This window comes from Chelonia mydas, chromosome 1, assembly GCF_015237465.2.
Source record: "Chelonia mydas isolate rCheMyd1 chromosome 1, rCheMyd1.pri.v2, whole genome shotgun sequence".
Taxonomy (NCBI): domain Eukaryota; kingdom Metazoa; phylum Chordata; order Testudines; family Cheloniidae; genus Chelonia; species Chelonia mydas.
Genome location: NC_057849.1, coordinates 7,726,148 through 8,014,505, shown reverse-complemented (window position 1 = coordinate 8,014,505; position 288,358 = coordinate 7,726,148). Strand labels below are relative to the sequence as shown.

Here is a 288,358-nt window from a genome sequence, read left to right as displayed (position 1 = left end):
AATTGGGGTCAGTTTTGCAAAACTTGGCCCTTCACCTCTCTGTGCCTCCATTTTCCATCAGCTAGAAGGAGGCCGCTGGGTCTGTTGGGGGCTTGGACGATAACTGGCCTGCCCATTCTTATGCCAAAGGGGAAACTGAGGCACGGTGACTTACCCAGGGGGGAGAGCTCCTCCTCCATCCCCACTCCCTGCACCCGAGGAAGAGTTTTCCCTTGGCGGGCTCCCCTCCCAGCCCTTCACACATCTGGCCCTGCTGCGAACTCAGCCTGGCCTGGCTGAGTACGGCCCAGAGGCAGCAGGGCCTCAGAAGCCAACCCCGCTCCCTTCACCAGGCTCGGGGGCAGGGATCCAGGACTCGTTCCCCCGCCCCTCTATGCGGGGGGCTGTACCACAATATATTCTGGCTGGGATTTAGCCTCCCAGCTCCAGTTCAGTTCAATGGGATTCATGTGGCGAAAGCACCCTAGCAGCCCCTGCTCTTTAAGAGCTTCAGCCCCGGTGTTCCTGGCTCCTGCTCCCAGCCTTGGCCACCCCCAGAGGGGGGCCCTCTCCCCTGCATAGCAGCTCCAGGATCCCAGCAGAGCGGGGGGTGGGGAAGGGGCGGCGCCGCGGCTGAGCCAGGCATTCCAAGCGGCGCTGGGACGGATTAAATTCTCGTGTGTGAAAAGAGCCAGCCAAGGCTGCTCCGTCCTCTCGCGGGGGAGGGGAGGCGGGAGCAGCTCCAGGGAGGGAGGGGAACCCCCAGCCGTAACTGTGGCGCCCCTCACTGCGCTTTCAGACAGGGATTAACCCTCCCGTGCCCCGTGCTGGCGGAGGAGTCACTGACAGTGGCAGGCAGGGGCTAAGGGACTTGGTCAAGGTCACTCTGCCAGGCAGTAGCGGCCGCGCCACTCTTGCCCAGCCTTGACTGTGATCCCACTCGTCAGCAGCTCCCTTGGGCCATGCTGGCACTGCCCTGGGGTGAAGTCAGCTGAGGATCGGAGGCTCGGGGACAGCCCGTGCGGGGACCACAGACAGCAGAGGCTGGGATAAAAAGCACACCAGGGTCTGTCTGCCTCCAGCATCCTCCATGCACAATTGCCTTTGCACTTTCTTCGACGGGAGCTCGGCGCCCCACAGGATCGGGGACCCAGGCCCATTCTAAGTGTTGGAGCTCAGGCCTTGCGAACAGGGTTTGCAGCAAGGCACCCGTGGGGCTGTACACAGCACCAAGACCCCAAAACACAGCAACTCTGTCGGCATAAAGACAGCATCCAACATAGGCTCGAGGGCCGGTCTGACAGCGAACCCTCACGGGCAGGGGCCGGAGACGGTCGCTGGGCCTTGCACACTCACCAGACTTGGCTGTCAGAGCAGAGGAGGCCACGCATCTCAGGGCTGAGAGGTCTCCCCCGAGAACGCCCTGGCCCCAGCTGATCCGATCTAGGGACCATTGGCAAGAATATCCCAGCCCACCTCACTGCTGGAGCCACACACAAGGAGAGGCCTCTCCTAGGGAGATTCATAGATTTTAAGGTCAGAAGGGACCATCATGTCATCTAAATGGGGGCTCCGATACCCCGGGCAATGGGATGGGTGCCACATAAGAGCTGTGGACAGAGATCAAAAGAAACTGGACAGTCCACTTGTGTCTCATCCAAGTAGCAGGCCAGGGCCATCCCTTCCCCAGCTGCTCAGACACTCCCCGCCCAGAGGGTTAGAAAGCAGAGCCCAGGAGACACAGGGAGCCTTGACATATTCTGTTTATTAAAGCAACACCACAAGGCCCTCCCGGCAGTAAGACCCCGTTGTTTCTATTTCCTTCTCAATAAGCAGATCCCACAGGACCCAACTCTCCTCTCCGTACAACGCGGGATTCATTTACAACCCAGGCTCCAGTTTCATAAAAGTATTAAAAACAGAGACAGAATTGCCCTTAAAGACACGTCAGCAAAAATAAAGAGAGAGCCCTGGATTGCGGGAGCCGGCGGGAAAGTCAGAGAGGGCGCTGGGACTGGAATGGGGCTTTGCTCCCAGCCCCCCTCAGAAATGGCTGCCAGCTGGGCCATATACACCATCGGTTAGCTTGCTCTCGAAGGGCAGCTCCTTTCCTCGGCTCCCCCCGCGCAGAGCTCGGACTTGCCTTTCACGCTGGTATGTTAGCCAGCAAAGGCAGCTGCCACTGAGGCGATGTCACAATTGTTTGGGCTACTTTCCTGGGACCTGTCAGCTACTCTGTATACTGTGCAGTGCGCGGACTGTATCTGCCCGGCCATCGCCGCTCTGCTGGGCGCCACGTGACCTGCTCAAGCATCTTTGGCCATGCCACCCCCTAGAGGCTGCAGCCTACAGAGCGCATGAGGGCCGATGCTCGTCCTGCGAACCTGGATTCTCCTTCGCTCAGGGGGCGCGTTCTCCAGGGGTGGACCAGAAGGCTGGCGTTCTAAGCCCAGCGCTGACCTGTTACGAGCTAGTTTCTCTTCTGACAGGTTTCAGAGTAGCAGCCGTGTTAGTCTGTATTCGCAAAAAAGAAAAGGAGGACTTGTGGCACCTTAGAGACTAACCAATTTATTTGAGCATAAGCTTTCGTGAGCTACAGCTCACTGTAGCTCACGAAAGCTTATGCTCAAATAAATTGGTTAGTCTCTAAGGTGCCACAAGTCCTCCTTTTCTTAGTTTCTCTTCTGGAGCTATTGTGCTGTGCGCCGACTCATCACGGTCACACGCAAAGCCTTTGGTTCCCACCAGCAGCCTGCCTGGAAAGAGAGATGGAGGTTTCCTTGGCATCAGCTCACCCTTCGTGGTAGAAGTAGTTTACCGAGATGGTTTCAGAGCAAACGCTGGTTTCTGGGAAGCCCCTGCCCATGGATCTGAACCAGAGGCCCCAGCCTCTGGAATCTGCAGCAAAAGGAGAACGGCCCCGAGTGCACACTGATAACACTGCCCAGGCCTCCAGCCGCTATCGATGGTAAGGCTGGTTCAGCCCGCTGGATGCTCGTCAGTGCTGCGTTAGCTGGATGGGGCTAATTATTTGCCGCTTCACGCTACGGAAGGGGGCAGAAGTTTGGTGGAAACCCACCGCCAGCACCACTTGAATTCTCCGCCGTGGCAGGTGCAATGAACACGCCTTCCATCAGAACTATCAGGACCGGAGTCAGGACTCCCTGGCCCTCAGCTCATGGAAGCTGCTTGACCTCGGGTGAAAGAGGGAGCAGACCGCTTGTATTACAGCCTGGGTTAGGGGGACAGAAAATGCATTTTGATAGTGCTTCCCCACCATCGAGGACATTCCCACTGGTCTCAGCTTCCTTATCTGACCTTAAAGGGGCCGGGTACTCCTGGTCAGGACCTCACGGGACACGCTGCTGGGCAGTCGTTTCTTGCATCTTTATTCAGCCATCACTGGGGCCGACAGGCTGTGCTGCCCCCTCCACCCGCCCCGGGGGAGCATCACAGGTAGGGCAGTCAGCTGTGAGCGTTGCAAAGGCACGAAAGACCTGGCGGGAGGGATGAGGGGAGACAGACCCTGGTGCCTAGAGAGACCCATGGAGTTCCAGGCTGTCCCACGAGCTGCTCCCTCTCCCCAGCGTCCTGTTGCCACCTCCAAAAAAGAAAATCACCCCCACTCTCCCTTTTGCTACCCTGCCGTTCCATATCAGTTGGATGAAACTGATCCCCCCTTCCGACCCCCGGAGGCTCTTTTCCTTTTAGTGACGTTTGGTGACAATTCTTTGCACCTGCTGGATCAACGGGCCAGGTTTGAGTGCTGAGCTTGAATCAGAACGTGGAGCAGCGAGATGATCATAGAAACATAGACTGGTAGGACTGGAAAGGCCCTCGAGAGGTCTTCTAGTCCAGTCCCCTGCACGCAAGGCAGGACCAGGCACCCTGATTCAGGCTGCACTGTGCAGAGGTTTCAGTTGGGACAAGTGGCACTGTGACGCAGCAGGATTCAAAGGGCAGCTGAGGGAAATAGGACAAGAAGGAGGAGAGACACTTCCCTGAAGGCCTTCACTGAAGTCTTCAAGATCACCCTGCTGGGCACATGGTCTTCACACCCCTGCGCATTTCAAATAAACACTAGGTGAAGAGGCTGCAGCTCATTAAGCAGGAGACCAATAGAGTAGGTAGCTTCTGAAGCAGTTTGGGCAGGTCTGGTCCCCGGGAAGAAGACACGTGGTCTCGTTAAGAAAGGTGGCTGGGTGCAGGAGGAGGAACCGGTCCATGATCTCAATGCAAGCAGCAAAACGCACCTGTGCTCAGCAAAGCGTGGTGCTCTTTGCAAAGAGGTGACCTGCGCGGGGAGGTGCAGGACGCCTTATTCTAGCCGTGGAAGAGGATGCGTGTAGCCAGCGCGGTTTTAGCCTCCGGCTCTGAAAATGTGTCTCTGCAAATGGGGCCATCTCAGAAGAAAACAAAAACTCCATGGAAAAAAAATAGAAGTACAGCCCCCCCCCCCCCCACCTCCCATGTAAGCACAAATGCCTTCTCTTTGTAAACAGGTGGGATTTGTCGAAAGCATCTTCATGCAGGGGTAGCCTTTCCAAACATGCCAGGTGGTCTCTATCAGTGAAGGGCTGTGTGGGGCTCAGAGGAGAAGGAATGTCGAGGAAGCCAGGAGAAGACAATCAGAACAAGTTTCTGTCATTCCCTCTCCCGGCAAATCAAAAGTGAATCCCGTGGAAACACTGGCGGGTCTTCAACCTGACAAAGGGACCCCAGGGCACTTGCTTCTTCGGCAGCTGATGAGCTTCAACCTGTAATTCAGCAATTACGCCAGTTCTGTCGGCCCTGCAGGATGGCTCAGTGCCCCATCAAACCACCAAAGCAGCCACAGCTCCTGGAGGGCAGGCGCGTTTTAACACTGAACAAGGTTCCTGGTTTCCTTCCATCCCTGCAACTGATGGGTTTGGAAGACCAAAGGCCAAGGAGATGGCGCAAGCGGTTGCAGATGCCATCTGAGCACTCGCTTCTCAGGACAGGGGTTTGCAGTGCAGCGGTTTCATTTTAGTGGCCGTCTGAATGGCTGACCAAGAAGTGGAAGCCATTCATCCCCGAGTGAGCTACATACCCAGGTCCCGAGAACAGGATGGGACCAGGGACTCCTTGGCTTCACATCAAAGGGGAGGGGAAACCATCTAATGACATATCAGGGTTACCCCGCCCCCCCAAAAATGTGATCCAAGACAATCTATGTATTAGTGCAAACGTGGTTTATTATTATCGAGAACAGCCTTGGTTTCGTGGCACCCAGCTGTCCAATCACGCCTTCACTGGAAGGACAGAAGGCTTGGGGAGTGGGGTTGGGGCACGCTGGATACAATGGAGGCAGGATGTCCCTTGCCGTGTCCTGGGACAGACAGCTGGGAAGCGTCTGGAGTGAGAAGGGCTGTACATACTAGCTTCACTGGGTGCAGAGGGACAAGTGCAGGATCATCTCCGGGTTCTAAGGCACCCTCCCCCTCCCCAAGCGGCCACCAAGCCCAGCCGCATGCTTTGGTTTCTGGAGTCCTCTTCACAAAAGGATGCAGGGCTTTTTAGGTTTCACCGGGGCGGGGTTGAGGACGGCTCGCACGGCCTCCGTGAAGACCTCCTTGATGCCTTCCTGGTTGAGGGCGGAGCACTCCATGTACTTGACGGCGTGGATCTGCTTGGAGAGGTTGACCCCCTGCTGGGTTGTGACGGGCATCTGGTTCTGCTCCTTTAGCTTCTTTATGGTGTCGGGGTTGTTTCTCAGATCCTTCTTGGTGCCCACGAGGAGGATGGGCACATTGGGGCAGTGGTGGCAGACCTCTGGGTACCACTTGTGTTTCACGTTCTCGTATGAGGACGGGCTGGCTATTGAGAAGCAGATGATGAAGACGTTAGTCTGGGGGTAGGAAAGCGTCCGGAGCCGGTCATACTCCTCCTGGCCTGCCGTGTCCCACAGATTTAAGTTAATAGTCCTGCCGTCCACTGTGTTCTGGGCGCTGTAGTTGTCGAAGACAGTGGGGATGTACTCCTTGGGGAAGGCGTTGGTGGTGTAGCAGATCAAGAGGCAGGTCTTCCCCACCGCCCCATCACCCACCACGACGCACTTTATGCTCTGCATCCCGGCTCACGTTCCCTGGGCTCCACTTCAGCAACCTGGAGGGGGAGGAGACAGAGTCAATGAGAGCATGCTCGGGGCTGGAGACGGGCTCTGGCCTGCGCTGCGGCCAGGGGCTCAGGGTAGGTGATCACAAGGGCACCTTCTGGCCTCGAGAATCTGGGATGGGTGGAAGACAAGTAAGTGCAGCCATTTCACCAGCCTCCTGCTCCTACCCAGAGTCCTCCACTTAGACCTACAATCCCAGAGATGCAGGGCTGGAAGGTCACCTCGTCCACCACACCATGCTGAGGCAAGACCAAGTCGGGGTGACGGAAGCTCCCTAAAAGTGTTGGGGGGGGCCGCACCCAAAACGTGGCCCTGCCCCCTCCACGCAGCCCCTTCCCCCTGAGCCCCCGCCCTAGCGCCGCCCCTTTTCCCCGATCCCCTGCCCCCATGCCGCCCCATCCCCCGTGCCCCTAGTCCCCCCTTCCCTGAGGCCCCAACCCGTCCCACCCCTTCCCCCCAAGGCCCCACCCACGCGCCATCCCTTCTCCCCGAGCCCCACCTTCTCACTGTCTCTTCCCCCAAGACCCCGCCCCCCACTCACTCCTCTCTATCCTTTCTCCCCATGTCTTGCCCTTATGGCAGGTGTGCCCTCCCACTTTTAAAAGTGGTGGAGCCATGGCCCCCTTCCCCCTTCCGCTCCCCCCCCCCAGCCGTTCTGGCACCCCAGCCCCACTTCTCTCCAGCACACATCGCTTCCATCAGTTGGAAGCCCAGAGATTGCTGAGATGCATTAACAGAGGATAAGGAACAAAGTGAGCCTTCATGTAAGGATCCTGACTCCCATGAGCCTCCCTCCATTTGCACCAGGGCCAGACTCTCTGCGCCAGCAGCTGGAGTCTCCAGAGGCCATGTGTTCACTAGGATAGGAGGCCTCCAGGGAAAATTGAGGTACCGCGGAAAGTTGGCTCGGTGACTGAGTCAGTACTGAGCCAGCACCCCAGGGCACAGTACTCTGATGCCATGGTGAGGGGCGCACCGACAGGTGCTGAGGTTTAGAGGAGACATGCAACTAAAGTCATTGATTTGTGTCGCAGTCATGCCGAGGTGTGGCCAGTCAGGAGCCATGCCCCCATCGTGCGAGGGGCTGTGTGGACAGATGGTCTCTTTCCCCAGAGAGTTGTAATCTAATGTGTCTCAGACAGGCGACAATAGGTGGGGTCTTACAACAAACAGCTGGAAAGAGCAGAAGGTAACAATAAGACAATGCCAGATGTCCCCCAGGGGTCTGTAGCGGGCCCAGTCTCTCCCACTGTATTTTCCACTGAATGCATCCGATGAAGTGAGCTGTAGCTCACGAAAGCTTATGCTCAAATAAATTGGTTAGTCTCTAAGGTGCCACAAGTCCTCCTCGTTCTTTCTACTGGTGCAGTGCACAGCTGCCACATTCCACCCTAGAAGTGGCTGCATTACAGTGATGGGCAAATATCCGTCCTCATCCTCAAAGGAAACCTGCACCACACTTTCAAAAGAGGAGCCTGGGAGCTTACAGCTCTGCTAGACACGGAAACTCATGGCCTGAGCAGAGACACTGGATTTGTGGCTAATTACAAGGATCTGTAACCCGCTAACCCCCGCCTCTTCTGGGATGCTGGGAGTCCCTTTCGTAGGCCTGAAGAAGATCTGTGTGGCTGGAAAGCTAGCACTGGCATAAGCACTTAGCATTTCTAGAACATTTTCCCCTCCATAGATCTCCAAGCACTTTACAAAAGTCTCATTATCTGTTTGGCGCGGTCAAAGTTATGGGAGGTGGGAGCGGGAGATCCGGGAACAGACCCCACAACGCCCGGCCCTGCCCCCTAGACAGGCGGTATTATCGCTAGGCACACTCAGAAACTGTAGCTAGTGCTGATAAGATTGATAAGATTCTGGCTGGGGAGGCGGGGGCGGAAGGGAGATAATCGCATACTGCCATCACATGCCACTGGGAATGATAGTGAGAAGACAGATACCCATTCATCAGGTGGTGGCAGAGCACGGGGCCCTGCCAGGAAGCGTAGCGAGCAGGTCTGGAGGAGGCTGATAGGCAGCTGGCCCAGCACAGGCTCCGATCTCTTTGCGGTTAGAAGGTGGGAAAGGTTCGGAAGCAAGTGCTTGCTCTGGCTGCCGCTCAGCCCCACGCCTTCACGGCCCACTTTCCAGGCTATGCTCTCGTGGGATCGTTCACGTTGCCGAGGGTCCAGCCCGCTCCCGGCTCCGATGGACGATGTCCAAGGAAAACCCACGTGCCGCGGGGGGCGGTGTGTCGGAGAACTGGCAGGGGGCGCTCTTCCCTCCAGTCGGTACGAAGCCAATGCCCCAGTAGGGTGCCCCCTTTCAGAGCAGATGTAAGGCCAAGTGTCCTGATTGCAGAGGGCCCCTTATGCAAGGGCAGGGTTGTGAACCCAGATGTCCTGACCAGATTAATGGGTAATTGCATTCCGCCTCTCCAAATACCCCGTTCTGCTGCCCTTGCGTATATTATTCCGCTCCACCCCCTGTCCTGAACTGCAACCGGGTTTTCCTGTTCAGTGCGGCTGTGTTCCACCCCAGAGGTGACTGCAGCTTGGTAACAGGAGCAAAGGCTCCCATGGGGATTGCTTGTAACTTTGTAGGTGGCTTATTAGATAGGAGTTCCTCTGTGAACTGCTCCCCCTCCACTCATGTGCCACCTCCTCCCATCACCCCCCTACAGCCGTGCTCCCATCACGCGCCCCCCTGCTCTATTTCGCTTATAGACATTTATCTGCAACTGCAATACTGGGGCCTGGGGGCAGGGCTGTGGGGGGACCGGGGCAATCTGGAGGTGTAGGGAAACGGGAGACAGCTGCGGGGGCATGGGAGTGAATTGGCGCGCAGGGGGCTAGAGGTGGGCTGGAGCTGCGTGGAGGGGCATTAGCGAGACCAGGAGGGGTGGATAGCTGGTGGTGCAGCCGGGAAGCATGGGACGCATGCGGTCTCCAGCATCTACCCTGCTGACTGCAAACCCTGCACTGCTCCCTGCGCCCAGCAGGGATGGGAGCCAGGAGCCAGTCCCTTCCCGGGGCACCTCCCTCCCCCTCCCCACAGCACATCTCAGGACACCTTCCCTCCCCCTCCCCGGTCCCTTGTCCAGGCCCCATATTCCCAACCACCTGCCTCTCTCTCAGCCATCCCCCTTCCAAAGGGGAAAGTCCCCAGCTGGGCATACTCGGTGTCCCCGCTCCTCCCCTACCTGGCCCTGCATCCCGCACATCGCGGCTATTGACAGCACTGGGCACCTGGGGGGCACGTCGGGGATCAACTGCACCCACTCCCTGCAAGGCACCTGCAGGCTACCCCATATACTTGTGTATAGCCCAATTTGTGTCTAAGCTGGCTTGCCTCTTTCCCCCTCAGCGCTGCCCCCCACTGTGGCCTGCTCCCCGGCCTCCTGGCCTGGCCCTCCAGACCTCTGCCCCCAACAGCTTGGTCAGGCCAGAAACCCTCAGCTGGTTCACCCGTCCCGCTCCCTCGCCCCCCCAGCATCTGCCCGCTTCGTGTATTCCACCACTCCCACCGCCGCTTCCCCGCTCCCCGGTGTTTGGCGGCCTGGTTCCCCATGAGGAGCAGCGATGATCGCCCGCCATGTGCTGCCATGAGGCAGCCACTGAGCCGAGGACGCCCACCTGGGGCCTGCACCCAGACTGAGCGCAGCAGGGACATTGCCCCCCAGCCAGGATTCCTAGGAGTGAGGAGTGGCTTGCACAGCTGCCTGGGCGCCAGGATCTCCTGGATTCTGACCCCAACTGGCTGTGTGACCCCAGGCAAGTCCCCACTTCCCTGGGCCTCAGTTTCTCCATCAGCAAAGTGAGGCTGAATTGCTGCACAGGGCTGTGGAGGAAGCCTTGGTGCTGAGAGGACTCAGGCCGGCTGCTGGGTGGGGTAAGACCAGGGGAGCCAGGAGGGAGAATTCGCTGGGCTGGGAGCCTGAGACAGCAGAGGATGGGGGCCCAGTGGTTAGCACCTAGGAATCAGGAGAGCTGGGGTCGATTCCTGGCTCTGTTGCAGACTCCCTGAGTGACGTGGGCAAGTCACTTCATCAACCCGGTGCCCAGTTCCCCATCAGCACAATGGGGTAACAGCCCGGCCCAGCCTCCCAGCAGTGCAACAGGGCCAGATAAGCACCACACAACAGATGTGCGTGTAAATGTGGGCGAGCCACTTCCCTGCTGTGTGCCTCAGTTTTCACACCTATAAGATGGGGGTGAGTCTGTACCTGCCTCACAGGAGGTTGTGAGGTTTAACCCATTAATGGCAAACACGCTTTGGGATCTCTGGGGAGAAGGGCACAGCAAGATCACGCCAAGGAGTAGCGGGCGCCCGCCCCCCAAATACTTCCCGCTACCCCTTCCACTACCCCAATACCCCACCTGGTATTATTTATGTAACCAACGTTATTTATCCTCGTGGAATAAAGTGCACGTATAAAGCAAAACCCTCACTCCCCCACGAACGGACTTGGCTGCCCCTTCGCTCCCCCGAATTAATTATTCCAGCATCGCCCTGAGCAGGATGCTGATTAGGTTTCATCACCAGCGGGGCTGCAAAGGGACGAGTCGATTGGGAAACGTGCCCAGGGAGCATGGGAAGATCCAGGGCGTAGCTGCCACAGTGAACTTCCAACTGCTGCCCTGCCGCCAAGCCGACGGGACAGACGAGAAGGGAGCCACATCTCGGGGGCAGGCAGCCGGCAAGACAGAGACCAAGGCATGGGGACGGAGCGACCCTGCACTGGGGCCATCAGCGAGGCGCAAATCCAGGCCTGCAGGACTAAGGGCAGGGTTCTCCGACTGAGCCAAAGAGGTCACTGGTAGCAGTAGTAGGCTCTTAACCTCTTACTTGAACAAAGGCCCGTGTTCTCTCAGGGACGGCTACAGGGACAAGAACAGAGGCATGTCAGAGTGGGAGTCTGGGGCTTTAATCTGACCCACAGCCCAGCTCAACTCCACCAACACTCCCTGTGGGTCAGATTAAAACCCCAGACTCCAATCAACCCTGGAGCCAGCCCCCAGTTTTGCCAATGGCTCCCATCTCTCTAATGGGCCAAACTGAAATCCCAGCGCCTCACAGCCCTGCAGTTCAGAGTGCTTGGACCCTGACCCACCCCAGCCTGACACCCAGTCTCTCCGCTGGAAGTGATGGCTGGGATGGTAGGAAAACAGAGCCGCTGAGGGAGACATGGAGAGAGAGCAGAGACAAGTTTAGCTTCCAAGTGTGGGGAAAGAGCCAGGATCTAAACACCCAGGAACCAGACTCCCTTCTTCCCTCCCCTCCTGGCCACAGGCTTCCGTCCACCAAGCTAAATCTGCGACAGAACCAGCCGTCCCTGGGGTTTAGAAAGGAGCATCAAGGGAGAAAAAGCCCCACCTTTTAGCAAACCAAACTTGGATTCCCCATCTGTTTGTGAGGGACCTTGAGAGACAACTACAGCTCCTCTTTTCCCTGCTGTTACCAGGCTGGGGCCGTATGGTTTCTGGGAAAGCGCCCAGGACATGATACTGGAAGGTTTGTTCTGACCCAGAGGACAGAGCCAGGCTATGGGGTAGCACAAGCTAGAGCCACCCTGGATCTCAATCTCCTCTGAGCAAAGCATGCTGGGAAGGGGCGGAGTCAGGGGCCTTTATAAGGCAGGTTCCGATACCGCTCAGGGAGCGAAAACCCAGAGTGTCTGTGAGCAGGGCGCTTGGACAAAGTCTATTGGCTGGGCTAGAGAAGATTTTAGTGCCCCGAGCTCTATGGAAGTGACTGCGCTGGTCGGTCTGGTGAACATCCTGGCTTTTAAGTCATTGCTTTTTTCTCTGTTCCCCCTTGTCCCACTGCTGTGGTGCGTAGGGGATCTGGGCTCACCGTAAGATCAGGCCTTTAAACAGCCCTCTTGTTTCTCACCACATTTACTGTGTGTATTGCGACAGCACTGGGAGTCCCAGCCGTGGGTCAGGACCCTGTTCCACGAGGTGCTGTACAAACACAGAACCAGACAAGAGAGTCCTTGCCCCCAAATGCTTACAAGCTCGCTTTGTTTCTCTCGACTGCTGCATGCCTTGGCTCTCCCTGGCTCTGATAGGGAACAGACGCTCCGAAATACCCTGAGCAGCCCCATTCTCAGGACACCTCGAGATCAGGAATTCCCCCATGAAAGCCTGTTCTTGCAACATTTCTAGGTTGCAGCGTTTTGGGGAAGAGCTTGGCTTTGGGAAGCTCCTTTTGAGAGCTGCACATTTCTAGCTCGGACCTGGGGCAAACCCTGAAACCTCAAGCCTGGATCCTACCAATTGGAGCCTGGGACCACAGGAGGAGGCCAAGTACCAGGGCAGGGGAAAGACTCAAAGGTAGCCCTGAAAGAGGCCCAGAGGGAGGGCCGAAGAGAAGCCCAGGGAGGGTGGAAGAACCTTTTGTTTGTTTGGTCCTTGGTCACTCCAGAAGGGGATAAGTCCATTTGTGACTTGGCTGGAGGGCTAAGCCGCATCTCCAGCATAGACCTGTGTGTGGCTCACTGAGGAGACCAACCTCGGGGGAAGGAAACTGAGGCAGGGAGCGCCCGCAGTGCCACGCTCAAGCAGAAGGGGGCGGTACGGGGCGGCCACGCCCAAACATAGGCACTCTCCCTAGAAATCTAATGGTTCTAGTCGCCTGTCTCCAAATCGCCCTGTTCTTGTTACACCCTGCAAAACAGGACGCCGGGAGGTGAACACAGTACGGGGCGTGGTGCTGGGGGTGAAACTAACACATCAGAGCGAGCTCTGCAAGTGAAAACCCCGGTGTACAGTGAAAGCAGGAAATGCAGAGCAGTACGGCCACAGCTGTTCCCCCCGCCCCGCAGACCCAGCCCAGCCCCACCTCCCAGCCTTGCAGGGGATTTCTCAAGGCCCTTTGCCCCCATCCCGACATGGGATTGTTCACCCAGGTAGGGCAGGGGGAGCAGGTATCTCATGGGGTGCAGGCCAGCATGGTGGGGCCCCGCGGGGAGAGCGCTCCGCCTGCGTGATCAGCGGCAGGAAGCAGAGCGGCTGGGCTGGCTGTGGGAAGGCGGCACGGCGGGCTTGTGGGGCTGAGCAAAGCAGGTGGGGAGGGGGAGGGGAACGCCAGTTTCCCGTGATGTACAGAGCGGATTTAAAAATACACTCCCGCCGAACCCGCTTGGGAGTGAATCATGTGCAACAGCAGACAGGCCGCAGCCCCATCACGGCAGTGACGCACCCTAGCCAGGCTGCACAGCTGGGCCAGGCCTGGACAGACCATGGCGGTCGGGCACGAGAGGCTCCCAGCCAGCCGGCTCCAAGACTGGACAGAAGGGGAGGAAGGGTGGGCTTGTGCTGGAGGCCCTAGGCTGGGATCAGGAGAACTGGCTTCAATTCCTGCCTGGGCCAGACAGGCCCCTGGGCAAATGGCTTGCGGTCTCCCAGGTCCCCATCTGTGGAATAGGAATAATGACGCCTCACAGGGAGGTTGAGGCCAAATCCAGGAGCTGTGAGGAGCACAGGGAAGGGTTTCATGTTAATGGACACTGATCCAGGTGGAAACTGCAGTGAAGGCCCCCGCGGGAGCCAGAAGGTAGAAGGACTGGAAGGGACCTCGAAAGGTCCAGGCCCCTGCACTCATGGCAGGACTAAAGGCAGGTCTACACGACACAGTTAGGTCAAGGTAAGGCAACTTACGTCAGCCCAATTAGGTCAGTGTCTACACTACAGCCTTCCTCCCGCCGATGTAAGTGCCCTACTACACCAACGTCATAACTCCACCCCCACGAGAGGCGTCGGGCGTATGTTGGTGTTAGTGCAACGCAGGATCCGTGTAGACATTGGCTATTGGCTGGCGTGTCAATTTCACGGCAGGTTGACTTGTGTTTCTAGTGTAGACATACCCTAAGTATTATCTAGACCATCCCTGGCAGGTGTTGGTCTAACCTGCTCTTAAAAACCTCCAATGATGGAGATTCCACAACCTCCCTGGGCAATTTATTCCAGTGCTTAACCACCCTGACAGTGAGGAAGTTTTTCCTAATGTCCAGCCTAAACCTTCCTTGCTACAGTTTAAGCCCATTGCTTCTTGTCCTACCCTCAGAGGTTAAGGAGAACAATTTTTCTCCCTCCTCCTTGTAACAACCTTCTACGTACTTTGTGGGGACCCTCACAAAGTGGCCAAGGAGCTGTAGGAGGGTGAAGAGACCCCAGGGGAGTGGGCGTTGGCAGGCCCCCTTCCCACTTTGCTCTGCTGCGACCCTCAGGAGATCTGCAGCTGTGCATGGCGTTACCGCAGCACTGCAATCAGCTCCTAGTGAAGTCACCGGGACTTTTCCACTGACTCTGGGGGAAAGGGGGTGTGTGAAATGGGGCCCTCTTTGAACTGATGTGATCAGATAGTTAATCAAGAGCTGACCTGTGCTCGCTGATAGAAAGTCCCAGATCTGGGAAGGCACCGTGAGTGCAGTGTGTTGCATAGTGTGCAATCTGCTGCCTTTCATCAATGTCCACCTGATTTGCACGACATTGATTTGCCTAATGCCAGCTATTTGCATAGTGGCAAATCATCCTCCTATGCATGCCGCATTGCAAAGCCCCAGCTCCATTAATGGACTTTCCAAATGGCCCTTCCATCCCTTCGCTTGGACTGTCCCACAGCCGCTACGGGCATCCTGATGGCAAGTCTCTGTTTCCCTGAGTGCACTTTCAACCCAGTAGCAACCTGATCAGTGTCTATCACACCTGGACTGTGCTTCCTTCTTGCAGGGCGCCAGCTTGTCCTTGCTGCATTCCTAAGGCCCTTGGAGTAGCAGCAGCTCAGCGTCCTGACTGGACTTCCTCTGTCTTGGGATAAAGTCCCCCCGCCCCCCGGCAGTCTCCTTTTGGTGTGGGACAGCTGCAGCCAGCAAAGCCTCCATTGCACAAGGGTGGAGGAGGAGCTGGCGAGTCCTGCATGAGCCCCCAGCCTGTAACCCACCCGGAGGGGCTGTGATAGGGTTAGAGGGAGTTCATGTCCCTGATTTGACCTGATAATTGTTAGAACTCCAAGGTCTGCTGCACCAGATCAGCCCTAGCGAGATTCCAGGAAGAAAAGCACCATTCCCTTGCTAAGAAATAATAAGTCTTGACGTAGGACCCACAGTGTTGTGGGCTCGCCCACAAAGGAAGCCAGAGGTCACTTACCAATCCTGAGCTAACCTGAGCACCCGGAATGCTGTGAGAGCCACGGAGAGCTGCAGCTGGCCAGTGCGTCTTCAGCACCCCGGCATCGGGCCCCTTGCTAGCGACCTAACTTGTTGCAACAGGTGTGAAAGATATGGCCTTTCCCCCAAATGGGGATTACGATACTCACCCACATTGGCTTCTGAGGCTTTAATGGGGGAACGTCTGCACAGTGCTATGAACAGGCAAACCACTGAGTGTGGGAACAAAGCCATGACCAGCTGGGACATCCTATGCTGCACAGTATGGCTGCTGCATGGGGAAGGGGAGTTGGTCTATTTGGTATCTATACAGCCCCCAGCTCTGTAACATCCGATGATTTAGTTGGGGATTGGTCCTGCTCTGAGCAGGGGGTTGGACTAGACGACCTCCTGAGGTCCCCACCAACCCTGATGTTCTATGATTCTGTGATATCCCAGCGTCTCCCAAATGTTTGAAAACAGACATAGAACTACCCATCTCTCCTCTTTCCCAGCCTGCAGGTGAAATAGTGTGTGTGTGGGGGGGGGCGGGGGAGAGGAGGACAGACAGACGTGAGACACAAGGGTCTACTCTGGGAAAGCTAAATTAGAGAGGATGAGTTTCAGAGCTTCCTGCGCCAAACCCGCACATCTCTTTCACTTGAGCTAAAGGAGAGTCTGGTAGCGGTGGAGGGGCCAGGCCACAGCTGTGCAGCCCTGTTTCCATCCAGCAGAGGGCAGTGGCGTACACTCACTAGCAAGTTCATACCATTCCCCGTTTTACAAGTGCGGAAACCGAGGCACAGAGGGGGGGAAGTGACTTGCCCAACGTCACCCGTGAGCCAGTGTCAGCGCTGGGATCTGAATGTAGGAGGTGGCATTCCCGTGCTCAGATCATGGTCCCACCCTGCTCCTCTCACTAAATCAATGGCACCCAGGAGTCCGTCCCTGGGGCGAGAGCGGGGAGGGCCAAGAGCAGCTCTTGCAGCTGCGTACAGAGCACCTGGTCCTGGGAGCCTCTTGTCCTCGCTCTCCTCTCCCCAGAGGTCTTGTTAGGTCACCGGAAGCAGGTGACTTGGTGGTTTGGGTTCTGCTCCACCTAGCCCCTCCCAGCCAGGGGAACTGATGGAGATGCAGGGCTGGTGGGGGGAGCAGCTGCCAGGCAGGGAGCAGCTGGCCCTCCCACAAATGGAATCAAAGACCAGCCATGTGAATCCTTGTCACAGCCCAGCTCTCAGCCCAACGCTCGCTTCCTCTGCAGGTGATGTTCGGGGGCACGATGCCCCCTCTCCTACCCCACAGAACGTGGGTGGAGCTGGGAGCACTCACATGGGGGCGGGGGTTATTATAGCCACGGAACAGATGGCTCATCTGACCTGCCCAAAGTCACAGAACGAGTTGGTGTCCGTGGCAGGACTAGGCCTCAGGTGCCCTGCTCTGGCCACTAGACAATGCTGCCTCTAAATCTGAGCCAGCCAGAGGTGAGAAGGCCTGCCCCGATGGCTGCAACAAATCCTCTCTGGAAGGAGCTGGCAGGCCGGAAATAGGTAATAAGGAGCTCGGGGTTACCGCTGGAGCGGGCGTGCGGGATAAGGCAGGTGTGTGCCATGTCTGTGCCCCTCAATGAACTCAGTCAGCAGGGCAAGACACCCCTTTGTCTTGGTAGCTTGTAAATCCTTCTGAAAGCAACCTGGAGTCACCATTGTACGCTGCAGCACTGGAGGGGTTTATCCAAGGGGTATTGAAGGAGAGAAGGAAACTCTTCCCACGGGGCTAAGGGATAGGAATGGGAGCAGATCAGCAATTTAACGGCACAAGGAATATCTCCCTCTGCAGGAATCGGAGCTGAATGGACCAGGCCCCAGAGGATGCTGAAATGCTGAGGGTGAAGGTAAAAGATCTTGCCACCATCCCCTCCAAACTCCTGGCCAGGCCTGGGAAGTGAAGAAACCTTCCCCAGAGCATCCATCGCAGGTGTTACCCAGATCCCAGAGCACGCCGAGCAGGACTTCAGGGGACCAGGCACCCGTAGGCACATGGACACCTGTGCGGCACAGATGTGAACTACAAGGGCTTGTCTACACACAGCATTTGCACCGGTTTAATTCTGTGTGCACCTGCAATGGTTTCAAGTTGGTTCTATGGCTTGAGTTTGTGCCTACAACCCCCCCGCCCCTCCAGGCTGAGCTGCCGTAAGCCAGGTTGGAACTGATTTCAGCACGTCCACATACAAAGCTGCCACAGAGCTGAGCTAAGCCGCTGTAGAATCACGCCAGTAACTCCACCGGTGTCACTTGGCGTGCTGAGCTCCAGAGAACTCTGCCGCGGGGCACCGGGCCCTAATCTTGGAAGCTGCCAGTAAGATCCCAGTCGCCCTGCGTCTTCCCTTCCCAGCTGCGACACGAGCCAGTTTGTGCCGTAACCAGCAGTTTGGTTGAATTTCTGCTCTGCCCCCTCCTGCTTCCAGAAAGCCCAGCAGGCCACCTGCTGCACCACAACCAATGGAAGCAGCCCTGAGGCTGCCGCACTGGAGGAGGTGCTGGACCACCATCAGCTAGAGATTCTCCCTCTGATCAGCCAAGAGGCTGCTGAGGGAAGTGGGAGGAGGTGGTGGGGTGGGAGGAAGGGAGGGAAATGGGAGTGGATAATCTGATCTACGGGGGAGAGGGGCCTGCCAAGCTTTGAAACTCTGGAAATGTGCCAACCGCAGTCACGCCACCTTGCCTCGGTTTCCCCACCTGGATAATGTTGATGGCGCCTAGCTCACAGAGCTAGCTCATTTGCTCTGAGCTCCTTGGACAGAAGGGGCTTGAGGAATACTGTTCTTCTGAGAAGACTGCCCATCACCGTGGTATCTGAGCTGTACTGAGCACTACTGCTGGGTACGCGGGCAGAGACATTCACCGGTGGACCCCCCCCATACCCTGTGATAGGAGGAAGGTCCGTGTTGCTGTCACTGTTTTACAGAGGGGGAGTGGAGGCCTGGAAGAGATTAAGGACCTCCACCAAAGCCCAGTGGGCTACACAGACACCCACTCACTTCACCGGGCACAGGATCCGGCCATAAGAGCCAGGCCCAAAATGAGAGGGGGCTTGTGCCTGTAGTGATGCCAGGAGTCCCGATTCTGCCCCCACCTGGAGGTGGTGTGATCCCGTTAGCGGGCGGGTTAGAGAACGCACCTGAGAGGTTTTCTAACCCGGGGGGCTGCCTGGCCCTGGCACGGGCAGGCCAGCTGAGCTGTCATCCCCTTGCCTTCGCTGAGTCGCCCTGATGGGAACGGCGCTGGGAATGCACCATCAGAGGGGGGATAAACCAGCCCTGGGGGACACCCGCGTGGGAAAACATGAGGCTGTCCATACGGGCAGCCAGAGCACAGTAATCTGGCAGATCGCTCAGCAGAGCTTTCCTTCTGTTGGAGCGGAGGAGGGCAGCCGCTCGGGGCTGCCAGAACACGGGACGGGGGGCTCTTATGAGATTACCCCACTCTGAATTCACCAGCCCCTCTCCCTGTGCAGCTCTGCTCTGCTGGGAGCGAGCCATTCACTGGGAATGGGAGAGGACAGCAGCATCTGTTCACAGGCATTATCATGCCCAGTGCGGACAGGCGGCCGCATTTGCTAGAGGGGCCAGGAAAGGCTGGGACAGTTTTGCAGAGTTGGCCTCAGGGTGGTGTCAGTATAGTCTAACCCCCCACATGGATGTGGGGTAAGCACCTGGATCTCTATCACCGTGGTGTCTGGGCTCCTGCCCTGCAAAGTGCTAGGCCCTGATCCTGCCCAGGGGACTTGATTGCAAGATCAGGGCCTAACACTTTACGATCCCAAAGGGCTTCATAGACATCGATTAAAGTCTCAGGCTCACTATCTCCATCTGGCAGAGGGGGAAACTGAGGCATGGGGGCAAAGTGGGTTGCCCAAGATTACACAGCTAGTCAATGGCAGGGCTGAGGCTATAGCCAGAGGTTCCTGACTACCCGCCAGGCTGACGGCCGTTCCCTGGAAGGCTCTCCTTCCTGCATGAGAGCTGGCTATTGTCGTCCATTTCCTAACTCCAGCAGAGAAAAAAACCACTTCGCCCTCATGCAAACGCTTTCTAGGCAGAAACAATTCTGCTTCTGTGGCCCGTATTTCCTAGGGTGGCTCTTCCTATTTGCATTCAAATCTTGGTTTCTGATCTGCTCAAGTATCGATTCCCTGTCCAAAGGCATCTGCCTTTGGAGGCTGCGATTGACAGATCAAAGCTAATGCAGGGAGCCAGAGACCAAGCCGGCAGCTCTAGATCTCACGTGGCTTCTTGAACGCTGTGCAGGCTGGCTGTGACAACAGCCCTGCCCATCCCTAGACGTTCTCCCAGCGCCGCCCACACGGGAGGCCCTGGTGCCCACTAACTGCCCCTCTCTGGCACCGACAGGAGCAGGGGTCTCCGGGCTGCTCAGGCAAGTGGCAAGTGCCCGGTCCAGAGCAGCGAGTGGACATGGTCTCCAGGAGCCACAGGTACACCAGAACTTCCCGGGCAGCGCTGCTTTGAGGCTGCGAAAGCCACGCTCCCCAGCCAGAGCCACTGGCCTTGGCGTATCGCGGGAACAGAGCTGGGAAGGGCCCCCCTGCTCCGCCCAGCTTCCCATCGGGCAGGAGACTCCTGCCCGCCATCCACACGCAGGCCCTGCGGTGCTGGAAAAGGTTCCCATGCTGCAGGGCTTAATTTGTGCCAGGGCTGAGCCCCGGCACCTCTGGGCCTGGCAGTTCACAGCCCCGGCACCTCTGGGCTTGTTGCATCAGTTATGAATGTAAAAACACAACAGTTCTGGGGTGGCCCCCCAGCCAGGCCCCCGCTCCCTGCCTCCCCTGACTCTGCTGCAGGAAGAGGAGAGCAGTAAGATGCACCGGCCCTGAATGAGGATCTGTCACAAGGAGGGGTCTGTTCTCCCTGCCTGACGCCGGAAAGAGCAGCTGGGCGGATTTCACTGCCCTTTCCCAAGGCCCTGCCTCTGCCTTTCAGCACGTGAACCCTCGATCCTGGCAAAGAAACGAGGGCACTTGGACGTTCTGGGAACTAGACTCGAACCTCCCCAGAGCCCCGCTGGTTTCTCTAGGTAGTGAAAGATCACCACCCAGGTACGTTCTCTGGGCTTCGGTCAAACCCAGTTCTGAATGCCTCGAGCGTCCAGGCTTCCATCCATCCCCTGGAAGCTATTCCGCAGCTGATCAGTTCTCAGTACCGGGCAATGGATCCTAACGTTCAGCCTCCATTTTCCTCTCCTCAGTTCAGCCTCAGCCCATTCCCTCGGGCCCCCGTCCCTTCCCTGCTCTGGACTGAGCCCACAAGGTGTCCTGAGCAACTGCCATGGGGCCTGTCAGCACGGAGCCTCCCTCGCTAGGAGCAATTGGGGTTGCTGGCAAAGGAGCTGCCAAGCCAGATCAGACTCATTGTCCCATCGGGCTGGTGTCCTGTCTCTGGCAGGGGCTGGGACCAGACCCAGACCCGGTGGACTCTCTTGCAATTACATGCTGGTGTGGAAGCTTCTTCCTGACCCCGGCAGCTGATGCTTTACTTCCGCCCTGCTGCAGAGCGGTCCCAGCTCACTGAGGGTGGGCTCCATCTCAGGGCCAGGAGGTGACTGAAGCCCACTCGAGTTGGGACCCTCAAGAATTAATTCATCTTTTCAACCTGACGGCCGTTGTATTCTCCCTTTCACCCACTTCCCTCTCTTCTAGGTAGCATGACCCCACCTCGCACCTCTCTGCCCAGAGCCAAGGCCAGCGTGACTGGCTAATCAGCCAGTGGATCACCCCCTCTGCAGCCAGGGCATGCGTGCATCCCCGCGTGAGCATCGCCAGCGTGCTGGGAAGGGGAGAAACTCAAGGCTGCTCTGAAATCGAGAGCACACTTGTATAGCAGCGCAGAGAATAGTCCTGTGCTCAGGACACCAGCCTGGGACGTGGGAGACCTGACACTGACTCCGCGTGTGCCCTTGGGTGAGTCACTTAGCCTTGCTGCACCTCAGTTCCCCTTCTATACCACAGGAATAACAGCCAGGTCCTGCCTCAGGGGTGGAGCGAGGATAAATACATTACAGATTGCGAGATTCTCCTCTGCTACCGTGCTGGGGCCAGCTAAGTCCCTTCGCTCTGCATGTCTCATGGGAAATTACCATACTTTTGGTGATGCCTCATACCCACACGCCACGCTCGTAATGCGCTCATGATGCATCAGGGCTGGGAGGGTGACAGAGCTGAGAAACCGACTGGCCCAGGCAGTCCAACCCCCTTGGCCTGTGCAGAAGCAGCCCCCCAAACAGAAGATTGGTGTCTCTGTGACCTGGGTGGGTGGGTCTCAGTCTGTCCAAGACACTGGTAAGACCGTATCAGGAATGCGGCGCTCACGTGCTGGTCACCCGTGTTGAAGGAAGAAGAATTCAGGCTGGAACAGGTGCGGAGAAGGGCTGCTCGGACGGGCAGGGCCGTGGAGGAGACTGAGAGAGGTTGGCTGGCTTAGCCTGGCGAAAGGCAGGCTGAGCGGGGATCAGATTGCTCTATAAATACACACCAGGGTGAACCCCAGGGAAGGAGACGAGCTATTGAAGCTAAAGGACAATGTTGGCACAAGAACAGACAGGGAGCGAGTGGCCAGGAAACGTGGAGGCTGGGAAGGAGAAGGTTTCTAACCCTGCCGCAACCTCCCAGGAGAGCAGAGAGGGACAAACAACCAAAGGGGCTTTCGGGTGGAGCGTGACAAGTTTGTGAAGGGGACGATATGTCAGGGCTGTCTGGGATAGCCGGGGACTGGGCACAATGCCCCGGAGGTCCCTTCCAGTCCCACGTTATCATTGTTTGGGTGCCCAACTTGAGCCTGGCTCCTGGAGGGGCTGACCACCTGGCTTCATCTGCTGGGCGCCCAGAAACTCGGGGGCTAAAATAAGTGGCCATGTTTGGAAGCCTCTGCCTCAGAAGACATGAACCCCAGGTCCAGCCATGGCATCGAGTGGCCAGAGAACGGTGGACGGGGGGCATTACTCTCCGCCCCCACGAGTCTGCAGGGCCGCATGGGGGAGCTTTGCCTGGCTGACCCTGTTTGCCCAGGGTAGGCCTGGCTCGTCCTGGAGAGCGACCAGGCCCCGTCCCACAGAAGCATCACAGCCCCATCCTCCACCCTGCGCCAGCCCAGCCTGCCAGGGTGCGAGGCTGCTTGGCGGCTGGCCCAAGGGCGAGAGGATGGGGGGCTGGAGCCCGCTGGGGAGGGATGCGGGGGGATCTCCAGCCGCCGGCTTCCACGCAGCCTTTAGAAGGATCCTTCCTGCCACAGCCCGTCGAAAGGACGGAGGGGTCCAGCCCCGGCCACATGCGGGGTGGGGGGTGCGCCAGGGCCCCAGGCCTGACACAAACGACGACAGCAGGCCTGAGCTAGTGACAGGAAGTAAACAAACCTCGCCCAGGAACCCAGCCATCCCCTCCCCACGCGCCCGCTGGTGACTGAGATACCATCCCTGCTTCTGCGTGTGCCCCCCACACACTGCCCTCCTGTACACCCCCCACACTCCCTTCCCCCCATCCCCACCCCACACACCCTGCCCCACACCCCAAACACTGCCCTCCTGTACACCCACACACACACTGCCCCACACCACCCTCCTGAACACCCCCACACAAACAGCCCTCAACCCCACACACTGTCCCACACCCACACACTGCCCTCCTGTACACCCACACACACACCCCGCCCCACATCCCTCATGCAATCCTGCTGCCCAAGCAGAGCCGCATGGCCAGCCCACGCACGAACTCCTCCTGGCTCCCACGTAGCCCGTCGTTAGGGCCTGGTGGGGGGTTACAGGAGGGCTGTGTGTGGGGTGGGGGTTGTGTACCAAAGGAGGGCAGTGTACACCCCAATACACACGTTGCCCCCCACTGCCCACATCCCCACACACACTGTGCAAACCCACAACCCCCACACACTGCCCTCCTGCACACCCACACACACACACACCACACCTCACATGCTGCCCTCCTGTACACCCCCCACACACTGCCCCACACCACACCACACCCAGCCCACACTCACACCCACACTTCACACACTGCCCTCCTTCTGTACACCGCCCCCCCAGCCTTCACCATACACAGCCCCCACCCCACCCCACCCTCCTGTACACAGTCCCCACACCCAGCCCCCTCCTTCTACACCCCCCTCACACACAGCCCCCACCCCCACTCCCACTCCACTGCCCTCCCCTCCCACACACACAGCCCCACCCGCACCACACACACAGCCCTCCCTTCTCACACACATGCACACCGCCCTCTTCTCACGCACGGCTGCTGGCACCACACTACACACACTGCCCTCCCCAGAGTCCGGCCACAGATGCCCAACAGACATGGTGCCCCCACCTTTCACAGCTCCCCCCCCCCCATCACCACCCTGGCCGCAGCCCCCTCGCGCTGCCCTGCCTCCTCTGTTGCCCGCACACGTGTCACCCCAGCCCTGAAGGCCTTGCTGGGGCAGCAGGATTGCATGGGGCTGGAGGGAGGTAAAACACCCCAGGGCACCTTCCTCTGCCCAGCAATGATCCTCATCCGGTACTGCATCAGCAAGAGGAAGCTGGGGCCAGGACCCTGGCGGGTGATTCATAACGACTCCCCCTCCCCACCCAGGAAGGGAAAACAACTCATCTCGCACTCAGCAGAAAAGGGAAGCAAAACCCTCTCTCTGTTTTTCAGACACAAAATCCACCCCCAGCCCCTGCCGAGAACTCCGCCCAGGCTGGGGGTTTCCACCCAGAGGAGGGAAAATGTGCCAGCTGCTGAATGCTGGGGCCACACCAACGGAGCCTGGCATCCTCCTGAATGGGGCCCGCCCACTGTGTTTCTCCCCCCGCCGGCCTGAGTCCTTCCACTAACCCCTGCCGAGCAGCCCCCTGCGCCCGAGTCCCTCGGCTGAGGCCTGGGATTCTCGGCCCCAGGGTCCCTCCCATCGGACGGTTACGTGCACACCACTGTGGCTTGGGGCCACGACTCACGTTCCCCCAGGACTCCGCCTTCAGACACCTGTCAGCCCACGAAGGGGTAGCCTGGGTCTCTCCCCTTGGGTGCAGTAATATGAAATATTGTCCTGCCGTGGCACGTACCTGTCCCCACCAGGGTCAGGGCCCCGTCGTGTTAGGTGTTGAACACACTGTATTTACGGACCCAGTGGAGCAGGAAATAAACTGGTCTCTGCGCAGCCTCCCCCCTTCCAATCCTTTTCTGAAGAAGAAAATGAACGGCCATACAGCAGCTCCACTCTGCTACACACACATGCTCACGCTCTGTCAGGTAGCAAAAGTACCTGCAATCACTAGAAGCCGCCTGCATCTCCATGGGAGGAGAAGGAGAGGCTAGAGAAGGTGTCTGACAGCCAGGACGACTGGGTTCTACTATAGGTTCCGGGAGGGAGTGTGGGCTAGTGGCTAGAGCAGGACTTCTAGGTTCTCTTCTGCCCTAGAAGGAACATAGGACTAGTCCAGTATGGCCAGCCAGTACAGAACAGCTAAACCCACTTCTAATGGAAATAGCACCTCCTTCAGAGCAGCACGGCCACCAAACTCCTTGAAAAATGCAACAGCGCTCCCCTTCTGAAAGGAGCCAGAACTCAGCACTGTGGACCATCCCCTCTCCAACCTCCCAGCCACGGGCAAGATCATGGAGAAAGTAGGAACCACCATGCTCCACCAACAGGAGATGTCAGTCAGCATCCCGGATGCCTCCAGAGAGATCTAGGGGCACTAAAAGGTGACCTCCTTGTGGCCATGGACACAAGTAAGATCTTCACGGTCCTACCACCGGGCCTCTACAGCCTGTGACAAGGGAACCCCAAGGAACTGCTAGCTCTCCCACCTGACACAGCAGGAGCTGATGGCCCAGTCTCCCAGTGGCTCCAGTCCTCCCTCTCCAGCTGTGCCAGAGAGCTGAAGTGCTGCTGGTCAGAAAGGAGAACAGCTGCCTCCACCTTCCACTGAAGGCGTGCAGACCCAATTCATCAAAAGGGCGAGAAACTCAGGGCCCTGTCTGACTCCTCAAAACGCCCTCTTTCGCCCCCAGCTCGTTAGGAAACCTTCTCCCTTCCTCCTGGAGGAGATGTGACCACAGGGATCAAGACATGTGTCACCTCCAGGCCGGATTACTGTAACCAAAACTAAATGTGAAGCTGCCGGGCAGGTTCCAGCTACCCACCTCCGTGGCTCAGACCAGCATGGGCACCTCAGACCCATGCTCAAATGCCTCCACTGGCTCCCAGTCGGCTTCCGAGGCCCGTTTAATGACTCGGCCCTAATTTAAAGCAATTAATGGATCAAGTCCCTGCTACACCAAAGACTGTATTTCGATCTGTGACCCACCACCACAGCTGCGCTCCTCTGGGCCAATGCAGATCGCAAAGCGCATGAGCACTGGGGTCAAACTTTCTCAGTCCAGGGGATCTGCCTGTGGAACAATTGTCCAGAGGAGCTCAGGAGAACCCAGAGACTGACCGTCTTCACGAGACGCTGCCAAACTTTCTTCCTCTTTGGAAAAGCCTCTCCATCATCTGAATAACAGTCACCAGGCTGAACCCCCTAAGCCCTGCCAACCAATCAAAAACCCTGCACCAAGCGGAATTGAACCCCGAAAAAGAGAGACATGACAGAGACTCCACCAAGTCCACTAGGGACTTCGCTATTGCTACGGATTTGAAATTGAAGGTGAAAAAGGACTTGCGCCCAGTGGGGTGATTGCTTTTCTGCTGTGTTTCCTGCTTCTGATACATTCAAAGAACGCCTTGTGATTTGTTTTGATGTCTTTGGCTGGGTTCTCCCCGAACGTCCCAACCCCTGTCTAACACTCTACCTGCTCCCGCCCGCGTGCAGCCAACAGAAAGAAGCTCCATTTTCAGAAGGATGCTGTTGTGGCTTGGAGGACATAAGCTCTTCTTGACTAATTTCTTCATTTATTTTTATCAACTGCTACCTTTCGTTACATTTCCTCCGCAGCTACCATGCCTGCCCTAGACCTACCAATCTTCCCAGCAATCTAAAGTTACTTTCCAGGACCTCTCTCTTACATCGCCTCATGTCACTGGTAACATAGGCTCCTCCCTGCACATGCCAGAAGCCTCTCGAGAGGTCTCCTGAGATCTGCTACACGTGGACCCAAGAGCCATGTCACTGAATTGATCTTCTGGTCACCACAACCCCAGCTATTGCTCATGATCAAATCCACCATCTTTACAGCCCGTGTGTCTCACAACTACCCACCCTGTCACTTTCTTCCTGTCTGCTTTGATAAAGTCCTCCAAGCACCTTTAGCTACAACTCAGTGGTGACTGAAAGTCTCTCTAAAAGGTCTGCCGTAGTTCCACGCACACACACACACATCCCTCTCGCAGTTATCAGGCACAAAGCAGGAATGAAGGGCAAGTTTCTCTGGCCTGTGCTATACAGGAAGTCAGACTAGCTGATCAGAACGGTCCCTTCTGGCCTTAAAAATCTACAGATCTGTGAACTAACATCCCATTTGGCAACGGCTTTATCTTTCAGTCTACTGTCAGGTTTTGTACAATGCTCATCATTGTAGTATCTAACTATCAAGGGTGAAATATTTTTTGTTTAAAAAAAAGAATCAAAGGGTTAACTACAAAAAGGAGCAGAAGGCAAAGGGTTCAACTTTAGAAAAAGGCAAGACAAACTTTTGTAAGGCTAGAATTAAGTATAAAAAAAGACAGAAAGTGACACAGCCAGCGTTCGAAACTAAACAAAGGGGAGAGTGAAACCGAAAAGGCCAAGAATAGCTAAAAAGAAAGGTCAAGCTTAGAAATAAGTTAATAGAGAGAAAGCTGAGTTTGAATATTATGAAAAAGGGACAAAGTCCAGGGTTTAAAACCGATGAAATTCTAGTGTTAATTATGCACAAAATAGGAAAATGTATATGTATATATAGAGAGAGATAAAGGCAATTTGAAATGGTTTAAAAATTAAATCGTTATTTTAAGACTAATAAGGGCCAATCCTGCAAATAGTTATCCACATGCTTCACGTTATTGAAATGTGTAGTTCCATGGGACTTACATGTTTCAAGTTAAGCATAATCTTAAGTTTCAGAGTAACAGCCGTGTTCGTCTGTATTCGCAAAAAGAAAAGGAGTACTTGTGGCACCTTAGAGACTAACCAATTTATTTGAGCATAAGCTTTCGTGAGCTACAGCTCACTTCATCGGATGCATATAATGTCTTCTGCAGTTTCCACAGTATGCATCCGATGAAGTGAGCTGTAGCTCACGAAAGCTTATGCTCAAATAAATTGGTTAGTCTCTAAGGTGCCACAAGTACTCATAATCTTAAGTGTTGACAGCATTGGGGCAGGGTTTGTGTCTTCACACGAGGGGGCCCCCATCCTGACTGGGGCTGCTAGACACTACAGCAATGTAAAGACACTTAGCCAGTAATGCCAGAGGGATAATAGTTCCCTTCCTCACCCGGGGGGACCAGGAGGTTTCATTCATTTGTGTTTGCAAACTCCTTGGGATGCAAGGTGGGAACCTGGATTTGTGCTGGAAATGGCCCACCTTGATTATCATGCACATTGTAGGGAGAGTGGTCACTTTGGATGAGCTATTACCAGCAGGAGAGTGAGTGTGTGTGTGTATGGGGTGGGGGGGTGAGAAAACCTGGATTTGTGCTGGAAATGGCCCACCTTGATTATCATGCACATTGTAGGGAGAGTGGTCACTTTGGATAAGCTATTACCAGCAGGAGAGTGAGTTTGTGGGGGGGGTGGGGGGGCGGAGGGTGAGAAAACCTGGATTTGTGCTGGAAATGGCCCTACTTGATTATCATACACATTGTAAGGAGAGTGATCACTTTAGATAAGCTATTACCAGCAGGAGAGTGGGGTGGGAGGAGGTATTGTTTCATGGTCTCTGTGTATATAATGTCTTCTGCAGTTTCCACAGTATGCATCCGATGAAGTGAGCTGTAGCTCACGAAAGCTTATGCTCAAATAAATTGGTTAGTCTCTAAGGTGCCACAAGGACTCCTTTTCTTTTTGCGAATACAGACTAACACGGCTGTTACTCTGAAAGGTGGGACGGTCATTCCATGCCGCAGAGAAGCCTACTAATTCTCTGAGCTGCTCGTGAGCGTGCACGGCTTTGAACACAGAAAGCAGCTTGGAACTGTGAAGTACCAGTATGATAATCAAGGCCGTTCATACATTGGAACGCTTCTAATTATGACACACCGGCCCCTGGCTGCCCAAGGAGGGGAAGGGAGGGGGCCCACCGTGCCCTCCAAAGAGATGAAATAATCGTAACCATACAGTAACAAGGAGAACCCAGGGGCAACCTCATTCCATAGAATTGCACAGACGCTTGGACAGCGAGCGACTTCCTTAACAACCAAACAGTCACTGCAACAAACCACCCCACTCAGAGGAGGGATTGCATTGGGGTTTAGAGCACATGCTCACATTCGGTGGGAACGGTCTGGTCTCACTTTTTCCTTGAGCTGCCTCCACCTTATTTCAGCTCTGTTCCATTCGCCCCTCCTGAAGCTCTACCACTGTCAGAAACAGGCTACTGGGCAAGGTGAACCACGGTCTCTCATCTCTTCCCTCCTGCCTGCCTCCAGCTCTCCTCCCATTCACCTCTCCACTCTCACCCATCCCGCCTGATCCCAGCTGGATTCGAACCAGTGACCTAGTGGTCAAAAGCCAGTTACTCACCCAAGTCCTCAGGATTATTTCTTCTGCAGCATCAACAACTTAAAATGCATTGTGCAAAAATACAATGTACAAGGTTTAGTGTGTCTGGAAAAATATGCAACAGGCCTTAAATACATTGTGATGCAATGCATATGAGTGGGCACATCATTGTCCTCTGCTGGACAGAATCAGAACTTATAAGCTGTGTGTCACGTGCCCTATACTGCAAGTAGCTAGTGGTGATTCTCCTTTACTAAAAAGGCAGAGGCCAGGTCTATCTATGCTGGTGCCACAAAGTTCCAAGCAGCCATGCTGCATAGCGTGGTGCCAGCCATGACATTGGGGTGGCCCTGGCTTTGTTACACTATTTGAAGGCTGTTTCTCATTCTAAGGGGGTCTGTATTCTCCAGGCAGGGCCGTCTCCCCACCACCATCCTGACGAGCTCAGCTCTCCGGCTCCCTCCTCCCTGACTTCAGGTCGAATCACCACCACTGGTAGCCTATGACACTGGTGATATCAGCCCAGGAAATCTGACCCTATGGGTGCATCCACTCAGGCATAATCTGGGAACTGCCCCAGCTCAAACCGTCTTCTAGCAGCCCCGTCCATCCGAGCTCAGGCCTGAGTCACTGCAGTCTGATGCCCACTTGTATCCCTAGTAAAACGGGAGGCTGCAGACGTTCATTCTTAGCCTTTTAGTAACACACAAAATGATCTGACCTCATGAAAAGGCAGCAGAGCCCACGGAGGGCATCTCAGCCCAGCTCACATGGTCTCAGCTCACCTGGGATGGTGAGGGGGAAGACCCCAGCAGCAGGGTGGGGATAGACACAGAGTCCTTGGCTCCAAGACCAGAAGGGATCCATGTGTACAGCACAGGCCAGGAAATTTCCCCGTAATAATCCCCAGAGCAGATCTCTTAGAAAATGAAGAATCAAATCCACTCCCAGCCCTGGGAGGGGATCTTCTCTTCCTCCCCCATTCTGAACAAAATCCAGGCCATGATCCAACCCAATACACCCCATCCCCGAGACAAGGAGACACCAAGGAGGAGCCCACCGCTTTCCGATTGAACAGCACAGAACAAACTCTGATGACTTTCTGACTGCAACATGCTGCCCGCTCTAGCACTAGAAGGGCCCAGCCCGGCTGAGCTTGGCACAGAACGGCTCAGGGCAGTCAGAGGGAGAACGCCAGGGCCAGGCCCACTTTAGCCTGGCACAGAATGAGTCCGCCCAGCTCCCTGCAGCCCAGCTCGGACTGACCTAACAACAACAAGGGACACAAGGGAAACTCCTACTTGCTCTGGGCCAAAGCCAAGCCTAGCTCAGAGGAGGGCTGGGAAGAGGGCCGGGGGAGGGAGGGGAGTGCCAGGCTTGTGGGGGAGGGCACAGGGCAGGCTGTGTTCTCAGGACAGACCTTCTCTCCCACAAGAAACAGAGCCAGGCAGTCTGCCCAGGCCGCCTGCACCCTGCCCACCCTGGAGGAGGCAGTAACCCAGACAGGAGCACCCCACAGCTGGCTGCTTCACCATTTTCCTCCTGGAGTTGCTCCTTTTCAGAGTGCAGCCCACCCTGGCTTGGCCCAGCTCAGCCTCGCCTGGCCCGGCCCGGCCCGGCCTCCCCCGGCCTCCTTCACAGGCAGACACAGCAGCAGCTCTTGTCAGTTGCAGGCGCCTTTGGTGAAAACTCTTCCTCCTCCTCCTCCTCTCCCCCCATATCCGTCACTCCAGCCCCACAGCCCGACCCCTGCTTCTCCCCCAGGCTCTCTCCTGCTCCCGCTTTGCTGACTGCAGCCCGGTCCTGGGAAGCGTCCTGGCCCCCGTTCCACCGGGCACGCAACACACCCCACCCGGCGGCACCCAGCCCGCTCCGAGGGGACCCGCCCTCCAGAGGGCAGACAGCAGCGCCCCCACCCTGAGGGACCCCCCCCTCCAGAGGCGCACTGCACAGCTCCCCACCCCGATCCGAGGGGACCCGCCCCCCAGAGGACAGACAGCAGCGCCCCCACCCCGAGGGACCCCCCCCCCCCCAGAGGCGCACTGCACAGCTCCCCATCCCGATCCGAGGGGACCCGCCCTCCAGAGGGCAGACAGCAGCGCACCCACGCCGAGGGACCCCCCCCAGGCGCACTGCACAGCTCCCCACCCCGATCCGAGGGGACCCGCCCTCCAGAGGGCAGACAGCAGCGCCCCCACCCCGAGGGACCCCCCCTCCAGAGGCGCACTGCACAGCTCCCCACCCCGATCCGAGGGGACCCGCCCTCCAGAGGCGCACTGCGGAGCGGCACCCACCCCGATCCGCGGGGACCCCCCCTCCAGAGGGCACAGTGCATCAGCACCCATCTCGGGGGACCCTCCAGAGGCGCACGGCACAGCGGGACCCCCCACCCCTCTCCAGAGGCGCACGGCACAGCAGGACCCCCCACCCCTCTCCAGAGGCGCACGGCACAGCTCCCCACACACTTTTTGCCAGGCGCCTGGCACAGCTGGGGGCGCGGCGCCCGCCGGGCTAAGGGGCGCGCCCGGACCCCCTCTCCCAGAAGGCGGGGGGAGCTGCGGGGAGGCAGGACTCACCCTGGCTCATATCTCGGGGCGGCGGGGGGGGCGCAGTGACCCGGGTGTTTCTCGGCTGGGGGCGCCCGCCGCTGCTGCTCGCTGCTGCTGCTCGCTCCCGGTGCAGAAGGAAGTGAATGAGGCCAGAGGAAGTCTGCAGAGCAAGGCACAAGAGAGCGTGAACAAGGAAGTTTCTGCTCCCCGGCTCTTACTTCCCCTCCTCTCTAGCCCTGAGCACTCTCTGCTGAGTCCAACTTTCCTCCAGTCCTCTTCCCTCTGGCTCTTCCCCCCAGTCAGATCCCAGCCCTGTCCCACAGTCAGCCCTGCCTTGGCAGGTCGTGCCACACCCACAAAGAGGAACCCCCAAATCTCTGGGGGGACTGCACCCCAAGAGGTGCCAGCCCTGGGTCTGCCACCTTCTGTTCAGCTGTCCAGGCTCTAACCGGCCCGAGGGCTCCTCCAGCCTGGCAGCAGGACCGTGGTTAGATCACGCACCAGGGAAGCGCCCAGACACTGCCGTGATGAGTGTCGGAGAAGCGCCTTAGGGAGCTGGATAGGGTAGCCAGCCAGCCTCGTGTTTGCGGCCTGGTCCCAACAAGCACATGCACCTCGGGGGCGTCATCGCGTTATAACCCAATGCCAATGACATCCCCGGGGCGGGGGTGGGGGGGAGCCAACGGGGCATCAGTCAAAGCCTCCATAGGTGCCAGACATGGACCCGTCCACGCCTGCTTCTCCAGAAGTTTCTCTGTGTGTCTTGCTCGTCTCTTAACCAAAGGGAAGCCCGCTATCCCTCAGGGCACCAGTTTCCAACCTTTCTTCATTTGCGGGCCCCTGAAAAGTTTCGCAGGGCAGTGCGGAGCCCTTTGGAAATACCAGACACAGTCTGCGGAGCCCCCCGTCGAAAACCACGGCCCTAGCCACTCCACGGCCCATGAAGGGTAGCGCCACTCCCAGGCCGGTTTCAGAGTAGCAGCTGGGTTCGTCTGTATCCGCAAAAAGAACAGGAGGACTTGCAGCACCTTAGAGACTAACAAATTTATTTGAGCATCAGCTTTCGTGGGCTACAGCTCACTTCATCGGATGCATGCAGTGGGGAGCAGAGGAGGTCAGGACAGCCGGTGAGCTGCCTGCAGTCAGAGGAGCCTGGCGACAGGCCGCAGGGCTCGGGGAAAGGTTACAAACCAAGTGGTTTGGCGGGCGAGCGTCACGTGCAGTGTCCGGATGTTATTATATAAATGCTCAGCTCCCCTGTGAAAGCCACGCTCCTGCACCAGGCTCTCCTGTAGCCTGCAAACAGCTGTCGGCTCTGGGTCAAATTCACCCCTGGGGGAACCTGAGCAGCCCAGGCTTCTTTACCCCGAGCCGGCGGCCCCAGCGCAGGGAGGCTGCTGCCACCCAGAGGCCAGATGGTGCCATGCCCCAATAAATGCCGAGTGATGAAGGAAGGCTCAAGAAGGTGCCAGGGGGCTGTTGGTTGTTCTGGGGGAGGGGTTGGTGGGACAGTCTCTGGGGACGTGGGGGCATTTCTTGCTCCTGTTGAAGTGTTCACGGCAAAGCTCAGATTCGTTACCATGCAAGTCCTGGAGCCGGAAATGTTTTCGGGCTGCAGTACGCATGGGCCACTCCATGCAAGGGTTTATAGCCACAGGACCATGAGACACAGGCTGGGAAGGGACCTCCTGGGTCATGCAGGCTAATGCTAATGCAGGCAGCCCCGGCATACCATCCATTATTCCTTACACCCCAGAGTTTTAGGCATCGTGTCTTCAGTGAACCCCACCTTCCCCGTCGGCCCGGATGCTGTCTGCAGCACAGCGCTCGGGTCAATGGGCCGTGAGCTCGCCAAGGCCGCCAGGGACACTAAGAATTCCTCCCTCCTGTCCCCAGCAGGACCCGGTGTGGTGGGGGAGTGGCTGCCTGGACTCTGATACATCCCCGGGGCTGATACACGTCACCCCTCCACGGGAGGTTTGGACAATGGATCTGGGTCGTCTCATACCAACAGGCATAGAAGCTTGCAGGCACCATGTGTGCCGGGCTGAGGCCCCCTTTGTACAGTGGATCAGCCTGGGCTCTTCCGTGTTCTGGGTCCCCCCGCAGCCCTGCATGGTCTGAACGTCCCGATAAGAGCAGACACAGCCTTTCCTGATTCATTACTCGTATGTCAGCCGTGTCTGCGATGTCCTAGTTCAGGCTAAGGTGGAGATCCTGCTTCACACTCCCCCCACGCACATGCATGCCTGCCATTCTCAGCTGCTTTTTATAGCCTTCTCGAGAACACAAACAGGCTCAGCGCAGAGCCAGCCGTGTGTTTGTAAGTCTTTTAACCGACTGAACCAGCCTGGTGCTGCCTAGGGAGATGCTGTGGTGGCAGAGTGCCCCGGGACATGCCCTGCATGCTCCAACCTGCCCTCGGGCCCCTCAGAGCCCAGCCTTGCCGCTGGGAGGGACCTTACCTAGATCATGCACAACTGAACAGACAGCGGAGGGAGAGTGCCAGGGCTAGAGAGGTGTTCCAGGGGCTATGAGTCAGGGGCTCCAGTGAGGGGTGTCATTGTTGTACGTTCTCAGCCACACACGTGATGTTACGATTGTTCTGTATAATGGAGACAAGGTGGGTGAGGGGATACCTTCTATTGGACCAGCCTCTGGCCGTGGAAGAGAAGTTTCCAAGCCTACACAGAAACTCATCTCACCCACGGTATCGGACGGGACTGGACACAGGGTCACCTATTTGCATGTGAATTGGACTGGAAAGCTTTTTACAGTGTGTAAACGAGCACTCACAGTCTGTCTGTCTATGGGATACCAGAATAATGTCAGAAACACCGTGCTTGAGACAGGAGGGGCGTGTGCACGAGTGAGTGTGAGAGGGACGTGGGGATATGCAACAGGCTAGCTGGCCCCTTCAGTGAAAGGGGGCTCAGCGCTCCTGTTCCAGTCAAGGGGCACCCTAGTTTGATGTCAGAAGAAGGGTGGGGCTGCCCCTGGTGTTATAAATGAGAGTTCAGCAGCCTGAGAGGGGAGTTTATGAAGCAGAAAGAGGGTGGCTGAAGTGGCTACCATGGGTATAAAAGGAAGAATGTGTAGGTGGAGCTATGCAGGTCAGAGCTGGGAAAGCCTGCGCCAGTAGACGGACACAAAACACCAGCACTCCACTTGGGCACATCATCAGTCCTACCTTCTTCAACATCATGACAAATGATCTTCCGAAAGAGAGCTGAGCAGCCAGAGGCATCCCTCTGATCACCAGTGACCACCCAGTGGGGAAAACCCAGAAATCCTGTGTCAAGGTTCCTTCCCCACTCTGAACTCTAGGGTACAGATGTGGGCACCTGCATGAAAACCTCCTAAGCTTACTTTTACCAGCTTAGGTTAAAACTTCCCCAAGGTACAAATTATTTTACCCTTTGCCCTTGGATTTCCACTGCCACCACCAAACTTTATCAGGGTTCCTGAAAAAACGGAGTTTGGACACGTCTTTCCCCCCAAAATCCTCCCAACACTTGCGCCCCACTTCCTGGGGAAGGTTTGGTAAAAATCCTCACCAATTTGCATAGGTGACCACAGACCCAAACCCTTGGACCTTAGAACAATGAAAAAGCATTCAGTTTCCTTACAAGAAGACTTTTCATAGAAGTAAAGAAAAGAAGCACCTCTGTAAAATCAGGATGGTGAATACCTTACAAGGTAATTAGATTCAAAACATAGAGAATCCCTCTAGGCAAAACCTTAAGTTACAAAAAAGACACACAGACAGGAATATTCATTCTATTCAGCACAGCTATTTTCTCAGCCATTTAAAGAAATCATAATCTAACACATACCTAGCTAGATTACTTACTAAGTTCTAAGACTCTATTCCTGTTCTGTCTCCGGCAAAAGCATCACCCAGACAGACACAGACCCTTTGTTTTTTTCCCTCCTCCCAGCTTTTGAAAGTATCTTGTCTCCTCATTGGTCATTTTGGTCAGGTGCCAGCGAGGTTACCTTTAGCTTCTTAACCCTTTGCAGGTGAGAGGATTTTTCCTCTGGCCAGGAGGGATTTTAACGGGGTTTACCCTTCCCTTTATATTTACGACACGCCCCCCAAATCTCAGCTAGGGTGAAACGCTGGCTGGGATTTCTTCCTGGAGCTCTAGGAAAAAACAGAGTTAATAAGACACATGCACCTCTAAATATACTACCAAGTACATAAAGACTAACAATATTTTCCACATCTCAAGGACGATTTTAACCAGTTGATTCTGGGAAACTTTCACGGGAGAGTGCATCAGCCACTTTGTTAGAAGCTCCTGAGATGTGTTGGATGTCGAAATCAAAATCCTGGAGAGCTAAGCTCCACCGAATAAGTTTTTTGTTATTTCCCATGACGGTATGAAGCCTCTGTAGCGCAGCATGGTCGGTTTGCAGATGGAAACGCCGTCCCCAAACATATGGGCGTAGCTTTTCCAGGGCATAGACAATGGCGTAACTTTCTTTTTCACTGACTGACCAGTTGCTTTCACTCTCAGACGGTTTTTTGCTGAGAAACACTACAGGGTGGAATTCTTGATCCGGTCCTTTCTGCATTAAAACTGCTCCCACACCACGCTCGGATGCATCTGTGGTTACTAGGAACGGTTTGTCAAAGTCTCGGGCCCTTAGTACAGGGTCAGACATGAGTGTCACTTTGGAAACTGAATGCTTTTTCATTGTTCTAAGATCCAAGGGTTTGGGTCTGTGGTCACGTATGCAAATTGGTGAGGATTTTTACCAAACCTTCCCCAGGAAGTGGGGTGCAAGGGGTGGGAGGATTTTTCTTCTGGCCAGGAGGGATTTTAAAGGGGTTTACCCTTCCCTTTATATTTATGACACCCTGCAACAGCTGCTAAAAGTAAATGAAGGTCTAAGGAAGTTGTAGCATGGTGCGGCAGGGCCCCTTTGGCTTCTGCCTCTGCTAAGCTCACAAAGTCACTCTGAGACCTGGGGTTTAGTAACCACTGGTGCACTTTATTCTCAGGCTTGTTCCCACCACCATTTCACCACATACAAGTAACCCTTCACTGTCTGCAGGCAGGAGGGGAGAGCTACTTCCCTGTTTCCATTCCCTGCCTTTTCCCTTTCCCTTTCCTTCTGCTCTCCCTTGGCTTCCTTCCCCTGAGGCTTTTGTGCAGCCCCAGGCTAATTAGGTAGCAGCTGTCTCTGCCAGGTCATCTCCAGCCTGCTCTAATTTATTCCCCTAATGAGGAGTGGGCATGACAGAGGGCTGAATCTGCAACCCTTTGCCCAGCACCCTGTCACAGAAGGGCGTGGAGCGGTGAAACACGGGGTGCTTTAAATTCTCAGTTGACACAACTAAGGGAATGATAGTCACCAATGGGAAAATTCAAAAAGATTATAAATTGTATCTATATGGACACCAAATAAGTATAGTCAAAAGAGTCACCTTTTTAGGTGTGATATCTGATAGCAAGCTCACGTGGAAGGATCGTATGAAAATATTAGAGATAAGTAAAGGCAGGATGAACTTACTTAAGTCTTTCTGGAACTTCCTGGGGTTGGGATAAGGCAGACAAAGCACTAATGAGACCCATCACCAAGTATAGGGAGAGTTTAGACAGGACGAGTCTCCAGAGTCCTGAGTGCAAAGCGAACTCAGAGGAAGAGCAGCGCTGGGCTGAGAGCTCCAGGGTGGGGCTGGCCAGGGGGGCGAGAGCCGCAGGAGCTGTACCTGGCAGCTGAGCTAGGGAGGGGTGAGAGTCGCAGGAGCCGTACCTGGGAGCTGAGCTGAGATACGGTGAGAGCCGCAGGAGCCGTACCTGGGAGCTGGGCTAGGATAGGGTGAGAGGCGCAGGAGCTGGGCCTGGGAGCTGAGCTGGTGGGGAGGGGGGGCGAGAGCCACAGGAGCCGTACCTGGGGGCTGAGCTGGGGGCAGGTGAGAGCCACAAGAGCCAGACCTGGGAGCTGAACTGGGGGGAGCGGCGGGGAGAGCAGCAGGAGCCATAACCAGGAGCTGAGCTGGGGCGGGCTGAGAAATGCAGGAGCCGTATGTGGTGTAGGACGGTTGGGAGAAAAGTACCGGTTGGACGGTGGTGGGGGGATTCTCGTCTATGGTCGTGGGATGTTTGATAATCAAGTAACCCCACAGAAACGGCTAGCTGAATTCTCCAGAGGTTGCACTGAGTCTAACTGAGGAATCAAGAGGGACACTGAGGCCGGGGCTACTGGCAGGGCTGCCTGGAGGCCACGCAGTCCCCGGCTGTTTTTTCCATGTGTTTTAGGGATGGTTGGGAAAAGCCCTCCCGTCGAGAGCACTGGAACGCCTGATCCTCCGGGGCTGTCTTTGCTGAGCACAGCAGTACCCTCCCCCATCACTCAGGCCTGTAACCTGGGCGTCCCCAGCAACTCCTCCTACCCGTTCCCTCTGCCCTTACAACTCTCCTCCAGTCCCTTATTATCTCCTGACCTGCGGCCTGCCTCTTCCTCCTCTCGGTTCCCCAGCACCCGTGGGTGCCCGCTCCAGTCTGTACAAAAGCAGACGCCAAGACCATTGTCCTTGTCTGCCGATATCCCCCATTCCTTCAATCCCTCCACCGGCTTTTCCTTCCAGTGACTTTAACGTCTTGTCCTTCCCCTCCAGGACCAGTGCTGGGTTTAAAATGGCACCAGTGGCTCCATGGAGCCGGTCCCATGCTCAGAAGGGGCCCCGGCCTGCTCTGCTTGCACTCTGCCCTGAGACCCCGCCAGCCACCCCACCCACCACTTGCTCCTCTTGGCCTGCCCACCTGCCAGCCGAGGGCTCCTCTCCACCCCCTAGTCCCACCCGCCGGCTTCTTGCCAGCAAGTTAAAGAAGTACGGACTGGATGAATGGACTATAAGGTGGATAGAAAGCTGGCTAGATCAGCGGACTCAATGGGTGGTGATCAACGGCTCGATGTCTAGTTGGCAGCCGGTATCAAGCGGAGTGCCCCAGGGGTCGGTCCTGGACAGTGTTCCCTCTAATTTTTCCTACCCATGTGCGGAATTAATTTTGTTATGTTCACCAATATGGAGGTGATATGCAAGAGTTGGGGTGCAGGGATGTGAGGGCTCCGGCTGGGGGTGTGGGCTCTGGGGTGGGGCTGGGGATGAGGGGTTTGGGGTGTGAGAGGGGACTCTGGGGCTACGGCAGGGAGAGAGGACGCCCCCCCAGCTCTCTCCCTGCAGCAACACCTGGGCTGTGAGGGAGAGGCACCTCTCCCCGCTGCAGCAGCTCCGGGGTTGAGGCTGCAGGATAGGCACCCCTTCCCTGGCCCCAGCAGGGCCAGGGCTGGGTTCTGGCCAGGGGAGGGGGCACTCCAGCTGCACCTGGGTCCAGGCTGCGCCACCCGGGCTAGGACTGGGGCTGGGCTGGGCCGCTCTGTCCATGCTTGGGTCTGGGCTGGGCAAGACCACTCCTGGGTCTGCGCCGCCCTGAGCCGCACCTGGGTCCATGCCACCCCGGCCACACCTGGGAACTTAGGTCCTGGGGTCAGTTTTGTTCAACATCTTCATTAATGATCTGGATGATGGGATGGATTGTACCCTCAGCAAGTTTGTGGATGACACTAAGCTGGGGGGAGAGGTAGATAAGCTGGAGGGTAAGAATAGGGTCCAGAGTGACCTAGACAAATTGGAGGATTGGGACAAAAGAAATCTGATGAGGCTCAGCAAGTCAAGCGCAGAGTCCTGCACTTAGTAAGGAAGAATCCCATGCACGGCTACAGGCTGGGGACCAACTGGCTCAGCGGCAGTTCTGCAGAGAAGGACCTGGGGATTACAGTGGAGGAGAAGCTGGATATGAGTCAGCAGTGTGCCCTTGTTGTCAGGAAGCCTAATGGCATATTGGGCTGCATTAGTAGGAGCATTGCCAGCAGATCGAGGGAACTGATTATTCCCCTCTATTCGACACTGGTGAAGCCACAGCTGGAGTATTGCATCCATTTTGGTCCCCCCCACTACAGAAGGGATGTGGACAAATTGGAGAGAGTCCAGCGGAGGGCAATGAAAATGATCAGGGGGCTGGGGCACATGATTTACGAGGAGAGGCTGAGGGAACTGGGCTTATTTAGTCTGCAGAAGAGAAGAGTGAGGGGGGATTTGATAGCAGCCTTCAACTACCTGAAAGGGGGTTCCAAAGAGGATGGAGCTCGGCTGTTCTCACTGGTGGCAGATGACCAAACAAGGAGCAATGGTCTCAAGTTGCAGTGGAGGAGGTCTAGGTTGGATATTAGGAAAAGTGATTTCACTAGGAGGGTGGTGAAGCACTGGAATGGGTTCCCTAGGGAGGTGGTGGAATCTCCATCCTTAGAGGTTTTTAAGGCCCGGCTTGACAAAGCCCTGGCTGGGATGATTTAGTTGTGGATTGGTCCTGCTTTGAGCAGGGGGTTGGACTAGATGACCTCCTGAGGTCCCTTCCAGCCCTGATATTCTATGATTCTATGATTCTCTCTGCCTCCTGGCCTAGGGTGACCAGACAGCAAGTGTGAAAAATCAGGACAGGGGGTGGGGAGTAATAGGAGCCTATATAACAAAAAGACTCCAAAATTGGGACTGTCCCTATAAAATTGGGACACCTGGTCACCCTACAGCCTGGCCAGACCCCAGTGCACCTACGGCTCTGGGCAGTCTCGGCTTCCCACCACCTGTGCGGCCTCACCTGTCTCCTTGGAGCTGAGCAGCCTGGGACGGGTGCAGAAGCCTGGCCAGTCTCAGCCAGTTGATGGGGGGCAGTGTGGGGGGCTTGGCTGGGCCCCTCCAGGCAAGTGGGTCCTGAAGGAGGCTGGCTGGGGCAGGCCCTGGCCTGGCTGATCGTGCCACTCCCGGAGTGATTCCCCGCCCCGGGAGCAGCCCTGGCTGCACTGGCAGCTCAGCCCGGCAGACACAGTCGCCTCCCAGCAGGGCCGATGAGTGCAGCCAGGAGGCAGGGCCTGGGGGAGTGGGTCTCTGGGGGACCTAGGGTGCTGCTGGGCTGTGAGAGGCTGGGGAAGATCTGTGTGTTGGGGCCCTAGGGAGTGGGGGTTCTGTGGGGGGTGCTGGTCAGTTGTGGTGGGGCTGTGGGTAGGGGGGCACTGGACAGGGTGATGGTGTGCAGGGCGCTGTGCATTTGTGGCAGGGTCTGGTGGGGGTGCTGGGCATAGTGGGTCCGAGGGGGCTCTGGCCATAGGGAATTGGAGGGGGGGGATGTTCCAGTGTTGGGCAGGGGGCGAGGGGGGGATGTGTGGTGCGGCATGTCCCACTATGCGTCTGGCAACTGCCAGTTTGTAAATAGAGCCCTCGCACTGGGCTGGGCAGAACGGGGCTGCCCCTGCCATGCCATACCCCTGCCTGCCCCCTCGCTCCGGAGACCACCCCCCCCACCATGCTCCATTGTCCCCATGGGGGCCCACAAATATGTTTGGCGCTGGCCCACAAAAGGTTAATCCGGCCCTGTCCAGGACCCTACAGAGCTCAGACCCTACCGGAGGTGGACTGATGCCTGTCTTTGGGGAGCAGCAGTCTCCTGGGGCTTGGCGGGAGCATGCCTGAGCATGTGGGCCCACTCCTCGCTGTGCCCAGATCCTCTGGGGCTCCTGGCCTCTGCCCCTTCCGCCCTCCCACACCACTGAAGCTTGTGCCGAGGTAGCTTCTCTCCAGGAGCAGGGATTGTAGCTCAGTGGGGCAGCCCTTTTCTGGCTGCTGGGCCCTGGGAGCAGTGGCTGCGGTGGGGGGCAAAGAGTGGCCAGCCCCATGCTGGTGTCAGTCATTGCCATGGTTACCACGGCGCCCACTGTCCCCATGGTGGATGACTGCCCTTGCCGTGAGCGTGGGGACATGGGGCACACCTAGGGCTCCTCTCGCCCTTCTGTGTGCTGCAGCTCCCGGCGGCTCTGGGAGGCCAGTGGGAGCAGGCAGTGCCCCTTATATCAGTGCCCAGGGCCCCGTCTCGGCACAGAAAGCACGTAGCTCCCAAGATGTCTCTTGGGGCCCCAGCACCTCTGCGAGAAGGATGTAAACAGGCCGGGCCTCCCTTCAGTGACACGACACCCTCCTAACAAGAGGGAGCAGGAAGAGCCCAGTAGCTCAGGGTCGCTCTGCTCCTGGGAGCAATGGGAACAGGACGGTTCCTCTGCTTCTCCCATCCTACCATCCCTGCAACACTCGGCCTAGGAAGGGGCAGAGGGGACCCCGCTGCAGCCTGCCCAGAGCTGGGGAGGGTGTGTATGAAGAGCCCCTGGAGCTGCAGAAGGAGCAGAGGTGAGGCCAGGACAGGGACAGAATTGTGGGGGGCCTGGGGCAAGGTGGGGGTAGCCTTGGGAAAGGCAAGGCAGGAAGAAGAGGGGTGAAGAAAAGGCAGCTGGTGAGGTGGTAGTGGACTTGGAGAAGGGAAGCAGGGTGCAGACGGGGAGCTGTCAGGAGGAGGCTGGTCTGGGAGAGGAAGAGCAGAGAGGGAGGCTGGAGCACCCTGAGGGCAGAGAGGGGGAATGTCAGGTGATGGGAAGGGGGCTGATGGGTGTCTTTCGTATCCAGTTTAACTAAGTCGACACTCTCTTCTGAGACGGTGTCGCCCATGACTTCTATTACCTCAATAAGTGCCTTGACATGTCATGCAAAAGAAGTCTGTGCAACTTTCACCTGCTCATGGTGCTTTGTGTTAGACCCTTCTTGGGTGGTTCCTTCCTCTGCTGCGGCTTCAAATTCTCCTGTCAACCTGGCCACCTCCGGTCCCGCTATCATCCAGCACCGAAGGGCCTCTGGACTTTGCGTTAGACCAACAGCTCCACCATCTCCTTTGACTATGGCGTTATTTTGCTCACGAGCTTGGTCAAACACGACTGCAAAGAAAACAGGCTGTGTCTCACAAACTGTGAAGTTCCCCTTTAGGAACTCTAGCTGGGTCTGGATGCACTGTGCAAGGGCTCGCCATGTCTCAGAGGCGAACAGGCGCCCAGCGAGCATAATCAGTATGATCTAATGAAAGAACCAGGGGGACAGCTTTCCAATGCACTCAACGTAGAGAGCAGTTTGCCTGGTGGATTGATGGCACATAGGTCAATAGAAGAAGCTCCAGCTGAAGTGTCGTATGCCAGAAGTGGAAGAGTGGGTTTTTTAGTTTTCATTTGTCCCACCATTTATCCTATCCCATTGGGACCTCATCTTCCCTCAGACCTTGGGGATACAGTGTGTGCGCATTTGGAGCAAGATGTACAGACTGCCGGCACACCTAGCACGTGTGACATGAGACCAGGGCTTAATTTGTGCCAGGGCTGAGTCCCGGCACCTCTAGGCTTGGCAGTTCATAGCTCCAGCACCTCCAGACTTGCCGCGTCAGTTATGAATGTAAAAAAATTACTTGAGCCCCGCCACCTCTCATTACAAATTAAGCACTCCATGAGACACTTTCAAAGAGTCAGCCACTTTTGGGGAGGCCACTTGGGCCTGAACAAGGGCTTCCGTCCATCCACTCTCCAATCAGCTTCAGACTTGCCATTTCCCGATGAAGACCACTCAGCATAATGACAGATTTGTCCTTTCCATATCCAGCAGGCTACATCCACTGTATCAGTTTGGTTATGGTGAAAAGGGGCTGATCCACAGTGATCACTGACACCTGGCATGGGTTACGTGGTGTACAGTGTTCCTTATCACATCCATGGGGGGACGAATCGTTGCCACAGACATAGAGTCATCCGGAAAGAGGGGAAGAAGCTGGGGTGGAGTCTGGGTCTGGCTGTTTGCTGGCATGGTAAGCTGCCTCGGAAATGGCTTGATCTCCATTTAAGGTATCCAGACCTGCTGCTTGCCTTAATTGTTCAAGCCACCTGCATTCTCCTTGCAGGTCTTGGGTAATCAGCTGACAGTCAGTCTTGATTTCAGCATTTGAGGCGGGATGGGGGTGCTGGTTTTCTTCACGATCAGTGGAGGGACAATTGTGTAAGACTCAGGAAGTGACGATATAGTCTCCTCCACTGGTGCTGCAGACTCACAGTCCAAGATGGGAATTCCACAGACAGCTCCCTCCACTTGAGTACTGGGATGCTGAAAAAGTGAGATCCCAGTTCTGTGGAAGGAGTCTGTTGCTGTGGTGGAGCTGGGATTGTGGTCTGCAGCCACAGCAGTGAACAGACGACCAGGAAGCTTTAGAAGACAGATATATTCTCATCCTTGAAGTGTTGGCATGCACTGTTTGCCATGCTGGTAGAGATGGCCAACACTGTCGCAGGAGATGGACAATCCAAGTTTAAAGACGGTAGCTACTAGGTCACTTTTTCACATCTGTGCATGTGTCAAACCAGTGAAGGCATTTCTCAAGCTTTGTTGCGGTGCAAACTTTCTTTTCCTTCACGGCAACGGATATTGCTGTCATATTGCAACTGTACTATGCCAAAATAAGAGTCGCTGGATGAACGGGAATTTGCTCTGAGTGAGTTTTAATGTTTGGACCATCCAATATCACGGACATCAAAGCCACTAGTGACTCAGGCACAAATTTTGCTTGGCCTCCTGGGTTAAATGATCCATAAATTGTGTTTTCATTTGGCATATGTCCGTTCAAACACTTTTTGCTGTTTGGGACAGGTGAAGCGCTTCTTCGTCACAGTCTTCCTCACGTGCTTTTCGGAGGGCATGCCAGTATCCTGGTTGAAGGCAAGGAGCACATCATGTCCTTCTTGTATGCGTGGAGATCTGGAATGTGTGAAAGGACGTGTGATTTTAGTTCAGTGTTGTGAATGTCACCCCCAGCTTTCTAGTCTAGGTGTATAGAGCCTGGGGAGGTCTGCTAATCTGAATGAAGATCTGGCTCCAGTCTTCAGTTTTGTCTCTTCAGCGTATGCTATCAGTTCAGCAAAGGCAATCCCATGCGACGTCTTCTCTGTGTTGCTTTGCTCAGTTTTCTTCTCCCTGACTTTGTTGTAGAGAGACACCAAACAGCTTGCATGATACTTTGCCTTTTGGGCCACTAAGTTTCCTGCACTTAAGCCCTGGTCTACACTAGGAGTTGAGGTCAAATTTAGCAGCGTTAAATCGATTTAACCCTGCACCCGTCCGCACGATGAAGCCCTTTTTTTCGACTTAAAGGGCTCTTAAAATCGATTTCCTTACTCCACCCCCGACAAGGGGATTAGCGCTGAAATCGGCCTTGCCGGGTCGAATTTGGGGTACTGTGGACGCAATTAGACAGTATTGGCCTCTGGGAGCTATCCCAGAGTGCTCTATTGTGACCGCTCTGGACAGCACTCTCAACTCAGATGCACTGGCCAGGTAGACAGGAAAAGGCCCGCAAACTTTTGAACTTCAATTTCCTGTTTGCATGGTCACCTGCAGCTTGCCACGCTGGCCAGAGCTCATCAGTAGAGGTGACCATGCAGAGCTCATCAGCAGAGGTGACCATGATGGAGTCCCAGAATCGCAAAAGAGCTCCAGCATGGACTGAACGGGAGGTACGGGATCTGATCGCTGTATGGGGAGAGGAATCCATGCTATCAGAACTCCGTTCCAGTTTTCGAAATGCCAAAACATTTGTCAAAATCTCCCAGGGCATGAAGGACAGAGGCCATAACAAGGACCCGAAGCAGTGCTGCATGAAACGTAAGGAGCTGAGGCAAGCCTACCAGAAAACCAGAGAAGCAAATGGCTGCTCCGGGTCAGAGCCCCAAACATGCCGCTTCTATGATGAGCTGCATGCCATTTTAGGGGGTTCAGCCACCACTACCTCAGCCATGTTGTTTGACTCCTTCAATGGAGATGGAGGCAACACAGAAGCAGGTTTTGGGGACGAGGAAGATGATGATGATGAAGTTGTAGATAGCTCACAGCAAGCAAGCGGAGAAACCGGTTTTCCCGACAGCCAGGAACTGTTTCTCACCCTGGACCTGGAGCCAGTACCCCCCCGAACCTACCCAAGGCTGCCTCCCGGACCCGCCAGGCGGAGAAGGGACCTCTGGTGAGTGTACCTTTTAAAATACTATACATGGTTTAAAAGCAAGCACGTTTAATGATTAATTTGCCCTGGCATTTGCGGCTCTCCTGGATGTACTCCCAAAGCCTTTGCAAAAGGTTTCTGGGAAGGGCAGCCTTATTCCGTCCACCATGGTAGGACACTTTACCACACCAGGCCAGTAGCACATACTCGGGAATCATTGTAGAACAAAGCACTGCAGGGTATGTTTGCTGGCATCCGTTCTTTATCTCTCTGTATTATCCTCAGGAGAGTGATATCATTCATGGTCACCTGGTTGAAATAGGGTGTTTTTCTTAAGGGGACATTCAGAGGTGCCCGTTCCTGCTGGGCTGTTTGCCTGTGGCTGAACAGAAGTGTTCCCCACTGTTAGCCACGGGAAGAGGTGAGGGGTGAGGGGCTAGCCACGTGGTGGGGGGAGGCAAAATGCAACCTTGGAACGAAAGCACATGTGCTGTGTATGTAATGTTAACAGCAAGGTTTACAGTGAAAGAGCGTACCCATTGTTCTATAAAATGTGTCTTTTAAAATACCACTGTTCCTTTTTTTTTCTCCACCAGCTGCATGTGTTTCAAGGATCACAGGATCGTCTCCTTCCCAGAGGCTAGTGAAGATTAGAAGGTGAAAAAAACGTACTCGTGATGAAATGTTCTCTGAGCTCATGCTGTCCTCCCACACTGACAGAGCACAGACGAATGCGTGGAGGCAGACAATGTCAGAGTGCAGGAAAGACAAATTGGAGGATTGGGCCAAAAGAAATCTGATGAGGTTCAACAAGGATAAGTGCAGGGTCCTGCACTTAGGACGGAAGAATCCAATGCATCGCTACAGACTAGGGACCAAATGGTTAGGCAGCAGTTCTGCGGAAAAGGACCTAGGGGTGACAGTGGACGAGAAGCTGGATATGAGTCAACAGTGTGCCCTTGTTGCCAAGAAGGCCAATGGCATTTTGGGATGTATAAGTAGGGGCATAGCCAGCAGATCAAGGGACGTGATCGTTCCCCTCTATTCGACATTGGTGAGGCCTCATCTGGAGACTGTGTCCAGTTTTGGGCCCCACACTACAAGAAGGATGTGGAAAAATTGGAGAGAGTCCAGCGAAGGGCAACAAAAATGATTAGGGGTCTGGAACACATGAGTTATGAGGAGAGGCTGAGGGAACTGGGATTGTTTAGTCTGCAGAAGAGAAGAATGAGGGGGGATTTGATAGCTGCTTTCAACTACCTGAGAGGTGGTTCCAAAGAGGATGGTTCTAGACTATTCTCAGTGGTAGAAGAGGACAGGACAAGGAGTAATGGTCTCAAGTTGCAGTGGGGGAGGTTTAGGTAGGATATTAGGAAAAACTTTTTCACTAGGAGGGTGGTGAAACACTGGAATGCGTTACCTAGGGAGGTGGTAGAATCTCCTTCCTTAGAAGTTTTTAAGGTCAGGCTTGACAAAGCCCTGGCTGGGATGATTTAGTTGGGGTTGGTCCTCCTTTGAGCAGGGGGTTGGACTAGATGACCTCCTGAGGTCCCTTCCAACCCTGATATTCTATGATTCTAGGATTCTATGAAAGCACAAAATGACCGGGAGAAGAGGTGGTGGGCCGAGGAGAGTAAGTGGCTGGCTGAAGAAAGGGCTGAAGCTGAAAGGTGGCGGCAGCATGATGAGAGGAGGCAGGATTCAATGCTGAGGCTGCTGGAGGATCAAACCAATATGCTCCAGCGTATGGTTGAGCTGCAGGAAAGGCAGCAAGAGCACAGACCGTGGCTACAGAACCTGTGTAACCAAGCACCCTCCTCCCCAAGTTCCATAGCCTCCTCACCCAGACGCCCAAGAACGTGGTGCGGGGGCCTCCGGCCACCCAGCTACTCCACCCCAGAGGATTGCCCAAGCAACTAAAGGCTGGCAATCAATAAGTTTTAAAGTTTTGAACTTTTAAAGTGCTGTGTGTCCTTGTCCTTCCCTCCTCCACAACCCCTCCCGGTGCTTCTCTCCTCCACCACCCCTCCCAGGCTACCTTGGCAGTTATCCCCCTATTTGTGTGATGAATTAATAAAGAATGCATGAATGTGAAGCAACAATGACTTTATTGCCTCTGCAAGTGGTGATCGAAGGGAGGAGGGGAGGGTGCTTAGCTTACAGGGAAGTAAAGTGAACCAAGGGGCGGGGGGTTTCATCAAGGAGAAACAAAAAGAACTTTCACACTGTACCCTGGCCAGTCATGAAACTGGTCTTCAAAGCTTCTCTGATGCGCACCGCGCCCTCCTGTGCTCTTCTAACCACCCTGGTGTCTGGCTGCACGTAACCAGCGGCCAGGCGATTTGCCTCAACCTCCCACCCCGCCATAAACGTCTCCCCCTTACTCTCACAGATATTGTGGAGCGCACAGCAAGCAGTAATAACAGTGGGAATATTGGTTTCGCTGAGGTTTAACTGAGTCAGTAAACTGCGCCAGCGCGCTTTTAAACGTCCAAATGCACACGCTACCACCATTCTGCACTTGCTCAGCCTGTAGTTGAACAGCTCCTGACTACTGTCCAGGCTCCTGTATGGCTTCATGAGCCATGGCATTAAGGGGTAGGCTGGGTCCCAAGGATAACTATAGGCATTTCAACATCCCCAACGGTTATTTTCTGGTCTGGGAATAAAGTCCCTTCCTGCAGCTTTTGAAACAGACCAGAGTTCCTGAAGATGCGAGCGTCATGTACCTTTCCCGGCCATCCCATGTTGATGCTGGTGACATGTCCCTTGTGATCCACCAGTGCTTGCAGCACTATTGAAAAGTACCCCTTGCGGTTTATGTACTCGCCGGCTTGGTGCTCTGGTGCCAAGATAGGGATATGGGTTCTGTCTATGGCTCCACCACAGTTAGGGAATCCCATTGCAGCAAAGCCATCCACTATGACCTGCACATTTCCCAGGGTCACTACCCTTGATATCAGCAGATCTTTGACTGCGTTGGCTACTTGCATCACAGCAGCCCCCACAGTAGATTTGCCCACTCCAAATTGATTCCCGACTGACTGGTAGCTGTCTGGCGTTGCAAGCTTCCACAGGGCTATTGCCACTTGCTTCTCAACTGTGAGAGCTGCTCTGATCTTGGTATTCTTGCGTCTCAGGGCAGGGGAAAGCAAGTCACAAAGTTCCATGAAAGTGCCCTTACGCATGCGAAAGTTTTGCAGCCACTGGGAATCGTCCCAGACCTGCAACACTATGCGGTCCCACCAGTCTGTGCTTGTTTCCCGGGCATAGAATCGGCGTTCCACCACATGAACCTGCCCCATTAGCACCATGATGCCTGCATTGCCAGGGCCCATGCTTTGAGAGAAGTCTGTGTCCATGTCCTCATCACTCTAGTCACCACGCTGACGTCGCCTACTAGCCCGGTTTCGCTTTGCCAGGTTCTGGTGCTGCATATACTGCTGGATAATGCGTGTGGTGTTTAATGTGCTCCTAATTGCCAAAGTGATTTGAGCGGGCTCCATGCTTGCTGTGGTATGGCGTCTGCACGGAAAAAAGGCGCGGAACGATTGTCTGCCGTTGCTGTGACGGAGGGAGGGGCGACTGATGACATGGCTTACAGGGAATTAAAATCAACAAAGGGGGTGGCTTTACATCAAGGAGAAACAAAAACAACTGTCACACAGAATGGCCCCCTCAAGGATTGAACTCAAAACCCTGGGTTTAGCAGGCCAATGCTCAACCCACTAAGCTATCCCTCCCTCTGGTATTTCAGGCAGGACTTCATGGAGGGAGGGAGGGGGGAGCAAATGAATACAAAACAAATCAGGTGTATTTCCTGTTTTGATCCACTCCATCTATCTTTTACATCTTTGGCTGGCAGCAGACGGTGAAGAAGGACTGCAAGCCATCCACATCTCCTGGCTGCTCAGCTGAAGATGGTACAATAGGACTGCTAGCCATCCATATTTTCTGCCTGCTCACCATAAGATGGTACAATAGGACTGCCGGTAGGACTAAAGAGAATGACCTGGTCGAGTCACTCCTAATTTAGTCCCTGCACCCATGTCTGCCCAGGCGCTCCTGACGGACGCGGCCAGGAGCACCTCGGGCATGATGATGACGGCTACCAGTCCTATTGTACTGTCTGCTGCCACAAGGCAATGGGTTGCTGCTGCTGTGTAGCAATGCAGTACCGCGTCTGCCAGCACTCAGGAGACATACGGTAACAGTGAGCTGAGCGGGCTCCATGCTTGCCATGGTATGGCGTCTGCACAGGTAACTCAGGCAAAAAGGCGCGAAACGATTGTCTGCCGTTGCTTTCACAGTGGGAGGGAGGGCCTGATGACATGTACCCATAACCACCCGTGACAATGTTTTTTGCCCCATCAGGCATTGGGATCTCAACCCAGAATTCCAATGGACAGCGGAGACTGCGGGAACTGTGGGATAGCTACCCACAGTGCAACGCTCCGGAAGTCGACACTAGCCTCAGTACTGTGGAAGCACTCCGCCGAGTTAATGCACTTAATGCACTTAGAGCATTTTGTGTGGGGACACACACAATCGACTATATAAAAACGATTTCTAAAAAAACGACTTCTATAAATTTGACCTAATTTCGTAGTGTAGACATACCCTTAGTTTTGCAAGCAAGCACTGGTCTTGCAGCTGAAGTGCACACTTCACCATCAATGCCCAGGGTAGAAGCTTCATGGAGGTCTTCTGATGGCATGTTTGTTTCACAAATAAAGCATGCTTCTTCTCCTGGAGGTTCTTTGTGTTGGTCGCTGAAACGTGTGTATTTCCTCCGCAGTTCGCAAGGTGGTCCACAGCTTTCTCAGCTCTTTTCAGTTTGGTCCTGTTAAACTGCTGGAGTTTGATAGCCAGATCTAACATGCTCTTATTTTCATTCTGCTGGATTAGTCAGATCTGCACCTGGGTCCTCCTGACAAAGCACACACTTGCCCCTGTCAGTAGAGGAATGGGATGTCTCTGCTCATGGACCTGGCTCCTGAAGAAGATTGCATCTTTCTGACACATTTGGAGCACCAGTAATCGCCAATAGTAATCTAATATCTTTTGCTACTGCAAACAATGAATATTACCACCGATCACCAAGCAGCTTTCACACAACCAAAGTAGCATCTGAAAGAAAAAAGAGAAGTGTGATTAAATTCTGCCCAGGGCACACTGACAATCAAAATTAGTACAGAATGTGTTCTTACACCATTTTTATGGTCATGTTGGAGAAAAACCAAGAATATATCCCTTGCGCATCCAGCTGCAGAACAACGTTATTTGCTGATTGTGACAATGTTGTTAAAATGCCACAGCCGCCGCCAACATGGCATGAGTTGGCAATGGCCCCATACCTGAAAATCTTTATTAGGCCAGGCCCTAAGACTGTGGCAAATGCCATGCTTTTATCATCAAACCCACAATTCCACCATCTTGTTGCACAAATGTGATTGGCTAGTCTGTGGCCCGGCCCTCTGGCCAAGTCACCAGAAAGTTCAAACCCCTTCCGTGGTAGCACATGGTCCAACTGAAAGCCCAACACAGATACCCACCCTGGTAGTTCTTCTGCCCCTCTTGGAGGTCACTGAAGTTCTCGATTCTTGGCCCCTCCAGAGCTTTCCATGTCTTACTTTCTCCCCAGCAGGATTCCCCCACTGCCTCCCTCCCCCAGGCGCTCTGGCAGCTTCCCTTAGGGATCTCCCTGCTCCCTGTAGGCCCTAGCCCAAGCCTCCCTCACAGGTGCCTCCCCGCCTCCCCATGGGTCTCACATCCAGAACTCTGGCCCCAACACCTGGCCCCTTGTTCCAGGGGCTCACAACAGGAGTTAGCTCTACTCCGGTTTTAGAGTAACAGCCGTGTTAGTCTGTATTCGCAAAAAGAAAAGGAGTACTTGTGGCACCTTAGAGACTAACCAATTTATTTGAGCATAAGCTTTCGTGAGCTACACCTCACTTCATCGTATGCATACTGTGGAAAGTGTAGAAGATCTTTTTATACACACAAAGCATGAAAAAATACCTCCCCCCACCCCACTCTCCTGCTGGTAATTTGGGGACAGTGTATACCTTCAGATCAGCGGCACTGCTATGGGTACCCGCATGGCCCCACAGTATGCCAACATTTTTATGGCTGACTTAGAACAACGCTTCCTCGGCTCTCGTCCCCTAATGCCCCTACTCTACTTGCGCTATATTGATGACATCTTCATCATCTGGACCCATGGAAAAGAAGCCGTTGAGGAATTCCACCATGATTTCAACAATTTCCATCCCACCATCAACCTCAGCCTGGTCCAGTCCACACAAGAGATCCACTTCCTGGACACTATGGTGCTAATAAACGATGGTCACATAAACACCACCCTATACCGGAAACCTACTGACCGCTATTCCTATCTACATGCCTCCAGCTTTCACCCTGACCACACCACACGATCCACTGTCTACAGCCAAGCTCTGCGATACAACCGCATTTGCTCCAACCCCTCAGACAGAGACAAACACCTACAAGATCTCTATCAAGCATTCTTACAACTACAATACCCACCTGCGGAAGTGAAGAAACAGATTGATAGAGCCAGAAGAGTTCCCAGAAGTCACCTACTACAGGACAGGCCTAACAAAGAAAATAACAGAACGCCACTAGCCGTCACCTTCAGCCCCCAACTAAAACCCCTCCAACGCATTATTAAGGATCTACAACCTATCCTGAAGGATGACCCAACACTCTCACAAATCTTGGGAGACAGGCCAGTCCTTGCCTACAGACAGCCCCCCAACCTGAAGCAAATGCTCACCAGCAACCACATACCACACAACAGAACCACTAACCCAGGAACCTATCCTTGCAACCAAGCCCGTTGCCAACTGTGCCCACATATCTATTCAGGGGACACCATCACAGGGCCTAATAACATCAGCCACACTATCAGAGGCTCGTTCACCTGCACATCCACCAATGTGATATATGCCATCATGTGCCAGCAATGCCCCTCTGCCATGTACATTGGTCAAACTGGACAGTCTCTACGTAAAAGAATAAATGGACACAAATCAGATGTCAAGAATTATAACATTCATAAACCAGTCGGAGAACACTTCAATCTCTCTGGTCACGCGATTACAGACATGAAAGTTGCGATATTACAACAAAAAAACTTCAAATTCAGACTCCAGCGAGAGACTGCTGAATTGGAATTCATTTGCAAATTGGATACAATTAACTTAGGCTTGAATAGAGACTGGGAGTGGCTAAGTCATTATGCAAGGTAACCTATTTCCCCTTGTTTTTTCCTACCCCGCCCCCAGACGTTCTTGTTAAACCTTGGATTTGTGCTGGAAATGGCCCACCTTGATTATCATACACATTGTAAGGAGAGTGATCACTTTAGATAAGCCATTACCAGCAGGAGAGTGGGGTGGGAGGAGGTATTTTTTCATGCTTTGTGTGTGTATATAAGAAGATCATCTACACTTTCCACAGTATGCATCCGCTGAAGTGAGCCGTAGCTCACGAAAGCTTATGCTCAAATAAATTGGTTAGTCTCTAAGGAGCCACAAGTGGCTCTACTCCGGTGGCTCAGCCAGTCCCAAACTGCTGGGTCTTCCCCTGCAGGAGATTCCTGTCTCCTCTCTCCCCACCTTCCCTCAGGCTGCTCATAAGGCCTGGCTCATCACTAGCTCTGCCCCCTCTGGCTGGGAGACAATCTGCCAGGCAATCTCCCAACACGGAGGGCACGTCTCTGATTTGGGTTTTCTCTCCTTCTCTAGCAGAGTGGTTCTCAAACTAGGGCTGCCGCTTGTTCAGGGAAAGCCTCTGGCGGGCCGGGCCGGTTTGTTTACCTGCCGCGTCTGCAGGTTCGGCCGATCGCGGCTCCCACTGGGCGCGGTTCGCTGCTCCAGGCCAATGGGGGCTGCGGGAAGGACGGCCAGCACATCCCTCGGCCCGCGCCACTTCCCGCAGCCCCCATTGGCCTGGAGCGGCGAACCGCGGCCAGTGGGAGCCGCGATCGGCCGAACCTGCGGACGCGGCAGGTAAACAAACCGGCCCGGCCCGCCAGGGGCTTTCCCTGAACAAGCGGCAGCCCTAGTTTGAGAACCACTGTTGTAGCGGATGATGGGGTTTCAGCCCATCCCAGGGACAACCCAGGAGACTGGGAGACTCGCTGCACTTCTGCTTTCATCTCAATATGCCCTGCTCAATGCCATTCTCAGTTTGTGATTTGGAAAGACGTTGTGATCTACCACTAACACCTTTATACCTAGTGATAACATAGCTGGGCCGGAGGAATCTGCCGTTCGTTTTCTGTAACTTCTCTATGCTACGAGTATTTAGAGACACTAGGGAAAGAAATTCCCCCTTTCACGCAAAGAGAGGGGGACGCCTTCCAGTTTTGGAGCTGTTGAGGGTAGCTGAGGATGGCGCTCTAGTCCAGCGTTTCTCAAATACGGCCACTATGGCTGCATGTGGCCACCAGGGGCTTTTCTTGCAGCCACAGTTGCCTGGGATGTGATGCCGGGGGGGGGAGGGGGGGCTTCAGTAGTTGCTAGGCCCTGCCCCCCTCTGGAGACACAAAAGCTGGAGGAGCAGGCATCCTGTGAGTTCCTCATCTTCCTGGGGTTGGTGTTCAGCCCTTCGGGGATGGGTGGCAGGCTCCAGCCATGGGGCTTGAGGCTCCATTCCCTGGCCGTGCGGTGGCGGGCTCTGGCCCCAATCTCACCCCGCCCATCACCCTGGCCCTCACTGCCTCTCCCAGTGCCCCATTGCCTCTGTACCTACCTCCCCATCCAGGGCGTAATTTGTACCCAGGCTTGCTGGAACTGAGCAAGTCTGCTATGAAAAGTGATATAAAAAAAAGCAACTAAACAAAGCAAAAGAAACAACAAGAAAAAAGACAAGAACGTACAAAGCGCCTGATTTGTGTTTCTATTCTGCTTAGGTCCAGTAAAGAATAGAGACAACTGTACATTAATTTTAGTATTGAGTCTGCAAAAAAAAAAAATCCTACATAAATATATGACAATGATTTGGGCACGTATATGTGCAGATTTACTTGTTTTTCCTAAAGTTAATTATGTATTTTAGGAAATTGTCAGAGCAGCCCCCAGCAAGAGATGGTGGCCGCACTCTGAAGCCACCAAAACTTTTGTTGTGGGAACCCCTGCGTCTAGTCCAGAGGTGGGCAAACTACAGTTTGTGGGTCACAACCTGCCCGCAGGACCGTCCTGCCCGGCCCATCCCCTGCTGTACCCCCACCCTCGCAGGCTCAGCTCACAGCGCCGCCAGCGCTCTGGGCGGCAGGGCTGCAAGATCCTGCCGGGGAGCGCGGTGGTGTGGTTGACTCCGGCCGGGTGGCGCGGCTGCCAGACATGGTGCTCTGAGCGGCATGTTAAGGGGGTGGGGAGCGGGGAGTTGGATAAAGGGCAGGGAGTCTTGGGGGGCAGTCAGGGGACAGAGAGCAGGGTGTGGATGGATAGGCGTGGGAGTCCCGGGGGGCTTGTCAGGGGGCAGGGGTGTGGATAAGGGTCGGGGCAGTCACGGGCCAGGAATTGGGGGGGAGTGGGGGGTTGGATAGGGGGTGAGCTCCCAGGGGGGCGGTTAGCGGTGGGGGTCCTGGGAGGGGGCGGTCAGGGGACAGGGAGCAGGGGGGGTTGGATGGGTTGGGGGTTCCGAGGGGGGCAGTCAGGGAGCAGGAAGTGGGAGGGGGTGAATAGGGGGCAGGGGCGGGGGTAGGGGCCAGGCTGTTTGGGGAGGCCCGGACTTCCCTACCTGGCCCTCCATACAGTTTTGCACCCCCAATGTGGCCCTCGGGCCAAAACATTTGCCCACCCCTGGGCTAGTCCCTAGTTTTTGAGCCTCGGGGCTCACACCCCTTTCCCCAGCCAGAGTCTCCTCGATCTTTCCGCTAGGAAACGTTTCCTGATCCCCAGCCGCCGGTGTCCTTTCGGGGACGGGGACCCGCCCGGAGCAGGGCGCCCCCAGGCCCAGCGCCCGCCTGCGCGGAGTCACCGGGCTCATTGCTAGGGGAAGAGGCTTTGTGGGGTCCGGGTCTCCCCCTGGGCGGCCGCTCGGGGTTCACAACCTCGGGGCTGCCCGTGCTGGGGCCCCCTGCTCCCTGGGGGTCGCCAGGAGACATGCACACATGGCAGCCTCCCGTGGCCAGGCTGCGGGGCGCACGGTCTCCCAGCAACGCCCAGCCTAGCCACCCCGTCGGGGCCCCCCGTCGGTCCCGCCGCCGTCTCCCCTCCAAGCGCCGGCCGCGCCGGAGCCTGCTTAGCTCGCGCGCTCTGCCGCCCCGCTCTGAGCCGCCGCCTGCAGCTCCCGCCCTTTGCCGCCAGAGGCCGCTGCGGGGCAGCGCGGCGCCCGCCGGGGGGCGGGGCCAGGCGGCCGTAGCCTATTGGCTGCCAGCGGGAAAGGGGCGGGGCCTCTCCCGGTTCCTGCCCCGCCCCGTGCGGCGGCGCGGCGGTTGGAGCCGCCGCTGTCAGTGTCCGAGCGTGCGGCGGCAGCGGCGGCAGCGCTTCAGCCGGCTCCGCAGCTGGGCCGCGACAGCGGGGTAACCGGCCAGCGGGGCTCCGCCCGGAGGGGAGACACCTGCCGGGGGAGGGGCCTCGGGAGAGCGACGGCGAGTCTGGTGCTGAGAGGGCTGCCCGGGAGAGACCATTGCGGAGGGGCGGCGGGGGGGGGGCGGGAAGGGTGGCCTGGCCCGGGAGAAACCATTGCTAAGGGTCAAGGGCTGGCCTGGGTGAGACCATTCGTGCGGGGAAGGGCTAGCCCTGGGGGAAACCATTGCTCAAGAAAGAGGGGTCAAGGGTTAGCCTGGGTGAGACCATTGCTGGGGGGGAAGGGTCAAGGGTTAGCCTGGGTGAGACCATTGCTGGGGGGGAAGGGTCAAGGGTTAGCCTGGGTGAGACCATTGCAGGGGAGGGGAAGGGGGAGAGGTTAAGGGTTTAGCCTGGGGGAAACCATTGCTGAGGGGATAGGGGGAGGCTAGTGTGGGTGAGACTATTGCTGAGGGGGGAAAGGGGTTAAGAGTTGGCCTTGGTGAGACCACTGGTATGTGGGGGAAGGGCTAGCCTGGGAGGAATTGTTAGCGGTGTGGTGGGGGAGGCTCTGAGCAGAGGGACTAGAACCAGCATTAACCATCTGAACCTGTTCCAGGACACCCCAGGCCTGCTGCGTGAGAGCTGCCCCAGGAGCAAGGACTAATCCTGGGAGAAGCCAGGCCTACTGGATGAGCAGACTGTCCCGGGAGAAACCTGGAGTTGATAGGCACTAGGTCTGACGAGGGAGAGGTGTTCTGAATGCTGCTGGGATTTCTTATGTTCTACTCGGACATACTGTCTTGGGAAAATCCACGATTGAACAGATGCTATTGATTTAAACTGGGATAAAAGGAAAAAAAAATTCCTAAAGTAGCCTATCCTATCCAACAGACCTGGGATAGATCATCACTCAAGTCTTGAAAGAGAGCTGTGCTGGAAATAAATTGGGCCAAACAAAGAGAGATTCTGGCAAATGTTTTGAGTCAGAGAAGAGTTGCTGATAAACTAACCTGGAAATCCCAAAGATAAACTGAGATTTGCTGAAGTGCATAAAAAGAAATCTTGATCAAAACTGAGTGAAAACCAAAATTTGGATTAAATGGTTCAGAGGCTTTTTGGATTAAACTGAGAAATCTGCCTTGGGTAAAGATACTAACTAACCCTGGGAGACAGCAGACAAGACTAACCTGTTTCCAGTGGTAAAACTACTGCAGTTTTGTGCTGCTGAGGTGGGAATAGAGGAACGGACAGTGGGTGTTCTGCCACTTCTTTTTTTTTTTTTTTTTAAGGGAGTGCTAGCAAGAAGCAAAGAAAGGGATAGGTTACCCGATACCTGGCAGAGTCCAGTTCTGTCATTCTCCAGCTGTATAAGGTGTCCCTGTTTGGCATTTTTTTATATTTTGTACTGTAATAGAGGATTGTGGCATATGGGGCTTTTTAACACTTTATTTAATTCTGCGTTTTTAAAAATTTTTCTTTGCATCTCTAAAAGAATGTGCATTAGTGTCTTTGCAAATATCTGGCTCTTGAAAGGTATCTGATTAAAATGCACGTTGTTTGAAATTTAAATTAAAGCTTTAAGTTGTCACATGCACGGACATTTAGTTGACCAAAAAATAATCCTTTCAAACAAGTTTGGATTATTTTAGTCTTGCTAAACAGTTCGGAATCTGCCAGTGGGTTGCCTGTGAAGGGTTAAACCGTGGATGCTGCAGCATTTTGAGCCACAGAGACTCTGCTGGAAAATCATTCATGCAAAATTTTTTTTTTTTAAACTTTTTAGTACCAAAAATGTTCGGTATTTTTAATCTTGACTAGTCTTTAAAAATACAAGACTTGAGTGAACTTTCTTCAGGGTGAGGGAGGCTAATTAAAATCTGTTTTATTTGGAGATAAATTTAATTGTGAGGCTGGTTTTTGGGAGAAAGCATAGACCTAGGGCAAAATTTCAGTTTATGCTGGAGGGTGGGAAAAGAACCTCAAAGTATCTCCATCCTTTACTTCTGTAGTCTTTGGAATTAATCAGGCACCGCTCCTGGGATATCAGACACTTTACTTCCTACACCATTTTGGGATATAAAGGTGCAGAGTGAACTAAGAAACTTGAACATATCCATTGGGGACTGATGCTGAGGAAGAGCTGACATACAAAGGGATAAAGGCTGTAATATTATACAGAAATGGATGTGTGGTCAAGAGTAGCAGTGTGGATCCTGTGTGGTTTTCTTCTGCACCAAGGACAGGGGGAGAGGCCCCCAGGTACCCATTTGGATGAAACTGCAATTGCAGGTAAGGAAAAGGCTTCAGAAATGGTGTTTTTATTTCCCCTCCTTCCCAGCGATGAGGAAAACATTAGAGCAAACTTACTGCTCTGTGAAACCTGTTGGTAGTCACAGGTAGGGCCTATATGCTGTTAGCTTTGATTATCTTCTGTCAAAGAACTAATCAGTTTTTGTTCATGATGCTTTAAATTTCACATACGTTGCAAGGGATTGGTTTGTCACGTGATGAAACTTAGAATGTTAAATTAAAGTTTGCAGCTTCTTCAGTAAGGGATGTCCTCAAGAAGATATAACATATCAGGATAGTGCAGACCCTATAATAAATGACATGCACTGTTGGTGGAAAAATGCTCAACAGTTTTGAGAATCTTGCTCATGAGTTAGATTGAATTGATGTGTCAGGGAGTCAGGATGGCACATGGCACTTAGTCTGAAACCCATTGCTTTCAGAGAGGTTTAAGATGACTAAACAGCAATCTCTTTATTTCAAAACAAATGCCAACTATTCACCAACTGCAGATTATTTCACTGTTTGTTGTGGATACTGACTTCATCCGTTTGGGAGATTTCAGATTTAATGTAGTTTTTGGTTCTGTTTTGTTTTAAAGCCACCTCTCCAATGAATGCAAAGAGCACTGTCCCAAAATATAAGGGGGAAAGATAAAAAGGAGAAATTGCATACTTCGCATGGAAAAATCATGAGTCTAAAAATATTTTTTCACTATTGCCCTAGTGACATTCTCGGGGAAATAAGCATTTGATCACATCTTGGCAGGGAGAGAGAGAATGAAAGTACGATAGCTGAATTTCTTGCTGTCTAGTCCCGTTCCCCCCAGCCCATCCCCAAATCTGTCTGTGTCACTGGTTCCCAGTAGGCAAATGTTGGCCTTGCATAAGCACTTGACTCCTTTGCTAACAGCTTGATCGTCTCAGTAGAGGTGTGAAGGTTTGAATAGGTCATTTTTGGACTGATATATCTCGACTCCTAGTGATTGTCCGTGTATGTCAGGATTGAGCTCTAGTAGAGAAATTTGTTTGCTGTTGCTGCTTTTACTGTCGCTATCTGTGGATAAACAGTGGCCTCCAGTAGTCAGGGCTGCCAGTCCTGCACATTTTACCAGCACTGAATTCAAATGTGCACACAAGAAAATAGAAGAGTACCCTATGAGCACTGGGAGACAAAAATATAGTTGATTTACGTAGCAGAAAATTTTTTTGCAAAAATGCTCTCAGGTTGGGTGCAGGCCAGCTTATAACAGCCCAAGCATAACTTCCCTCTTGAAAGCGTCCCATCCAGCAGTGTCGTCAGCATCTGGGTGGCTCCTATAGCTGGAGGTACCCATAAGCATTAATTGCATTCAGAAATGGTTTGAACCTGATCAGAAAACTCATGAATGCAGATTTCCAAATAAGTAATGCTTCATCAGTTAAGGATTGAAGATCAGGGTCCCTGGAATAAATGGAGGAATGGCTGATTTATGAGTGCTGAGTAGTGTGTGTGTTAATTTTAATACTGTTATGGTACATTTCACTTGTGTTAGGAATCAATAATTTTACTTGGTTTTAAAACTGGCTGTTACTAACAGTGGCAAACTCTTGAGTCCTGAGGTGAGAGAGAGAGAGCATGAACCTGGTACGTCCTCTCTGAGCAGTGATAATACTGAGTTCCACGTTGACAGTATAATGCTGATTCACATGAATTTTTCCCTTATGTTAGTCAATGCCATAACTAGTTGATATGTTCCAAATCTTTTTGAAAGACTGGCTTTCATTCTTACATTCTGTGTATGAGATACTTCATGGTTTTAGGTTTAAAGCAACTTCACATCCAGCCTGCTCTGACAAGGAAACAGGATCTCGGCAGTCCTTTTGAAACAGGGTTTGTGCCTCCAATGAGCCTTCAAGTGGGATAGTTTTTGAAGGCCTTGCAGAAATGTGGCAGCCCTGGTGATTCAGTTTCTGACTTGTTTTTATCTCTAAATGAGAAGCAGTCAAGTGCAGTGCGGTAGAGGAGAACTGTGTGAGGTACTCAGTCTCTGGTGTAGATTACCTGCAGGCAGGCTTTCCCTTCTATGGGATTCCTATTCACTGTATGTACTCCTGTCTGTTCACGTCTAGTCAATATACAATTTCCATTTGTTTTTTTGGATAAAAATAACTTCAGATTAATACCTGTGGCACCTAGAAAGAGTACCGTAGTGATTACAGTCCTGAAATCAGCATAGAGATAAACAAGGTCTGACTGGACTGCATAGACACATGTTGCTGCATAACAGAGGTATTCACTCCTGAGGCCAGTAATTCATGGCCTTTAACTACTCTGTGTGTTTGAGTAGCAGCCGTGTTAGTCTGTATTAGCAAAAAGAAAAGGAGTACTTGTGGCGCCTTAGAGACTAACCAATTTATTTGAGCATAAGCTTTCGTGAGCTACAGCTCACTTCATCGGATGCATTCAGTTCCGATGAAGTGAGCTGTAGCTCACGAAAGCTTATGCTCAAATAAATTGGTTAGTCTCTAAGGTGCCACAAGTACTCCTTTTCTTTTTACTCTGTGTGTGTTCCTTTGTTGGATAATCGTTGAAGGTTTTATTGTGCACGCCACACTCGGTTCAGAAGGCCCCATAGCAAAAAGGCTCTTTAAGATTTGCTTTTTAGTTGTCGTAGTTACTACCTGTATTTAAGTGCAGAAGGCCCTCATACATCACATATCACTTTCTGCCTCATGCAGTCCTCTAGGAACAGTCAGTATGAATCCTGTTAGTTGGATGCATGACTATACATTACTGTTATCATTAAATAGATGCAAACAATCTAGGACTACTAGGTTTTGAAGTGAAGCACAATTGGCTTTCTTTGACTTGGCCTGTTTTTAATATTTACAAAAACTGATGCTTTGGTCACTTGTCATCTCTGTAGAAGGTAATGAGATTCTCAGAAGCAGCAGAAAAGCAGTTTACTCAGGAAGCAGAGGTGTGGGAGTTGGAACAGTGGTTGCTGATTAGGCTCTTTCTGCTTTCAGAGGTCTAGATTCATTTGCACACACTGGTAAATTACATGCTTTGTACTGGATATGTTTGTATGTTTGTGATTTCTAGGCAGTTTAGCCCTGAGTTTAGAACTGGTAATTGTGTGTGTGAAGTGTAATTGATTAGCCTCTCGGAAAACCGCCCTTCAGACTGTGTTCAGCTTGTACACAATTATCTTCATGGGCATCTGTTCTCTTTGAAAAATGAGATAATGATTAGCCTTTTCACATCTAGGTGTCTGGTTCAAGTCTAGCTACAGTTGGTAGTGCTGGAGAGGCTAGTTGTCTGGTCACTTATGAGGAAATGAGTTGGCGGTACTATATAGTTAGATTTTTTTTTTTTTTTTAAGGCAGGAAGGGACCAATATGATCATCTCCAGTCTGATTTCCTGCATAATGAAGGCCAAACACCCTCACCTAGTAATCTCTGCATCAAGCCCATAATTTCTGTTTGAGCTGGAACAGAAGCTTCTTTAAGACATCCAGTCTTGATTTAAAGAGTTCAAACATCTCTAGGTCAATTGTTTTAATGGTTAATTACCCTCATGGTCAAATTCTCATCTTATTTCTAGTCTGAATTTGTCTGGCTTCAGCTTCCAGCCATTGGATTTTGTTATGCCTTTCTCTGCTAAGTTTTAGAGTGCTGTACTATCAGAAATCTCTTCCCCATGTAGGTACTTGTAGAACATAATCAAGTCTCCTCTAATTCTTCTCTTGGATAAACTGAATAGATTGAGCTTCTTAAGTCTCTCACTGTAAGACATACTTTCTAGACTTCATATCATTCTTGTAGCTCTTTTCTGAACACTTTCTAATTTTTCAACATTCTTTATGAAGTGTGGACACCAGAACTGGACACAGTATTCCCGTAATGATCTCACTAATACAGTATAAAGAGGTAATATCATCTCTCTACTCATACTTGATATTCCCCTGCTTATACATTCAAATATTGCATTTACCCTCTTAGCTATAGCATTGCACTGGGAATTCATGTTTAACTGGTTCTGTACCTTTACTCCTAAATACTTTTCAGTGTTCCTGCATTCCAGGATACAGTCCCCCATCTCATAAGGGTGATCTGCATTCTTTGTTCCAAGACATATGACCTTCCATTTGGTTGTGTTGAAATGTCTTTTTGTTCAGATTAGAGCCCTGTGACCTGACCTGAATCTGAGTGGGACCCGGACTACGAGCGTCGGGTCTGGGTTGGGTGGGAAAAGAACAAGACCCTCTCAACATCAGGGCAGATCAGGTCGACTCTCCTTCTCCTGCCCTTGGGGTCTGCATGGCAGTGGCTGACAGCTGTATGCCCTGCTCCTGCTGTCCATTGCCTCCCCGCTGCATGGGTGCATGGTATGGGGCAAGTAAGCCACTGCACATATGTAGTGCAGCAGGGAGCAGCGAATGGCAGGAACAGTGTGTGTGCAACTGCCAGTGTATGCTACCCTGCTGATCCCATGGCAACTCGTATTCAGGGAGGAGGGGGAAGGTTTGGAGTTGGTATGAAAAATGATGTGACCTGGTTGGGTCAGGGTGGACTTAGGTCTGGGTCAGGCCTAAAGATTCAGTCTGATCAGAACTCTAGTTCAGATGAGTCTGTTTTACCAAGCCATCCGAGTGATTGTTTACCCATCCACCAATTTTTTTGTATCCTCTTCAAATTACCAGCAATGAAAAGTGGGCAGCCTGTTCACTTTGACTTAAATTCATCTCCTGTTTCTGTCTCCATGTTCGTAACAGGTGCCTGCGCATCTGCTTTCCTGTGTCTTATTCTGACTTGTGTCCGTACGATTTGTAAGGAAAAGGCTATGCCTTCCTGTTCCTGCTGGGAGAAATGCCGGACCTTGGTGGGATGCCTTGTATGTAGGGAATCAGTTTGTTCCTCCTTATGGCATGGCCCAGATAAAGTAAAGATCCTTTCCCCTGTTAACATTATTGTTGTGATACTCTCTGGATAACAGCTGTGGTAGGTAGCATTCAGAAAGTACAGCTTCTAGTAGTTCTTGCACTAACTGAGTAGCTAAACTGCAGTTGCTGACTTAGTTTGCTTCCCCCATTTCTCTACATTTCCTTGAAAACTTGTGGGCTGTGGCCTGGAAATCACTTGACCAGTGTTGTAAAGTACTCTCCCTCTGGCAGGGATGTGATGAAAGGAAAGATCCCAGTGCTTGATTAAGTTGCAGTAGGATAAATGCTTTTGTCCTGGGCTGGGGGGTTTTGCTCCTTGGCTGCTTCCACACCATAACAGTTACTTGATGTTTTGTCCTCTGCACAAGTCACACTCCACTGCATTTGAGGGTAAATGGAAGAAAATCCATTAAAAAAAGTCCTCCCTTATTTCCCCAACTCCAGGAGTGTTATGGGAATGTGCTTGAATAGGAGCTCCCTTAAAGCATTAACTACACTTTCTCATACTAGAAAACCTAAGCAGTCTTTTTGTGTGGCTCCACTTAACTGTTGTTTTCAAGCTCCTGGAACAATTTGCTGCTCTATCTATTGGTTAGGCAAATAGTGAGCTGAGACTTCTATTTTTCTGCTTAACTTTTGTTTTGTTACTTCATTCTCTCATCACATTTGTCTATTTTGTCCTCCTGTTGTGTCTTGTCTGACACCTGGACCATAAGCTCTTTGCAGGTAGGGACAGTGATCTTTATTGCTTGTCTGTCCAGGATGTAGCACAATGAGGCCTTAATTCTTAACTGGAGCTCCCAAGTGCTACCAGAATACACACAATCAAAATGAATAGGGTGCCAGAGGAGCAGCTTGAAAGCATGTTGTTGGGACAACTTCATGTTTCTAAAGCACTGGTCGAGAACTGTTTATCCTAGATATGTCTAAGGCCCCTTTTCCCTTGGAATCTAAGTGCCATGTAAAATTCAGAAGTATCTAGTCTATAACAAAATAACTGTTATTTCCTTCAGTTCCCTGTGAACAAGGGTAGTGAGTACAAGTTTTGACTCAGTCTTTGGGGATCGGAAAGAAAAGTTTTTGATCCTTGCCACTTGCATATTATAGTAAAATCATCATAGTCAGTGCCCTGCGTATTTTGTGATTCTGTGGTGCTGAGTTTTCTGGTGAATCCCTCTGTAGCTGATAAATTGTGCTCCATAATCTTTGATTTAAAAAGAAAAACTTGTTTTTAGTTCTCTTATGGTTACAAAGAAAGCCTTGAAAACATTAATGGAGTGTAAACCACTGCAAACTATGTGTGTGCAGACAGTCTGAAACAATACTTCAGAAAATTGTGAATACCTGAATGGTGCATTGACTCTAAAACCTAAAGATGCTATTTTAAATATCAGCATTGTTAACTGTTTGATCATATTAGCAGAATCATAAAAGTATAGGACTGGAAGGCACCTTGGGAGGTCATCTAGTCCAGTCACTTGCATTCAAGTCAGGACTAGGTGAGAACTAGACCTCTTGACATGGGTTTGTCTAACCTATTCTTAAAAGCCTTCAATGATGGAGATTCCACAACCTCCCTCGGCAATTTATTCCAGCGCTTAACCACCCTGACAGGAAGTTTTTCCTAATGTCTAACCTAAACCTCCTTTGTTGCAATTTAAGCCCTTTGCTTCTGTTGTATCCTCAGGGATTAAGGAGAACAATTTTTCACTCTCCTCCTTGTAACAACGTTTTTTTAAGTACATAAAAAGTTATGTGGCCCCCACCTCCAAGTCTCCTCTTCTCCAGATGAAACAAATGCAATTTTTTCAGAAACATCCACCTAATATGTTGTTCCACAATTCTGAACTGTCCCCCCCACCTTCTCTGATGCCAGAAGCCCCTCTTTTCCCTGCCCAGCTGCCACAACCTCCAGCTTCTCCCCAGTAGCTTGTAAGGTTATATCTACACTGGCATTACATTGCTGGCAGTTACATTGCTGCTCAGAGAGTGTTGAAGGGAAACCGCTATTGTGTGTTCACACTGTCAGCTGCCTGTGCAATAACATGTTCACACGTGCGGCACTTTTATTGGTATTCGTGGTGGTGCACTCTGGGCAGCTATCCCACAGAGCATCTCTTCCTCTTCTGCCGCTAAGAGTTGTGGGAAGGCGGAGGGGGTCGCGGGGCATCCTGCGTCCTGTCCCAATACCCCATGATGCATTGCAATCCCTGGGTTTCCGTCTGCATTTGGCACCATCTTTCAATGGTTTGTGTACTGCACACTCTGCCTCTTCGGTCTGCAGGAATGGATCCCAAACTGTTGACCAATATGCTGCTCGCTCTTACTAGCACGTCATGAGTGGCAGTGGAGTTATTCCTTAAACTACAGAGGCAAGAGGAGTTCAACATTGATCTTGCCAAATGTAGTAGCTACGACATGAGATTGCTTGTGGCGTTCATGGAGGTACTACAGTGGAATGCTGCTTTTGGGCTTGGGAAACAAACTTTCGGATGAGGAAAGCCGCATTCATGGGACTGTGTGATGAGCTCGCCCCAGCCCTGCGTTGCCAGGACATGAGAATGAGAGCTGCCCTGTTTGAGAAGTGTGTGGTGATTGCACTGTGGAAGCTAGCTACTCCAGACTGCTACCGGTATCAGTCGCTAACCAGTTCGGAGTGGGAAAGTCGACTGTTGGACTCATGTTGACAGAAGTGTGCAGGGCCATTAATCACATCCTGCTCCGAAAGACCGTGACTCTGGGCAATGTGCGTGACATTGTGGATGGCTTTGCACAAATGGGCTTCCCTAACTGCGGAGGGGTGATAGATGGCACGCATATTCCAATTCTGGCACCAGACCACCTAGCCACCGAGTACATTAATCGGAAGGGTTATTTCTCTATGGTTCTCCAGGTACTTGTGGATCACCATGGGTGTTTCATGGACATTAAAGCAGGTTGGTCCAGAAAGGTGCATGACACATGCATCTTTTGGGACACTGGCATATTCAGGAAGCTGCAAGCCAGCACTTGCTTCCCGGACCAGAAGATCGTTATAGGGGAAGTCGAAATGCCCATTGTGATCCTGGGAGATCTTGTCTATCCCTTAATGCTGTGGCTTATGAAGCCATACACGGGGAACCTTGACAGCAGCAAAGAGCGGTTCAACAACAGGTTGAGCAAGTGCAGAATGACTGTTGAGTGTGCTTTTGGCCATTTAAAGGCCCGCTGGCACTGCATATATGGGAGGCTGGCCGTGGCCGATGACAATATTCCTATTCTTATAGCCGCATGCTGTACGCTCCATAGTATTTGTGAAGGCAAGGGTGAAAGCTTTACTCAGGGCTGGACCGCTGAGGCTCAGCGCCTGGAGGCTGAATTTGAACAGCCAGAGACCAGGGCTATTAGAGGGACACAGCACGGGGCCATAAGGATCAGGGATGCCTTGAGGTAGCAATTTGAAGCTGAAAGTCACTAATATTTGTTTCAGAGTGGTAGCAGTATTAGTCTGTATCAGCAGAAAGATCGAGGAGTACTTGTGGCACCTTAGAGATTAACAAATTTATTTGAGCGTAAGCTTTCGTGGGCTAAAGCCCACTTCATCAGGCACTTGAATAAAGACTGGGAGTGGATGAGTCGTTACACTAACTAAAAACTATTTCACCATGCTAATTTTCCCCCTACTGTTACTCACACCTTCTTGTCAACTGTTTGAAATGGGCCATCCTGATTATCACTACAAAAGTTTTTATTTTTTTTATTTTTTCTCCTGCTGATAATAGCCCACCTTAATCGATTGGTCTCAATAAGAGTTGATATGGTAACCCCCATTTTTTCATGTTCTGTGTGTGTGTGTAAAAAAAAAAAAAAAAAAAAAAAAAAAAAAAATCTTCCTACTGTATCTTCCACTGCATGTATCTGATGAAGCGGGCTTTAGCCCACGAAAGCTTATGCTCAGATAAATTTGTTAGTCTCTAAGGTGCCACAAATACTCCTCATTCTTTCTGCTAATATTTGTTGCTATGCTCGGGAGTGCCGTGCTTGTAATGCTAGGAGGCGATTGTGATTGGTGCAGGTGATGCACTGTGAAGGTTTAAGAAAATTGCCTGTTGCTTTATAGGGCTCTGTTTGCTTTCAGTGATGGAATAAAGATTGCTTTCAAACCCAAACAATTCTTTTATTAAAAAACAACTGGAGGAGAGAGACAAACAAAAAAACACATCAGCACTGTGGGGGATGGGGGAAGGGAGGGTCCCAGGAGGAGGTGGGGTCCCGGTTAAAGATTTATTAAATTAAAGATTTGTGTATGTCCAGGTATCATATGCAGCTGTGTCCTTTGCAGTACAGTGCAGCGGGTACTGGACTTCAGCAGGGCTACGGAGGAATGGGTGTTTAGTGCAGTGGGTACTGGGAGTCCACAGGGCTGGACTGTGACGGGGGAGGAGTGGAATGCAGCAGGTAGAGACTGGAGCCAGGAGGTTGATAAGAGTGTGTCGGCGGCGGTGTCTGGGGGGGCGCATGTGAAAGAGTTTTGTGACAGCGACCGCAGGGGAGGGCAGTGCGGAGCTGCTCGGTTTGCATTACTAGTAATGCCTGGAGCGTGTCTGCTTGGTGCTCCATAATGTTTGAGCCGCTTCATGGCTTTGTTCTGGCGCGCCGTGTTCTCCTTTCGGTCCCTCTTCTCGCTGTCCCACCGCTCCTTCAATTCTTGTTTTTCGGCCACGGAGTGCATCATGACATCACGCAGCAAGTCCTCTTTAGTTCTTCATGGCTGCTTTCTAATTCTGCGCACCTGTTCAGCCGGTGATAACAGAGAGGGAGGCTGGGCTCCCAAGGTCGTATCTGTGAAGCTAAAACATAACATTTTACAGAAGCTGTGTTGTTTGCAACACACAGACCACTGATTCAGTGATTTAAAATACAGCCCCTATTCACATACCTGTCACTAACTGGCTGACCCCAGGCAAGGACGCTTGAGCCACAAGACCCCCACATTTGTGAGTAACCGCAGGGGCAGTGGCAATCAGTGTTCCAGGACTGTACTTGGCACGTGGCTCTTGGGGAAAGCCAGCACTGTAGGGGGGCCTTATAATCATTCCTGTCCCCACATTTTCCACAGGCTATGTTCATTATGGAAGATATCTCGCTGCTGAGGGTGAGCAGGGAATCAAGGGAGGGTGTAGGGAGCCACGGTGGCTTCCCTCCAAACCAGAGGGTAAAGAGCCACCCTCTCAGCCTGAGTGGGCGGGGCCAGACCAAGTTTACGCCAATCCCCGGAAAGGGAGGGGTGGGACAGGAAGTACAAAGGGCGGGGCCCTTTGCCCAGTGAGGAGAGCACCAGGGAGGGAGACAGACACTGGCTGCTCCCTCACGATCCTGCTGCTGACCCAGGGGAGGCCCTGGGCCAGGAGGAACCTGACCAGGAGGAAGGCCTGTGGTGACCAGGACTGCCAGCCGCTGAGTACCCGGAGGACCTGGAGGGGCCCGGCTGTAGCCCAGGCCAGCGTGAGTCCGACACAGACGGGGAGCTGGAGCTGCCAGCAGCGGAATACCCGCACGAGCTGGAGGGACCCGAGAGACCCACTTGAGAGACCGGGTAGGAAGTAGCCCAGACTCTGGGGCCTCCTCTCCAGTTTGCGCTTTGCCAAGCTCCAACAGTGACTGGCTAACCTCCTCCGGGGTTGAGAAGAGCTCCTGGCTGCATGCATCTCTGACCTCAGAGTCATCCTCTGCCTCTGGGCCCCCCTTCCCCTCCACATCCTTGTCCAAGATTTCCCTTCCAGGCTCAGTCCACTGTCGACTGGCACGCGAGCCACTGAAGTATCCACGGTGGCCTTCGCAATGGAGGTGGGGTCGCCACCGAGTAATGCGTCCAGCTCTTTGTAGAACTGGCAGCTCATGGGCACAGCACAGGAGCAGCGGTTTGCCTCCCGTGTCTTGTGGTAGGCATTCTGCAGCTCCTTCACTTTGACCCTGCAGTGTGTCCCGGTCATGGCCCCTTTCTGTCATGCATCGTGAAATCTGTCCGTAGGTATAATTCCTATGGCTGGAGCACAGCTGGGCCTGGATAGCCTCCCCTCCCCAAATGCTGATGAGGTCCAGCAGCTTGGCACTGCTCCAAGTGGGGGATCGCCTGGTGCATGGAGCAGGCATGGCCACCTGGAAAGATGCGCTGAGACCACTGCTCGCGTCACCAAGCAAACAGGAAGGGGACTTTCAAAATTCCCAAGGACTCTAAGGGGTGGGGCTTACGGTTGTTCACATGAGGGCAGGGAGTAGAGTTCAAACCGATGACCAGAGAGGCGAGAACAGGCATTGTGGGACACCTCCCGGAGGCCAGTTGCAGCACTGTAATTGACCAGGTGTCTACACTGGCACCACGGAGCTGTAGCCCCGGTGCAGAAAGCTGTATGCCTCTCGTCGGGGTGGTTTTTTTACAGTGCTGCAACTGCATAGTTTCTGCAAACTAAGTGGCTTGGCCGTGTGTACACCTCGAGAGTTATACCGCAGAAAGCTGCCAGTGTAGACAATGCCTAAGATGCAGCTATGAATTGTCAATGGAAAAATCTTTGGCATATTGAGTTAATATAAAACCAGACTAGCTGAAGTACTACTGAACTGGCTCATTTTTCTATTCAATTAACCCCCCCATATTTAAATTTAAATGAAGCTGCTGGAGAACTTCATCTGTCACACGAGGGTGCCATACAATCCAGGAATCTTGCTGCAGAATGTAGATTCAGTTTACTGTAGAGTACACAGGCCCTTGAGATAAAGCGGACAGCGAAGACAGACAAACACCTGGATTAGTGAATAATGTAAAGAAGCAAAAGAATGTGTGAAGAGAAATGGCACAGATAAGAGAACTGAGTATTGCAAGATTAGAGAACCAAGTGGGACATGTGAGTTGAAGATATCAAGAGTGAAAGACAAGCATGGGCAAAGTAGTTGACAGGATCAAGCAACGAAAATGGAAAGAGTATTTTGAAGAGCTGTACAGTGTGCAGAACACAGTAGATGCAATGGTCTTGGAGAAACTTCCCAATACAAACAACGGAAAGCAGATATGGGAATTCTTAGAAGTAGTAAAGCTCTTGATAGAAAGTTTTGAAAGAGGAAAATGTGCCAGGAGGTGACAGTGTAACTGCACAGCTGTTGCAAACAGGCAAAGTAAACACAGTAAAGTTGATGCACAAGTTGTTTAACAAGATTTACAAGGAAGAGTGAGTGCTGAGCGAATGGGGGAAAGCAATAATAGTACCGATTTATTAAAAAAGGATAAGAGTAAATAGAGAGGAATCAGCTTATTGAGTATTCCAGGAAACATATTCACCAAGATGTTGCAGAGGAGCGTGAAGAAGGAAGAAGTATGTGGAAACAGCATTGCAGAGGAACAGGCTGGATTTAAACCAGGGTGAAGTAAAATAGATCAGTTATTGTGATAAGACAGGCAAGTACATCATCAGCAATCCCTTGAGGTACCTCATATGTTTTATTTTTCATGGGTTCTTTGGTGACTGAGGAGTCCAATCTTTGAGCCACAGGGTTGTCGGCAGATGTTGCAGGTGGTGTTGGAAGACAGGGTTGGGCCACGATTGCTGCGTGGCAGTTGTCTTTCCTTTCTTTTCTGGTGTTTTTCTGCGACCAGGGCAAGTGGATTTTCCTCAAAAGTGGACGTTCCCTCTCTGACAAGTCTTCACCAGTTATCCCTATCCTGGGCTGCTGTCTCCCAGTGTGTGGTGTCGATGCCACATCTCTTGATGTTTATCTTGAGGGTGTCTTTAAAGCGTTTCTTTTGGCCTCCCCGTTTCCTTTCTTGTTTGGTGAGATGGGCATACAGCAGTTGTTTTGGTAAGCGTACATCAGGCATGTGCACACAGTGCCTGCTCCACCTCACTAGTGCTGGATAATCAGGGTTTCAACACTGAAGATTTCAGAGTAGCAGCCATGTTAGTCTGTATTCGCAAAAAGAAAAGGAGGACTAGTGGCAACTTAGAGGATGTTGGCCTCTGTGAGGATACTGACATTAGTGCAACAATCCTCCCACTTTATATTGAGGATCTTCCGAAGAAAGTGCTGGTGCTGACGTTCCAGGTTTTTCAGGTGTTTTCTGTAGGTCACCCAAGTCTCACAGCCATAGAGGAGAGTTGGGATTACCACCGCTTTATGAACTAAAAGTCTAGTATGTGTTCTGATGGTGTGATTGTTAAACACCTGGCGAGATAATCTGCCAAAGGCAAGACAGGCGCAGTGGATTCTGTGCTGAATCTCGACATCTATGTCTGCAATCTGTGAGAGATGGCTACCAAGAGAGGCAAAGTACTCTACATTTCCAGTTCTTCTTTGTCAGTGTAGATCTTCCCTGCTGGGTCTGATGATTGACTGGGGACTGGCTGGTGGAGAATTTTGTTTTGCTGATGTTCAGAGTTAACCCTAGGCTTTTTGTAAGCTTCAGAGAAGCAATTAAGGGCTGTTTGTAGATCCTCCTTTGAGTGTGCAACGACAGCACAATCATCTGCATACTGGAGTTTGGCTACTGTTGCCAATATTACTTTAGTTCTGGCACGGAGATGAGAAAGGTTGAAGAGGTGGCGGTCAGTCCGATATTGGATGCCAATTCCCTGGGGTAGACGGTCGTGGGTTAATGTTTTCATAGCTGCTAAGAAAATGGAGAAAAGGGTGGGTGCCAGTACACAACCTTGTTCTACACCAGTTCGGATGACAAAGGGCTGAGAGGTAGAGCCACTGCACAGGATGGAGGCAGTCATCTGGTCATGGAGGAGTCTTACAATGGTGATAAATTTGCCTGGGCAGCCAAACTTTGACATGATTTTCCACAGAGCCTCATGATTGACAGAATCGAAGGCTTTGGTCAGATTGATAAAGGCTGTATACAGCTCCTGGTGTTTTCCTTGATATTTTTCCTGGATCTGCCTGGCTGCGAAAATCATGTCGGTGGTGCCTCGTCATGGTCTGAAGCCACACTGGGACTCTGGAAGTACTTTCTCTGCAAGAGGGAGCAGGCGATTCAGTAAGATTCTAGCAGGGATCTTCCCCGCGATGGAGGGCAATACCTCAATAATTGCCACAGTAAGTCCTGTCTCCCTTTTTGAAAATGGTGACAATGTTAGCATTACGTAAAACAGCAGAGATTTCTTCAGTGCACCAGATTTTGAGGAGCACCAAATGAAGCTTGTTAGTCAGTGTTTCTCCCTCCACTTTCAGTACTTCACCTGGTATGCCATCAGGACCTGGAGCTTTATTGTTCTTCATTTGTTTAATTGTTTTGCGGACCTCCTCAGGTGTTGGTGGTTTGGCAAGAGTTTCCCAGATTGGGTACTGAGGGATGGAGTCAATGGTGTCATCCGTCACAGTTGATTCTCGATTTAGAAGCTTTTGGTTGTGTTCCTTCCAGCACTCTTTGATGGATGTGTTATCTTTAAGAAGGGCACTACCATCTTCGGAGCTCACAGGTGTGAGGCCACGTGAGCTTGGTCCGTACAGGGTCCTTGTCTCACAACAAAAGCTCCACATATCATGTCTGTCAGCGAATGTTTGGATTTCTTTTGCTTTGTCCTCCCACCATTTGGTTTTGATTTCTCTGATCCTCCTTTGAACTTCAGTTTTGAGCTGATGGAAAGAGCTCTGCTTCTGACTGGATAGTGGTTGAGTTTTGCCAGTTGCAGAAAGCTTTTCTCTTCTGGTCCCAAAGGGCTGTAAACTCAATGTTGTTGTCGTCAAACCTGTCTTGATGGTGGCGGGTAGCAAGGCTGATGGATTCCTCGCAAGCCTCATGTATGGTCTGTTTTAAGGCTTCCCAGTCTTTTTCGACACTTGTATTGTTATTTCCAGGTGTGCATATGGTCAGTTTTTCACTGAGGATTGTTTGGAAGTCTCTTGGTGCACTGAGGATTGAAGTCTTTGTATGTTGTATTGCTGTCTTTGTGATTTGGGTTGCTTTCTATATTTCGGTGCAATCCTGATTGATGTGACTGACATCACCAGGCAGTGGTCAGTCCAGCAATCATCAGCGCCTCTCATGACATGGGTGATTTGGACATCTCTTAGATCCTGTGGTCTTACAATGACATAGTCTGGGAGGTGCCACTGTTTTCAGTGGGGGCGTTGCCAGGTTGTTTTATACTTGTTGCTTTGTCTGAACACAACTGAACCTGCTAAAACAACTTTATAGACTTCAGACAGGCTTCTGATAGCATTTGGAAGAAAGGGTTATGGCAAGTCTTGAGAATGTATGGCTCGCATAAACTGGGTACAAACAAACAAGCAAACATGTTTTAATACCGCTAAATGTAAACATGTAAATCTAGGAACAAAGAATGTAGGCCATATTTACAGGGTGCCGAACTCTGACTCGGAAAAAGATTTGAAAGTCACGGTGGATAATCAGCTGAACATGAGCTCCTGGTGTGACCCTGTGGCCAAAAGGATTAAGTGGTCCCTGGATGCATCAACAGTGGAAACTTGAAAAGGAGTGGACAGGTTATTTTACCTTTGTGTTTGGCACTGGTGCAACTGCCCCTGGAGTACTGTGTCCATTTCTGGTGTCTACAATTCAAGAAAAATGTTGATAAATTGGGAAGGGTTCAAAGAAAAACTGCAAGAAGGATTAAAGGATCAGAAAACATGCCCTATAGTGACAGACTCAAGGAGCTAAAAGTGAAGGTTAAGGGGTGACTTGATTCCAGTTTAAAAGTACCTACAAGGGAACAAATATTTAATAACTGGCTCTTCAGTCTAGCAGAGAAACTTGTGACATGATCCAATAACTGGAAGTTGAAGTGAGACAAATTCAGACTGGAAATAAGGTAAAAAAATTTCACAGTGAAAGTAATTAATCATTGTAACAATTTTTACAAAGGCTTCTTGCAGATTCTCCGTTAGTGACCATTTTTAAATCAAGATTGGATGTTAAGAAGGAGTTACAAAAAATAACTGAAAAGGTAAACCCGGAAAGCAGAACATTAGGGCTGAAGATCAGCACAAAGTCACAACTATGGCAACGGGAAGACAAGAGGAAAACGCAAAGATGAAAGTCAGAGACAGAACTAGAACAAGTGGAAAAGTTTTTGTATATTGAAGGACTAGAATTGAAGAATGGGCATTTGAAGGTAACATAAAAAAGACTCTGTAGTCTCTGTTGCATTTGGAAAATTCTGTAGGATCTGGAAGGTTAAAGACATTTTGATTAAAAATGAAAATCTGTGTCTCTGGGACAGTTGTCATGCTGATACTGCTGTACGGGTTGGAACGTTGGTGTGTGAGGAAAGCTGATGAACATAGGAGACTGAGTTCAGAAATGAACTGGCTGAGGGGAGTACTGAGAGATTTAAGACTGCAGAAAATAAAATATGATGTAACAAGAAAACCAATAGGGCAAGAAATAAAAATGTTACAGAAGATTAAAGAGAGATGTGTCAAGAATGGACCGGAAAGGATACTATGCATGGAGGTACATAGCAGAGTGCAAGGGACTGCAAATAGAGGAAGACTGAGGATGCATTGGATAGATATGGTGAAGAATTACAGAGAACAAAAAGGTTTAAAGATAAATGAATCCATTAAGCTAGTACAAGATGTAAAGTGATGGAAAGACTTCATTCAGCCCCATTGTCACTGCTTGGCTGATGGATGGGAATCAAATTAAAAAATACAGGCCGGTGGCCATATACATGAGTGTGATCATTCTGTTCCCAAGCCAGCCTCATGGGAACTCTGACTTCTTGCTGGAGCTCTGTGTAATAATTATTGCATCCTCTTCTCTGCCACTATTCTGAGGAAACTTGTATAATAAATGAGAAAGTATTGAAAGCTACTTTTAGTTGGTGCTCTTCTAGATCAGCAAGGATTTTTGATGTTGTACCTTCTGCTTATGGCTTCAGTCAGTTCCGGCAATGTTAAATCACTTGCCTGACAGGCATCTTCATGAGCGGTATGAGCTGCAAATGCTAATGGCATTTGATTGGATAACATGGGAGAATTTTAGTGAAAAGTAGAATGAGTGGTTGGGAAAAGTCCTCTGTTGTTTGACCCTTAGTCTGTTTGCCAAGGCAGAAGTGCTGACAGTACTGGGTAATGCCCACTGCTTCAAGGTTAAATCAGGTGACCTACCTGGTAAAATGCTCTCGACTTCACTTATTTAATGTGACTTGACCTTCTGTAGAATTGATACTGTCATTACAGTTTTGGCAACGTCTATTGAACACATTACGAAAAACACCATTAGTACTTCCTTAGAACATTTTTAAGAATCCTATCTGAAAATGTGAGGAGCCTGTTCCAGCTTGCAAGGAAACCTGAATGGACAGCGCAGTCTTTGGCTTATTCAGAAATGAAAAAGGATTTATCCTGGAGCCAATGATGTTTTGAGAACTGTAGAAATGATGTTTTGAGAACTGGAATCCATTTAGATATTTATATCCTCCTCATCATCATAGTCTCTGAGCCCTTCACAAGTATTTAGGGACTTCCCCTCACAAAAATCCTCGTGGGTAGGGAAGTAATATCTATTTATCTTACGTATTTATAGCTAGGGCAGGGTGAATAACTGATTTTTCAGTCTGCTGGCAGTTCTGAAAGATAAAAAATAAAAAAAAAAATCGGACCTGAACCAAACCCCAGATAGTTCTGAATTTTTGCCAAATCAAAAAGTGGATAAAAATTTTGGTTTGGGTCAAATGAAACGTTTAGTTTCAGGCCACTTTTAACTTTTTTTTTTTTTAAAATGCAAGCAAAGGATCTCTTCATTTCTCCTGTTGAAGCTGTTCCAGTTTGTATAAAATACTTGAATAGTCATAGAGAGAGTGTGAGTGAAAGACTCACTGACTCACTCTCTAACCTGGTGGTTAGGGCACTTGCTTGGGGTGTGGAGCCTAACGGCTCAAATCCCTGTGCCAGTGAATATTTAATAATTTATACAAAGTGCAACAGCTTCAACAGGACAGATTGAGAGCTGTAGCCTGTGGTTAGGGTACTCACCTAAAGTGGAGGGAGACCTGGGTTCATAGTCCATGCTCCAGTGCCCCAACCCAACTACTGAGCAGTTGGGTATAAGTCGAGCAGCACCAGCACAAGGTTTGTGAGCGGTGCCGAAGCCCCCTTGTGAATCTAGCCCTTTTTTGCCCAAAACTCTTCAGGGAATTTGTGTGAAATTTGTGAATAGTTTTAGCTGGCCTGAAGCAGCATTTTTTTGGTGAATAAACTTTGTCCAAAATATGTGCCCCGCTCTACTTACGGCTTCCATAACTATGGTATCTGAGCACCTCATACAGTAGAACCTCCGAGTTACGAACGCCTCTGGAATAGAGGTTGTTCATAACTCTGAAACGTTTGTACCTCTGAACAAAATGTTATGGTTCTTTCAAAAGGTTACAAATAAACATTGACTTAATACAGCTTTGAAACTTTACTATGCTGAAGAAAAATACTGTTTTTAACCATCTTAGTTTAAATGAAACCAGCACAGAAATAGTTTCCTTACCTTGTCAAATCTTTTTAAACTTCCCTTTTATTTATTTAGTAGTTTACATTTAATACAATACTGTACTGTATTTGCTTTTTGTCTGTCTGTCTATCTCTGCTGCTGCCTGATTGCATACTTCTGGTTCCACATGAGGAGTGTGGTTGACCAATCAGTTCATAACTCTGGTGTTTGTAACTCTGAGGTTCTGCTGCAGTTTGTAATGTATATATCTTCACAACACCTCTGAGGTAGGGCAGGGCTATTTTTCCCGTTGTACAGATGTGGAACTGAGGCACTGAAAGACTAAATGACTTGTCCAGAGCCAGTAATTGAATCCAGGTGTCCTGAGTCTATCTTCTACACAAGACCTTCCTCTAGGCCATGAACTGTTATATGATCAAGTCCAGCTCCCTACCAGTGTACAATTGTTCTTTGTAGTACATTTTTCTAGCTTTAGGAGTAGGGTTGGGCTGTGTGATATTCTGTCGTATATAAAACAGTTTAAGGAATGACCTGAGCTCTCACTCTTCAAGACTGTGGAATGAACTCCCATAGGAGCTAAGGACCAACACAGAACTCACCACTTGTGGAAGGCACATTTTTTGACTTTGCCTTCTCTAACGTTAAAGATATAGAGGGGTGTGTGTGTATGTATCACTGTTTCCAGACCAGTAGGGGGTTGTCACCGCTTGCCCTGCAACCCTGGGTGCCTTACAATGCTTTGCTGCTGTAGCTCCCAACCTGGGATGCTCACAGCCAACCTACCAAGCATGCAGGTCACACATGAGTGTCTGTGTGCTAGACAGCCCTGGTTCAGCAGCTCTGACTCCAGCAGTCTGGCTACAGCCCCATTGAGGCTTCCATCAGCCTTGGTTACAATCAGCAAGGTGACACCAGCGCATGCCGTGTCCCGAGTTTCCCCAAATGGTGTGTCCTGAATTGTCCTGTTCTCTCTTGGGTAGCTCAGAGAAATAATAAGCTTTGTTACTCCCTTAGAGAGAGAGAAACTGTATTGTGCTTTTTAGCTTAATTGGGGTAAATATATTCTGATCTTCAAACATATGAACTGAGTTGGTTCATAGTAAAATAAAACAAATTTATTAACAATAGGACATAGGTCAAGTGGTGCCAAGTAAAAAATAAAAGTAGAGATGGTTACAAGCAAATGAAAAGTGAAAACACATGTCTAAAACTTAATCTAGCAAAGTACAGGCTTTGTTCAAGATGGTTTCTCTCACCAGTCTGATGACTTCCCAGCCACGGCTGACATTCCTTCAGTCAGGACCTTCCACAGAAGTACAAGATGCTGGCTTCCCTTGTCTTCCTAGGTGAAAGATCTTTGCCTAAATAGGATTCTCACCTATATTCAGTTACCAGAGACTTCAGCACCTCTGCCCTGCCTTGGAGAAGGATGGGTCCTTCAGCTGCTTGCAAGAGAACTGTTCCCTTGTGTCTGTCTAGTGATGGATGCCAAATATGGCTTCTGTCTCTGCTTATATCTTCCAAAATTCAGTGACCTTGTTTCAAGAGCAGGATGACCTCATGTTATTGTTTTCTTTCTTGTGCTCTGCTTATCCCCTGCTGATTTGAATTTAAATGGGGCTTCCATTGTTTTTGGTTTTACTTAATTTCATTAGAGACAGGTAGGCAGCTGTATGAGAGAAACTTGTTTCTCCCTTTGTTTGATCACAGATTGTAAAGCATAAAATTAAATATCCATAATTCCTTATGTAGTGTTAACACATAGGATTCACAATATTAATCACCAGTGTGTCACAGGCTTTCATAAAAGACCTCCCTTAATACACTTTTATAATTAGGGCCCTACCAAACGGACCATGAAATCTGGTCTCCCCTGTGAAATCTGGTCTTTTGTATTCCTTTACCCTACGCTGTACAGATTTCACTGGGGAGACCAGCATTTCTCAAACTGGGGGTCCCGACCCAAAAAGGGGATGCGGGCGGGGGGGTGGGTTGCAAGGTTATTGTTGAGGGGCTGTGGTATTGCCACCCTTACTTTGGCACTGCCTTCAGAGCTGGGTGGCTGGAGAGTGGTTGCTGTTGGACGAGGGCCCAGCTCCGAAGGTAGTAGCCTAGAAGTAAGGGTAGCAATACTATACCATGCCATCCTTATTTCTGTGCTGCTGGTGGTGGCAGTGCTGCCTTCCAAGCTGGGCTCCTGGTCAGCAGCTGCTGCTCTCTGGCTGCCTAGCTCTGAAGGCAGTGCAGAAGTAAGGCTGGCGGTACCCCAACCCTCCTACAATAACCTTGCAAACCTCTCCCCCCGCACCCCGTCTTTTGGGTCAGGACCCCTACAGTTACAACACCATGAAATTTCAGATTGAAATATCTGAAATAATGAAATGTATGATTTTTAAAATCCTGTGATCGTGAAATTGACCAAAATGAACATGAATTTGGTAGGGCCCTATTTATAATACAGTATACAGTCAGTTGATTGAGTTGCTTATCACTTGTGGTTCAGCCCTCCTGTATTCATAGACCAGTAAACTTTTGCAATATATTCTTTGAAAAGTCAAACTCAGACCAAACTTCTCTTGTTTCTTCGCTTGTGTCTTCTCCCACTTGTTAGCTTGATAGCTTTGTTTACCTAATATGTAAATAGACCTTCCTTGTCTCTGCCTGATGATGGGCTGGTTAGAAAAACAAATATACATTCCTTTGTCTAAGGCAGACTCTGCTTATGCATTGTTTGCCAAACACATTTTAAAAATATAATTCTAGCACATATTCATAATTCTCTATGCACAGCCTGTGCATACATCCTGCAGAAATATTAATGATCAGTGAATTATTGGTTCTCCAATGACATATTGCATGACATCTTTTAGACAGATTATAACCATAGTGAGTTGGGGTACACTGAATTCGTGAGGCCAGCTGAAATTCATTACCCGATACCAGTGAGCCCCTTGCCCTCTGGCACTGCGTTGCTCTTAGAGTCACATATAATATAAAAAATCATAAAAAAACATAAAAAATCCAAACCAAAATGCACCTCTGCACACACCTTTCCCCCAGGAAGAGGATGAGAAATGAACATGTGACAGATGTTAGTCACGTCACTTAATGCATTACTGAAAGGTGTTTTGATAATTAACACAGTATAAGAACCTGTATAGAATAAAGCAGACCACATGGTTAGCCTGAAAATTATGTGGCCTACTCGTGGAGTGGTGCATACGGAAGATACAGGATCCTCTGTTGTTCTGTGCTCCGCTCTTGCCCATTCAGTTTGTGTGTAGATGGCAGGTTACATAAAATCACTGGGTGCAGTGCCTTCATTCCTTGCTAAGTGGCCACAGCCTTTACTTCTCTGGGCAAGAGACCGATCTGCCTCTGGGCACGTTAATGCTTGGGCAAAGATTGCAGGGGCAGCAGAGGGGTGATCTCTATTGTCAGGTGATGAGATGGTCAAAATTATTCTGTTTCAAGAGCTGTTTGCACATTTCATTGCAAAAGAGCACAACATTATAGTGTCATTTCATCCGGACTTATTTTTTAAATAAGGACATTTACCTTGAGCCTGTCTCTGTGCCTCTTGCAGTTCCTCTCCTGATTATTAAACTCTGAGGCTGGGCTAATTAAAATGATGGCAGTAGCACATATCCTCTTTATAGCTCATAAAGCCCAGATCTAGTGGAGAGGTTACCCTTTTGCTGCTCGACTGCAGATGGTGCAGAACTTCTTTAAAATAGAGGTTCTAAAATTGCACCACATGTTTATTTGCACTGAAAAACCTGCTGAATTGCTTCATTAGTCAGCTATACTGTAAAAATAAAGCTAGATGCTGGAGAAATGAAGTCCTGTGTAGTTCAGGAACAAACTCGAAGCTTGGGCTAGTCTGTATGGAATAAGGTTATTTCTTGCAGCAATCCTGGGATGAACTCCAGTTCATTAGAGTGAATTTTGGGTTCTTCTCCTTTCTCCGGCAAGACCAGCTCATTTGGCCGAGCCATTAACATCTTGACCATGAGAAGGGAATATAAGGCAAGTTACCTTTTGTTTTAACTGATTTGAATGCTTGCTTGGCTCTCCAAACAGCCAGAGAGTATGTGGAAGACAATGTGTGATATTATTTGGCAAGGTTTTAAGGGTTTAGAAAGAAGTTTTTTATTTTGATTTAATCAGCCCCTGCATTCTTCTCTGCCATTTTCACTCGTGTGTTATTCCAGCCCATTCTGTAACAGCTGACCTGGTCACTCGGTTACAGACCTAAAAGTGGCTATACTACAACAAACAAACTTCAAAACCAGACTCCAGCGAGAGACTGCTGAATTGGAATTAGTGTGCAAACTGGACACCATTAAATTAGGCTTGAATAAAGACTGGGAGTGGATGGGTCATTACACAAAGTAAAACTATTTCCCCATATTTGTTTTTCCCACCCTACTGTTACTTACCTTCTTGTCAACTGTTGGAAATGGGCCATCCTGATTATCACTACAAAAGGTTTTTTTTTCTCCTGCTGATAATGGCTCACCTTAACTGATCACTCTTGTTATAGTGGGTATGGCAACACCCATTTTTTTCATGGTCGGTCGGTCTGTCTACTGTATTTTCCACTGCATTCATCCGATGAAGTGGGTTTTAGCCCACGAAAGCTCATGCTCAAATAAATTTGTTAGTCTCTAAGGTGCCAGAAGTACTCCTTGTTCTTTTTTTTCTGATCCTGGGGTATCTCCCTCTTTCCCTGAGCACTGCTCCATTTGTTACCACAGTGAACACTGCGAGTCCTCTGGCTTCAAATCATAGGGCCTCTTGTGGAACGTGGTGCACCCAAATGTGGTGCACCCTGGTGACCGTTCAGCTTTCTGTGGGAGTTGAATCTTGGTCACTGGGGTAGAAATGTGGCACTGAAGGCTTCTGCAAGCGTTGCTTTCTGACTTTCTTCTTAAAACCAGAATTTGGCCCCTGAATTGAGAGGGACAGACTGTATCTCAGTACATTATATTGGGATGTCAGAACAGGGTGCACTTGTGGGTGACCGGATCCAGAGGTTGCATGTGGAACTCTGAATGCCGGGTTTGAGATGTAGATTTTTCTGCAGTGGAACAGGAGCAGTGTGTTGGGATGGGGAGAGAAAATAACAGGGTGAAGTTCCCTTCTCTAGAATAGGTGGTAGAACCAGTGGAGAAGCTGCAGGAAGTTTTTGAAGAGATTGTATTGTACATCCATTAGTAAATGAGCCATGGATGTGATTTGGTTATTTTATAAATATGAAGTAATTTCCATGGGGTTGCTTGGATGTATGTATGTCTGCTTGAATTTTGAGTCCATCCCTTGTGCAGAGTGTTTATCCACCTTGGGAAACACACTGGTTCATTATGAGGTAGTGTGAATTTGTGCTCAGGCTTACTTTAGGAACCACTGGGGATTCTGTAAAGTTCTCTGAGCAGTATATGTCTCTTACCTTTATTGAATATTTATGTCGTTGACCTTTGCTGCTGCAAGCTAGTTTTCCAGACTTGTGTGAACCACTCATGCAAGCCTAATACCCCTTTCAAAAAACAATTTCCCTGAGGGGATAGTTTCACATAGGGTGATCAAATAGCAAGCGTGAAAAATCGGGATGGGGTGGGTGTAATGGCGTGTAATAGGGGTCTATATAAAACACAGCCACTAATATCAGGATGGTACCAATAATATTCGGATGTCTGGTCACCCTAGTTTTACATGCTTCTGGCTCTGCTGTCCCCTCAGCTTTGGTGTGGGGGGCTCTGAAATTGTAGCAGGTTGTATTGATTCCAGCCAGCTGGCACTGTGTGGAAACAGAAGGGTGAGAACCTGATTGCTAACATGAATTACTATTTCCTAATAACAGGTTTCAGAGTAGCAGCTGTGTTAGTCTGTATCTGCAAAAAGAAAAGGAGGACTTGTAGCACCTTAGACACCTCAGGAAAGGGGGTATAGGGCTTGGGGGGATTTTTGGGGGAAAGACGTTTCCAAGTGGGCTCTTTCCCTTTTGTTTTTGTTAGACGCTTGGTGGTGGCAGCAATAAGGTCCAGGGAAAAAAGGTAAAATAGTTTGTACCTTGGGGAATTTTTAACCTAAGCTGGTAAAAATAAGCTTAGGGGTTTTTTTCATGCAGGTCCCCACATCTGTACCCCGGAGTTCAGAGTGCGGAAGGAACCTTGACACTGAACCTTAGACTTGATCACTAAACTATCTAAACTACTACATGCCACAAGGGGCCAAACAGTGGTTCCCTTAACCCACCCAGCAATATTGTTAATCTATCCAACTATACTCTTAGCCCAGCAGAAGAATCTGTCCTATTTCGGGGCCTCTCCTTCTGCCCCTCCACCCCCACAAACATGATACAGTTCTGTGGTGGCCTAGAATCCTATTTTCTACGTCTCTGACTCAAGGAATATTTCGAACGCACCTCTGAACAACATACTAACCCACAGAGACCTTCCTAAAATTTGTTAGTCTCTAAGGTGCCACAAGTCCTCCTTTTCTGTTTCCTAATATACATCTGTATCCCATGTGTTGCAATAAATGTAAATAACGTTGTCTTTTAAGTACCTCCCACCTCTCTTCTCGAAGGAGAGAGTATTAAAAACATCGGTCAGATTCATTATTTCAGGTTTTGAGAGTCAGTGCCTGAAATTCTGAGATTCTCAGCGGATAGAAACATAATAAACAGGAGAACTTTAAGAATGTTCAACATTCGAATTATAAATGAGCTGCCTGCTTGTTTGTACAGTTTGCTCGTTTTCTTGTCAAGCTCAGCTTTGTGCTGCAGGAAGGGGAAAAATAATTCAGGATTAAAGCTGCTAAGCAATGGGTATGTTTAGGGTTGTAGCAGTGCCAGTGCAGTGATCATCTGTCACTCAGTGAAATGTTAGACTTCCTCCAGGAGGGGGTTAGATGCAGCATGCAACCTAATTGCTGGGGACAAGAAATAGTTCCCTCAAAATATGATTGTCCAGTTAACATGTATCCCCTTCAGCACTAGTCATCCTATTTGCTTTACCATTCGAAACATGGTTCAGACTGGGTTGTCTTAAAGAGGCTTGGTGCTTCCCCCCAGCGCCCCCAATAGGGGGCCATCTTGATATTCAGAACTTTATATTAAAGTTTGTAGTCCTTACAGCTGTTCAAGATACAAACCAGATGTAAGCTGACAACATGTTGTTTATATAAACCGATCCCATTCATCTGAATGATGTGTTAACTCTGAAGCCTAACAATAACAAACAATCCTCGTTATTACCTCTATTTCACTGCTGATCAAAGCATGCCAGAAAGAAGTCAGTCGTGAAGATCTGCACAATCTACTGTGAGTGGCACCTCTAAGTCGGTGGAACTAGGAAGAGAGCCATTACGTTCTCTTCTTGCCAACTATACCACTGAGCTATAGAAAACAAAGGGTTTTAAGGCTTTTTAAACATAAAGACTCAATTTTAGCTGACTGTTTCTGTTGTCAGCTTCATATCTTGTTGGATACAAATTAGTGTAGAAATATCTTTTTGGTAAAACCTTAGTGTGACGTTGTCTAATTAAAATATAATCATGCAAATTATTATTGCTACCACTGCTATATAATTGCAGCAAAACTTATACAAAATATAACTCATGGCCAGAAAGGGTTAAACAGCTTGCAGGCTCAATGACCCAAAGCCGACCTTTAAAGACATATTAGAAATGTTACCTAGGGCCATTGCATGCTAAATAGGCTAGAACTTTGAAATGCAAACCTATATTGTTAGAGGTAATATTAATTGTGTGCATCTTAGATGCTACCCATGTAATCGGACAGTTCCTGTCTGTCGCTATAGCTACTAATTCAGAGATCAACACGGAATATTAACATTTAGATGAATCTTTGGTGAAATAATGTCATTGTCTATTTGTCTCTATGAAATTAGTAATGGACTGCCTAATGGATAAATTGCCCTATGTTAATTTGTGTAACTAATTACTGGTGGTGTTTAGAAAGCAGAAGGTTACATCAAAAGCCTATTATTTACCCAGGACTGTGTGGTCAAGTGGATGCTAGAAAACTGTATAAAAGACTATTGGGGTCCTGATTCTGTCATCTCAGATCTGCTTGAGGCTTCATACAGGGGACGCTTAGGCCATAAGGACCGAGATCTCAGTTCTGACTGGATTGCCCTGAAATATAAACATTGGACTGTAACCTATGGACTATTTCTGAAAGAACTCTTTGCAACTACAACGCTCACCATCTCTTCTCTCTCAGTTTGTATGGTAACTTCCAACTTATTTGTATGTATACAGATCTATCTTACTATATGTTCCATTCTATGCATCTGATGAAGTGGGTTGTAGCCCACGAAAACTTATGCTCTAATAAAGGTGCCGCAAGTACCTCCTGTTCTTTTTGCGGATACAGACTAACACGGCTGCTACTCTGAAACCTGTCATCTCTGCTATGAATCTGAATCTTAAGAATTGAACTCATGTCTGTATGTATACTGATCTTTTAACCATACTCTCTTTTGTTTTTTAATAAATTTTAGTGTAGTTAATAAGAATTGGCTGTAGTGTGTATATGGGTAAGATCTGGAATATTCAACAACCAGGGAGGTAATGTGTCTGATCCTTTGGGATTGGTAGAACCTTTTCTTTTATATGATGAAATAAGATTTTCAGAAATCATCATATTTGAGGTAGGTACCTGGATGGAGGCCTGAGGCTGGATCACTTTAAGGGAACTGTGTTGTTTGGATTTCTGAGTAACTAGTAAGGTAATAAAGAAGTTGGTTTATGCCGGCTTGGTAAATCTAGGTATTGGAATATCCACCAGCTTTTTGGGGATTGTCTGACCCATGTTTTGCAGTTCACCCTAATTGATTGACCACAGCTGGTCCCCACTGGGACCCCATCACACTTAAAAATGGACATTAGAAACTGATACAATCTTCCACGGGTTATCTCCCTTTCTAATTAAGTTCATGGATTTGTTTCCTCAACCTGCCATTCAGCTGCCAGTCTGTCCAAACTCATGCTGATATAATGGGAGGAAAGGAAGACATTCATGCTAATAACCAGCTATCTTTCTTTTTTAGATGCATTGAACAGTTAGTAGTTTCCGAAAGCTGTTCAGTACATGAGAAGTTGTTACCCCATGCCCACCTTGGAATCATGACTGATACTACTGTAGAATAGAAATGAACCTGTAAGAGTCCATAAATAGTTTAGGGATTTATTTGACACTGATTGAAGTTCACCCTGGCCCATCTGATCAGAAGATAGCATTGAAGTGTCACTAGTTATTTCATCTTCTTTCCTGATGAAATTGTAGGTTAAATCGCAAACCCATCTACATCGTGAGCACTTTTGTTTTTAATTCTGGAGAGAGTCTGAAGAGAGTATGTGGTATTTATCCCCATGCCTTTCATCCAAGGATTTCAAAGCACTTTCAGAAAATTAATTAAACCTCATATCTTCCACAGGACTATCTATATATGCATCACTTCACCAGTCACTAAAATGCAGCCGTCTCTGGGATAGATACAGCAGATTTAAACAATGCATAGCAATGTAGGACAGAAAGTAAAAAATATTGTAGTCCGTGTGAAAGCCCACCAGCATCACTTTAAATACCCAATGTTCCTTGGAGGTTTCCTGTCCATGTACTGACCTAGCCTGACCTGGCTTATTTTGTAAAATTCTGATGGGACCACAGTGTAATGTAGTATGACTGCAGCCAATTTAGTAAGGGGGCTAAATTATCCCCTCCTGTGTGATCAGCTTCTTCTCCACACAATAGATCGTGTCAGATTTGTTGTCATCACTATGATAAAAAATTCTTAGCATGTGTTCCTATTTCAGTCTTCAGTTGAATTTGAGTAAAGGGACATGGACCCGCTGGAGTGAAACTCTTCAATATTGATGCTTTCATAAGCCCCCTATACATATTGATCTCTGTTCTATGGAAACCAGTTGCTTCGGTAATATTCCCATGTATTTCTGGGACTTTATGCGTTATGTCCTCCTGTCAGCAGGTGATGATTGACAAAAGACTTCCCCAGTTTTGCCTCACAGCTCCTGATATAGTGTGTTGTGGGTTTTTTTTTTTTTTTTTAATGCTTTGTGCTTTCCAGCAGGGGTTGCAACCTCATTGTGTTTTCTTTGACTCATCCACTTCAAATAGTTTGGTCTCTTCCAGGCAGTACCGTAGGTTATCTGAGGTTATCCTCTACATTCTCCAAGAATATGAATAGATGAGGAGAGGTTTCAGATGGTAGGGGGTAATGTGAAGGTTCTCTGCTTGACATAGAAAGTGATGATTTAAAACTGCAGGAAAGCCTTGAGCCTAATGAATTAATGTATGTAAATGACGTAGGAGACAAAGGTGTACCTGAGGCCACAATAGATAGTTGTACAACTGTCCCCACAGATAAAGGAATTTCTGAGCTGGTAGTGGAGTCCAAAGTAAATTCAGAAGGGAAGACCATTGGAGCTTCCTGACTGAGTAGACCATACTGTATATCCTGTTGGCAGTGTGGGAAGACAAGTGTGTGGGCTCACTTTACTGTGTAAAAGACATGGACAGTTGGAAGTATCTTTTCCCGCAATTGTGGTAGAAACAAGAGCAACGTTTTTGACCCTGCTAAACTTGTAAAAGATGTCATAGAGCTCAGCAGTAGGAGGGGACATGGAGCCACACCATGCCTGAAACTTCTCTCTGATCAGTGTAATAAACTATTTGCCTTTGATGGTATTACATTTAGATGGTTCTCTCAATATCAGAGTGGATTGGTTTAGTTGTCAGCTAAACCCCTGGAAATGATTGATCAACCCACACTTCCAACAGCTATGCTGACAATGGGGGGAAGGGGAGGTTTCCAGTTGCAGACCTCATTGCATTCATGTGGAATTGCAAATTGATTGGTTCCAAATTGAATGCTGCTGATCTACAAGAGTGCTACAGACCAGTGGTTCTCAGCCAGGGGCTGAGGCCCCCTGGGGGGCCGTGAGCAGGTTTCAGGGGGGTCGTCAAGCAGGGCCAGGGGGACTTACTGTGGCCCAGGGCAGAAAGCCAAAGCTCTGCCGCATGGGGCTGAAGCCTGGACCCTGAGCTCCCCCACTCGAGGCTCAAGCCAAAGCCTGAGCAGTGTAGCTCTGCGGGGGCCCCTGTGGCATAAGGCCCCAGGCAGTTGCCCTGCTTGCTACCCCCTAATGCCAGCCCTGGCTTTTACATGCAGAAAACCAGTTATTATGACACAGGTGGGCCATGGAGATTTTATAGCATGTTGGACGGGCCTCAGAAAGAGAGAGGTTGAGAACCCCTGCTACAGACAATGAAAAGACCATGCTGTCCTTGGTGGATCATGCTGGATTATGCAGTCTTCTGAAGATTGTATTCGTATTTGGTGAAATCTGGGTTGGGCCCTATGCCAGAATGACTGAGTGTGGTGGAATCTGTAAAATTCTTCATTAAAACTGGTTTGAGCTGTGAGAGGTGGTATCTCATTTGATCTCTTTCCCTCCCCCACCTTGCTTGGCTATTCCCCTTCTTTTGTGGGGGGAGAGGGGGAACGGGAGGAAGGGGGCAGGGAAATAATGGCTCTGTGTGCCGTAGTCAGGAAGTGACAACAGGTGGCATTTTCTGCTAAACCACCCAGAAGCTACATGTGCACACTAGAGCTCAGCAGACTGCTCATTCCTTGTCATACAACCTGCCTCCAGCTCGCTGCTGTGTTTGATTTTGCATTACAGCTGGGATAAGTTGTCCAGCTGGTTTGTTTTTCATCTCATGGCTATTTTCAGTCACCCAGCCTAACAAGGTGAAATGTCTGAGATGCTTTTCTGTTCCCTGTGACTGTGCTATAAGGAAGCCTAGCACTCATTCCAGGGTAATCTCAAGAGAGGGCTTCACCCTAATGTTTTCTATTGCTTACTAGCCTTTGGCTACCAACCCTTTTACTGTCTGTTAACCAGTCTCTTTATAAAGGCTAAAGAACAATAGGAGTGTCTATCCAGACTCAATTAAATATTGGGAGGTGGACTGAAATCATTTAATAAAACTGCTCTGTCACCTGGTTAAGAGATGTATCAAATCCAACTCTTTAGCTGGAATTAGGAATCGTCTGTGTCATGTAGGGGTCTTCCTCCATTTCTGAGGAACACCGGCTGTAATACAGCTCAAACATTATTCCTAAAGCACGTGAGCTTTATATTTCTTTGCATGCCAGTTAGTAACAAAAGTATCTGGCTCTCAGATCCAAATTAGAAGATGGTTGCCCTGGATATGGGAAACAAAGCCAAACTTTCCTGTCTTCTGCCTGTAAATGGGTAACTAATTTGTACATATTTGCAGTTCTCTTAGGTATTTGTTTAGTGCTAAAAGGAACTTTGAAACCACCACTCCCTCAACAAAAAGAGTAGTTTCAGCAAATCCTTTTCTCCCTTCTTCGTATGCTCTTTGCACCCCTGACTATAGGCAAATAGGAGTAGCTCTCCTGAGTCGGGGCCAGCATTCCGAGGCCTTGACTGCATGGGAGATTACCCCACTTCTAGCGCTGGTGGCAAGTCATCAGTGAAGCTGCAGTGGTACAACTCCCTAGTATTGACTGTCTCTTGTTTGTCTTCGGTACCTATCAGGCCCTCATTATTGTAGTATTCGAGTGCACTATTATCCCCATTTGGGGAACCGAGGCACAGTGAGGTCCCATAGGAAGTCTGTGTCAGAGCAGGGACTAGAATCCAGCGAGTACCCTAACCTCTGGACCAGCCTTCCTCCTGTAGACAGGCTAAATCACTATTTGTAATGGAGGAGCCTGCTCCTGGCCACTGATGGATGATGACATTTGGACAGATCCCTAGTATGGGGAAGACCCTAGAACTGTAGGGAAAGGAAAAAGGAGGTTTGTATAACTCACCGCTGCCCCGTTTTGGGAAGAAAGCCTAGCAAAGTGGATGTTGCTTTCTATGTCTGCTAGCTGGGACTGGACTGCTGACCTCACCAAGGCGACCCTCCAACATCTTTACTCAGAACTGTGGAGAAGCAGCAAACCAGGGTTAGATTTTGGAATACACAGCTTTTTCAAAGACTGCATTCAGCGGGAGCATGCTGCAACCTATTGGTCAGTCCAAACTTCAATTACTCAGGGTGGGGTGGGGTGGAAGAAAGGAGTGAAATCTTGCAGTATGTCTGTTTCTGGATTCCTTCACTAGTGGGATTTTGAGTCCCAGCCCTATTAGATGTGCTGATTTAAAAACAATGCTAACTTTTTAAAGCAGAAATCCAGTAGCTGAAAGTCGATAGCCAACAGTAGGCTGCTTGAATAGGACAGTGTTGTTGTAATAGCTGTGGTGGTCCCAGATATTATTAGTTAGTGGTTAGAGGGTTATAGTTGGTAAGACGGTTGGGGATGATGTTTTGTTTCTTGCATTTTCTCGGGAAGTAGATGTCGCTGTTAAGCTTTGCTCCCTTTTTCTTCATGATGCGGAGTTTCCATTTCAGACAGCAAAATTTGATATCTTCCATTCTATTCACAGTAGCTGGTCCAATAAAAGATATTACCTCACCTTGTCTCTCCGAGTAGACCAGAGTCTAGCAAATCCCTTTATGTTAATCGAGGGAGAGGGAAGCTTTGGTTCGAGGCACACAGTGTACACTAGCCCAAGAGAAGGTCATGGTGCTTGAAAGGCAGATTCAGACTAACCAGGGAGTCCATGGGTAGCTCCTTTATTCACACCCCAACCTCCCTGAATGCTGTTTTTATTTAGGTAAGAACGTTTTCCCTCTGGTTTTGTAACTTTTTGAACATGTTAGGTATAACAACAAATACGCTTTACTCTTCTCCTTGTCCATTTGCTGGTCCTTCTTCCCAGCAAACACATGGTAGAAGATGCGGAGAAGAATCTTCTGCAGAGCATGTTTGGGCTTTGTGGGTCTGGCAGCCTCATTTTACATAGTAACTCATTCATATAAGCTGTATCTGTTTTAGTGGACCTCTGAAAGTCATGCAAACTATATGAGATCATCTTTCTCTGTGGTGGCCTACAAAAGCATACATTCCTGCTGTTCAGATGCAATAGAGGGGAGTCCAGCCCCCTCCACTTCGGAGTTACCTAATGTTTCCACCTTCTAACTAGCCCAGTTAGCTTTTTTGTATTTGCAAACTACGAGAAAGACTTCCAGTGCTTTATATCTGTTGATTTTTCTCATCCCTAATTCAAAATGCTGGGTGACCTGCCCCTGTTAATGCATTTGCTCACTGGTAGTTATGCTCTTAAGACTTTACCTTGTCCTTTCTTGGTTTGGTCTTTTGGGCTCTTGGCCAGATTTGGTGGCTGATTCTGGTTGCTGGGCCCCAGCCAGAAAGAGCTCTTCAGATCCCCATCGTTTGGACCAGCTCCCTGGAATTAGCCAGTTCTAGTACTAATCCCAATAAAGAGCTGAAACAGTTTTCCAAAGAATTTTAATCAAAGGGCAGACCAGCCCTTCTCTTCTGAATCCCATTAGAAAAATTTTACAGACTAAAATGACTTATTATAATTTGCCTTTGTCTGTGCCAAATACAGCTGAGTAGAAGTTATTGCTGTCATCAACCCATTTTGCAGGCTAATTGTACTAATGCTGCAGTCTGTAGTAGATGTGCAAAGGTACCTTTTTTTTTTAATGGCTAAACTCTCCTGTGAAAGACAGGAGACACTCAATGAGGATTTGCACATTGAGGGAAACTTAGGCCCTGTCTACACTATAAATACAACTGCATAAGTTCAGTGGTGTTGCGCCAGCATAAAACTGGTATCACAGAGTGGAGAATCAGGTCTGAGCCCTTCACCTTTCTCTACTTCAGCGGTCTCATGTTCATTCAGTTCTTCATCAGTGTTTCAGGAAAGTGTTCTTTCCACAACCCCAAATCCTATCCAAGTAATAGAAGGAAAGCTTTCTGCCAGCAGCTGATAGCCCAGAGGGGGGCAAACTACGGCCAGAGGACCACATCCGGCTCCTAGGACCCTTCCCTCTGGCCCCCGAGCTCCTGCCAGGGAGTGGGGTCAGGACAGGCTTGCAAAGGAGCCAGCCCAACTCCCCGGCAGCGTGGTGAGCAGGGCAGAGGCTAGCCCCTGGCCCCTTTCCTTCTTCTCCCCTCCCTCCCTCGCAGTCACAGTTCCCCCAGCACCTGGACAGCGTGGCTGCAGCTCCAGCCGGGCAGCACGGCTATAGCGCGGCCCCACCTGGTGCTCCAGGGTGCTGTGGTCAGGGAGAGTTCTGGGAGCGGGGAGTTTGCAGGGGGGTGGTCAAGGAGCCTAGTCCCTGCTGCTGGGGACAGGGGCAGAGCAAACCAGGGCCCCCCTCCACCTCCAGCATGCTTGGCCCCTGTCACCAGTAGCCAAGCCCAGACAGGGAGCAAGCTCTGCCCGACTGCCAGGGAGAGCAGACAAATGAGCAGGGGAAACGCACAGGAAGAGGACTGAGCCTCCCTTTCTCCCACCTCACAGGTAACGTGGGGCGGGGAGAGCAGGGAGGGTTGGCTAGGGGGTGGGGGGCCCCAGGAGGGTGGTCAGGGGGTGGGGAGCAGGGGAGATTGGATAAGGGACGGGCGTCCTGGGGGGATGGTCGGGGGCAGAGAGCAGGGGTGTTTTGGATAGGATGCAGGAGTCGTGGGGAGCGGGGGGGGGGGGGGGGGGTTGGATGGGGGTGAGAGTTCTGGGGGCCTGAAATTGGGGCGGGGGCCAGGCCATGCCTCCAGCCTTCCCTACCTGGCTCTCCATACAATTTCTGTACCTGATGTGGCCCTAGGGCCAAAAAGTTTGCCCACCCCTGTGATAGCCCAGTGGCTCAGAGGAGTAGGGAGGGAGCAGGGTAGTATTTAATACACTAGCATTCAGCCTGAAGGAGAGCAGCTGGCTCCGGGAGAGGGCTCCTGCTGGGCAGCACTTACCTCTGGTGGCTCCTGATGGTGTAGCGTGGCTGCCGCTGAGGCAGGCTCCCTGCCTACCACGGCCCCATGCAGCTCCCGAAAGGGGCCAATGCCACAGCTCCCCGTTCCCAGCCAATGGGAGCTGTAGGGTCAGTGCTTGCAGGCAGGAGCAGCACGCGAAGGGAGACCCCCACTTCCTGGGGCTGCGCTGGCTGCTTCCGGAACAGCGTGGGGCCAGGGCAGGCAGGGAGCCTGTGTTACAGCAGCCCCACTTCACCACCGGAGATCGCGATTGACTGGGAGGTCCTCTAGGATCGATCAGTCGATTGCGATCGACCGGTTGGTGACCACTGATCTAGGGCGAGCTGTGTCTTTTGTTTCAGATGCACCTAGGTTCATTTTAGTTTGCTGTCAGGTACCTAGCCTGACAGGCAGAAGCTGGGGACACCTTTTGTCGCAGGTCCTGGAAAGCCACTTTGCAAACCAGTCAGTTAAGGGCTACACCCAATTACTTCAGAGAAAAAGTATTAGGAGGCCCTCCTAGCAACATGGCGGTTGAAATGGCGGGAAAAGCCATCCCTGCCTTCATCCAGACTGTCAAAAGGGATGGTAGAATGATCTGTTATAGGAGCAGGCAGTCCCTTTGAATCTGCAGCTGCAGGCTTACAGAAACATCACTCCAGCTTCTGCCAGAGAAAGTTTCTGAATGATACTTTTTCTCACCAACCTCCTTTAAGAGCAATAAAACCTAGGTCCAGGCCCGATCTGTCTAAGAGCACACCAGCATTCTTCAGTCCCCGCTGGTGAAAGGCTGGTTCAGAAAGGTAGGAATTGTGCAGCAAGACACTGTAATAGAACTGAAGAAATTCCCTGTGCCATGTTCATAGTCTCATTCACCGAAAAGAATGAGTTCAATATAGGAAGAAGGCCATCAGTAATGGATTGAAGGTAGGTACTGAAGTGCCAGAACCTTGGATTCTAGGAAGTGACTCCTGTACCTTTACTGCTCCTCTTCATACCCTTACATGTGGCTCAGGACCAGCAGAATAACATTCACTAGAATTGGATCAGGTTTTACTCTGCTGCTGCTTTTGACTCCACTGTTTAGTGAACAGCAGCCTTCTGTGCACAATCCTAGAGGAAGTGTCCTAATGATTGTTAAACTGTCACTTGCTTTCTGTCCCAGCAGGATGTAGAAGCACCGCAGGGATGGTACATTCAGCCCTGAAGGAGTGAATGCCACTTATCTGACTAGTGACCTAGTTGATCTGGAGTGAAGAGTACCTCCATTAGCCCTCCCCAACCAGCCTTGTGACTGGGAGGCTGAAAAAAAGCCAAAGAGGAAAAATGTGGTTTGACCAGAAACTCGCCACTAAAAGGGGTGAATAAAAAAGGGGAGAGGAAAATCTATACACCACCCAGGAGAGAGAGGAGTAGAAATATAATCCAAAGGTGTGAGGATAGATGCAGAGGGAAGGGGGAAATAGTACACATCTAAACCTTAAAAATAAAGGTTTCACAGTAGCAGCTGTGTTTGTCTGTACCGCAAAAAGAACAGGAGTACTTGTGGCACCTTAGAGACTAAATAAAGCAATTCACGTATTTGGGTTTCTTTCAGCTCCTAATCAAATGAAGATGGCTACGTGAATTGGTAACCAAAAATCTGAGAAATTAAACTTCCCCCTTCCCTTTCCTTATAAGCACAAATGGTATCAACTCCCTAATCTTGGGCATATGGCAGTTTGCGCCGATGATAATGATTGTATGACTTCGATGCAGAAACAAGCAAAGTGAGGTGGGCGTTGGGGGTCACAGCTCTTGTTCAAACAGAAATATCTGTTGATTAGCAGTCATTTACCTCAAACATATGGAAAGGTAAATGGATTGCTGCTCCAGCGACTACCTCAGCATGAGCAGCTTTTTGCAATGTACTTTGAAACGGCAGCAAGAGTTTTTGATTGACAGCTGCTAAACTGGATTCCCCATTTGGGCAGCCTTTTCGTCTCTGTCTGCAGAACTGTAGGTATGTGCTCCCTGAATGGCATGACAGTTCAGCATTGATTGGGTATGCACAGTGCAAGCGGCATTTGCATTGCAACAAAGCTGAGGTAATTTTACCAGCAGGTTTTTTAGATATCCTGCTCTTCAAGTTAGGATTCAAATTTCATGAATCCTGATATTCTGCGGAGCACGTAGTTGCTGATGAGGTTGAAATTCCTTATCTTAAAAGGTTTAAGAGCGCATTTTAGTGCACCTCCTGTATGTACTATGCTTACATAACTTCTTACATTGAGTGCTTAAATCTTTACAGTAAATCATCTGCCCAATAAATCTTCCCTTACCATAGAAGCATAGTATACCACTTGTGGCCCCCTCTTGGCCACTCAACAGACTGCTTGGATGGGATCCAGCTACTGAATTCTGCGATGTTCCAAAGCCTGCACAAAGTTCAGGCACTGCCACTGTCTTGGGGTCCACAGGTACACTCTTGGGATGCAACCCTCTGCAGATCCCCGGAGAGCTGTGACCAGGTGGCCCACTCCCCAGCCCCCAGAACTGGTGCTGGCCCCTCAAACACTCCCTCACTGCCTCAGGTTAAATGCACTCCCAGAACTCCAGCCAAATGTGTTCTGGGCCCACAGTTTAAAAATAAACCCTACACACGTTTCCCCACCTCACTTTCCTCATCACTCCAGAGCATGCTTTGGGTTGGGACCAAGGTCATCTGGGTCCATCTGGGATCTTTTTGCTGCAGTGCATGGTTTGTCTTCCGAAATATGGAGCCTTTTCGTCTCAGATAGCTTTCTCTAACCTTGATTGTTCCAACTCCTTCTTTTCTCCTGTCTGAAGTTTCCGTTTCCTGTCCCAGTGAGTCTCTCTAGTTTTACATCTTACACCACCACCATCTGATTCCTTTGTTTTACTGCTGGTAACTTTCCACTTTACAGCCCTCATCCCCCTACTAGACAAGCTGGATAAAGTGGCTTCTAGCTCCAGTCAACCTCCTTAGCATATCTATTGACTGGTTAGAGTACGGTCATTAAAGTTAAGTACTCTCCATTGTCATTAGTCTGGTGTGTGCCTGCTACAGGTCCTAGCAGCAGTGATAGATGCACAGACGTAGACATATATTATTCTATGATACAACAGTTTTCATAGAAACAACTTCATAACATCAACCAGAATTCATAAATTGTACAGACAGATTCCCCAAATCACCAGAGCTTATATTTGAAACTTGATTGCGACCATCTCACTCTTCAAATCTCTTTTGGGAAAAGACCGGATGACAAGCTTCAGTTGGGATTGAACTGGTGTTTTGTTTTTTTAAAGTTCCTGAGACAAAGCACACACTGTTCTTAAAGCCGCTTAAAGTTTGTGCAGGTATCAAAATGCATTTGTTTTCAGTTTTGGACTAGTGTTTAAAATTACATGCACAAAGGTCTGACTTAATTTATTTTTTTAACTTTGTTACTTTGAATGAAAGCCAGGGTTGCAAAAAAGATCCCCTCTTAGCAGCTGTGTTAGTCTGTATCCACAAAAAGAACAGGAGGACTTGTGCGCAGATAAATTTGTTAGTCTCTAAGGTGCCACAAGTCCTCCTTTTTCTTTTTCAAAAAACAAAGTATTTGATAGCACTGGTATTTCATTATACTGTCGTTGTAGATGATGGGCTCTTCCATCTATATCATGGAATAGTGGGTCTGTTAAAGAAGCGAAGGTGATTTGTTCTTTTTGTAAACGCTATTTAAGCACCGTAAGCAGTGGCCTCTTGTGTGAAGCCTCACTGGTCTATAATTGACTGAGACGTGAATTAAGTGTCCTTTCTCAAAGCTGGGAACACATGATGGACATTTATTTCAATTATTGCTGGCTGTGGAGTCTGTAACGAGTGTTGAAATGCTGTAGGATTAAAAAAAAATGGAAAAGCGTTACCTTTTCAGCACTTCGATTCTGCAGTGCTAGGTGCGATAGGAAAACCTCAGAGAAACACCTTCTAATAATTATATTTTCATTAAAATAGATAAAAAATCAGCTGTGCAACATTTGTTAGAGGTGTCAGCCTCATGGCTAAAAGATGGGAGGGAAGCATGAGTGCTGCTGAGTAGAATGCCATATCACAGAGGTTATACAATAGGGAACAATCTGGCACTGGCTGGGGGCGGGGGAGTAGATGATCTAATAGGTCTTTTCCATTTCTAATGTCTGATTCAGTCCAGTGCCAGTTGTAAATCTGCAGTTTTTTCCCACGCACAAGAAGGCATGGGGGGGGGATTTCCGTAATCCCAGGTCAACTATAAAGCTCTGCTGGGAATTATTTCTAGCCAGAAAGAATGGCTAGAAAGAACCTGGAAATAACAGGGATTTTTAGGTGATCAGTACCTACAATTCAGGTATGAAGAGTATGTAAATCCTTGTTCCTGGAGGATTTATGGGGAACAGATCAGCATAGTTTCTGCTTCATTTTCTACAGTTCTTGTGCTGTCGTGCACATCCAATTGCCTGGTGTGCTCGGGGAGCTTTTGATACATTAGCTTCAAGGACCAAATCTTTTGTTTATTTCCCAGAGCAGGTGCTTAGCTTCTCTTCCAAAGCCCTACAAGACTTGTGCTCCTTGTTGAAAGTTTGTAGTGCTGGTATGTTACAAAAATAAATACACTTTGGAAAAATAAACTATTTGTTAGTGGAAATAATAAACAGGGCCAAATTCAGCTCCCCTGTTGAAGTTATGCCAAGGATAAATTTGATAAATTCTGTCAGTCATCAGCATTTAGTAATTAAGAACTGGAATGTAGCCATCAGCATTCCTGTTTTGGAAGTTAGTTAAGGTTTTAAGTGTTAACTTTCAAACAGGCCCATTTAGTAAATCAGGCAGACTTTAGTAAAATTTTAAAAATATTAATTCATATGGCGTATTACAATGTACAGGTTTGTGTAAATGTCAATTATACCAAGAGGCAACAAAATATAACTTTGTATCCCTACAAAAGTGCAGAAAGTAGGAGAAGAATGTTAACTTTTTTGTTCTGCATTCTGATGTCTTTTCATTCAAATGAATCCATTGGGGATTTCCTCTAGTAAGTTGTGTCCCACCTGTCCGTCTCTGCTTGTTCTGGTTTCCTTTGCAGATTTTAAAGTTAGTGGAAGATGGAAAGTTTTTTATTTTCTCTGTGGTGGTGCTCAACCCCTGCGTTTGGCCCCAGGCCATGCCTCTCGCTGGTCCCTTCCCCCAAGCCTCTGCTCTGCCCTGGCCCTGCCCCCGCTCCGCCTTGGCCTCACCCCCATCCCATCCTTTCCCGCAAGCCCCCATCCGCACCTCTTTCCCACCTAGTTCCGCCCCCTCCCACAGCATACCCCATCCCTGCTCCTCCCTCCTCCCTCCCAGAGCCTCCTGCACCCTGCAAAACAGCTGATCGTGCCAGGCGGAAGGCAGTGGGAAGGAGGGGGAGACGCTGATCAGTGGGGCAGCAGGCAGGCGGGAGGGGCTGGGGTGGGGAGGGGAGCTGGCTGCCAGTGGGTGCTCTGGCCCTGGAGCACCCACGGAGTCGGTGCCTATGGTGTTCTGTATCCGTCCAAATGCTTGAGTCATGCTTCTCTCTGCAAGCAGATAAAGAGAAGACTCTTGAGATTTGGATGATGCTATCCTCCCACCCATCAATCGTTTCCCACACCAGAATCTTCAGTTATTTGTCTCCCAGAAGGTGAAACTGCTTCCCAGCCTCTCTAGCAGTGAAGAACCTGAGGCCTAGTAAACGTGATTCTCACCTGCCCACCCTGCTGTATTTGGACAATATAATATCAGGGTGGTACTGGTTCCTGCTCCCATGTACTGACTTTGCATTTGGACCGATATAACAGAGACGTAAGAGGCAAGAGGTGTCACAGATGTAGGGCCTTTATATGGGTTTGTCTCGAAGAACTCTTAATTCACAGCAAGCTGGGATTTAAATTTACCTCTCACTAATGTGTAGTGCACTAACTGTCCGTGTGGACTCTGCAACTGTACACTAAACTTTCTGTAGTGTGCTTTAATCTACTCCTGTTTCAATGCACACTACATCAAAGTGTGCAAGGGAACTTTTAGCAGGGTCCACACAGTCTCTTAGTGCACAGCAGGCTAGTGCAAGGTAGATTTACATCCTGGCGTTCCACAAATGAAGGGTATGCCTGCACTGAAAACGCTACAGCGGAACAGCTGCGCTGTTGTAGTGCTTCAGTGTAGACACTAACTACGCTGACAGGAGGGGTTCTTCCATCGTCGTAGGTAATCCACTTCCCCAGAGAAGGGTAGCTAGGTCGACAGAAGAATCCTTCCGTCAACCAAGTGCTGTCTACACTGGGGGGTTAGGTTGGCTTAACTATGTCGTTCAGGGGTGTGGATTTTTCACACCTCTGAGTGACATAGTTAAGACGACTTAATTTTCTAGTGTAAGCCAGGTCGAAGTGTTCCTAGACACAGGCCCTGTGACTGAACACCGGGGAGGTGTCCTTCCACCTAAACTGGAGAATTTTGCAGGACAGAGGGATGCCCTAGATCTGCCTTCAGAAGACTGCCTAACATGGTGGGGGGGCTGCTTTCTGTGTGTTGTTCAAACCTGCTGTCTGAAGCACCTTCACGAGTCTGTGTAACCATGGGATCTACCCTTGTTTCCTCACTCTCCTTTCTATTCGTTTGTTACACCCTTTTGTTCTCTTGTCTTTTTAAGTGAGGTTTTATGCTCTTTGGGGCAAGAACTGTCTATTGCTATATGCTTGGCACTGTCCAGACGTAATGAGGCCTCAATACTGGGGGGGATCTGTGCACTGTGGAGCCTATATCAGCATAGCTAGTGTAGATGCAGCTTATACCGACAGAAGGAATTTCTCTGTCCATGTAGGAACACCACCTCCCTGAGTGACCTTGGCTGAAGCACTCCTCTATTGCCATAGCTACACCTGCGCTGGGGGGGGGGGGGGGGCGGGGCGTTATTGGCATAGCTTTGTTGGTCAGGAGCATTTATTTTTCACACCCCTCAACAACATAACTGTGCTGACGTGATTTTTAAGTAGAGACCAAGCCTGATGGGGCTTCTGAGTGTTGTTATGGTATAAGTAGTCGGTCCAGTGCTGAAGTCTTGGTGGGCAGACAGGCTTTGGGAAAATGCCTCTTCCAGCCTCACTTATCTGACTCCCTAAAGGAACTTAAGTCTTTTTGGCAATGGGTTGTTGCTCAAATAAATTGGTTAGTCTCTAAGGTGCCACAAGTACTCCTTTTCTTTTTTCTGAATGCTTGTTGCCTTTCTAAGCCTGCTTTTAAACAATACGTAGCTCAGGAGATTCTTTCATGGTGATATGGAAATCCTGGAAAAAACATGCCAGCACATTGGAGGTGAACACACTGATGTGATGATAAAATACAAAGGTTTCTCCAAATTTCGACAACTTTGAAATACACAAAAGAAGTTGAAAGCACGAATGTGAATTGAATAAACAAATGTGAGTTGTTCTGGGCCAAACTAATCCTTGCTGTAATTCTAGTGAAGCTAATGGAACAGTAATAATATTAATAATGGCACTATACTGGGGATGAGTTTGGCATACTCTCCTCTATTCAGAATGCATTGCTGCTATAAATTACTCAGTGTTCAGATAAATTGCAGCCCACTGAAATGGTTCCATGTACGCAGAAAACGAAAACCACGTTGCTGAGTGAATCCGGTCAGCTCTCCTTTAAAGTAATTTTATTCTGGTGGCAAAAAAACCTTGAAGGCTTTTGAAGGCAATCTAGAAAAGATGGTGCTTGATCATTCCCAAATCATTATTATTTTTATGCTGGAAGGTGCTAATAGCTGCCATCAAGTGGGTCTTTGATCTACAGACAATTGTAGACCACATTAAAGCCGATGGGTATGTGGAGCACCCTTCTTTCAGGCGAAATGGGAGGAGCAGTTAAGACCTTCATGTAGTGAAATGGTTGGTGGCATCTACTGTTTCCAGCATGCATGCAGCGCGCGTGGCAAGGCCTTGTTCAGAAGTCAAGCTATGCGAGCTGACTGGTTCCCTCTCTGATTGCCAACACAGATTATGGCATTGTTTGGCAAACTGTGTGAGTGAGTGAGAGAGAGAGAAGAAAAGTGAACAGAGCACCTGCAGACTGCTAGAGCAGTTGTGATTGTGTCCCTGAGAGGGAGTAGACCTCCTTGTGGCACAGAGCAGACTGGAGGGGCAGACTTGAACATTGTGAGAAAGGAAACTGTCTCCTTTTGTTTCTACTGTGTTCAGGGAAACAGGACTTTGTGTACATCCTTTGTAAATAAACAGGTTATACTCTACTGCAGTCCTGACTCGTAGGATACATTCCTTCTTCTAATGGAAATCCTGCAATGCCCTGAGTGTTGGCTAATCACTCAGGAGAGAAGGGCAAAGTTGTTAGTATTTATGTGCAATAGCACCTGCAGCTACTAACAGGTTGAGCCCCATTGTGCGAGGTTCTGCAGAGACGTATAGAAAATAACAATCCCTGCCCCAAAATGTTAACAATCTAAAATAAATGCTTTGTAATTCCTCTGTAGTCTGAAGCAATCCCAGAAAATTTGGCACACGGATCATTGAATGGAATGACATCTGCAGTGATCTCTGGTTTTGTTCCATTTTATTGATTTAGTTTTAGATGGTATGAAAGGAAGCTGATGGCAAAGGAAATTGCCTGCTATTCTCTGCTTGGAACAAATGGACTGGTGGTTAGTTTAGAAATGGACTTATATCTTAAAGAGACAGTCTTTCTTTTTCTTTGTAGTTAGTTATACTCGTCTGTTTGCAAGGACCCCAAATAATCCATGACCCAGATTGGAAGAAAAGGACTGAGTTCTCTAATTCCCTCGTGTATTGTCTTAAACACGTTTTTGTGCCTAGCTCTAAAATACTTAATTCTGCAAATCACTATGAAAACTGGCTGTGTTCCCCACCTGCCTTTGTGAGCAGCAGGCTGGAGAATGATTATGGGTCTCCTCAGTGTTGCTATCCTGTAAGTTTAATGGCCTGAGTGGTTTTGAAAGTGTGCTAAGATATCTGAACTGAACAAAAGATCTTGTGCATGAAGGCTATTGAAAAACATAACTGGACAAAGCCTTTACTCTCTGCAATGGACCTGTCTGTGAAAGGGCTGGTTTTTGTGACATCAGAATTAGAGTTGTTACTTATTAATTCCTCCTTTTGCTTTGAACAAACACCTGTAACTGTATGTAGTGGTGACATTCCAAATTCAAAGCAGTGATTTTTTAAAAAAGTATAAATATTTGATTGTGATTATTGATCTGTGTTGCTGTAATACTGAGAAGCCTCAACTGGGGATCAAAAACCCGTTATACTAGCTGCTGCACAGATGTAATAAAAAAATATAGTTCCTTCCCCAAGGAACTTACATCTAAATGTATCATAAAGCATACACATACCTGTGGGGAGAAGACAGTAACAGTGGAAGTGATCGTGTTTAGTATAACCAGCAGCAGTGACTGCATGAAGTTTCAATGCTGTTTAGAGGCAGTATTATTTAGTATTTATATAGTGCCCAGATTGTGCTTGTAGAGAAATAAGGAGACACAGAACCTGCCCTGAGGAGCTTACAATCCAAATAGATATAGTAAGGACAGATAAGAAGAAAAAAGATGCAACAAAAAAGAAAAGTGAACACTTAGTTGAGCATGTGTCATGTTAGTTCCATATGTGTTTGGTTCTGTTGGTTTTTTAGCTTTCCTAACCGAAGTTTTAAATGCCAGTATTACATTTCATGAAGGGGAGTGCTAAATTTTACAGGCTTTTTTGGGGAAAAGTGTGTTTTGAGGAGGGACTTGGAAGATAATGGGAGAAAGTAGAGTGTGTGGAGTACAGATTAGAGACCATGGGACTGTCTATCTGAACTCCTAGGTTCTGTTTCTGCCTTTGCCAGTGATTTGAGCAAGTCCATTTAACTTCTCTCTGTGCTTTGGCTTTTCTATCTTCAATTGGGAGTAATACTACTTCACTGAGAATACAGAGAAGAGCAAAGATGGGCTTATGGTTAAGGTACTAGACAATAACTCAAAGATCTAAATTCCATCGCTGGCTTTGCCACAGACTTGTAGCAGGACCTTGAGCAAGACTCAGAACTAGATGTTACTTTTGTTGAAATAATAACAAATTTCCCTTTGACTTCAGTGATGCAGAATCAAATCCTTAATTTCTCTCTGCTTCAGCTCCCTCTATGTTGAGTGAGGATAATACAGCCCTCCATCATAAGGGATTTTGGAAGGTAAATTAACAAATGTTTCTGTTGCACTTGAATATAAACAGCCTATAAATATATGAACTTTCTTGTAAAGTGCTTTGAGATCACATGAGTACTGATTACGAATTGGCAAGTTTGCTGCATTCCAGAGGGATGATCTTTAGTATACAAGGAACCCACCCATTTGATTTTGGGTTTTTCAGTATTTCTTTATGTATTAGCTAAAAGGAGGATGATTATATTTCCTGCCTTCAATTACAAGAGAGTCCCCCAAATGCTTTGCAGATTGTATAATCACTTCACTAACATGCAGACAGCTGACCCATCTATGAGATAGAGGAAATATGGTTCAGTGGTTAGGGTGCTAGACTTGGACTTGAGACCTGGGTTCAAGGCCCTGTCCTACCACAAACTTCATGTGTGACGTTTGGCAAGTCACTTAGCTTCTCTGTGCCTCCGTTCCCCATCTGTAAAATTGAGATAATAGCACAGCTCTACTTCATAGGCTGTTAAGGATAAATGTTAGATTGTGAAGTGCTCAGATACTATTATAAGTGGGGCCAGAAAAGTACCTAAGATAGACATGATGGTATCAGGAGAGTTACTACTTTATTTCTATGTGCTACAAAGAATCTTGGGTAGATAAAAGAACTATAAGAAATCCAAAGCCATGATAAATTTTGGATTTACGTTAATACTATATGGTGACAAGGTGGGTGAGGTTAATACCTTTTATTGGACCAACTTCAGTTGGTGAGAGAGACAAGCTTTCGAGCTATGCAGAGCCCTTCTTCAGGTCTGGGAAATGTTCTCAGAGTGGCACAGCTAAACACCAGATGGGAACAGATGGTTTAATTCTCCAATTGTTGGGGGGAAAGGAGCGGCGGTATCTGGGGAGGGATTAGTAGATTATAGATTGTTATAATAAGCCATAAATCAAGTGTCTTCATTCAGTTTGTGATTTTTAGTGTCCATTATAGTTATGAATTTAAGTTTCCAGACTCATCCTTTGAAGTGTTGTGCAGGTTTCCTTTGAGGAAGAGAACTGAGAGGTTAGATACAGAATTATGGCTTTGTGAAAAGTGTTCATCTGCAGGTGATATGGTGTTTTTTGTCTTGTCATTTTTCTGTGACAGTTCAGTCAAGAGTGTAATGATTGTCTCGTTTTATCCATGTAGTTGTTATTGGGACATTTAGTGCACTAGATGAGGTACACCACATGTAGTGATAGGCATGTGTAGGACCAATAGATCTTGAAAGGTGTGTTTTGGGGGTTCTTGATCATTATAGCAGTGGAGATATGTCTGCAGATTTTGCGTCCGTCGTTCTGACTGGGCCTGATGCGACTTTGAATTGGTGTGTCCTGCTCTGTAGGAAGCATGCTTGTGACAATGAGCTTGGCAGGATTGGGGGATTGTTTGAAGGCCAGAAGAGGGAGTCTGGGAAAGATTTTTTTTCAGGATATGGTCCCCCCCCCGCCCCCACGAGTATACATCGCATATAATATTGTGCGGAGACATTTGGGGCTCTGTTCTGCAAACAGTTATACCTTTGTGAAGATTACTCGCATGTAGAGTCATATTGGAGCCAATGGGACTTCACATAAGAGTGACTCATTCACACACATAACTGTGAGCAGGATTGGGCCATTGGTCAGTAAAATAAGATATAATCTGTTGTGAACCTCTGGTTTTATAAACGAGAGGGTTGTTGGAGGTGAGGCACTAATTTGTATCTCCATTAGGTGCAGTGGTTGCCATACTGTGCATTACACTCTCCCTTATTGAGGAACCTTCCAGTTTTGGTGGTTCTCATTAATTACTTGTAGTCAGCTTCTTATATGCTCAAATCCTGTCTCCTCCTTTTGCTAGTCACCTTCTGAAAAATAATCCTTTTAGTATTACACAGTGTGTTTAATTTTCAAAGTGCTTTGCAATCACCAGTCCTCCCAACATCGCCTAGGAGGGAGGGGTTCCCATTTTACAAACGGGAAAGGTGGGACACAGAGTTTGGGACTGACCCGTGGCCATACTGTGAGTCAGTGGTACAAGAGCAGGACCTAACCTTGGGAATCCCTAGTGTCTGTGCTTAATCTTTGCCTCTTTTTGAAAATCTTACCCTGTAAGTAAGTCCCCGGTTAGGCAACTGACTCTAGAATGAGAGCTTTATTGTTAAAGACTGCACATGTTACCAAGGTTGGTTGAGAATCTTTGTAGCTGCATAGATTCCCTTTTCATCCTCTTTGCTGACTTAATGCAAGTGCTGTCTCTCCAGAGAATGACTTGTTTTTAATGGGAATAAAGTACAATCACGTTTTTTAAGTCTCCGTCTCAAAATCTAAAGCCTTGTGTACACTACAAATGCTTTGTCTTTGTAGCTGTACCAATATAGCTATACCAGCAGAGCCACCTAGAATAGATGCAGTTTATGCCAATACACCGCCTCCCAGAGTGACATTAGGTATGCTGACAGAAGCTCTCTAATGTCAGCATAGCTGGGTCTACCCCAGGTTTTTTGCCAGCATAGCTAAGACGGACAGAGGGTGGCTTTTTTTCTTCACACCCCTTACCAGCATAGCTATGTCGACAAAACTTTGTAGTGTAGACTAGCATGTGTCTGTGTCCTATATTGTTCTCCTCCCACTGCCCTGAAGATTCTTAGCAGAATTCTGTCAGTAAATTGCCATTGTTCAGAAGTGGGGTTTTCTTGGCAATGAGTCACCTTCCTCTCTCTTTTACTTCCTACGTGATAGGATGTTGCTAGGGTTTTTAAAGGGAAATTACACAAACAAGCAAAGAACTCCAAGTTACATACATTCTGAGCATTATTACCATGTTTGGTTGGTTAATAAAACACACATATTTCCTTAATATAAAGGTGCTTCCACCATATTTAGCAAGTTTTAAAGGAATATGTAATTCCTTCATCACTCTTATACCCGCCCCAACCAATGATGTTGTGTCTTTTGTTCTACCGCAGTGTGTATGGAACTTTGACAGCTGGTATTATCTAGGCAGGTGGTGAGTTGAGACTATGGCTTGTTATGCAAAGCATGTTAGTTTTGCTGTTACCTTCCCCCCTTCCTACACTCCAGTTACACTGTTTGCCTATTGCCTTTGTTAGTCACCTGTTGCATCTTGTCATAAACCTCAATGGTTAACTTTTGGGGAATAGAGAGGCTGTCATCTTTTTACTTGGTTTTGTGCCTAGCGTAATGGGAGCCTGATCCTGGGACTGGGGCCTCTCAGTGTGACTGTAATGCAAATAAATGAAAATAATAGACTATCGCTCTTTAATCTTAGTCATTAATATTCCCACTCTGTTTCATCATTTATTTATTTTTGCTTCTTCCAGCTTATAAAAGTGCCCTGATCTGGTGCTTTAACTGAATTTTTGTGTGGAGATTTTTAAAGACATATTGCAATCAGTGTAAAATGTATAGCATTTTTCTAAGACATGTGCCATGTAACCTCTGGGGACAGATTCCAGCCTTTGAAAAGGAGCCATGTCTCAGCAAGAATTTGCAGGTACTTTATTCTGCCCCATGTTACACATTTGCAAATAACAAACTTAATGCTTGTGCTATCGAAGTAGGAGGAGCCTGTGCCGTTTTTACCAGGAATAGTACTCCTGTGAATCTATCAATAAATACAGTATTCTTAATTCTATAGAATGGAGTTTCCTGCTAGCTCCTGGCTCTCGTTCCCATAGGCTGGATGTGTGGCCTCCATGGTGCATGGCCCTGTTAGACAGAGTGTTACTCCATTTTTGTTTTTCCCTTCCAAGGGCTTTGCCTTTTGCATGCTTTCAGACAAAATAAAACCTCCTAGATGGGCTAAACAACTCTTTTAAAGGTGATTTGTCCAAGGGCAGCAGAGATCTCAAGAACACGCAGCTGACCCGAATGAGGACAGTCTTCCCTGTTTAGTTTATTTGTGAGCAATGGTTGATTCCCTGCTTCAGTTTGCGGAGCGCATGCATATAGTGAGCTACATACCATCCCCCAAAGGGTGATATGGGAACAGAGTTGTCCAGCCTGCTGTTGCCAGGTTTTCTGCTCTTTGGTAGTGGCAATGTGGAAATGGAGGCAAGAGGCCAGCTCTTCTTTTAAGCCTCAGTTAGTCAGTGACTAAGGATATTGAATTATGGTCTGGAAGTCCTAACCTTTCACTTGTGTTGACTGGGTTTTTATTTATCAAGAGACTGCCTAAGGTGCCCCAGACTCTCAAGCTGCTGCAACAGGGGGAATGGCAGTTCCCAAGCAAGAGGTCCTCTCCATCTTGACTTTCTCTGAAGCTCTGTTCCCTTCTGAGGGAATAGTTACAAGCCAGAGCTATTTCTCTGGGGTGAATACTCAGATTGCAGAAATGGCAAGATAGACTGCATTTCTAATCGCTCCTAGAGAGAAGGAAATAGGCAGCCCTTGAAAAATCTTTTGGAAGCTACAGTTTTGGTGATTCATGCTCTGATCCATGTGGTATATATTATGCTGCTACGATTGGATGCATATTCACAGTGGTGATTGCCTTCTAAGAAAATTCCCTTCACTAATGTATTGATCATTAGCTTACTTTTGTGGCATCATTTGCAATAGATTCTCTTTCTCTTCTTGCAGCATGAACTGCTGTGGTCAGCTGAACTCTGTGGTTCTGACTTGCTTAGCTGATCAGAGCTCAGAACCTGCTCATTCGGTGCTCCTTTTAAGGAAGGCCTCCACAGGGTACTGAAGTTGCCCGTGGAAGGTCCTCTTGGTGGCCTCTCCCAGGATAGACTGCAGACATCCAGCACTCTATGAACCAGGAAACTGCAGGACTTGGATGTACTACCCAAGCTTCTGTAATTGGGAATGGCCAGGGAAGGCTGTAGAGTTGTGCTCTGGATCCAAAGCAGTTTGCTGACTCCGTCCGTAGTGCATGTACCCAGAAGACGCATCGCCTCATGTGAGAGGGTTCCACGTATTAGTAACTTGTTTTGTCTTAGAAGACAAATTCCTCCGAGAGGTAAACTTCCTTGATTCTTCTATGGATCTTTAACTTAAGGAATTAATGCCCGAATGCACCTGCATTCAGAGTTTTTTTTTAGGAAAATTTTTGGCCATTTTTCATCTTGAAAATACTCCACCTGATAGCCAAATGAACATCCAGGTGGGTTGGAGAATTGCAAGGCCCTATCATGTACGGAATTCAACTTGGTGCTTCACCAAGAGAAGGTGGTAGCTGGGGAAGAAATGAGTAGCTACCCTAAGGTGAATCTCAGTGTTCAGTGCATCCAGGGTGCTGTCTCTCAATATCTTTGTTCATATGCTGGCAATAACAAAGGGAGGAGACAGCATTGTTTTTTGTGGGATGGAGATTTAACCATTCCTTTACAGCATTGTGAATGTAAACTACTGCTACTTTGTGGTAGAGCATGAGAACTAGGAAAGTGAAACTGACTGTACAAACAAAGTGAAATGCAACTTGTAAGAACCCAGCGTAGCTAGTGAATTCGGTTTTCCTCTAAGATCTAATAAGTTAAAATCTTATAACAGAAGCAAACTCTTTTAATTAACTGGTTCTTATTTTGTTTGGGAATTCATGGAGCTTTATGCTTGTAAAAGTTACACAACCATCATTTGTTGCAACACTTGTGAATACATGCCAAAAGTACCACCAAAACTGCTTTTCAGGAAGAACTAAGAAACTGATGAGTAGAAAAGTGAAATCACTTTCAAGTAACTTGCACAAGCTAGCAATCTCTTAATGACCTCTGTTTCTCAAAAGATTAAGAGCATTAGGAATTCCACAGATGAATATTCCTCAACAATTCCAGTTGTGGTTTAATGTATTGGCCTTTTACGGAACGCTTGAAAGCTCAAATAGTAAAGTGATCCAAATATTAGTAATACTAGCAGCTACAAAGGATTGAAAAAAACCTATTTCTGCTCTTTTTGGCCAGTTGTTACATTTCAGCTTAGAGCCTGGATGTTGGTGAAACATGTTCAAATACCAGGAAAGCTTGAAGGAAAAAATGAAACCTCTCGAGGAAAGGAAATATATACTGAAGAAAAAGCTTGAATGTACTGGGTAACTGACAGTATCACCACAAAGACAGGTTTCAGAGTAGCAGCCGTGTTAGTCCGCATTTGCAAAAAGAAAAGGAGTACCTTAGAGACTAACAAATTTATTTGAGCATAAGCTTTCATGAGCTACCAATGAGCTGTAGCTCACGAAAGCTTATGCTCAAATAAATTTGTTAGTCTCTAAGGTGCCACAAGTCCTCCTTTTCTTATCACCACAAACACTTTCTTAATCAAAGAGCTATAATCTGAATTGAAATAACACAGATCCAGATTCTTGCTGGCAGTAGAGTTACATACAGTGTGTAACAACAGCTTTTCATCTTGGAAGGTATGGGACTGCAATGCATGAGTATTTTGAAAAAGCCGGGGAATGTGTATGAATAGCTGTGTGTGACTGCACTGCTGCAGGCCCTCTCTCTCTGTCCTGATTATAGAAAAATATCAAATGCAGTCCACAACATTAGCTCTTCCTTTTTGCAGCTGTGTTTGATCTCAGCCATATAACATACACATATAACAATAAAAACTGTTTTTGTAAGCCTGCCATTCCCTGCAACTCCTTTTCCTATGTCTGCATAGTGAATAAGGGCAAGAAAGCATTGAACTTCTTTCTCCCCTCAGCATCAAATCGGAACAAATGCAGGGCCTCCAGAGTTTGCTGACAATCTCATGAAGCAGTCTTAGTAATGAAGATCATTACCTATGGAACAAGGGCCATAATGGCTTTAAAGCCATTTTGGCTTTAACTAGGTCTAGGCTTAACTCGCATCGATTTACATTTCTCTGCTCCAAAGTGAAGTAACTGGGTCAGAGTTCTGACTGGCTACATTGTGAGGAAAAGCTCATCCAGAACTATTCAAAAGAAGTCCAGTAATCCTCTCTGGCAGTAGTGCCAGCTGCCCTGGATGTCTGCTCCATGGCCACTTCCTGCTTCTCCCTGCAACAGCATCAGTACGTGGCAGCATAACCCCCCAAAATTCCTTTTGAAGGAGAAGAACAAATCAGGTGGGTGAGGGATAAATATATAGGACTGGAAAAGAGAAGCAAATACACATGAGCTTAATCAGCTCATGAGCTGTGAGAAGGGGATAATACAAATGTGTGTGTTTGTGTATAAGCTGATCCTTTTGTACATCTCTTCTTCACACCTATGCCCGATTTACACCTAAAAATTAATTATTGCTCTGTGTATAAAGAAGGTGACTCATGTAGTATATGAACATGTATGGTAGCTACTGTGGGGGCTTCAGAGCTGTATGAATCCCAACTGTGGTGCATAGCCACCGAGCAGTAGGGTTAGGAGCAGCAGGAGCTCTACTTGTTCATATAGCATAGGATGCTTAGAAGCTCTGTATGGTCTCCAGATCTGGGGATTCTCCTCTCTGTGGAACTTACGAATGCTGCAGAAGCAGAGCCACTAGCTTCAGGCATCAGAGTGAGCTTCTGATCTCTGCATCCTATATGTCTAAGTGTTGTTGATTTGTTGTATAAGCAGCTCCCTTAAAAATTGTGCCCTTTTTGGTGTAGGTCTGGAAATGGTGGGCTTTACTACTGGCTGAGGGCAATAAATATTAAAATATTACTGAAGGGTAGAAATAGCTCCTGCAACTAAGGTGTGTATATATAAAGTATTTGTAGCCCAGGACTGACAACTGAAGGAAGCTTTTTTTTTTTTTTTTTTTTTTTTAAATCCGAGAACAGCTTTTTACAAATACAGCTCTTGCCTCTGGCTATATTTTTTTTTTTAAATTATCCTTTAGTTTTTTTTAATGCATTGAACTTTTTATACATGCTGCTGTAATATAATCTTGGGGATCTTGGACCAGTATAACTTTAATTCTCTGTTATATTGTATTTATTGCACCATATGCTATTTTTGGCTTGGGCTATATGTCATTTCAATTATTCTGGTTTTGGCTGAATACTGAAATTAGACATGTAATGCACCCAGTATTTTGATACCCTAGTGAAAGGTGCTATGCAGCTGTGTCTCTGTAGCACTTAGTGAAGATGCTACCTATGCTGATGGGAGAGCTTCTCTATAATAAAATAAAACTATAATAAAGAACAAATTGTCAGACATATAGATGAACATAATTTGTTGAGGAAGAGTCAACATGGTTTTAGTAAAAAGAAATCATGCCTCACTAATCTACTGGAATTCTTTGAGGGGGTCAACAAGCATGTGGACAAAGTGGATCCAGTGGATATAGTGTATTTAGATTTTCAGAAAGCCTTTGACAAGGTCCCTCACCAAAGGCTCTTACGCAAAGTAAGCTGCCATGCGATAAGAGGGAAGGTGCTCTCATGGATTGGTGACTGGTTAAAAGATAGGAAACAAAGGGTAGGTATAAATGGTCAGTTTTCAGAATGGAGAGACGTAAATAGTGGCGTCCCCCAGAGGTATGTTCTGGGACCAGACCTATTCAACATATTCATAAACGATCTGGAAAAAGGGGTAAACAGTGCGGTGACAAAATTTGCAGATGATACAAAATTACTAAAGATAGTTAAGACCCAGGCAGACTGTGAGGAGCTACAAAAGGATCTCTCAAAACTGGGAGACTGGGCAACAAAATGGCAGATTAAATTTCATGTTGATAAATGCAAAGTAATGCACATGGGAAAGCATAATCCCAACTATAAATATAAAATGATGGGGGTCTAAATTAGCTGTTACCACTCAAGAAAGAGATCTTGGAGTCATTGTGGATAGTTCTCTGAAAATATCCAGTCAATGTGCAGCAGCAGTCAAAAAAGCAAACAGAATGCTGGGAGTAATTAAGAAAGGGATCGATAATAGGACAGAAAATATCATGTTGCCTCTATATAAATCCATGGTACCCCCACATCTTGAATACTGTGTACAGATGTGGTTGACCCATCTCAAAAAAGATATATTGGACTTGGAAAAGGTGCACAAAAGGGCAACAAAAACGATTAGGGGTATGGAACGGCTTCCGTATGAGGAGGGATTCATAAGACTGGGACTTTTCAGCTTGGAAAAGAGACGGCTAAGGGGAGATGTGATTGAAGTCTATAAAATCATGACTGCTGTAGAGAAAGTAGATGAGGAAGTGTTGTTTACTCCTTCTCGTAACACAAGACCCAGGGGCCGCCAAATAAAATGAATAGGCAGCAGGTTTAAAACAAAAAGAAGTATTTTTTCACACAACGCACAGTCAGTCTGCAGAACTCTTTGCAAGAGGATGTTGTGAAGGCCAAGACAATAAACAGGTTCAAAAAATAACTAGATAAGTTCATGGAGGATAGGTCCATCAATGGCTATTAGCCAAGGTGGGCTGGAATGGTGTCCAAAGGCTCTGTTTGCCAGAAGCTGGGAATGAACAACAGGGGATGGATCACTTGATGATTACCTGTTCTGTTCCTTCCCTCTGGGGCACCTGGCACTGGCCACTGTCGGAAGACAGGATACTGGGCTAGATGGACCTTTGGTCTGACCCAGTAGGGCCATTCTTATGTTCTTCTTATGTACTCCATCTCCCCAAGAGGCCGTAGCTGCGTCAACAGGAGAAGCACTGGGGGTTAGGTCAATATAACTACGTCGCTTATGGGTGTAGTGATGTAGTTATACTGCCATAAATTTGTAGTGTAGACCAAGTCTGAGGCCTGGTCTACGCTACAGAGTTAGGTTGACGCAAGGCAGTTTACATCGCCCTAACTGTGGAAGTGTCAATGCTAACATTTTGTTCTTGCTGACATAACTGCTCCTCCGACTTAATAACTCCACCTCCTCGAGAGGCATGGAGTTTAGGTTGACATAGTTAGGTTAATGCAGTGTCAGTGTAGACACTGTGTTGCTGACGTTAACTGTTACTGGCTTTCAGAAGCTATCCCACAGTGCCTCATGCTGACAGTACTCCTGGTAAGGATGCGCACCGCCGATACAAGTGTAGCATGGACACGTAAAAGCAACTTAATTACTGCGGTGGCCGTATACTTATGTATCTTAGGTCGACGTAATTTTGTAGTGTAGACATGCCCTTAGAGAGAGAGAGGTATATCCTCTGTGCTCCTCTTCCAGCATTGCAAAAGCTATAAATTGTTGTTTCAAATTACTACCAAACTACAGTCCTTTAGTTACTGTGCAAACTTGCAGTGCCCGTGCTGACACCATTTGAATTGGATTTGTGCACTCTGAGCCCTTGTTCCCACCAAATTCTTTTTACAATCCACATCTTTCATAAATGTACCAAGAGCTGCGGTCTGAAAATGATTATAATTGGCTGAACACTGTTACAATAATCTGCATAGTTCAGTGAAGATTAGGAGACAGAAACCCACTCACTTAGCAGGTTGCCTTGGGCTCTCCGTAGGCAAGAATGACTCACCAACCTCCGTTATGTGGTTTCCTGGCTTTTAGCATTTTTCTCTTACCTTTTTAAAATAATGATTAGTTTTGCATGGGTAATGCACAGCAGTGTGGCATTTAATCCAGTATAATGTGGGCTGTGGCTGATTGAAGCAGTTGATTTTATGTCTGTTATAGGTTTTGAACCTGCCGTTGTCTTTTTCCCCCTCCCTCCAGCCTCAGTTTTCTCTTTCTGAGTAGTTATATATCATAGAATTAGAGGGCTGGAAGGAACCTTGAGTGGTCATCAATTCCAGCCCCGTGTGCTGAGGCAAGTAAAGTAAAACCATTTCTGATGGTTGGAGATCCCCTGGCAGCATTTACAGGAATAGGGGTGTTGACCCTCGTGTCCTGGCCAGAATCCAACTACAAAAATTGCAACCTTCTTCCCTGAATTCCTGCTGGTTATAGTTAAGGCTGGGAGTTTGTCATGGAAATCACGGATTCCATGACTTTCACGGATTCCGTGACTGCAGCGGCTGGTGCAGCTGGCCTGAGGGCTGCCTGAGCAGCCCCTGGGGAAGTCTCGGGCTACCACCTCTCTCCACCCAGCAGCAGTAGGAGTTTGGGTGTGGGCTCGGGTGGGGGTTGGGGCATGGGAGGAGTATCATTAAACAGTTACAATCCATACTTGGTGGGGACTGTGATGGGTTCCCACTGGGGTGCCACCTGGATCTGGGGTAACACTGAACCATCTGATCCATGAGCCTGAGCTTCCTCTCTCAATGTGCTGCTGTGACAAGCTGCAGACCCACTCCTGGTCCTACACTTCCACCACCATTCACACAGGTAGGGGGACACCCAGCTACAGTTACATGCAGGATCTCTGAGCATCCACTGCATGAACCAACAGTAGAAAGGCTACAGCCAAGGTAACTCTCACCTCCTCAGGCACGCACCTCCTCTGGAGCATAAACCCAAAATTATACCGAACTGTACAGCGTAAGCTGATAGAGTTCATCCCTCCCTCAATGCGAAGAGGAAATACAATGAGCCTGCGTTAAACCAAATTGAGATATTTTCTTTGGACAGTTCACTTAAAGGTACACTGGGTTTAATTTAAAACATAAAACACGTTTATTAACTACAGAAGATAGATTTTAAGTGATTATAAGTGTTAGCTTACGTTTTTGTTTATTTACCAGGTAATCAGCTTTGATGTGTTTGCTAAGTTTAACACACTAGATAGATTGGATATGAATGAGCAGTTTCTCACCCTGAGAGATAGTACAAGCAGGCTTGCAGATTCTTAAGGGACAAGCTGCACTTGCTTTACAGCTTGGAATCCCCAGGTTTTCATACACAGGCTAGAAATCCCTTTGGCCTGGGTCCAGCACTTCCTCCCCTTCCGTCTTTGTTCCTCAGGTGTTTTTTCAGGAGTCCTCGTGTGGGGGGAGTGAAGAACAACAGATGATGTCACTCCCTGCCTTATATAGCTTTAGTATAGGGCAGGAACCCTTTTGTCCCAAACTCAGTTTGTGGAAAAACACTGACATCCCAAGATGGAGTCCAGAGTCATGTGGCCTGGTTACATGCCCTTGCATACCTTGTTGAGTTATAGCAGCCATTATTTACAGGCTGTCTAGAATATTTACAGGAAGGATAAGTTCTTCCAGGGTCCATTGTCTTTGCTGATGGGCCATCAGCACTATCTGGCTTCTTCATTGTTGTACCAGAAAGGCTAGTTGTGGGTGTTACCCAAAGTAAGCATGATTGAGATACATATACATAGTTAATATTCCTAACTTCAGATACATTCTGGAAAAGTTATGATTTGCTGAATATGATTATCCTATAACACCCTACATGACCCATCTTGCATATAATGCATCATAACTATGCTATAATCATACCATAATAATATCGCTATGAAAAATGTGGGTGCAGTGTCACAGGGACCACATCCTGAAGGAAATCTTTCCCAGCCCCCTCTTCTGGCCTTCAGGATAACTCCCCGGCCCTGCCAAGCTCATCAACGGAAGCAGGCTTCCTACAGACCAGGACTGAGTGCTGCCAGACTCAAGTATTTAATACATACATTACAATATTATACTGAAGTAACCATGTTATTGCATCCAAGACCCACAGTCAATCCCATTGCCAGTTATGCCACTGTACCTCATTGTGTGTGTCAGGCATATTTTTTGGTAATGTGTTGAAGAGAAGGCCAACTGAATAACCTTTCCAGGCCCTATTTGTATGGGCTTAAGCTCTTGGTCAATGGTAAGAGAGCAAGTGTGGGAGCAGAGCAGCTCCCGAATTGGTGCTGTATTCTCAGGAGGAGAGAAGAGAGTCATGAGTGAGTCAGTGGGGCCAGGGGAATGGGATGAGCGGGAGAGATTGGGGGAGAATAACAGAGAGGGATGAGGACAAGATGGAGAGTATATGTGAATGAGGGGACGAAGGGGCTGTGTTGAAATATTAAATTAAAAGGAACAGTCACCAGAGTGAAATGCCTGGAACCAGCATGGAAACTTTTAAAAAACATCATAATAGAGGCTCAAACTATATGTATATCCCAATTAAAAAAAAAAATCACCATGGTGACCAATCAACTGCCACTATGGCTAAACAACAGAGTAAAAGAGGCAGTCAGAGACAAAAAGACACCTTTTAAAAACGGAAAGTCAAATCCTACATAAACGCTGGCAAGTAAAGTGTTAAAATACAATTAGTTTTTGTGTTTTGCTCATCAAATTATTTTATGGCCCACCTAACAACAGTTGGGGCCACTGGATGATTGGGGTGCTAAAGGAGCACTCAAAGAAGATAAGGCTCTTATGGAGATGCTAATTAATTCTTTGTATCTGTCTTCATGGCGGAGGATGTGAGGGTGACTTCCACTCCTGAGTCATTCTGTTTAGATGACAAATCTGAGAAACTGTCCTAGATTGAGATCTTGATAGGGGAGGTTTTGGAATAAATTGGTAAATTAAACAATAAGAAGTCACCAGGACCAGAGGGTATTCAGCTAAGAGTACTGAACAAACTCAGATATGAAATTGCAAAACTGCTAACTGTGGTATAACCTTGCATAATGACAGGTTTCACAGTAGCAGCTGTGTTAGTCTGTATTCGCAAAAAGAAAAGGAGGACTTGTGGCACCTAAGAGACGAACAAATTTATTTGAGCATAAGCTTTCGTGAGCTACAGTGGAAAATACAGTGGGGAGATTTATATACACAGAGAACATGAAACAATGGGTGTTACCATACACACTGTAACCAGAGTGATCACTTAAGGTGAGCTATTACCAGCAGGACAGTCGGGGGCTGGGGGGGGGACCTTTTGTAGTGATAATCAAGGTGGGCCATTTCCAGCAGTTGACAAGAATGTCTGAGGAACGGTGGGGGGGAGGAGGGAGTAAACATGGGAAAATAGTTTTACTTTGTGTAATGACCCATCCACTCCCAGTCTCTATTCAAGCCTAAGTTAATTGTATCCAATTTACAAATTAATTCCAATTCAGCAGTCTCTCTTTGGAGTCTGTTTTTGAAGTTTTTTTATTGAAGTATTGCCACTTTTAGGTCTGTAATCGAGTTACCAGAGAGACTGAAGTGTTCTCCGACTGGTTTTTGAATGTTATAATTCTTGACGTCTGATTTATTCTTTTACGTAGAGACTGTCCAGTTTGACCAATGTACATGGCAGAGGGGCATTGCTAGCACATGATGGCATATATCACATTGGTAGATGTGCAAGTGAACGAGCCTCTGATGGTGTGGCTGATGTTATTAGGCCCTGTGATGGTGTCCCCTGAATAGATATGTGGACACAGTTGGCAACGGGATCCACAACCTATCCTGAAGGACGACTCATCACTCTCACAGATCTTGGGAGACAGGCCAGTCCTTGCTTTCAGAGAGCCCCCCAACCTGAAGCAAATACTCACCAGCAACCACACACCACACAACAAAACCACTAACCCAGAAACCTATCCTTGCAACAAAGCCCGTTGCCAACTGTGTCCTCATATCTATTCAGGGGACACCATCATAGGGCCTAATCACATCAGCCACACTATCAGAGGCTCGTTCACCTGCACATCTACCAATGTGATATATGTCATCATGTGCCAGCAATGCCCCCCCCCCCCCCCCCGGCTCTCCTGCTGGTAATAGCTCACCTTAAGTGATCACTCTGGTTACAGTGTGTATGGTCACACCCATTGTTTCATGTTCTCTACGTATATAAATCTCCCCACTGTATTTTCCACTGAATGCATCCGATGAAGTGAGCTGTAGCTCACGAAAGCTTATGCTCAACTAAATTTGTTCATCTCCAAGGTGCCACAAGTACTCCTTTTCTTTTTGTGGTATAACCCATGGCTTAAATCAACTTCTATACCAGTTGTCTGGAGGGTAACTAATGTAATGCTGATTTTTAAAAAAGGCTCCAGAGGTGATCCTGGCAATTACAGGCCAGTAAGCCGAGCTTCAGTACCAGGCATGTTGGTTGAAGCTGTAGTAAAGAACGGAATTGTCAGACACATAGTTGAACACGGTATGTTGGAGAAGAATCAGCATGTCCTTTATAGAAAGAAATCGTGCCTCACCAATCTTTTAGAATTTTTTTAGGGGATCAACAAACGTATGGATAAGGATCATCCGCTGGATATAGTGTACTTAGACTTTCAGAAAGCCTTTGACGAGGTCCTACGCCAAAGGCTCTTAAGCAAAGTAAGGAGTCATGGGATAAGAAGGAAGGTGGTCTCATGGACTGGTAACTGGTTAAAAGATAGGAAACAAAGGGTAGGAATAAATGGTCAGTTTTCAGAATGGAGAGAGGTAAATAGTGGGGTCCCCTAGGATCTGTACTGGGACCAGTCCCATTCAACATATTCATAAATGATCTGGAAAAAAGGGGTAAACAGTGAGGTGGCAAAGTTTACAAATAATACAAAATTACTCAAGATATTTCCAAAGCTGACTGCAAAGAGTTACAAAGGGATCTTTCAAAACTGAGTGACTGGGCAAGAAAACAGCAGATGAAATTCAGTGCTGACAAATGCAAAGTAATGCATATTGGGAAACATAATCCCGACTGTGGATAAAAAATGATGAGGTCTAAATTAGCTGTTACCACTCAGGAAAGAGGTCGTGGAGTCATCGGGGATAGTTCTCTGAAAATATCCACTCAATTTGCAGCATCAGTCAAAAAAGTGAACAGAATGTTAGGAATCATGAGAAAAAGGATAGCTAATAAGACAGAAAATATCATAAAGGCATTATATAAGTCCATGGTACAACCACCCTTTGAATACTGCGTGCGGTTCTGGTCGCCCCATCTCAAAAAGCTATATTAGAATTGGAAAAGATACAGAGAAGCTCAAAAAAATGATTAGAAATATAGACAAGCTTCCATATGAGGAGACGTTAAAAAGACTGGGACTGTTCAGGCTGGAAAACTGAGGAGGTACGTGATAGAGGTCTGTAAAAATCACGAGTGGTGTGGAGAAAGTGAATAAGGAAGTGTTATTTACCCCTTCACATAACACAAGAAGCAGAGGTCACCCAATGAAATTAATGGGTAGCACATTTAAAACAAACAAAAGAAAGTTCATCTTCACGCAGTGTGCAGTCAGCCTGTGGAACTCATTGTCAGGGGGTGTTGTGAAGGTGAAAACCATAACTGTGTTCAAAAAATAATTAAATAAGTCCATGCAGGATAGGTCCATCAGTGGCTGTTAGCCAGGATGGTCAGAGATATAACCCCGTGCCTAGGGTGTCGCTATACCTCTGACTACGAGAAGCTGGGACTAGACGATAGGGGATGTCTCACTCGATAAATTGCCCTGTTCTTTTCGCTTATGTTCTTAAATATGCACTCAGTCAAACTTTGATTCTGCATGCAGACTTACTACATTGCTGCTAGTTCGCTTGCATAACCTTGCTGATTGGCTGAAATCTGCTGTCACTCATAGCTGTGGAGGGGTAATTGAATAAAGGGAAAAAGTATGACACTAATTTTTCACCTTTTATATAAGCCCTTTCTCCTCTTGAGAGATGGATAATAATCCCTTCACCGGAGAAACTCTCAGAAGTTATGTATTCTAAACAGGTTTCTAAGGGCATTTCCATAGGAAGTAAATTCTTAGGCAAATTGCTCTCACTATATGCCTCAGCGTACCCTATTTGTGAGAGGAGATGTTTAATTACTTACTTCCAGAGATGACTGTGAAAATTGCCTGTTTAGAGCACTTTGAAATTTGTCAAGGGAAGGAATATTGTATAATAAGAAAGTCGGTAGTAAGGAACCTCACAAAGGAATGATGAGGAGTTGTCACTGAATAACGATATCTGAGAAATTGCTCTTGAAAAGCTGAAGGGAATCCCATAAACATATGTATGCTTGATAAAATATTTTATATACAACATTTAAATTCCATGTATACTTATTATATGAATGCACATACTCAAATACAGAATTTTAACTGCAAATGATCACTTCTAACCATATGAACCGTCTGCCAGAATTACCCTAGCTGTAGGGAAAATAAAAATGTTTAGTTTATTGCATTTAACTACTGTCCTGTGCTTCAGTATAAAAATTTAACCCCCTTTGTAGAACAGCATAAATGGGAATAATTTAGTGCAGAAACAGATCATAGAATCACAGAATATCAGGGTTGGAAGGGACCTCAGGAGGTCATCTAGTCCAACCCCCTGCTCAAAGCAGGACCGATCCCCAATTAAATCATCCCAGCCAGGGCTTTGTCAAGCCTGACCTTAAAAACTTCTAAGGAAGGAGATTCTACCACCTCCCTAGGTAACGCATTCCAGTGTTTCACCAACCTCCTAGTGAAAAAGTTTTTCCTAATATCCAACCTGTGCAGAAAATGTAAAGTAGGAGACGACCTCTTGAATCTCAGTTGTACTGTTGTAATGTCAAGTAGTCCACAACCCTGTGGTGTGGCTGTACGCTTTGAAGCAGATGCACTGACTGTGCTTTGCCAAGCACATGGTCTGCATTTTCATGGATGTTTAAAGAAGAAAGTACATGAAAGAGAGAGAGAGAATGAATGAATGTATTGTCATTCCTAAAAATCTTGTGCACTGTAGTTTGCCCTATGAGACTTCACACCTTAAATTTTAATTGCAAATATATAACCAGTCATGCTGAAAATACTTTAGGAATGGAATTTGATTCCGTGATACTGAGAGGTGGTGGATGATTTGGGATGGAGGCCCTAAAGGAAAATTCCATATCTGATGACAATACATTGTCTTCGTAGACTTGTATTGAAGTGAGCTCACAGCAACAAAAGTTGCCAGGCAACTTAAATGAAAGATTGAGTCAGAGGAGCGCAGCAGATGTGAGAAGGGTCTGCAAAAAATCTGACTGATACCCTGAAAAATGGTGGCAGGTCTAGAAAAGATGACCTTGCCATATATGTGATGTAAAGCAGCAGCCTTTTTGGAAAACACATTCACTGTGATAGTTCCCCATACTGTTAAGTTGGTTTGTCTGAGTTTATTAGGAAAAATTGAAAGTTTTTCTGTGTTTTTTGGTTCAAAATCTTTTTTTCTCTATGGTTCTGAAGCTATAGTCTCTGGACCACTCGTGGCCTGAAGAATTGTTACAGGGGGTCCATAGAAGGACACGCTTTGGGAACCACCAGTAGGGGATTGGGATGGGAGGGGTGAGAGAATCTGTTTCTTAAAAAAAAAAAAAAAAAAAAAAAAAAATGACTCACAGGATGAGAAGTTGGAGTCACTGTGTCTTGCGTGTGTGAATGGACATGCCCAGGCACTCGCAGTTCATAGAATCACTCATAAATATGAGACTGCTGGCTTTGATTTTTAGGCGCATTGCACTATTGACTGTAAACAAAGGCCCACCTTAATACATACACGACTGTGAGTGAACTTAGCAAACTAAGGAAGTTGGTGAGCCAAACATACATTCCTCTTCCTGGCCACGTTCTATGAATAGTAAGATTTGTAGAGGGGAGAGAAAATATCTCACTAATCTAAAAATGATTATCCTGCTTTATTAGCAAGACAAGGTGGGTGAGGTAATAATCTTTTATTAGACCAACTTGTGTTAGTGAGGGAGACAAGCTTTCTATCTTACACAGAGGTCTTCTTTAGGTCTGGGAAATGTACTGTTAGGGTATATCTACACTGAAATTAAAAATACCTGGCTGGCCCATGCCAACTGACACAGGCTCATGGGGCTTGGGCTAAAGAGCTGTTTAATTCTGGTGTAGACATTTGGGCTTTGTGCCGGAGCCCTAGCTCTAGGACCCTGTGAGGTGGAGGGGTCCCAGAGCTTGGGCTGCAGCCAGAGCCCAAACATCTGCATTGCAATTGAACAGCCCCTTAGCCAAAGCCCCACGAGCCCGAGTCAGCTTGGACTAGCTGCGGGTGTCTAACTGCATTGTAGACATACCCAGAATGTCCCGTCTGAGTGCACTTCCGAGACCTGAAGCTCGTCTCTCTCACCAACAGAAGTCAGTCCAATGAAAGATATGACCTCACCCGCCTTCTGTCTCTGATATCCTGTGACTAACAAAGCTACAATAACATCTGCAGATCCTGCTTTATCATATTCTTGTGTGCGTGCACACACTCCCTTCTGCCTAACTGGTCACAGCCCATTGGCTGAGCCAGTATAGAGCTGTTCAGTCAAGCACAGAAGGAAAGAATTTTTCCTGTCAGTATGCTGTACAAGAATTAGAGCAAAGTGTCACTCACTAATGACTTAATGACTCCCCCTGAAAACTTTTGGCCTCTCTGTGCTTATTCCTGTATTTGGCAAGCTATTCACTGAGCTTAATAGTTATTTTCTTATTCCCCTGTAGAAAGACAGTGTGCCTGTATGTGGCTACTTCTGGATAATGACATCTTCACTGATAATGTGTGTGGTAGAGACTTCATCACCTGAGCAGCATGATTGTTCAAACCTTTAATGGGCTGAGCTAGGTTAGGATTAGAGTGGGATGGATTCTGTCTTGTACTGTCTGAAAAAATACACATTACTCAGTGGTCAATCAGGAATGAAGACCAAATTCAAGTTTTACTAATGGAAGAGGATTGATCTTGCCCTCATGTAGTCCCAGACTTAGTGGACTCTTGAGAGAATCAAGCTGTCTTTCCCACACAATGGTGTAAATCAGGAATAATTCCATAAAGTCAAGTGTCAGAGTAACAGCCGTGTTAGTCTGTATTCGCAAAAAGAAAAGGAGTCCTTGTGGCACCTTAGAGACTAACCAATTTATTTGAGCATAAGCTTTCGTGAGCTACAGCTCACTTCAGCGGAGCATACTGTGGAAAGTGTAGAAGATCTTTTTATACACACAAAGCATGAAAAAATACCTCCCCCTACCCCACTCTCCTGCTGATAATAGCTTATCTAAAGTGATCACTCTCCTTACAATGTGTATGATAATCAAGGTGGGCCATTTGCAGCACAAATTCAGGTTTTCTCTCCCCCCCTCCCCCCACACACAAACACAAACCCACTCTCCTGTTGGTAATAGCTTATCTAAAGTGACCACTCTCCTTACAATGTGTATGATAATCAAGGTGGGCCATTTCCAGCACAAATCCAGGGGTTAACAAGAACGTCTTTGGGGGGGGGGGGAGGGTAGGAAAAAACAAGAGGCAATAGGTTACTTTGCATAAATCACTTTAGATAAGCTATTACCAACAGGAGAGCGGGTTTGTGTGGGGGGGGGACCTGAATTTATGCTGGAAATGGCCCAACTTGATTATCATACACATTGTAAGGAGAGTGATCACTTTAGATAAGCTATTACCAGCAGGAGAGTGAGGTGGGGGGAGGTATTTTTTCATGCTTTGTGTGTATAAAAAGATCTTCTACACTTTCCACAGTATGCATCCGCTGAAGTGAGCTGTAGCTCACGAAAGCTTATGCTCAAATAAATTGGTTAGTCTCTAAGGTGCCACAAGTATTCCTTTTCTTTTTGATAAAGTCAAGTGGACTCTCACGAGTATAAAACTAGTGTAAATGAGAGGGGAATCAGGGCCAGAGCTTCCAGATGTTGGCTGTGGTCCCCCAGCTCCATGAATGCTACTGTTCCTGCACAGATAGAGTTTGAGTCACAAATCTAAGGCTATGTCTACACTACAGCATATGCTGACATAATTTATCACTCGGGGGGTGAATAAATCACATATATAAATTACACCAGCATAAGCGCTCGTGTGCACAGCGCTATGTCGGGAGAGCTTCTCCTGCCAACATAGCTTCTGCTGCTCATGGAGGTGGGTTTTTTATGCCGACAGAAGAGCTTTCTCCCATCAGCCTCGAGCGTCTTCACCTCTCCCGTCAACAAAGTTAATCCACCTCCACGAGAGGCAGTAGCTATGTCGGTGGGAGAAGCTCTCCCGCCAACAAAGGCTGTCTACGTGGGGGGTTAGGTCAGTACGATGACGTTGCTCAGGGCTGTGGATTTTTCACACCCCCGAGTGATGTAGTTACACTGATACAGGTCTGTAGTGTAGACCAGACCTTAATTTACTCCTTTAGTATGTCTTTCTGTCATCCCGATTACCCCTTCAATCTAGGCTCAATATCCAAATACATGAGTTTATCTCTAGCTACATTTGACCTTTCTTCAAAACTCCAGTTTATTTAATCTCCAAGGAAACAAACAGGTTTGCTTGTTTTATGGCAATAAATTGCTTAGGACGGATGCATCAATATAAATGAGCTTTGGAGCACAGGGCATTGAATGCAGTAGCCCAGGACCAAAGGTACCATATGATAGCTTTTGATGAAGTACTAGAAAACTTCCCTGGATATTGCACCTTTATTGTGGGGTGAAGTCTGGTGTGTTCCAATGGCTTTGAGAGCTTATGTTGGTGGGGGTTTTAACTCCTGGAAGGGCCACCCAAGCTGGACAGGTCAGAGGATAGGGACCAGATGAAAAGCAGTCCGCTCATCTCCCAGGTTGAGGTTGAGCAATAGGCCAACAAACTGTTCTCGTTTTACAAAAAACAAGAAAAACACCACACCAAGATAGCCTATTCTAGCAAATAGCAGGATAGACAGGGATGGCAGAGCTTTGTTTGTGCCCTTAGCAACGTCTGACAGTGAGGGAAGCAAAGACAAGATGGATGCGGTTAATATTTTTTATTGGACCAACTTGTATTGGTGAGAGAAACAAGCTTTCAAGCCACACAGAGCTCTTCTTTAGGATTCAGATGTGCTACGGGGCAGTACTCTAAGCCGGAGCTATTTTTAGAGTCAAGCTGAAGTGTGAACCCTAATAATAGTTTTTATTCTTGTAGAATGCAGAGCAGAGTACAGCAAGACCTTTCTGGGCACTCGGATACTATGGTGATGGGTGCCAGTGAAAGATCCAAGTTAATCCTCTGCCTCCTCCCCCCAAAACTACTTACTATTTTCTTCTTCTGTTCTTGCTGCTCCCCGGTGAGAATGCACAGTTCCTCACGGCCTACTGCCGCTCTGTTCCTGACAATGTGATTGCAGATGCACTCCCTTCACACTCTTGTTTCCATTACATTCCAAGCCACTTTCATTGCTGTGGTCTCCACTGCTAATTTCCTCCCTTTGAAGTGAGGAAAAAATGTTCAGATCTTTAATTATAACACAAGTTACTTCTTTTGGTTGAATTTAATGGAGCTTTGTTACAGGCAAATCTTTTGTTACTAACCTTATTAGTTTGAGGAAATGCAAATATTAATATCTTTGAAACCCTGTGGAAGCCAGTCTAGCTAGCAGTGATTTTTACGCCGTGTGGGGGGAGGGGAGAGGGAGGACTACTGCTTTAGTTTAGCAACCGAAACACGTTTCATTCTGACATCTGGGGCTATGTCTACACTACACCGCTTGTAGAGACATGGCTGTGTTGCTACAGCCGTGTCGCTAAGTCATGCAGTCAGCTCTCCTGCTGACAAAAAACTTTCCACCCCCAATGAGCGGTGTTTGTGTTGTTGGCACTGGTGCTTGTCGTGGCAAAACTTTTGTATTTCGGGGGGGTTAACACTTCTGAAAGACAAAAGTTTTGTCATTCAATTGTCAGTGTAGACATAGCCTAAGTCCTCTAGCATTTTGTAGTGGCTTTGCTGGGACTTGCGACACTGTCAGTTATCTGATCTTTCCTATCTGCTGTTGTCTGGATTATTGAGCTTTCCAAGTTTTCCATAATATTAGGGGATGATTACGAGACTTACTAACAACTTTACCTCCTTGAGTAAAGGTAGCAAGGTCAAGTGAATCTAATAACTTTATCTGGCTCCTTCTGCTCTTAAAGAGCATTGGTTGAAGAGGCATTTGTACTGACTAGAGGCCTTTTTAAAATTGTAATTTAAAACAGCCCAGAAGCACTGAGTTCAGTTCCTTCCAACAGAAAAGGGAGAGGGAGGGGGGTATCATCAGTTTGTCAGTCCAAGTACCCAAGTTATTATGAACTATGCACAGCTCCAATTATTCAGACTTACAGGGTTTCCATTCTCTCATACACAGGATGTTAAAATTTCACTAACTGCTCTGCTTGTGTGCTTCTTTACTTTGTCGCCTTCGCAAACAATGTTTTAGCTACTAAGAGTGGGCAAAACTGTTTCCCCTTTCAGGATTTTTTTTAAAATGCAACTTTGCAATTTTGTGCCCACAGCCCAAAGTAAACATTATGCAATCCTTGGACCTGAACACATTTCATGTGAATTTAAAATAGATATAGATGTGAGCATATTGGATATACAGGTTTGAGACTCTCTAATGGACTGCAACTGCTGACTTGGCAGCATATCATCCCTTCTGGTGGAAAAGCCTGTAAGAGGAGTTTCCCCCATCACCAAGATGATGTGGGCAAAGTCTTCCTGGAAAAGTATGGGGAAGACCACCCCCCAGATCTTGTTACCCCTAATGTGATATGGCCGTGAAAAAAACTAATGCGGTCTTGGGATGCATCAGGAGAGGTATTTCCAGTAGGGATAAGGAGGTGTTAGTACCGTTATACAAGGCACTGGTGAGACCTCATCTGGAATACTGTGTGCAGTTCTGGTCTCCCATGTTTAAGAAGGATGAATTCAAACTGGAACAAGTACAGAGAAGGGCTACTAGGATGATCCAAGGAATGGAAAACTTGTCTTATGAAAGGAGACTCAAGGAGCTTCGCTTGTTTAGCCTAACTAAAAGAAGGTTGAGGGGAGATATGATTGCTCTCTATAAATATATCACAGGGATAAATACCGGAGAGGGAGAGGAATTATTTAAGCTCAGTACCAATGTGGACACAAGAACAAATGGATATAAACTGGTCACCAGGAAATTTAGACTAGAAATTAGATGAAGGTTTCTATCCGTCAGAGGAGTGAAGTTTGGAACAGCCTTCCAAGGGAAGCAGTGGGGGCAAAAGATCTATCTGGCTTTAAGATTAAACTCGATAAGTTTATGGAGGAGATGGTATGATGGGATAACATGATTTTGGTAAATAAATATTCATGGTAAATAGGCCCAATGGCCTGTGATGGGATATTAGATGGGGTGGGATCTGAGTTACCCAGGAAAGAATTTTCTGTAGTATCTGGCTGATGAATCTTGCCCATATGCTCAGGGTTTAGCTGATCGCCATATCTGGGGTCGGGAAGGAATTTTCCTCTAGGTCAGATTGGAAGAGGCCCTGGAGGTTTTTCGCCTTCCTCTGTAGCATGGGTCACGGGTCACTTGCTGGAGGATTCTCTGCTCCTTGAAGTCTTTAAACTACAATTTGAGGACTTCAATAGCACAGATATAGGTGTGAGGTTTTTTGCAGGAGTGGTGGGTGAAATTCTGTGACCTGGGTTGTGCAGGAGGTCAGACTAGACAATCATAATGGTCCCTTCTGACCTAAATATCTATGGAAAAAAAAAAAAAGATCTGGTGGATCCCTGTGAGGTCATGGCCCCCTGTGTAGGAGTCCTGAAATTTGGCTGGGAATTAAGAATCATGGAGAGGGCAGAAGCGAGACTGGTGCTGGAGGAAAATATCTCAAGGCAACAGTTATAAATGGTGATCTAAGTGGGTTTAGCAGTGAAAGGAAGAGGGAGATTGGGTGGTAACTGGAAATGTAGCTACTGGTCAAGAGTGTTTTTATTTTTGATGGAGATGTCAGCATACTGTTACTGAGAGGGAGATGGGCCAGAGAGAGCAAGAGGAGGAGATGAGAGGTGGGACAAGGGACGTGAGTAACTGGGAGGGGATCAAGCATGTGTCAGGGTTAGAGAAGAAAGCAATTGAGAAACCTCACTGTTGGTTAGAGTGAAGAATGAGGAAAGTGTGTTGCAAGAGATGTGGGGAAGGGAGGAGGGGGAGAGAAAGGAGAGGTGACAGTGGGTCTCTTTAAAAAAAAATCAACAAGTTCTTGGGTGAAGAAGCTTGGGGGATAGCTTTTAGGAGGGAGTCAAAGGAGAGCTTTGAATGTTTTGCCCTGTGTTTTGGATGAAAAAGCCGGCAGTTTTACAATGGTGTCACGCTACTGGCTCAGGAAGCCTCGACTTGGGAGGCAACCAGTCTGTTGGAAGGAAGTGGTTGGGTGGTTAGAATACTAGGAAAACAGATCATTAAGGGCTCAGTTCTGTAACCCCTTCCTCACCTAGGGTAACACTTACATGTGTAGTCCCATTGATGTCAGTGGAACACCTTAAATGATTAAATGATGTGCCACTCAACATGAGTAGGGGCTACAGAATCGGGCCCTGTGGGGTTTGTAGGCTTTCCTTTGGCTGGATAATGTTGAAAGATTTTGTTTACTGCTATTGTTAGCTGGAGTCGCCTGCAGTGGCGCTCTAGGCATCACTGCAACCTTTAAGCATAGGTCAGACAGTATGACCTTCTATCCCAGGGATCGGCAATCTTTGGCCTGCGGCCCGCCAGGGAAAGCCGCTGGCAGGCCAGGCCAGTTTGTTTACCTGCAGGGTCTGCAGGCTCGGCCATTCACAGCTCCCCCTGGCCACGGTCCCCAATCCCAGGCCAGTGGGGGCTGCGGGAAGCGGCGCAGGCCGAAGGATGTGCTGGCTGTCCTTTACGCAGCTCCCTTTGGCCTGGGACGGCGAACCGCGGCCAGTGGGAGCTGCGATCAGCCAAACCTGCAGACACTGCAGGTAAACAAACCGTCCCGGCCCGTCAGCAGCTTTCCCTGGCGTGCTGCGTGCTGAAGGTTGCCGATCCCTGTTCTACGCAATGGCCTGATTTCTGTTTGTACTTAGTTGTTTTACACCATTGTAATTCCATTAACTTCAGTTTACTCTTAATTTACACCAGTGTGAGGGAGATCAAAATGGAGCCCACTGTGTTGAATTTGAGAAGGAAGCTGTACAAATGTACTGGAGAATTCCTAGAGGGACGCTACAGAGCAGTTTATCCTGCAATAAAAAAACTTCTAGCACGGAGCCTCAGAGCCCACGTCAACTGACTTAAATAGCAGTGCACGTGTTTGGGCTCAACCTGGAGCCTGATCTCTCTCTAGGACCCACCCCACTTTCTTGGTTTCAGAGCCGAGGCTCCAGCCCAAGCTCTAACATCTGTGCTGCAACCTGTAGCCCCACAGCCCACGCCTGTGAGCCTGAGTGAGTGATACGGGCCAGCTGTGGCCATGCTGCATGTCTTTTATTTTAACGTAGGTGTATCATTAGGAGAGACTTTGTTTCACTCTTCTGATGGCTGGGAAATGGTTCTGATTATGGTGTGCAGCAGGGGAGTGAGGCTGCTAAAAAGAAAAGCTCTTTGGCCCAAAAAAGTGGCTGTTGCTCACGCTCAAGAGGCTAAGGGCATCTGCCTGGAAATAAAGTACTTGATTTATGTACAGTATTAATGTTTAAATGAAACCTGTCACCCCTTTTAATAAACAATCCTCAAACTCCTGCTGTTTCTACCTCACTAATGAATGTACTTCCAAGAAGATTAACAGAAAGAACAGGACAAATTTCTCACGAGTCTGGTACGGCCACTTCATACAAAAGTGAAACAATCTCTTGCAGCTTCTAATCTGATCTGGTTATTAAATTGCTGTTTCAGGTGAGGACCAAAAATGATTTGCAGTGTCTGGTGTAATGATGAGGTGGCAAATGGAAGAACCCCATTGTATTCCCTCCCATTCACAATACCCCAAACCATGCTGCTGTGGAGAAGATGGAAATTCAACATAATCTCACAAGAATGTGCTGCTCCAGTGGTGCAAGCAACATACCTGCTCAAATACCTTTCAAGAGTGGGTTGATTCTCCATGTCATGGTTATTTTAGTGAAAGTCATGGACAGGTTGCGGGTAATAAAAATAAATTCACAGGAGCTGTGACCTTTCTGTGACTTTTACTAAAAATAACGGGGGAGAGAGGGCTGGGGTGGGGAGAAGGAATGACAGCTGGAGCCTCATGTGGGGGACTGTCAGCCCCATCCCCACCGCCACAGGGGAGCACAGCTCCAGCCTCCACCGCAGCCATGTGGGGTGGGGGTGGGGGAGGATTTGTACAGCCCCCGCTGAAGCTGTGAGGGCTGGGGGGCACACAGCAGTGGCTCCAGCCAAAGGGACGGGGGGGTGGGGGTGGGCGCGCACTGCCCTGGCTGCAGCAGCAGAGGATGGAGTGGGGCAGGGGGATGTCTGGCACCAATCAAAGCTGCGTGGCTGGGAGGGGGAGCGTCCGGTCCTGCCACTGACAGCTGAAGCTGAAATCACGGGGGTCTGTGACCTCTATGACTAAATCTTACCCTTAGCCCTGATAAATCACTCAGTGAACTTCACATTGGAAATTAAGCAGTGAGAGTTCCTAGGGCTCTGGAGAGACAGGGAGAATGACTTCCGTGCTTTCAGTATCGCAGTCAATTGGGCTTTGGCTGTATGACTTTTATGTATGCGGAGGATCAATTCATTACTCTGTCACTTTCAAAATAGCTGTTTTGGCTCAGAAGACACTATTCCCTACTACAATACCATTAAAGGAAGGAACTTGTAGGAAAGAAATTGCAGGAATTTAAAAACAAATCAGTCATTGGGCTATGATTGCTTGGGGGATACAGAGCCTTTCACTTCTAGATCATTGGTCAGTGGTGATTTAGATGAGATTCTAACTACCATCTGACATTATCTTGGTTTATGTGGAATGATGTGGGGGCCTGTATAAATTCTAGGGCAAAGATGTCAGTGTCAACATAACCAGCACTGATTATCTTCCTTGCAGGTAGTTTTAGCAGACAGACCCTGACTAATGTAGGGCAGGGAGACTGAACACCCCTCAGAACGATCCCTCCAGGTTGAGGCACATCTACAGGGGTGTGTGGGAGAACCCTGCATTATCAGTTCCTGTTCTTTACATGTTCTGTGGGGCAAATGGAGAGCTTCTGTCCCCTGGCCCGTCCCTTTGACACATTTCAACAGTACTTAAAACACTTGAAGAAAAAGAAAACTTCGGTTGGTATGCCTGCAGTGCATCTTAATTGGGCAGTGCTCTCAGCACCTTGCCAGCTGCTGTGATCTACTGCCCGAGAGAATGTTCTTGTGCAGTGGCACTTTCCATTGGATGACTTCTGCAGTATGAAATTGGGCTCTAGTTACCACAGGGTGGGAAGGATTAGGGGAGAATTTTGTCTTGTATCTTTGGCAGTGGTCCTAATCCTGGTCGATTTCAGCATTTTAAGAACCTGATCTTAAAGAACCTGTCTTTGTTTTGGAGACTAAAAAGTAGAGACAGACACGTATGAAGAGAAACAGAGGGTCAGAAAAGTTGTTTTTTTTAAATTAAATAAACTTAACACCTAAGGCTGTTAGAGTCCACCCTTGTCCCAGACCTGAAGAAGAGCTCTGTGTGGCTTGAAAGCTTCTCTCTCACCAACAGAAGTTGGTCCAGTAAAAGATATTACCTCCCCCACCTTCCCTCTCTAGTATCCTGGGACTGAGAAGGCTGCAACTACACAGCATACAGAGTCTACTCTTGTAATATATGGAGCATCCTTACTTCTGGTAGTTGGTGGGTATTGAAAAAAGAAAAGGAGGATTTGTGGCACCTTAGAGACTAACAAATTTATTTGAGCATAAGGTTTCGTGAGCTACAGCTCACTTCATCGGATGCATGAAGATACTTAAGGCCTTGTGGATTGAGTCTATTGTAACTTGCCTCTAGATAACCCACTAAACTACCATTATTTAAAGGATTGTATTAACCTCAAAATTACTGAAAATCTACAGAAAGAAATGACAGGCACTGGGAATGACTGCTACATAATGAGAGGTGAAATCATTGGAGGCAGAAGCAGACCAAAGCAGACATAGTTCCCTTTGTGACTCTCAGTTGGAAATTCTAAGAAGAATTCTGTGAGAGTTGCTTTCTGACAGAGGTCATTATCCCCAGGGTGAGTTTCTGGTGGGGTAATAAAGTTTATAATACTTATCTTTCATGTTTGTTCTTCTAAAGTGTTTATCCTTCTTCACATAATCTCGGAGACAAGATTGCCCTCTCCCAACATTTAATGAAGTGTTTTTATATGTGGATAAGTATTTCAAGCTCAGACAGTCTTAACTAATTCTGAAGCCTCAGTGAGCTGCTCTTAGTTTATAGGTCATAAGCAGAACTTTCCAATGAATTCCCTTGTCCCATCATATAGACACATCTAGTTATGGATCCAGTTCCGCCACCCTTGCTCATGTTGTGTAGTTCTACATTCTGCCCATAGTCCCAACAGAATCAGTGAAACAACCTTTGTCTTCCTCCGGTGGTCAGCTGGCAGGTGTAATGTTACACTGTCTGAAAGCTGGCGATTACGTGGGTCTGGTTTTGCAGCTCTTCAGATACAGTTTCCCCTGACTCCTTGCTCCCAAGTTTAAATAAGTAATATGCTAAAATGCCTCATCCACAGTTCATTTGGGAAATTCATCCTCTAAAATTATAGATGGTGTGCGGGTGGGTGTGTCAGATCCCTTTTCGACAGCTTTTGAACATCAAATATGAAGTGACTAGTGGCTAATGGCTCTGCATGTAATATAGTATGCCCGGCTGTTTAGGGTAAAGTGGTAGTTTAATAGTTTCTGTTGTCAGTGGAAGTGCAGCATCATACTCATCGCTTCGTGAAGGATGTATTCTGTGGTAACTAGAGCTGGAGACTTAATACGAGGATTCCTAGATCAGTGGTTCTCAACCAGGGGTACGCAGAGGTCTTCCAGGGGGTACATCAACTCATCTAGATATTTGCCTAGTTTTACAACAGGCTACATAAAAAGCACTAACGAAGTCAGTACAAACTAAAATTTCATACAGACGACGACTTGTTTGTACTGCTCCATGTACTCTACGCTGAAATGTAAGTACAATATTTATATTCTAATTGATTTATTTTATAACTACACAGTAAAAATGAAAATAAGCAATTTTTCAGTAATAGCGTGATGTGACTTTTGTACTTTTATGTCTGATTTTATAAGCAAGTAGTTTTTAAGTGAAGTGTAACTTGGGGCTACCCAAGACAAATCAGACTCCTGAAAGGGATACAGTAGTCTGGAAAGGTTGAGAGCCACTGTCCTACGTTATTTTCCCAGCTCTCCCACTCATTGCTGTGTGACATGTTATATGTTACAAAGCCTCAGCTTTAAAATAGGAATGATCCCTCCCTCCCTACCTAACAAGGCTCTTTGAGGCTTTGTTAGTGTTCATAAATTGCTTTTAATCTCAGCTGAAAGGCCCTGAAGAAAAGCAGAGTATTATTACTTCTATGGGGGACTGCTGAGGAGAGAGGTTAAGCTGGTGCTGCCTTGCTCAATTTAGTAAAACTCTTTAAAAGTCCTATTCTCAAAGCTAAGTTTATTTTCTGGATGCAGTTCCAGTATTAATAAACTGAGTTACATAAATCACAATTCTTAAAAGTGAACTAAGCTGCCATCTAATCCTATCCCAATGGCTGCTTTGATTATAATATTAAGTGCTGTTGGAGGCAATCAACTGTAATGGTATTAAGGCAGCTTTTCAAATGTTATTAGAGATAATAGGAACTCATGGATGAAAATGAAGAGAACCTGCAATTTAACAACCATTAAAAAATATCCCCCTTGAAAGCAGGGAATAAATGAAAGGTCTGGAGCGAAATGTTTTGATGCCACCGACGGTTATCGTGAAAGCCAGCGCTCTTAGTGCAGCAGGCCCTAATGCCTAGCACAGAATCTGGAGCAGCTCTCTTGAGTACAGTACCTTTGGGGGACAATCTCAGGGCTATTGGAAACAGGACCTGAAGCTTCCTGAGCACTTCAGAGTGGAGAGAGAGGATGGCTTTGTGCTGTGGGACTTGTGGCATCTGGGTTCAGTTTCTGGATCTACTACAGATTCCTGCGTGATCCTGGGCAAATCATTTGCACTTTTTGAGCCCCCACTTCCCAACCAAGAAATGGAGATAATATATCCTTATCACAAAGCGGTTGTGATAAATTCAGTAATGACTGCAAGGTGACTTTATGCTACAGTGATTGAGGACCCTACAAGTACCTGCCTACAAACTACATTTCCTAAATTCAGGTGGGTGTCTGGGCACCTTTCTCTAGCTTCTGGTGTATTCCAAACTTTATCTGGGCCTATAGAGCCTCCAGTACTCAGTGCCCCAGCTATCAATGCACTTGTAATCTAGTGCAAATCTCATGCACATTTACTGGAGAGGACATGTGTCTGTGCTCCAAATGGCTAATGAAGTGGCCAATAAAATGTACAGTACTCTTTGACTTTCTTCTTCCTTCAAGGAGTAACACACTGCACAATCCCCTTCTTCCTTACAAAAAGAAAAGGAGTTGTGGCACCTTAGAGACTAACCAATTTATTTGAGCATAAGCATAAGCTTTCGTGAGCTACAGCTCACTTCATCGGATGCATCCGATGAAGTGAGCTGTAGCTCACGAAAGCTTATGCTTATGCTCAAATAAATTGGTTAGTCTCTAAGGTGCCACAAGTACTCCTTGTCTTTTTGCGAATACAGACTAACACGGCTGCTACTCTGAAACCTTCCCCCTTATGTCACTTGCTGCATTGAGCTAAGGATCACAGATCCATTAAAATAGATACTGTTTCAGCCTGTTTGCCACTTGCGAGTGTAACCCACACACCTTCTGGGTGTGGTGTTCTGTCCCCTCTAGTGGCACCGAGACCACTTAGAGATAAAATGAGTCTGCTCTACAGCCTTAGCTAAGAGCCAGTTGGCTTTTAGCTCATGTGGTAGACGTTCATGCACTAAGCTCCAGAGGCCCCAGGTTTGATCCCACCCGCTGACAACTCCAGGGTCTGTCGACATTACACAAGCAGACCCAGACCTGTCAGTCTCCAGCAGCAGGGAAATGCCCTGCCCCCTGAAGTTCCATCCTGTATTATCTGCCTCCCTGGCTCGCCCTGCCCTCCCTGCTCCAGAGCTTTTCTGGGGGAAGATCCAAACTTTTGTTTCAAAGTCCTGTTTAAATTTGGCTCAGTAATGTGCCCATCCAACTCCCGGCTGCGTCCCAGGCTGCGTTTGCCTATCGGGGAGACTGTCCTGTCAGCTCTGCTTCCCCTTCTGTAGAGCCCTGCAGATCTGCAGATATCTGCTTTATATCCCACAGCCATGTTTGTGGATTGCTGCTCGGCTGTGGATGCAAAATTTTTATCCATTGAGGGCTCTACCCTTCTGTGGCATTTGTGGTGGCTGGTGTTCCTCCAGACTTCAGGGAGCGAGCTAGGCCAAGAAAGTCAAAGGCAAAAGGAAGGGCTCAGTCTCCTGCTTTCACATTCTTTGTAAGCTACGGGCAGTTCCCCCTCACAGCCCAGTCCAGGTGCATTTGCCTCAGCCTCCTCTTTTCTGGGCAGGAAAGAGAGGCAAGCAGGACGGGAAAGAACTGGCTTTGGGGCAAGCAGCTCCCCTCCTTCTCAATCTCTGTGAGAGGATAAAGCCAGAAAGCAGCAAACCGGGTGGAAGATTGAGTCTGAATCCCTAGAGCCGCACCAGCTGCCACACTTCTGACTGTGGAGCTCAGCTGTCTCTGCTCAGGCTGCAGCTCAAGGGAGAGTAATGGATGCAACACAGAGGTTGCCTACATCAGAAAGGGCAATAAGGGACTTTTGGGTCCAGCTTCTGCCACCTCTACAAACAGGCCTGTGCTACTCACATCCCAGGCAGAGGCCTCCAGAGGAAATGCAAGCCTGTCTGGCCCATGATAGCCTAATAATCGAAAGGGGTAAAACCACTGGGGAATCCATTCTTGAACCCCAATACTTTCCTTCCAGGACCCAGAAACCCCATTTTGGGAGAGAAGACAGTAAAGTCAACGTCTTTGAAGGCCGGGAGATCACTAATCTCTCAAAATATTTTTGGAGCAATGTCTGAGCCCAATTTCACTCCCTCCTCTGAGGCGGGATGGTAGAGACAAACTCTCAGAGAGGATATATATAAATAAAATCAGCATCCGGTTCCCTTGCTCAGCTTCATGGAGTGCAGCATGGCAGATTAACCCAGAAAAAAAACCAAGCCAAAGAGCTGTGCTGGTTCCTTGGGTTCATGTTCATCCAAAAAGAGGAAATATTTGAAAAAAACAGGAGTGCTTTCTCCTTAGGGGAGTGAGGCCAGCAGTCCAAATCAGTATTGTGGGATCAAATCACATATATAATAAAATAAATCAAAATCAAACAAAATGAAAAACCCACCCAGAGGATTGACCGTTTCAGCCAGAGCACTGTGTTGAGTGAAAATATGTTCGAGATCTGTGACTGCCTGAGACAAGCCATAGTTGTTTATGCCTCCTCATGCTTCCTGGGAAGATATCATAATAGAGGAACGGCAATTTCTTGCCACGCTTAAAAGACTAGCAAAATGTTGAGCTGTCATCGCTTCTGGCATTAAAGTCTGAGTCCTCAACTGCTGCTGTGGGTTACCACGCCCTAGCTATTGGGCTGTTGTCCCTGGCTACCGCTGTGGATCACCACGCCCAAAGTACAGATCATAGTTCCTAGATACTGCTGCAGTTTGCCATGCCTTGCTGCCACAACCACTTCCACCTCTTGCTTCGGCAGCTGGCCATAGAGTGATGAGAGGGAGAGCAGCCCAAATGTGGAAGAACAAGCAGGCAGGAAGGGGCTCTTGGCTCCCCATATACTTCTTTGTAACCTTGGTGGCCTCCATTTTGTAAGGCTGTAAGGTTCCTCAGCATGAACCAGTCCAGATTCAACTTGGTATTGCTATCAAAGGTAAACATGGCTATTGTCCCTAGGGGCCAAGGTCTCACTGTTTCTAATGGGATGGTATTTTACTTGAAGGAGTGGCTACTGCACTATCTATAGACAGCTAAGTCTGGGCAGTGTTACCTCTGGGCCTGAAAGCTCTCAGGTGGCATCAGATCACCACCACCAAAAATAAAGTACAATTCTGAAGGGTCATTTTGACCCTCTATCTAGCACCAGTACCTAGCCAGCAGTTCACTGTCAGAATCCTCTGCCTTCTGTCTTCCTTCGCTTGCAGGACAGGAAGGATCTCTGAGATGATCACTTGGACATTCTTCTCCTTCAGCACCCCTCTGAGTTCCCTGAAGTCATCTATAATCTGTGAGCTATCCCACAATGTAGTGTCATTATGCCAATATGTACCGTGACCATGGCCTGTTGACTTCAGAAACCTGTCTAATCATAGAGTGATGTCTCATGTTTTAGCTTTGAGAAGAAAACACACCGTCCTGCTGTCTGCCTGTCCCTTGCAGAACATTCATCCATTCTTCTTAGTACAGAACCCTCAACAAGAATCATCTGTCTTCCTTGGATGGTTGAAGCTTGATTTTTTTCTTACGGGTTGTGCTGAGTAGCCATCCACAGGTGTGTCCCCCACACCTCTCCATACCATTTGACCAGCTGGATCTTCAGAGATATCTTCCACAGTTTCCACACGGCGGACCTGACATTGATTGGAAACTTTTAGCTGCATGGAATTACTCCTAGTCCTCTTCTCTTTGATGGCCACAAGCTGTTCATCCTCATCTGCCTCCAGCTGTGTAGAATGCTGCCTTATCTTCTTGTCTCTGATGGCTATGAATTACCAAGTGTGACATTCTGTACCTTGGGGGAGCACCCTGTAACCCCCATGTTGCTCATTTATATATAATTGTGATTGCATATAAAGCCGGCTGTGTGAGTTATCATGGGAAAGGTTATGATCTGCTGAAAGTCATTTTTCTATCCATATATGAATATCATTAATGCATATGAAGGTATGAGAATTGTGTGGTATGGTTGTCACTAAAACGTGCTGTAAGTTGGGGAATCAGCCAGATATTAGCTCCCCAGAGGCAACAGCAAGGAAAGTAACCAATGCCCGGGCAGGGTGTCAGACAACCCATCAACAGCCATTGTCCAGCAGGGGAGCTACAATTTAATGACTCACCTGCATGAGGCCACATCAGAGGAATTGCTCAACCTTGCCTGGAGACTAAGTAATGCCCCCAGACATGTCCGGACTTGTGTGTTCCCTAAGCACATAGGACTGAGGGTATAAAACAGAACAGAGCAGGCCCATGCTTCACCTTTCTCCAGCCCCCACCCATGCTGCAAGCAACAAGGACACTGAGAAGATTTATGCAGAGGAGACTGGCCCAGATTTCAAGGGTGAAATCTGTGTAGTACGAACTGCAATATCCAGTGGCTTGAAAAAAACTGCTTAATCTAGATGTTGCCCAAACTAATAGGATTGAGAGTTTAGACTGCATGCTTATATTTTATTTTATTTTGGTAACTAACTTTTTGCCTATCACTTAATATCACTTAAAATCTATCTTTTGTAGTCAATACATTTGTTTGGCTGTTTGTCTTTACCAGTGATTTTGCCTGAAGCATGTGGCAAATATGCTCAGGTTTGCAAAGGCAGGTGTATATATACTTTTCATTGATGAAGTGGTGAACCAATTAATAAATCTGCACTTCCCACCTTGAGCAGTGCAAGACGGTATATTCCTGAGGTACAAGGCTGGGAGCTGGGGGAATTTGGCTCTGCTGCCGTTGCTCTGGGAGCATTCATGCAGTATAGCTGGGTGTGGGGCTCCACATGCTGTTGTGCTGAGTGATCATAGCACCTGGAGGGGTTTGCTGCTGGTCACTAGCAAGGCATTGTGAGAGACAGCCCAGGCTGGAAAGAGTTCGGGGGGCACAGTGTTCCCACAGTCTCAGTCTGCACCCTGGGGAATCCCGTCACACTAAGTATCTCTTATTTCATCTCTTTCTCATTCCTGGATGGCCAGTTTCTTTCCTGAATCTGGGGTAGTGATGCTTCCTGAGGCTGGTTATCCAAGAACTCTTCAGCCTTTCTGGTGGTCTGTAACATCTGTACTTTTGTCCTTCCAATCTAAGACTCCTAAGCAAAAAGGTCAAGTCTCTGTACTATAATGTTCTCAATATGGTCAAGAAAAAGGAAGTTTTGTAGAAACCCTGACATTAAATGCTTCCTTAGGTTAACTACCCGGATTCCAACCCCACAATGTTTGGAACCTCATTCTGCTCCTTACTCACTACCTTTAGTATCGTTACACTTTCTATCCATTAAAGCAGACTTCCTGAGAACCACTATCACCAATCGGATGAGTTTATGAAGTTGCAGAGTAACAGCCGTGTTAGTCTGTATTTGCAAAAAGAAAAGGAGTACTTGTGGCACCTTAGAGACTAACCAATTTATTTGAGCATAAGCTTTCGTGAGCTACAGCTCACTTCATCGGATGAAGTGAGCTGTAGCTCACGAAAGCTTATGCTCAAATAAATTGGTTAGTCTCTAAGGTGCCACAAGTACTCCTTTTCTTTTTATGAAGTTGGGAGCTTTCTCTGAGGAGACCTGTTCAGACATGCAGTCCTCACATCTGTTATAGCACTCACTTGCAAAGTAAATTCAATAAATGTTCTTTTTCTGTCAAGCATCAAAGTCTAATCGTAGGAGCACTGATAACTTCAGGGCAGAGAAGTCATGTCTCCTGTATTGAGACCAGCTAGATGGCCATGTAGCCATCAATACATGAATTCACCAAATTCTACATACTGGTCATCTAATCACTAACCAATGCCATTTTTTGGCAGAAGTCTTTCCCATGCCTCATTGTCCAGGATATATAATCTACCTCATTTTGGTTGTCCATAATTAAAGGATGATCCAGCTTCCCACCCTGGAGGCACATTCCTGTGAAAATTCCAATGTTAAGGCTCTGTGGACCCTAGCTCCATGTAGAACAGAAAAAACAAATCTGTGTTTTGCCTGAAAATTTCCTTTCCTTGAGTAATAAGGTCCATAGATCTGGCCCATCTTGGAGACAAATGGATCATCCAGAATAGAGAGAGAAGTTGATACCCAAATATTCAGGTTTATTTTGTTAGGGAGACGTGTCCCTGTGCTCTGCATTAGGAGAAATTGTTGTGATTTCACTTCAAAGTATAGTTAACACAATCTGTAATTTAGGAAAGTAGAATGGAATCATACTGGCCTGGACATTGTCTTGATTAAAGGGAACTTCAGGGGGTGGGGCACTCCCTTGTTGCTAATGACTGGCAGATCTGGTTCTGCCTCCAAGTTGTAAGTAGGCTGAAGTACCCCTTGTAACAGATCTGTAGACCGTATTACTCAAAGAAAGGAAACTTGTAGATAAGCATGAATAAATTTTCCTATTCTGATGTCATACCATGTGTGACCAAAGCAAACATTGTCAGCTAATACCTTGTCTACCCTAGGAGGCTTTTGCTGGTATAGTTGTACTAATATAGTTGTGCTGACAAAATCCTTTAAGGTGGATGCACTTAACTGGTATAAAACGGCTTATAGTAGGGTTTTTATCAGTGTGACTATCTTGGTAAAAATCACACCATTAATTGACAGAGCTATGTTGGTAAATTTCTAAGTGTAGATCACACCTAAATTTCAGGGAAACTACATTTACATCTGAAGCCTACCTGTGAACATCTTTTTTTTATTAAGTTAAATTCCTTGGGGCATTTTCTGTTCCCAGAGTGTGGTCAGTATTCAGGATTCCCTGTTCCAGAAGGGACTGGCAGAGCCCACAGCACTGGGAAATCAAGAAAAATAGACCGGTATTCCATATTTAGACACTACTGGTATCTCAGAGTATAAATGAGACTGGATACTTAACCGTGATAATTGTAGCTTATGTGCGCAGGGCTGAGCTGGTTACCTAATTTGGGAAGCCATTTTCTCATGGTATATTGACGGGGATTTTTATTTTTTCTCTGCAGCACTGAGTTAGGAGAGGGGGTCATCCGTTAGGATCTGCTGGGCATATCTCCCATCGCCTGATTTCCTGTGATTGCAGAGGTTGGGTCATGGGAGATGGAAACTGGTGCTTTCCGTCTTCTGTTCTATGTTTATATTACACACTAAGATACCGGAATTAGATCAGTATCAGTTTGAAAAGTCCTGTTCCAGCACTAGTGCCATAACTACAGCCAGGATTTTAAATGTGCCATCCCTGTGTAAAAATACATACACTTGTCAGGCTTTCAAACACAACAGTGATGAACACAATATAAAACTTGGACTCGTAGGTTGATACTCGGTGAGACGCTGAAAGCGTAATTGGAGAACCCACCTCTAGGTGCTTTTGAGAGAATGTCATATGCAAAGTATGAAATTGGAGAACATACATTTATTTATTGTAGATAAACATTAAAATGAAACTCTGGATCCTCTGCTCTTGTAACTGATATTGAAAAAAGTTTGTGGTCCTTCATCTCTTGGTTGCTAAGCTTCAAGGTAATATCATCCTGTTTATAAGGCTGGTATCAAACCACGTCTGGGGAGTCTGCAGATACAAGCCAACATCTAACAGAGATCAGAGGTTAAAGGTACGCCCACAAGGAAAACTACTGCTCCCGTGCATGGTAGTGCAGCTGTATTTTCTCACTGATGAATATTTTGGGATGAGTGACATTTATGGCTGTAGTTGCATTAGGTTCAGAAACTTTGGCAGCTGTATTTCCTGTAAATTACAAGTGACCATTCAATGCTATGTGACCCTGCCATCTGTCTTTATCTGATAGAGACACCTTTATTTCCAGTAAACTGTTAGTGATCATATGGTGCTGTATCATGACTCATATACTCAATAATAACTTACAGAGGCACCTGTAGTCTGAAAAAAGTGCAAGTGCTCTTACATCTCTCTGACTCGCCCATCCTATTTTATTTTCCATGCTCACTTACAAGTGCACTCACTTGTGTTTCTTGCCTGTCTCACTATGGCATTTGATCAGCTAAGACACGACCTGCAGTACCAAATGCTGTCATGCCAGGCATTGGGGCACCTGTAGCAGCTGAAGGAATTGCAGTCAGTGTTCGCTTGGAGAAATTACATGCACCTGTTACTTTATTTATGTTTTAAACAGTCTGGAGAGAGAGGAGTGGGAAGTCTGTCTAGCTTGGTATCCTGCCTTCTTGACAGTGGCTGGTGCCAGATGCTTCAGAGGGAATGAACAGAACAGGGCAATGATCGAGTGATCCATCCCCTGTCATCCAGTTCCAGCTTCTGGCAGTCAGAGGTTTAGGGACACTGGCATCATGGGGTTGCATCCCTAATCATCTTGGTTTATAGCCATTGAGGGACCTATCCTCCAGAAACTTACATAATTCTTTTTTGAACCTAGTTAGACTTTTGCCCTTCACACCATTCTCTGGCAATGAGTTCCACAGGTTGACTGTGCATTATGTGAAGCAGTACTTCTTATGTCTTCTCTTTTCTAAGCTAAACAGTCCCAGTCTTTTTAATATGGAAGCTGTTTTGTAACTTTTCCTGGCTGGTGTTAGCTGTATGCGGCTAGAGATCTGTGCTGGTAGCAGAGGGCTTCTAGGGTGGATCTGTCATGAAGATTGCATCAGCCAAGGTATCTGTGAAAGCTAAAGGGGGCAAGTAAAACTAATAATGAAACATTTAAAAACAATTAGTGTGAATTCAGTGCTGGCAAAAGATTTCAGATTGACAGACCAAGAGACATACATCTCACTTCAGTCCACACTTAGGCCCTGATCCAGCCGATCATTTAGTTAAACATGTACTTAACTTTTTAAGCATATGAGTAGTTTCATTTCATCTGGGTTTTTAGATCTCAAGTTGATAGATGCCTTTTAAATGCCAGTTTAGCCTCAGAAAAGATACGGTATGTATGGCAGCAGTGCCAGATCCCTCTGGTGCCAGCATGCCTGTTTTGTTTTGGAAGGACCACCATGAAGTCAGAGGGGGAGTCGATCTGCAAGGCCCTTTGGGGTATGTCTACGCTGCAGTTAGACACCGGTGGCTGCCCCAGGCCAGCTGATTCGGGGTCGGGCTAAGGGGCTCTGGGATCCTCCCACCCCGCAAGGGCCTCTCCGTCTACTCTGCAATTAAATGGCTTCTTAGCCTGAGTCAGCTGGCACAGGCCAGCCGTGGGTTTTTAGACATGCCCATTGTTCCTTAGCCATTCTGCTAAGACTCAATAGGAATGCCAATTCTAGTGATGGGTTTTGTGATGTGCACACCAGTCCAATGGGAACTGGACTAAGACCCGCCAAACTCATTTCATGTAGTCCTCAGAACTGCCATCAGATGGTAAAAAGTTTCAGTCAATAGCAACCTGGAATGAATGCTGTCTTAGGTACCTGCTAGGTGAAAGGCTCTTTGTGCCATCAACAAATTCCTACCCAAAAGCCTCTAAAATTTCCTTTAAGCATGACACCTGTGTTTTTGAATCAGCATTCTCTACTTATTAAGTATGAGGCACAATTTATGGTGTTGGTTTATAAATATAAAACTCTAAATGGCCCATCACATATTTAATGGAAATACCGTCTTTTTATTGAATAATTATATGTATAAAACAAAATGAATAAAATAAATTTAACTAAACCCACAAAATGTCCTGTGTCTAAGCACTACTGTAATATACATAATAATGTCTTAATGACACAAAATAAACCTATATGGCAAATAAATCCCACTAAATACAAACTAAAAAACAACCCAGGAATCCTTCCCCCAGGCTAAAGCTTATAGGCCTGTTAAAGTCGCTGGCCTCTTCTGGAGAAGGCCCTGCCTCCCATGCACTCAAGCTGATCAGCATTTCCAGCGCTACTGGTACGTAATGCTGTGATGGAAGGGACTGCAGGAGCTGGTCCCTAAGATAGATTGGCCCAGGCTAGGCCCTCACCCATTCTTTTTTGTCAGGATTTGCTGCTATCATAGAGACCAGCCAGTCTTACTTTATATTTGTGGGTCTGGAACACTAAAATATCCCCAAAAGAAAAGCAGTACTAGTGGCACCTTAGAGACTAACCAATTTATTTGAGCTCACGAAAAGCTTGTGCTCAAATAAATCGGTTAGTCTCTAAGGTGACACAAGTACTCCTTTTCTTTTTGCGAATACAGACTAACACGGCTGCTACTCTGAAACCTAAAATATCCCAGTGTATTCCTTCCCCCAAATCCTGCTTTTCCAAATGCAAGATGAGGAGTGAGACAGTGAGATGGAAATTCTTGTGGTGGGGGCTACCTAATGCCACTGTTTTCTCCCCAAACAGAGTTTTGTCGAATTGATGAGCCCTTGTGCCACAACGAAGATGAGCAGCTCAGCTTTGAAGCTGTCTGCAATATCCACAAACAGATGGACGATGACGCCAATGGCAACGTGGATGTAGAGGAGAGCGATGAGGTTAGTTCGCAGTTACTTTTCTTTCTTTCTCCCTTCTGTCCTTCCTCCCCTTCCTGCCTTCCTCTTTAGGAGGGCAGCTCTACATTGGATAGTACTGCGTGTCAGGGGTGGCCAAAGATCAGCCAATAACATTTTCCAGAGTAGTTGTTGGCTGCCTTCATCTTCAGCCTGCAGAGACTGCAGCTCCCAGAATGCCATAATAAGACACCAGTCCTCGCCCTGAATAGAAGAGACAGGCAAAGACACAGAGATGTGACTTGCCGAAGCTCAAGAGAACCGAGGTCTCATGACTCCCCAGTCCAGTACCTTATCCATTAGGCAACACTACCCCGAAGCTCGATACAAGCACTATCCACTAGACCCTGCTACCTCCTCGAGGCAGTACAGCAGAGCTGAGCTCTGTGCACATGCTGTCCGCCTGGAAGTGCTTCGGAAGGGAGGTGAGGTCATAAATGGGGCAGTTGGATCCTTTTGAAAGAAATTACAGAAGTGTGATCTGCAGTTTCTGCGTTGTGAAGTGAAGCCTTTGTTTTCTCCATTGGGACTGGTTTGGTCTATTTACTGTGATGTTTGCTCTTGTATAGTGCTCTGCCAGCTGAAAGCTCTCTACTAACATTGGACTGACTGACCCTCCCAACAACGTGTTTCTCTCCCCGCGCCCCACCCCGTCCAGTGAGGGAGTATGATCCCTGTTTTGCAGAGAAGGAAGTGCAGGCACAGGGAATTTAAATGGTTGCCTGAGCCCACACAATAAAGCCGTGTGACACACAGGCCCCTAATAATGAAGCAGCTCTTTAATTTAAAAATATTGGAAAGAAAAGGCTCATCAGTCCAAAATGTGAAATGGTGTCAATTCAGAGTCGCCCCAGCAAGCTCGGAGGGCAGGCGCCAAGTTGTTTGTTCTGTCATTACAGAGCTCTCCTCTTTTTGTCTCAATTTCACTGCCCAGACTGATCAAAGAGCTCCCATCTGAATTTCCCTGTCACTTGTGAGGACAACCTTTTTGTACAGTCCCTTTCCCTTGTCTCAGTCCCTATAAACTCTGGAGTTCTAATCCTGGCTATGCCTCTGACTCACGGTATGGGCTTGGGTCAGTCCATTCATTTGTCTACCTCAGTTTCCCCATGTGTAAAATAGGGACAATACCCATGTTGAAAAAGTGGAGGATTAATTAGTGGGTTTTGTATAGCTCTTTGAATGTGCTAGATAACATTATATAAATGCTATGTAAAGTGTTGTTAATCTATGAATTAGTTTGCATAGCTGGAGGGCAGGATCTGATGCAAGAATCTGTCTTGTGTGTTCTTTGTATTGTCACTTTACTCTGGCCTCTGTGCTACTGTAATACAAATAATTATTATTATTACTACGCTCCCCGGGGATTCAGTTCTGGATGGTTTTCTGAGCTTTCTCAACCCCTGGCTTGGCTGTATTTTGAAGTTGCCCCATTACTACCGTCTAGTTTAAAACCCTTTAAGTATCCATCTAAATATGATCATCCAGGCCCTCTTCATCTCTTGTCTTGATTATGAATCACCACTTCCAGTCCATTCAAAATGCAGTTGCTAAGATCGTATTCCTTACCCATTGACCTGACCACATCACCCTCTCTCTGTGAATCCTCCACTGGCTTCTCTTCTCCAGGATGTCAAATACTTCTCGTCCTCACCTTCAAGGCTCTCCCTAAATCTGGTCTCCGTGCTTCGCTGACCCTGGTATCATGTTGCATGCTGCTCTTTCCACTCCTTCAGTGACACCAATCTTATTGCCTGGTTTGTTTGTTTCTTGCACAGCTGTCCTTGTGGTTTTTTCCATGCTACACTTACGCTGTGAATGCCCTCCCAGAGCTAATCTGCAAGGCCATCTCCCACTCCAAGTCCCTCTTTAAGACCCACTTCTGCTATGATACTACAAGAAATTAGCCAATTAATATAGTTACTTAAAGGAGATATGATAGAAAACACACACACACAACTAACTTTAGGCAGATAAGTCTTCCTTACTCCGTTACGCCACAGACTAGCCCTCATTAGTAACTGTACACTCTTTTTGAAGTTCCCTGCCATCTGCTCCCCATGCCTGTGCCCTGATAACTATTTAGTTATCCTTCCATTCTGTCATGTCTCATATTTAGTTTGTAAGCTGCTTGGGGCAGGACTCACCTCTTCCACGGTATTCTCTGTGCTGTTTTTTCCTGGGAATTTTGTAGTGCTGTCACAGCCTCTTGAAACAGGCCATTAGAACATAAATATATAGAAAAAAATGACACTCCCCAATGTACAGAGGAGAATATTTCCTTATTATTATGTATATGAAGGTGGATAAACATTGATTTTTCCCTTGGAAATGATAAAAGCTTTGTATTTCAGCCAACTGAAATGGCTAATTTTCATTGGGTTGCCCACCTACAACTTGGCTGTGAATTAAAACTCAGCTAAAAGATGAGAAATTACAACATCCTCTAGTCTACTAGACTGTCTTCCTTAGATTCTCCATCTGTTCTGCTCAACTGTAGGGCAGTCACAGCCTCAGCAGCTCTGCCATAAAGAATTTGTCTTGTCATCATGTTTTCTGAGCCTTGATGAAAGAGGAGAACACCAGAAGCCATCAGAGGCATCGACTTAGTTCTCAATTTGAGGCCCAATTGCACATTCCTGCCTGCTGTGACAACTATTGGAAATAAGCCTAAATCCACCCCTCACACTCGTTTGTGCCAAGGGCTGTTAATGATGCAGGGTTAGTTTGATTGTCTATCTCCTTCGGTTCTCTCTCTGCCTATTGCCGGGGCAACAGGATTTGCAGACCATTGACCTTTCATATGTCAAGAAGATGACTGCTCAACAGCTGTAAGAGAGGAAAGTCAGCCTTTCTGATGCAGAGCGATGTCTCTCTAGTTTTTAAAGGTCACTGAAGCTGTGAGAAGGGTTTTACCCCATGCTTTCCTCTGCCAGATGCATTCAGCTCTGACATGGTGGGTTATAGGGCAGACTCTGCGGTTTGCTGCTTGGAATGACTTCTCTGAGAAACCTGCAATGGATTAGTAAAGCTTTCTTAAAGCCTGGAAGTTAGTTAGTTGTAACATGCAAAGGCAGATTTTCAGCGGGAATGTAGCTTTGTGCTTCTTGCAAACAAATCTGGGACTCTCGGATTTATTTTTTTTTAAAGTGGGGGTGGGGTAGTTCTGCAACATACCCAGATGGGGAACAAACACAGTCTTTGTCGGGATGGTGTTATCAGAGTCGGGCCCCCTTCATTGGGAATGACCTACACCAGACTTGCAAATCTCACCTCAGGTATCCCAGCTGATCTCATCTGGTGAAGTAAAGCACAGAGAGAACAGGATCTCTCATACCCAGGACCCAACCATAGCAAGCATAGTAACTGCAGCATAAATTGCACCTGGAAACAAACTGGAAGCCAATGCAGTCAGTGGAGCACATGGCAAAATGTGCCACTCCATGTGTGAGTCACCAGTAAATCATCAGACTGCTGCAGTCTGCACCAGCTGAGGTCTCAAAAAGGTCGTCACATGCAGCCCGTGTAGAGCACACAGAATGAATCTAATCTGGAGCTGACAAAGGCATGGCTCGCTAGTGAATTCCACATCTGAGAGGGAAAAGGGCACCCTCTTAGCCAAGCATAGATGGAGAATGTGCTCTGCCACCACTGCTTCGTTACCCTCCAGCAGCAACAGAGACACCATTAACCTGAGAACCAACGTAAGAAGGCAGGTGTATGCCATCAATTGAAAGGGCAGACATTCCCTGAAAAATGCCCCCGTGGTGCCAGTGGATGCTACCAAGCTAGTGAGTAATGGGGGAGCAAAGTTGCTTTGTGGTTTATTTTGTAGTACGCTCACTTCTGTGTCAGAAGGCAAAGTGTTCAAGTTCCACAGTGAGTTGTGAACTCCTCTAGCGCAAACAGTCTATTATGATGATTTAACTCCTTTTAATCTTTCCTTTCAAGTTGGCCCTTTTACAATTTTGGTTGTTATTCTCTGACTTCCCTTCAGTTGACGTACTCCTTTCCAGAATTGATGATTGAAAATCAGTGACCATTTTCTGATTCAAATTTGAAAAAGCAGCAAAGCTAAACATTAATAATTTTTCCTTTTCTGTGGAGAGTATGTAACATAGTCAAGGTTTTGAATTTATATCTGCTCTCAGAATCCAAGTGATTTGCTTGTTGAATTTACTTTTAGAATAGCTTGCATTATTTGCATTTTATGTGCAAATATTGTTCTGTGCAAATATTTCTATGTAAATATGTGTCTCTTTAGATCTGTATTGATCTTTTGCAACGGCAGGAAACGTATTGTCATCTCTGTTTGCTTATTGGCAGAGTTAAGTATTGCAAAGTACTATGATTCCAGGCTTCACAATGCAATGCAACACCTCACTAGTAGGTGTAATTCATTGCTACTGGAGAAGCTGACATGGGAATCTGTGTCGGGAGCTTGCCTCTGTGTAAAGAACTTGTAAATTGTATGATCAGTGCTAGCCTTCCTGGACACATCCGCATCTGAAGCTAGACTTGCCTGTTCAGTCATTTTTCTCCATCTTTCAAAGCTCTAAGGTACTCCTTATTTTGTCATGTATTTAAAACTTTTCTTCATTGGTGGCTGGAGGCCAGCTCCTGGGCATATTATTTGAATGGATACAAATGCTCACAAATGTGAACCTATATGGCTGTGTTTTATGTTTAATGTTCAGATTAAACACAGCAGTTGTTCAAAGACTCAAAAAGTAATAACAAAAAAATGTTTAAGTACATCAGAAGCAGGAAACCTGCTAAACAACCAGTGAGGCCACTGGACGATCAAGACGATAAAGGAGCACTCAAGGACGATAAGGCTATTGTGGAGAAACTAAATGAATTCTTTGCATCAGTCTTCACGGTTGAGGATGTGAGGGAGATTCCCAAACCTTAGCCATTCTTTTTAGGTGACAAATCTGAGAAACTCTCTCAGATTGAGGTGTCATTAGAGGAGGTTTTGGAACAAATTGGTAAACTAAACAGTAATAAGTCACCAGGACCAGGGGGTATTCACCTAAGAGTTCTGAAGGAACTGTGACAGGGTCGGACCAGATGGCTATAGGAGAGTAATAGAAGGCAGATATATTAGCCCCAGGCTAAGTAGGTCCCTTTTCCCTGGGTAAGGTAACAGGGAAGGTTCCAGAAAAATCAGGAACCTTCTGGAGACAATTAAGACAGGCTGATTAGAACACTTGCAGCCAATCAAGAAGCTGCTAGAATCAATTAAGGCAGGCTAATCAGGGCACCTGGGTTTTTAAAAAGGAGCTCACTTCAGTTTGTGGTGTGCGTGTGAGGAGCTGGGAGCAAGAGGCACTAAGAGCTGAGAGTGAGAACGCGGACTGTTGGAGGACTGAGGGGTACAAGCATTATCAGACACCAGGAGGAAGGTCCTATGGTGAGGATAAAGAAGGTGTTGGGACAAGGCCATGGGGAAGTATGACTGCTCAGAGCTCAAGTATGAAACTGCAGAAAAACCTGAGTGTCTCTGGATTAAGTTTAGAAGTGTGAGCACCAAGGGTGATGTCGTGGTGGGAGTCTGCTTTAGACCACCAGACCAGGGGGATGAGGTGGACGAGGCTTTCTTCCGGCAACTCGCAGAAGTTACTAAATCGTAGGCCCTGGTTCTCATGGGAGACTTCAATCACCCTGATATCTGCTGGGAGAGCAATACAGCGGTGCACAGACGATCCAGGAAGTTTTTGGAAAATGTAGGGGACAATTTCCTGGTGCAAGTGCTGGAGGAACCAACTAGGGGCAGAGCTCTTCTTGACCTGCTGCTCACAAATCGGGAAGGATTAGTAGGGGAAGCAAAAGTGGATGGGAACCTGGGAGGCAGTGACCATGAGATGGTCGAGTTCAGGATCCTGACACAGGGAAGAAAGGAGAGCAGCAGAATACAGACCCTGGATTTCAGAAAAGCAGACTTTGACTCCCTCAGGGAACTGATGGGCAGGATTCCCTGGGAGAATAACATGAGGGGGAAAGGAGTCCAGGAGAGTTGGCTGTATTTTAAAGAATCCTAATTGAGGTTACAGGGACAAACCATCCCAATGTGTAGAAAGAATAGTAAATATGGCAGGCGACCAGCTTGGCTTAACAGTGAAATCCTTGCTGACCTTAAACACAAAAAAGAAACTTACAAGAAGTGGAAGACTGGACAAATGACCAGGGAAGAGTATAAAAATATGGCTCGGGCATACTGGAAAAAGACTAATGTAGTGTCCATCTTTAAAAAAGGGGAGGAGGAGGATCCTGGAAACTACAAGCCAGTCAGCGTCACCTCAGTCCCTGGAAAAATCATGGAGCAGGTCCTCAAGGAATCAATTCTGAAGCATTTAGAGGAGGGGAAAGTGATCAGGAACAGTCAGCATGGATTCACCAAGGGCAAGTCATGCCTGACTAATCTAATTGCCTTCTATGATGAGATAACTGGCTCTGTGGATGAGGGGAAAGCGGTGGACGTGTTGTTCCTTGACTTTAGCAAAGCTTTTGAGATGGTCTCCCACAGTATTCTTGTCAGAAAGTTAAAGAAGTATGGGCTGGATGAATGGACTGTAAGGTGGATAGAAAGTTGGCTAGATTGTCGGGCTCAATGGGTGATGATCAGTGGCTCCATGTCTAGTTGGCAGGCGGTATGAAGTGGAGTGCCCCAAGGGTCGGTCCTGGGGCCGGTTTTGTTCAGTATCTTCATTAATGATCTGGAGGATGGTGTGGATTGCACCCTCAGCAAGTTTGCAGATGACACTAAACTGGTAGGAGTGGTAGATACGCTGGAGGATAGGACACAGAGGGCCCTAGACAAATTAGAGGATTGAGCCAAAAGAAATCTGATGAGGTTCAACAAGGATAAGTGCAGAGTCCTGCACTTAGTACGGAAGAATCCCATGCACCGCTACAGACTAGGGACCGAATGGCTTGGCAGCAGTTCTGCAGAAAAGGACCTAAGGTTTACAGTGGACGAGAAGCTGGATATGGGTCAACAGTGTGCCCTTGTTGCCAAGAAGGCCAATGGCGTTTTGGGATGTATAAGTAGGGGCATTGCCAGCAGATCGAGGGACATGATCATTCCCCTCTATTCGACATTGGTGAGGCGTCATCTGGAGTACTGTGTCCAGTTTTGGGCCCCACACTACAAGAAGGATGTGAAAAAATTGGAAAGCATCCAGCGGAGGGCAACAAAAATGATTAGGGGACTGGAACACATGACTTATGAGGAGAGGCTGAGGGAACTGGGATTGTGTAGTCTGCAGAAGAGAAGAATGAGGGGGGATTTGATAGCTGCTTTCAACTACCTGAAAGGGGGTTCCAGAGAGGATGGATCTAGACTGTTCTCAGAGGTAGCTGATGACAGAACAAGGAGTAATGGTCTCAAGTTGCAGTGGGGGAGGTTTAGGTTGGATATTAGGAAAAACTTTTTCACTATGAGGGCAGTGAAATACTGGAATGGGTTACCTAGGGAGGTGGTGGAATCTCCTTCCTTAGAAGTTTTTAAGGTCAGGCTTGACAAAGCCCTGGGGCTGGGATGATTTAGTCGGGGATTGGTCCTCCTTTGAGCAGGGGTTTGGACTAGATGACCTCCTGAGGTCCCTTCCAACCCTGATATTCTGTGATTCTATGAAGTAGCCCAGGGAGTTGTAGCTGTCACACAGCTGTTCCAGGAGGCACTCTAGACAGCTGCATTCCACAGGGCCCTGGGCTGGAACCCGGAGTAGAGGGCAGGCCCGAGTTCCTCCCAACTCCTGGTCAGACACAGGAGGAGTCGACCTGGACTGTGAGTTCAGAAAAACGGCCAAACTGAGGGCTGCCGTGAAGCTCCAAGGCGAGCAAATCCGCCAGTAAGTGCAAGACCCACCAAGGTAGAGCAGGAACTTTGTCACATAACTCAAATGTGAAATTGCAGAACTACTAACCGTCGTCTGTTACTTATCATTTAAATAAGTGTCTGTCCCAAATGACTGCAGGACAGCTAATGTGACACCAATTTTAAAAAGGGCTCCAGAGGAGACCCTGGCAATCACAGGCCGGTAAGACTGACTTCAGTACCGGGCAAACTGATTGAAACTATAGTAAAGAACAAAATTGTCACACTTATAGATGAACATAATTTGTTGGGGAATAGACAACATGGTTTTTGTAAAGGGAAATCATGCCTCACCAGTCTACTAGAATTCTTTGAGGGGGTCAACAAGCATGTGGACAAAGGGGATCCAGTGGATATTGTATACTTAGATTTTCAGAAAGCCTTTGACAAGGTCCCTGACCAAAGGCTCTTAAGCAAAGTAAGCAGTCATGGAATAAGAGGGAAGGTCCTCTCATGGATTGGTAACTGATCAAAAGATATGAAATAAAGGGTAGGAATAAATGGTCAATTTTCAGAATGGAGAGAGGTCAATAGTGGTGTCCTCCAGGGGTGTGTATCAGGACCAGTTCTATTCAACATATTCATAAATGTTCTGGAAAAAGGGTTAAACAGTGAAGTGGCAAAATTTGCAGATGATACAAAACTACTCAAGATAGTTAAGTCCCAGGCAGACTGCGAAGAGCTACAAAAGGATCTCACAAAACTGGGTGACTGGGCAACAGAATGGCAGATGAAATTCAATGTTGATAACTGCAAAATAATGCACGTTGGAAAATATAATCCCAGCTATACATATAAAATGATGGGGTCTAAATTAGCTGTTACCACTCAAGAAAGAGATCTTGGAGTCATTGTGGATAGTTCTCTGAAAACATCCAGTCAATGTGCAGCGGTGGTCAAAAAAACGAACAGAATGTTGGGAATAATTAAGAAAGGGATAGATAAGACAGAAACTATCATATTGCCCCTGTATAAATTCATGGTACGCCTACATCTTGAATACTGTGTGCAGATGTGGTCGTCCCATCTCAAAAAAGATATATTGGACTTGGAAAAGGTTCATAAAAGGGCAACAAAAATAATTAGGGGTATGGAACGGCTTCCGTATGAGGAGAGATTAAAAAGACTGGGACTTTTCAGCTTGGAAAAAAGACGACTAAGGGAGGTATGATAGAGGTCTATTAAATCATGACTGGTGTGGAGAAATTAAATAAGGAAGTGTTATTTACTCCTTCTCATAACACAAAAACTAGGGGCCACCAAATGAAATTAATAGGCATCAGACTTAAAACAAACAAAAGGAAGTATTTTTTTTCACACAACATACAGTCAACCTGTGGAACTCCTTGCCAGAGGATGTTGTGAAGGCCAAGACTATAACAGGGTTCAAAAAAGAATTAGATAAATTCACGGAGGATGGCGCCACCAATGGCTATCAGCCAGGATGGTGTCCAAAGGCTGTTCGCCAGAAGCTGGGAATGGGCGATAGGGGATGGATCACTTGATGATTACCTGTTCTGTTCAGTCCAGTTCCCCTGGGGCATCTCGCATTGGCCACTGTCGGAAGACAGGATGCTGGGCTAAATGGATCTTTGGTCTGACCCAGTATGGCTGTTCTTATGTTCTCCTAGGACATGAGATTATCCTGAGAATAACTGTAGAATGTCAGGCCATTTCAGTAAATGTGTGAAAACGACTGAGGCAATAGTCCGTTCGGACAATGCCATTGTTGTACCTGTACACAATTGACACAAGGAGCAAAGGCTTGGCCTGAGATACCCACCGAGTTGGTGTGGACAGAAAGGCAACTGGAAAAACCTTCAGTAGCTCACACATCAGGGAAGCTGGACAATCCATCCTTCTAGTTTACTGGTAAGCAGTGACATCAAAGGGGAACTATTTGTTTCTTGTGTGCGGAAGTACACATAATAATGTAAGCCAAGGGAAGTTCTCTAGCGTGATCCCTGTGAGCCCTAGTTAGTTGACCTGAGCTCTAAGACTCTTTGATGCAGGGTTTGGTTGGTTTTTTTTTGCTTTGTAGACATAATTTGGGTTGGTGTCAGGCTTTCCAGGTTCTGTTGAAGATGGTCTTATTTGTGCGTAATATAAGAGGTCTTAGTCCTGGGCCAGACACTTTGTCATAAAATCAGAGCCTTAGAATTGCTTTCCAATTCCATAGTGCGCAAATTGGCAGTCAGCTGCTGGATTGTAGTGAAATATCCCTAATGCTGGAAAGGCCCTGTTTCTGAGTCAGTTGCGTTTCTGTCCGTCTTTAATAGTTTCCTCTGTTAGTTTACTTCATGAACTAGTGAGGGGGAGGTCAGGGATGATTTTGAAGATTGAGTGCAGTCACCTCAGTGAGAATTCATACATCTTCAACAGATGTTCTGAAAGGCCAGCAGGCCTGAAAGTCGTCCTGCTGGCATTTTTTGAATGTTGAGTTATCCCTCCACTTAGCTTGCTCCATTCTTGTGAGCAGGCTTGAGTTGCAGAGCTATGGGCAGTTGTGATGTCCACGTGCTCATGAGTGCAAATGAAACCCAGTGTTCTGGCTTTGTAGTGAGTTAGGGCTTGTCTACACTGGCAATTTACAGTATTGCAACTTTCTTGTTCAGGGATGTGAAAAAACACCCCCCCCCCCCCCGAGGGCAGCAAGTTTCAGGGCTGTAAAGCGGCAGTGTAGACAGTGCACCAGCACTGGTAGCTACGCCCCTCGTGGAGGTGGTTTTTTGAGAGCACTGGGAGAGCTCTCTCCCAGCGTTGCGCCATGACCACACAAGGCATGTTAAAGCGCTGCCGTGGCAGCACTTTAGCATTGCCAGTGTAGACAACTCGCCCTTAGTCTTTGCTCAGTTGAGAAATTGGGATTTTATCCACACTGCAGCCATCTTTTCCATGGGGGATGTAATTGACACATTTTTTTCTAAATTAAGGTCTATTTTTTTAAAAAAAACTATATTTAAGACCAGTGAAAATTTGTCAGTCAACCTTCAACTGTCCTTTTAAAGCATCATATGTTTTTTCCTTTTGTGGAGATGAATTTTCATCAAGTTTAAAGATGATAGCAGTGACCCCAATTACAAAGAGAGCCCGGGCTCTTATGGGAAAACCCTTCTAATTAGCAACCTATTTGTGATCATACTCAGTCAAAGGTGGTTCCAGTTCCATTTAAGGACACCTATGTCTTATGATTTAATTGAACAAACTTTAGTTTGTGGGATGTTTCTTCTATTTAAGTTCCAGATCTATAGTGACCAAAATATCTGCAGCCAAGATTTGTAGAGCCGGATACAAAATTTGTATCGGTATCTGATCCATGATCCACAGAAATGATCCGTGGATATCCGCAGATTTGCAGGGCTCTAGATAAAAAATTGATATCTGCATCCGATCAGTGATCCACAGAAATGGTCTGTGGATATCCGCATCCGCGGATGCAGATACCTACGGATATAAAGCAGCTTTGTGAAGAGGTAGATGAACCTTTCACAACGTTTAGCAGCCAGAGGGTTAAAATGTTTAATGAGATTATGCAAATATGTAAATTGATTTATAATTATGCATTTTTTTCTTAAGGTGCCACATAATTGCTCTCAAGAATCTGAAATTCTCATTTTAAAAATGTCTCTGAAGCTTGTGGTTACAAAGAAAACTTTCTGGCTGTGGCCCTAAAGTAACCATTGTAGTGATGTCAGAGTCTGCAGACAGCCAGAAACAATAGTTCTGATTAATGTTGGACTTGCTCCTGTTTAGCTACCCTGGGTGTTAACGCTGAAGCCTAGTAGTGATACCTCAGAGATTTGTGAAAGGGTAGTTATCTGATGCTATTTATCAGTAACTTTTTAGTTACAGGTTTCAGAGTAGCAGCCATGTTAGTCTGTATTTGCAAAAAGAAAAGGAGTACTTGTGGCACCTTAGAGACTAACCAATTTATTTGAGCATAAGCTTTCGTGAGCTACAGCTCACTTCATCAGTTGCATTCCGATGAAGTGAGCTGTAGCTCACGAAAGCTTATGCTCAAATAAATTGGTTAGTCTCTAAGGTGCCACAAGTACTCCTTTTCTTTTTAGTTACAGTGACTTGAACACTTTCACTCGTATATTGCACATGATCTGTGTGGCCATATGCTAGAAACTAGGAGCTCCCATATTTTCTTTGCGCTCCCCGCCCCCCCCCCCGCCTCCCCAAGCCCCTCACTTTATTGAAATCCTCAAGTTGTCTGTACTTGGCTGTTAGTCAAGATGGTCAGGAATACAACCCCATGCTCTGGGTATCCCTAGCCTCTGATTGCCAGAAGCTGGAAGTGGACGACAGGGGATGGATCACTCGCTGGTTGCCTGTTCTGTTCATTCCCTCTGAAGCACCTGGCATTGGCCACTGTTGGAAGACAGGATGCTGGGCTAGATGGACCAGTATGGTTGTTCTTATGTTCTTATGGAACCTGTTCACCCCTTAATGTAAATGCTTTTTCTGCACAGTGCTAGCCAGGTTCTTAGTCCCCTGTTCCTTTTCACGTGTACAGATGGTATTCTCTTACATGTGTTGACATTTGACAGCTCTTGCTGTGTTTCACAATTCTCATTCCAGTTGGTTTTGAACACCAAATGACTTTAAAAGAAAGTATAACAATGCAGAGTGGCTGTTGACTGCTATGTCCAGCAGTGGTCTCTTCTGCTTATGCTCACCATTCCCTGTAATGGTAATTCTTTTCATCATGCTTCCAAATTATATGCTCTCTTTTTGGGGTTATTTTTGACATTGAAATTGCTTTAGAGGCGTTTGTTGGCTACACTGTGAAGCTGCCATATAGGAGAATGTAAATTTATCTGTGAAGTTATCACATGCGTATTCAAACTTGCCTCCGTTGAAATCTCTTTGTTCTGTAATGTGATGGCAACACACTCTGTGGTTCCTGTGCACTTGCTGATCTTCTCTGCAAACAGCTACAGAAAGGGAAATCTAATTTTTAACACTCAAGTGTTAAATTTTTCATAATTTAACTGCCTTTAATGTGTCAAAGCAGTTCGTTTGTCTGAAAGATGCAGTAGGAAATAAAGTTGTGGTGTATTGTGCCTCTACTCTTTGTGCAGGTCACTAATAGGTCACCTTAACAGCTTGTCAGAGGAGTTGGGAGTCTTATAACACTATCAAATCCAGCTCTCTCCTTCCATGAGAGAAGTTGAAAATCCCGTACAACACTGTCCTCTTCTGAGAGTACTCCGAAATCTGTTTTGATGGTGCTCTGTTTAAGGAAAGCTGAGAGATCACTTTTCCTTTCTGTGCTCCCTGAGCTAAATATACAGAGCAACAGCTGATCCCCTGTGTCCCTGTGGGTGTTTACAGGCACTCTTAGCAGCCCGTTGTGGCAACTCCAGATGACATTGCTGCATACCCCATGTAGGTCACAAATCAAAAAAGGGGGAAATAGACAAGTTTGCATCTTTTGCTTTGCTCCCTTCTTTGGCTCACCTATTTACTAACTTAAAGCTATTCTCCCTCGAATGGGAGTGATGGCTTAGTGTCCTGTGAAGTTCATAACCATAATGGAGCATAAACTAGTACTGCTGAGAAGAACTGAAGGGAGGAACTGATGTCACATGGTGTGGTGGGTCAGATTTTTCCCCCCAGCCTTTGTAACTTCAAAATGTTCAGCTAAATCAATATGGTCTTTTCACCACTATTCAGCAGAGCTATTCAGAGCAAAAAAATGAATTTTAAGAACACTGTATAGTATGCAGTGTCTGTATACCTATCGACTTGTATAAGTGCAGCATAAGCACCTAATAAATTTGAAAACAGAGCAATGTACGTCCCTTAGAGTTCCTGGTAATAAGAGATTCTGCTTGCCTAATTTCACTAATAACCACCAAAGAGAGTCTGTTTTTTCTCTTCTGTGAAATTGCCTTCACGGATCATCATCCGGAGAGTCCTGCATTCTGCTGCAAGGGTGTGGAGTAATGAAATAAAGTTGGTCAAGCTCAAACAGTGTGTCCTGATGCAAGTTTCAATTGACTGCACGTATAAGGTAGAAGAGAGGTTCTGTAGGCCAAATTTAGACTTCTAGGTAAAAGAGAGAAGTCCAGGACCTCATTGGTAGCGTTCTCTGAAATGCTTCCAGTTCCACGTGCAGGGCCAGTTAGACAGGCAGAACAGCAGGGTCTCAATGTGTGGATGAGATGATGGTGTACGGAGAAGGGAATTAAGTTTATTAGGAAGTGGGGAAACTTTTGGGAAAGGAGGAGCCTATACAGGAAGGATGGGCTCCACCTAAACCAAAATGGGACCAGATGGCTGGCATGTAAAATTAAAAAGGTTGTAGTGGAGTTTTTAAACTAAGAGTTTGTGGAAAGCCGAGAGATGCGGAGGAGCACGTGGTTTGGATGGAAATATGCCTTGGGGAGGATCTATTAACGGGGATTCACTATATCCTACTAAAGAGGAGAGGCTAGAAGTTGATAAAGTACAGGTATGAACTGAAGAGAAACAGTCAAACGAGAGAGAGTCCCATTCAATTACATCACGTAATGCTAAAAAGTGACAGATTTTATAAGTGCTTGTATACAGATGGTAGAAGTCCAAATGCTAAGATGGGTGAACCTGAGTGCCTGGTATTAAATGAAGATATTGATATAACAGGCATCACATAAACTTGGTGGAATGATGATAATCAGTGGGACATGGTGATACCAGGGTACAAAATACATAGCAGGAGTGGCCAAACTTACTGACCATCCAAGCTGCATAGGACAATCTTCAGAAGCTCAAGAGCCAGGGCATGCCTGCTGGGACTTGGGGTGTCTGCCAGGGCTCGGGGTTTCAGCCCTGCTCCTGTTAAAGCAATGAGCCAGGCCCGGCACGCATACCGCGCAGGGCTGAAGCCACGAGACACCCCCCCCGCCCCACCACCACCTTACGTTTGAAAAAGCTGGAGGTGACACATGGGGGGCACATGACCAGACTTTTGCCAGGGTTTGGTGGCCCGGCTCTGTCACATGGTGCTGCCAGGCCCCCTCCCTGCATGGCAACTGCTGGAGCCATCAAGCTGGGAGCTGTCGCTGTGGGGAGAGGCAGCGGCAAACAGCTGGGAGCTGCAGGGAGAGCCATTACATTTGCTGCTGCCTCTCCCCATGGATCTAAAGCACCGGCCTCTCTGTGCAGCTCCCAGCTCTTTGCCTCTGCCTTTCCACACAGAACTAACATCTGGGAGCTGCAGGGAAGGGCCTCTGAGGGTAAGAGGGGTATGTGTGCTGGAGAGGAGGGATGTGGCATGACTCAAGCTGTTGGGGGTGGGGGGGATGGGCAAACCGTTAAATTGTGCCCCCACTCTCAGGAGGCACCAGTCATCTCTGGCAGAAGCGCCGAGCCTCCTTTCCCCAAGTTTGGTAGGCGGAGAATGGGGGGAGCCTGGGGAGCTCTGCGAGCCCCACTTTCACTGTAAAAGTGCCGCGTGCGGCTCACGAGCGGCAGTTTGGGCACCCCGATACATAGAAAGGACAGAGTAGGTCGTGCTGGTGTGGGAGTGGCACTACATGTGAAAGAAAGCAGAAAATCAAATATAGTAAAAATCTTAAATGACTCAAACTGTACCATTGAATGTCTATGGATAGAAATTCCATGCTTGAATAAGAGTATAGCAGTAGGAATATACTACTGACCAGGATGGTGATTGTGATTGTGAAATGCTCCAGGAGATTAGAGAGGCTGTAAAAATAGAAAACTCAATAATAATGGTGGATTTCAAAATATAATGGTGGATAATGGTGGATTTCAAAAAGAAAAAGGAGTACTTGTGACTACCTTAGAGACTAACAAATTTATTTGAGCATAAGCTTTCGTGAGCTACAGCTCACTTCATCGGATGCATTCAGTGGAAAATACAAGTGGGGAGATTTATATACATAGAGAACATGAAACAATGGGTGTTACCATACACACTGTAACCAGAGCGGTCACTTAAGGTGAGCTATTACCAGCAGGAGAGCCGGGGGGGGTAGGGTGGGGGGACCTTTTGTAGTGATAATCAAGGTGGGCCATTTCCAGCTGTTGACAAGAACGTCTGAGGAACAGTGGGGGGTGGGGGTAGGGTGGTGGATAACCATGGGGAAATAGTTTACTTTGTGTAATGACCCATCCACTCCCAGTCTTTATTCAAGCCTAAGTTAATTGTATCCAGTTTGCAAATTAATTCCAATTCAGCAGTCTCTCCTTGGAGTCTGTTTTTGAAGTTTTTTTGTTGAAGTGTTGTAATAGCTCATCTTAAGTGATCACTCTCCTTACAATATGTATGATAAATACCCATTGTTTCATGGTCTGTGTGTATATAAATCTCCTCACTGTATTTTCCACTTTATGCATCTGATGAAGTGAGCTGTAGCTCACGAAAGCTTATGTTCAGATAAATTGGTTAGTCTCTAAGGTGCCACAAGTACTCTTTTTCTTTTTGCGAATACAGACTAACACGGCTGCTACTCTGAAACCTGTCACTTTTAGGTCTGTAATCGAGTGACCAGAGAGATTTAAGTGTTCTCCAACTGGTTTTTGAATGTTATAATTCTTGATGTCTGATTGGTGTCCATTTATTCTTTTACGTAGAGACTGTCCAGTTTGAACAATGTACATGGCAGAGGGGCATTGCTGGCACATGATGGCATGTATCACATTGGTAGATGTGCAGGTGAACGAGCCTCTGATAGTGTGACTGATATGATTAGGCCCTATGATGGTGTCCTCTGAATAAATATGTGGACACCGTTGGCAATGGGTTTTGATGCAAGGATAGGTTCCTGGGTTAGTGGTTCTGTTGTGTGGTATGTGGTTGCTGGCGAGTATTTGCTTCAGGTTGGGGGGCTGTCTGTAAGCAAGGACTGGCCTGTCTCCCAAGATCTGTGAGAGTGATGGGTCATCCTTCAGGATAGGTTGTAGATCCTTGATGATGCGTTGGAGAGGTTTTAGTTGGGGGCTGAAGGTGATGGCTAGTGGCGTTCTGTTATTTTCTTTGTTGGGCCTGTCCTGTAGTAGGTGACTTCTGGATACTCTTCTGGCTCTGTCAATCTGTTTCTTTGCTTCAGCAGGTGGGTATTGTAGTTGTAAGAACGCTTGATAGAGATCTTGAAGGTGTTTGTCTCTGTCTGAGGGGTTGGAGCAAATGCGGTTGTATCGCAGAGCTTGGCTGTAGACAGTGGATCGTGTGGTGTGGTCAGGGTGAAAGCTGGAGGCATGTAGGTAGGAATAGCGGTCAGTAGGTTTCCGGTATAGGGTGGTGTTTATGTGACCATCGCTTATTAGCACCATAGTGTCCAGGAAGTGGATCTCTTGTGTGGACTGGTCCAGGCTGAGGTGCGATGGAAATTGTTGAAATCATGGTGGAATTCCTCAAGGGCTTCTTTTCCATGGGTCCAGATGATGAAGATGTCATCAATGTAGCGCAAGTAAAGTAGGGGCATTAGTGGACGAGAGCTGAGGAAGCGTTGTTCTAAGTCAGCCATAAAAATGATGGCATACTGTGGGGCCATGTGGGTACCCATAGCAGTGCCGCTGATCTGAAGGTATACATTGTCCCCAAATGTGAAATAGTTATGGGTGAGGACAAAGTCACAAAGTTCAGCCACAAGGTTTGCTATGACATTATCGGGGATACTGTTCTTGACGGCTTGTAAGTCCATCTTTGTGTGGAATGTTGGTGTAGAGGGCTTCTACATCCATAGTGGCCAGGATGGTGTAGTACATGTCACCTCAGGATGGACTACAGAGATAAAGTTTCTAAACACCATTAATGATTGCTTCTTGGAGCAACTGGTCCTGGAACCCACAAGAGGAGAGCAATTCTTGATTTAGTCCCAAGTGGAACACAGGATCTGGTCCAAGAGGTGAATATAGATGAACTGCTTGGTAATAATGACCATAATAAAATTAAATCTAACATTCTTTTGTGGGGGGGGAAGGGAAATATCAAAGAAACCAACCACAGTAGCATTTAACTTCTGAAAGGGGAACTACACAAAAGTGAGAAAGCTAGTTAAATGGAAAGTAAGAGGTACAGTCACAAAAGTGAAATGCCTGAAAGCTGCATGGACTCTTTTTAAAAAACACCATAATAGAGGCTCATATTAAATGTATACCCCAAATTAAAAACATAATAAGTACCATCACGGCTAAGTAACAGAAGCAGTTAGAGGCAAAAAGGCATCCTTTAAAAATGGGAAGTCAAATCCTACTGACGAAAATAGAAAGGAGCATAACTTCTGTCAAGTGTAAAAGTATAATTAGGCAGGCCAAAAAAGAATCTGAAGAGCAACTGGCAAAAAACTCAAAAACTAACAGCAAAAGGTTAAAGGACACCAGAAGCAGGAAGTCTGTCAAACAAGAGGTGGGGCCCCTGGACGATCAAGATGCTGCTTAAAGGGCACTCAAGGAAGATAAGGCCATTACAGAGAAGCTAAATGTATTCTTTGCATCCCTTTTCACAGCCGAGGATGTGAGGGAGATTCCTACACCTGAGCCATTCTTTGTAGGTGACAAATCCGAGGAACTGTCCCAGATTGAGGTGTCAATAGACCAATGGAACAAACTGATAAATTAAACAGTAATAAGTCACCAGATAGTATTCATCCAAGAGTTCTGAAGGAACTCAAATATGAAATTGGAGAACTATCAACTGTGATATGTAATCTATCACTTAAATCAACTTCCGTACCAGATGACTGGAGGATAGCTAATGTGACACCAATTTTTGAAAAATGCTCCTGAGGCGATCCCGGCAATCCAGGCAAGTAAGCCTAACTTCACTCCTAAAGAACAGAATTCTCAAACGCATAGATGAACACAATTTGTTGTTGAAGAGCCAACACAGTACTACAATAGATGTACTCCTGGGTGAATTCAGGATCGTACCTGCTGACGTTAGCGATAAAAATACGTTTTTACTGCTTCTTATGACTCTCTAGCTCTGCAGAGCCAACCTCCAGCCTTCATCGGTACTTAACACCTTATTGCCTCTGGCACTGCTGGTGAGAAGACACTGGCAGGCTACCTTGGCATCAGCTCTTTTGTCTATGACTCCAGTATTGAGTATCCACTTTGGATGACCTTGGTTTTAGAATCAAGGACTGAGAATTTCTTATTAAGTCCCTGCCTACAGTGGTGTAGCTTTTGGAAACTGGTTTAAAGTTGGTTATGTTCTAACGGTGGGTTTGTAATTTGTTCAGTATTTCGATTTATAGAAAAACAGGAACAAAAATTTCAGAGTTGGGTTAGATGTATACTAGCATGTCTGCTTAAAAGGGTCACATTATGTAACTGTAAGTACCTATAATATAGTCAGGCATTTTGTGCCCTTGCTAGACGAACTGCCGCTGGTCTTGCACACTTGTTTTTGTGCTTTTATTTATTCACAATAATATGTTCCATCACGCAGTGCCTGTAGACTATATTAATGTCCATGCATTTGCAATCATGTCCCGTTGGGCCCACAATTGCTAGTTTTACACGTGCAACTAAGGCATATCTTTTTGAAAACGTAGCTCTTGGTTTCCAACTGCTCTGTGTGAGCTTTGAAGCAAAGCAGGAAAGAGACTCCAGGGAAGAGCTTTTGTGAAGTAAAGCTGGAACTCTGTGGGCAACTTGGCCCTAGAGACCTGGTAGTAAAGTGTCTGACATACCAGATCTGTATTTCACAGTGTCTGAGGTGGTATCTCTGTCAGTTGACAGAGACCTACAAATCAAAACTGGTCATAATCACATTTATATTTTTGTCTTGTTGCACTGGAGTGGTTTACATTTCTTGTATGACGTACAGGTGAATGCCTGGGGCACTGTAATCCAAAGAAAAGGTTGGAGTCCAGAAAGTCTGAATAGTTTTCCATATTAATTTAAAATTATATTTCCTTTCTTTTGCAAGTAATTTATTGGATACAACCTGATTTGCCTTCCCACAAATAGAACTTGCCAAATGCACTTGAAAGGATGTTCATGTTTAGCCACTTCAGCATAACCTGCCCAGAGCGGGGATGAGTAATACTTCTGTATCAATACCTTCGAAACACACTAACCTGATGCTACTGAGCCTGAGTTTTTGCCAAGTTCAGTTCAGTTTCTTACATTCTCAAAATGAAGTTCTCCTGGTTAGTTTTCTCAGGGGGCTCCAAAAAAGTTGAACATATCAAGGGAGTAACAGACCACCAAATCCTCTTCTTCCTTGGCTGCTTCTGTTGATTAGGTGGTTTTAAGTGTTGCTCATTGGGCCAATGATCTCTTGTGTACTTTATAAAATCATTGCTAGTAAAATGTGCCGATGACACAAAGTTTAGTGGAGTGGTAAATGACAGCAGTTATATAGTGCGATCTGGATCAGTTGGGCTCACCTGAACAATATAGCCAAATGCAAGATCCTACATCTAGGAACAAAGAATATGGGGCATACTTAAAAGATGTGACACTGTATGCAGTGAGACTGAACTTAGGGATAATGGTAGACAACCAAGCGAACTTCGGCTCCTAACTAAGGGGGCTAATGCAACTGTTAAATGTATAAATGTCTAAGCAAGGCAAGTTTAAGTAAGAGCAGGGAGATGGGATTACTTCTGTATACAGTATCAATAAGACCATCACTGGAATACTATGTCTGGTTCTAGCATCCATGCTTCAGAAAGGATGGTGAAATTGAAAAGGATTCAGAAAAGAGTTACAAGATGATTCAAGGTCTGGCAAACGTGCCGTATGGTGAGAGATTTAAGGTTAAGTAGTGACTTGATCATGGACAACAAGTACCTACATGGGGAAGAGATTTCTGATAGTTGAGGTCTCTTTAATCTAGCAAAAAAGGCAAAGTGCGATCCAATGCTTGGAAGCTGAAGCTTGACAAATTCAGACTAGAAATAAGGTGTACATTTTTAACAGTGAGGGCAGCTAACCATGGGAACAACTTACCAAGGGATGTGGTGGATTCTCCATTTCATGAAGTCTTTAAATCGAGGCTGGATATTTTTCTGAGAGATGAGATAACACAAACAGAATCACAGAAATGTAGGGCTGGAAGGGACCTCGAGAGGTCAAATCCAGTCCCCTGTGCTGAGGCAGGAAAAATTATACTTAAACACCTGACAGGTGTTTGTCCAACCTGCTCTTAAAAAACTCAGTGATGTGGATTCCACAGCCTTCCTGGGAAGTTGTTTGTTTGTTGCAAAAATTACTGGGTGATTTTCTATGCTTTCTGTTTCTCAGGATATCTGACTAAATGGTCATTAAAAATCTATGGATTAATGACTAACCCCTTTGTGTTCTTTTTCTAGTTCCTGAGGGAAGACTTAAATTATCATGACCCAACAGTCAAACACAGCACCTTCCATGGGGAGGATAAACTCATCAGCGTGGAAGATCTCTGGAAGTCATGGAAAACGTCCGAAGGTAAAAATTCTCATGTCTAAACACTGATACATCCATTTTGTTTGTGTTTTCAGCAGAAAGATCATGGTTGGTTCCAGCCTCTTCTGTCACTTTTTGCATGGACTTAGTTTTCCAGAGGGATAAGAGGAGCACAAATAAAATATGTGGCGTGGTCAATTGAAGCAGAAAATTATTGAGTGGATACAGAAAACAACAATACAGTTGCATTCAGCACCTTATAGCAGCCAGATAAGTAATGTGCTCTCTGAGAGGAACCCCACAGAAATCATCTAAATGTGAGGACTGTTAGACTGTGGAATTGTTTTCCAAGGGCAGTGCTGATAGCCCCATTGCTTAGAATCAAAGAAGATTAGGGTTGGAAGAGACCTCAGGAGGTCATCTAGTCCGATCCCCTGCTCAAAGCTGGACCAACACCAACTAAATCATCCCAGCCAGGGCTTTGTCAAGCTGGGCCTTAAAAACCTCTAAGGATGGAGATTCCACCACCTCCCTAGGTAACCCATTCCAGTGCTTCACTACCCTCCTAGTGAAATAGTGTTTCCTAATATCCAATCTAGACCTCCCCCACTGCAACTTGAGACCATTGCTCCTTGTTTTGTCATCTGCCACCACCACTGAGAACAGCTGAGCTCCATCCTCTTTGGAACCCCCCTTCCGGTAGTTGAAGGCTACTATCAAATCCCCCCTCACTCTTCTCTTCTGTAGACTAAATAACCCCAGTTCCCTCAGCCTCTCCTCATAAGGTATGTGCCCCAGACCCCTAATCATTTTCGTTGCCCTCTGCTGGACTCCCCAGTTTGTACACATCCCTTCTGTCGTAGGAGGACCAAAACTGGACACAATATTTCAGGTGTGTCTTCACCAGTGCTGAATAGAGGGGAATAATCACGTCCCTCGATCTGCTGGCAATGCTCCTACTAATACAGCCCAATATGCCGTTGGCCTTCTTGGCAACAAGGGCACACTGCTAACTCATATCCAGCTTCTTGTCCACTGTAATCCCCAGGTCCTTTTCTGCAGAACTGCCGCTTAGCCAGTCGGTCCCCAGCCTGTACTGGCGCATGGGATTCTTCCTTCCTAAGAGCAAGACTCTGCACTTGTCTTTGTTGAACCTCATCAGATTTCTTTTGTCCCATTCCTCCAATTTGTCTAGGTCACTCTGGACCCTATTCTTACCCTCCAGTTTATCTACCTCTCCCCCCAGCTTAGTGTCATCTGCGAACTTGCTGAGGGTGAGACATTTCAAATTAGACTAGACAAACACTAGAATTGTATCATTTAGAGCATGTGTTCAGAAATAACTGGAAACCAGTGTGGCTTCTGGAAAACAAGTAGGTATTACCAGTTCCCTAATGCTGTTTCTATACTAGCTGAAACTTCTGAGTGGTCTTTAAAGATAGTCCCATAGTGCTCATTACAATAATACAGTTGACAGGTCACAAAGACATAAATGCCATGGAAAGGGCCACATTAGAGAGCTGGCCATAATGTTCTATCTTACTGTATACGCAGGAAGAAAGAGGCATTTCTGCTCGCCAGTAATACCTGGTACTGCTGGGTTAATTGGGATCCAGAAAACACTTATAGATCGCATACTACCTTGACAAAGGGTGTGAGCACCTCCTGAATAATATACAGATGCCTCTTCTGCCGTTCTCTGCAAATACTTCCCCTGCCTTCCTTTATAATATGGCTCTGGATGTTGTCACTATTATTGCCTCATCCACCTCAAGGGGTTGTTAATTCTGAAACCTAACAATGACTGTGAAAATGTCAACATTAACATTGCCACTACTGAGAATGTTAGCAGAAGCATCCAGCTAACTGTGCTTATCCTACAGTCTTGAACTGCCTTTCTTGGGGACAAAATCCCCATGTGTTCTCGGTCCAGTTACCCAAACCTCCAGCTTCCCCGACAATATCTCTGAGTCATAAATACTAGGGGAGCTGGTCAGAAATTTTTTGATGCTGATTTGTCAGAAAATACTGGTCAGAAAATGCTGATTTGTCAAAATTGAAATGTTCCAGAGGAATGTGTTGGTTTCAACAAAACTTTCAAAAGAAGCCAGGCAGGTTTCCATCAGAAACCCGCCTGGTTTCCTGTCCACCTCCCTGGCTCCTCAGCAGCCGGGCTGCTGGGTCTCTAGACTGCCAGACTCCCTGCCTGAAGGGCTGCTGGGGAGCGTGGGGCTCCCAGGCTCACCAGCTGCCATAGAGCCTGGCCTCCCAGACTCCTTGCTTGATGAGTTGCCAGGCCCTCAGGCAGCTCAGGGAAAGTTGAAAGCACTTCAAAAAGATCAAAATGAAATGTCACGTCAATGTTTTCCTAACAAAAGTCAGCATTTCTGTTTTGAGGGACACTTGGAAATGTTTATGTATTTTTTGTTCCAGTTCAGAACAATATTTGTTGTTTTTTCTCTCTCTCTATCAATCAATCAATACGTTTGGAATTGCCTATGGAATGGGTATTCCAGTTTCTGGCCAGCTCTAATAAATACAGAAATCTGCATTACCTCAACGTTGAAAATGTGGGGGTAATATAGGATAAGTGTAATTTAATATTTAAACATGGGGCCATTCTACTGAGTTTATCATGCGTTGTTTATTGAATTTAAAATCTCAATATTTAATTTAAGTGAAGCTACCACAGAGTTTCTAGTCACAGAATCCATGCACTGTGTCACGTGCAGCCAGCTTGTCGCAGAATATGTGCCTTGACAAAGGTTGTAATATATGACACATATATGCTTCTCCTAGTCCTTTCCCCTTAGTCCATTCCTGCCCTTCTATCATCCTGCCCTCGCACCTGGAACAGCCTTCTCTGCCATCCAGCTTCTTCTCCCCTCAGTCAAGTCCCTTATTAAAATCCACCCGTCGGGAAGTTTCATAAACTCATTAAAATCTACTTCTTCAAGCAATCTTCTGATCACTTTATTGACAACCTCCAAACCTTTCAGCTTCTTAGCCTTATCCTGTTTCTTTTATGTTTGGCTTGTTTCATTTACACTATAAATTCTTTGGGGCAGGGAGCATCTGTGTCTTCAAAGTGCGGTGTTGACATGTGTCTGTATATAAATTATAATTTAAAAACGACTGGTTTAATAATCCCTTATGGTCTCTGCGGGGTGACTTAATAAGTCACCAACAGCAGACATGAGTCTGTGGTACTGGAAAATGAAGCAATGACATGCATGAATCTGGAATCGCTTTTCTAGGTTCCAAATTACAACCAACTGGAAACTCTCTCTGGAGAAAAGGGTTGGGAGAAGAATAGAAGAATGGGGTATTTAAAAAACAAAAATTTTAAGTGTTTGGTTCCCTGTCCCATTTGTTTTATTCTTCTGTTCACTAGGGTGGCCAGTATGTTTAAAACTTCTTGTCCAAAGCACTTTAAAAATCAGATTGATGCTACAGGGCACTTTGTCTTTTGTGTGTTTGAGGAAAGCCTGACATTAGAAATATTTATTCTGTTGTATGATTGTTTACAAATGGCTTTGCCTAAGTGTATCTGAATGTCAGTTTCAACCCAGAAGCTCTTAAGTGCTGGAACATCCCAGGATGCTCTCAAGATACATTACTCCGTTGTTTGATTTCTTCTTTTTCCTGAAACACATTTTAAGTAGCATTTCCTTAAAATGTTTCTGTTACATGATTTTTCCCCTTGCTGAATTGGGCTTAGTTATCTCTTCAGTTTTTCTGCCGCAACATGCCCCATATTGTTAATAAAATATGAAATGGTTAGTTTCCAACGTTATTTTCGTTCTCATACGGAGGCTAATCCCTCTGAGCGTGAGCTTCTTTTGAAGTCATTAGTCCATCCATTGTGGAAGACTGGTAGAATCAGGCCCACGAAGAAGGCTGTGCTTTCTTTCTGCAGTTGTCATCTGAAAGATGGCTTCGAAATGGTGTGTGGTAGGAGTCTCTCGCTGACATGATGCCCAGAGCAGATTTGTTCAGTTTACAAATTAAATGCCTTTTTTAAACTGCCATCTCTGCAGATTCTGCTGAGGTCTGAAAATCAAACTGTTCTTTTTGCGATTTACATTGTCACCAGAAATAAGGATTCTTCCGCTGTTAGCTTTGAAGTTCAGGCAGAATAGACTCCAGTTCACTCTCTTACAGCTTTGTTGACTCTGGACTGCTTCTTAGACAGTTCCTCTAAGAAAACAAGGCGGGTACATAATATCACAAGAAAAGACTAAAATAGGCAGCTTCTGAGGAAACCAGGGCTTGAATTCATGTAAACATACCCGATGACCACTGTTTTAAGCAGATGATGATTGTCTGTTAGATTAATTTAAATGTCTCCCAAAGAGAGCAGGGCTGGCAATACAGCAACCATCAGAGGGAAGCTGCCTTCAATAAAGTAAAAAAGTTCCAGAGGGTGGAGGGTAGCACTATCAGTAAGCTAGGTATTTACCATGCTCTCTGGAGAGGAGATTTAACAGCACAGAATTTGGAGTGATAAGAATTCAGCTGGGCACGGGTCCAAGAGTGGGGATCTACTTTCTACTGTAAGCAAGAATGACTTAAAAAGAAAAGGTTTCAGAGTAGCAGCCGTGTTAGTCTGTATTCGCCAAAAGAAAAGGAGGACTTGTGGCACTTTAGAGACTAACCAATTTATTTGAGCATAAGCTTTCGTGAGCTACAGCTCACTTCATCGGATGTATTCAGTGGAAAATACAGTGGGGAGATTTATATATACAGAGAACATGAAACAATGGGTGTTACCTTACACACTGTAACCAGAGTGATCAGGTAAGGTGAGCTATTACCAGCAGGAGAGCCGGGGGGAAGGAACCTTTTGTAGTGATAATCAAGGTGGGCCATTTCCAGCAGTTGACAAGAACGTCTGAGGAACAGCGGGGGACGGGGGGAGTAAACATGAGGAAATAGTTTTACTTTGTGTAATGACCCATCCACTCCCAGTCTTTATTCAAGCCTAAGTTAATTGTATCCAGTTTGCAAATTAATTCCAATTCAGCAGTCTCTCCTTGGAGTCTGTTTTTGAAGTTTTTTTGTTGAAGAACTGCCACTTTTAGGTCTGTCATCGAGTGACCAAAGAGATTGAAGTGTTCTCCAACTGGTTTTTGAATGTTATAATTCTTGACGTCTGATTTGTGTCCATTTATTCTTTTATGTAGAGACTGTCCAGTTTGGCCAATGTACATGGCAGAGGGGCATTGCTGGCACATGATGGCACAACAGGCTCTGTTGCAAGGATAGGTTCCAGGGTTAGTGGTTCTGTTGTGTGGTGTGTGGTTGCTGGTGAGTATTTGCTTCAGGCTGGGGGGCTCTCTGAAAGCAAGGACTGGCCTGTCTCCCAAGATCTGTGAGAATGATGGGTCATCCTTCAGGATAGGTTGTAGATCCCGTTCACATATCTATTCAGGGGACACCATCATAGGGCCTAATCACATCAGCCACACTATCAGAGGCTCGTTCACCTGCACATCTACCAATGTGATATATGCCATCATGTGCTAGCAATGCCCCTCTGCCATGTACATTGGCCAAACTGGACAGTCTCTACATAAAAGAATAAATGGACACAAATCAGACGTCAAGAATTTTAACATTCAAAAACCAGTCGGAGAACACTTCAGTCTCTTTGGTCACTCGATTACAGACCTAAAAGTACACAAAGTAAAACTATTTTCCCATATTTACTCCCCCGCGCCCCTCCCCCCCTCCCCCCCCGCCCCGCGGTTCCTCAGACGTTCTTGTCAACAGCTGGAAATGGCCCACCTTGATTATCACTACAAAAGGTTCCTTCCCCCCGGCTCTCCTGCTGGTAATAGCTCACCTTACCTGATCACTCTGGTTACAGTGTGTAAGGTAACACCCATTGTTTCATGTTCTCTGTATATATAAATCTCCCCACTGTATTTTTCACTGAATGCATCCGATGAAGTGAGCTACAAGATTATGCTCAAATAAATTGGTTAGTCTCTAAGGTGCCACAAGTACTCCTTTTCTTTTTGCGGATACAGATTAACACGGCTGCTACTCTGAAACCTGTCAAGAAACGCTTAGTATTTCTTGCCATTTTCTTGTGTTGGTGGCTGCAGTTCCTCTCCTGGTAGGCAGGAGGTGCAGAGAAGAAGGCTGTAAATCTGAAATAGTTTTGTGTTTGCCTCTTTGACAGCAGAACCAGTATCCAAATTAGCATTAAATTTTGTCTTGATTGTTTTTTATAAAAGGAGGTTTGAAGTGGGCATTGACACTCATTCTAGCCCCTCGTGATGCTCACTAGTGGAGATTAGAAGGCTTTGGTATTTAACACCAGGTTCTGAAGATCCAGTTTTAATTTCTAATTCCCCTGGGTGTGTTCATGCTTGATAGCTGCCAGATGTAAAGGAAATGTTTTATGGCCCACAGTCTGGCTTCCGTCATGTCTAGTATCATCTAAATTAATGCTGTAGCGTGTTTTCTTAAACTGGTGGGGTTTACTGTCTTGGTTTGTGCTGCTTTGTATCTCTCTGTACCGACAATCCCATGAGATTGCAATAAAATTATATCCCTTTCCTCTGGCTGCCCATATTAGACACTAGCTTCTGTCAAACAAGGGAACTCCCACCCTGTCAGGCCTTCTCTCCAGCTGGAAGTATTCATCTCCTCTGAGGGAAGTGGAAGATGTTCTTATATTCTTATGTATCCATTCAAAGTTTGGGAGCTGAGGTATAAATTACTGCTGGCGTTAGTGAGCTCAACTTTATTGACTTCAATGTAACAGAACCATTTCAGACCAGAGGGGAATTAGGCTGTGGTAGCCAGCTAGAGATCTAAAAGCACTGTGTATGAGAGATCTCTTTTGAAGTCTTGGATAGAAGAATGTGCAATAGTCATAACCAATTAAAGCAACGACTGGACATCAAATAGAGGATCCTGTTTGAATTATTTGGGATTTATCCAAATGCCACTGGATGAACCGGGCAGATGCTATATGCAGGCTACGCTAGACATATCAGAATGGAGCGAACACCTACTCACCCCTGGTTAGTGGTTGTATTGCTGCTTGACTTTTTTCCGTTTCAGCAGTGTCACAGTGGTGCAATCAGGCTTAAAGGCAAGAGAGAAAACTCATTTCATAGGCCATAATTTTCCGCTGTCCACTCATTTTGGGAGTCTTTTGATATCAAGCTGTGTCCCAAGTTGAACTCCTTCAAAATGAATGCGCCTAAAATTAGCCGACATGGTTTTCAAAGTTGGGGCCCAAGTAACTCCCTCCAGAAGCCTAACAAAGCATGTGAAGGAGGTGAAGAAAGCACTATAAAAGTCCCAGTGTTTTCTTCCAGCAAATCAGTTTCACGGACCATTTTTAATCTGTCTCCTGAGTGCTTTGTATCGCAGCTCTTGAGAGCCTCTTAGCTCCCAATTGCTATGATAAAGCTACAAACACTGCTGCCTAGGACTCGGGATTGTGCTGTAATGCACACAGTGAGGAAATTGAACACAATCTTTGCCAAGAGCTGTTTCAGACTGCTGGTATATCTGATACTGTCATCCGCCTTACCCCATGAGCTGTAATTGTGGTGTAAAATAAACCCCACCCATAAGGTTTATTGCCTTAGACAGCTGTTGGGAAAAGTGACAGACTCTGGACACTGTATGGTGGTACCTGTTTGTCCTAAATCTTCTGCAGCAGACTTATTGTATATACAGGACAGACTATGAAAAATCATCACACAACCAAAGATGTTGCAGGCTGAAAAAACCTATAAGGTCACCTAGCCAATTCCCACGTGACATTTTGAAGGTCTTCATCTAGTTACTGAAGGTGGCTTATCTGTGCATGCAATGCTGCCAGATTTGCTCCATGTTTCCGGGGGGATGATGAGCTTGTCTGGTGCATCCCAGCACTCCTGATACAGCTTTTAGCTGTTTCCTCGAAATGTGTTGCTCAGACATACGAGCAGCCTTCCAGCAGTGAAGGATTTAAACCCTTGTCACCGAGCTCACCTTCTCCCTGGCTCCAAAGCATGTGCTGCCTCACCCAGTCTCAGTCAAGGAGGTTTATTTCTTTAGCAGAGGTTATCAAACAAACAGAAAACTGACTTAACTCCATCCTTGGCCCCAGGTTTCAGGGCCACCCCCCTCAGGGGTCTCCGTCACTCCAGCTCCCTAGCCTCAGCCAGCTCCGGTCCCTTCTTGGAGCAGCAGCTGCCCGGCTGCTTCCCTGAGTCCCTGGCCCCTTTCTCCAGGGATCCACCACATGTACTAGCTCCACTCCAGTGTGGCCTTCCCTCCCCAGGATCAGCCTGTCTCAGTCCTTACGCCTGCTGACTAACAGCCCTTAATAGGCTCAGGTGTAACCCAGCCCTCTTTAATGAGCTGGAGTGGGCTCACCTGCCCCGGTCCAAGGGAGCTGGGCGTAATCTGTCTATAGGGATCAGCTACCCTGTGACAACCCTCTTCAGCTTTTATCTTTACTGTACAGAAGGAGAAAGGGAGGGATGCATCAGGTGAAGCTTCTGTCCTGGGATGTTGGGTATGATGAAGATAGCAGATGTGTTGGTGCTGCCAGGTGACCGAGTTTCAGCTCCACAAGAAAAGGATTCAGCTGTTTGTTTTTTCCTCCCTCACAGTGTATAACTGGACAGTTGATGAGGTGGTGCAGTGGCTAATCACCTATGTAGAACTGCCACAGTATGAAGAAACCTTCAGGAAACTGCAGCTAAGTGGACATGCCATGCCCAGGTCAGTGCCGATTGCATCTTCTCACTTACGTGTGTGTGTGTGCGCGCGCAAGGCCTGCACCACTTAAATCCGGTTTTGAGGATTTGTAAGGTGCATAGGCTTTGCACTGGCCCTCTGCACAGAGATGAGTGAGAGGATGTGAGCTGAAGGAAAGGAGAGGGTGTGATATGCTCTAGGGGGAGTTCGGGGAGGGCAAGAACTTGCGGGGAAAAGCTTATACTTTACCACATGGGAGACACTGTCCTAAATCCCAGATTTCATCTCTCTCTTCTGCAGCCAACAAGGGAAGTATGACCTTGTGGTTAAAGCCTGGAATAGGACAAATCAGATGTGGGTTCAGTTCCTGGCTCCCTCACAGACTCCATCTGTGACTTGGGGCAACTCGCTGAATCTCAGTTCCCCATCTGTAAAATGTGGCCAATCTTTCTTTTCTCCCGCCCTGTATCTGACTTGTCTGTGCAGAGAGTAAAGTCTGTGGGGCAAGGACTGTCTCTTACATGTGTGTACAGTCCTTAGCACAATTCTGCCCTCATCAAAGGCTCTTAAGCAAAGGAAGCAGTCATGGGGTAAGAGGGAAGGTCCATTCATGGATCAGTAACTGGTTAAAAGATAGGAAAAAAGGGTAGGAATAAATGGTCAGTTTTCAGAATGGAGAGAGATCAATAGCCGGGTCCCCTAGGGATCTGTACTGGGACCAGTGCTGTTCAACATATTCATAAATGATCTGGAAAAAGGGGTAAACAGTGAGGTGGCAAAATTTGCAGACAATACAAAATGACTCAAGAGAGGTGAGCCCAAAGTAAGCCCAACTGCGGAGAGTGACAAAGGGATCTCACAAACCTTTGTGCCTGGGCAAAAAACTGACAGATGAAATTCAATGTTGATCAATGCAAAGTAATGCCCACCGGAAAACATCATCCCAACTGTACATATGTAACCCTTCTGCCAAGTGAAGCCAGCAGCAACAAGGGCCGGGTTCAGTATCTAGGGGGTCTTTTTCAACAACACAACACAAAACCAGCTCAAGCCGCCACCCAATTGACCTGGGACAATTATACACCACCCCCTGGGTGCCTCTAAGAGGCAATCCCCCTTCCCCTCTCGCAAGCACAGAGTCTGAGTGTAGCAAAACCTTTTAATAAAAGGAGGGAATTAACTCAGCATTAATTCGGGAAAACACCGCAACTAGGGCTCATAAACACAAACCATGAGCAAAAGACCCACCCAGCAGTCAAAAAGCGAACAGAATGTTAGGGAGCATTAGGAAAGAGAGAGATAATACGATAGAAAATATCATGCCATTATATAAATCCATGATATGCCTACACCTTGAATACAGTGTGCAGTTCTGGTTACCCCATCTCAAAAAAGATACATTAGAATTGGAAAAGGTACAGAAAAGGGCAACAAAAATGATTCGGGGTATGCAATGGCTGCCATATGAGGACAGATCAAAAAGTCTAGGACTTTTCATCTTGGAAAAGAGACAACTAAGGGGGGATACGATAGAGGTCTATATAATCATGACTAGTCTGAAGAAAGTGAATCAGGAAGTGTTAGTTACCCCTTCACACAACACAAGAACCAGGGATCACCAAATGAAATTAATAGGCAGCAGGTTTAAAACAAACAAAAGGAAGGATTTCTTTCACACAATGTACAATCAACCTGTGGAGCTTGTTGCCAGGGGATATTGTGAAGGCCAAAACTATAACAGGGTTCAAAAAAGATCTAGATCAGTTCATGGAGGATAGTTCTATCAATGGTTATTAGCCAAGATGGTCAGGGATGCTGCCCTATGCCTAATGTGTCCTTTGCCTCTGTTTGCCAGAAACTGGGAGTGGACGACAGGGGACAGATCACTTGAGGATTATCTGTTCTGTTCATTCCCTCTGAAGCGTCTGGCATTGCCACTGTCGGAAGACAGGATACTGGGCTAGATGGACCATTGGTCTGACCCAATCTGGCCGTTCTTATGTTCCTATGCCCTGGTCTTGGGTGGGGCCTCTAGGTACTCTAGTAATACAAATAATAAACAAGAGCTGTGGAATCTCATGCTACTCAACAGAAACACTTACAGTTGGATTAGGAGTGGGGCTAACAGACTGAAAGGCCCAAGGTTATCCTTGCTAACAAGGGGCCTGTAAAAAGAAAAGGAGTACTTGTGGCACCTTAGCGACTAACAAATTTATTTGAGCATAAGCTTTCGTGAGCTACAGCTCACTTCATCGGATGCATGCAGTGGGGGGAAAAAGTGTAAATTTGTTAGTCTCTAAGGTGCCACAAGTATCCTTTTCTTTTTGCAGATACAGACTAACACGGCTGCTATTCTAAAAGGGGCCTGTCGGCAGGGTTGGGAGAAGGTGTTGTAAGTGGTAATAAAATAAGGCTTCTGTGGCAGTAGATGTTTTGCTCAAGAGCCTGGGTGTGCTGACCTGATCAGGTTTTCTCCCACCTGGGAGGTCTCTCCTGTGTTGGCTGTGCAAACAATGAGGTGCCAGTTGCCAGCTATATGGAGTTGAGGAAGCAACTGGTAGATGGTGTGGCCAACTAGAGACATTCCAGGTTTAACTGAAAAAAATGGCACTTGTCACTTTCTGATTCTTGTGCTAATACCCACCCGATTGCCAAGGAAGCTGTTTTTAAAATATCCGTCCTGCTTCAAAAGCTGCGTTTTGAGTTCTCTAAGGGTCTTCCACCTGCCTTGGTACCTGAGAGGACAGTGCCCTGGTCCTGTTCATTGTATTTCTCCTCCGAGAGCTCAGGCTCTGGTATTCTTATCCCATTGCCATTTCCAGATTGAAATGTGACCGCTTGCTCTTTTTTTCGCTGTAGGTTAGCGATAAACAATGCCACCATGATGGGAACTGTACTGAAGATGACTGATCGGAGCCACAGGCAGAAGCTGCAGCTGAAAGCCCTGGACACAGTGCTGTTCGGACCTCCTCTCTGTGAGTAATGCTGCAGAGTTGGCTCGTTAGAGAAGGGTGGAAGGAATCCGCCCATTCCAGAGACAGTGTCTAGGACAGGGGTCGGCAACCTTTCAGAAGTGGTGTGCCGAATCTTCATTTATTCACTGTAATTTAAGGTTTCGCGTGCCAGTCATACATTTTAACGTTTTTAGAAGGTCTCTTTCTATAAGTCTATAATATATAACTAAACTGTTGTTGTATGTAAAGTAAACAAGGTTTTTAAAATATTTGAGAAGCTTCATTTAAAATTAAATTAAAATGCAGAGCCCCCCCGGACCGGTGGCCAGGACCCGGGCAGTGTGAGTGCCACTGAAAATCAGCTCGCATGCCGCCTTTGGCACGCATGCCATAGGTTGCCTACCCCTGCTCTAGGATGTACCTAGTTCAGGTGAAATCAAACTGTTCCCTACCAAAGTTCATCTAGGTAACTTGATAATAGCCTGACTTGCACAAAATGGAAGCAGAGCTACCAACATGTTAACTAGGGAGCAGCAGCCCTAAAGACTACAGGTCCCAGTATGCAGTCCTGCATTTTTATCGAATTGGACATTGGCTGTAACCATAAATGAAGCATTGCATGCTGGACCTTCAGTCTCTGTGGGCTACACCTCGTATTCAATGCAACAACAGTTCAGAACACACTGTAGAATTCTGAGGTCTGCATCTGGTCTCGGTAAATCTCTTATTTTCTCTGTTTTGGAATACAGCTGCTATGTATCCTTGCTTGAAAGATTTTGTCATGTTGTCACAGCACTATAATATCAGTGGGCCAGAAGCAAAACAGCCTGATCTTGGATGAGGAAAACAGCAGTGCACATTAGTTGAGAAGACATTTTAGACTGAATGAAAACTGGGAATTGAGTTCTTGTCATGCAATACCAACTAATGGTGTCTGTGGATCTGGAAGTCTGGTTGATGTGCATTGTATTTTTTGTTAAATTTCCCTCCTCACCTCTCTTCCATTTTGTTTTCCTTTTTATACTAATTTTCCCTTTCTCATTGTTTATTTCTGTTACAATAGCACCTAGGGTACATCTGCACCGCAATTCAATGCTTCAGCTGGCCCGTGGGCTGCAGAATTGCCATGGAGACTTTCGGGCTTGGGGTGGAGCCTGGGTACTGGGGCCTCCCACCCCCTCATGGGGTCCCAGAGCTCAGGCTCCAGTCCGAGCCCAAACATCTACCCTGCTGTTTTACAGCCCATGTCAGCTGACACAGGCCAGCTACAGGTGTTTAATTGCAGTGTAGACATACCCCGAGAGGCCCCACCGTGATTAAGGCCCCATTTGGCCAGGCACTGTACAAATGCAAAATAAGAGAGAGTTTTTCTTTTCCTTTCTTCGTCTTCTCCCTTCCGTTACATACCAGTATCTATTGCACTGTGCTGGCTACATTAGCCGTGCTCCTTTTTAACCCACTACATGCTGGTTTTCTTCCCCACTTACCATTCTTGTACCTTCCAGGGAGGAGCTGGGGCTTCCTGGTCCATTCTCCCTTCCCGATCTTAAGTTTTTCCTCTGCCCCTCTCTTTGTGGGGTCTATGACCCTTAGCCATCTGGGCAAGATGTAAATCCTCCACTGTCTCATACCAAAAGATAATGTCAAAGTGCAAATGCAGCCAGCATTCTCTTTCCAATGATTTTGTGGCAGGTCTTCAGTGAGAGTTGCCCTAGTGCAGGCCCTGCCTGCCCAGAAATCAGCTGAGTTGAGGTTTGCCACCTAATGTGGCTGTGTTCGCCAGCTGGAGGAGATTTAAATTGACTGGTTTAAACAGATTCATTTGATCCAATAGGCCTCTCTTGTGCAATTAGCAGAACAGACAGTTCTGCTCCCAAATGTTAAAAAAGTCTTATTTTGAGACAGTTCTGCTTTTATTATTTCTACTGAGTTTATGTTCAAAGGTTGACATTTTTGATAGTGGTCAGTGGTATTGCAGACTAATGGTTAGAGCAGGGGACTGGAAGCAGGGACTCCTGGGTTGAATTTCTAGTGGAACCACTGATTTAAGATGTGCACTTGAACATGTTAATCTCTGTGCCTAACTTTCCCCATCTCTGAACTGGAGATAATAACTGACACCATATGAGTGTTAGGAGAATGAATGTTTGCAAAGGGCTTTTAGATTGTCTGATGAAAGGTGATTTTTAAATGCAAAGTGAATGCTACATTATTCTTAGCCATTAATGCAAGCATTAGCATTATCCTCATTTGTGATATTCCATCCTGCTAAAATGGCCATAATAGCATTTTAATCTTGAGTCCTTTCTACGTTCAGACTGCTGTACAAACGCTATTGAATGCGATGATTGCAATATTTGAATAGACGAAGGTCAGCATGTCTCTGGTACAGAACTTGTGGTTAGGGATTATTACAGAGTAAATGGATGGAGGCAATACCTTGGAAATGATTAACAATTGAAATAAAGGATGAAAACTGGTTAATTTAATGGAATGTTCCAAGTTAAAACTGCATTTTATATACTTAGAGAGCTATTTATCTAGAACTAATTTCAGAAGGATTGCAAAGCTACCAGGTTTGAACAGACGTCAGTGATTAGCTATGTTTCAGGAAGCGCTTGGCCACCAGTTAAATTGTGAAGTGGGTGTTTGCCCAATGCCGGATTTAGTGAATTCAAAGGAATTACTATTACGCACCAAGTTTCCTTTTCGTCAGTCAAATAAAGGTGGCCTTCCACAACAGCTACATCCCCCTGGCAGTGTGAAACTGCCAACCAGTAGGATGAGGCTTGTGGGTGCAGGAGACAGAACTCTCCCAGGGGTTGGATCAAGACTATGGAACTCGCTGCCCGATGAGCTAAGGCTGAGTAATCTGAGCCCATTCAGAGCTACATGCAAAACCCACCTCTCTGTTCAGACTGCTGTGCTTGGGCAGCCTCGCTTTCATTCTTATGGCTGACCAAAACACAGTTCTTGCCGCTTATCTGCGGACAAGGAAAAGGGAAGTGCTCACTGAAGGCCTTCGAACATGGCGGTGCTTGGGGCCACATAAGAATTTAGGAGGACTGGAAAAGCCACAGTCTGGATTAGACAAACGTAGCATCCCACTTCAGTTACATAAGGCCAAAGCCATAAAAAAATAATAGATAATGCCACTACCGTGGAGTGGAGATTTCAAGAGGGATGATACAGTATTTGCTCGTTAAGGCAGAACATATTTGGCTGGATGCCAGAAGTTTGTTCACTAATGAAACTATGAAATCTGTTGCAGAGACTCCAGCAGACACCTGGTCACCTATGGCTTGTCCAGCATGGCTGCCGCTGGGTAGATCCTTGGGATGTGATGATGACTGAACTTGACTTGCTGTATGCGTTACATTAAAAACCAACCCCCCCCCCCCCCCCCCCCCTTGTCCCTGTTGCAGAATCGTGGTCCCGTGCTTAATCAGAGTGTTGAAAAATGAGGGCAAGGAGGAAAGTGCCATTAAGTAATCCAAATGTGGCAAAGATGCTTTGGGGGTTCTGTGAATGAAGTTGGTTTAAGGATCAGTTTGGCTGCAGTTCTCATAGCATGTGAATAAAACTGTACCAGAAAGAATGTTTTTTGGAGTAGATATTGTACCAGAAAGAATTAGTTTTGGAGTGCACAAGAGAGGACGAAGTGAATGGCTTGCTTGCATGTTACCTTGAGATGGTAAAGTTCTGATATATCTAATGTGACATAGGGAAGAGAATTAACTTGTTAAGGAATTTATAAGATACTTTAGCTTGTTTCTTTAAGAGTTATTGTCCAGGGAATAGAACATTGTCAGACAGCAGTGGTCACCTCATGAGCATACATTTACACTGCACCTTTCCTCCCAAAGGAACCAAAAGCACTTGGGAGTCACTCCAGCCACCCCTGGGGCGGACAACAACAGGCGCTGAATTCCTTATTTTATTTGGTGACCTCTGTGTCTTGCATGCTGAATATGGTCCCTGACCCAAGGAGTTTCCAGGTCACAAAGACTTCCATATTTAAGTGAAGTTATATGGGGAATTTAGGGATACAGGGTGTAATTAACCAATTAAGATTTTAGCTAGGACACCAGAAATAACATCCCTACTCTTGTGAAAAGAATCATAAGATTTTTAATCACCACAAGCAGTTAAAATATTGGATTTATGTCTCCTCCCACAAAAAATTGCCCTTTGTACCACACAGTGCCATTGGTCAGAACTGACTTGAGAGAAGAGTGCTACCTGCTGAATTACCTACCTTAGGCTTTCTTTGGAGGCTGCCCATCCAAGTACTAATTAGGCCTGACCCTGCAAAGCTTGCGAAGTCTTAAGATATTTACTTGAATAAATATTTCTCTGGTTCCATTTGCTAGGGCAGATAGGCATCTTGTGTCATTCAGGTCACAAAGTTAAAAAATACGTAAGCTATACTAGGTCACCAGGTAAGCCTCACGTACTTCCTCACTGCCATACTAATACTCACGCTAACTTTGGTGATCTGCTAGGACTGGAGGAGCAGATTCCACAGGAGAGAAGTCTGTTCTGAGAATGCTCTGCTTCCAGTCCAAGCAGCAGCAGTGACAGCATCCCAGACGATCTCAGCTGCTGAGATGGGACATACGGAATGAGGCAAAGGTCACAGCCCGAGACCCTGCGATAATGTTCTGTTGTTGTGACTTGTTTCCTCTTACGGCAGATTATGAATGGAGACGCGCACTTCAGATGCTAGTGCAGCAGAATGACAGTGGTTTGTTGTTCCACGGCTGCTCTCAGCTCCTGTGGACTCTGCTGGGAAATGAGTAATTCCCAGAAGGTGGTCATCACCAAGCCTTGATCGAATAACTGGCTGAAATAGAAAGGTCATTGCCTGCGCCAATCAAAGAAGCAGCTTATCCATAAAAGGACAGGTTTTTAAAACAGAATATTGCACATGTCAGAATATTTATTAGTTTCTGCATGGCCTGATATTTTTTCTTTTTATTAAATGTTTATTCCAGAAGTGTCATCCATCTGGGATAGACCAATCTAGATTTCCTTTGGTTTAAATTTCAATGCAGCTATCTTTTTCGATAATAATTAAATGCATATTTGACAAGTAGTTTGATGGCTGTTGGGAAGTTATTTGCTTAAAGCAATAGAATTTATTAAACAAATATAAAATTCATTATCACTCCCACATGTACCGTCCACTTTAAATATTTACACTCAAGTGAGTTGTGTTTAGATTACCTGTACCTACACTGAACAGCAGCATCGAGCTGAGCCCCATTAATAATCCTGTAAATGACTTCTTTGCTTAAAAATCCAATAGCTTTATTATATTGTTCTGTCAGAGTTCATGACAGCAACTACAGTAAAATAACCTGTAATTTGACGTGCCTTTGAAGAAACAGTAGCTATGAAACTAACAGTGACCAACAGAGAGGTAGAATTGTAAGGCCTGTGTTATGATGCCCTATTCTCACATGCACGAGTCAGTATGTTAAAATTTTAGCCTGCAGAGGAAACGAATAAGAGAGGTCATGATAGAGGTATGTACGTAGAATATTGAATGGCAGAGAGAAGATGAACTAGAGGATAGGTCCATCAATGGGTATTAGCCAGGAAGGGCAGGAATGGTGTCCCTAGCCTCTGTTTGCCAGAAGCTGGGAATGAGCAAAAGGGGATGGATCACTTGATGATTCCCTGTTCTGTTCATGCCCTCTGGGGCACCTGGCAGTGGCCACTGTTGAAAGGCAGGCTACTGGGCTAGATGGACCTTAGGTCTGACCCAGTAGGGCCATTCTTATGTTCTTATGAGTGCTCCAGTTACATGTTCTCATAATATCAGTGTCTCTTCAGGTTTTATACTCCCATCCAGCATTGTAGTAACCATGCACCTTCTATATAAAATCGATAGCAGTAGCAAAGTCCCTAGTGCACTTTATGAAGTCTCTCACACATTTCCTTCTCCGGGGTAAAACTCTGATTGGGATTTTTTAAAATATTAATTTACTTTTATGGTTTATTTTTTAAGCTTGACTTATTTCTGAGATGGATGTTGTTGTTTTGGCTTGGTTGGGGGTGGGTGGCATGAGTTGGTTGGGTTTTTTGATTAAAAGGGGTGTCAGTGTCTTACGGTGGAAAGATCTTTTTGAAGAGGAAGATAAAGGCAGACTCTGGATTTGCCTAATCTCTTCTGGAACTTTGTTCCCTAGCTGGATCTTCTCAGCCAAGAACGTTGTGTCCTCAGCTCTCTGAGGAGGGACATAAGTTTTCAAGTACATAAAAGATTTTTGTTAACCTTTGAGGATAGGACAAGAAGGAATGGGCTTAAACTGCAACAAGGATGGTTTAGGTTGGACATTAGGAAGAGCTTCCTAACTGTCAGGGTGGTTAAGCACTGGAATACATTGCCTAGGGAAGTTTTGGAATTGCCATCATTGGAAGTATTTAAGAACAGGTTAGACAAATACCTGTCAGAAATGGTCTAGTTATTACTTAGTCCTGCCTTGAGTGCAAGGGACTGGACTAGATGACCTCTTGAGGTCCCTTCCAGTCCTACACTCCTATGATTCTTTGATTCTATAATATAAGAATAAGGAGACATATGAAATTAAGAGAACAACTTCAAAATAGATAAAAGGAAATATTTTTTTATACAACACACAGTTCTCCTGTGGAACTTACTGCCAACAAGAGATCATCAAGGTCAAGAGTTTAGGAGAATTCCACTTCTGTAGATAACATTCAGAGTTACAGTAGAAAGGATTTAACACTTTTTTTTAAGAAGGGCTATAAGCCCTCATCATTCAGTGCATAAGCAAACTACTGACAAGCTGAAAAAGAAACTAGGCTATTCCATAACTGTGTGCTGTGAGGTTTCGTGTAACGTCAGGTACTGGTCACTGTCAGAGACAGATACTGGATCACCTGGACTGATCTGGAAGGCAGTTCCCATGTTCCTGTGAGTTGTGTGTTTCACTACTGCATTAAATCATTTTTAAATTAAGCAGCCAGTGTGGCATATAGTCCTTATTTTTGTATTGTAACTTCTTATGCAAGTCTCTGTAACATTACTCAGTTAGAAATGTCCTAGTGCTTATTTATTTTTAAGAGATGATTTTTGTATCCTGGATTTTTATTTGGAGAATGTGTTTACATTCTCTATAGCTTGATTCAGTTTTTAAACAGCGCCAGCATTTGTCAAGTGTGTAGTTGAAACCCTCTGATTTCTTCATGTGCTTTATTTCAGTGAGTCAGTATGTACTGTGCATTTCTAATGCTGTAACAAAAGAAAATAAAAAGAGTAATAGCTGGATTAGAAATCATGAACATAGAGCTAATTAACTCCTGGTTTTCCTGCAGCTAAATGCAGCCAAGTTACTCTGAGGTTCTGGATCTGATTCAGCTTCATCCCTCCTTGAATACTGAAGCCAAATTCAGAAAGTTACTACAATGTAGCAGGCGAGTGAATATCCACTTGTGGGGCCAAATTCTTTGTGCTGTTCCAACCTGTACTCTTGGGGGAATTCTGCACCAAAAAATTAAAAATTCTGCACACCATATTTTAAAATTCTGCATATTTTATTTGTCAAAATAACACAGTATAATCACTCCAGTTTCAATTATTTTGGTAATTTATTTCAAAATACCCATCAGCAAGTGTGTCTGTAACAACAGAGACAACAAAAAAGATTCAGGGAATTTTTTTTGACAAATAGATTCCTTACGAGGCATTTTAATAAAGAACTTTAAGTAATAATTCATTTAAACTACAATACACAAATGTATTTCCCACCCTCAGAAGCAGTGCAAAGACTTGGGGGAGTCAGGGTAACTGAGGAGCTGAGGGAGAAGGAAGTAATTGCTAGGAAAGAGTCTGGGAATGAACCTGGAGGTTTGCTGGGTGTGGGTGGGAATAGTATGGAACAATTTGTTTGTTTGTTTTGAGGGGGGAGGGATTGTAAGGGAGTTGGGGAGCCTCCCCCATGCAGACCCTCGCTGATCCTTAGCTTCTCCCATTCAGTCAGGCATGTCTGCCCCTGTCTCTATGTGTCCCTGCACCCCCACTCAGCCACCTGTCCTCCACCATCCCCATGTGTCCCTGCACCCCCACTCAGCCACCTGTCCTCCACCATCCCCATGTGTCCCTGCACCCCCACTCAGCCACCCCTCCTCCACCGTCCCCATGTGTCCTTTCTCCCTTCCCCCTTGTCTTCATGTGTCCCTGCACCCCCACTCAGCCACCCCTCCTCCACCGTCCCCATGTGTCCTTTCTCCCTTCCCCCTTGTCTTCATGTGTTCCTGCACCCCCACTCAGCCACTCCTCTCCCCCACCCCCTTGTGTCTCTGCATCCCCCACCCTCATTCAGCCTGTGGCTTAATGCTGTCATCCCACTAGCTGTTATGCCCCTCCTCCAGTCTGTCTCCACCACTCGCTCTTCTGAACCCCAATCTATGTGACCCTCCCCAGTGGCCCCGTATGCCCCACTCTGTCTGTTCCCCGCCCCATATCCCTCCCGTACCTCTGTCTCCTCCCTTTCTGTGGTTGGCTGCTTCAGTCAGTGAGCCAGCAGCCCGCTCTTCTGGCTCCACATCAGCCTCTGGTGGATGAAAGGTGTAATTGCAGCATGACTCTTTCACATCTTCCCTTCACCTCCCCCTCAGAATCAATTATGCTGCAGGGGAAAACAAATCTGTGGGGGACATTAATTCTGCACATGCATAGGGGCACAGAATTCCCCTAGGAGTAAACCTAAGAAAGTGTCTACAAAGCTTCCCTAATAGCTCAGTTAAGGATTGGCATAAGAAAGTCCCTGGCTGGCAGAGAGCCGGTTTAATCAGCGTTACACCAGCCCCTCCCAATACCATGTCAGAAGAATGTGCTGTGTTCCATCCAGTGATCTTTCACCTTCATAACAACCCATAAGGTTCTGTTTACCAGGTAGCATAAATCAGAGCAGTCTGGAAGCTGCTCTAAATTATTCTGGGTGCCTAACCACTCTCTAGCAGCCTCAGGGATCAGAGAACCATAATGGTGGCCTAAAGCCATATTTGCTGCTTCCTCTCCATAAGGGCACTGGTTAGTGTTGTTGAGGATCTGGCTCTTGGTTTCTGGTTCTCAAGAACTGAGAATTGAAAGGGTTAAAGAATCAGTGAAGTTAAACCATTGCCATCATTTGGAACTGGGCATTTTAGCAGCCACTTAAGGAACCTGAGGCCACTATTAATCTTCTGCCAGCAGTCAATGGAAGAATAGAAACTGACATATGAGCGTAAAAGCCCATTACCATAGCAGATTAGGTATGATTTAATCCCAGAAAGTGGACATGTTATAACATTTTTGTGTGCATGTGTAGAGTGCTCCACTTTGAGGTACTGAATCAGTCATCGATAGTGTGAGCCTTGCTGATCTTACTGCTTTAAATCAAGAAGAAATTTTCAGTCTCCAAAGGTCTCCTTTCCATCAACTGTGTAATACCTGATGTTTTTAGCAGAATTGCCAAAAAAAAGCATGAAGAAAAATAGATTTTTGTTTTAGCTCGTGTTGCCACATCTTGATACCTCTCCAACTCGGGTTACATGTTTAATTTTGACTAAGAGCAGTTACTTTGTTTTGGAATCAATATCGTGAGAGAGAGAACAACATCTTGTGAGAGTGAGAGCACAAAAAGAGCAGAGTGAAGGAAGGAAAATGCAGTTACAGTACAGGACAAAGTATACTGGTCTGCCCCTTGCAAATGACGAAGAAACCCAGTGAGAGGGAGTTGTGTTCTATTGGAAACAAAAGCTCTGACCTAAAGAGGCAGAAATCTGCAAAGGAGAAATGCTAAGACTGTCTTCCTTCTTCCACAGAGCGTTCCGCAGCCTGGGTGCAGAATAACTGAAAGCTCTGGTACACTCCGTTAAAGAGAAGGATGGAATCTGAGAGTAGGAAATGATCTCACTATGCTGCCATGGTGATACAACACCCCAAAGGGTTAATAATAGCACTGTGTGTATGTAGGAGTGTGTTAGAGTAAACACAAGCCTTGGCTGGCAATCAATGGAAAGCCGCCAGCTCTGATGAGAGATGCTAATCTATCATGTTCCATCCCGGAGTTGAGTAGGCTTTGAAAATGGCAATGGAGGAAACAGGAAAATGCAAGAAATCAGTTAGTGAAGGCTCTGATGTATAAGTAGAATTTCAGAAAATGCCTAAGAAACTGGAAGATTTTTTGCTTCATGACCAGTTGCTTTGTTTCTTAGGGTCTATGCAGGGAAATTGACCAGAATAGTCATGGTGGAACAAGCTATTCCATAATAGTTCCCCATGTGGACACTCTGTTCTGGAATAAAAGTCACTTAGTTCTGGAATAATTAGTGCACTCCCAAAGCAGAGTAATTGTTGTGGAATAAAGTAATTTTTATTCCAGAATAGCTATTCTGTTCAATTTCACCATGTAGCTAAGCCCTAAAGTTTAGAATATTATCACATAGGTACTGTATGTTTGTTTATTACAGGCATTTGTGTGTCAGTCTTCACCATCATGCTTGGAAGGGCTCTATATCATTTAAATTGAAGCAAACGCAATTCCCATGCACAGGGAACTAATACTCCTGTATGGAGATATGCCAGCAAATATGTCCCCTATTATACATATCTAGTGACACAGGAAGTATGGTCTTATGTTTAGGACATGGCAGTTGGAGTCAGGAGACTTGGATTATAGTCCTTCCTCTGCCACAGACTGGCATGTATGACGTTAGGTGACTCACTGAACTTCTCTTCATTTCTCATCAGTAAAATGGGCATGGTAATGGGGAGTCCTAACTCATTAATCTTTGCAAATTGCATTGAGAGCCTTGGAAGGAAAGTGCTGTAAGAAGTGGGAGGTATTAAATATGCCAAGGAAACATACTGCACTGCCGAGCTGTGTCATGCTCGCATCAGCTAGTCTGTGATGGTAGATACAAAGAAGGAAGTTGGATTTAGGCACTCTAGGATTACTAATCCCTGCCATCATGGTATCTTTAACTTGACTGTGTGAGTAGCCCTCTGATATCGCCTGATGGTTCTTGGTTTCACACTTCACTTAGTGTTTCTTCCCAGCTATATTCAGCTATGGTTCTCATCCGCTGTGCAGCACCCACTAAAGTACTGTGTGGAGTACTACAAAGTGCATCGTGTGGAGCTGTTCCGAATCTAAACTATAATGCAACTGCCAAATTTAGACTCTAATTGCTAATTTGAGGGAGGTTTTTCATTGTAGAGGAGTGAGACACTGTGTCACTGGAGGAAGGAGCTTATTAAGATGGCTGTCAAGGAAACCCCATTTAACCGATTTAAAAGCAGATTAGTGTGCTTAGTGCCTGCACGTGTGTGAACAGGTGAGGTGGCATGTACCACGAGGGGGAAAATTACAGATGAGTCATGGCAAATAGTGATGATCATGCATTTTATCAAAACTTGTTACATCTGTAGTTTCCCTTGCCTTCCTCCCCACTGCACTTCTTCCTTCGCCCTTACAAAGGCCTTCTCTGTGGAGCCCATCTGGAGAGGCCAGAGCACTGCTTCTACCCATAGGCTGGTTGGACCACCAAAAGGGTGACAAATCTTTAGATTTAAAAAGCTCAGTGTCTCAGGGTTTTTCACTGCATTTGCCACGATGACACAGTTACTGTCTTGTGTCTGAATGTCGACACTGATGGGCAAGCACACAAAACAGGAGGGTAAATTAACTGACAGGTTTCAAACGCACAGTATGATGCCTGTGGGCTAGATCTTTGATCTGTGATCCTTTGAATTACTGCCTTGCAGTGACTCACACTCATTCTCCTTTGCTGGAATTAACTAGGGGAGACCATCTTGGTAACCTCACTACTTCTTCTTGTGGCAACCACACTAAAGCAAGGAAGAGATTATAGAAACCAAAAAGGCCCTTCATTTAGAATGACTTTGTTACCTCTGAATTTTCCTGGTATCTTCTCTTTGGAGAGCATACAACTGAAAAAGCACAACTCTTGTCAAATGCTAAGGACTCTTGGCAGCTGTAAATATAAAATAATTCAGAGATGAAAGATACAAATCCAGGGTGCGGCTAGTAAACTAGATACTTCACTGGTGCAACACATACAGCCTCAGGCTAAGGAGAGCCTAGACTTTGGCTGGCAAGGCATCTGTGATGGAAAATTACTGGGAAAGTAGCTATCAAGAATGGTGAAAGGAAACTGAAAAGGAGAGGAAGGATTAAGTAATTGAGTGTGGGTGGAAAGTAGAATAATAGCTGTGAAAATTCTGACTTGCAGTTCTGTTCTCACTAGATAAAAGGAATTAGGGACTAGACACCTGCAAAAACTTGGCAGAGTGCAGTGCACTGCACTTCTTGGGAAGAGGATGTTGTGATTAACTGGCCTGCATGGAAGTTAAGGTCCATATTAATCTGAATTATTTTATTGACTTTGTGAGTGAATATGTTAAATGGATGATTACATTTTTCCATGCAGATGAAACTCCTCCATGGCCTTGGTTTATGGAGGATTGTATTACTGTTGTCAGAGACCAGGATGTGGGCAACTGAGCCAGTGGTTGGAGCTGGAGTAGACAGCCAAGAATGGAAGCCCAGGGTCAGAGCCAGAGTTAGAAGTCAGGAATCAGAGCCAAAGGCCAGAACCGGGTTACCTGGAGCGAGGGAGGGCAGGAGCAGGGCTGGGTCCAAGGCAGAGGCCTGAGCTATCTCAACCATGGGCAAATGCATAGAGCAGCCACCGAAGAGCTGCTGGGCTTAAGAGCCAGTCTGCTGACTCTTCCAACCAGTCAGGCGGGTGTAGCTAGTCAGGCAGCCTCCTGTGGGCCAGCTGGGCTCATTAGGTTGACGGGAGACTGGCTCTGCTACATGCCCTATTCCTGCTTTAAGATAATGGAAGAGAATGGAGGTGGTTGGTTCTGGAGCTCTTGTAGCCATTCATATTGATGCATCTGCATGATAGTATTGTTGTTAAATATTTTAGCTAAAGCATATATGTACAGAAGCTTAATATGCCTTAGAAATAGCTAAGATAAAAGTGGCCATCAGACAGGCTTGGGATGGGAGAATACCTATATGAGACTGGAAGATTAATCAGATTTAGTTGAGCTTATACTATTTTACATCTTAGTGTCCTGAAGAAAAAACAATTCCTTCAGTGAAGCATAAATTAAATGAGAAGGAGAGTTGAAATGTAATTAGCTTGTCACAGTGTAGGCCTTTGATCCCATACTTCTTGGCATTAGGTGCTAGTAATATTTGTTACATAATTACTTTTTGTAATTATGTAAGAAATATTATTATTCCCTTATCCAACTCTTGACAGAAACAAATCGACAGTGGGTACCTGGGGAAAGACACCAGGATGTGGTGGCAGGATAGTGCCACCCCAACGAGGAATTGTTTTGTCGGCTTCAAGGAAATCTAGCCAGGGGAAGCTCCCATTATTGCTTGCCAGTGTCGGAAAGGTATTTGTCTGTGCACGGAGTTGATGTGTGGCTGAATATTGACTAGGATCTTGATTTTGCATCTTAAGGTCATGAATATGAAATTATTTCTGTATACTTCTTTATGTATTCATACGCTAGCAGTGCCTAGAACCATCTTCATCACACACAGAGACATGCCTTCTGCAAAGGGTCCATTCAGTTTCTCTCTTTGCACTTAGATAACAGGTTTGCATTGTTTGTTTGCATTCTAGCAGCTAGCACTTTAAATGTATTTAATCAAATGTTGGTGGGCTGAGAAAAGCAATAACTAAGATTTATTCCTATATAAACACCGTACTCATTTAGTGTGTAGCAGATGGCTTCAGTTTTTGTTTATCAACAAAGAGGCTAGTTGCTTAAAATTCCGATAATAAGATGCTCCAGTTTAAAATGAGTTTTTTGTTTTAATTTGCAAGGTGAACATTGTACCATTTTTATTGAACTGCAGAAAAGGTCCTATCTCAGACCTTTCGGGATATGTTCCCTTTGCATTTTGGCCTGTGCTTTTCTGTTGGCCAATTTCTGCTGAAGTTCTGGTAGTCGTAGGCCTGGTGTACACCTAAAATTTAGGTTGACGTAGTTACGTCACTCGGGTAGCTGTGCTGACTTAACCCCCAGTGTAGACACATCTAGGTCGATGAAAGAATGCTTCTGTTGGCCTAGCTACCATTGCTCAGGAAGGCGGTGTTCCTGCAGTGAAGGAAAATTCCTGTCATTGATGTAGGCTGCATCTACAGGGTTATACGGCAGCATAACTATGCCAAGGTAGTCCCCGGAGTGTAGACATAGCCCTTTTCTGACAAACAATAGGAGATTATTTCCCAGCCTTAAGGATGCCAGATTAGTTTTTGGTGAAGTAAAGAAGAGTAGGAATGGCTGGAGGAAAGCTGCATGACTCCAGATTTGTTTTGCCCTCCGCTGTACCAACATGCGTCTCCTCCTGTGACTAAAGTGTCAGGTAAATCCTTGGAAGCAGCCCGTCTTCAGTCCCTGCTCCTATAGGGCTCTTTAACATAGCCAGCCACAGGACCAGCCCATGTGTATGTGGCTGCAGGCTCCCCTGGCACACAGCCCAGCCATAAGGGCACATATGGTCCAGCCTCATGGCCATCCTCACTTTGATCAGCATGTAACCTTCTCGTGAAGTAGGGAACAGGAAAGGATAGCAAAATGCAAGTGTCACAGCAAAACTGAACAAGAAAAATAATGCCCAGAAAAGAGGAGACGGCAGCAACTGTATTGGGACATGACACAAGGCAGCATGCCAAGAAGCCAGTCTATCCCAGCTGGGGCCTCTGACCAGAAACATTCGAGGGCACATCTACACTTAAAATGCTGCATCGGCATAGCTGCACCGATGCAGCCGTGCCGCTGTAGCACGTTAATGAAGACACTCTAAGCCGATGGGAGAGAGCTCTCCTGTGGGCGTAGTTAATCTGCCTCCCCGGAGGTAGTAGCTACATCGGCGGGAGAAGCAGTTCTGCCGACATAGCACTGTCTACATGGGGGTTAGGTTGCTATAACAACGTTGCTCAGGAGTGTGGATTTTTCACACCACTAAGCGATGTAGTTATACTGATAAAAGTCTGTAGTGTAGACCAGACCTGAGAAATACCAAAATAGGGTGTTCTCTAAATCTCAAGGCTGTAACACTGAGGATGTCACATGCTCATTGCCCATTGCTCAGAACTCTCTTTAGTGGCATCTCTTTCCTGCAGCTGCAGTTTGAGTTTTAAATGGGGGTGCTGCTGTATGAACTGAATCAGGGAGGAAATGAAATTAATCAAGAGCCATCTATCATATATAATGGAAGGAGTCTATTTATATCGTGATTCACCAGTCTCCCACTGCCTTATGATAAATACCCAGAATGTTCCCGAGTGCTCCTCTTCATCTTCCCCAGTAGTAGCAACCGCATCGTACTTTGGTTCAGTGCTCGCATCTTCCATGCCGGTGATATTCTCAGAATAGCGTCAGTAGCACCTGTTCTCAATCCACTGGCCACTTATCTGCTGTCTTCAGGGTCCAGCTTTTCTCTTTGTTCCCAGGGTGAGCAGGTGCTGTGAAAAGAGACAAAATTAGTATTTGCAGTTTTGTGGCCTTTTTGGTATAGTTATCCTTCCTGCACCTCCAGGCAATCTGTCTGATGGGGGATACGCTTGTAGTTTTACTCCAAAAGAGCTTGGGTTTCTCGCATGTTGAAAATACTATAGCCAGTTTTCACTGGGTAACCTCAGCACAGGTAGCACAGATTCTTCACATCCATTTCTTGTGCCATTTTGCATATGCTCATTGCTTTTGTCTTTTTTATTTCTTGTCACGAAGGCGTCTCCTTCTGGCAACTGTGGGGATTAGCTCTTGCCAGGTTCTGCCTTCCTCTGGTGGTGTCTCTACCCATCGTCTCTTTCACCTTGCAGCTCCTCTCACTCCTGGAGCTGCAGCTTGCAGTCTGTGGCTTGGCCCTCTGGCCAGGTCACTAAGGTCCTCCCCTTCCAGTGGAATCTCACTCCTTCTGGACCAGCTGTCCGTCCGGCATCTCCAAAGCCCTCTGCCACTTCCCAGTGGCTGTACCTTGGGTTCCATCCCAGGGACCCCAGAACATGCAGCATGATCCTAGCCTAGTCAGCAGCCTATGGCACGCGTGCCAAAGGCGGCACGTGAGCTGATTTTCAGTGGCATTCTGCTACCAGTCTGGGGTTCCGTCTGCTGGCCCTGTGCCAGTCTAGGGTCCCAGCCGCTGGCCCTGCTCAGCCCACTGCCTGCCTGGGGACATTGCAAAACTCAGCAAGGAAAAGCAAGGGCAAGGATCACACTAAACTGGTAAGATCTGCATTTTAATTTAATTTTAAATGAAGCTTCTTAAACATTTTAAAAAGCTTATTTACTTTACATACCACAATAGTTTAGTTATATAATATAGACTTATAGAGAGAGACCTTCTAAAAATGTTAAAATGTATTACTGGCATGCAAAACCTTAAATTACAGTGAATAAATGAAGACTTGGCACACCACTTCTGGAAGGTTTCAGAGTAGCAGCTGTGTTAGTCTGTATTCGCAAAAAGAAAAGGAGTACTTGTGGTACCTTAGAGACTAATACGTTTATTTGAGCATAAGCTTTCATGAGCTACAGGTGTCCTGTCCTCCTCCCCCCCCCCCCCCCCCCCCCCCCCCCCCGCTGTCCTGCTGGTAATATCTCACCTTAAGTGATCACTCTGGTTACAGTGTGTATAGTAACACCCATTGTTTCATGTTCTCTATGTATATAAATCTCCCCACTGTAGTTTCCACTGAATGCATCCGATGAAGTGAGCTCTAGCTCACGAAAGCTTATGCTCAGATAAATTTGTTAGTGACTTCTGAAAGGTTGCCGACCCCTGTCCTACCCTTGCTGCTGTTTCCCTGGACTCCTTCCTACATAACTGGCTCTCCTCTCTCTTTGGGCTTGCCAGCCCACTCTCCCTCCTCACAGGGAGTGACGATGGCCTCCTTCCCTGCAGCCCCCCTTTGCTACTTGCAGCTTCTGGGCTTTGTACGGGTCCTCTTGTTCCTGCCTAGCTGTGCCTGCTTCTAATTAGTGGCCTCCTTGTAGCCTACATCTCTCCCCTACTTGCTGCTTAATTTGTTAATTAGGCCTGACTGGCCTAATTTACCCTCTCAGAGCCAGTGTGGGGAATACACCCCATCACACTTCCCAGCCACAGACTTCAGCAGCAGTGTACGTGAGTAACTCCAGAAATCATGACTCATCCTAACTGAAAGGGTGATCCCATCAGATTAATGCAGCTTCATTTCCAGCAGAGTGAATGTTGTTATTGGCATCCCGGAGAAACCTAAAGTATAGACCAAGACCACTGGGAGCAAAGGTCTATAATGCGTTACACTGCATAAAAGATTGAGCCGATGAGGACCGAGCCAAAGTGAAAAGTTTGCTCGTGAGTCAACGACTGCTGGTAGTATCACTTTTCAGTTTGTTCCTCTCCATTACTCATTTAGCATTTATAGAAGAAATGAGCGAGATCTAATCCTAATATTCCTTTAGGTGGTCTTGGTAGAAAATCAAATAACGATTCCTTTGATTATGCATAATGTTCTCCCTCTCCACCTCATGCAAAGTATGTTCCTATCTTTCTCATTTATACTTCAGGTTGCGAAGACATGTAAACTGAACTCATGTGGATTACTTTCTCTTTCAAACCTTATTTGCTGCATTTTCTAACTCAGGCCTCCAGAGATGGCAGAGGTTCAGCAGTGTTTAGCTTGTCCCCCAGAGGGTGAAATGTGGTATTTCATCCAGTTTGTCTGCTGAGGTTCACTGTGACCCTTTCCCCTTTCATTCATTTTCTCCACTTCTGCAGGATAGAACAGTTGCTGCACATGGTGGCTTACCTTGGCTTGAAGCCTTTTGTGAGCTTTCCCTATGCAGAACAGTCTCTGAGTCTCCCAGCTGGTGCTGCCATTCAGGCAACCCAGCCTGCTCATTGATACATGCTGCTTTCTTTGTCGCGTTTCCCAGGGTCTGCTTCTGCATGTCTGCTTCCGCTGCGTGTGCTCACATAGTGCTTGATGATGTAGTTCTCAGATTAAGCTACACATGCCTTTCCATGGGCTGTAATGCTTCATCTGAGAACCGTCATTTCCATTTCCACTGGCATGTAAGCATGAGTGAATTCAGTCTCTCCCCCCCAGTTCTGTGGTATTTCTTTCTTTCACTGCAGCAGTGGGTTCATTTGGCTTTTTCTTTCTCTCATGCTGCATAGATTATAACTACATTGCTGGCATGTTTCTTGTATGCAGTTGAGGAGACAGTTTGACCACTGAAGGCAGCAACATCTGATCTGATCTGATATCAGCACCTGGCAGAGGGCGTGCCAGGGTTTTCAGTCCTTGTTTTGAATCCTGTTGAGCTGAGCTGGAGGGGCCCAAGTGTGCTGTTTTCCTGGAGGTGCACTGATATACAGAGATTACAAAAACATATTGATTCCCAGAACAAAAACCAAATACTGAATCGTTAAGGTCATCTTTTGTTCATTCCCCGTCCATCTCTCTCTCCTTTGTGGGCTGGTCAACATCCTCTTCTTCCACTTCCTTTAATCAGCAGCTCATGATGTTTGACTCCATATCGGTGTCTGCAGCTGGATTTTTAGAACTATTCAGTTCCATCATCCTTGTCTTCTTTGCCTGGTGCATGGATTCAATGAGAGGGAGGTGAATTGATGTCGAAGTCTGTTGACTATACTGGATTCCAGTAGGTGTGCAGATGTAACCCACGCACCTTCTGGGTGTGGTGCTCAGTCCCATCTAGTGGCACGGAGAACACTTAAAGACAAAGCAATTAATGAGTCTGCTCTACAGCCTTAGCTAACAGCCAGCTGGCTTTTAGCTCATGCGGGAGAGGCTCATGCCCTAAGCTCCAGAGGTCCCAGGTTTGATCCCACCTGCTGACGACTGGGGTCTGTCGGCGTTAGAAGTAGGGGCTCACCCGGGATTTCAACTGGGAAGTCTCTGAAGCTCGTGACATAGAATCATAGAATATCAGGGTTGGAAGGGACCTCAGGAGGTCATCTAGTCCAACCCCCTGCTCAAAGCAGGACCAATCCCCAACTAAATCATCCCAGCCAGGGCTTTGTCAAGCCTGTCCTTAAAAACCTCAAAGGAAGGAGATTCCACCACTTCCCTAGGTAACGCATTCCAGTGCTTCACAACCCTCCTAGTGAAATAGTTTTTCCTGATATCTAACCTAAACCTCCCCCACTGCAACTTGAGACCATTACTCCTGCTTCCTTAGGTAGGGGAAGTAGGCAACCCACACACCTTCTGGGTGTGCCGTTAGATTGAACTATTTATCTACTGTAGAACCAGCAGTACAGGAGTAAGCGAGATATCTAGAAAACTGATCACGGAAACATGACCACTTAGGACAGTGGTTCTCAACTCTGGTCCACCGCTTGTCCCATCTAGTGGCACCGAGACCTCTTAGAGAGAGTTAAAGGAGTCTCCTGTACAGCCTTAGCTAACAGCCAGTTGGCTTTTAACTCATGCAGTAGAGGCTCATGCACTAAGCTGCAGAGGCCCCAGGTTTGATCCCGCCCAACAACGACCAGGGTCTGTCGGCGTTTCGCAAAGATATCTGTAAATGGAATAAATATTGCTCTTCTCATTTCTTTCACGAGCACACGTATCACTTTGTAGTGGCACAAATTACTGTAAAATGCTAATTATATCAACTTTTTGCTTTTCCTTCAAGGTTTGGTCAAGTGCTGTCTTTCTGGCCTGTAACCGATTGTTTCTTGACAGCATGAGAACCATCTCGAGCAGTGGGGGCTTCATCTCTTATCTGCTCATCTCCCAAGCTTTCCCTAATCCTTGGGCTTTAGGAGGAAAAGATGGTGCAACATTTCATATGCCCTTCTGAATATCCTGTCTGTTTCACATCACTCGGTCCTTCATGAATACATCAGGGGCACAGATGCATTCCAGGAGGTATAGCAAGCACGTCCTGGTTAGGAATAGATTGTGTTAATCCATTTTTATCCTGTTTCCTGCCCGTGTCCCATCTGCCAGACTTCTCATTCCAAAGATCCGTAGTGTCTTGTGCATAGTTGCTCTTTCCCCTCTCTGCCTTTGTATATGTTTATCTTACCATCTGTACTGTACCTTCTACATGATAGGATATTATAAATGGCACATTTTTACAGGCTTGAGTCTTAGTGTGATGTGGTGTTGCCTAATGTCAAACAGAAAGATTTGTGAACAAATGAAAAAGGTAACTTGGAGTTGCAACACTTCTCTCTCTTACCTGGTACAATCAAAGCCTGTTGTTAGAACCCAATGACAAAAAGAAAAATGCATCCATTAGCTTCTTGGCAATAATCTTAAACCTTATTCATTTCTCCTAGATTAAAGGGAAAAGAAATCAAGGTTCACTTTACCCACCCGTCACTCCAGCTTGGCCCAAACTGAACTCGAAATTTACACATGAGGAGACCCAAATGGAGTTTATTGTGGTGGGGGAGCTGAGACACCCCACAACTCTGAGCAAGGTGGGCAGGATTGGTGGTGAAGTCACATGCAGAGGGGTACCAGCCCAGCCACCCATTCAATCCTCCTCGTTCAGGAGAGAATAAGAAATGTAAAAATCCAGCATTTATTGTTTGAGTCATTACCACAGCAAACAGGAGGCACCGGAATAATCTGCTTAGGGGAAAGGAGCCAACTTCACAAAGACATAATGGAAATTTCCGGGAAATACAGCATTGTAGTAGGTCTTGAAGGTGCCTGTTAGCCCACTCTTACTGCTAGGATCCAAAACCAAAAGCTGTTAAAACTTAAACCAGATGGGTCTTTATAGTATGCTATGTCAGATAATGGCCTCTCTTAATGTCTTCCAGTATCTTTGCCTAAATCTCCAGGAAAGGATGGAAATGAAAATGGGACTTTGAGCTCTGTCCTACTCAGAAATCACTCTTCAGCAAATGTCAGCACACAGCATGTGGACCACTTATGTCCTCAAAATAGGGCTCCGGTGGGGGTTGAGCCCTGCATAGGCTTCTATGCAATGTAAATCATGGGTAATCTAGGAATCACTAGCTCCCCATCCGTGACGATCTCTCACTTTTTTCAAGTGATGAGGCACCTCATTGCATTTGTCTGCTATCCTGAGTCTAAGCCATACTTTCACACCTGGAATTGCTGTCTAATAATTTCATAGATTCATAGATTTCAAGACCTGAAGGGACCATTGTGATCATCTAGTCTGACCTTCTCTATAACACAGGCCACAGAACTTCCCCAAAATAATTCCTAGAGCAGATCTTTTGGAGAAACATCTAATTGTGATTTAAAAATTGTCCATGATGAGAATCCACCACGGCCCTTGGTAAATTGTTCCAGCGGTTAATTACTTCCACCTTTAAAAAATGATGCCTTATTTCCAGTCTGAACATACCTAGATTCAACTTCTAGCCATTGGATCACGTTACATCTTTCTCTGCCAGATTAGAATAGGGGAGTAGGAGCCAGAACTGCTGCGTTCTTTTTTCCCAGCTCTTACACTGACTTTTAGAGTAATCTTGGACATGTCACTTGTTCCTCAGTGTACCCGTCTGTAAAATGTGTGTAATGTATTGTCTACCTCTCAGAGGTGTTGTGAGGCTTAATTTATGTCTTTAGAAGTGCTTGAAGTTCCTCAGATTAAAGAGGGTGTGGAGGGAAAGTAACTATTTTTTATCATCTTTAAATTATCTAGATGTGATTTTTCTAGGCACTTTGGGATCTGTCACATGAAGTTTTAGCCATTTATTTTTTGAACTTCCATCACAAATACTCACTTCTCCTTGTCAAGCCATTCCTACTGACAGGACTAGGAGGAGCTGGATGCTTATTTGATGAGGCTCACTGCGTTACGAGGAGTATCTAATCCCAATAAATCCCATCTTCACCTGTTGGTCCACAGTGGGTGAAATCGCCCTCCAGCCTAATTACTGTTGGTGGAAAAATCTCACAAAAAGTACCTTATAAAGCGTTTGGTCTGTGAGAGGGAGCATGGCTTCCGAGGTCTGCATACACTACTGCTGAGGTGCAGGCTCCTTCACATGCGAAGGAAGAAAGAGCGGGGGATATCATCTGATCTCCCCCTCCCTTCCCCCAAAAAAGACACTTTCTTTCTTTATAAGGTAGCTGTGAGAATGCATTACACAACTTAAATGATAATCCCTCTAAGAACCGATCTTGCGTTGCTTGTTTGCCCTCTTATGGTTCTTTGGATCTCAGCCACCCTAATCTCTGAATCCAGAAATGGTCTGCTTGCTCCAAGTACTTTGGAAATGCCCTGCATCCTCAGGGTTAAGTATTCAGTTGAGGGTATGGGAGTTATGTAAACTCCTCATAAAAATCCTTCCATTTTAGATGAAGTGAGACGCTCCTCTTAATTATTGATTCCTGGGATGTTTCTTTTGATTCCTCCTCTTATAGCTGCCAAGTGAACAGACTCCTGTGGGCCTGGTCTGCAGCCCTGACTCATCCAAGTAGGCTCTTGCAGAGTTGACTTGAATGTAGCTGATGGCTGCAGGATCTAGATCAGTGTTTGTCCCAGTGAGAGGAAACAGAAACACAGTTTGGGTTAAATATTAAAGGTGGCTAATGTCTGATATTCTCTGTCCTTGGAAATCCTAGTAAGAGTCTATTTTTCCAGGATTTTTCATAAATTATACACCAGAGGTAACCCCTAACCCCCAGTGTGGTTAGATGCCCAGCTATGATGACTGTTGTTCCCGTGCAAAAGGTTAAATTACTTAGCCTAATTAGGGCATTGGGAAAGAATTTCATATCTTTCTAGGTTCTGTTTATTTATCTTAGGGCTTTATGGCGCCTCTCATCACTGTAGGATCTAAGCATATTCCCTTTAAAATCAATAGCAATAGCAAGTTCCCAAGTGGACTTCATTCACCTGTTGGCACTTCTCCATTTTTGAGGTCAACATTCTGCTAACAACAACAGGGTGGGGTGGGATTTAGATTTTATTAATTCGATCCTTTTTACTGGTAAGGGCTTAGAGAAAGGGGCTGTCAGTGTTGTGTGTCACTGTTAAGATAAAGTGACTTCTTTATATATGAAGATTTTGCAATGTTCTCTAAAGATAATCAGACTCCAAATTTGCCTCATCTTCTCTGCAAGTTTGTTCTGTAGCCAGATCCCCTCATCAGAGAATGCTTTCTCCCCAGCTCTCCTGTGCTTTGTCTTGGGCTTTGTGATCTGTATTGGCCCAAAGGAGTGCAGCTGTCATAGTGGTTGGCAGATCAGCATTCAGTCTGGGACACGACCCGTTTGTGACATTCCCCTCTGGTGTTATCCGGACCAGTGATCTGCTAGGTCACTCCAATCCTTGACTCTGGGAGCCAGCCTTACCCTGCTCTGCTGTGAGAACCCCCACTCCTGGGCTGGTCACGCCCAGCCTCTGGCATGTAAGCTGCTCCCAGCTACTTGCAACCGAATGACACTAGCGGTCCCAGACACAACCCTAGGAACCTCCATCTTGCAGTGTCCAGTTATGCCCGCTGGATGCTGCAAGCTTATGAGTTCTTGATCTGTACCAGGCTTGTTATCCCATGGGGAGTCTCTCACATGCTTCAAACCAAACGCACTGCTTCAGGTAGAATAAACAAACAAATTTATTAACTATGAAAGATAGATTTTAAGTGATTCTAAGTCAAAGCATAACAAGTCGGATTTGGTCAAATGAAATAAAAGCAAAACGCATTCTAAGCTGATCTTAACACTTTGAATGTCCTTACGAACTTAGAAGCTTCTCACCACAGGCTGGCTGGTTGCTCTTCAGCCAGGCTCTCCCCTTTGATCAGCACTTCAGTTGCTTGGTGGTGGTGTCTATAGATGGAGGTGGAAGAGAGAGGAAGAGCATGGCAAACATCTCTCCCTTTTATCATGTTCTTTCTTCCCCCTTGGCTTCTTCCCCACCCCCAACCCCCGCCTTCAGAGTCAGGTGAGTATTACCTCATCGGAGTTCCAAACTGACCAAAGGAAGAGGAGTGACTCCCTCAAGAGTCCAACAGATTCTTTTGTTGCTGTCTAGGCCAGTGTCCTTTGTTCCTGTGAGGCTGGGTTTGTCCCATACGTGCCCTGATGAGGTGTGAACTGCCTCTCAGCTTTTGGAGAGTTTTTGCCTGGGCTTATTTTAAGCCATGAGGTCACATTTTCAGCCTCATAACTATATACATGAAATTATAACCTTACTATAAAAATCATGCTCAGTGCATCATGAACCTTCCAAAGACACCCAACATGACAAACTTTGCATTGGATACCACACAATCATTTTACAAGGATGAACATGGGTGTTCCCCTGAGGTACAGAGCGTCACACCATTAAATTAAGGGTTCTTATATCATGCCCATCGCAGTAATGTCTGAGTCTTCTCTCCAGTATTGGTTTGGGATCATCTGTTAAGGAAAGTAGGTGTGTTTTCTGGTGATTTCAAGGGGATTTGTAGGTATGGGTGGGCATCAGTCCTTCCTGCCTGCTGTGTTTCTAGGTCCATAATTCTTTCTAATGCTGTTATCTTTGCACCATGGGGAAAAAATTAACATTGCAAAGCACATCATCCTATTTCCGTCTTTGAATTAAACTATCTATTTGTAACTCTTTTTTCCCCAGTAACTCGTCATAACCACCTAAAGGATTTCATGTTGGTGGTGTCCATTGTCATTGGAGTGGGTGGCTGCTGGTTTGCCTACATCCAGAACCGCTACTCAAAGGAGCACGTGAAGAGGATGATGAAAGACCTAGAAGGGCTTCACAGAGCTGAGCAGAGTCTGCACGACCTTCAAGAAAGGTGAGTCCTACTTAACCACCTACCTCCAGGGAAAGCTTAAATCTCTACTGTTAGTTTGGATTAAACCAGTAGCAGTCAGCCTCTTATGCTGTATGGGTATCAGCCATAACCTTAGGTGATCGTGGCAAACCGGTTACCCAGTTGACATTACTGATGTGGCTGCACAGTCTTTGAATGCATTTGATCAGCTAGTTAAGAAATTTGGACATAACTTCACACTTGCCACTCCCTGCACAATGTGCACCGGTTAGATGTACTTGGGATGTGTCCCATGAAGACTAGAGGAGTTAAAACTAGCCTCAGATGCTATTATAAGGGCCTGCGGCTGTCGTGTAAAGTCACTATGCTGCATTGGCAGCATGAGCCACAAGCATCTTGTGTATTTTTAGTGGACTTGAGCAGCACAGATAGTAGTTCAGGCTGAAGGCTGATTTCCACCCTAATTCCCTTTTGTTGGTTGCTCATGTTTTTCTCAAATTCAGGCTGAGCTGTAGTTTTTGTACAGAGAATGAATTTTGTGGGAACGTTTTCACCAAATCAGTTGTGCTGTCTTTGAGACGGTTAAATGTGAAGGGCCTAGTTCCACCCCCCGAGTCCATCATATTCCAACTAGAACTTTCGTACTTTGATCATTAACAACTGCAAGCACTCTGATTCTTAACTAACGTGACTTGGATGCCCCTGCTGTAGTTGACAGGGGCTTGACACCCTTGTGTTTGAGCCTATTGTCTTACTTTAAATGGGAACTTGCTCCTGATGCGTCATACTTTCCTGTGCTCCAGCAGTGAAGCTGGTCAGCTATTGCTTCTTTGTCAGTCCAAATGATATTGAAAGAAACCAGAATTCTTTTGCTTTCCTTTTAAAATCACAAAATAGGCTTGCTCCTACAGGAAAAAAAAGCCTTTCAAAAAGAATGTTAAGTAATCTGGCTCCTTCAGAATCCATCATCTGGACTGACTCAGGTTGCATCTTCATATTAGCCAAGAGAGAGGGTGAAACACATCAATATTCTGGAAATGGTTCAGGAGAGGAATTTGGCCAAATTTCCTCATGGATTCTTCCTCTGAAGAATCTGGAGGAGCCACCGCTTCCCAGGCACTACAGGGATATCCAGATCTCATAAGTTGTTTACTAGGAATCACAAAAAAAGTTAGAAAATTCAGTACTGGAACATTAAACGTAAGCAGCTGAACTCAGTCTCTCGTTCATCATAAAAATGTTTCATTTCTTCTTTGGCAAAATAGTGTGGGCTGCAGAATGCAACTTTTACTCACATGAGTAATGGCATTGACCTCAGTGTGGCTGCTTACATGTGTAACTGCTGCTACAGGCCCTATGTATGGACAATGGGTTACTACTGACAGTCTCATTTTCTTCTTTAAAAAAGGTTAGTTTCTTGCTGAAATCACCATTTTTAACAGAGCCTGGTAAATTTTGGCTCTAATTATTTTTACTTGTCTCTTGAATATAATTTTCAAGGATACAGAGCCACTCTGATTGCCGTAGAAGTCGATGGCTGAACTCCCAGTGGCTGCAGTGTGAGCAGACTTCTAAGCCAATTGTGCGTGCGCACTAGCTTGCGTGAAAAGTTGCCTGTACACGTGCCAGCATCTCAGGAGTGTGAACCTGCCGTGAAGATTTTTACAAACACTTCAGCCATTGGAAACTGTGTCACATACACACACAGTACCGGAGCCTGGTTCCTTACCTATCCTGTCAGAACAGCTGGCAGAGAATAGCCCTGCTCATGAGTGTTGTGTTTGTGAGAACTTTCTTCTGTCAAGTAGCTCTGTGTGATGACACTAGTTGGCATTCACCTGAAAGGAAAGATGTGTGTCAAGATGATGGTGCCAAACTCACCACCTTCCCTTCTTGGTGACGCACACATATGATCTGCTTTGTTCCTGACATGCAGAGAGGAAAAACTACATTGACTGTATGTCTTCGAGGCAGCCAGTTCTGAGCAACAAATCATTTCAGGGTTGTGTATAATTTTACCATTGCCAGATTGGCAATTCCACGAAGAAAAAGGATTTGCTAAAGTGAGAAACCAATAGGATTTCCTACTTGAAGTCTGACTGCCCATTGAGATAATTACTGTAGAGCATCAGAATTTTACTCTGTACCGCTAAGTGTATGCTTTTAGGTAGGACCTGGAGGCAACTTCTGAGTTTATGCTGGGGGTTTAAGGGAATTTGCCCTGTAGGAATTGGGCCTAAATACTAACATTGCTGCAAACGTGCTGTGTAAGACATGACCTTGGGATCTGTCATTGAAGATAGGACAACATAAACAAGTAGATGGGCCGGTGAACGTTCGCTAATGTTACCTAAAGCCAAACACGAAGAAACCTGAAACCGCATATGCCAGGCACAGCTAAAAGCTTCAGAGAGACCTTCTCATGACAGGTCTGCAGAGCATTAAAGTAGGAAGGATTATCTGTGGATAGAGCACTGACCTGGAAGGAAGGAGGTGAGTGATCATTTCCTGGCTCAGCCACAGACTCCCTGGTGACCTTGTGCAAACCAACTTGCCCAGGGTAGACTGAGTCCCCTTCTGTAAAAAGGGAATAATACTCCCCTACCTCAACTGATGCTGAGAGGATAAGTTTATTAGTCTGCAAGGTGCTCAGATGCTATGGTGATAGAGAATGCTATGTACAAGTCATCTTTCAGTGGTCCAAATGGAAGTCATTCCATGGTTCTCTTCGAAAAATTGTGACTAATCTGGGTTCCAGACAAACGGTGTGAGTCACACTGAAACAGGTGTCTGTCCCAGGTGCTGAGTAGAATCATAGAATATCAGGGTTGGAAGGGACCTCAGGAGGTCATCTAGTCCAACCCCCTGCTCAAAGCAGGGCCGATCCCCAATTAAATCATCCCAGCCAGGGCTTTGTCAAGCCTGACCTTAAAAACTTCTAAGGAAGGAGATTCCACCACCTCCCTAGGTAACGCATTCCAGTGTTTCACCACCTTCCTAGTGAAAAAGTTTTTCCTAATATCCAACCTAAATCTCCCCCACTGCAACTTGAGACCATTACTCCTTGTTCTGTCATCTGCTACCACTGAGAACAGTCTAGAGCCATCCTCTTTGGAACCCCCTTTCAGGTAGTTGAAAGCAGCTATCAAATCCCCCCTCGTTCTTCTCTTCCATAGACTAAACATCCCCAGTTCCCTCAGCCTCTCCTCATAACTCATGTGTTCCAGTCCCCTAATCATTTTTGTTGCCCTCAGCTGGACTCTTTCCAATTTTTCCACATCCTTCTTGTAGTGTGGGGCCCACAGCTGGACACAGTACTCCAGATGAGGCCTCACCAGTGTCGAATAGAGGGGAACGATCACGTCCCTCGATCTGCTGGCAATGCTCCTACTTATACATCCCAAAATGCCATTGGCCTTCTTGGCAACAAGGGCACACTGTTGACTCATATCCAGCTTCTCGTCCACTGTAACCCCTAGGTCCTTTTCTGCAGAACTGCTGCCTAGCCACTCGGTCCCTAGTCTGTAGTGGTGCATGGGGTTCTTCCGTCCTAAGTGCAGGACTCTGCACTTGTCCTTGTTGAACCTCATCACATTTCTTTTGGCCCAATCCTCCAATTTGTCTAGGTCCCTCTGTGTCCTATCCCTACCCTCCAGCGTATCTACCACTCCTCCCAGTTTAGTGTCATCTGCAAACTTGCTGAGGGTGCAATCCACACCATCCTCCAGATCATTAATGAAGATATTGAACAAAACTGGCCCCAGGACCGACCCTTGGGGCACTCCACTTTATAGCCTGCCAACTAGACATGGAGCCATTGATCACTACCCGTTGAGCCCGACAATCTAGCCAACTTTCTATCCACCTTATAGTCCATTCATCCAGCCCATACTTCTTTAACTTGCTGGCAAGAATACTGTGGGAGACAGTGTCAAAAGCTTTGCTAAAGTCAAGGAACAACACGTCCACTGCTTTTCCTTCATCCACAGAGCCAGTTATCTCGTCATAGAAGGCAATTAGATTAGTCAGGCATGACTTACCCTTGGTGAATCCATGCTGACTGTTCCTGATCACTTTCCTCTCCTCTAAGTGCTTCAGAATTGATTCCTTGAGGACCTGCTCCATGATTTTTCCAGGGACTGAGATGAGGCTGACTGGCCTGTAGTTCCCAGGATCATTCTCTTTCCCTTTTTTAAAGATAGGCACTACATGAGCCTTTTTCCAGTCGTCCGGGGCTTCCCCTGATAGCCATGAGTTTTGAAAGATAATGGCCAATGGCTCTGCAATCACATCCGCCAACTCCTTCAGCACTCTCGGATGCAACGCATCCGGCCCCATGGACTTGTGCTCGTCCAGCTTTTCTAAATAGTCCTGAACCACTTCTTTCTCCACAGAGGTCTGGTCACCTCCTCCTCATGCAGTGCTGCCCAGTGCAGTAGCTGGGAGCTGACCTTGTTCATGAAGACAGATGCAAAAAAAGCATTGAGTACATTAGCTTTTTCCACATCCTCTGTCACTAGGTTGCCTCCCTCATTCAGTAAGGGGCCGACACTTTCCTTGACTTTCTTCTTGTTGCTAACATACCTGAAGAAACCCTTCTTGTTACTCTTAACATCTCTTGCTAGCTGCAACTCCAGGTGTGATTTGGCCTTCCTGATTTCACTCCTGCATGTCCGAGCAATATTTTTATACTCATCCCTGGTCATTTGTCCAATCTTCCACTTCTTGTAAGCTTTTTTTTTGTATTTAAGATCAGCAAGGATTTCACTGTTAAGCCAAGCTGGTTGCCTGCCATATTCACTATTCTTTCTACACATCGGGATGGTTTGTCCCTGTAATCTCAATAAGGATTCTTTAAAATACAGCCAGCTCTCCTGGACTCCTTTCTCCCTCATGTTATTCTCCCAGGGGATCTTGCCCATCAGTTCCCTGAGGGGGTCAAAGTCTGCTTTTCTGAAGTCCAGGGTCCGTATTCTGCTGCTCTCCTTTCTTCCTTGTGTCAGGATCCTGAACTCGACCATCTCATGGTCACTGCCTCCCAAGGTCCCATCCACTTTTGCTTCCCCTACTAATTCTTCCCGGTTTGTGAGCAGCAGGTCAAGAAGAGCTCTGCCCCTAGTTGGTTCCTCCAGCACTTGCACCAGGAAATTGTCCCCTACATTTTCCAAAAACTTCCTGGATTGTCTGTGCACCTCTGTATTGCTCTCCCAGCAGATATCAGGGTGATTGAAGTCTCCCATGAGAACCAGGGCGTGTGATCTAGTAACTTCTGCGAGTTGCCAGAAGAAAGCCTCGTCCACCTCATCCCCCTGGTCCGGTGGTCTATAGTAGACTACCACCACGACATCACCCTTGTTGCTCACACTTCTAAAATTAATCCAGAGACTCTCAGGTTTTTCTGCAGTTTCATACTTGAGCTCTGAGCAGTCATACTGCTCTCTTACATACAGTGCAACTCCCCCACCTTTTCTGCCCTGCCTGTCCTTCCTGAACAGCTTATATCCGTCCATGACAGTACTCCAGTCATGTGAGTTATCCCACCAAGTTTCTGTTATTCCAATCACATCATAATTCCTTGACTTTGCCAGGACTTCCAGTTCTCCCTGCTTGTTTCCCAGGCTTCGTGCATTTCTGTATAGGCACTTGAGATAACCCGCTGATCGCCCCTCTTTCTCAGTATGAGGCAGGAGCCCTCCCCTCTCACGCGCTCCTGCTCGTGCTTCCTCCCGGTATCCCACTTACCCTCAGGGCTTTGGTCTCCTTCCCCGGTGAACCTAGTTTAAAGCCCTCCTCACTAGGTTAGCCAGCCTGCTTGCGAAGATGCTCTTCCCTCTCTTCGTTAGGTGGAGACTCTCTCTGCCTAGCACTCCTCCTTCTTGGAACACCATCCCATGGTCAAAGAATCCAAAACCTTCTCTCCGACACCACCTGCGTAGCCATTCGTTGACTTCCACGATTCGACCGTCCCTACCCAGGCCTTTTCCTTCCACGGGGAGGATGGACGAGAACACCACTTGTGCCTCAAACTCCTTTATCCTTCTTCCCAGAGCCACGTAGTCTGCAGTGATCCGCTCAAGGTCATTCTTGGCAGTATCATTGGTGCCCACGTGGAGAAGCAGGAAGGGGTAGCGATCCGAGGGCTTGATGAGTCTCGGCAGTCTCTCCGTCACATCGCGAGTCTTAGCTCCTGGCAAGCAGCAGACTTCTCGGTTTTCCCGGTCGGGGCAGCAGATATATGACTCAGTCCCCCTGAGGAGAGAGTCCCCGACCACCACCACCCGCCTCCTTCTCTTGGGAGCGGTGGTCGTGGAACCCCCAACCCTACGACAGTGCATCTTATGCCTTCCAATCGGCGGAGTCTCCTTCTGCTCCCTTCCCTCAGACATATCATCTGGTCCACTCTCCGCATTAGTACCTGTGGAGAGAACATGAAAACGGTTACTTACCTGTATCTACGTTGCTGGTACATGGACGTTCCCCTTTTTTCTTCTGGAGGTCACATGATGCCAAATTTCTTCACCGTCCTCCTGTCCCCGATGTGCAGCCTGCTCTGAATCTTCAGAACCTTGTGCCCGTAGAAGCATATCTTGACGTCTGTCCAGGAAATCTTCAGTTTCTCTTATGCAACGCAGGGTCGATACCTGTTGCTCCAGACCTTGAACCTTCTCTTCCAATATGGAGACCAGCTTGCACTTTGTACAGACAAAGTCGCTTCTGTCCTGTGGAAGAAAGACAAATGTACATAATGCCCTTTCCACGGTCTATCAAATGGCTACTTCGTTGCCTCACTTAGAACTTTGTGAGGGCCTTTGAGATATCTAGAGCAGGAAAGGTTGATACAGGAAGTCAAATCTGTTCTAATCTAGAACATTTACAGGATATCCCTTAATGGAGACTGTTCCCAGGAAGTCTGCCAAATTGCTTGCATTTACATCAGTGTAAATTCAGAATAACTCCACTGAACTCAGTGGAGCGCCACTAGTGTAAAACTGGCATATGTGAATCCAGTCTCACTGATTGAGAACGTGCAGGGAAAAGTGTTTTTTGTCTTTGGTGAGCAACAGAGGAAATGTTGTTTGTATGAAACGTGAATAATAAAAAGGGGGAAAAGAAGAACTCTGACTAGTGCATTCGAGAGAAATATTAAGGATTAATCCCTTTCCCTTTCCCCCAGTGCCACACACACTACTGGGACATTTCCCCTTTAAACAGAGGGCATTCTAATGTCTGTGGAGGATTAACAAGCCTAGTATGGAAGTGATGGAGCAATGATCCATGGAGGGCAGAGAGCGTGGGTTTATCTCTAAACTTGGAACGTCTCAATAGGATTCTTTTAAAATTAGGAATGAAAATATTTGTGTTTCTCAGCAGAACCGTAAATTGAAAATAAACCCTTGTCCAGCAGCACAGCCAACAAAATGGCTGAAGAAAGTCCAGCCCATCCAAATTTTGTTTTGAACTGCCATCTCTACACCATGAGGAGGGTTGTGTTTGCAGTGTTCTCTGGGGCTTGCACTCTTAAGTGGAGCAGTGGATTTCTCCCCTCTAGCCCCTGCTCCCAAAACACGGGTTTCGTTTGTTCATAGTAATGTTTCGAAGTGCGTCTTTAACATTCTTCCCATTTTTTTAATCTGGGCTGTGAAGTAAACAGAAGACAGATGTAGTCCTTTATTTTTGTACAGGGACTCAAAGAGAGCAGTCTAAGTGCGTGTATCACACAGAGCAGAATTCTGCGATAAGGATCAGCTTCAACTCATTTGATTTGTTTGTAACTGAATGGTCACTTGTGGGCTCATGAAACTAGCGTTTCTCAAAGTAGCACTGCGTAGAAGCAACGTCTCGTGCAGGCAGGTTCTGCTTCCCTACCCCTCTTAGAGCTTTAACAAAAGTCAACCCTTCTGGCGTCTGGTTTGTTCGCACAAGTTGCTTCCCACAAACCTCCTGGGGCTGGAGGTTTTCCTTGCCATCCCTCCTCAGAGGGTCTTGATTACTCCCAGTATGTCTAAAGGAAACCTGCCGGCCAAGGGTTCTAGTGGCCTGGGCAAGTGTCCTTGCCTTTGATTGCAGTTGGTTCCTGGTGTACCTCAGAGCTGTTGTTCTGCACATATCTCAGTCATTTCCCTTCTTTTGGTTTGGAAAGGGGGGGTACAAAATCAGAAACTGAGCTGTTATTCCAGTGGGGGTGTTGGATAACCCCGAATGAGAAGAGATTTGGTGACTGGAAATGCTTTTAGCTGGGACGATTCAGCTTGCAGTTTAGTTTTTAAAAGTCTTCCGCAGCCTGTTAGCTATTTTCGTAGCCAGTCTTTGAATCTTTATGCTTAAGCCCAGTAATGGTTTCATTGGCTCAGTTTATGCCTCAGAAAGCTATTATCCTCATAACTCCTAACCATACTACAGTTATCTTAAAACTCCAACAAATCCTGAAAAGGAAACTTACTGACCAGAACGTGGAATATAAATAGAAAGTATGGGTTTGTTTAAGTTGGGACCGTAACCTGACCTGCAGGGACAAGGGACAGAAATGTCCTCACAGTGCACTCAGGGTCACAAGGTCTCTACTATTTAAACACACCGTTGTGTCCGGCTATATTGATTTAACGTCTACTAGAGGACAGGATCTCTGGAGAAAAGAGGAAAACAGCTCAGAGTTTGAGGCCAGAAGGGACCATTAGATCATCTAGTCTGACCTCCTGCACATCGCAGACCACAGAATTTCATCCAGGTACCCCGGCTTTGAGCCCAATAATGTGTGTTCAAAGCATCTTCTAGAAAGGCATCAAAAGATGGAGAATTCACCGCTTCCCTTGGTAGTTTGTTCCAGTAGTTAATCACCCTGTTAAAAAAGCATGCCTTGTTGCCAGTGTTTAATTAGGTGCTGGGGGCTCAAGCAATTTTTTTACTTTCATAACTGATGCGGCAAACCCAGGGGTGCCGGGGCTAGGACTGCCAAGCAGAGAGTGCCGGGACTCAGCCCTGGCACAAATTAAGCCCTGCTTATTGCTAAGTTGAGTGTGTCCGGCACAGCTTCCAGCCATTGGTTCTTGTTCTGCCTTTCTCTACTAGATTGAAGAACCCTCTAGTACCCAGTGTTTTCTCCTCAGCAACATACTTATACAGCATTAGTCTTTGTAGCCTGAATGATAAAGTGACACCCCCCCCCCCCCCACACACACACAGACACACACATTTCAACTGAATACATGCTGTAGAATCATTGTCTTAAAATTGGCAGTCAGTCTCCCTGTTAGAAATGATCATTGTACTTAATTTATTTTAAAGAATAACTAACATTTGGAATTTGAAGTGGTTTTGGTGACAAACACTGGAGACTTGTGACCTTGTTCTTTGTACGGGCCAGTCGGAGTGAGTCAGGTTCATTCCTGATGTCACTTTGATGACTTCAGTGGAATAACACTAGGGTAGAATTTGTCCTAATACATCCTCTCCTGCTTTGCAGCTCACATTTTCTTCCTCCGTAGCTTAATTCTTCCTCAGTGCACTCAGGAGGCTGCAGCACCAAGGTGCTGTGTCTGAGGGAGGTAGCAACACAACCTTGGAAGCACCCTCCAAAAAATGAAAATGCAGTAAAAAGCCTGAAACAGCAGGCTGAGAGAGGTACCTGAAAAGCTATTGAACAGAGTCCTGAAAATCCTGGGGTGCGCCAGCATCAGTTTTCCTGACCAAAGGGTAAATAATCTGTAATTTTCTCTTGCATCCATGCAAAATCAATACTGATTTAATCCCATGGTGGAGAAAATTAACCACTCCTGGGAGGAGGGTGTGTCTAAATTTGGATCCAGTAGGAAATGGAGTATGTGGGCAGATCTCATCTGCATGTGTACACATGCACAGCCACGTGCCGAGGCCTGTTAAAACTCAAGTATTTAACTCCCTGAAGTAGAGTGATATAGATTATGTCCATTTCCATAATGGCGAAGGCCTCTGTTTCTGGGTTTCTGTGAATACGCAGAAGAATCAAATGAGTTTGCAGCGCAATTTCATCAGACTGTGGCTTGTGTTCTTCTGGTATTTAAAAAATAAACGTGGCTGAAAATCTGAAGTTGATCATTTAGTTTCATGGAAAACTTTTCCTTGAGTTTTCTTAATGTTGACGTTTCAGTGCCACAGAGACTCTGTGCTGAATTGTGCTTTCCCTCTGGATTTACAGCAGCATCACTCCACTGTTATCAGTGGAATTCCTCTGGGTTTACACCAGTGCAGGTGAGAGCAGAGTTTGGCCTTGTATGTCCTCACGTGTGTGCAGCTAGTCATGCAGTAATTGTTCAGTGGGCTCCTTCGCCCAGGTACACACAGCCCTGTGTGCACTAGCAGTTCCCTGTGTCTGTGTGCATTAGGCTGCAGAAGGCCCAGGAGGAACACCGCACCGTGGAAGTGGAGAAGGTGCATCTGGAGAAGAAGCTCCAAGACGAGATCAGCATCGCCAAGCAAGAGGCACACCGGCTGCGGGAGCTGCGAGAGGGGACAGAGAACGAGCTGAGCAGACAGAAGTACGCTGAACAGGAGCTGGAGCAGGCAAGCATTGCATACCATATGTACAAGCAGAAACGGGGGGCGGGACACCCACACACTGTATGGCCATTGCTGCATCCCCCTGGGAAACACAGCTAGACTCTCCTTAGTGTGCCCTGTTGCCACTGTTCTCCCAGTTGACCTTAGGGATAGGAGAGATCCAACTGTCTCTGCCACTTTCTCATATAATACTTTCCCTCAAAGGCGCCTTCTCATGAGGCCCAGCTGATCTGCTCTATGCCGTCACCAGAGGGGATCCCTGGAGAGTAACGCAAGACACGCTTCCAGAGCTGAATGTGCTGTCCCTTGCTCCACGGCCTCTGCCATCCCCAAAGGGAAGGTATTGCGTTTGAGCCATACCTCTGATCCTCCTGTGCTGAGACCCAACCAGGGGGCTGGCCCCTTCCCCTGTGTACGGCACGTTACTTCCTGTATTTTAGGAGATCTTGAGGCAGCAGTCAAATTAATTCTAAACTGCTTCTGCAACACCCCATCCCCCTCTTTCCCGAAGAGCCTCCAGGCTACTGAAACACTTGCTGCCAGCGTTGAGCATTTACATACAGTTTCTCAAGACAGTCGTTTCCTGTCAGGCTATCGCACACAAATACACCTCAAAGTACACTACAGTCCAGTACAGCCACCCACGTGTTGTCACACAAATACAGATTGTATTGTTTGTGCATTGTGTGTGTCAAGTCACACCCATTGCCCCCTTCCCCTCCTATTAAAATTTGTAATGAAAGCTGAAGCCAGTGGTGACTTAACCAATCTGTTGTTTCTTAGAGGCCTTCCCATGGGATTCATTGAGTGGGTGAGTAATGGCTTTATCCACCCAGCGTGCACTGTGTGATGTAACACAATCACCACTGAAATGAACTAGAGGCCACAGATGTAATTCACTAGCCACTCCCACTGACCATAAGAGCCAAAGGCAACCTGTCAAAATCTAAGATACTTTTGGGTCCCTGTGAATCCTGAAATCTGAGCTACTCTTGCACCAGTTGATGCTGCTAAGAAGAAGATCTGGTTTTTTAAAGACCATGTTGGAGGATCCTAGTGGAGAGCAAAGTTAGCCATGCCTTAGTGAGATGAGCTCGTCTGTACACACTGACTCCTTCCAGTGACATCAAACCCCACCCAGATTATAAACCTTGCTCAGGCTTCAGTCTTTCCAGAGCCCATTCCCCCCTTATGTATTGGTCCCCTTACTGCCATTTTACACTACTACCTTCCTGTTTAGTTTCCCAAAACAGATTTTTTTGTTTCCATGTGAACCCTGCTGTCTATAAACATTTTGAGCAAATGTCCGGTCTCAGATTCAAGTGGTTCATCTCCACGGTTCTGCTCTGCCTGTGCGCTCGGCACTCCCAGGCACTCAGATACCATGGGGTTGGGTGTGCGGTCAGAACCTATGTTGATTAGAGAGGACAGAACTCCATGTATGGTAGGAGATCAGATCAGTGGAAGTTGAGATTGGTGTGGAGAATTTAGTCCATCATGAAGATTATGATGCTGTCCCTGTATTTCTATGAACGATTTAGGGAAATTACATTTAACATTGTTAAAATTGCAGACAATAGTAAAATGGTGGGTAGTTAACTCTGGAATGTGGCTGCTTTATAAGTCCCTCTAGACCAGTGGTTCGGGAGTACGTGAGTTCTTTTCAGGGGGGACGTAAGAAAAATCCTGTAATGGCAGACAACACATTTTGTTTAGTAAGACGTGGCAATCTAATCATAAAGTATATTATGACCCTATCTCATAGGGGGGTACGTGGTACACTATTTGGAAAGGAATACATAGCCTAAAAAATGTGAAGTCCACTGCTCTAGATGGACTGGTAAATGTGCTCACAGATAGAATATAAAATTTCAAATGTCTGAGTGTAGTGTGATGTCCTTGGCTAGAAATAATGCTCAAGCCAAATGCAACTTAAATGGAGCTGAGTTAGTTAACACGGTAAAGGAATCTGATCTGGGTTTACTGAGAGATTCATTTAAACATTTACATTCTCAATCCGGTGTGCAGCTGTCTATCCTGGAAAAAGAAAGGGTGTTCACCAAAGTTATGTTGACACAGGCTTCTTGCTAGCAAGGTGCTAACATGGGCTGAACCCTAGATAGGACCTGCTCCAACCCCCAATAAAGTCATCCCCTTGAAGTCACAGGGTTGTAAAGCACTTTGAGATCTGATAAAAGGCACTAAATATGTGTAAATTCTTGTGAATGATTACCAAAGCCAGGCATTTGTCCAAGGGTTTTGTGCCTTCATTGTGCTTGCCACCCCCTGGTTTTTGATCCTCCTACTCCAGGTTCAGGCTGGGGAAGAGGCTTGGCTGGGCTGCAGAGAGAGGAATTGCAGGTGGAACATGTGACTATACTGACCAAGCACCACACTTTGTGTCTAACTGTTTCTATCTTTTTGCTCCAGTGTGAAAGTCTCCTTTTAACAAGCCCTTTGTGTTTGGCTTAGTCACTGCACTGAAAAGAGGCAGCTGCTTGCTCAGAGTTGTCAGCAAGTCTTTGCTTTAAGGAGGGCTGCAATTCCATCCCTTGCAGATCAGAAGAGAGGGGCACAGAGATCTACAGGGCTCGGAGATAAACACTCTGAATACTTTTACTCTGGGCTTGGTTCTCCTCTCATCCAGTCCAGTGTTATTCCAGTTACTCCTCTTCTCCCTCACACCAGCGTAAATCAGAATCAGACCCTCCGTCTTCATAGACTTAGAGAGATAGACCAGATTTGCATTGCCTAAACATTCTGCTTAACTGCACTGGTAGCTGAAGTGATTAGGGACAACCGCAGCCCAATTCCTGATAACGGTAGAGCAAAACGAATCAGAAAGGGATCCAGCCTGCAGAATAGAAGGAAGTCCTGTAGGTTGCTCCAATTGCTCGTGCAGCAGCTTCTCCCGTGCAGAATGATCCCCAAGGAAGAGAATGGTGCTGTCCTACGCCCCCGGTAGCACAGTTGTCCCTTTGGCTCAGTGCACAGGAATTCTCCCTCTTCTACTGACCCCAAGCCACAGCCAACCTAGATTTGCTGGAGATTGTTTTTCTTTTTGGTGCTATTACAAGTGTTGGGGCTGCAACCGACTATCCGCTGAAGGGACTACCTCGGAGAGTGCTAACTGGAATGAAAGGGTCCCTCTCCCGTTCCTACGCCTTCCTGTAATGCTGCTGCTGTGACTTTTTCCGTTACAGGTCCGAATGGCGCTGAAGAACGCAGAGAAGGAGCTTGAATCCCACTGCAGCTGGGCCGCACCAGAGGCCTTGCAGAAATGGCTCCAGCTGACCCACGAAGTGGAGGTCCAGTACTACAACATCAAGAAACAGAATGCAGAGAAGCAGCTGCTGGTGGCCAAAGAGGGGGTGAGAACTTCAGTCTCTTTAGTCCTAAATTCTTACCTCCCTGAGACTGGGGTATGAAATCCATAGATATTTACAGCTCCATAGACCTAGAATGTCTCTCTCTTTCTCTGTGCTGTTCTCTCCTGCCTGCTCCTATCTCTTCTTTCTGCGAACCACCTTCCGACTGATCTTGCTTATCTGCCATAGTGCAACATAAGGAAATCCTTGCTTGCAGGGACCCGACCCCAGTCCTAGAGCCATGTGTTGCGCTTCGTAGCTCTGGTTTGGGTGAGATACCGTGTAGCATCTTGACAATAATATGTGACTGTTGCTCTGTGCATAGAACCATAGAAATGTAGGGCTGGTGGGGTCCTTAAGAGGTCATCTAGTGATTCTAGTTCATCGCCCCACTCTTCCCCCCAGCGTTGAGGCAGAATCAAGTAAACCAAGACGATCCCTGTCAGGTGTTTGTTCAACCTGTTCTTAAAGCCTCCAATAATGGGGATTCTGCTGCTTCCCTTGAAAGCCTGTTGCAGAGTTTAACTATCCTTGTAGTTGGAAAGGTTTCCTAATATCTAACCTAAATCTCCCTTGCTACAGATGAAGCCCATCACTTCTTGTCCCATCACAGTGGACGTGGAGAACAATTTATCACTAGCCTCTGTATAATAGCCCTTAACATATTTGAAGGTTGTTGTCAGGTCTCCCCCTCAGTCTTCTTTTCTCAAGACTAAGTATGCTAGGGCTTTTTAACCTTTTCTGATAGGTCAGGGTTTCTAAATCTCTTATTATTTTTGGTATTTTCCTCTTGACTCTCTCCAGTTTGTCCACATCTTTCTTGAAGCATGATGCCCAGTACTGACACCAGGACTCCAGCTGAGACCTCACTGATGCTGCAGATAGTGAGACAGTTACCTCCCGTGTCTTACATATGACACTCTTGTTAATACATCCCAGAATGATATTAGCTTTGTTTCAGAACTGCATCACATCGTTGGCTCATGTTCAATTTGTGATCCACTATAACCCTCAGATCCCTTTCAGCAGTACGACCACCTGGCCACTTATTCCCCATTTTGTAGCTGTGCATTTGATTTTTCCTTCCTAAATGTAGTACTTTGCACTTGTCATTATTGTATTTCATCTTGTTGATTTGAGACCAATTCTCTAATTTGTCAAGGTCATTTTCAATTCTAATCCTGTCCTTCAAAGTGCTTGCAATGCCTCCCAGCTTGGTGTCATCTGCAAATTTTATAAGCATCCTCTCCAGTCCATTAGTGAAGTCATTAATAAAAATACTGAATAGTACCAGGCCAAGGACAAAACCCTGTGGGTCCCCACTAGATACATCCTCCAAGTCTGACAACAAACCATTGTCTATTACTCTTTGAGTACAGTCTTCTAGCCATTTAACCACCCACCTTATAGTAATTTCATCTAAGAAAATAAGAGTGGCCATACTGGGTCAGACAATGGTCCACCAATGGTCCACTATCCTGTTGTCAAGGTTCCTTCCCCACTCTGAACTCTAGGGTACAGATGTGGGGACCTGCATTAAAACCTCCTAAGCTTACTTTCACCAGCTTAGGTTAAAACTTCCCCAAGGTACAAATTAATTTTATCCTTTGCCCCTGGATTTCCACTGCCACCACCAAACTTTAACTGGGTTTACTGGGAAACGTAGTTTGGACACGTCTTTCCCCCCAAAATCCTCCCAACCCTTGCACCCCAGTTCCTGGGAAAGGTTTGGTAAAAATCCTCACCAATTTGCATAGGTGACCACAGACCCAAACCCTTGGATCTTAGAACAATGAAAAAGCATTCAGTTTTCTTACAAGAAGACTTTTAATAGAAATAAAGGAATCACCTCTGTAAAATCAGGATGGTAGGTACCTTACAGGGTAATTCGATTCAAAACATAGAGAATCCCTCTAGGCAAAACCTTAAGTTACAAAAAAGACACACAGACAGGGATAGTCATTCTATTCAGCACAGTTCTTTTCTCAGCCATTTAAAGAAATCATAATCTAACACATACCTAGCTAGATTACTTACTAAAAGTTCTAAGACTCCATTCCTGTTCTGTCCCCAGCAAAAGCAGCCTACAGACAGACACAGACCCTTTGTTTCTCTCCCTCCTCCCAGCTTTTGAAAATATCTTGTCTCCTCATTGGTCACTTTGGTCAGGTGCCAGCGAGGTTACCTTTAGCTTCTTAACCGTTTACAGGTGAGAGGATTTTTCCTCTGGCCAGGAGGGATTTTAAAGAGGTTTACCCTTCCCTTTATATTTATGACACCTGTAGTCTGGCAGTGGCCGCTGCCAGATGCTTCAGAGGGAATGAACAGAACAGGGCAATTGTCGAGTAATCCCTCCCCTGTAGTCCAGTCCCAGCTTCTGGCAGTCAGAGGTTTAGGGACATCTGGAACATGGGGTTGTGTCCCTGACCATCTTGGCTAATAGCCATTGATAGGCCTATCCTCCATGAACTTACCTAATTCTTTTTTGAACCCAGTTATAATTTTGGCCTTCACAACATCCTCTGGCAAGGAGTTCCACATGTTGACTGTGCGTTGTGTGAAGAACTACTGCCTTTTGTTTGGTTTTTAAACCCACTGCCTATTAATTTCATTGATGACCCCTGAGTCTTGTGTTCTGTGAAAGGTTAAATAACACTTCCCTATTCACTTTCTCCACACTATTCATGATTTTATAGACCTCTATCTTATCCCCCACCCCTTAGTTTTCTCTTTTCTAAGATGAAGAGTTCCAGTCTTTTTAATCTCTCCTGTTCCATATCTCAGATCATTTTTATTGCCCTTCTCTGTACTGTTTCCATTTCAAATATATCTTTTATGAGATGGGGTGGCCAGAACTGCACACAGGATTCAAGATATGGGCATTCAGTGGATTTATATAGAGACATCATGATATTTTCTCCCTTATTATCTATCCCTTTCCAAATGGTTCCTAACATTCTGTTCACTTTTTTGACTGCTGCTGCACATTGAGCAAATGTTTTCAGAGAACTCTCCACAGTGACTCCAAGATCTCTTTTTTGAGTATTAACAGTTAATTTAGACCCCATCGTTTTGAATGTATAGTTGGATTATGTTTTCCAATGTGCATTACCTTACACCACATTTCCCTGGTTTGCCTATGAGAATGTTATGTGGGCCTGGGTGAAAAGCCTTACTAAAATCAAGATATATCACTTCTACAGCTCTCCCCTATCCACTAGGCCACTCATCCTGTCAAAGAAGGAAATTAGGTTGGTTTGATAAATCCATGTTGGCTATTGCTTATAATCTTATTAACTTCTAGGTGCTCCAAATTGGTTGTTTAATAATTTGTTCCAGTATCTTTCCAGATATCAGAGTTAGGCTGACTGGTCTATAATCCCCTGGGTCCTCTTTATAAAGACAGGTACTGTGTTGCCATTCTCCTGTCCTCTGAGACCTCATCCATCCTCCTTGAGTTCTCAAAGATAGTTGCTAATTGTTAGGGGGCTTATTCCTTCACCCACTTACTTCCCTGGTCCTTCTCGCATGAACAGAGAGCAACAATACCCGAAGTCCAAAGGTGCAAACAATTCGATGTTTATTGGGGTGAACTTCCAGCAAGCATGATTCCAGTTTCCTTCCTTAGTATCCTCCTTCCCAGCTCTGACACCACAGAGTCTTACACCTGTGTCCCTGTTCCCATTCCTGCCCTTAGCCAAACATTATTCCAGTTTCCCCACTCCCATTCCCTGTTCCCATCTCCCCCTTTAGCAAAACATGATTCCAATTTCCTTATCCCCATTCCCTGTTCCCATCTCCCCCACCCGCATGCCCACACCCATCCCCCCACGCCCACTTCCTCATTGACTGCAGATTATATAGTAAAACTTGAGTTCTGCTTAGCTATACCTTAACCAATCATTTTCCTGAAATTTAACTAACCAATCCTAACATATTGTAACATGATTATGTAACCAATTATATCCCACCATCTTAATTAGTTTACACCCAGCAAAATTAATTATACAGCAGACAGGAACAATCACAGAACCAGACAGAGATTATACAGACAAACAATAGCAAAGTGGGAACTATAATGACAAAACAATACAGAAGTGAGGATTTCACATCCCAGCTATTGATAAGTGAGTTCTTGCCAGACAGGATGCTATCAAACTAAGTTTCCTTTTACATTTTCTAGGCACTTCCCTTTCTCTGGAGGTGATAGGCACTATCAGGACAGGATTGTATTCCTAACAGCCCAATAGCACCTTATTTGAATGTGACTAGTTTGGAATGTGAGGATGTGACCGGTCGCTTCCTAGCTTATGGCTGCCTCTGCTGCTTAGCCAAAGGCCTTAGCCTAAGCACAGTGTCTCAGACCGTCACAGTAAGAAAAGGCCCTTACACTGGCAGACAGTGATTTTGATTCTCTTTTGTACCTCTATAACTAGCCAAGTGATAAGAATACACCTGAATTCTTAAAGTACAGGCCTTTGCAGACAGGCCTGAATATCTATATCCTAACACTAATGATTCAGAGATTGCTTCAGGTGGTTCTTTAAGTACCCTAGAATGAATTTCATCAAACCCTGTCAAAGTGAATACATGTAACTTATCTAAATATTTTTTTTAGTCTGTTCATTTTCTGTTTTGGCTTGTGTCCTTCCCACTTGTTTTTGGTATTAGTTATGTTGAGCATCTGGTCACCATTAACCTTTTTAACGAAGACTGAAGCAAAATAGGCATTAAACACCTTCTTGATGCCATCCATTATTAGCACTCCTTCCCTGCTAAGTAGTGGTCCTATACTTTTCTTCATCTTTTTCTTGCTCCCAATGTATTTATAGAACCTCTTCTTATGCCTTTGATGTTGCTTGACAGGTGTAATTCATTTTGTGCATTAGCCTTTCTGATTTTGTTCCTACGTGGTTTGGCTACTTTTTCGTATTCATGCTTAGCAATTAATCCATGTTTCCATGGAGGTTTAATGACCATGGATACATGATTATATCTAATACTGGTCCATGATGCATGATGATATCAGGTACTGGAGTAATGTTTTACATTTTCAAAGTGCTGCACAAACCTTAATTAAGGCACCCAACACAGTTGTCATAGACACTTTACAGATGGGGAAATTGAGTCACAAAGAGATGAAGCGATTTGTCCAGCGTTATACAGTGAACTAACGTCAAAGTTGGTTTAGAACTACTGAGTTCTAGGCTCCCGCCACATACTCAGGCCACTAGGCCACATTGCCACTCACTAAGTGGCTCTTTGGCGGATAAGTTTAAACCTGCTAATGTGCATAACTAGCTGTTGCGTGCAGTATCGTGCATTGTGAAACGTCTATGAAAGGAACTCTCCACAGCCCCAGTGAGACCAAATCCGGCCCCAATGTCACACATATAAGGGCAGTGAAGTTTTTGACATGTTAAATGTGTATGTTGTCTTCACTGGCCAAGTCACTTCGCTGTTCCCAGCTGTTTAAAATCTTCTGAGCGAAGCAGAGAGCAGGAAGCTATTGCAGCCAGTGTGCATGGCTCTCTTGACATTGTACAGCAGTCAGAGGTGACAGGACAAATATGAATTTGTCTGTCTTACCACATTCTGACCACAGACGCTGTAGCACTTCACCCATTTCCCTGTGTGGTGTCAGCTGCAGCGTTCCTGCCCCCTTTTTGCCTTTTGCAACTCTGCAGCAAACATTATTAGAGCATAAAGACCAAGGATCTGTATGTGGAGACTTAAGATTCAGATACACACAGGGTTCTAAAGAGGAGGCAAAACCACATTTCAGGATGTTAGGATCCTGTTGATAAAGCTTTCATTGGTCTGTCTGGTAATGAGCCTGTGGCACGGCAGGAGTCCTTAGCTATGCAGTTGTAGCTGGTGCTCTGGAATCTTGTCCTTACTCAGCTCTTGACTGACACCCTAGCCAGCATGTTGTGTGGCATAACATCCTCAGATAAAGTGCAAACAGCCACAGGACTATTTCTGTCTTATCCTGTTCAGGATATGATTGTCCTGGAGGAAACACAAGGGCAGATTGTTCCGGTGACGTTTTTCTGTTAATATATTTCAGGCTGAAAAAATTAAAAAGAAGCGAAACACCCTCTTTGGAACATTTCATGTTGCCCACAGCTCATCCCTAGACGATGTTGATCATAAAATCTTAACTGCAAAGTGAGTATCCACTGCATGCCTTCCTGTCATTTCCCCCAAATCCCTCCCCAGCCCACGCATGTCTGCAAGGCTGTAATACACGCATGTCTGCAAGGCTGGTCTCATTTTGCTTAGCCTCACTGGGGCAAGGTACAGACATACAGCACACCTCTACGGATCCTGAACCCCAGGGAAAAGTCATTCCCTAGTGCATATTTTAAATCCATTCTGTTGCACAGCATGGATTTGTTGGCCTTTCCTTTGCCTCAGTAAAAGTTGATCCTTATTTAATTCACATTTGTTGGGTTTTGGTGAATGTGTGAAATGTAACGGGTAACTAGTAACATTTTACCCCGTTAAGGTGGAAAATTAAGTCCCGACCATTTACAGCTATTGCAGATCCCATGTCTCTTTGCACAGTGAGAGGGATGTTCTTCCCTGAGGTAATTGTCCCCGGAGGTTTCCATTGGACAGGGTTTCCTGCTCTAGCCTGTTGCTGTATGCTGTGGCCATGTTCCCTCGTAAAGTGGGCTGCATTTCAGCCAACCTGTCGGTGGTTGGTGAAGTTGTTCATACGGCTGATAGATATATTCCTGTAAATCCCTTCCTTTCATGGTGGAAGTATTCATTGGGATTTTGAGAAGATACCTACCTGTGAACTCCATCACACTTATCCAGCAAATAACCTGAAAGCTCATTCATTTGTCACTACAGTAAAGCTTCAGACACCACTAGCTTATTCATCTTAAAATTGATTCATTCATCTTACTTGCCTTCCAGGGTTGAGATTTTCCAAGCCAGCTAGAGGTGTTAGCCAGACAGCGCCCATTAAAATCCAAATGAATTAAAATCTCCTGGTCAGCTTTGAAAATCCCAACCCAAGACTCTGAGATTTGCGTGACTCAGAGCTGTATCACAATACTTTGACACTGACTCTTGTTGTCACCTTGAGAACCTGTCTGGGGGTTAACACACAGAAAAATCCCATTCAGAAGTGGTTACTACGTAAAGCTCTGCAAGGAGGTCTGGAAAAATACACAGAGAGGAGTCTCATCTTAACATTCTGACTCCCTGTTTCAGACTCACTGGGATCTTCTATCTTGTGTAATTTGTTTCCACTGTTCCTCATTTGTTTTCCCTTTTCCCTTGTTCGAATCTTGTTTTCAGGCAAGCCCTGAGCGAAGTGACGGCTGCACTGCGGGAGCGCCTACACCGCTGGCACCAAATCGAGCTGCTTTGTGGGTTCCAGATTGTCAACAACCCAGGCATCCACACACTAGTGACAGCCCTGAACATCGATCCCAGCTGGGTGGGAACCTCCCGGCCCAACCCATCGCACTTCATCATGACTGATGATATGGACGATCTGGACGAAGAGATTGTGTCTCCCATGTCCATGCAGTGTATGTATCCTCTGCTAGATGATGTGCACCGAGGCGAGTTAGCACTTAGCTACTGCTCCAGTGAGGGCACTGTGATACGCTAGATAGATAGGTGCAGAGAGCTGAGATGTATTGGAAGGGAACGGTGTAGCCATATTGGTTTTTTAAACCAACAGAGAAAGCGTGAGAGTCATTCTAGTCCTGGCATGTCAATATAAGCCCGACCTCCATTGCTGGAGGTATTTGGAAGCCATTAACTCCAGAAGTACTTACTAGTCCAGTGATGGAGAGACGTGTTGCTGCCCATGTTCTTCGTGGCGGTCTAGGGTAGAAGTGAAGAGAGCAGGAAGTTCTCCGTGCGAGCTGGGCAGAGGAAGAGAGGGCAGTGCCGCAGTTGGAGGAGCAGTGGGTTCCAGCTAACTTGGCTGAGTCCGACTTGGAGCCACTTACCAGTGATGGCGTCGTCATAAGCATGACAGGTGCGCCAGCTAGATATTTATCTGAGGAGATGGACTCCTGAGAACCTGCGGCTAGGATTTAACCAGGCAATATCCACAAATCTTAATGGAAACCCCTGAGTACAAATTGGAGCGAAGACTCCAGATTTGATCCATACGTGGTATGGACTCTGGGCTGAATTTTCATGTCTCAGATTTTGGGTGCCCGACGGGAGACCCCCAGGGCATGGTTTTTGGAGCACCTGCAGTTCCTGTTAAAATCAATGCCAGGGTTCTCAGCTGGTGAGAATCAGGCCAGCCACGCAGATTAACATCCACGAAGAGCCTGTCTGGCTCACGGGGGACTGCATGTGCTCAGCGCCTTTGCGAACTAAGCCCCTGGCATCTCAAGTTGGGCTCCCGACACGAGTGACCCTTCAGTGTCACTATTGCCCTGCCCCACCCCCTGGGGCTCGTGGGGGTGCCATTGCCTGTGTGCAGGGGCCCCTTAGGGGAGGAGGACAGGTCTGTGGTTGATCTGTTCCTGTCCCGTTCGGGTTGAGAATGCTGCTGAGTGCCAGTGATGATTATACCTGTAAATCAAACTTTTCTCTCTCCCTTTCAAACCTGATTGGCTAACCCCAGACGCGGCCTGGCTTTTGGGGCGCAGGTTCAGTGACCGCTCGTCTATCTCCATGGAGGATCTGTCCCTCTGGAAACACCCCGGTTTGGTTCTCTTGGTTGTTTTTTTTTTTCACCCGCTGGACTAAACTATATCCACGATTTTTCCAACTTTTTGACACAAAAACTAATTCACACGCTCTTCTCCAGTGAGACATTAGCATCTTTACTAACTTCTGGGCAGACTCTGCTGGGATGAAGAAGAATTGCATGTTAGCTCCTTCCTCCTCACTTTGTGTTTGGATTTTTAAAACCAAGGTTTGAAAGGCAGTTTTGGTCAGGGCTTGGAGAGTGATGCTGCTCCCCTCTCCCTCCCTGGAGGACCCAGAGTATCAGTGACAACAATACCCTCCCTCTTTTGGGGTGATTCGGGCTGGTGGAGGGAGATGTCACCGACAGATGTGATTGTTTCGATGCTATATACAGCACAGTGGAGACCGCATACAGCTCCTGCCTGGAGAGAACATCTCAAGCGATTCCCCACTTCCACTGGTTAATCCTCCCTCAGTGGAAGTGTTGTCACGTTACAGAGCCTGTCTGTGTGTGATGGAGGAGGGAGAATGTGGAGTTTCCTGGAGATCTGCCTCTAAAATATAAGAGGGTGGGGTCATCCTGCTAATGAGCAGAGCAGGGAACAAGATACCAGGTGATTAGGGTTTGATCCACCACTGGGTTATTACTCTGGCTATACAACAATGGAACTCCATTGACTTCAGTGGAATTAGGGTGGGGTAAACCTGGAGCGCCAAGGCGATAAATCAGGCCCAGAAAAGTAATCAAGGCCTTCGATGGACAATCTGTTCATATTTATAAGTCAAAGTGTCCTCATGTAAAATGGGGACACGCTAAGGTTGTGAGTTACCCTGTGTGGCCTGGGGTATGTCTACAGGGGGGTAAACACGCATGGCTGGCCCGGGGCAGCTGACTCAGGCTCACAGGGCTCGGGCGCTGGGGCTGAAAAATGGCTGTGTAGACGTTCAGGCTCAGGCTGGAGCCAGGCTCTAGTACCCTCCACCCTCGCAGGGCCCCAGCTGGAGCCTGAGTGTCTACCCAGCAGTCCTACAGCCCGAGTCAGCTGACCCAGGCCAGCTGCGGCCATGCCATAGGTACGTACTCACAGCAGCAGGATTGAAACCAGGAGCCTTGACTCCCAGTCCCGTGCTCACTACAAGAGCTTGGTAAACAAAACCCAGGGGCATGACAGGTGTGTAAGGGACAACGTTGGGGGATGAAAAGCATTAATAGATTCCAAGGCCAGAAGAGACCATTGTGATCATCTAGTCTGACCTCCTATGTAGCACAGGCCAGGGAACTGCCCTGGCATGGAGGAGGGGAAAGGCCCAGTGAGGAAAGAAGAGCCCTCAGTTCCTCAGGAGATCTGGAATCCCACAAATGTATCCTCCTCCTCCAGCTCTGTGATAGAAAAGCCTCTCCTCCAAAGGCCGAGTAAGACCCCACCTGGGCCGCTTGACCATGCCAGCATTGGTTCACATCAGCAGAGCTCCATTTGAAGAAGAGGAAGGTGTATAGCTCGAATGGCCCCCAGATCTGGCCCCTGGCTGCTCCAGCTCTCTCCTCCTCCGGCTACCTTCCTGACGAGTGTTTCAGAAGATAGAGATTTAGCGTCACTCATAGTTTGATTTATTAGGTTTATTTCAGTTCAGGATCCAGCAGGAAAGAAATTCTGTAAATGTTTAGGCTGCACAGTCGAAAGAGGGCCTCTGAAAGGATCATTGGTTGCAGAGAGTAGCAGTGAGGGAACGGAGACCCTCATCAGTGGGAATCTCCTGGACGAAACCGTGTGGCTAACCCTGAGAGTGTTAAGACAGCAGTTTGTTTGGATTATTTTTGTTGCATTTCTTACTGTACAGTGATATTCCTCTTATACTGCAATATACCCAGGCAGTGATCACTCCGGAATGTGTATGTATTTGAACCACAAGATGCCCTGTTCTCTTAGCTGTGGAGTGGGTTTGACAGCAGCGTTTTACTGGTTTTTCAATTCCCAAAAGAGCACTCCCTGTACTTCACTTCTGAGCTTTTCTGTCCATTCACCTTTTTAACCATTTTGACATCACTGTCTTATGTGTATGCACCTTTAGACGCCAGAAAGTTTTGAACCCCCCTGCAAAGGAAACATACAGGACAGCCCAAAATGCAGCCCAGGGAAAAGTGTAGCCACAGTCACCCTTGACTGCTCTATGGAGATGCAGCCTATGGAATGCTGTGTCCCAGCATGCAGTGCTCTGTCTTGATCTCAGTGGCCATTGCAGATACCAGGAATCGCTGCAGGATATATCCTTACTGAATATGGGAGCAAGACTGTCATCTGCTCCAATTCAGGCAAATGAGGGGTGTCCCTCAGTTGGGTAAAGTTCAGGCACCCTGGATAGAAGTTTTGGAGGCTGAAGAGCTTTAGGTCTTAGAATGGAAGAGCACAGAGATGTACTAGTGCCATCAGACATCATTGTTTTATGCTGTAAAGCTGGGCAAAATTACTGTCTGCCAAGCACAGCTCCACCAGGGTTGCATTTAGCAAGCAACAGTTGAGAACTTCCCGTGTCACGTCCTAGCATCTCCTCATTGGAGCACCAAGTTGGGTTGGGTAGGGTCAAGGAGTCTGGAAATCAAGAAGGAAGGGATGGTGGCCTAAATATTAATGATCCTTTATTTCACTAAAATGAACTTTTTATTTCAAGGATTCTGGTACTCAGCAATAAAAACAAAAAATCCGTACGGAAGTTCAGGCAAGAAATGCATTGCAGCTTATAATTACCACATTAGAAACGCATTACAGCCCATAATTACACACACCAGCTAAAGCAAGCTGTGAATCCACAGCTGTGAATGGTCAGACTTTGAAGGTAGTGATTTCCACTCAGTGCTGGTTCCTGGGCATAATTTTATAAATGATCAGTGTGCACTGGACAAGGATTTATCTTACAAGTGCTCTCCACTGTCAGAGGGTGAGATTTACCCTTTGCAGTGGGACTGGCACAATGCCTAGGCACTGCTTATGTCCCAAGTTAGACTTTAGTGCCTAGGCCATGTGCTGGCCTCCTGTCCAAGGGCGAATTTCACCCCAAGTCGGCTCTACTCTGAGAGATGACTCTCTAATGTCCTCCTGGTGGTCCATGTTTATCAGTGCTCAGTGACTTGAAGAGCAGATATTAAGTAGAGATGTTTTTTTCTGTCTTTCGGCCTGGGGAGCACCACTACTGTTCTGTTCTATAAAGGTTTTAGACGGCACTTATCACTGTAGCATCTCAACAGCTACTCCTAGATTCTGCAGGCCACGCTCTGCCCTGAGTGACACCCGTGCTGCCCGACTGCTTTCAGATTATACTATGACTTGTCCGCTTGTAATTTGGCCTCAGAACCTTATTCCCAAAAGAAACTTATGATGAGATTTGATCGCGGTCCACAAATACGTACACCAGAGGTCTTTTTAATCTAGCAGACACAGGTATAATGAGATCCAATGGTCAGAAGCTGAAGCTAGAAAAATCCAGACTAGAAATAAGGTGCAATTTTTTGAGGGTAATTAACAACACTGGAACAACTCGCCTAGGGGCTTGGTAGATTCTACATCACTTGAAATCGATATATTGAGATTTGAGGTCTTTCTAAAGGGTATGCTGAAATGAAAGTTATGGGCTTGATGCAGGGAAGAGTGGGTGAGGTTCTCTGGCTAGTGCTATGTAGGAGGTCAGATTATATAATCACAATGGTCTCTTCTGGCATTAAAAGCTGTGACAGTGCATGAGAAGGAAAGAAGCCAGCGTGGCTTTCAGAGCTTAAGATGAATTTGCTAATGGAAAAAAAATCTTGCAAACTGAGCACTCTGATGTGGAAAGGGAACTGGCTGATGTCATTTTTTCAGAGCCGATCTGCACTTGGTGGGTGTATATAATAGTGAAAAACGGTAGCTAACCCTACTAACATTGATTAGACCAACTGATACATCTCAAAAAGTACTCACTTTTCTTGCACTGGGCATCTCAGCCATCCAACCCTGCAGACAAAGGCACACAGTGAAAGCTGAGAGATTCTGCACCTTAATGGAAGCTTTCTTGTGCTTCAGTTGAAGTGCAACTGTACTTAATCAAAGGGCAAATCACGCTCTCAGCAGCGAAGGGGTAAATCTGGAGCATTTCCGTGGAATCAGTGCAAATATACTGGGGTAGAACTGGTATCAGTAAAATCAAAATCAGACCACTTGCTTCAGTCTCAAGCTAGTAATATAAACCTCTGATAGTGCACACTCCTCTCTGGTCACCTGTGTCAAGCCTGGGGATAATATAAGGAATGTAAAATCCTGTTTCTCTTGGGCTGGTCCTTGATCAAAGCAGAAGCAAAGATGTAACGCCTCTTCTGTATCAAACAGCACAGCTCACAGCACCCCAGATGGGATGGCTGAAAGGGCCAAAGCGGTGCTCCATTGGTACAGAGTTTGATTATCTGTGACCTGTAATGCTGACATGGGATGGTGGCTTTATGCCAGTGCAGTCTGGCTGGTTTAGTGCACAGGCTCTTCTCCAGCTGCATTCAGTATTCTCTTCTCTGTCGTTACAGCTCCCCCCGTGCCCAGCGGTGTCCGCCAGCGCGTCGTGGACCCGCAGCACTCCCTCGGATCTCAGAGGTTGGTAGAGAGTTACGTGCATGGCCAGAACGAGCCAGGCCAGCCTGCCCATTACCTGTCAGGCAGAGTTGCTCTCCGTCGAATGCACAGCCTCACTTCTGGACAATCTTTTAGTTCTGACGCTCATGGAACCAGCCTAGCATCTGCCACCACCGCCTCTTGCTCCTCCACCGCCATCACCACTGCATCTTCTCCTGCTTGCCATGCCCACCCTATCTATTACCATCACACCTCCTCCTCTTATATCCTCCAGATGGACTCCACCCCTGACCTGCCCCCTCCTGATGTCACCTCGGGGATCCGCTGTCGCACTGAGAGCTTTGGGTATACTGCTTCTTCTTTTCTAGCTCCCTCTAGCCTGCCGTGCCTCGGAACTGATGCTTGCTTTGGCGTTCTTCCTCTTGGAGTCCTTTTACCCTTTCCCTTCGGGCTATAATCATTCCTTGGTTTCTGCAGTTTTTGCTTCCTTAGCCTCTCTCCCACGTAAGCGCAGCCGTTTTAGGATTACTGCGATTGCAGAACTTGGTCCAGTGCCTCATCTGTCATCTCAGTGGTGATTAACCAATGAAGTGCTGTGGTTTTGGCTGAAAGTTGCCTGTCTCTGTGAATAAATCGGTCTTTTATTTGGGTGATGTGCCTGCGGGAACAAAGGTAACACGACTAATCAAACAAACACTGACCTTATTTGAAACCTTGTCTCATCTTTGGCTCTTCCCAAGCAAATTGCAAATGAGTGTAAGTGGTTAGCTCCTGGCGAGTGCTGCTGGGAGCATGTGGCAGGAGCTGAAGTGCCCCATTGTGTTCAGGGGGTGACGTGGACCAGCAGTATCCAGGGAAGATGAGCTCAGATTGACACTTTCCTTTGTGTCTCAGCCCCAGTCGTATGGCAATGGATGGCCGAGTGATGAGTGTCTCCGCTCTAGGTTACCAGCTGTAGTCTGGTCCATGTCCATAATGACTAGAAGGCAGTGATGGCTGTCTGCTGGCCTATGGGAAATGAGTTTGTGGACTTGGTCCAGTTCAGACCATCCCATTGCTGATCAGCAGCCCTGTGAGCAGTGTCAGCAGAGAGGCCTTGGGAACGGAATGTCCTCTTCTTCCCTAGAAGGGGTCCTCCTAAAAGATGGCTGAAGCCCACTGTGCCGAGAGCTTGTGCTGACACTGCTCATGTTCCTAGCTGCTCCATGGCTGAAGTAGAGGGTTCCATTTTTTGTGCTGCTCAGGGCACCTTCCTCCACAATTAAATTCATACACAATGATTGAAAACAAACAGGAAAAGCCTCTCAGCTTATTAAATGGACATGTCTTGAGAGCACCGTTTGAATTGAAGATAGCAGGCAGAGAATCTACCACAGTTAGAATAACTTCCAGCAGGCCCTAGTTCAGGACAGAAGCTGAGCTCTCGCTGTTAAACACACAGTTATGGAAGGAGTATGGTCGAGTGCTTAGGGCCCGGGACTAGGGTTCTGGGTTCAGGCGTCCTGGGTTCTCTTCCAACTTCTGACTCTCTGGGTGGCGTCACTTCTCTGGACTCAGTTTCCTCATCTGTAAAACTGGGAGTTCTCTCCTAGCTCAGTGGCAGTGTTAAATAATGAGTGGGTGGCAAATGGTTGGAGATTGGAGGAGATGCTAGAGAAGTGCAAAGCATAGCAGACTGCATTAGTAGTGGTCTCCCTAGTTGTACGTACTCCCCAGGATATAATCAACTTGTCCAGAACCTTCCACAGTCTGGGCTTTAGCTAGCTGACTCTCACGCTCCACCTTTGTGTCTCAAAGCAGATCTCTCCAAGACGAGTGCTGTTAATTCAGTATGTTCCTGACGGCCCAGAGCAACCTCTGAGGCCTGGGCCACAAATCACAGCACTTGTAAAGCACGAGCTAATTGTGCATTTTAGACGTGTGCATTCTGGAGCAACAAGCCTTATGAAAATTCATGTGGGAAAGTGGCCCTGCCCATGTTCCATACTGGGTTATTGAACAGCACCATCTTGGCTCATGTATTGTTTGTGGAAGGGGAGCAAAGAACCGTTTGAATATAATTCAGGTGAATTGCTTGCCAAATTTCAGTCCAGTTGGGCCCGTCCTGTTTGACAGGTAAAGGTCTGGAAACACCTTCCATGGCAAGGTACAGCATTGAGTAAGTTCTTACAGCCGAGTGTCCAGTCCTTGGAAACAGGGTTACGCTAGGAGTCTTGATGTCAGCTTGAAGGACAGTTTGTCACGAGAAGTGGCATGTTTTTCCTCGAAGCTGTTTGCTCTTCTGGGCAGATGTGCGTGTTTGCTGGCCCTACAAAAAGCCCAGGCCTGGAGACCCGTAAGTCAGAGGCAGCAGGGTGCTTGGCTTGATCCTCAGCTTCCAGGCAGAGATCACAGTGGTCGCTTCTGACTCTGTGTCGTTTTCAGTGAAAGAGCGAGATTTCGGATTTGTTTCTGCTCTGTGCCCCTGGAGGAAACCTGCTGGCAAAAGGGCACTTCCTTAGCAACGGCCACCCCTGCCCCATTGAGACTGTCTTCTGGAAGGCTAGCCGCCAGTATGCTGTCCAAAGCAAGGGTCCGAGTCGGGAGTAGAGCCAGGCAATTAGGCCCTCAGGCTTCATTTTGCTCTTGTTTCATTTGCATGTGTGTCAAACTGCACCTTTTTATTACACTTCCATAGTCCTTTTGTCTGAGGAGCTCGGAGCCCTGTCTAGAGATCAGTCGAGCCGCACAGCATCCCCAAGAGAGATGAGCATGACATGGGGAAACTGAGGCACAGAGACCCCCTCTGAGAGTCAGTGCTGGAGTCGGGAACAGAATCCAGGAGTCCCCATGACAGAGGCGGGTACTGCCCCAAACTCTATGATATAATGTATGGCTCCTTTTAGCCCCAGCAACACCCAGGAGATGGCTGCTGGCGAGCCTTTGCCAGGGAAGTGTCTCTGCCAGCCTCTTCCTTTCCCCTAAGGAAAGAGAGTGAGTAGCTCTGGGCACTGCATCGTGCTTAGCCATCTGCTTCCTCCATGTCCTGTGAATACTGACAGCCCCTTCTCTAAAGGCCGGGCCGCTGGATTGGCTGTCACAAACTCCTCACTCTTCGCTTCTCTTTTGCAATTGGCTTCAGAGGACCTGGTGCAAACAAGGTCAGCGCTGTTCTGATTCTGGAGGCTGGTGTGTGTCTTTGAATGCTAACATTCAGGGATGGGGGTGGCGGATGCTCTGTGCACAGAGGTTTCTGCTTTCCAGCGCCTGCTCCTAAGCCGTGCCAGTGGTTCTCATGTGGTGGGGAGGGGGCAGGAGATGGAGTCTTCCACCTGGGTGCCCTTCGTCTATAAGGTGGGAGCAGGGCTGTCAGAGACCTGGTGCCAGAGCCATTAGATGGGGTGGGGGAGTGGGAATTAATGATGGGGCTCCCCGCTCCCCAGTGAGTTGGGGCCTCTTCCCAGCCCCAGACTGCTTGATGCTGAGGGCAGCTGTGTAACCAAACAGTAGGTCAGGCCCAGCTCTGCTATAAGCAAAGCGGTGTGACACTGACGTTGTGTTGCCTGGATGGAGCTGGGCCCCAGCTGGAAAAGGCAGGGAATGGAAGAAAGGAAAACGAGGGCCGTATGTGCTGGGTGGGGAGCCAGGCCTTGCTATGGCACGGTCAGGCTGAACGGCCTTGAATCCATCCGGAGGAAGCTTGACAGCACCGCATCCCAGGTCCTGTGTGATACGGACAGCGGAAGCCCGTTTAGAGAAAAGCAATCAATGGGCAGCCGAGACCTGGGCAGGCAAGGAGCCCCCACGTGTTCTGCCATTCCCCTTCCATTCTTCCACATTCTGCTGTCTCCAGGAGTTTGCTTCTGTCCATTTCATGCCCATCCCATTCCTGTGCCCCTTCCCTCTCTCATCCACCCCCAGCGCTTGGCAGACCTGGACTAGTGAGTTAGGACAAGTAGGTGAGCATAGAAAAGAACGTGCAGCAATCTGTAAATCATACGTTTGTGCCCTTGGCCTCACACTGTCAGTCACGTGGCTTTGGTGCCTGTGAACATGCTTGGCTGCATTTAAAAGAACCATCAACCACTGTAATGATGCGGCCAAGACTCGCAAAAACAGGGGCCCAAAGTTAAACGCCTGAGTCCTTATTTTGGCACCCAAATAGGTGACCTGGTTTTCCATAAGGCTGAGCACCTGGCCGCTCCCACAGGAGTCAGTGGCTGGGGGTTTCTGACTCAAGTCCCATGAAAACCAGTTGAATCTGTGCTCCAAGTGACAGGGGTAAATCTCAACCACTGACTCCAGGAAGAGCCGCTAGGCGTCCCAGCTCTCGGAAACCCAGACCATCGATTTGGTTCCAAAAGGAGGGCTTGGCAGTTTAACTGGAAGCACCGGTTTTCGAAAGTCTTGGCCAGTGTTGGCTTCAAGTGGCTGGTTTAGGAGCGACAGCTGGGCAGGATGGTAGTGCCTAACCTCTCTTCTTCCCCTACACTCTTCCTGCTTCCTTCTTCCTCTTCCCTCTTGTCTCTGGATCCCTTCCTCCCGACCTCCAACCACTACAAAGGGACATATGGTTGTAGTCCTTGGCTCTGAAGATGTGGGAGGTGGGTCAAGATCGGTGGGGCCCATACTAAAGGCTGCTGTCACATGCAGATCTCACCTGTGGGAGGAAGCTGTGGAGGGCTAGGAAGTTCCAGGTGAAGCCCTAGCAGTTTCATCGAACAAGAGCATGTGCCACTTGACCTCTCTCATTATACGGGGTCCCCTGAGTCCGGCAGAGAGGGTTTCCTAGAGCCAGCAGGGGTCGCTGTGGAGTCTGCTGGCTGCAGCAGTGTTGGGTGGACCCATTGCACCCTGACAGCGGGTCAGAGCTGAGGGTGCAAAGGGAAACCTGTGGCTCTGCAGCCCCCCTGCCTTCTTTCCCCACTCTCTGGTCTGCAAAGACCAAAGATACCCTGAGGACTGGCTCACCACTGGCTAGTCCCTTCCCAACACAAGAATTGGCAAGGGGCTGGTGGCACAAACCACTGTGCAGTCTGGCTGGCAGGGCCGGTTGTGCGTCAGGAGCATTCATTCAGGCATGGCTTTGCGTGGGAAAGCCTCACCCCTAATTGTGACGCTTGCAATGAGCGGTTTGCACTGGCTGCCTCGGCGGTGGGATGGGGGACAGCCCGGCGAATGCTGTGTCTTCGATCAGTCTGCAGCCTGCAAGCTGAGGGGGGCTGTGTGCGCACCGGCGGGCTGAGATAATGCAGTGGAACCCTGCTCTGTTCAAATGAGACCGGATGTCACAACCGCATGCATCAGGGCATCAGGACCACGCAATGACCCCTGGGGCCCAGGCCGAGAGGCAGAGCGCTCACTCCGCGCGCGGGGAGATCCACTCTTCCTGCTCGTTTCTCTCAGTTCATGGCAGCGCCATGGGAGAGATGTGGGGTTTGGAGGGTAAAGTCACGGGAAAGGTTTAAGCTAAAGTACTGTTACCAGAGAGGGGGGAGCTCCCTGCCCAGGCCACCGTTGGCGGGACCTCAGCCCAGACAGAGCTCACCCGGCTGGAGGCGTCGTCTGACGCCGCCGTGTTAGTGCAGCTGTCGCGGGGGTTGTTACGCCCCTGTGAAGAGCTAGGTGGTGTGAAGCTGAACTCTTACAGTTGTCTTTGAGCCCAGGAAGTGCAGGGCTGAGAGCTTTGCTGCCACCCAATGGACCAGGTCCTGTGAGCGGGCCCCAGGTTCCTCTGTGCCGCCCCCAAGGCCCCTGCACTCTATTGTCTGACAGCAGAGATTCTCCCTGGCCTTAGGCCTCATCCGCACCGGGGCTTTGCCCTGATTCCAGGCACAAGGGCGCACCCCGAGCACAGACAGCCGAAGCCAAGGGAACCTGCCCTGGTTCCCACTAGCTGCCAACAGCAGCTCTGCCTGGGGGGTTGCTCTGCCCCATGTGCCAAGTAGCTTGCATGGGCGGGGCAAGTTCTCGCTCGGTTGGGCCTGCCAGCAGCAACCCCTGCAGGGGAAGCACAGCGGGAGAGCAGGACGGGGCCTGGCAGGAGCAGAGCAGCAAAACTGGTTTGCTCCTGGAGGCTTGTTGCAAGTTTCTCCCTGCAGAATAACACATGGGAGAGTTCCACTGTGTTAGCCGGGCTGAGCCATTGTGCATGTGCGTGCGTGCGTGCGTGTGCGCGAGGCTCCTCCGGGCATGGGCCTCTGTCGTGACCGTCTCCTTCTTCTCCCGCCCACAGAGACCTAACTCGCTCCGACTCCGATTCCTCCTTCCTGTACATGAGCGACCATCAGCGCATCCCAGGCTCTGCTCCCAAGCTCCTGGCTGCCAGGCCCCCCCTGCTGACCAGGTCCGCAGAGGAGGCTGCTTCAGGCCACCCGGCCGGCTGCGCCCCGACCTCCAACGGAGGCAGCAGGCACGGCGAGGCCTCCTCACTGGGGGCTTTGCAGGAGCGGCTGGCCGAGAGCCCGGTGGTGGCGAAGAAGATGATGATGCTGAACCATGGTATGGAGAAGTCCACCAGCCTCGGGGAGATCAGCCACCCGACGGCGGGCAGGCAGAGCCACTCCGATTCCTCCCGCTCACACAGCCCCAGCTCCACCGAGCCCGACACGCCCTCCCCCATCTCTGACTCCAGGCCCGGCAATGCTAAGAACACCCGCATCCCGCAGCTGGCCGCCAAGAAGAACGCCGGGGAAGAGGACAGCGGCTCCACGGGCGAGGAGACTGACTCCAGCCAGGGCAAGAAAAAGTTCCCCCTAAAGATCTTCAAAAAGCCCAAGAAGTAGGAGGAGGAGGAAAGCCAGCCACCAACCCAGTCCATTGGGCAGGGAGGGGCGGGGCACAGAGCCATGGGTGAAGGCACCCTTCCCACCCCTTCCAGGAGCCACAGGGGTGGGGTGCTTGCGACTGCCCACCCCCTCCTCCCCGCCTCCCAATCAAGTCTTGTAAAATCTGCAGGGGAAGGAGCTATTTAAACGTATTTATTTCCTGACTTGTAAACCAGCCGCCCCTTCTCCCTCCCTCCCGATTCAGTAGCCCCCTGCTTTGCAGTGCATGGCTTCTCATGACTTCCGAGCGGTCCTGCCTCCGCTCGGCCACGCGGCAGTTAGGGTTTGTTTAATGTGCTTTGATTTTTTCCCCCTTTCGGCTTCTTCGGGACTCCTGCACGTGTGGCTCCTGCTCAGCTTGAGAACCTGACCAGGGGAGGGTTCCCTCTGTGCCAGGCCCGCCGCTTGCATCTATGCACCCCCAGGGCTTTGGCCTCCCTCTCGCCTGGGCTAGGGCAGCAGCTCGGGGAGGTCAGGGCCTAGTCCTGGCTACTCAGGGTTGAATCCGCTGCGATCTCTGAGGGTTAGCTGCCTCGTCCGTGTCTTTGCCGCTCTCCCTGGGCAGCGTAGGGCACTTGGGGAAAGACGCCCCGTGGCTGGGGTGACTGGGGAGAGTGGATGGGGCTTATGCGTTTTTGGCAGGGGAAAGCAGAAGGCGCGTGCCAGCTAGCGGGTTCAGGGCTTTGGGTGGAGAGAGAGCAAGGGCCTGGCCAGTGTTTCTGCATTCAGGAACCGTGGCCAAGTCTATTCTAGGCAGTGTTTGTTTCTTTAGCTGGCTCAAGGGATGGCTGCAGCCTGCCGGGTTGTTTCTGAAGCGGGGCCTGCTCGGTGAGGATCACCCAGCAGGCCCTGCCCTGTCTCAGCCTTCCCAGCCCCTGTCGCAGGAGCTGGAGATGGGCTTCCTTCGGCCAGGGCCAGGCACCGGGCAGAGGAAATCGGGTGTGGGGGAGGCAGATGCTGTGAACCCCAGAGCAGCTCCGACCAGGCCGAAGGGCCGCAAGTCATTTGGGTACAGCCGGGCGACCATCTTGTGCTCCATTGAGCTGCCCGGGTGAGTCGGGCCAAAGACTGGTCTTCAGAACAGGGCCGAGAGCACAGGCCCTTCCCCTGGGCTTGGACCCAGCGCCTTGGAGAATGAGAATTCCCCTCGGGAAGGCGGGCGGGTTCCGGGTATGTGGAGGAGTCGGCTTTGCTGCATGCTGGGCCGTGTCTGGTTCCCAGGGAGGAGCGATTGGCCTTGGCCATGCTCTGCTCTGCCCCAGGGGGTTCCCCCTTGCAGCACGGCTCCCTGTTCCAGCCCATTCATCCAGCGGGGGAGCGCCCAGGCTTTGAGCAACCACCAAAGAGCCTCGGGGCGAGGGCCTGGCCTTCTGCCTGCTGTATTGTGGAGGACTCCTGGGGGGGAAGCAGGGCTGGCTGCAGGATCCCTGAGGAGGAAGAGGGGCTGGCTGGGGCCTTTGCTTGTAGCTGGTCTGTCGCGTCTCCAGGACGGGCGGACGAGGTATTCTCGAGCCGGTAGTTAGACGATTACATTGTTGCTTTGAGATAAGTGAAAAATCCTCTACGTTGATTAAGTGCCTGCGATTCCTCACTCGCCTGCCCTCCTGGCTGCTGCTGGCCACCTGTCTGACCCGGGAGACCCAGCGCGAGGAGCCAGCCCCTAGTCCTGCTGGGCGGGCAGCGGCTGCCAGCTAGTGCCAGGTAGCACTGGGTCACATGCCCTCCCCTGCCACCTTGGGCTGGTCCCGCTCCATGCAGCTTTGATGGCACTGGAGCAGATTCAGACCAGCCCAGCTGTCTTGGAAAGGGCTCCCGCCCCCCCGCTGAGAGCAGCCTGGGGGCCTTGCCTTGCAGCAGCGCCCAGGTCCCTCCCGGCAGCGGCTCCAGGTGAGGGCCCCGGAGAGGTGCGTAGCCCAGGCCTGAGCGTCTTACAGCCCAACCCCAGCAGGCCCGGGTGCGTCCTCCCTGTTCTGGGCACTGCCTGGGGGCAGGGCACCCCCGCTGGGCCGGGCGCCCTGTGGCAATGCTTGCCGGAGAAGGTGGTGGCATTTCTAAAGCAGCGATTGTGATGCATCTGCCAAGTCTGATTTGTTTTGTCATTTCATAAAACTGTTTTCAATCCAATAAAGCATGTAGGAGATTTTGAGCAAGGGGCTGCTGGTCTCTTCTTGGCTGGCTGCCGCGAGGAACGGGCACCGAGAGGCCAAGCCCCAGGCCGAACAGCAGAGGGTCAGGGTCTGCCAGGCTCTCACACGCATCACCGCTTCCCTGGTGACGGGGGCTGCGCTCCCTGGGCACTAGCTGGTTTGCAGCCTGGTACGAGTCCTGCAGCCCGTTACCTAGATACACACCCCGTACCAAGGGGGGAGGGTCGGAGACAAGCCGGCCGGGGCCCTGACAGGAGCTGGCGCGGTTACCCCGGGACTGACATGCAGCTGGCGGAACAGCTGTGATGGGCAGAGGGGTCCCAGGGTGCCAAGTAGCAGCCAGGGGCCTGTGGGGTGGTCTCTAGCACCCCATGACACCGGGGGGAATGGGGGGGGAGTGTCTTGCAGCAATCACACACAGGGCCAGGGCTCTGCCTGCCCCCCCCAAAACACACACACAGGGTCACTCATTGGGGTGCGACTCTTAATGAGCCAGCCAACCCAGAACATGCTGCCAACTTTCCTGCCGCGCCCAGGTTCTGCAGAGGCCCTGGCCCCACCCCCCTCACGCCAGCGCTCCCGGGCAGCCTGTGCCGTGACTCCAGCAAGAGGCCCTGCAGCCGCTGGTGCCCCTCCCCGCCAGATTCTCTCTACCCCTGCCCCAGAAGATCCTCGCACGCTCCTCTGGGAGCCTGGGCCCTGCACCAGGGAGGGCCGGGCTGGGCACAGGCTGCGGCCGGCCCTGCTGCAGGAGCCAGCGCCTGGCTGCAGGGATAAGGCCAGTGTCAAGCCGGAACTGGCAGGGGGGGGATCAGCCCCGCAGCAGCCAGAGCCCAGCAGGCAGGAACGGAAGCATCCATCTCCCCTGCTGGCCTGGGGCATGAAAAGCCCTGAGCCGCCCGCCAGCATCAGAGCCTGGGAGGGGAACAAAACTCACCCAAAGCCGCCCGTGCGCCCATGGCTGGAACATCCTGTCCAACCCGCCAGCACCGCCCTGGTTACACGGTGCTGGGCCCGGCCGCCTTCTCTGCCAGTGTTTCCAGGCAGCTCTAAATCCTCCCGCAGGGCACCGAGGAGCCTGGCAGCCAGTCCTGCTCAGCCCCCGCCCTGCACCCCAGGGCTGCCTTGGGGCAGCTGGCACAGGCCGCAGCTGTTCCAGGCCAGCCGTGTGCCCCTGTGGCTTGGCTGGGGATACAGCAGCTGCAGGGGGCGTCACTCAGCCAGCCCTGCCCCCGAGGGGTCAGCACTCAGCCACGGGGACGTTTTAAACCCAAAGCGCCCAGTTTGGTGAAGTGCCGGCACTGGCCGATGACCAGCAGGGCGAGCTCAGTCCCCTCCTGCTGGGGCAGGTGGGCTCCAAGCCCTGGTTGGGGTGGGAGGGTCGGGGTCAATTCATGCTGCCGTGCAGACCGAGGGCTGCTGGACCATCACCCCACAGCCTGGAGCAGCCCCACACGGGGCCCGGGCAGCACTGAGAAGAGACTTTCCACACTTTGGCTGGGAAACACCGGGCCTTTATTTAGGCAGCAGCGAAATCCCAGCCTGAGAGCCGGGGCCCCCTCAAACCCAGCCCCTCGGGAGGGCCGGCAGGTGGAGAGATTCCCTCCCCCAGATCAGTGCTTCTCTCCCGGCCCTGCCCACAGCAGCTGCCACCCCCCCACTTGGGCAGTTCCCACAGAGCAGGTGAGGGCAAGGTGCTGCCCAGCTGTGCACCATGAACCTGGTGCTGCTACCATACCCCTGGCCACAAGTCCTCGCCCCGGAGCCGGCTTGGGCTGTGACCCTGCCAGCCGCCGCCTGCTAGGGGTCCGGGGTGCCCAGGCTGAGACCATGGCAGGAGCGCATTAGAGCCATGGATGGGTTGGCTGGCTGCCACCCAGAGTGGGGTCAGGGGTAGGAAGCCCAGCACTGACTCCCGGCAGCCACCCATGAGGCACGTTCCCTGCAGCCACACGGACTCCGTGCCCACCCGTAGCCTGGCCCGAGGCGTCAGGGGCAGAACCCCACACGTGGGCCGCCGGGGGAACTGCTGGCAGGAGGCAAGGCCCAAGCCAGAGGAGGGGAACCTGGGGACTAGACCTCATGGGATTGGCAGCCGCAGAACTAGGGGAGTCCCGCACCCCAGCTCTCCACCCCAGGCCCAGCCCTTGGGGGCCTGGCCAGCCCCCTGCACAGACGATAATGCTTGGGGGGGGGTCCTTCAGGATAGCAGCACCCCAGCCTCGCTACAGCGATGGGGAATCACTTCCAGCAGAGGGGTGTAGCTGGGCAAGAAGCGTGCACCTCTCTGTCCCTGCCTCAGGGCACCCACCTGTCTGTCCATGCCCGGGGGGCAGGCATCCACGCCGGGGGGCATGTGCAATTGATGCTCTTGAGTACAATCCTTTTCCTGCAGTTTTAAGAAGGTCTCAGAGGCCGGGCCCCTCTTGCAAAGCGCCCGGTGGCTGGCCGGCCGCAGTCCTGAGCAGAGGCCTGAGGGCCCCGGCGCAGCTGGAGAGCAGCAGGTTCCAGCCCCGCATCGTCTCCTGCAGGCGAGGTGCCAGCTGCAGCCTCCAGCGCGTCCCGTGAGCGCCGGCCCGAGGCTGCCCCGACGGAGCCAAGAGCAGCTGCCCAGCCCGGAGAGGGCGGCCACCGGCAGCCACCTGCTCGTGGCTGAGCCAGGCCTGGAGCCCCAGTTCTGCTGCTCAGGCCTCGCTGCTCCCCTGGGGCGGGCTGGCGAAGTCGCTGTCCACCAGGTTGATGGTGAAGGGGACGTCGATGACCTCGGCGTGGGTGGTCGCCGTGCGCCAGGAGTTCAGGGGGTGGATGGCTTTCCGGAACCGCTGCAAGGAGGTGGGGTGGGAGTGAGCCAGGCACCAAGACCAGCCTTGCGGGGGGAGTGAGGCCCAAGGGGGCGGGGGTTGAGTCTGGCGCCAGGCCCAGCCCTCAGGGCGGGGTGGGAAGGCCCAAGGACTCGCGGGCCGGGGGCTGAGGCACAGTACTGCTGGAGCACGACTGCAGCATTTGCCTGACGGCCGCAGGGCCAGGCCACGGGGCTGCGGTCGGGAGCCTGAGCCCTGCCCAGAAAGGAGAAACCGGGGCCCAGCAGGGCTCCAGACCAGGGGCCCCAGGTGGTGAGAGGGGGCAAATGTCCAGATCCCAGCCTCAGCCCTGACCCCAGCATGCCCCACGCTGCAGGGTGACCCCCCGACAACCGGGAGCTCCCAGCTCCTTCCAGCCACGCCCTCCCCACCCCTTGGGTCCCTCCTCCAGCCACTGGGTGCTGGGGAGGCGGCAGAGAGGGCGGCTCGGCGTGCCCCAGCCCGCCCGGCCCCGCACTCACGTCCGTCAGCGTCCCCGACTCCCTGCAGACGGCCACGAGCGCCCAGAGCGGGATCTGGATGCAGGTCACGGTGCCCATGCACACGCCCAGGGCCTTGCCCCAGCCGGGGTAGGTGTAGGCGCCGTAGTGCAGGGACGTGTTGTACATCTCCAGGAAGATGTAGAAGAGGATGAACTGGAAGGGCAGATCCAAGCAGCGCAGTCAGACACCCCCAGCCCTTCCCCCGCCAGCCGGACCCACCTCTTGCAGCAAGGGGCCTGCCCGCCCCCACCCCAGGAGGTGCCCACGGGGATGGGGGTCACAAGGGCTGCTAGAGCTTGGTCTAGTCTATGTAGGTTTCATAGCGTGAGCCCCCACGATGCAGCTGCGGGGACTCTCCTCCGCCCAAAGGTTGGTGCAGACACCAGCAGTGGAGGGTCCGAGCTGGGGAGCCTCCTGGAGACACTGTGATGCCAGGCCCAGTGCCGGGGCGGAGTGCAGGCCACTGGGCTACCAATAGCCCGGGGCCCAAACGAGGGCACAGCTCCAAATGAAGCTCACCAGGTGAAATACTGGGGTGGGGGGTTCTTTTGGGTCTACCCTCAGCTTCTTGATCAGAACAGGATGGAAACGGCCTAAAGGCAGGGAATGGCCCCACTCACCAGGCAAATTAGCCCCAGGAACCCCAGAGCGAGCAGGCTTTGTGCTGTGCAGGCTGCAGCCACTAGGGGGCAGTGGTGCAGCACCGTCGAGACTGGCATTGCCCGGGGATGCCAAGGGCGTGGTACAGGCTGGGACACAAGGAGCCTGCACGGCCCCCAGCGGGCTGCCGGGTCAGGAAGGCAGCCGTGCGGCTCAGCTCTTCAGCACTATAGTTGGCCGGGGCCTGGCGATACAGGCACTGCCCCTCGCGGGTGGCTCGGGCGCCTCTCGGGCAGGGCCGGTACCTACCAGCAGCAGGCACGGTGTGATGAACACCCAGCATGCCTTGAAGTAGAGCACCAGCTTGCTGCACCAGGGCGGGCACCGGCAGATCATGTCCACGATGTCCCGGCAGAACTGGTTCACTCCTGAGAGGGGGACAAATGGGAGTTTAAAGAGGAGAACCTCCGGGGCCGTGGTCATCCCCTGCACCAGGCCTGGGGGGCATCCCCGCCACTCAGCCAGCCCTGGCACTGGGCAAGCTCCCCGGCTACGCAGGGGTACACCAGGGCAGGGCTTGGACGGCAGACCTCCCAGCAACCCCTAGGGGCTGCAGAGCGGGCGTTCGGTCTCTCAGAAGGAGGTAGCGGGGAAGCCTGACCCTCGCCTGGAAACGTACTGCCCTCCAGGGTGGAGATAGCCAGGGCCCGGGGCTCCCTCTGCGTCCTATACAGCACCAAGCACCCTGCTGACGCTTGCGCAAGGTGGAGTGGTGTTGCTGGGTGCTGTGAAGCAGCTGCCACGTCGCGCCCCAGAGGTGGCTGCATTTCCGCGGTGCGGGAGGGAGGTTAGTCCAACGCTCTGGGATGCGCCGAGCCCCGGGCTGGGGACACTCACCGTAGAAGAAGGCAATGCCGACGCACATGAAGAGGGTGATGATGATGAGACCGAAGCTGGTGCTGTAGGCGTCGATGAGGGTGAACCAGTAAATGCCGCCCTGCAAGCGACAGTGCAGCGGGCATGTGAACACCCGGCCGGGCGCAGGCAGGGAGAGGCGCCCAGCGCCTGCCATGCCGGAGGGGCAGCCTCTGCCCCCACGGACCCGCCGCGGGGCACTTTGCTTGCTCAGCACGTGGCCAGCTGAGCCACAGGCCCGGCACCCGTCTCCAGCCCGCGTGCGGCCAGCATCGGCCGGGGCAGAGCAGGGTGAGCACCCCCCGGGGCACGGGGGGGGGATATAACCCATCCGGTGGGGAAGGCGCTGTCCCCGTGCCAAGCAGGCAGTCGTCAGCTCCTGCCCTGAGGCCGACGGCATCTGTGGGCTGGAGGCGATTTGGCCCGACAGCCGGCTCCCCGTGGGGCCATGGCCCTGCACCGGACAGGCCGGGGGCTGAGCTCGGCCCTACCTCGGTGATGAGCAGCAGGCCCAGCAGGTAGAAGGTGAAGCACAGTGCGCCCAGGAAGAGGGTTTTCCGTCTCCACTCCCGCAGGGCCGGGAACTCGTCCAGCACGGCCGTGGTGATGCCCTCCATGTTCCCGAACTGGGGGAGAGACGGGCGTCAGGGCATCCCGGGCTCCTGCCCGTGGGGCACTGCCGGTCTCGGGACGTGCGCTCTGTGCCCCGGCACCCTGCCAAGTGCGCCCCGGGCCCCGGTGCACAGGGAGTGTCTCCAGGCCCTGGGCCGCAGGGGAGCACCCCTCACATCATGTGGGGCTGAGTCCAGAGAGAGCCAGCAAAGTTCACTCCTGACTGCCCGTCCTACTCAGGGTGGCAAGGAGCCCCCCCCCACCCCCCAGCCCCATCCCTCCAAGGAGCACCCCATGCCCCTGCCCCACAGCATGCTCCTGCCTCACCCCTTCAAGGACCATACCCTGCCCCAGGCCCTGTCCCACCACTTGCCCTTGCCCCACCCTTCCAAGGAGCACCCCACCCCCCAGTCCCACCCCTCCGAGGAGCACCCCACCACATGCTCCTGCCCCACCCCTCCGAGGACCACCCCCTGCCCCCCCATAAAGGACATGACAATGTGTCCTGGGGGAGGGTGCTGACACCGTCCCCCACGAACCCAGCTCTGCCAGCGAACGACCCCCTGGCCCAGCAGGATTTGCGGGTGCCGGGGTGAGCGAGGAAAGCTGCTAGACCAGGCCTCCAAGAGGCAGGTGGAGCCGACAGGTGGCCGCAGAAGCTTCTCTGCGTTCCTAGGGGCCGGCGCGTCCCAGCCCCATGGCCAGGAGGACGACACGTCTGTGCTACAGGGAGGCGGGGGCCAGAGAGGCCAGCGGCCCCCAGCCGCATGCGAGCGAGGACCCGCCAGGTTAGACCCACCAGGGTGTCCACTCCCAGCGTGAACATCATCAGGAAGAACAGGACCGACCAGAAGGCAGAGCCAGGCAGCAGAGCAAGGGCTTCTGGGTAGGCCACGAAGGCAAGTCCAGGACCTGGCAGGAGGAGGAGAAATGGAGAACAGCCTCCCTCAGCAGCCCAGCCCAGCATGGTTCACTCCTGGCCACCGTGTGTCCACCCCGATGTCAGGATAAGGCCTTTGTCTGCAGCCATATTGTAAGACCTAAAGCCTTCGTCTGCTATCACCAGATAAAGAAACCGATCTTAAGATGGTTAAAGAAAACGTAGCTGGTAGCATCCTGTCTGGCAGGAACTCATTTCTCAATAGCTGGGGTGTGAAATCCTCGCTTCTGTTGTTTTGCCATTACGGTCCCCAGTTCCCTATTGTTTATCTGTCTGGTTCGTTCATTGTTTCTGTCTGGTAGATAATTAATTTTGCTAGGTGTAAATTAATGAAGGTGGTGGGGTAGGATTGGTTAGAGAATTTTGTTACACTGTGTTAGGATTGGTTAGTAAAATTTTAGTGTAACGATTGGGTAAGGTAGAGCGAAACAGGACTCAAATTTCACTGTATAAACTGGGGTCCAAAAGGAAGTTCTTTGGGAGCCAGCTCCAGGACATGGCCCCAAAGATCAGAGCGGCCAGACCTCAACACCCTGCCAATGACACCGAGCAGAAACTGGAGTCCCCCAGATGGACCTGATCCTGACTGGCCATCCAGAAAAGTTCATCTGTCTTATTGGGAGTGGAGAGCACTGTGTGTGTGTAGCGTGTGCCATCTGTTTGGGGGGATTGTTAATAAATAGAGGTTATGTAGGATATGACTGTGTAAGGCTCTTTCACTGGTAAAAGGTCCTGCACATCTGCAGAAGTAGTATCCACCCGGCGCCCTACGGATTGGGAACGGGTGTGGGTACTTACATGGACCGGGTTAGTTACCCCCGGCGCCCTACGGATTGGGAACGGGCGTGGGTACTTACATTGACCGGGTTAGTTACCCCCAGCGCCCTACGGATTGGGAACGGGCGTGGGTACTTACATGGACCGGGTTAGTTACCCCCGGCGCCCTACGGATTGGGAACGGGCGTGGGTACTTACATGGACCGGGTTAGTTACCCCCGGCGCCCTACGGATTGGGAACGGGCGTGGGTACTTACATGGACCGGGTTAGTTACCCCCGGCGCCCTACGGATTGGGAACGGGCGTGGGTACTTACATGGACCGGGTTAGTTACCCCCGGCGCCCTACGGATTGGGAACGGGCGTGGGTACTTACATTGACCGGGTTAGTTACCCCCGGCGCCCTACGGATTGGGAACGGGCGTGGGTACTTACATGGACCGGGTTAGTTACCCCCGGCGCCCTACGGATTGGGAACGGGTGTGGGTACTTACATGGACGGGGTTAGTTACCCCCGGCGCCCTACGGATTGGGAACGGGTGTAGGTACTTACATTGACCGGGTTAGTTACCCCCGGCGCCCTACGGATTGGGAACGGGTGTGGGTACTTACATGGACCGGGTTAGTTACCCCCGGCACCCTACGGATTGGGAACGGGTGTGGGTACTTACATTGACCGGGTTAGTTACACCCGGCGCCCTACGGATTGGGAACGGGCGTGGGTACTTACATGGACCGGGTTAGTTACATCCAGCGCCCTACGGATTGGGAACGGGTAGGTACTTTTCACCTGGAGCCCTACGAATTGGGAAAAGGTGGGGTGCCTAAATTCACCGGGTTACGCCTGGAGCCCGACGGGCTGGGAAAAGGTGGGGTGCCCTAATGTGTGCAGGTAACACCAGAGCAACGGCGGTGCCAGCGGCGGCCCCTGAAGGGAACGTGAGCCGGGGCTGGGGCCAGGACATATTTGAGAAGCGTCGGGGGGGACTGGACACAAATTTGACACTCCAACAGTGCCCTGCCGGCACGCCCTGAGGACGGGCTGCACCCCTCACAGGGATGGGCCTGAATCATCCCCAGAGCCCCCCGTTCAAGGCCAAGTTTTAAACCCAGCTGCCCAAAGCGAAGCTCCTAAATCCAGGGCAAGGTGCCCGGCAAGGAGCCTCCTGATCCTCAAGGGGACAGAGTGAGAGCAGCTCCTGCTGGAGGCCCAGCTGGCCTGATCTGGAGAGGAATCGGCAGCAAGAACCTCCCCCCACCCCCGCAGCATCACTGGGACGGGCACGGAGTTGGGCTGGGGCGGGGCAGGGTGGGAGGCAGGCGCTGAGCGGGGATGGTTTCTCCCAGGCAGGACGGCCAGCCGGCCCCGCCCGTACCTGAGTCAGCCACCTCCCCCACCGGCACTCTCTTCCTCCACGCCATGTGGCCCAGGACGGAGAAGATGGCGAATCCAGCGAAGAAGCTGGTGCAGCAGTTCCCGATGGCGATAACCAGGGTGTCCCTGTGGGCAGCAGAGCGGGGGAGGGGGAGGAGTTGTACGAGGAGTTGGCGGGAGCCAGGGCTGCCCCCCGGGCCCAGGATCTCTGGCACAGAGACCGTCAAGCCTTTGGGATGAGGCGTTCACACCACCAACCAGCTCCCCATGGAGCCGAGGGCGTGGCGGAGCTGCCAAGGAGCTGCGACCCGGCTCCCCGCCCCAGTGGTGGTAGCCCGCGGGCAGGACCTGGCATTCGGGAGCAGAAGGTCTCCAGCTCTAGCTCTGGGACAAGAGTAGAGACCCAGGTGGCTCGGGACTCATCATGGCAGCAAGGACCCCCCGCAGCACGTGTGCAGGGTCACTGGGGACCGCACTGCCCCAGCCCCGCCCGGCCTGGCCCGGAGCGCTCCCTGGCCCGCCCGCTCACCTGATCACGTTGTTGTCGAACTTGTTGTAGGAGGCCATGGAGAGCAGCCCCCCGAAGCCAATGCCCAGCGAGTAGAAGATCTGCGAGGCAGCGTCGTTCCACACCTAGGGGAGAGAAGCTGGTTGGGAGCCGGCTCCTTCCCCGCCCCCAACATGCTCCTCGCAGGCCGACCCCGCGCCCGCCAAGCGCAAAGCCCCCCCACGCACACTCTGGCTGAGCTGCAGCCATCCGCTCAGGGCCCACTGCCAAGCACCTGGTGGCTCTGCGCTCACCCCCTCCAGCCAGCCCCAGGACGACCCCACCCGCAGAAACAGCCGCAGACACCCCGAGGGGGGACATGGCGAGCGGGGGGAGTCTACGGGGCCCATGGCGGTGGGGGGGGCGGGGTACCTGAGCGCTCTGTAGCCTGCTCCAGTCCGAGGAGAGGTAGAAGCGGACGCCCTCGATGGATCCCTCCAGCGTGGCTCCTCGGATGATGAGCACAATGAGGACCAGGTACGGGAACGTCGCTGTGAAATACACCACCTGCACGGCACACCCCGGCTGCTTATATACCCCCATCCCTGCACGGCACACCCCGGCTGTAACACCCCCCCCATCCCTGCACAGCCACCCCCCGGCCGTAACACCCGCCCCCATCCCTGCACGGCCACGCCCCCGGCCGTAACACCCCGCCCCAACCCTGCATGGCCACGCCCCCGGCTGTAACAGCCCCCCCATCCCTGCACGGCACACCCCCGGCTGCTTATATACCCCCATCCCTGCACAATCACCCCCCAGCCGTAACACCCCCCCCATCCCTGCACGGCCACGCCCCCGGCTGTAACAGCCCCCCCATCCCTGCACGGCCACGCCCCCGGCTGTAACAGCCCCCCCCATCCCTGCACGGCCACACCCCCGGCTGTAACAGCCCCCCCCATCCCTGCACGGCCACACCCCCGGCCGTAACACCCCCCCCATCCCTGCACGGCACACCCCTGGCTGCTTATATACCCCCATCCCTGCACAATCACCCCCCGGCCGTAACACCCCCCCCATCCCTGCACGGCCACGCCCCCGGCTGTAACAGCCCCCCCCATCCCTGCACGGCCACACCCCCGGCTGTAACAGCCCCCCCCATCCCTGCACGGCCACGCCCCCGGCCGTAACACCCCCCCATCCCTGCACAGCCACGCCCCCGGCCGTAACACCCCCCCCATCCCTGCACGGCACACCCCCGGCTGCTTATATACCCCCATCCCTGCACAATCACCCCCCGGCCGTAACACCCCCCCCATCCCTGCACGGCCACGCCCCCGGCTGTAACAGCCCCCTCCATCCCTGCACGGCCACGCCCCCGGCTGTAACAGCCCCCCCCATCCCTGCACGGCCACGCCCCCGGCCGTAACACCCCCCCCCATCCCTGCACGGCACACCCCCGGCTGCTTATATACCCCCATCCCTGCACAATCACCCCCCGGCCATAACACCCCCCCCATCCCTGCATGGCCACGCCCCCGGCCGTAACCCCCCCCCCCATCCCTGCACGGCCACGCCCCCGGCCGTAACACCCCCCCCATCCCTGCACGGCCACGCCCCCGGCCGTAACACGCCCCACCTCCATCCCTGCACTGCCACGCCCCCGACTGTAACACCCCCCCCATCCCTGCACGGCCACGCCCCCGGCCGTAACACCCCCCCCATCCCTGCACGGCCACGCCCCCGGCCGTAACACCCCCCCCATCCCTGCACGGCCACGCCCCCGGCTGTAACACGCCCCACCTCCATCCCTGCACGGCCACGCCCCCGACTGTAACACCCCCCCCCATCCCTGCACGGCCACACCCCCGGCTGTAACACGCCCCCCCGCATCCCTGCACGGCCACGCCCCCGGCCGTAACACCCCCCCCCATCCCTGCACGGCCACGCCCCCGGCCTTAACACCCCCCCCCCATCCCTGCACGGCCACGCCCCCGGCCTTAACACCCCCCCCCATCCCTGCACGGCCACGCCCCCGGCCTTAACACCCCCCCCATCCCTGCACGGCCACGCCCCCGGCCGTAACACCCCCCCCCATCCCTGCATGGGCCACGCCCCCGGCCGTAACACCCCCCCATCCCTGCACGGCCACGCCCCTGGCTGTAACCCCCCCCCCCATCCCTGGCACGCTGCATCCACCAGCCCCCCATGGTGCTGACGGCACCACTGGCTGCTCACCCCCCCACACATCATCCCTGATGCGCTGCACCCGCCAGCACCTAGGAGACACCCACACCCTGCAGTGCGCATGTCAACGGGGGGGCCCAGGCCTGGGATGGAGGGTACGGCACAGTCATAGGATTCACCCGCATAGGATTTTAAAAATAGTAAATTTCATGATTTCAGCTATTTAAATCTGAAATCTCAGGGTGGTGTAACTGTGGGGGTCCTGACCCAAAAGGGGGTTTTGGTGGGTGCTGGGGGGTTGCAAGGTTATTGCAGGGGGCTTGCCTCCCTTACTTCTGCAGGGCTGCCGGCGGGGAGCTGCCTTCCGAGCTGGGCACCTGGCCACCAGCCGCCGCTCTCTGGCCACCCAGCTCTGAAGGCAGTGCAGCAGTAAGGGTGGCAATATCCCAACCCCCCTACAATAACCTTGTGACCCCCCCCCCAAAAATCCCTTTTGGGTCAGGACCCCCAGTTTGAGAAACTCTGGTCTCCCCCATGAAATCTGTACAGTATAGGGTAAAAGTACACAAAAGACCAGATTTCACGGTCCGTGACCCTAATAATACGGCATCACTCTGGCAACACCGTGGGGCAGAACCAACTGCAGGACGAACCCAGCCGGATTCAGCCTGGTGCAGCCTCCCGAGAGCCAGCGGGGAGCCTGGATGGGGCTAGGAACACCATGCACAGGGCGCCCCAGGGGTCCTGTGGGTCTGTTCTGAGCCTTGTTGGGGTCAGAGCATGCATGACCGACACCTCCCCCCCCCATTCCATGGGCCGGTCTATGTGCTGTGGGGCCAGGCCCTACTTCTTGGTTATTCGTTGTTCTGCGCCCTGGGGCCTTTTTCTTTGGGGGTGGGAGGAGACGAGCACTTTGCTTGTTGCCGTATTTAGCGGTTTCGCCCCCCAATCGATGTGTAGTGCCCCCCCCCTCCGTCCTGTGCAGGGCTGGGGAGCCCAGAACCCCCCCCCCAGCGCAGACACCCTGGAGAGGAGATCTCAGGACATGCTGAACGGCGAAGGCCTGGGTGTGGCAATATCCTTTTAACCAGAGAAGCCCCAGCCTCTCTCTAGCCTTCCCATGGCAGATCCGCCTCTTACCCCATCTGCCCTCCCGGCCGACGCACAGGACACCTGTAGGATAGCGAGCGTCTGGGAGCCTAGCGAGAATTCATGAGACACGGCCCCAGCTCAACACCGATTAGTCCGCGCAAAGGCAGTGCTATCTAATGGTCAGCGACTCAGCTCCGGGTGACCCCAATACCTCAATCCGTGCCTCGGTTTCCCCATGTAAAACGGGGATCAGACCCACCCTCTACAGTAGCCGGGGACTGTGATACTCAGTCATCAGCGTTGGTAAGAACGTGCCCATCGACCAAGTTTCTGGGGGCATTTACCTCTTTAAAGGACACATACGCAGAACCCCCCCGCCTAGCCAGCACACGGGGTTCCCCTCCCTTCGGCTGCCGGGGGAACACGCTCCAGCAGGCCCACGCTAGCAAACCCCGCGCCCTGCCCGCCACTCACCTTGCCCGAGCTGCGGATCCCCTTTAGCATGCACAGGAAGATGACGATCCAGGCGACCAACAAGCATACCGCGAGCGGCCACCTCACCGGGCCCGGGTCGTGGAGGCCGGAGCTGTGCGTGACCCCCAGCACCTGCTCGCTGCACGGCCCAAACACAGGTTAAAGACACGCAGATCCAGCCTGCACTGAACACAGGGTGTCGCCTCCCTCCGCCCCCCTGGATCAGAATCGTGGGGGGGCTATTGAGTGGGTGTTAAATCCTGCCTCCGTGCCCACTACCAGATCCCTTTGCCCCCTCCGGGCTTCATACCTGCCTCCTACTTTGGCAACAGCTTCCCACCCACCAGCCAGTCCCCTCCTGCCCATGACACAGGCCTACATCGGGCATGCTGGTCCCGCTACCCCCTCCAGCCGGTTTGCCAGCAGTAGGTCTCTAGCGGCTTGGTCTCCGTGTGAGCTGTCGAGGGTGACACTGACAACACAGAGCCATGGCAGTATTGCAGGGGATGCTTCCTCCAAACCCAGCCTGGAGAGGAGCTTATGGCTTCAACCCCAACCCCAACCGCCAGGATAGCGGCTATTCTCTCGTGCATAGTGCACCCTGCGGCAGCGAGTTCCACAGCTCCACGCAGGGGGATTTTCTTGATGCAACTGTTTTTCCTGCCATGGAGTCCTGGACCCTCATCCCAGCACCCCGCCGACTGCAGCAACCCCTGGTGCCGAGAGCAGAGCTGGCAGAGGCATTTGCCGAGCGAGCAGAGGTGGGCGAGGCTCCCAGCCAATTGGGTTCAGGCTCCCGCAGGAGCACAGGGGTTCCCTGACAGAGAGGGAGAGCGCCAGGCAGGCTGCGACCTGTGGGGAAGGGCGGCGAATCAGTCTCGAACACAAACACCATAACGCAGCCACTCACTTCCAGAAGGCCTCGCTGGCACTGAACCGGCTGGAGTTTCCTGATGCGTTCTGCAAGACACAGAGCGGGCTGGTCACCAACTCCCCCACCCTATGCCGGCTGCCCCCAGGCAGAAGCTTCCTCCCCTGCCAAACTCCCTGTTCCTTGTCCCACCGCACAGAGAGGCAGGCTCCCCAGAGAGCTCGCTGCTCCCAGCAGCCCTGGCTGTTCGTCCCCGCAAGTCCTGCTCGCTGCTGCACACACAGGGCCAATGCAACACCTGCTGGAGGCTCTCCATGGGCACTGGATCAGGCCCAGGGTTTGCTAAAGGACACATCCGGTGACTTCTTGGTTTGGCCTCTGCCCTGCATATCGCAGCCTGCTCCTCCTCTTCCTTCACCCACCCCGGGGCTGAGGGGGAGCTGGGCGTGGGAGGGGCCCGCTGGGCTGGAGACCCCCTCTGGCCAGGTGGGGAACAGGGCTGAGTAGCTCCTGTAGGCGGTTCCATCTCCTCCATAGCCAGGAGTCAGCCTGCACTATGGGGTGGGGTCCCTGCAGGATGCTGCTTGGGGATCGGGGGGGGGTCAGGTCACCTACACCTCCCCAAACGGCAACAGGCCCCAGAGGGAAAGGCAACATCCTCACACTATGGCTGGCCGGCCCCATCTCCTACAGTAGCCGTACCCTGGACCCAACAGCCTCACATACAGAGGCCCTGGCTGGCCCGGACAGATGCCCCCTCCTAGCCCATCCACAGCAGCATGAGGAGCAGCCGAGTGTTTTAAGCAGCACCAGGCCAAGCTGCCCTGTTGAGGGGGATAACCCGGCCCGCCACACTGGAGTGGCCGTCCGGGAGGGAGGAGACAGACCTGGCAGAGGGGGGTGTTCCGCGGAGCATCGCAAGACCAGGGCAGGGGGCTCTGGAAGGACATGCCCAGGTAGTAGAAAGTCCAGGCGATGATGACGTTATAATAGAGCGACACCAGCGAGGAGACGAGCAGCATGCCCACGCCGATCCCTGCAGGGAAGGGAGGGAGGAAGGTGCAGCTGCCGAGGAGACGCCGGCCCTGCTCGCTCACACCCCCTGCGAGCATCGGCAGGGATCGAAGCTGGGCCCTTCGGCATTCACAGCCGGCACGTCTGCTGCCTCGTGAACGCACGTAGCGCCGCTGGGCCCCCGTCGCTGACCCGGGCCCCCAGGAGAGAGACGGCTGCTGCCCCAAAGCGCTCACACTTCCACCATGAGACAACGGGTGGATGGAGACAGGGGAGGGGTGCCACGAGGCCAAGCGTCCGAGCTGCACTAATGATGGCGAGGTGTGTGCGTGTCTGGGGCACTGGTCATTGCCCGCTGCCAACGACGGGAGACGGCACGTGCTGCAGGGAGCACCCCTGACACCACGGCAAGGTCCGCAGGCTGGGCCCCGCTGCGCTAGGCGCTGGCCAGACACGTACCAGCACGTCTCCTAGGCCGCTGAGAGGGAGCGAAAGAGAAGCAGGCAGAGCGGCACGCAGCGGATCTCAGTGTCCCACACAGCGCTGGCGTGGGAGGCTGGGAGAAGACACCTCTGCAGCTCCCGAGCGCTCAGATCCGAACACAGCACAGCGAACTCGCTGCATGCGGGAACTATACGAGGCCCACCGCGGCAGTCTGGTCCCCCCAGTTCTCTCCAGCGAGTCTGCAGGCTCTGGGCCCAGTGATCTCACAGCCCCATCCATCTCTTGTCAGGAAGTTCAGCCCGTCAGCCCACGTCCCCTTCCTTTCTCCAGCCCCCTCGCTGGCTGGTGCCTTTGTGTCTCATCCAAATCTCTCCTCCCCAGGCAGGCTTCCTGCCCTCACGCAGACCAGGTGCGTCCAGCACTGCCAGCTACAGAGCCCGTGTGGGACCAGGGACAGCCCAGCATCCTGCTCGGACAGGTCTGCTCAGGCTGACAGCCCACCCTGGCATTGGCTTAGCCAGTGCACAGGGCCACGGGGTGACCTGCCTGCTCCTGGGACAGAGTAGGAAGCTCTAGGGCCTGAACCCCCCAGGAGGGGGAGTAGAGAGGGAGCAGGGGACAGACACTGCTGAGCTCAGACGGTTTGAGTGGTGCTGGGCGTCCCACCCTCACATGCTTGCACTGAATGGCGTGGGCCGGTGCAAGGACCTGCTGCCCAGTGGGTTCCTTTGGTGTATCATAGAATACCAGGGTTGGAAGGGACCTCAGGAGGTCATCTTGTCCAACCCCCTGCTCAAAGCAGGACCAATCCCCAATTTTTGCCCCACTTCCCTAAATGGCCCCCTCAAGGATTGAACTCACAACCCTGGGGTTAGCAGGCCAATGCTCAAAGCACTGAGCTATCCCTCCCCCAAGGTGGATGATTGAGGAGAGGATTGAGAGAGAGTTTTGTTTCGTTGGTTTGGAGCGTCCTCATGCTCAGAGTCCGTCCCCCGCACAAGGATCTGGCCGAGCTGGAGAGAGTCGACAGCCTGGCTGAGCACCATAGCTCTGCTTGGGAGCCATCCGCGGCGGAGAACACTGCCAGCGCCGAGACCTACTTTACAGCCATTAGAGCAGGAAGGACGCTTTCGCGGCAGGGCAGGAAATCAGGAGACCAGGCTCTGCGCCCAGTCCTGCCAGTCACTTGTGGGACCTGACGTTCCCAGGTGCCCATAGCCCTGTGGATTTCAGTGGGGGCTGCAGCGCTGGACGCATCTGGGAGGTCTGGCCAGGCCATTGGCCTCTCTGGGAAATGGAGACAACAGACGCTCCTCCCAGGGGGCCATGAGGGCAGATTCTTTAGTGCTTTGAAATCCTCCGGGGACAGGAAGGAGAGGCTGGGTTTGTGTTACAGCCTATGGGGAAGGCTGCTTAGAGCTGGGCGTCTTGGAGAGGGCTGCGGTGAGGAGAGGGCGCTGACCTTGCAGAGCAGCTCAAGGAGGCATTTCCGGGCGCTTGAGACAGTGCGGAGACAGCAGGGGAAGTGGATAAACCTAGCCCGGAGGGGCTGTGCTGAGGGATGTGGTCAGATAAGGGATGGGGGTGGAGCTCTGTCAGGCCTGGAAGGGGCAGACAGACTGTTTGAACTGGACTCGGTGGAGGAGCAGGACTGGAGGAGGGATCGAGAGCGGGAGGTGATGTGGTCAGAGCGAGGGGCAGAGGACCTTATCCCCTGTGGTTTATGGGTGACAGAGAAGGAGACTGTGTGTCCAGGGGCCAGCAGTGGTGGGGGGAGGTAAGACGTACGGCAGCTGCCTCTCCCCACGCCCTGCTCACTCGGGGGAGTGGGACGCTGAACCAGGCACAGACTCACCTTTCAGCAGGGGGCAGCACTTCCAGACGGTGATGGGCCCTGCAGCTCCGTACTGGCCCAGGCTGAGCTCCAGCAGGAAGAGGGGCAGGCCGGTGAAGAGCAGCATGACGAAGTAGGGGATCAGGAACACCCCTGGGGAAGAGGGGGCAGACACGGTTAGCAAGGAACTGGGACGGAACAAGGCAAGAACTCAGATACTCAGCCACCGGGAAGGGGCAGGGCAGAGACCTTGGCTCTCAGGAGCCCACAGCTGGTGGGACTGCCAGCGGCCAGAGCAGAACAGGCCTGGCCGCAACACCCTGACAGCCAGGTTGTGGCTGGGAAACCTAGTGCAGAGCCAGCACGCTCAGCTCTAGAACCCAGATGGCGTTTGCAGCCCTGGAAGCCAGAAACTTTTTTGAGTTGTTAAGTCAAATCAATTGTATCTGGAATCGAAAGAGTTGACACAATTATAGGCTCCTACGATGTTATCATTAAAGTCTGCCCTTGGGCTATAAGCGCACAAGACACTGACAGGCATCAGCTAAAGCACTCCAGGTGCTTTAGGGAACAGAAACCACAACCTTAGACTCCCGCAAAAGACCCAGACCTTCAGGTGAGCTAACCCAGGTCCCTAGCAGTGGTTCCACTATTCAGATGTTGGACACACACATATTGCTCCGTACACACAGGTCTGACATACTCCATCCAGGAGAACACACAGAGCTTTCCTGTGCTTGTCCACCCAATTCCCACCCATGATTAGGGTGACCAGATGTCCCGTTTTTAAAGGGACCGTCCTGTTTTGGGGGACTTTTCCTTATATAGGCACCTATTACCCCCGCACCCCCTGTCCTGTTTTTTCCCAGTTGCTATCTGGTCACCCTACCCATGATGGGCCATTCCAGCCAGCCACATAAAAGGCAATGACATCCCATCATGTGTACTATCATTCATTGACCTGACACACTTCAGAGACCCATGTAGGAAAAAAGTCCAGCCACTCTTATGGTTTCCTAACACAAGCCTGTCACTAGCACAAGCTCCCCAGTCCAATACAGTCCTCCAGAGCCCGAATGCAGAGAGCTCGTTTACTAAACCAACGGCAGTTCTAATGCTCCAAACCAGTCATCTTCTGGAAGATGCTACATAAACGGTGTCTTCAGAGAGCCTGGAGAGACATCTTGTGGTGAACACACATACTTGTCAGCATAGCAGGTTAAAATACAGATGCAGGCCAAGTATTTCCCCCTGTATCGCATGCACACACGGGTTGGTTAGGGCTGTGTCTAAACGCCAAGGTGCTGGCAGTGAAGAGTTTGTTTTTTACTCCTGAGGGAATTCTACACCCCAAAATTTAAAATTCTGTGCCAAAAATTTAAAATTCTGTGCACAATATATTAAAATTCTGCAAATTTTATTTGTCAATAAATAAATGTGGCTCCAGCATGACAGTGGGGAGCACAGGCCACTGGCTGAATGGAGGAGGGAGATCACCCTGAAGCCCCGACCTCCCCCAATACAAGGACTCGGCTGTGAGGCTGCACCTGACCCTGACACAGCATAAGGGCTGGGCCTGCCCCAGAAACTCCCCAGGGCCCTGCCCCCCTGTGCCAGGTGCACCAGGTGTAGGACTGCAGGCTCAGCCCAGCAGGATCCAAGTGGGGAGGGGCTTAGTGTTGGGGGATGTAGGTGTGGGGTGAGAGGTTTCTGTGTGGGGCAGTCTGGGTGCGGGCAGGTCAGTGGGAGATCTGAATGCACAGGAGCTCGTTGGGGATTCTGGGTGCAGGGTCAATGGGACTCTGCAGGGGATCCAGGTGAAGGTGGCTGGGGCTCAGGAGGGGGGGCTGGGTGTGGTCCGGGTGCTGAGGGAGTGGGACTTGATGGAGTGGGGGTCCAGGTGCAGTTGGTAGGTGCTCAGTGGGGTGGGGGTCCGGGTGTGGGGGGCTTGTTGGAGGGGACCAAGTGTAGGAGGGTAGGGCTTGTCAGGGTGAGGGTTCGATGGGCCTGCTCAACAGAGGAGCCTCAGCTGCTGCCGAGGGAACACCGCCTGCCAGGCTCCTGATTCCCCCACGATTCCCCTATCCCCTTTTCTTCTCCATTCTCCTTCCCTCATCCCTATTCCACCCCCTTTCTTCCCCACTGCCTCTTCCCCCTACACCCCCTTCCCACATTTCCCCCACCTCACCTTACCCAGGCCCACTGCTGGCACTCCTTGCTGCACAGAAAACAGCAAGGCTCCCAGCACACAGAAGGGGAGCTTGACTGGCACTAGGACCCAGGAGGCTGCATTTAGCTGCAGATTATTCAGCAGAGCCAAGACACAGCCTCCTTCAGCTGGGCAGCTCTGCCCTTGCAGAATGGGGGGGTGGGTGCAGTGGCATGTAATCCCGTGTGCACCCCCAGACCTCGCCTCTGTTTGGAGGGGGGCAAACCCCCCCAAACTGAACATATGGTCGCCCCCTGCCTCTCCACCCACGGCTTCCCTGCCATTTTCTGCAGGGAAACAGGAAATCTGCGGGGGAGGGAGGGAGTGGCATTTTCTGTGGGCACGCAGTGATGCTGAATTCCCCCGGTGCAGTTTTTATCTCCTCCTGATAGAGGCGCCCCCCCCCCCCCCCCAGGACTTTGCAAGCGGACCCAAGACTTTAGACAGACTGAAGTGGCCCTGCTTGCAAGAGGAAGGGTGGACACACCGGCGGTAGCACAAAGCACCTGTCACAGATTCCCGGAAACGGAGCAGTAGGCGAGACCGTGAGAGGTCGCCTAGTGCAGCAGTTCTCAAACTGTGGGTTGGGACCCCGTTCTAATGGGGTTTCCAGGGCCAGCATTGGACTTGCTGGGACCCGGGGCTGAAGCCCGAGCTCCATCCCCGCCCGGGGCTACGGAGTTTGGGCTCCGGCCCCCTCTCCCTGGGGTCACGTAGTAATTTGGCTGTCAGAAGGGGGTCGCGGGGCAATGAAGTTTGAGAACCGCTGGCCTAGTGCGGCCCCTGCACTGAAGCAAAGCCAAATATGCCTCGACTTTGTGCAGGAGGCCAGACTAGATGGCCCGAAACATAGAATATCAGGGTTGGAAGGGACCTCAGGAGGTCATCTAGTCCAACCCCCTGCTCAAAGCAAGACCAATCCCCAACTAAATCATCCCAGCCACGGCTTTGTCAAGCCTGACCTTTAAAACTTCTAAGGAAGGAGATTCCACCACCTCCCTAGGGAATACATTACAGTGCTTCATCACCCTCATAGTGAAAAAGTTTTTCCTAATATCCAACCTAAACCTCCCCCACTGCAACTTGACACCATTACTCCTTGTTCTGTCCTCTTCTACCACTGAGAATAGTCTAGAACCATCCTCTTTGGAACCCCCTTTCAGGTAGTTGAAAGCAGCTAGCAAATCCCCCCTCATTCTTCTCTTCCGCAGACTAAACAATCCCAGTTCCCTCAGTCTCTCCTCATAAGTCATGTGTTCCAGTCCCCTAATCATTTTTGTTGCCCTCTGCTGAACCTTTTCCAATTTTCCCACATCCTTCTTGTAGTGTGGGACCCAAAACTGGACACAGTACTCCAGATGAGGCCTCACCAATGTCGAATAGAGGGGAACGATCACGTCCCTCGATCTGCTGGCAATGCCCCTACGTATACATCCCAAAATGCCATTGGCCTTCTTGGCAACAAGGGCACACTGTTGACTCATATCCAGCTTCTCGTCCACTGTAAACCCTCGGTCCTTTTCTGCAGAACTCCTGCCGAGCCATTCGGTCCCTAGTCTGTAGCAGTGCATGGGATTCTTGCATCCTAAGTGCAGGACTCTGCACTTGTCCTTGTTGAATCTCATCAGATTTCTTTTGGCCCAATCCTCTAATTTGTTTAGGGCCCTCTGTATCCTATCCCTACCCTCCAGCGTATCTACCTCTCCTCCCAATTTAGTGTCATCTGCAAACTTGCTGAGGGTGCAATCCACACCATCCTCCAGATCATTTATGAAGATATTGAACAAAACCGGCCCCAGGACCGACCCTTGGGGCACTCCACTTGATACTGGGTGCCAACTAGACATGGAGCCATTGATCACTACCCGTTGAGCCCGACAATCTAGCCAACTTTCTATCCACCTTATAGTCCATTTATCCAGCCCATACTTCTTTAACTTGCTGGCACGAAAACTGTGGGAGACCGTTTCAAAAGCTTTGCTAAAGTCAAGGAACAACACGTCCACTGCTTTCCCTTCATCCACAGAGCCAGTTATCTCATCATAGAAGGCAATTAGATTAGTCAGGCATGACTTGCCCTTGGTGAATCCATGCTGACTGTTCCTGATCACTTTCCTCTCCTCTAAGTGCTTCAGAATTGATTCCTTGAGGACCTGCTCCACGATTTTTCCAGGGACTGAGGTGAGGCTGACTGGCTTGTAGTTCCCCAGATCCTCCTTCTTCCCTTTTTTAAAGATGGGCACTACATTAGCCTTTTTCCAGTCGTCCGGGACCTCCCCCAATCGCCATGTGTTTTGAAAGATAATGGCCAATGGCTCTGCAATCACATCCACCAACTCCTTCAGCACTCTCGGATGCAGCGCATCCGGCCCCATGGACTTGTGCACATCCAGCTTTTCTAAATAGTCCCAAACCATTTCTTTCTTCACAGAGGGCTGGTCACCTCCTCCCCATGCTGTGCTGCCCAGTGTAGTAGTCTGGGAGCTGACCTTGTTTCTAAAGACAGAGGCAAAAAAAGCATTGAGTACATTAGCTTTTTCCACATCCTCTGTCACTAGGTTGCCTCCCTCATTCAGTAAGGGGCCCACACTTTCCTTGACTTTCTTCTTGTTGCTAACATACCTGACGAAACCCTTCTTGTTATTCTTAACATCTCTTGCTAGCTGCAACTCCAGGTGTGATTTGGCCTTCCTGATTTCACTCCTGCATGCCCGAGCTATATTTTTATACTCTTCCCTGGTCATCTGTCCAATCTTCTACTTCTTGTAAGCTTCTTTTTTGTGTTTAAGATCAGCACGGATTTCACTGTTAAGCCAAGCTGGTCGCCTGCCATATTTACTATTCTTTCTACACATTGGGATGGTTTGTCCCTGTAACCTCAATCAGGATTCTTTAAAATACAGCCAGCTCTCCTGGACTCCTTTCCCCCTCATGTTATTCTCCCAGGGGATCCTTCCCATCAATTCCCTGAGGGAGTCAAAGTCTGCTTTTCTGAAGTCCAGGGTCCGTATTCTGCTGCTCTCCTTTCTTCCTTGTGTCAGGATCCCGAACTCGACCATCTCATGGTCACTGCCTCCCAGGTTCCCATCCACTTTTGCTTCCCCTACTAATTCTTCCCGGTTTGTGAGCAGCAGGTCAAGAAGAGCTCTGCCCCTAGTTGGTTCCTCCAGCACTTGCACCAGGAAATTGTCCTCTACTCTTTCCAAAAACTTCCTGGATTGTCTGTGCAGCGCTGTATTGCTCTCCCAGCAGATATCAGGGTGATTGAAGTCTCCCATGAGAACCAGGGCGTGCGATCTAGTAACTTCTTCGAATTGCTGGAAGAAAGCCTCGTCCACCTCATCCCCCTGGTCCGGTGGTCTATAGTAGACTACCACCACGACATCACCCTTGTTGCTCACACTTCTAAAATTAACCCAGAGACTCTCAGGTTTTTCTGCAGTTTCATACTTGAGCTCTGAGCAGTCATACTGCTCTCTTACATACAGTGCAACTCCCCCACCTTTTCTGCCCTGCCTGTCCTTTCTGAACAGCTTATATCCGTCCATGACAGTACTCCAGTCATGTGAGTTATCCCACCAAGTTTCTGTTATTCCAATCACATCATAATTCCTTGACTTTGCCAGGACTTCCAGTTCTCCCTGCTTGTTTCCCAGGCTTCGTGCATTTCTGTATAGGCACTTGAGATAACCCGCTGATCGCCCCTCTTTCTCAGTATGAGGCAGAAGCCCTCCCCTCTCACGCGCTCCTGCTCATGCTTCCTCCCGGTATCCCACTTCCCCACTTACCTCAGGGCTTTGGTCTCCTTCCCCGGTGAACCTAGTTTAAAGCCCTCCTCACTAGGTTAGCCAGCCTGCTTGCGAAGATGCTCTTCCCTCTCTTCGTTAGGTGGAGACTGTCTCTGCCGAGCACTCCTCCTTCTTGGAACACCATCCCATGGTCAAAGAATCCAAAGCCTTCTCTCTGACACCACCTGCGTAGCCATTCGTTGATTTCCACGACTCGACGGTCTCTACCCAGGCCTTTTCCTTCTTCCGGGGAGGATGGACGAGAACACCACTTGCACCTCAAACTCCTTAATCCTTTATCCAATGGTCCCTTCAGTCCAGGAACAGGGAATTCATGCTGCTGCAAGAGGTGTGGTTAAAAGTCTACACAGAACACCTCTCCGGGGACAGCATTAGCAGCACAGATGCTCACGTGCTTCCGATCTGCACAGAGGTAGATAAAGCCACAGTGTCTTCCACAATAGGGTCTTCATCTTGCCCTGCGAGGGAGTGCCATGGGCGGGCTCAGCGCCGGGAGCCTCTCCATTCTCATTGCTAACTCCCTTTCTTAGCTGTCTTGTGCTCCTCTCTCTGGCCTCTGCGACTCTCACTGGGCCTCCTCTGCTCATGCTGGTGTGGAAATCTCCTTCCTTCTGTTGCTCTGGCCACACCACTCCCCTGGCTTCCCGTTCCCAATAATAATAATAATAATATTATAATAATAATCAAACCAGGGCATACTGCCTGATTCCATACCAAGTGGTCAAGCTGGTTTGGACAATACCCTATTTCTCTGTGACCATTCAGTGGACTTATGATATGGACAAAAGCAAGCAAAACCTGCAGGGGCAGCTTGTTGCAACTGCCAGCAACTGGACACATAAGATCGTGACCCTGTCGAAGGAGGAGAGGCAGTGTTTTGGGGGTGTCTCGGATTTTGGGCCTTACTGCAGTGGTCAGGACTGGGTGTTGCTGTGGATTTTGTATTGTTAACTGTACTTGTGTTACGTTGCATATGGAGATAACCTATAAGTAGTAAGCTCTCCAAACCCTACAGTGACTAGACAACCCGGACCCAACCTTCTCGGGCCCACTCTAATGGGAAGTCTGGAACACCAATTGGAATAGGTGTGGTATGCCCGTACGAGAGAAGGTGCAGGGCACTATATACTACACAAGGGGCAGTGGGACAAATGGAATATCGACACCTTCTCCCTTGATGCCTGGCCCTATCAGGAAATGTGTCGCCATATGTCCTATGCTTTTCCAGGGATACCTGGGCAGGAGGATCCCAAAAGTAAAAAAAGGGGGGGAGTCTTAGGATATAGATATTCAGGCCTGTCTGTAAAGGCCTGTACTCTAAGAATTTAGGTGTATTCTTATCACTTGGCTAGTTATAGAGGTATGAAAGAAAGAATCAAAATCACTGTCTGCCGGTGTAAGGGCCTTCTCTTACTGTGACAGTCTGAGGCCCTGTTCTTAGGCTAAGGCCTTTGGCTAAGCAGCAGAGGCTGCCATAAGCCAGGAAACGACAGGTCACATCCTCACATTCCAAACTAGTCACATTGAAAGAAGGTGCTATTGGGCTGTTAAGAATACAATCCTGTCCTGATAGTGCCTATCACCTCCAGAGAAAGGGAAGTGCCTAGAAGATGTAAAAGGAAACTTAGTTTGATAGCATCCTGTCTGGCAAGAACTCACTTATCAATACTGGGATGTGAAATCCTCACTTCTGTATTGTTTTGTCATTATAGTTCCCACTTTGCTAATGTTTGTCTGTATAATCTCTGTCTGGTTCTGTGATTGTTCCTGTCTGCTGTATAATTAATTTTGCTGGGTGTAAACTAATTAAGGTGGTGGGATATAACTGGTTACATAATCATGTTACAATATGTTAGGATTGGTTAGTTAAATTTCAGGAAAATGATTGGTTAAGGTATAGCTAAGCAGAACTCAAGTTTTACTATATAGTCTGCAGTCAATCAGGAAGTGAGAGGATGGGTATGGGGGTGGGTGTGTGTGGGGGGGAGATGGAAACAGGGAACGGGGGTAAGGAAATTTGAATCATGTTTTGCTAAAGGGGGAAATGGGAACAAGGGAATGGGGGTAAGGAAATTGGAATCATGTTTGGCTAAGGGCAGGAATGGGAACAAGGACACAGGTGTAAGGCTCTGTGGTGTCAGAGCTGGGAAGGGGGACACAAAGGAAGGAAACTGGAATCATGCTTGCTGGAAGTTCACCCCAATAAACATCAAATTGTTTGCACCTTTGGACTTCGGGTATTGTTGCTCTCTGTTCATGCGAGAAGAACCAGGGAAGTAAGTGGGTGAAGGAATAAGCCCCCTAACATCCTCCCCCACACCCCATTGTGACTCTGCCTGCCCTTAGGGCCCACCATACCTCCACTTAACGTGGAACGGCAGGGGAATGGGGCCACTGGAACTGGATAGGGCACACAAGGGTTAATTCCCTCCTCCTGCAGGGAGAGGGGAGGGGGATCAGGCTCCTCCAGCAGCCCAGCACCCCTCTCCTCCAACAGACACCATGCTTGGTTTAGAAGAGCGCCACCTGCTCAGTTCACAAGACTGCTCTCCCAGAGGTACCCTGAGGTTCCTTTGGGGACCTCCCCAGCCAAGCAGTGCCCAGGACTGACCCTTCCTAGCTTTCAAGGCCGCAGGAGATCACAGCCCAAATTTCATGCAGAGAATCTGAACAGAAGGCCTGGATGCAGTGTTGCTGTAGCCGTGTTGGTCCCAGGATACTAGAGACAAGATGGGGGAAGGATATCTGTTATTGGACCAACTTCGGTTGGTGAGAGAGAGAAGCTTTCAAGAGCCAAGGAAAAGAGCTCTGTGTAAGCTCAAAAGCTGGTCTCGCTCACAAACAGAAGTGGGTCCCATCAGAGAGATTACCTCCCCCACTTTGGTTTCTCTCTTTGCAATGGGCCTGTCCATTCTGAACGATGTACTCCCTAGATCATTTCAGTAGACAAGCGCTCACTCAGGAGCTGCTCGGCTAGCCGAAACCTGCAGCTCTCAGGTGCCCAAGGAAAGCTTGATCAGACCTGATCCAGTTAGGAGACTCAATTCAAGCTCCTCCCATACCAGCCAGCCAGCACCGGTTTCCCCTCTGTACTGTGTGCATTGCAAAGGGGATTAGCCCTGCTCTGCAGGGAATCTTGCACCATGAGGTAATCGCCAGAACCTCCCTTAGCAGTCACTAGGGGCTCCCCAAGGGCATGGCTAATTACCCAGGCAGGACGGATTGCTCCTTTTAAAGGAGAAGAGGTCAGGCAAGAACCCCACAAAGGGGCCTTAACACACTTTGAACTTGTGTCAGGCCATGAAGGCTGCCTCCAAGAGCGAATGTGTGCTGGAAAACTCAAGTTGGTCAGTACATGCCACAGCGGCAGCAAGAACAAATTAACTGTGCCCCCCATGAAGCAAAAACCTCACTGCTTGGAAATAGCTGAAAGATTCCAGCTCGACAGGGCTGCCCTGGGGTAACATCTCTGGGGCATGTGTCTCGCAGTACCTCAGATGTGTTGCTCTTGCACAGATCTGCTCATTCAAGAGCCAGAGTTGAGCTCAGAGGCCTGACTCAAGGCCCAGCAGCCTTGACTAGCACAGTGGTAACTCCAAAGCCGCCATGCAAGACTCTCCAGATTTGGGGATCTATTTAGGGCTGCGACGAGATAGCCCCAGTTCATAAAGTTCGTTACCAAGTCCCCAAAACATCGCTTTCTGAAAACGTATGGATAGTCTGCCAGGAGTAAGCCAGACTCCTTCCTTTACAGCCTGCCCAGGCCAATAAAATATAATAAGGGCTTTTGATACTGTCTCGCATGACCTCTTCATAAACAAACTAGAGAAATACAACCTAGATGGAGCTACTATAAGGTGGGTGCATAACTGGCTGGAAAACCATTCCCAGAGAGTAGTTATCAATGGTTCACAGTAATGCTGGAAGAGCACGAGTGGGGTCCCACAGGGATCAGTTCTGGGTCTGGTTCTGTTCAGTATCTTCATCAACGATTTAGATAATGGCATAGAGAGTGCACTTATAAAGTCTGTGGACAATACCAAGTGGGGAGGGGTTGCAAGTGCTTTGGAGGATAGGATTAAAATCCAAAATGATCTGGACAAACTGGAGAAATGGTCTGAAGTAAATAGGATGAAATTCAATAAGGACAAATGCAAAGTACTCCACTGAGGAAGAACCCATCAGTTGCACACATACCAAATGGGAAATGACTGCCTAGGAAGGAGTCCTGCGGAAAGGGATCTGGGGGTCATAGTGGACCACAAGCTAAATATGAGTCAACAGTGTAACGCTGTTGCAAAAAAAAAAAAAAAAAAGGCAAACATCCATCCGGGATGTATTAGCAGGAGTGTTGTAAGCAAAACACGAGAAGTAATTCTTCCGCTCTACTCCGCGCTGATTAGGACTCAACCGGAGTATTGTGTCCAGTTCTGGGCGCCGCATTTCAGGAAAGATGTGGACAAATTGGAGAAAGGCCAGAGAGGAACAACAAAAATGATTCAAGGTCTAGAAAACATGACCTAGGAGGGAAGATTGAAAAAACTGGGTTTGTTTAGTCTGGAGAAGAGAAGACTGAGGGGAGACACGATAACCGCTTAGCACCTCTGAGGAGCAGCGGTGGGAACAGAACGCAGGTGTCCTGACTAGGTCAGAGCCCTACCCGCTAGGCCATGCCACCACCCGCAAGTGGCCCTGCAAAAGTGCTGGTGATTAGACAAACACTGCTCCATGCAAACAGCACCATCCGTTCGGAGCAGCACTCCTTTCGTCTGGGACTCGGCAGATACGGTCTCTGCTCACCACCAGCTTCCCAGCACCTGATGGATCCAGGCATTAGTTCCAAAGTAAGAGGGGTGTGATCATGTGACCCCAAGGCAGACAGACAACAGCAAAGAGGCCTGCAGGGACTCACCTCCTCCATTGCGGTAGCAGAGATAGGGGAAGCGCCAGACGTTGCCCAGCCCCACACAATACCCAACGCAGGAGAGCAGGAACTCATACTTCCCACCCCACGTCTCCCTGGGCTGGCTGGGGGCAGGGTCCGGGGTCACGGGCTGGATCTGGAAGGCAGGCTGGGGCTGGCTCACGGACTGTGGGTGTTCAGACTCCAGGGTCACACCATTCAGCTGGACCGGACTCCCCTGCAGTGGGAAGAGAAGGGGAAAAGGAGTCAGAGATCAGACAAATCCCGTTCGGCCGGCGTGCCAGCATGCACACTTGCATGCCCCCGGGAGGGAGGACGGGTCTGTCAGCCCACAAGCAAGTTCTGAGCAACCTTCCCCCAGGCACCTCTCTTGGAAGACCCATGCCAGCAGCCCCACCTCACAGAGGAATGGAGGAGGCTGTCCCAAATATCTACGCCACTCCGGGAGCCCCCATGGCTTGGGACACTTAACACAACAGAGCCCTGTGGAGGGATCTGGAGGGAACAAGCCCCGCACACTGGCCCCTGGGGAGATGGGCCACATGGGATGACAGAGCAGAGGGCTCTCCTATTTCTAAAGGCTCTGATCCTCCCGTCTCCCTTGGCCCAATCGGGCATCTCAGCCCGTGTCACCATCAGCTTGGACAACGTGGCCAAAACTCAGCCCCCAACCTTTCCTCCCAAGGCCTCTCCACAGCCCCTGTTCTCCGTCACTGCATGCTGAGCGAACCACCGTCCTCTCCAGCAACCAGCGCCCCCCAGGAGTCAGCGGAGACTGCTCGCTCGGCCCCCACACACTCCAGCTCTCCACATCTCCCCCCCGCAGCATTTCTCAACTCCGTCCTGTTCCTTCTGTCTCTTCCCCAGGCCACACCACGTACCTTCCCCACCCCCAATCCATCCATAACACGGCGAGGGCCATCTTCCCTGCCAGTCACACTGACCACATGCCTCCTCTCTGGAGCCCTCCACCAGCTCCCCCTCTTCTTGGGCTTCGAGTCCAAGCTTCTCAGCCTTGGCCCTTCACAGCTCAGCTGCTCGCTCCCCATCACCTCTTCCACCCAGCTGGTGGGACCATCCGCGTGTCTGCTCCTCACAAAATCTCTACCCCCACCCCCACCCCTAGTACAGCGTCCCTGAACTGCTCCATCAGCCCACCAACCTCTCCTCCTGCTTCCCAGCCCCGAGCCAGACAGGCCACTGCCAGGATGCATGCAAGCGATCGGCCCCTGTTTGATGGCTGGGCTGTGGTTAATATCTATGCAGTAGGGTATCTGAGTGCGGCCCTCTCTCTCCCTCCTTCCCCATTTCATCAGCCAGATGTGTCCTCTCTAGTGCAGGGGTCAGGGGGCACAAGGCCGAGATCCTGATCAAGGCCTCTTATAAACCCTTCTCCTCCAGCTGGCAGAGCTCCAGCGCAGCTCCAAGCCTGCTGCGTCTAGGTACGAGGAGAAAAGCATGCAGGGGTCGGGGGGGGGGAACAGGGGGATCACTTTCCCTTTCACCCAGGGACTGTCTGATCATCAGCACTTGCCATCCCCCTGCACAGAGGCTGCCAGGACTAACACCCTGGCAGAGCAGCGCTGCATGGGCACCATCTGCCATGGACAGACAGATCAGCAGCTCTCATCACTGGCAGCTGCCTGCCCCCTTCTCCAGCGCCTCTCTTCACACATCACCTGCCAGAGCAACTACCAGCTAGGCCAGACAAGGCTCGATCTCTTAACAGCACTCCCCATGGAAAAAACAGACAATAATTCAACAGGGGAACTCAACTGCAAGCCGCAGCGTCATCAGAAAACACACCCAGCAGGCGAGGAAGGGGTGACTTGGGATTTCACATAGAGCAGTGGTTCTCAACCAGGGGCACGTGTACCCCTGGGGGTACACAGGGGTCTTCCAGGGGGTACATCAACTCATCTAGATATTTGCCTAGTGTTACAACAGGCTGCATAAAAAGCACTAGCAAAGTCAGTACAAACTAAAATTTCATACAGACGAAATGAGAACGTCAGCAACATTTCAGTACTAGTGTGCTGGGACATTTTTACATTCTCACGTCTGATTTTGTAAACAAGTCGTTTTTAAGTGAGGTGAAGCTTGGGGTACACAAGACAAATCAGGCTCCTGAAAGGGGTACAGTAGTCTGGGAAGGCTGAGAGCCACCGATGCGCCAGGATGAGACGTAGCGCATACAGCTCCCCCAAGTCGCAAGTTCACTGCTCGGCGAGGAGTGGGATCCAGGGAAAGTTTCTCGTTTGTGCACAGTACGATACCCCGGCACAGTTCAGCACCTGCTACTTAGCTGGGCTCAGGGCTGGAACAGCAGGGGATGCAAGGCAGGACTGAGGTGCACGGGCAGTGCTGTTGTCGGGGTAGGGCGGGAGGCTCGAAGCACGGAGCACGCTGGACCGGAGGAGCAGCTTGCGCGTGCGCGGGGAAGTGCTGTACGTTTCCAGCCAGCGCTGTCAGACCCTCGCTGGCGTGAGCGCTAAACTCGTGCACGAGGTCTGCTTAGAGAGAGGGAATTTGAACGGGTTTGTGTAGGGGCAGCAGCAAGCGCTCCTGTCCCGGCATGTAACAGGGCAGGAGCTTACAGGTAGGCCCTAGATAATCCAGACACACACACGGGAGGTGTAGGGAAGCGAGCGACTTGGCACCAGTTATCTCAGCATTGAACACTGGCTCCCTGCAGAGCGGGCTCAGCTCCCAAGCTCACACCTGCGCTGTGGTACCAGAGGGCTCCCCCATCACCTCTCCCCGGCCCCCCCATGTAACGGGCATGGCACCACCAGTCTGCCTGCTCCCAGAACATAGCTATCACACGGGCACACAGGATGGGAAGGAAACTTGGGGGCAGGGCACAAATGACCCAGAGCTGCAACATTTGGATCCACCCCAAAATCTGTATCTGGCCGTCTCTAGCATCAGCAGGGCCAGCCCCAAGCCTATGGGACTCCAGCCAGCTCGCACTCCACCTACTTCACCTGCCCTAGCACCTCACTGCCTCTGGCACTGAGGGGGAAGGCCGCTGGAGGGCAGCTGAGCCAGCTGGCACCCTGAGAGAGGGGCAGGATGAAGCAAATGTCAGGACAGGGCTTGATTAATCCCTAGGTCACCAGAGGAAGGAAGGAGCAGAGAGAGAGAGGGCTTCAGGGAACATGGCAGATGCATGACTCCCAGGGCTCTCGGCAGTAGGCCAGCCGCTCTGGTATGAGTGTAGCCATCAGCTGCTGAGCGGTGGGTTTCACAGTCTGCCAGTCTTCAGGGTCAGTTAGCAGCAGCAACTGAGTGGGGGAAGATTTCACATAAATCAGACTGCAGGGTGGGAGCCGGGTGAGCCCTGGACACTCCCCAGCCCCCAACTCAGGACAGCACCGCTCCTTGAACCCTAACAGCAGCTGGGATGCTCCTGGGGGAAGCCGGAGACCTTGGGAGCCGGCAGCAGCTTCTCCTGTAGCAGCTCCTTGGGGGTCTCAGGAGGCAGGTCACTGGCTCGGGCATGTGTTTTATACAGCACTACACTGAGAAGAGCCAGTCGCCAGCAGAGAGGGAACTGGAAAAAACAGTTCAGAGCCAGCAGGTAGAACCGAGAATGTAGGGACCAGTCCAGTGAGTGCTGGGGATGCTCAGCACCCTAGAGAAGCCAGCGGGGCCCAAAGGGGCTCAGCACCCAGCCGGGTCAGGTCCTTAAGTTATACACTCCTCTGGACCGAGTGTAACCAAAGCACCGTGCTCTGGCATTGACGAATGTCAGGTTGAAACACACACAGGCAGCAGGGTTTGGAGCACCAGCCACAGGGCCAGGAACTCGTGAGTTCTAATCCCAGCTCTGCCACTGATTGGCTGCAGAGCCCTGGGCAGACTACTTGAGTCACAAAGGTTAATTTCCCCATCTGTGAAATAGGGATAATGATATTTAATCATCCACCCCAAAGGGGAGGATTATTAGTCAGTGCGGTCAGAGCCCACTGTAAATTGTGTGTCTTGAATTAAGTTTCCCTTTTGAAACAATGGGTTAAATCATGGAAAAAATGTTTCACAAAACCCAACCGCTAAGGAAAATGGCTGTAGAGGGGTCACAGACCCCCAAATCCAGCATGTTCTCCCAACCCCACCTCTGCCTTGAAGAATTACAGAAACCAGAAGAGTCTCTGGAGGTCAGAGGTCGTTTTGGAGCAAGGCTGATTATTATGGAAATTGAATACTGTGCATCAGTGCTTAATTTGTAATGAAAGAGGTTCTGGACTCAAGCAATTAGGTGCTGGGGCTCAAGCAATTCTTTTACATTCATAACTGACGCAGCAACCCAGAACTGCTAAGCCTAGAGGTGCCGGGGCTCAGCCCTGGCACAAATTAAGCGCTGTTCTGCGCTTACAGCCTCACTCAGAAGATCTGAAAGTCCTGCACAAACACGAATTTGCCCTAGCCAGGCTGGTCAGTATTGTCACTCCTGGTTTAGAAATGGGGCAACTGAGGCACACAGTGAAGAAGTGACAAGCCAAAGGTCACACCGAGTGGCAGTAGCAAAATAACCAACCTAGAAACCTTAACTTCCAGGCCCCTACTTTAACTATTAGAGAATGCTACCTCCAACCCCACTTCTCTCAAACTACGATTGTTTTTAGGGAAAGACACAAAATGTACTCTGTGTGTGTGCTGAGGGGGAGGGGGGAAGGATTCTGATTGCCAAAATGGGTGGGAGCCAGAAATTCTCTCAGCCCCTTAGCACTGGCCACACTACCTGCAGAGACTCCATGGATGGATAAAACAGACTCAACGCCTACAGAATGTGATTGTAGCTGATCTGTGGAACACCATGCTGCCAGCACACTCCCTTACCTCCCCAGCTCTCTGTCACACCCACCTGTTGCATTGTCTTAATTTAGACCACAAGCTCTCTGGGACAAGGACCGTCTCTTACTATGCGTTCCTACAGCACCCAGCACAATGGGGCTTGATCCTGAGTGGAGCCTCCGGGCACCTATGCAAGAGGTCATTTTAACTGGCTCTAAATCCTGGCACAATTCTTACCATCTCCCCATCCTTCTCTTCTAATGGGCATTTTCAACTTCACGTCCACCCCCGCTCCCTCGGAAGGAAAGCAGTTGGGTAACAGCAGCAAATAACATTCCCCCAAGCGGCATGTCCTATTGCTCAAGTCTATGTCACCAGCTGGTCACATCCACCAGCCTCTGAGGCCACATCCAAGACACAACTCTGCATGCTGGGAAGCAGGAAACACATGACAAAATACCACAGGGGCTGTGCCATGCCTCTGGACTCACATGCTGCTTCCCATGAGCGTTTAGTTCTGTTCATGCACGGAAGAGGTATTGCATGGGCAACAGCAGCCCTGACCACAGCCCCACTTCAGTTCCCGTGGCCTCCGCTGAGGCTGCTAACAAGAGGAAATCAGTCAGGGCCAGCTTTTGGAGCGTGGGTTTTCTCATGCGGAAGCCCTGTTGTCTGCTACAAGCCAGGAAGAGACCCAGACTGGCAGACACATTTCACATAGGACGCTGGACACCCAACCCTACCAAAAAAGGCTGTACTAGCTGCCACAGTGGTGTTAAGGACAGGTTGGCCAGTTTAACGAAGGAAGAATGGGCTAAGGGTTAAGGTACCGGAGTGGGACCCAGCAAATCTAGGTTCTATTCCTGGGACTTCCAGTGATACCTTGGGCCAATCAGTATCCCCGCCTGTAAAAGGAGGATGACAACGGGGGGAGGGATCGCTCAGTGGTTTGAGCATTGGCCTGCTAAACCCAGGGTTGTGAGTTCAATCCTTGAGGGGGCCATTTGGGATGTGGGGCAAAAATTGGGGATTGGTCCTGCTTTGAGCAGGGGGTGGGACTAGATGACGTCCTGAGGTCCCTTCCAACCCTGATATTCTATGACCCTTCCCCCCCACCCCCCGTCCCTCCTGACAGCAGTGTTGTGAAGACTCACTCATTAATACATGAGGAGCTCAGATACTATGGCGACCGTAAAAGTGTCTACTCATGGAACAGTGCATCTCATTCATAGCTTGAGCAGTCATGTGCGTTTAGCATACGTGTATTATTGTATATGATGTGGCCCCTGCTATTTCTGTACAAACAATTTAAATAGTCAGCAGGGAGAACCTACTTCCAGCGGAACTCTAGTAAGAGGCTGCACCTGCCTGCCTTCCAGACATGGACAGACAATGTCTGAAAAGCATCGTATCAAGGGGAAATTCATAAGGGGAGAAAGGGGGTCCCATCTCTCTGAACACCTTGAATTTATTATTTTTATTATCTTAGCACCTAGGAGCCCTAGTCTGGCACCTGGCACTGGCCACTGTCAGAGACAAGATATTAGGCGAGATGGACCATTGGCCTGACGCAGTACGGCTGTTCTTATGTTCTTGGTCGAGGAGCAGGAACTCCATTGCGCTAAGCGCTGTACAGACACAGAACAAAACGATGGGCCGTGTCCCGAAAAGCTCACGGTCAAAGACAAGCGATGACAGACAGACCCATAGGGGAGCACAACGAGGCCATCCTGCTCTGTGTGATTGGCAGTGGGCTCAGGACACCAGCCATCTTTTTGGAGGCCTCACGGCAAAGGAGAGTTTTGTGGAGAGATTTGAAGGCAGACAGTGAGGTCGGTCTGTGGGCCCTTACAGGGAGGGCCTTGCAGGCTTGTGGGGCAGTGTGAGAGAACGCACAAAGGTGTTTGTTTTGAAATCTAACAAGTGGGTGATGGAGACTGGTGCTCTTGGCCTGGCCCTATTAACAACAGAGGCAGACAGAGCCCGTTCTGAGCCACCGAGTGGCATATTCATTACACCCAGGCCGGCACTCTGTGTTTCATAGTGTTATTGTGCAGTTATCTCAATTGCATAGCTATCGTCTCTGTGTACGGTAAACACACTAGGGCCGGCTAAGCCAGCGCCCTTGGGTGGGTGACATCACTTGGTACCGCCCCTGATCACTCATGTTCCTTTCAGCAGGAGGCCTGCCCTGAGTCACAAGCAGGGCTCTGCAACGGGCAGGACCACAGGCAAGAGTGCCTCAAAGACTACGGCGGGGGGGGGGGGGGGGGTAGGAGATCAGAGAGTTGCCCTTAGCCATGATAACAGGGGACATGTGTATGGGAAGAGGGTGTGGGATCAGGAGTTTGTCATTCCACATCCCGGCCCCCTTATCAGGAGCGGAGATGGGGCTGACCCACGTGATGCCCCCTGCAGGCAGTTGTGCTGTTTGTGATAGGACCAGTGCTGATGACAGGGCCCTGTTTCTTTTCTCTGTGGTGCAGCAACACAAGAGCAATTGCCAGAAACCTGAAAGGGCAGCCACACCCCAGCATAGCCTGCAGCTCCCTCAGATAGGCCAGCTTTACATGACTAACGCCCATGGCAGGGTCCCACGGAAACCCAGCTGCACAGAACCAAAAGGCCCAGGATGGCAGCTCTGAGCAGTAAATCATATTTGCCTCTGTGGACCCTGCGCTGCTAACCCACCTGTCACACGAAACCCACAGCACCACACGCTTAGTCACATGAGGGCTGCAAAGGCAAGAAGAGGAAGAGAGCTCTGTCTATTTCAGTCTCCTACACAGACACTCTGGGAGCCGCACACATTAGTCACATCTGCTCAATGGCATCAAGGTGCTGGCCACGGTGTATCAGCTGGGTCTCATGCATGGGAAATACACCAGCCACAGTCTTGCCTGCATGCATGCAGCAAGTCAGACTCAATCCGTGGGTGGAGAGCGTCTGGTGCAGCTCACTTAGACCGAGAGAGAGCACTGCATTCTGGGAGTTATATTACCCACCGGTCTCTCCCTCCTATTAAAGGAGAAGGCAGGTGGAAACGGTTTCATTTCCTGCATTAGGTGAAACTTTTATGAACCTGGCAAGTTGTCAGTGTCGCCACATCAGTCACGCAAAGTGTGGGAAACCCTGTTCCAGACAAAGGATGGGCAAGATCTGGATAGGATTTATGGTCTGTGAGTTTTTACACTCCTCTGTTGGGGGACTGTAATTCTAAACTACCATAGAACTAGAAGCACAAAAATAGGAAAGACCACCACTATAAAGCTACACTCCTAAGATTATAAATGGTCTTACTTAAACCTTTTGATCTCGGATTCTTTGTAACCATATGCAATATATACTATCTTAAAGATGTTTCAGGGATTAAACACACACACAAAATCCCTCCAAGGAAATCCTGAACTAAGGCAAGTAGTGGGCCAGATTCCAATCTCAGTAACTCCGCTAAAGCAAATAGAGTCATCACTCCAAATCTACCTGTGTAACAGACCAAGATTGGAATCTGTAGCTGCCTGCTACAGGCTAGTGGGGACGGGGGTGCCGGAGAACCCTACTTATGGTAGGAGCTACAAAATGTAACAGCAAGGGGAGTTAAGTACACACAGCCAGCTTTGCAGCTCTGAACTGCATGACTTTTGATGAGAGCCTGTCACCTTTAGGTCACAAGTTCAAGCCACGCCCAGTCAACACCCGGAGAGGAAGAACTGGAAAGTTTGGTGCTCAGGTGAAAGTAGGTGCGTGCATGGGATGTCTCAGACATTTGCTCAAATCTCAACAGGGAGTGATCCCACCTGAATGGGGCCTCAAGAGCTCCCCCTCCCAAGTCATGATTCAGGTGGGGAAGCCTGCCCTGGGGCTGCCAGTCTGGAGATAATCAAAGACTCACAGCCCCATCCCCGGACACCTAGACAGGAAGAAAGTAAGAGTCCTTGCCCAAGCCCGGCTATACTCACCGGCATCACCGTTGCAGGCATTTCCTGCTCCAGGAAGTCACTCTGCCTTATACCCTCGGTGGCCCATTGTTCAGGGAACAGCTTCATTCCAAGACTGTGGGTGAATGAAAGGAGCCAGCAGAGGAAGAACCTACTACAGCCTAAGCCACGGCAAGGCAGGAAGAAAGACAGACATTAGGGAACTGTAGCCCATATCACTCTCACCTGGGGGCCAGGTGAAGCCCCGCCCCTTAGCCTCACATGTCACCTGGGATTCTTCACAGTAACCAGAACCCACCCTCACTCAGGCAAGGCAGCACTCCCCAAGCTTAAAGAGACACCGTCCCTTTCTGTGCATGCAGCAGGCAAGGGAATAAGGGAGATGTCACACAGCGGGAGGCTGAATTACTATTGTTGCCTGCCTGGGAAGATCTTAAGGAGCTGGGTGCTTTGCAGACACTTGAAGAGACATGGTCCCTGTCCCAAGGAGATTGCTTATGGGCATCTCCCACCTTTGGCAGGGATCAGGAACACAACTTGCTAATTAGGATTAATTTGTTAATGTTTGTGCAGTGCTTTGCAAATGTGCAATGCTGTCAACGTGCTAATTACACATCACTCACCACCCCTGGGGGCAACCAAGTGTCAGGATCAATGTGGGGAAAGGGGCAAAGATTCATAGATGTCCCTGCAAGCCAAACTGTACCCTTCAGCGCTCCCCAAGGATGGGCCCAACCCATCACTTGTCCCCAAAATTCAACCTGACTCCCCATCTCCTGGGCTTGGCGGAATGGGGGACGTGTTCTGCTTTGTATGCAAGAAGGTGCAGGTTCAAGTCCTTACTTAGGCAATCCAAGTTCAACTCCTTACTCTGCCCCAGATTTCCCATCTGATCTTGGGCAAGTCCCTTAGTGTCTGTTTGCCTCAGTTTGGATAATTGCCCTGTCCTACCTCCCCCTCACTGGTTATTGTGACAATAAATACATTAAAGATTGTAAAGTGCTGAGATGCTATAATAATAGGAGCCATGTAAGTACTTACACTAGATAGGTAACGTCACCCTCACGGTCCCGCACACTAGTGAACAGACTTTGGGATACGTAGGGGGTGGCGAGCTATTCCTCAGTGGACTGTTCCGAACAGTTCCGGCCTCAGGAAACTCTTTGAAATGGTTTACAACTTTCAGGCTGACCTAAGCATGGGCAGAAGCTCACAGGCAGAAATTTATTTAGCTGCCCATCAGGTACTGCTATTCTTATCTCCAGAGCCAAGGAATGCATCTCAAAGACCTCCTTTATAATAATCTCACACTAAGCTACACTTCCCTTGCAGATGCATCTTAATACTGATGTCACTGAAAACATTATGTGAAAAGAACATTGAGATTCTCATGGGTAATAATTTATGCCTGCCAGAAAGAGTCCAAAAGGCATTTATATACAAGACACACAATGGTGTCCTTAAGAGCCACTGCCTAATACATTGTTCTTTCTAGGCTGCAGAAAACAGTGTACATTGTCTAGTCGGAAATAACACATGTTCATGCATTTGTAGACTGTATCAAATGAATAGAGGCAAATATTTCCTACTTTTGGCGTACTTCCCCATGCAACTTGAACACTAGGCTTAGCAGAACTGTTACTAATTTAAATGGATCATATCAATGTTTATTTTGAAATATTTTAAATGTATATAAAGAAAAGGAGTACTAGTGGCATCTTAGAGACTAACCAATTTATTTGAGCATAAGTTTTTTGTGAGCTACAGCTCACTTCATCGGATGCATTCAGTGGAAAATACAATGAGGAGATTTATATACACACAGAACATGAAAAAATGGGTGTTATCATACACACTGTAAGGAGAGTGATCACTTAAGATGAGCTATTACCAGCAGTCTCTCGTTGGAGTCTGTTTTTGAAGTCTTTTTGTTCTAATATTGTGACCTTTAGGTCTGAAATCGAGTGACCAGAGAGATTGAAGTGTTCTCCGACTGGTTTATGAATGTTATAATTCTTGACATCTGATTTATGTCCATTTATTCTTTTATGTAGAGACTGTCCAGTTTGACCAATGTACATGGCAGAGGGGCATTGCTGGCACATAATGGCATATATCACATTGGTAGATGTGCAGGTGAACAAGCCTCTGATAGTGTGGCTGATGTGATTAGGCCCTATGATGGTGTCTCCTGAATAGATATGTGTACACAGTTGGCAACGGGCTTTGTTGCAAGGATAGGTTTCTGGGTTAGTGGTTCTGTTGTGTGGTGTGTGGTTGCTGGTGAGTATTTGCTTCAGGTTGGGGGGCTGTCTGTAGGCAAGGACTGGCCTGTCTCCCAAGATTTGTGAGAGTGATGGGTCGTCCTTCAGGATAGGTTGTAGATCCTTGATGATGTGTTGGAGGGGTTTTAGTTGGGGGCTGAAGGTGATGGCTAGTGGTGTTCTGTTATTTTCTTTGTTGGGCCTGTCCTGTAGTAGGTGACTTCTGGGTACTCTTATGGCTCTGTCAATTTGTTTCTTCACTTCCGCAGGTGGGTATTGTAGTTGTAAGAATGCTTGATAGAGATCTTGTAGGTGTTTGTCTCTGTCTGAGGGATTGGAGCAAATGCGGTTGTATCGTAGAGCTTGGCTGTAGACGATGGATCGTGTGGAGTGGTCTGGGTGAAAGCTGGAGGCATGTAGGTAGGAATAGCGGTCAGTAGGTTTCCGGTATAGGGTGGTGTTTATGTGACCATCGCTTATTAGCACCGTGGTGTCCAGGAAGTGGATCTCTTGTGTGGACTGGTCCAGGCTGAGGTTGGACCAACAAGTTTCCAACGAGAGACTGCTGAATTGGAATTAATTTGCAAACTGGATACAATTAACTTAGGCTTGAATAAAGACTGGGAGTGGATGTGTCATTACACAAAGTAAAACTATTTCCCCATGTTTATTTCCCCCACCCCACACTGCTCCTCGGAAGTTCCTGTTAACTGCTGGAAATGGCCCACCTTGATTATCACTACAAAAGGTTTTCTCCCCTCCCCCCTCCCCCACCACCCCCGCCCGCTCTCCTGCTGGTAATAGCTCATCTTAAGTGATCACTCTCCTTACAGTGTGTATGATAACACCCATTTTTTCATGTTCTGTGTGTATATAAATCTCCTCACTGTATTTTCCACTGAATGCATCCGATGAAGTGAGCTGTAGCTCAAGAAAGCTTATGCTCAAATAAAGTGGTTAGTCTCTAAGGTGCCACTAGTACTCCTTTTTACGGATACAGACTAACACGGCTGCTACTATGAAACCTTTAAATGTGTATATATGTCAATTTTCACAGCTGCGGGAAATTATGCGGGGTATCAGACCATAGTTATTTAAGGACAGTAGACATAGAGATTCAAAGAGCTAAAGCTCTAGAACTGTTGACACACAAATTGTCAATATCACATTCAAAATATATAAAGTAAATCTCCCTAAATCAAACTCTAATAAGTTCTCAGGCAGCATTTTGCTTACTTTGCCTCCTTGTAGACTTTGATTGTGATCATTGGAAATATTGGTTTGTCTGTGTATGTACAGTGAAATTGACATTTATTAACATTTACCGATAAAAATCTAATTCTCCCAAGCCTACTTAACGCTCATTTAGTTTTTTAAATGGAATTTCCTAGGGTTTTTTCTTTTAAAAAAACAGAGAAAAAGCCACACACCACCATGTCCCTCAGAAGGTCCATAGGAGGGAGACACTCCCTCTGTGCCATAGTAACACCCAGGGTTTTTTTTTCCACCTTAGGGGTTTTACACAGAACCCTGCCTCATTCTCTGTGTCCCTCACAGGATGGGCAGTGAATGAGATGAGAGCTATTGAGGAGCCTTGCCTCACTATCTGCACATCATACAAGCCACTCAGGTAGTAAACACACACCCAGATAGGCAGACAGAAAGGGTTCCATGAATGAGACATGGCATGCATTGAATGAGGTCGGTCTCCCATGCACACCACACCAACTGTGCATTTAAAAAAAACAATGCATCTTTAAAATGTACATTACATAAAGCAGGACCCCACTCTGCACATTTCTCTGCACTGAACTATGCATGTCCTTTATCAGATGTGCAAGGCCTGGTGTAGGCTTACAAGGCTCACCACAGACACCTACCTGCAATCCAAATGTTGGAGCTACTGAAAAGCTGCAGGGCAGCTCCGATCTGGGGAGCAGAGCATGGGAGGCGATGGGAAAGCACATGTCACTGCAGAACAAGTCAGACTACCTTCCACCAATTTATTTGTTGTCTCTCCTTCTCTCTCTCTTTTTCCTGTTGAAGTAAAATGGAAAGAAACTTTAGAATAAAAATTCAGAAGTCCTGGATCTCAGCTCCCCAGAGCTTCTACTCTCTCTGGGTTGATGCAATGGCCCTAAAGATTTGCTTGCTGGTGCAAATTCAAATGAGAAATAAGGCACACATTTTGAACAGTGGGGGTGATTAACCACCAGAACAAACTACCATGGGAAGTGATGGATTCTCTCTCTCTCTCTCAGAGTCTCCAAATCTTATTGCAGGATGGGGTTCAACCCCTTTAATCTTTGTGTAATGTGTTAGCTTTTCTCTCTGAGTTTTAATTTTTATTTTCATTTCCAGAGTACTAATGAATTTTCTGATCGTTTTTCATTTTGAATCAGTGACCTCTAGTGCCCGGTTTGGTTCATTACAAGAGAGTTATAGCATTACGTTGACACAGAGCCTGGTTTTCAAAAGCAGCCACAACTCCAGCGGAAGTCAAAGCGAGCTGCAGGTGCTCAGCATCCCTGAAAATCAGGCCCCCATCCTGCATGTCAATGCAGAGCAGATAAGACCTCAGTTATTACTAGGCTTGGAAGGCTGGGCTTGTTATTAGTAAATGTCAGTAATAGAAATTGATGAACAATTTTTACAAATAGGTAAAGTGTGAAAAATGCTGCTTGAAAACTTATGAGAGCTTGATTTAAGGATATCTACTTTGTATATTTTGACATGTGTTGTTGAAAATTTGTATTCCAAAGTTATAAAGCGTTAACTTTTGAATCTTAACATCTACTGTCATTAAGTAACTACTGCCTGACCCCCCCCCCCCACAATGTTTGATGACCACATACCTTCCTGCAACTGTAAACATTTACATTGATAAAAAAGCTGAAACCTCATAATTTTGTCCAACTGCTAAAATTTAAATCGATAAAAATAAAAAATGCTTAAAATTAAACATCAATAGGATCTGCTGAAATTATATTTTAAAAAAATCAAATTCTGCCAAAGGTTAGTAATTATGGTCTTGTACAGCAAACTCCCTGGAACTCATTTCATTTGAGGGCTGAGCCACATTGCCGGGATTTCAAACTGACCCCACAGACCATGGGCATTTCAAACCTGTGTTTTCCAGTGGCTCTCAATCGTTCCAGATGACTGTATCCCTTTCAGGAGTCTGATTTGTCTTGCGTACCCTCAAGTTTCACCTCACTTAAAAACTACTTGCTTACAAAATCAGATATAAAAATACAAAAGTGTCCCAGCCCACTATTCCTGACAAATGGCTCACTTTCTCATGTTTACCATATAATTATAAAATAAATGAGTTGGAACATAAATATTGTGCTTACACATTTCAGTGTATCGTATGCAGATCATTGTCTGTATGAAACTTGAGTTTCTACTGACTTTGCTAGTGCTTTTTATGCAGCCTGTTGTAACACTAGGTAAATATCTAGATGAGCTGATGTACCCCCGGAAAAATCTCTGCTTACCCCCAGGGGTACATGTACCCCTGGTTGAGAACCACTGTTTTAGATCTCTCAGCTATTCCCTTCTCCAGTCTATGGGTATCCCAGGGTTTGCATGTGTTACATTTACCAGCACATCCCACTGATGTTAAAGCCCTGGAAGAATAATCACTACAACCCTCACTCCCCAGTATGGGATGTGGGGGCTGCACTGTGAGACAGGACATGTAAGGAAATACCAAGGAACGCGGGGTGGGGGCGGGGGGAAGGGGAGAAGAGAGAAAGAGGGATAGTGAGGAACATAGAGAAGGGGAGAGGAGGGAATAAAACTGGTCCTGTTTTCAGTGCATGTGCCCTCTGCCCCTTCCAAGTTAAACAGCCTCTTGGGGAGGAAAAGAACCAGCAGAGGACAGCAGTTTGAGCAGCACCTCCACACGCTGGGCAAAGCCAGAGGCCACGAGCAGCAGCAGCGTTGGCCACGATACACAGGTCAGAGGAACCCACAATCTCACAATGCCTGTGACTCGTTAACTTTCAGCCTCTCGCTCTCTTAAAATGATTTTTTTTTTAAATAAATTTGATGTGACTCTAGTGCTGGTGAAAGGTGCCAGACTGGCCGCCCTTGGACAGCAACGTTCTTTGCTCATCCACAGCTTCTATGCAACACAGACAGTGAGGAGGTAGCTTCTCCTGTACCATCCCCAGCGGGGCAGAAGGGGTGAGGGGGTAGTTTTGATCTTCAGGTCTATTCAGCCCTTGGGCTCTTTGCTGAGTATGCCAACCAGCAGGGCAATTGGTGTTTTCCGTGATGTAAACGCCTGTCCATTTGGGACTGGACTGAGGCCATCACCTCCTTTGACAAAGGCCAATCACCAGACAATAACTACCATTGGAACAGAGCTAACTTTGATCAGTGATCTAGCCCTGAAAGGCTCTGTATCATTTCCAATCTCTGGCTCCAGCCAATCGCTCATCTCCCTGGTCTTGTTTTTATCTATCCCTTTTCATCACCATACATCGCAGTGAATGTCAAAATCTGATCTCTCCTAAGTCCCTACTTCCCTGCCACAAGCGGCTCTCTGCCCATTTACTGCCCAACCCAAAACACCATGTTCATTTCTCTGAGTCTGCCTTGCATACGTACATTTCCATGGCATTTCAGGAGCTCTGCAGGAATCTCACACAATTCTGTACCTAGATGCCGTTGTTTACAACCTTTTTTCAGTGGAGCAAAATCCTGAAAAGCAGAAAGTGTCCATTTCATCCAAGTCTAGTCCCAGCAGCCATGGCTGGGAGGCTGAAAGATGTGGAAAACTGAACCGATCAAAATTAAAAAAAAAATAATAAACAACTTTCATCTGAAAAACTTGTTTATCCAAAATCCCCCATCACAAAATCTTCCATTCAGCTGAAAACCCTGTGTATCTTAATGACTTTTATGTCCCCCACTTTGCTTGCATACATAAACCTCCTTCTCTGTGGTGTGATGACAATCTAAACTGAGTAGTCCATGAGAAAAAAGGAAACTGGCCATACAAACTTGTTTTGTTGGAGGGAAATGAAGCAAGAGAAGAGACCTTCCTTGGGCTACTGTGGTAACTTCCACTTTGCAGCATCTTCCATAGCAGGGTTACGGTTACATGACTGCCCAAGGGCCAAACCCTTGTGACAAGAGCCACTGAAGTCTAGTGAGTAAAGCAAGCAGGATTTGAGCCCCCCCCCCCCCCCGCTCCAAAAGTAGCTGAGACCTGATTCTCCATCACCCTGCACCACATGTAGTCAATTCTGCCTCTGCAAAATGCTGTCAAGTGAGTCTAGAATGGTAGAGTTTTCACACCCATTTTACACAGCTGTTAGGTTCACTGATTTCCACAGCAAAACTTGATCATTCTAAACAGCCCCATTGCAGATGCTTAAGTGTTTTGCATAACAGAGATTGACTGGGCGTAAGCATGTAAATAAATAGGCCGTGGAAAATCAGGAACCTATACTTCCTTCTTCTTACAGGCCAGATCCTGCAAAGTGCTGAGTGTTCACAACACAGCAAAAGAACCTATATAGGCTAAACTAGAATTTCCATGGATGTCTATAGGAGTTGAGGGCACCAGGTGTTTCTTCTGATCATGCTGTATGTGTTCTGTTTACTGGAAGAAATACATTCTTACTACTGAGCTCCGCTCTAGTCCACCTCACCCATGGTCATTATCCAGAAACCTTGAGTTCAGTTGACAGTGGTGTGCAACAGAAAGGACCTGATTTCAGTTGTTCACAGACCCAGGTTGTATCTGCAGGGTTGGCAGGTAGAAAGAGCCTAGTTAGACTGAACACATTTTACCGTGGAAATCAGTGAGAGAATAACTATGGAAAAAGAAAAGGAGGACTTGTGGCACCTTAGAGACTAACCAACTTATTTGAGCATAAGCTTTGGTGAGCTACAGCTCACTTCATCGGTAGCTGTAGCTCACGAAAGCTTATGCTCAAATAAATTGGTTAGTCTCTAAGGTGCCACAAGTACTCCTTTTCTTTTTGCGGATACAGACTGACACGGCTGTTACTCTGAAACCTGTCATTATGAATAACTATGGGTTAGTCTCTAAGGAACCACAAGTCCTCCTGTTCTTTTTGCGGATACAGACTGACACGGCTGCTCCTCTGAAACCTGTTTGTGCAGAGGCTCTTTCCTGCCTGTAGTTTCCCTACCAAGGAGGCAGCGAGCTGGGAGGTAACACACCAGTGCCAGGAAGTCCTCTCTTGGTTGCTTAATTTCCTTCGAAAGTCACCTCAGAGTGTGAAGCTTCTTTTTTAATTTTGATCTTTCAGATCCAGTCACAGTCACACCCCAAAAGGAGAAGTCTGGCTTCCTCCATCACGGTTTAACCCATTCACGTTCTAGTCAAAGAAATCAGCCGTGTCAGTTACTATAAGACACTCAAAGGAGGCCCAAGAAAGCAACCGGGAGAAAGACCAGTGAGCGCAGCATGGGCTGCAGCGGAACCAGGCTGCGTTCTCCCCACAGCAGACCTTTCCGAGACCTACTCCTTCAAAACATACCACTGCAGGTTCTGAAACCCGCTCTGCTTTATGTCCTAATCAGTTCCAAGAAATTCCCTCTTCACATCCTTGATATTAGGGTACTGCAAGACTTGTAGCTGTGTGCGTTTCCTAGTAGCTTTTACCCCCCTAAGCAGGGCTACTGTTTAAATGGGAGACCTGATAAGAGTATCATAGTGCTGGTTAGGCAGTAGCTGGCCATTTCTGGTCCGAGTCAGTATTGAACCGATGCCCTAATGTGCAGCGAAGGAGCACCCTCCGCTGCAAGCAGCTCATTTTCCAGAAAAAAATGAATAATTGCGGTCCCAACACTAAAGCTCCTAGGGCAATTTTTGTTCGAACCGTGGTGTTACATTCTGCCTCTTTAATTTTCCTTGCATGATGGCATTCTCTCAGCTTCCTGTCTTACGGAGTTGCATAACCTTGTTAAGCAGCTGCTGCATTTCCTCCCAGAGCTGGCTGCCTTTCAAAGGTAGAAGTGATTTCTGTATAGAATTAGTAAACAGCATGTTGTCTTCTGGATGAAAGGTGCTGTATATGACAAATGTTATGGGTCGGGCTAAACCCTGCTATTATGGGTGGGGTGTAACTGCCACCTTACATTCAGGATAAATATAAAGAAGCCACTGCAAACAGGTGATGGAAACAGTTAAGGAGCCTCCACCTCAAACACTGGGCCACGTCTCCAGCCAAAACAAAGCCATTATAGCCATTCGAAATGCAGCTGCAAAAATCTTTCTCCCACGCTGCTCCTTCTGCATGAGAGGAGCTGACTGTGAAAAACTGCAAAGCAACCACATTGGCCTCTTTTACATCTCTTAGGGCTTGTCTACACTGTCACTTTGCAGTGCTGTGACTTTCTCACTCAAGGGTGTGAAAAAACATCCCCCGGGCGCTGCACGTTTCAGGGCTGTAACGTGCCAGCATAGACAGTGCACAAGCGCTGGGAGCTACGCCCCTTGTGGAGGTGGTTTTTTTAGCTGTGGCAGTGCTTTAATGCTGCCAGTGAAGATGTGCGCTTATTAAAACCAACCTACGCTGTGGTGCCTACTAAATGCTTGGTAACTGTTAGGCTGCTGAAGTTCTGTGACTGCTGCTAATTACATAGTCCTTAGACACTATCATAACGGCCTCATTATTTGCAGCTGTTTGTTATATTAAACCAGTAGTTCTCAAACTTTTGTACTGGTGACCCCTTTCACATAGCAAGCTGCTGAGTGTGACCCCCCCGCCCCCTTATACATTAAAAACACTTTTAAATATATTTAACACCGTTATAAATGCTGGAGGCAAAGTGAGGTTCGGGGTGGAGGCTGACAGCTCGCGACCCCCCATGTAATAACCTTGCCACCCCCTGAGGGGTCCCGACCCCCAGTTTGAGAACCTCTGGATTAAACTGTTGTCTCATCTTATTCTTAGACCTGCTCTATGCTTAAAATTTACATTGACATAAGTACATTGCTCAGGGACGTGAAACATTCACACCCCTGGATGATGCAGCCATATAGGTATGCAGGCCTAACTCCAGGTGTAGACACAGGCAGGTGCTGCCCTCGTTCAGGGAGGTGGTGGTCCTACAATGGAAAAGCCCCTTACATCACTGCTGCGTCTACACTACAAGGTTATGCCAGTATAGCTGCAGCACTGTATCTATGCTTCTAGTCTCTGTAGTATAGATGTGGCTCTAGATAGTGAGGGACAATTTTTTGTTATACGCATGCACGATATCTAGTAACTTGGGTCCCTCATATTTGATCAGTGGCCTAGAGAGACAGGTATCTGCAACAGGTAGTAGCCTAACACAAACAATGCATAATAATAGTAAGATCTTTTTGGGAGAGTGGATGATAGAAAAAGTAGTCTAGTGATGCCATCTACTGGGGAAGTGGAAAAATTGCTTTAGTTCTGGATTAATTTACAGATGAAAGGGAGGACATAAAAGGAAACTGATTTAATATTTTTGTGTGGACAACTCCCCCAGGTGGACACACTATTCCCGAACAAAAGTGATTTTACTCTAGAATACTCACTTTGGAAGTAATTATTTGGGAGTAATTACTGGGAAGAAGGATAAAGGAGTTTGAAGCGCAAGTGGTCTTCTCATCCACCCCCCCCCCCCCCGTTGGAAGGAAAAGGCCTGGGTAGAGACTGTCGAATCATGGAAGTCAATGAATGGCTACGCAGGTGGTGTCGGAGAGAAGGTTTTGGATTCTTTGACCATGGGATGGTGTTCCAAGAAGGAGGAGTGCTAGGCAGAGACGGGCTAACCAAGAGAGAGGGAAGCACTTAGACGATAGGAAAGTGATCAGGAACAGTCAGCATGCATTCACCAAGGGCAAGTCATGCCTGACTAATCTAATTGCCTTCTATGACGAGATAACTGGCTCTGTGGATTAGGGGAAAGATGTGGACGTGTTATTCCTTGACTTTAGCAAAGCTTTTGAGACGGTCTCCCACATTATTCTTGCCAGCAAGTTAAAGAAGTATGGGCTGGATGAATGGACTATAAGGTGGATAGAAAGTTGGCTAGATTGTTGGGCTCAACGGGTAGTAATCAATGGCTCCATGTCTAGTTGGCAGCCGGTATCAAGTGGAGTGCCCCAAGGGTCGGTCCTGGGGCCGGTTTTGTTCAATATCTTCATAAATGATCTGGAGGATGGTGTGGATTGCACCCTCAGCAAGTTTGCAGATGACACTAAACTGGGAGGAGAGGTAGATACGCTGGAGGGTAGGAACAGGATACAGAGGGACCTAGACAAATTGGAGGATTGAGCCAAAAGAAATCTGATGAGGTTCAGCAAGGACAAGTGCAGACTCCTGCACTTAGGACGGAAGAATCCCATGCACCGCTACAGACTAGGGACTGAAAGGCTCGGCAGCAGTTCTGCAGAAAAGGACCGAGGGTTTACAGTGGACGAGAAGCTGGATATGAGTCAACAGTGTGCCCTTGTTGCCAAGAAGGCCAATGGCATTTTGGGATGTATAAGTAGGGGCATTGCCAGCAGATCAAGAGACGTGATCGTTTCCCTCTATTCAACATTGGTGAGGCCTCATCTGGAGTACTGTGTCCAGTTTTGGGCCCCGCACTACAAGAAGGATGTGAAAAAATTGGAAAGCATCCAGCGGAGGGCAACAAAAATTATTTGGGGGCTGGAACACATGAGTTATGAGGAGAGGCTGAGGGAACTGGGATTGTTTAGTCTGCAGAAGAGAAGAATGAGGGGGGATTTGATAGCTGCTTTCAACTACCTGAAAGGGGGTTCCAAAGAGGATTGATCTAGCCTGTTCTCAGTAGTAGCAGATGACAGAACGAGGAGTAATGGTCTCAAATGCAGTGGGGGAGGTTTAGGTTGGATATTAGGAAAAACTTTTTCACTAGGAGGGCAGTGAAACACTGGAATGCATTACCTAGGGAGGTAGTGGAATCTCCTTCCTTAGAAGTTTTTAAGGTCAGGCTTGACAAAGCCGTGGCTGGGGTGATTTAGTTGGGGATTGGTCCTGCTTTGAGCAGGGGGTTGGACTAGATGACCTCCTGAGGTCCCTTCCAACCCTGATATTCTATGATACTCTGGAATTAAATCACTTTTATTCAAGAATAGAATGTCCACATGGGGTAATTATTCCAGATTAGCTAAATTAGAGCGGAATTGTTATTCTGGCACAGCGGAATGAGTACTGTGGAACAGCCAAGTTAAGTCAATTTCCCTGTGCAGACAAGCTTTGGGGGAAATGCCTTGGCAGTAGCATGGCTAGCGGAAGTGGGGCCTTCCCTACCTCTGCACAGCCCGGGTGCCCCCCAACTTCTACGCTCAACAGTTATTTTCATCAGAACTGAAGACTCGCCAAGCAAGGGCGAGTGATGGGGCTAGGACCTCACAGCACTTTAGCCCTCCTGTGGGAATCCCGCACCCAGGGGCTCGGGCCCCACGTTTGGGCCATTCACGCTGGTTGAGAGGTGCAGACCGGCCCCAAGGGGAGAGACCTCTAAGAGGTCCCCCTCACCTACGAGGGGACCTCTTCCCCCAGGGAGTCTCCCCTCCCCACGTCTGCCCTTCCCCCCCCCCGAGTGCCCCCCTCCCCCAGGGAGTCTCCCCTCCCCACGTCTGCCCTTCCCCCCCCCGAGTGCCCCCCTCCCCACGTCTGCCCTTCCCCCCCCCCCGAGTGCCCCCCTCCCCCAGGGAGTCTCCCCTCCCCACGTCTGCCCTTCCCCCCCCCCCGAGTGCCCCCCTCCCCCAGGGAGTCTCTGCTCCCCACGTCTGCCCTTCCCCCCCCGAATGTCCCCCTCCCCCAGGGAGTCTCCCCTCCCCACGTCTGCCCCTCCCCCCCGAGTGCCCCCCTCCCCACGTCTGCCCTTCCCCCCCCCAAGTGCCCCCCTCCCCCAGGGAGTCTCCCCTCCCCACGTCTGCCCCTCCCCCCCCGAGTGCCCCCCTCCCCCAGGGAGTCCCCCCTCCCCACGTCTGCCCCTCCCCCCCCCGAGTGCCCCCCTCCCCCAGGGAGTCCCCCCTCCCCACGTCTGCCCCTCCCCCCCCCGAGTGCCCCCCTCCCCCAGGGAGTCCCCCCTCCCCACGTCTGCCCCTCCCCCCCCGAGTGCCCCCCTCCCCCAGGGAGTCCCCCCTCCCCACGTCTGCCCCTCCCCCCCCAGGGAGTCCCCCCTCCCCACGTCTGCCCCTCCCCCCGAGTGCCCCCCTCCCCCAGGGAGGCCCCCCTCCCCCAGGGAGTCCCCCCCCCACGTCTGCCCCCCCCCCGAGTGCCCCCCTCCCCCAGGGAGTCCCCCCTCCCCAGGTCTGCCCTTCCCACCCCCCCGAGTCTCCCCTCCCCACGTCTGCCCCTCCCCCCCCCGAGTCCCCCCCTCCCCGAGGGAGTCTCCCCTCCCCACGTCTGCCCCTCCCCCCCCCGAGTCCCCCCCTCCCCGAGGGAGTCTCCCCTCCCCACGTCTGCCCCTCCCCCCCCCGAGTCCCCCCCCCGAGTGAGTCTCCCCTCCCCACGTCTGCCCCTCCCCCCCCGAGTCCCCCCACCCCCAGGGAGTCTCCCCTCCCCACGTCTGCCCCTCCCCCCCCGAGTGCTCCCCTCCCCCAGGGAGTCTCCCCTCCCCACGTCTGCCCCTCCCCCCCCGAGTGCCCCGCTCCCCACGTCTGCCCCTCCCCCCCCGAGTGCCCCGCTCCCCACGTCTGCCCCTCCCCCCCCGAGTGCCCCCCTCCCCACGTCTGCCCCTCCCCCCCCGAGTGCCCCCCTCCCCCAGGGAGTCCCCCCTCCCCACGTCTGCCCTTCCC

At 48.7% G+C, this 288,358-nt stretch overlaps 3 protein-coding genes across 7 annotated transcripts; 1 reads left to right on the top strand and 2 right to left on the bottom strand.

The window, feature by feature from the left end:
- Nucleotides 1-1,726: 1,726 nt before the first annotated feature.
- On the bottom strand, nt 1,727-32,661 carry RHOG (ras homolog family member G). Its single transcript, XM_037909459.2, has 3 exons — nt 32,014-32,661; nt 31,540-31,672; nt 1,727-6,105 (listed from the first exon to the last, which is right to left on the bottom strand). The coding sequence occupies exon 3, from the start codon at nt 6,068-6,070 to the stop codon at nt 5,495-5,497; it is 576 nt and encodes a 191-aa protein (XP_037765387.1). The 5' UTR covers nt 6,071-6,105; nt 31,540-31,672; nt 32,014-32,661; the 3' UTR covers nt 1,727-5,494.
- A 23,186-nt stretch (nt 32,662-55,847) lies between these two features.
- STIM1 (stromal interaction molecule 1) lies at nt 55,848-237,655 on the top strand. 5 transcript variants are annotated; one of them, XM_037909247.1, is made up of 14 exons: nt 55,849-55,980; nt 56,586-58,258; nt 143,670-143,800; nt 164,984-165,098; nt 173,687-173,798; nt 176,634-176,749; nt 201,375-201,552; nt 211,890-212,067; nt 215,268-215,435; nt 221,503-221,603; nt 222,750-222,985; nt 224,047-224,127; nt 228,658-228,724; nt 234,918-237,655. In XM_037909247.1, exons 2-14 carry the CDS (start codon nt 58,150-58,152, stop codon nt 235,465-235,467), a joined length of 2,142 nt encoding a protein of 713 aa, XP_037765175.1. In that variant the 5' UTR covers nt 55,849-55,980; nt 56,586-58,149; the 3' UTR covers nt 235,468-237,655. The 5 variants fall into 5 exon arrangements, with proteins under 5 accessions (XP_043382752.1, XP_037765175.1, XP_037765303.1 ...); XM_037909181.2 differs by having other exon boundaries at nt 55,885-56,058; XM_037909313.2 differs by having other exon boundaries at nt 55,890-56,169.
- A 1,499-nt stretch (nt 237,656-239,154) lies between these two features.
- On the bottom strand, nt 239,155-281,316 carry LOC102938207 (sodium-dependent proline transporter). Its single transcript, XM_037909050.2, is given in 19 exon segments — nt 239,155-240,478; nt 240,979-241,152; nt 241,909-242,027; nt 242,497-242,596; nt 243,006-243,140; nt 243,926-244,038; nt 246,219-246,343; nt 246,747-246,850; nt 247,137-247,271; nt 250,458-250,596; nt 251,368-251,417; nt 252,216-252,364; nt 254,642-254,773; nt 265,551-265,779; nt 274,319-274,458; nt 278,442-278,472; nt 278,474-278,563; nt 278,566-278,598; nt 281,182-281,316. Coding segments are annotated over 19 exon segments (2,256 nt in total). The 5' UTR covers nt 281,302-281,316; the 3' UTR covers nt 239,155-240,340.
- Nucleotides 281,317-288,358: the final 7,042 nt, after the last annotated feature.

What these genes read in the sequence shown, in the direction of transcription:
- STIM1 (XM_037909247.1), top strand. Translation starts at nt 58,150, where the DNA reads ATGGATGTGTGGTCAAGAGTAGCAGTGTGGATCCTGTGTGGTTTTCTT. An exon ending in ATGTAGAGGAGAGCGATGAG is followed by an intron (nt 143,801 to 164,983) that starts GTTAGTTCGCAG and finishes TTCTTTTTCTAG; the next exon opens with TTCCTGAGGGAAGACTTAAA. An exon ending in TGCTGGTGGCCAAAGAGGGG is followed by an intron (nt 215,436 to 221,502) that starts GTGAGAACTTCA and finishes AATATATTTCAG; the next exon opens with GCTGAAAAAATTAAAAAGAA.
- RHOG (XM_037909459.2), bottom strand. Translation starts at nt 6,070, where the DNA reads ATGCAGAGCATAAAGTGCGTCGTGGTGGGTGATGGGGCGGTGGGGAAG.